Source organism: Solea senegalensis, linkage group LG17 (genome assembly GCF_019176455.1).
Source record: "Solea senegalensis isolate Sse05_10M linkage group LG17, IFAPA_SoseM_1, whole genome shotgun sequence".
Lineage (NCBI taxonomy): Eukaryota > Metazoa > Chordata > Actinopteri > Pleuronectiformes > Soleidae > Solea > Solea senegalensis.
Genome location: NC_058037.1, coordinates 14,883,493 through 15,171,850, shown reverse-complemented (window position 1 = coordinate 15,171,850; position 288,358 = coordinate 14,883,493). Strand labels below are relative to the sequence as shown.

Genomic DNA, 288,358 nt, shown 5'->3' with positions numbered 1-288,358 from the left:
GCTTTTGTCCCACACAACTGTAACTACCTCTGGCACTACCTCTGGTGTGCCTAAGTTATACGGTAGTAAAGTATTCACATTTGTATACCTTTTATCTGTATTGGGTTATCATAAAACCCCACATTGATTACTGTATGTCAATCATGTACATGTTTAACCTTAGCATGTATTGTCTATAAGTGTTTTTTTTACTTCCTCTTAAAATATTCTATAAGTTATTTATATTGTATGTTCTATAATATACCACTTAGTTATGGTCTAATTGTGTGAAAATTATTGTTTCTGGGTGAAAACGTGGTCAACGCTGCTCCTTTCTGTCAGTATTATTGTGTCTGGGTGACACCTCGTGGTCAGAGTGAGAAACTTCACTAGTATCCGGCGAATGAAAAGTCGTTCGGGTGTTTCCGTATTCTGCAGGGTCGGCCTCCGTCGCGTCACCTGATCCGTTTCTCGCCCCGCCCCGCCCCCGCTCATCCCTGGGAGGAAAAAAACCAAAGGCTCCATTTTGTTTCATTCAGGGTTTTTTGCCGTCATCGTCGACAGCTAACTTGTATCCAAACACACACACTCAGCCTTACAACCACTTAACGGTATGTATGAATATTTATATGAGTCTCAATCTTATTGAGCAAATGTTGTTTGGTTTAACTAAACGTATCTATGGTGTGTATGGTCGCCTGGCGTTAAATTAGCAAATAGGCTCGGTTGCTAGGCCCTGAAGCTACACATGCTAGCTAGCTAGCTGCTAAGATAAAAGACCGGCCTCGTAACCTGAGCAGTGCATTTTCACATCCACGCCATTTTATGTGTCCGTTGCGTGTTTTATAGGCACATTTATTTCCATTATCAAAATGAGTGGATGTCGTATTTTCATCGGCCGACTGAGCCCCTCTGCCAGAGAGAAGGACGTGGAGAGGTTCTTCAAAGGATACGGCCGAATCCGAGATATCGACCTCAAGAGAGGCTTTGGGTTTGTGGTGAGTCCCTCTGCCATTATAAGGTCACAACAGTTGTCTATCCATTCATATCCAGAAAATATAACCCAGCTGTACATTTTAACGTGTTCTTCCAACCGCTATTCTTAAAAGAAAGAAGGAGAAGAAGCTGTATGTATACGTGATTTTAACATAAAACGTTTTTCAAGTATCCAGGCCTTCATACGTTTGTGTATGCAATGTAATTGAAGTTCAATGAAGCCGTTTACAGTTACTCAGTATTCAATAACGTTTTATTTGTATATCGCATTTGAATATATTGTATAATACAATCTGATATTATAATACTTTATTGTCAGAACATGCCTGAAATGTGCCTTGCATCACAGCAGCTTTGTTTGCAAAAACATACGGGAGAGAAAAAAACCCTACAGATATTACAACATTACAAGATGAAGCACGATATGGCGTCCAAGATTCCTCAAAGTTCCATATTTTCAAGAAAGACTTGAAAACCCTATTGTTGAGGAATAGTTTGTATTCATGGTTCAAGTCAGAGGCAATGTTCTTAGCCAGTCTGAACATGTTATTGTGTAAGAATGAGTCATAAAGTTTTTCAATGGGTTAACCTAGAATCCTTGAGCATATTTTCATTTCAAGAAGTAAATCACAAGTCAAGGCACTGTACATACTAAAGCAGAAACCCTTACAACATTATAGAGAGGAGAGAGATCCAAATATTCTAAAAATGAGCCAATATTAAGCATCAGTGGAGAGGAAAAAGCCCTAAATTGTAACAGGTAGAAATATCTGACAGAACCAGACTCAAAGATGCAAAATGGGGATTGTCAAATCTACCAACATAACATGTATACTAAGCTAAAACCTGTTCACATCATGTCTAGGCTTGTACAGTATATCGACTGTGATAATTGGTTATTGCCACTGTAGATTTTTTTATTATTATTTCAAAACCATATAGTCTCAGCCTCCATTGTGAGATTGATGATGCATTTCTTCACCTTACTTTGTGGTAAACTGAATTTTACACTAGAAATTGTAAATTAAAGATGCAATCTCAGACGCTTACCGGTTTTTACACTGTGATATGTAAATTCAAGTTGAATTTGATTATTATAATGTGTAATTTTGACTTCTAGTTGCCCCTCACTTTGGAAAAAGCGGAACACAGGAATTTTCTTTTTTTTGCTTATCAGAAAAGTTTGCTTAATTTAGTGGTTGGTCAGTAAGTGATTTGTTGATGCAGCACTAATGACGTTGTCTGTTATGTTTGCTGTAGGAGTTTGACGACCCCAGGGATGCTGAAGACGCAGTGTATGAGCTTGATGGCAAAGAGCTGTGCAATGAAAGGTTTGGCTTTTTATTACCATTTTAAAAAGTTTTGATTAAAGTCTACCTTTCCTACTTTTCCAGCTATTTTGCGTTTATAAACAATCTTTTTGTGTATTTTTAGGGTGACCATCGAGCACGCCCGCGTCCGCCTGCGTGGCGGTCGTGGCAGGGGCGGCAGTGGTGCAGGAGGAGGTGGAGGAGGAGGACGTTTCTCTGATCGCTACGGCCGAGGCTCCCAGAACAGTCGGAGGTGAGTCTTCCACGCCACATACCCCAGTGTTGTTGCTTATTAATGTCAGTAAGGAAGGAATAGATGTAAATTAGAAGCTGAGCTCTGTGTACAGACTTGTGAAAGGTCAGTCATCACATTATTCTGGTCCGTTTTATTAATTGCCTTGGTAGCAATTAACCAGGTTAATTAGTTTGTAATAAATGATCTACAATGTGGAAATATTGAGTATCTTATTTAAAAGGCAGAACACATACTTGAGTGTTATGTAAAAGTTTCTTGGTTTTAATTAACGCTGCTTTACCTTCTGTCTGGTTTCCAAAACCCACAGTGTTATTCTGAAATAAAATCTTTTCTCCCATTCAGTCGGAATCCTCCTCCAATGCGGACTGAAAACCGCCTGATCGTTGAGAATTTGTCCTCCCGTGTCAGCTGGCAGGTTAGTGTCACCACATGTTTTTGTTTGTTTTCTTCTAAACTCAAAGGCCTTAAAAAGCTGCAACACTATAAATGTCACTTCTAACAGTCTGCCTCCAAAAATATACATATATGATAGAAGTGAAGCTAAAAGAAACAAAACCAACATTTGCAATGTCAGATGCACAAATATGTGACAATAATATATATATATATATATATATTTAGATCAGCCCAAATTTTTTGAAATCAACTCTTAATGATAATTCACAGATCAGTCACAACAACAACAAATTTAAATCTGTTCCTGTTTTCAAATTTTAACCAATTCTTCACCCCTTTATTTGCCAGCCTGACTGTTGTGTCATGTGGAAGAGCTCGCTTATGGTGGAGTAAACCCCTTCTGGGTCCTTCTGTCTGGGTTGAGCCTGTGGTGTCAGCCAGTCTGTCCTACTCCTAGTTGATGCCTGCTGGTCATGTGAGCGCTCGCTCCACACTAGAGGCGCTGGCGGCCCCTTCACACACTCGCAACGCCTGCTGTGTGGTTGAGAGCGAGAGAGAGGAAACAGAGAGTTGGCAGAGAGAAAGGAGAGGAAAGAGCGAGAGTCGATGGTGGTGGCGTATTGATCGATGGTTCGTTAATTTGAGGGGCTTCGATCGATCGATATCCCCCCTCCCCTCCCCCCTGTGGTGTTCCCGCACATCGCGAGAGAGAGAGAGAGTGTGAATTCCTCCCAGGTGCCCGTGGATAGAATCTGCTGTTATCCCGAGGTTATGGTGGGCTCGGAGAGCCTGCGGCCCACCCCAAAGGGTTTCGCTCTCAGGTAGTAGTTTCCTCTCTTCCACCCTGTTCACTCTCTTTACTGAGGCGGGGTGCCGAGACGGGGGCGGTCCCGGCGCGGAGCCCTGGGAAAATGGGGCTCTTTGTGCCAAGCGCTGCCCAGGCGGCGCCACTGCAGTTCAGTTCATGCAGATGTGTTCATCTCTCTGTACTTGTGATGAGCAGTGGGTCCAGTAATCTCAGAGCTGTCTCATATACTCATCTTAACCAATATTATCACACATTACAATTAAATTTTATCTTCTGCTGCTTAAAAGATTGTTTTCCTAAAAATGTCTCTTTCTATGATGAGCTGCTAGAACATGGTCTTTGAGGTTCCTGGACTCATTCTTTTTATCTGCAGTAGCCTGTGTAGTCCTCAACAGAATCTAACAATCTCTCCTTTTTTTGGGTAAATCAGTGCTGTTAACTGTCTCAGCCTGTGCTGGTGTACCGAGCCTCTCCGTACGCTCACTGATGTTTATATGTGTAGGACCTCAAAGATTTCATGAGACAAGCTGGAGAGGTGACATTCGCTGACGCACACCGGCCCAAGCTCAACGAAGGGTAAGACCTCATATCTGTGTCGGGCAACAGCCGCACTACTGTTCTCAAACAATATTTTTACATGCAAACAACCGGGATCCAGATACATGTTTCAGGTTAATTAGTGTCCATACTAGGGCTGAAACTATTATTATTTTCTTATTATTTGATTATGGTTCACAAAATTTTGAGAAGTGTTGATCAGTGTTTTTAAAACCTTGAAATTAATTTTTAAAACAATTATTGGCATTCAAATAAAGCAGGTTCGTGAATATGATGAACGTAGAACAATGACAAACTGAAAGTGAGAGTCCAGTCATGGCTGATAAGATAACAGCACCAATCATAAAACTACCACGTCATTGTTTTCTATCGTCTCAGTTTCTGACTGTCCAGACTCTTAGCTGGAGTTTTCTGATTGAAACGGAGCTAGTCGCATTTTTAAACTAGTGTGGATAACAGATATATCTATATGTGTTTATTAGTGTGGATGTGGCCACTGACAAGCTTGTATATTGTTATTTTTATGTACAAATGTGTGTGTATAAGCTCCAAAATAACAGCGTGTCACTGTCCCACAGGGTCGTTGAGTTTGCCTCTTACAGCGACCTGAAAAATGCCCTTGAGAAACTGTCTGGAAAGGAAATCAATGGCAGGAAAATCAAGCTCATTGAAGCAGCCAAGAAGAGGTGAGTTGTCTGCTGGAACCTCCATTCACAGAATAATCAATACTTTGGAGAAGTGGGATGATTGCAGTCTCTCTCTCTCCTTTCATCCATAATTAGTAATGAACCGATGCTGGTTTGCCTTTTCATTCACAATTTGAGCTCTGATTTCAAGATTACATCATCCCGTATCAACAGAACAGTACTTGTCTTTTTGAATTAGCTGACAGGATGGAGAGAATTGCATAGATTTTTTTTATTTCTGTGCCACTTAAGCACTTGGGAGAAAAGCAGTTGACAGTTTTAACCCCTTTTAAACTCAGTTGATAGACACAATGTCCTCAGTTGTAGGATTGACATTATACTCCTCTGCTTTTCAGGTCCAGGAGTCGTTCCCGGTCAGAGAGCTCCTCCCGATCACGATCCCGCTCTCGCGGTCGCTCCGCATCCCGCTCCCCCAGGCGCTCCCGCACCCCCACCAAGGCCCACGATCGCTCGCGCTCCCGCAGCGGCTCCCGCGCCGGCAGCTCTTCGCCTTCCAAATCCAAGGAGCCCGCCAAGCGCTCCTCCAACATGAGGAGCAAGTCGGCCACGCCGCCGTCCCCTCCGCCCGCCCAGAGAGCCTCCGTGTCCCGTTCGCGCTCTCGCTCGCGTTCCCGATCGCGTTCTCCGTCCACAGACAGCCAACGCTAGCGCGTGCTAATGTTTAGCAGGAATCAACAGTAGGAACAACTCTGATGCTCCCATGAACCTTTCTGACAAACGAGACGACAGTTTTTCCTCGAGTAAAGTTTTGTGGGGTTTTTTTTACCGTCTGGATTTTTTTTCCCTCTTCCCACGTTTGTTTTCCACGGTAAACCACGTCGGACGCAGCGATATTTCATCGTCGTTATCGGACATCTGCGTTAATAAATTACAGATTCAGTGTTACGGTTCAGGTGAGACGCGCTCACACTGAGTGACTCGCGCCGACTGAACCGCTCTTAACGGATTTAAGCTTCATTAAACTTTTTTTTTTTTTTAAGAAACTTTTTCAGAGGGAATCTGTTAAAGCAGCAGGCAACGGGATGCTTATGAAAAGTTGTATGACCACTTTTTTTTGTCAAAGTCTCGTGGCTTATTTTTAAATCTCTGATGTACCTTTTTATTTGCTTTGTATGGAACGTGAGATGCTTTGCATGCAGTTTTTCTGTTTGAACACAAGTGAGGAAATCATGGTTAATATTTTTTTGTGCTTAAACAGGAACATATACTTCAAATTGAACACATTTCTCCCCCCTCTCCAGATGACCGAGCTTCTGTACAGAACTAAATTGTAGCTTTGTAGTAAGTTTTGTTTTTTATTTTGGTTTTGTGTACAGCTTTGTTTTTACATGACTGTATAAATGTAATTCCAAGGAAACGTTGGTACTGTGACACATGCACACCTATGAGAATTTCTTTTTTTTTTTTTTACCTAAATTTGTTTTTTTTCAGTGAGAAAAGTTGGAGGACATTTGTATGCTGTAGGTAGGCAGTGGACTCAATAAAATCATTTTAAATTAAAGTGCATAATTTTGCCTTCATTTGTTTTAGTGAGGCGACGTTAAGTTAAATATAGCTACTGCATTGACTGTAAATACATCCTGAATTATCTGAATCCACAGTAAAGTTGTCATAGTTATAATAGCCTACTAAAGTTGAAATAACATTTTCAACTGGCAATTTACCAAGGGTTAAAATAGTATTGATTGTTGGGCTTTTATGATAACACTTATTCTGACCTTTTTGAATCTTGCACCTGGCAAATACTCCATATTACAAAAAACTAATGCAAACTAAACTAAAACTAAGCATTTACAATAAATAAAAACTAGCAAACCCTATGCAAAATCTAATCAAAACTCATTTTAAAAACAAAAAGTCAAAACTAAATTTAAAAAACTAATGCAAAATCCAAAACCTTGATCCACATGACACAAAATGGCTGCCATGTTTGAGGTACCAGAGTTTTTTTTTTATTATTATTAATCCGTTGTCAGAACTTAGGAGACGACTGAGGTCGTTCTGTCATGGCGTCGTCCTCAGTGTGAGCTGGGTTGTACTTTTCTGCAGGTGAGAATAATAAAACAAGGTTGAAGGGAAAACGCAAGGAACCAACTTACTACTGCTTTAAAGAGGTTTCCTCTTAAGACGCAAGAAGGCGTCGCACATTTCAGGTCTGACGTCCATAAACACCCTCCAGAAATTCTGAAATGTGTCACTTCTTTAATCATCAAGGCTGTATAAATACAAATGAGCCAGCTGTAGGAAAGCAAGTAGGAAATCTGAAAATGGGATTTGCTGAATTGATTCTGAAGTTGTTGAATGTGAAGCACTAGGTAGCAAGAAAGCTTGATTTCCATTGAAGGAGGGGGAGTTTAGTGAGTTTGAAAACGGGTTGTATGGCTGTATTTGCAGAAACTGGTGACCTAGTGAAATCTCACAATCGTCGCTAGGGTTTATAGAGAATGGTCCGAAAAATAAAAACAGCGTTTCCTCTGGGAGAAACAGCTCCAACAAACATTACACACTTTACATTAGGTGTCCTGTGTACCTAATAAAGTGGCTGAGTGAGTCCACCGTCAGTCACAATGAAAGCTGTGATGCACGTTACAGTCATATGACAAGATAATATGTAAGGGAGCACAGATAATAATCTACCATCAAACATTTTTACCCTTTTATATTTTATTTTTACCTTTCCTCTTGCGTGTGAACATCTGGTGACACCTGAACGCCATGATCATCACACACCCCCCCGTGAGCTGGAAGAACCACACGAGCATGGGGAACAGGAATAGAGGGCCGATCATGGCGGGAGGGAAGGCCGTCTTCATGATGGTCATGGCCAGTTGACACTGCTGGCAGCCCGTTTCCAGGGCAACAGTCCTCCGCTCCCTGAGGCACATTTATTAATGAATAAGACATGGACACATATAAAGAGACGTGGGACTTCTTTTCAGCCATCGTCCGGGCCGAAGGGGGGCGGGGTGACCAAGTTCCCTCTCCACTTGTCCATGGGCTGCCCAACGTGTAACAAGCCATTAGAAAGGGAGCTCTTTGGAACTGTATTAAAAAGGCATTGGACGTACAAGAAACAGAAGGATACTGACAATGTGACCCCACTCTAATAGGCGACCCCTGACCCCAGCCGACTTACGCATGCGTGAGACTGCAGCAGGAGGTGAGGACATATCCCAGGACGAAGCCGATGACCGGCAGCAGAGCAGCGCTGGCCACCAGAGGAGGAAACAGAAGAATGAGGGCGTAGGCTCCGAGCTGATACACGACGATGGCGCCAACGACCACGAGACTCAACGCCATTGTACTGTAGCCAACCTGAGAGCAGCAGCAGGAAATACAATGAAATATTAAACAAATGTTCTGAAACAACAACAACAACAAAGAAAGAAAGAAAGAAATAATAAAAAAATTCTCTAATGCTCACCCTAAAACCCCTTAAGATCTAAGGGACCTTTCAAAGATGACAATAAAAACACTGAGAACCATCAATTTACAAACTGACCAAAGTATTAAATGTAAATATATATAATTTCATCAGTTTGTCTATGTATATTCAGATTTACTTTTCTGTTGCTCTTCACTTTGCATGGTTGTAGTTTAAATCTACCTATTCTGGGATTAGTTTACAGTTTCCTCAGATTGACATGGAGGTGTTTATGTTTGTTGTTATTTTGTTTTTATGTGGTTCTTTGTCCTGTTTTTTGTTCTTGTAAAATAATAATTAAAAAGAACAAAAGAACCCCGATTCAGATGAACTGTTTCACAAGTCTGTCCTGTCTCCGTGATTGGATAGACACTGTAATGTAGACTTGCTTGGGAATAAAAAAATAAATACAAAAAATCTTCCAGTCTCATCCTGAAGCAGCGTTACATTGCCCCCTACAGGCCTGGCATATTTACTACAGCAGGGATCAGCAAGTATATGTGGCTGAGGGACTGTGGACGTCGTCTTTAATCAGCAGCTTATTATGAAGACAAATGCATGTGAGACGCTTACTGTTGATATTTATTGTGCATCATTTCAATTTGAAGAATTACTGCTTATTCTTTGAGCCCAACATATGCGTAAGTAGTTATTTTACGGACATTCACTCCACAAACCTGGCTGTCTCCATGACAACAGCAGTGTTTTTTATACTTTTTAAAAAAAATTCAGTTTAAGTTAACTGTAAATACTAGCACCAGAATCTATTTGAATAAGTTTTGAATAAGTAAATAAGATTTTTTTTTCCAGAATAAAAGCTCTGAACTCAATACATAAGCAGTTTTGGCCCATTTGCAGGTGAAATAACAACGTGACATCATCTCTGCTCACAAAGAACCAAATATCAACAACCGCAAAGGTTACGTATTGCAGCTTTAATCCGACGACGACGACATTAACGGAGCCATCGGTGCATTGTTGTTCCTCGTGTGCAGTGCACTGACCCTCTTGATGGTCCTGGAGTACTGCGGCCTGCACCGGTTGATGAAGATGCCGATGCTGCAGGGCACGAGGATCATGATCAGGTTCAGGGCGATTCTGCCGTAGGGCACGGCTCCCTGCAGGCTGGGGAAAGCCTGACAGTAGATGAAGAGCAGCAGCGGCATGAAGCCCAGAGACAGCACCGTGGAGGCGGACGTCATCACAAGGCTAATGGGAGACAGTGATGACACCATTAATGGTTTTTGCCAGTTACCTGGTTTCACATCCACTTTGCTTGAATTCTCTGTGGCATAGATTCATCTCGGTGTCAGAAACACAAACAGATTTTGGTCCATATTGAAAGAGCTCTTCCCAACTCCCAAGAAACCACCAGCAACAACTACAAGTACCAATTTGATTGCCGATTTGAGCGGACTGAACCTTTAAAACTTAGATTTAGAGAAACTGATTCTTGTAGCTGCTTGTACAAGCCCCTCCCCCTTCCACACACCTGTTTCTAATTGTCCAAATCCGGTGTGTTTTTAATTTGTCTCAAGAACGGTTGATGGTACAGATAGAATATTTGGTTTGAGTGTCAGGAGGTGTCGGGAGCTCCCACGTTTAAATTTGTGAAAAAAACGGGTGCAGACTGACAGAGAAATGACAGTTTTAACGTCACTGTTGTCTTTTTTACAAACTTCAGAGCTGAGTTTTAACATGGGAGTCAATGGGAGGTTTGACCAGAACTCTCTGCACTCTCATTTTAAGGCAGAAACTGCACGTCACATGAAAGTGAAAGCAACACACAGGGTTAAACAATAATAAACATAGCAACACAACTATCTGCTGCGAGTGGTTCAAGGAAGTCCACGTGCACCTGCGACGATCAAGCCTCTTATACCGGAAGCTCCTGTGCAGAACCAATCAGCTCCCACGATCCACCCAGACTCTCACGCACACACACACACACACACCTGCAACTCATCTCACATATTCAGAAAACAATGCGTGCCTTTTTCTGTTTTCTTTTCTGAACTTTGAACTGTGACGTATTTACACGTTCCACAAAGTCAACGCGATTTTTAACATTCTGAGTACTTTTTGCTCCGGTGTGTTTATTCACTGTTGGTGAAAATCACTTTTTAATTCACTGTTTTCCGTCAGATTGCCTGAACAAAAGGATTTAATAGCCTCTGTATATACTGCACGTTTAAACACAGTCTGTGTTCTCAGGGTTCAGCGCTGTGGTGTGTGCGATGTTTCGTGCTGAGAGACGTTAAAAAGCCATAGTTTTAGGACAGAGGCGACTCGCAGGCTTCTCTGCTCATCAGGAGCTTTTCCCCGCACCTGTGTTGCTGTCACACAGGTGTGTGCAATAATCAGCCGGGCTGAGCCGGTTATAAAAGCAGGTTTTTGCCAGCAAGTCTCAGCTCTGTGGGTCGACTCTCTGTGTTAGACGCTGATTTGAAATGGGGGTGTGAATTTCTTCTGTGTTCCCTTTTCCAGTGACTCTTGCTTCACGTTTGCTTTTAGGTCCAATTCCTTTGGTTCACTTCTCGTTTTAATAGAATCAATGAGAGGCTGAGGGAAGTTTTCTATCATGCCATGATGAGTCCTGACCTTGAGTTGTAACCGATGCAGTGGGGATATTTGCATTTTACATGATATGAAACCCAATGTGTTGTTTTAATAGTCAATTTAACTTTGGCAAGGTGGCTCCTAACGCATTTCCCTGTGGGGGTGACAAAGTCAGAGGAAGAGCTGTTTGTCTGACACAAGCAGGGTCACATGACACATGTGCACCTGAGGTTGATGTCGCCCCCTGCAGCCAGAGTCAGGACGTTGGAGAGAGCGCCCCCGGGACAGCAGCCACAGATCAGGACCACCACAGCAAGCGAGTCGCGCAGCTGGAACGCCTTCAGCAAAGAAAAGAAATGCGAGAAATGACGTGAATGCAAACGGCGTGGCCCTGCGTGGCCCTGCTTTGCAATACATTTAAATAAGTCTCTGAAATGTACAATGATATGGTTACAGTTACAGAGTCACTTCCTGTTATGCTGGTTTACCAACCTTGGCTAAGCAAAAGGCCGTCAGAGGCATGACACCAAACTGACAAAGCACTGCAACAGCGACCCCTTTAGGCTTCACCAGGAAGGACTGGAGAAAGAAAACGTTGGTAATGATGTATGTTACATGTCAGACCCACGTTTTCCTCTCAGTTTCTGCTCTTAAATGTCACACTCTAGACCAGGGGTGTCAAACATACGACCCGGGGGCCAGAACCGGCCCGCGAGAGGGTCCAGTCCGGCCCACAGGATGAATTTGTTAAAATTTCACACTAATCTAAACGTAATGTCAAATGCTCCAGATACCCGTGACTAAATGTCTGTGCCTTTATAGATCCAGTGTGCTGTGTAAATGGTAAATTTAGGCATTGAACAAAAATGAGTTTGACACCCCTGCTCTAGACCTTGAGCCTTACCTTGATCTTGGTCACGTCCATGATGCACCCCACGGCGACCATGGCGATGAATAAGATGACAATTACGATGACGCTGATGGTTTTATCTGCAAGAGGCCTCATGGCAAAGGTGGCGTTGGCAGCGGTCGCGTTGAACTGGAACCTCTGGTTTAGCCACAAGTGCAGATCAGAGATCAGAGCGGCCGAGTCGTTCATGCTGAAGCAGCTTTGTTGTCGGCGAGACACTGGGAGAGAAGAGTCACAGGCTGTTTGAGCCACATGATGGTTCAAGAAATGAGCAGAAATACTGTTCTACTGTATATAAAAGACATATGTGTATAATTATCTTATTGAGAATAGATCTGCCTCCGTGGCTGACTTCGCTTGGCCTGTTTACGCCACTGTATTATAACGTTGGCGATAATGGTGTTGCTTTGAGATCATTTCAGCATCTTCTCAGTTGGTATAAAAAGTTTGAGAAACCACTGTTTTAGACAATTTAAAAAAAGAACTGTCCTCACAGAGCATTACGATGAACAGCTAAACGTCGCACCTGCCAATTTACCAAAATTGTAATTATTGATGTGATCAAATCACCATAAATCAGACTCTCGATACAAAAACATCCCATCATCAGCTGACTCTGGCAGGTCTCTCCCCCCTGTACCATACCATTGGTGGAAACACGGCTTTTAGCATCTTTCAAATCATGGTGGCACAAAATGGCTTCCTCATCAGGTGATTGTACTCACTTTTACGCAGTGCACCTTTTAAACCCAGTGAGCTTTTGTTTTGTTTTCTTCAAGATTATACATTTCTTCTACTTTACCCATCATGTAGTGGTGTATCCCCGCCCTTTCATAAGTCATGCAGAAACAACACTGGGGCCCTCGGTGTAGTCTGCAATATGCTAGAAAGGGACAAAAGGAGGGCATTTTAATGGTTTAACAGCCTGGCCCTGTAAAGACGGAGGGGGGAGGGAATGTCTGCTGGGACTGATCAGCCAAAGTGTAATTACAGCCTCACATGACTGGATTTTTTTTTTAAACCACTTTTTAACTCCTAAACACTCAGCCACAGCCACCAGTGTTTGAGTTTGATGCAGCCTGATTATCGTGGCTCTAAATCACTGGCTCATAACTCAGCCGGGGCCCTTTCGTGGGCAGGGGAAGCAGCGTTAATAAGTCTGTGGTAAGAAGACAGTTGAGAAAAATATCAGCTTCTGCGAGCGCTGCCTCATTACCATACATTTCCTGTAACGCTACCCATCCCTTGGGTTAATTTTAAATGTGCACAAACGGAGCGAGACGATCTCTCTCTCTCTCTCTTGCCGTCATCCACGAGGACTGAGGAGGCTTCACTGCAGCAGATGCATTATTTAAGCCTGGCCTTATTGTGTTGTCATCCTTTTTTAAATGGGGCTATACAGTTACCGACCATATCTCTGCGTTACCCTGTTTGGCTCTGCTGCGGCTGCTGCTGCAGGACATGCAGCGTGGTTCTATGAAATAGTAGATGTGGGGTTAATTGGGCAGACAGGACTGAGTACAGCGGTAGAAACAGAATAGAGGGAGGGTGGGGGGTGGTGAAGCAGATGCAGAAGGTTGGTGGCAGAAAAACGTAGGATGGAGGTCAGTGCCGGTCTAAAACCGCGGAGGGCAGGGTGTCGCCTGCAGCTGCTGTGGCCTCTTGACCTGCTGGGGGAACGGATGAAGCTGCTACTGCCGTGGCTTTTTTTTGATGACTGATCCACTGTTGCAGAGCAGAATAATCCACGGTGTAAGCTCCTTATCTACAGCACAATTTCATGCAAAAAGGAGGCACCAGAGCAGATTATTTGCCTTGTCTTGTCACCCGCCCCCAACACGACATAACATTTTATGTTCCTCCGTCAGTGTGATATAAGATATACTGGTCCAAAGTAGGTGTGCACTGTGCAGACTAGTCATTGACTGTAACTATGTCCTCTAAAGGGTTAGAGGTTAACCCTTAAGATGGCTTGATCAATTCAATCCAAAACATCCATCCGTCTTCTACCGCTGTATCTTCCATGTGGGAAGGTCACGGGGGGCACTGGTGCCAATCCCAGCTGACATAGGGCGAAAGGCGGGGTACACTGTGGACAGGTTGCCAGTCCTTCACAGGGACACATGGAGACAAACAACCATGCACTCTCTCACTCACATTTCTGCTCAATGTCCACTTTGCCTTATCCCACGAATCTGCATGTTTTTGAACTGTGAGAGGAAACTGGAGAACCTGGAGAAAACCACAGGCAAAATAAACCAATACATTTTTTTTAATAATGTTTTGCTTTTATTGCCAGTTTCTGTTACAGCAATAATAAAGAGAGGGAATATTGAATACAAAATATATAAACAGAGGCCTGTTTTTATAAAGGAATCGTCTTGTTTGGCGCTTCATTGATGTACTGGCTGCTGTAACTGGACACGGACTTGTGAGAGTCCTGAGTGTTTTCCTCAAATCCACGTGTCTCAGCCATGGCCCTATTTATTTCCTGTGAAACTCAAATACGAGCCAAACCACATTTCCCGTGATGCTTCTCGGGGAAAAGACGTTGCGATCTAACAGGCACATCTGGGCTTTGTAGTTTGTGAATAAAAAATATTATCTTGTTAAATTACGTCAAAGCCGTTTAATAGAGTCATTTAAGATCATAAAATCACAAATGGATGTTTTTGCTTTTGTATGAATTGAAAAACCGGAGAGAATTGTTTTTTCTTGGCGAAACAGTGGGAAAACTATCTCGGCCTCCACATTTCCCAGAAGCCCCGGGAGTGTGGCGCATGCGCACTATGCAGCAGAAGGCTCGTGTGCGGAGTATAGTCACGTGGAGACGACGCGAGAGTCCACCTCGGTTCTGTCCAAACAGAACGTGAAGCTGTTAGCTGTCTGACTGTTAGAGGCGCCGCTCGGTGCTAAGACGATTCATGTTGTTTTTTTAGCCTCCCGTCTCTTTACATTAGACCATTTTGCCGAAGAATGAGTGATAACGATGACATCGAAGTCGATAGTGACGTGAGTATGGCGACTTTTCGTCTTTCACGGACGTTATTTGTGTGTATTCCCTTTGCTAGCTGGCTGAATTTAGCTGAACTAGCCTCTCAGCTAGCGTTAGCCACCAGTAGCTATTTTTGCTCGGGACTCGAGCTAATATAATAGCAACACTATCATTTTATTCACTTTTGCTTCAGCGCATTGATAATACGTTACATTATTTCTGTTACTTTCTAGTGACCTAAACGAATCAGTACGTTTTACTGAACGATTATGGCTACAATTGTACTTTTTGTTCTGTCTCTTTGCAGGAAGACTCACCGAGATATCACAATGTGGTGCGTAATGCTGGGGGGGATTTTGTCCAGTGTCTTAAAATGTCTCACAGCTGTCGCAAAGTTAATCTTATCCATCTCAATATACATTAATTTATGTTGTATTTAATTGATTGGTAAGATTGCAGTGAAGTGGAGGTGGTTGGTACTTGGAAGATAGCGTGAAAGCGCTGCTCTCCCCCTCTCTCTGTGTACACGGCTATATTTGAATTAACATTTGTACACGGAAACTTTTCCGTCATGTAAACTGTGTTTTATCACCATAATTGCAGCAGTTATCGTTAGTGCGTTGCACCCCCCCCCCCTCCAGTGCGTGCGCGGCCATAGGAAGACCGTGACACGACGTCTATATTTAGACCAAAGCTTTATCCCGTTTCAAAGGCTTTTTATGTTGTTGTTGCATGATTATTTATATTAGTCTCTTACTACATAACGCGCCTGATTCGTCGGTTCTCCTCGCCGCCTCACTCCACTATGCTATGTATTCCGGGGATTCCGCGTATGTTTTGGAAATCACACGAGTGTAGATCACGTCTTTTTAAAAGAGACTAGTTTATTTGATATCTGCGTCGTCCAATGCGAGGCTGCTGCGGCCGCGCCTGCATCGCCAAGTAAAGCCTTCTTGTCAGGAAGAGGTGCTTCGGGATGTTTTTCCTGTGTTGCAGCCAGTGATTAGAGCCATCTTCTCTCTACAGGCCACTGAAAGGCTGGCAGCCCTAAATGAATGACGTATAGCTGCATCTCACCAGCAAGAAAATAAAACCCCCACACACACCGCGACGTGCCCGACGTGGTTAATGCAAAGGCTGCACAGCACGACTATTTGCAGTTTGTCACTACACAAGCAGAATTATTTTTTTTAATTTAAATCATGTTCATTTTAAAAAATATGCATGTGCATCTTCACTGGCCACTTGATTTGATTATGACTGTCAGGTCAACGATATCACAATGCTCAATCTACTCATGCACATTCATCAAATTCTTCTAATTAATGAGATGAATATTAATTTGAGCTTTTTTTCTGTCCTCTAAAACAAAACTGCTGTGTCAACACAGCCGAGCCGCAGCTTCTACCGACTGGAAAAACAGCGAGCACTGTTGTATGTAGGCATGAGATGGTTTTATGACATTGCACTTTATTACCATGGCAGTAGTATATGTTTTCACACAACATTAATTAAACCCTGAAGTACAGCATATTCATTATATGTTAAATCCATTTGCACTATTTAAGTTGCCGTAGTAGATTTTTTCGATTATAAATGCACACATACACACTTAAGCGAAGGGAAAAAAGAGGAGAGGAAAAGCCAGTGTCACGTCTGTTTACACACTCACACATACAGGGAGCGACTGTCAGCTCATCTGTTTAACAAACACACACGAAGAGATGGACACAGCCAGTGACTGTGTGTCTAGTCCTGTGTTTACTTTAGACGCACAACTCTCCTCTATGTGAACTCTTGTAGGTAGTTCGCAAACGTGCATTTCAAGGTGGCGCTGCTTTGAACTGGGTGAAGAGTGTTGTGTGTAGTTATGAAATCACATTGATTGCTTGCACCAACCACAGGGGGAGCTTCATGCACAATCGCACCGATGCACCTTAAAAGCTGTTTTCAACAACCCGGATGCATGATTGACATGAAGATAAGATATAGGCTTTATTATTTGAGTCCAACATTTGACTTCAAAGCATTTGTCGGCTCAGCGAGGTGGCGATATGCCAGCTTTCAACGCTTTAGGATTAAATATTTTCACCTGACTTATGATGTTGTAGACAAAAAACTACTTTGGCCGAGCTTCATTGCGCATGTTTTTCTACCATCCCTCAACATCATATATATTAAATTCATTCCATAATCCGTCACTTAATTTTGTAATAATCCCAATTTTTTTTAGCCAGGTGTTATTTACACTAATTATCCATGCTAATAAAGAAATGCATTTTGAAGCACCGATGGTCTGTACATTATTGCAGACATTGAATATAATACTAAAAGTAGGTGGTGCAGATATGCCTTACTTGGTGAGATAAGAGGAACACTCCCAGAAAAATGGGTAACATGTATCAAAGACAAATACTGTCCAGCATTTTTATTCGTTGAGAGCCCTGCATATTCACTGAAAAGGGACATCACACTAACCTCTATGATGTGAAGGGTAGTTCTGCTTTTGTTGCCTCTGGTGTAAGATGGTAGTGATGGTGAGGCCACAGGCAGCTGGTTTTCCAGGTTTGGGTCAGTCAGATTTGAGTAGAGCTGAATCTTTGCAAGGATCCTTTTCAAACCAGATAGATAACCATCTAAGCAGCAGGTGATCCCATACACTAATGTAGACTTCAGTGCATATGTTTGACTTATTAACATACAGGAAATGTATATTTGAGCCCAGCACCGTGTTAGAGCAAAGCAGGTTGTATGCAAAGTGACCGAATGCACAAAAAATGTTACACACTCCAGGGCATGAGAGTTATTTGCATGGATATAATTTCCAGCTTATGTTCTATTATATGTTCTCTTATATTTCAAAGATGTTGTTGGAACCGCCCAGTCTAATGTTGTTGAGTTCTCCACTAGCATCAGTCTTTCATGCAGACAATATGAGACGACCATCAGAAGCAGCAGGTACCTGCTCTTCCACTCTGCAGCTGAAATCATATCAGGACTAAAATGTGACTCCATTGTCTGATTTTCTTCTCAGGGCTGTGAGGGCTTTGATCACCAATTCTGATTTTACAAATCACATCTCCTGCTTCTCACAAATATGGCCTTTCCTCGTTGTTGTTGTGACACTTAAGGTTAGGAATGCAAATCTGATCTGTCATGAGTCAATCTTGTGTCCTAATTACTCACAGAAAGCAGCTGCAGCCATGAAAAATTGGCCACCAGACTTTTTTTAATTGCACTCGCTGTCGATACTGTGAGTCCTGGATTTGTTTATGCCAGAATTTACAGAGGGAGTGGAGTCATGCTCCACTGTGGCTGTTTGTATGATGTAAGGAGGCACATGGTCCTGGTGGATTTATGCCTCCTGGTTGGTTTGTGGTTTTTTGTGCAATAGGCGTAGCCATCACCATGCCAGCCAGACTAATCATAAGACAGATACTGTGTGCAATATGCAGGGACTTTTTATGTATATATACATAATATATATATATATATATATGTGTGTATATATATATATATAATATATGTATGTATGTGTAGTAGTGTTGTTACTACCGTGTCAGAACGGGATTTCTTCTGTGTCGTAAAAGTTGTTTGTCCCAGTCACGCTGAACAGTCTCTCTCTAACCCTGTGGCATGTACATGGCGTGCTTGTCCAAACATGCAAGGTGTTTACTGTTTTTGTTGTCATCTGTACTGTGGACAGAATGAGTTTCGTGGTAAGTCACAACCACTCGTGTCGCCCTGAAACTTGCTTTGGAATATTTAAATTAGGGCTGGAGTTGCGCTGAAGTCTCAGCCTGACAATGATGTGGATTAGTCCATAATAAGATATGACAGGAGGCTGTGATAGTTAATCTCAAAGCAAACAGAACCAGTTGTTCTCCAGCCTGGCTCTGGTCATGTGGTTTTTGGCAGCCATCTTGTGCCTTTACAGCCTGATTAGAATGCAAATGAGTGAAATTTGCAGCGTGTTGGACGCTGTCAGTAGGAGGAGGATGTCTAAGGTGAGGACGAGATGTTTTGAAAACGGAAAACTGATTCAATACACATTCTAGACATTAAACCAAGAGATGAGGGCGTTAATCAGTTACAAAATTGATTGCCAGCTATTTTAATAATCAAGTATATTAGCTGTACGTGTAAAATGCAGGAGAAAATTGTTAAACACACATTGGTGTTTTCTTCTTTGCACAAAAACCCTGAATGTTAAGCTGCAAGCAAATACACGGTAATACTCTGACGTAGTCTCAGTAAAACGTTGTCATTATATTAATAACAATGATGTGTATTTTTTTTCCGTGACCTTGTTAACACGGGGAGCCCTGTCAGGCTATTAAGGTGTTCACAGTGTCTGTCGACAGAAATGAATCTGTGACATTTCAGATTGATTATTTGCCTCTGTGGCCACCTTGGTGATTAATTTCCACTTCAGTTTGTCTCATTATTCACTTACAGGTTTTACTGAAACCTGACGCTTGCACAGTTGAGCTCAGGAATGTGCTTAGTTTTTACTTCGACTCTAAACTGAAGTGATGACGCTGGAGTTTTTCAGCAGTTTATTTTGGTGCATACACAAACTCATTCTTATTTTTCTGTGTTGGTTAGTTTTTGCTCTAAATATATTATATAATTTATTTGGTTTTTTTTTGGTCATGAATGTGGACTTGTTTTAGGCTTTAAAAATATTTCTTTCTGCGTTGGTCAGACCTTTTACATTGGCTCTTATTTACATTGCAGTGCAGCAGTTTTTGACAATTTCCAATGGGATTTTATGATTATAAACGTGAATATTCCAGTCACAAATTAAAACACCAATATTAACTGCAAGATGACTGTTGACCTCAGTCTTAAACTAATGCATTTATGTAGTTTCTTTTTTCAATTTCTTGATGTTGCATGTATTTCAAAGTGAGCTGTTAAAAATTAACTTAAAAAATTGGCCTTAGCTCAGGATGTCAGCCAACAATTAGCTGATGAAAGATAAATACAGATTAAAGCTGCTCAGTTTTGACTGCATACTTCACTAGGGCTGATATCCACCTAAACTCATTAAGTTCAGAATATGCAGGCCTAGAAGAGCATCAGGCCATCCAAATTAACTTCTGCGTGGTCCAGGAGAGTGCTGTAAACACAGCTTGGCCTTAGATTCTCTTTTGAATTCCCTCTTGGCTCTTTAGATAAAAAAAAAAAAAAAGATTTAATGTTTTTTTTGTTGTAAAAATAAAGGACACAAGCTATCTTAAAAGCAGTATGTGGAAGTATTTCAGGTTCTGAACCATAGATATCAAAGTAACAAGCTAATCTGTGGACTCACCTGTTGTGAAAACAGCATTTCTAACAGTATTTATTGTTGCATTATCGCCTAGTCTTTTAGAGATTGCAAAATGAGTCGTTTCCAGTTTTGCTTTTTGGTATTTTCTTGATGGAGACACAGCAGACAAATCTTTTGTACTATTACTATTTCCATGGTAATTCTGTTGCTCTGTAGTTTACCTCCCTCTCTTGATAGAAAGTTATAGATTTAACTGAATGTGTGTACAGGTTTGGGGGATTTGAAATGATAATGACAAAAGCACAGTGTCAGTTTTGTTGTCGTGAAAGGCCGAGCAGGACTTGGCAGCAGAGTGGCTGGTGTAGGTTTGACCACAGACGGCTGGACACCCACTGTCCTCTACCCACGCTGCTCCGCTGCCCGGCTCAAGGCCTTGTGACTCTTGTCATTGCAGGCAGACAAACGGGCACACCACAATGCGCTGGAGCGCAAACGTAGGGACCACATCAAAGACAGCTTTCACAGCCTCCGGGACTCTGTTCCCGCCCTGCAGGGAGAAAAGGTTGGTAAAGCCCAGACTGTAAGTTCCACCAGCAAACACACACAAACACACACATATATTATGCACCCACTATGAATGATGATGATGATGATTGCGTTTATTTTAATAATCGTTATTCTGCTCCTGTGTTTGCTAAAACGCGTAACATTTGTGTTGAATATAAAATCCACTGTTGTCCTCGTCGGGTGAATGTGTTGCGTGTCGGTAGAGGGAAATAGTTGGACTGGGAGGAGGGCAGATGGTGGAAGAGGGCAGATTGGCAGCAGTGAGACAGTGATGCAGTCTAAAGACTTGGACCAGTGTCAGGAAGTTATTATGAGGACATTTTTGTTGCTCTCTTCCTGTTTTGACATCCAGGACTTTGAGTGTTGGAGCAGCTTCAGTAAGCGGGCACTTAGTGTTTGCTTTTCTCTTAAAACACTAGTTTCAGGATTAGCACGCAGCGAGAAGGGCAGGGACTCATGGGATGCTGTATGAAGTGTCGGGTTGCAGCCGCTGCACTCTTTGACCCCCCGCCCGTCTCTCTCTCTCTCTGTCAAGGCTCCTTCTGCTGTTATAGCTCTGATTCAAAGTGCTGTATAAGGCTGCATTCATACTACAGAAACTGTCTGTGTCCAGACGGGTGTTTCAGCGCCATAGCTGAACTAATCTGGATTTAAGATTTAGATATCAACTGGCATGTGACCAGCACACGTCAGTTTTTGAACCCGGGCGTTCACATGTCACCTATAACCAGGCACATGTTGGACGATACAAGCTGTCAATCACTCTAGTGGGCCGTACTTTACTCTGTTTTCGTCTAAATAGGAAATCATGATCTGACTTGCATCCAAACGGGTTTCTTTTTCCAACTAGCAGAGTCGCCCACTGGTGGCTAGTTGCTACTCCTGTCCTATACAGACTCTATGATAATATCCCAGCTTGAAACTGGGAAATTAGAAATAACAACTAATGAGAACGATGACGAGGTAAAGGTGTTGGCATCATCTTTTACCTGCGATTTCATAAATTCTGTCTTTGGGGCTTAAACTTCCTCCAGGCTAGTGTGGACAGCATGTATTACCGTAACAAGAGCTCATTCTCAGGCTTATTACTTTGTTTTGAAAATTAGAGGCAGGGCTTTGTGAAATAAAATTCAAATGAAGGCATCACAGTTACAAGTGTCACATTTCCTGGCTGATCTCCTTTCATGACCACTTGGGTTTATATTTGATAGCCAAAATAATAGTCACACTCTTTGAATAGAGTAATAAAAACTCAAACAACTCGGTCAATTGTCCATTTAGTTGATTTAAAAGGCAAAGTTAATGTAGTAGTACTTTTTGTGTCATGGCACTGACCCACAACTGGCCAGACCCAACGTTCCTTCGAGCCACTGCGGACGTACTTGCTCAGGCTTTGACGACGGAAGTATCATAATTCACGTGCATCAGTTTGTTTGTTGTGTTTTAACAAAACTGCAGCAAATCCTATGTAAGGAACTGTAAATATTTGATGTCACACTTGTATTTGCTGTTAAATAGCTGACAGCACTACTTGTGTTTGCTGTAACCGAACCAAACACTCTGTCAGTACATTAGTGAGAGGTTAAGATGCCAGCGTCCGCCCTCTGCTCTGTGTGTGTGTGTGTGTGTGTGTGTGTGTGTCTGTGTGTGTGTCTGTGTGTGTGTCGCGTCATGGCGTGTGCGGATGGATGAAAGCGTTAGAAAATGTAACACAGACCAAGAAAACTTGCGTCATTGCTACACTGTTTGCATGTGTCACTAACAGCAATCTACCAAACAGGCGTCGCGTGCTCAAATCCTAGACAAAGCCACAGAGTACATCCAGTACATGAGGCGAAAAAATCACACACACCAGCAGGACATCGACGACCTGAAGAGACAGAATGCACTGCTGGAGCAGCAAGGTAACAAAAGTGAGCACTCATGGAACTGGAGCTTTTCACTTGTTGTGCCTGTGGTTTTCCAAAAACCAAAAACTGTAAGCGTTCAAGAATGCACCAATAAATATTTCAAGGCCTAAATAGACATGGGTCATTGAAAGTTTGTGCAATTTTGTGCAAGAAAGAAGTTAAGTTGAAATTTAGCTCAATGTCTCCCTTGTTAGACTAGGCTAGGTCTGCAACTAAGGTATTTTCTCGGGTAATCGTTAGGTCCATAAAATGTCTTATTTTGTCCAAACACCAAACATTTGCAAAGAAACCAGAAAATATTCACATTTAAAAAGCTGAATTTAGGACCCCGGTGATTAAACGTGAGCCTCTTCTTCTGTGTGCAAGTGAAAATGAGAAGTCTACATTATGCATCATAGTGCATCTGTCCTTACATAATGAGAGAAATCTTTAGGCGTCTGAGTCGGCGTCTCTGGAAAATTCAGCTTCAGGCCCCCCCGTAACGATGTAGACATGAAATTATCAGAGAACATACTGTTCCAACTTCAAGAACAAGCAACTAAAGCTCACACCCACTGTCACGGAGTCTCTGCTCAACTCCCTTCTGTAACTTGGCTCTTCTTGACACCTAACAAAATTGAACTGTAGATTATAATCTGCGCATTATTACACTGCATTTAGGGGGAAAAATAGCAGCAGAAACCCCCTGAGGAAACGGTGAATATGGGGAACAGAAAATGGGGAATGACTCATCTTTGCAGGTTCAGTTAAAGCAGAACGTAACACTGCAGCAAAATCCTTTCGCTCCACTCGATTAATGATGCTGATTTTGGGACATTTGTACGCGAACTTGCACAAAAACTACCCCAAATAACAAAGAAATCATTGAAACTGAATCATTTTGGTCTGTGGACAAAACGGGACGTTTGAGATCATTGTCGTTTTGACATCTTCTACAATTTTAAAGCCCTAAGTAATCGATGACGGATGAATCAATAATTAGGTAAAGATGAGCTGCACTCACAGTGCCCTCTGCTGTACCACATGGTCATTACCTCAGCTCGGTCTGCTGTGCTTCTAGGCTGTTTATTTTTATTTTGACTTTCCTTCCCCAAGTTTGACTTCCCTCTCGTCGTCTTCCCCCGCAGTCCGCGCTCTGGAGAAGGTGAAGGGCTCGGCCCAGCTCCAGTCCAGCTACTCCTCGTCCGACAGCAGCCTGTACACCAACCCCAAAGGCAGCGCCGTGTCCGCGTTCGACGGCGGCTCCGACTCCAGCTCCGAGTCGGAGGCCGAGGAGCCGCCCAACAGGAAGAAGCTGCGCGTGGAGGCCAGCTAGAAAGCTGCGCAGCGCAAACCACCACCACCATCATCATCATCATCATCATCATCCCCTCCTCCGGCCCAAAGCTCAGGGTGGCGGAGCACAAGGGAGCACAAGGGAGGACGAGAGGAGACGCAGCCTCCGACGCTCTTGAGGCTCAATCGACGAAGAAAAACAACCACCTCCCCCCCCCTCGTGCCAACAACTACCACCCGCAGCCTCCCTCACTGTCCGTCTGTGGGCGAGTTCACTGGAGACTCCTCACCCCCTCCATCACAATCCCCCCTCCGTCTTTCTTTCTTTCCACCCTGCTCTCTGCAAACAGAAGGGAGGAAGCCAGTCAGCAGCGTAGGAAGACGACTGCTTCAGTTTCATCTGGAGAGCTTCAGGTTTTTCTTCCCCCTCTCTCTTTTCGGGCTCTGCATCAGTTTATCCCCCCCCACCCCCACACACACACTCAGCGCAACATCAGCAGTCCGAAAACCCAAAAAAGAGGCAGCTTGGCTACGTAAAGACTTGATGCTTTTTTGTACCCTCAATAAAGCCCCTCCTCCTCCTCTTCCTCGTACCTGTGTTGACTGGGAGGGGAGGGCACACCAGGCGTACTCCTCCAAGCACTGCTATATTATTATATATTTTTTTGTTTTTGTTGATTTTGAAAGATAAAAAAAAAACCTGTTTTGAATTCAAACACACACACCTAGACACAAGGTCCTGGAGAAGTTTACCTTTTTTAAAAATTTAAATGAAATAATAACAATGATAATAAAAAAACCTTGTAGATTATGTTTTTTTGTTTTAGATTTTTTTCCACTGAAGAATGTGAAAAGTGCTATCTCCACCTCAGGCCCCCTGGATCACAGAGGTTTTCTGCCCGACATGTTTGTTAACACACAGATTAAAAAAAAAGAAAAAGAAGAAAAAACAACAAAAAAACCAACTCCTTTTGTTGAGAATTGATGTTTTGGAAAGGAGAGTATTCCTAAAACTTGTACCGTATTTTGTCCTTTTAGCTTGAAGTAGTGAATGACTTTAGGTGGCTGAATACGTTAGGCATCTCGTTTTATATTATATAATTATTATTATTATTGCGGAGACAAAGACGAAGAAGGAAAAAAAAGAAGCATTGATTTGATGTTTTCAAAAATATGTTATGCATTTTGTAGTAAAATCACACAAAGTCATGGGGAAATAATTTGTCACTTGTAGTTTTCCTTAAAGGCTATGAAATATTAATAATAATAGGTATTGAATGTCAAACGGTAGAGTTTTCCCGTCTGTTGCAGTAAAAGGAAGCAGAAATCGAGTCCCTGTCGATGTTGTTGTGCTTTAAACAGTTTAAAAAATAAAAAAAATCAATGTTGCTGATCCTCCCCCCCGACCCACAGGCAAAAAAGAGGAAACAATTTTTTTGCTTGTCTAGGAAACGTGTGTGTGTGTGTAAGTATGTATATTGTTTCCATTTTATTTCCATTTAGGAGGATATAATTAGTGTAATAGGTCTTTTGTTTGTCCGATTCCATTCCATGGAAATTACAAGTATGTTGTACATACTGCCAACAATTGTCTTGCAAGTTGAGGCCTACCTTTACTATGAGACTATAAAATAAACTATTTTATCCTTTAACACGTTCTTTGTGTGTCTTTTGTTTTTTATTCCAGGGTTGCAGCACAAATAATGGGTGAATTATTTGATCCTAAAATGAAATGCAACTGGATTATGAGAAAATGAGCCTTGTAATCCTGAGATAACAAAATGGAAAAAAAACTCAAAGGTCATTACCGGGCAGAAAATAAAAATTGAACTTCAGATCAGGCATTTTAAATAATTTCATGACAATTTAAGCTAAATTTTACCCAAATAAATACAGGAAAACTGTTGGAAAAAGTGAATCTAATAGTTAAATTTCCTTAATTTTTAAGGTTGTTAACAATTTACACACCGAGAATAATGAACTTCTTTCGACGGCTCAAAACAAAGTGACCTTGTAATTTATCCATAATTTAATTTGAACCTAAATAACTACATTAACATACAAATAATTGAAGTTATTTGTAGGATTAATCTTGCAGCCCACACATTGGAAATCACTAAGTTAATGTTTCTGTTGTCTGAAGTCGTGATCCTTCAAGTAATTCCATAACAACGTGATGACAAGTGCTATATAAAGTTTTATTAACGTCAGTCAGAGTGAAACCTTGAGCAGTTTCACTTTCATTTCAGAGAATCTAAACCACGACAGGCATTGCAAGCAAAACAGAAAACAAATCTAGCCGCATGTGAAGCCGCTCGCGCACACAACCGTCAGAGACGAGGAGGGAGGACTCTTCAGCTCTGGCCCTCGCGTCTGCTCGGGGTTCTCAACAGTGGTTCCCGGGCTCGTCCACCTCACGCCTGAGCCGTTTTTTCCTGGTCTCGAGTCCCGCTCCCTGGAGTCGGCTGCTTCGCGTTCAGTGACGTCGTCGCCTCCGAGGACGAACTAGGACTGAGGGTCAGCTGATCCTGAGGTGTTGGCGGCGGACGCAGACGCTCCCGTCCTCTGCCTGTTGTCCTCGGGGACAGGAAGGCGGTGAAAGTGCTGCAGAGCCCGAGCCACTTTGTCAGGACAGATGTTGTAAACGGGATGAGTTGGAGCCTAAAAGTGGAGACAAAAAAGAAAACAATCTCATTTAGTTTTCCCTTTATTTAGATTTCAGCCGGTTTACACACACATTTACATACAATTTCTTACAATCACTTCTTCGTTTACTTTTATTTATCCATTTGCTTATTTTCCTGCAGTTTTTTTAGGATTTTATTAGTACATTTACTGTTTATTTATAGTCTTTTATTCCCTATTTACCTCCAGTTTTCCATATAAAACTGAAAAACACCTGGGCAATAATTCCACAGGTGTACGATGATAATAATTCAAATCATTTTTCCCAAATCTTTATATTCCTGTTTCCTAAATCTGATTTTATTGCTGATTTTGTCTGACACACCTTTGTCCGACCCCTTTTGCTCACGAGTATGAGATCAATAAAGCCTAATCTGATCTAATCTAGCCAGAACATATATTGTATACCAAGAATAATCCAGTGGATGTTGACTGGACTGAACCGGTTAGAAGTTGTTGTTTAAAAGAATGCTGCAGTCATTTTTCAGCAGGTGGCAGAGTCTCTTTTCTCTTTTTTTTTTTTTAATACTAAAAATAGGAAGTTTCTGGAAGTAATCCACCCTCATCTATCCTCCCTCCCTCCTCCCGTCCTCGCTGCAGCCTCACCAGTCTGTTCTCCTCCTTGCCGAGGATCATCTCATGATGGAGGTCCATGTTCCCAAAGTGCTGAGCGATGGAGAGGCCGCTCAGGCAGTAACACGTGTGGTAGAAATCTCTGGATCTGCACACACACACACACACACACACACACACAGAGAGAGTACTCGAGTGTGAGTGAGTAAAAACATGTGAGTCACATTTAACAGCCGTGTGTGTGTGTGTGTGTGTGTGTCCAGATGGTGTCGTACTGACTTGCCAGGTTTATCCAGGAGGCCTCCTGTCGGGTTCTGACAGCAGAGGAGAATGTATTCCTGCAAAGCCTGCTGCTCAAACATCCACCGCTGCCGACTCAGCTCAGACTCTCCTGCACACACACACACACACACACACACACACACACGTTTGCACTTCATTCATAGTGAGGAGGACCCTCGTAATATCTCGTCTATTTATTGGTTACGATCCCTAGTTTTATGTTTTAGAAATTCAGATTTCTTTTTATTGTATTGCTGCTGCTTTTGCACAATGAAATTATGTGTTTGATTTTTGTGATTCAACTGGGTTTTTTTTTTTTTAAATTGAACGTCGCCTGTCCGAGACAAATGTCCCAGTGGGACAATAAAGTTTATCTTGAATCTTTCAAGAGGACATTAAACCCTCAGTGGAAAACAAAGAAACAAGTTAAAGCCAGTACTTAAGAACGACAATGGAAAACTTAAATCTAACTTGAGTCCAAACAATGATTTTTGAAAAATAAAAGCAGCAGAAATGACTTGATAAAGTGGTTATAAAGTAGAAAAGTGAGCAAAGGCGTTGTACCTTCTTTGAACAAGGCTCTGTGGAGCAGAGGCAGGAGTCCAGCCTGCCAGAAGGAGTAGCAGCCGTCCACCAGTTTGTTACAGCGACCCTGGAAACCTCCCTCGAACCTCATCTGTCTGCTCACCACCCACCGCTGACAGAGAAACATACGTGTCGTCAGAATACAAACAACAACATTTGAAAACATGTTTTAAACATGTTTTTTATGAGAAAAGCCTCAAAGTTTCTCTGATTTTTCTGCTTCTTAAATGTGAATATTTTCTGGTTTCTTTGCTCGTTTTGACAAAGAAATCGTTCAAACCAAATTATTGTGGTTTGTGGACAAAGATTTGAGAGACACGGATCAACATTTTCTGGAGGCTCCACCCTGTTTGTGTGTTATCAGTTGTTTTACTTCATAAAATCTGGCTCTGTGGGTCATAACATCGTGTTCTTCTTCTATCACATCCACATGTTTCTGCTCCGTGCCATCGCTGCACTCACTGACACTCAGATGTCAACACTGTTGTTACTTCTACTTTACTTAATCGAAAGAGGGAGATTATTTGTATTTAATGCTTGTTTTTTGTTTTGTTTTGTCACCTTGAAAACACAAGTTTTTAAAACAACTGACCAGCAAAGCTTTGAGATCCAGCACGTGTTCATTCCCCAGGATGACGAGCGCCGCCGTGCCACAGAACGTGTAGCCACCGTGGGCCTCTAATCCTGGCACTCCACTCAGACCGCCCTCCCAGTTCTGACACCTGGACACACAGTAAACACTTTAAAAACATACATGTTAACATGTTTGTCCCACTTTCAGAGTGTGTACTTAAATCAAATGTACTAAACATGGGACTAAAACAATTAGATAAGGCATATAAACGTTCAACTGGACCCAAACACGTGTCCACCAGTGACGATTCACCAGTGTCGCCCCCTGGCTTTTGACCCGTAAATAACCGCAAAATCCATCATACTGGAGACTTTTTGGACTGAGGCTTTAACAACATTTACTTGTTAAAGCCAATTCAAATCCAATTCAAAGGTCCAGTGCGTAAAATTTAAATTTAATTTACATAGATTCTACAACACATTTAGAAGGGCAGAGCGGGGGAGAGGTATTTAGCTGCAACATCGCCTCTAAATGTTGCTAAATATTAAATTGCTATCTATCTATGCTAACTAGCATATAACTATCTAAGCTAACTAGCATATTTATATCTATCTATCTATGCTAACTAGCATATATCTATCTATCTATCTATGCTAACTAGCATATATCTATCTATGCTAACTGTCATATATTAATCTATCTATGTTAACTATCATATCTCTATCTATCTATGCTAACTATCATACATCTATCTATCTAAGCTAATTAGCATATATCTAACTGGACAAGGAATGGTACTCAAAGTGCTTACGACTTGCATCTTAAGACATTGTTTTGTCCGTGGATGTAATGGTGTACCTCAATAAATGCTTAATACTAACAATCGAAGAGGGGCCATATCGCCACCTGTTGTCGTGGAGTTCAACAACACATTTATTCCACACTAGTGTTCGTACACTGGGACAAGGACATTAGTCAAACATTCTGACAAACAGAACCTTTAATGAGAATTTAAGTCTACTCTGTGACCTTAGACCTTTGGGCATCCCCAATCCACACAGTTAATCCATGAGTCCACTTGAACACGTGTGCTGAATGTGAAAGGATTCCCTTACATAATCCCTGCGATATCGTAGAGATTGTTTGTTTGTACCTGAGGATCCAGTTGGTCGTGTCCTCAAACAGCTTCGGTGTGAGGATGTTTGTGAGCGACGCTACAGAGGCGGCGCAGTACGCGCTCCTGTGACGGAGACAAACGCAGACGAAGATTGTGACACACTTCCAGGTTTAGATCATGACATCGTCAACCCAGACTGAGATTAAAGCAGAAATGATATATCTTCGACTTTTTTTAAACTTTCTTTCTGAGAAGATTTCCCACATGTGGCCCCAATCCTCTCCTCTTCTGTCGTTGGATGGATTTCACAGAGACACTGGAGGACGTCAAACACATTTTCCAGGATATTTCATTTTAATTTCACCTCGTGATCTTTCCAGTTCAGCCTTAGGCGGACAAATTAAAATCAAAAACATACACATTTCAGATATGAGAGAGGGAAGTTCTCCAGTCTCTCAGGGCAAAGAACAAGGCTGACATTGTTTTGTTGTTTTTTTCATGAGACTTGGATTATACATCATGGAAATGGAAAGTGATTTGTGAGGCTGTGAAACACATCAAAGGGCACAGTGAAGCTCAAGACACGAGAAATCCACACTACACGACTATTTCTCCTCACATGGAACTGGAGATTATTAATAATTCACACAGAGAGGGAAGGGGAGGGGGGAGAAAAAAGGTAACAGTTCCTGAAATGTCCTACTTATCTGATGAGAATAATCACTGTAAAATACTTTCATTCCTTACCAACAATATAAACATTCTATCCTGTGTTATCTTTCTGGGGCATAAAACACAAGCGGAAGAGAGCACAGGCCGGAGGGTGGAGGAGGTTGTCTCACCTGACGTCCACCTCGCCGCCAACGTGCATCACAAACGAGCCGTCTGGCTGCTTCACTGACCACAGGAAGTCCAGGAGCTTCTCCCTGTGGAGGGTCAGCACAGATAAATGGTTAAAGTGAGAGAACGTGGAATTGTTTATTTAAAAAAGGGCTTCAGTCAGCAGCTGCTTCATGTGAATGAAAGTGGGAAAACATCTGCAGTTGCGGCGCACACGGATCACTGTTGTTACGGTAACGGCTGTAATTAACTACATGCGCGAAGAGCTCTGCTTTAGTGCTCGCAAAATGTGATAACGTCATAATTATTATGATGTGGCACGGCGGGGGAAAAAGGCAGATGCCATCGAGAGGTTATAAATACACCAATTAATAAATTCACACACAAAAACGACTCAAAACGTGATGTTTGACGCCACCAATGACACCGACGCCGTATTTATCTTAAGCCTCGGAGGATTTAATCTGAAATTGAACCACCTCTTAAGTTTCAGAATTGCCTTTTTAAAAGATTAGTGATGCATGGAAAGTAAAGCACTTTGGCGATTTGTGTGAGAAGGTGTTGACATTTATTATTTTTAACTCAGTGTTTTTAAACTAACTATTATATTTGGTTGGTTTTACATTCACAGGCTGCTTCGTGGACTAACTTCTGTTCACTAACTGTAAAAAGAACTCTGTGCTCAGTCGATTTCACTAATTAAACCACGGTTGCAAGCACCACGTTTGAGATTAAGGCTTTAAAAGAAATAATTGGTATCACTTTATTGCTGTTAGTTTCCATCTTGTGGCGACTTCTCTGTCATTACAACAAAATAACACACGAGTCTCCATCTGTGAGAGCATTTTTTCCCCTTATGATACCGTGGAAAATTCCACCCACATAAAATGGATAAAAAACCTCTTTGACTGTCTCCCTCTTACCTGACCATCCTTCATAAGCTCCCTTCACTCCTCGTATTGATCCATTTTAAAACTTAACACTAGGTTTCTGAAGACTACACTCAAAAACACTTGTGTCCATGTTTTAGAGCATGAAAAACAAAGCTATGTTTTACTTTTGTTAGGATCCGAAACCTTTTATTTACATTATGGAGCTGTTATTGAAGCCAAATGACATCACGGTTGTGCTGATAAGTCTGTTAAATGCAAGTGTTTGTTTGTTAGTTTGTGTCTTGGGGTGACTGCGGTCACGTGACCAGGACTGTACCTGTCTATAACATTGTAGGCCTCTTCTGTGCCGATGATGCAGAGGGCGTTGACGGCGGCGTAGGTTGGCGCCAGGTGGGCGTGCTGTCCCGGTCCCCCGGCGAAGCCGCCCGTCTTACTCTGACAGCGAGCCAAGAACTGACACACGCTGCAGAGACGAGAGCAGACGTTAATAAATATGCATTTTGTGAAGAGTTTCTCATTTTATGGCCAAAAGAAACAGTCTTTTTTTTTACTTTTTCGTTAAAAAAAGAAAGAAAGAAAAACAAATCAATCTGAATGACGGCTCTGTTCAGTTCATATAAATCAGGACAGTGTGGCAGTGAATCAACATGCGCCCTGAAACCAAGCACGCCAAATGGAACTCGGCCATCGTTCACTTCATTGTTTTTAGAACACCTGTGATTTTCCTACTGTGACCTATCAAAATGGCTTCTGTGCAAAGGGCCCACTGTGGGTTGAATTGCAAAAAAAAGAAAAAGAAAAGAAGAATTCCTCAACAGTGCCTCTGTGTGTATTTGTGTGTGTGTGTAAGGACTGGCACTGGGCAGTGCCAGCCGGTGTGTTGGCAAGACTGCATTAATTATGAGAGCGTGGGCTGGCAGCCTGGCGTCGCTATTCACTACAGGGTTCTTCAGTGTTACTTTCAACTGGCAACAATTTACTCAGGCGACACAGTGGAGGACGGAATATTGACACGGCAGCGTCAACTGTCCCTAATAATCATCCACCTGCTTAAAATGCTGCCAGTCACGGCTTTATTTGTTTTACGTCTTGTTTTGTTTGTCTGATTATAGAGAAAGATTAAGACGTTAAACTGCCCATTATTTTGTAATTGGTTAGTTGTTTGGTCCAGGAAAATGTTCTCCTCCAAATGATGATGTTCTCAGATGTCTTGTTTTTTTTCCACAAACCAGAATGATTCAGTTTCAATGATTTCTTTATTATATGGAGCACAAAAAACACAGGAAAAATCCACTATTAAGAAGCTGAAAGAACAGAGAGTTTAGTTTTAACTATAAAAAAACCAACACTGAAACTGATTCATTGACTATCAAAATAGTTGCTGATTAAAAGAAATGATTGAATAGTAATTATGTTACTTTTAATCTCTTTTAATACTGTGCAAAATTGTTTCCATGAAATATGAGGTTAAAGGTACTTTAAGTAGGATAATAGTCTCATGTCATGCAGTACTGTGCTTAGGTGTGTCTATTTTGGTGCTTTTTCTATCACTTAACACCATCAGGAAGACATTCAAAAAGTATATGACAGTATAATTTGGTTTCAATATAACAAAGGCTTATGCACCCCACACACACACACATAACTGCTATGAGATAAATGCTTCAAAACCACAATTAAATTGACTATTATCTGACATTTATCGTGATAATCACCAACATCGACTCATTTGAGACGTCTCTTATTGTGACAAAAGACACAAATTAACATCACAAGAGTCAGTGTGTGTGGATTATGTGTGTGTGTGGATTATGTCTATGTGTGTGTGTGTGTGTTTGTGGGCTCATGTGAGTTCAGCATTAGGATGATACCACTTTTAAACAACCTCTACTAACTCATGTTATTGCAGAAACGGTGAAGCCACAGCTGCTGCAGCTCATTATCTCTGCATTGTCGGAGCTTTCCGGTAATTATGAGAACAATGCACTGGCAGTAAATAATATTTGGCGATGCACAGGCTTTTACTTGGGCCCCTCCCTTGGTAGAGGTTTGATTGCAGGAATGCGTTTCTGTGTGTGTGTGTGTGTGTGTGTGTGACTCACTCTGAGGCGACAGCAGAGGGAACAGGCTCCTCTAGTAACTCCAGACTGTGAAGAATCCAGAAGCAAAGCCATGGTCTGCTGGCGTCCAGACACTAGATGTACAGAACATGATCAGGTGGACATTAGGTGACCAATTTCAACAATAAAGAACATTAGTGTTTATCACACAAACAATACTGTCGATTATCCATTAACATGTGGTTTAAGTTTTCAATTCATCATTTAGTTGTTTAATATGTAAAATGTCAACAAACGTTTATCTGTGTTTCCAAAACCTGGAAATTATGCAGTTTTAAAAAAGTCTTTGTTTTTTGTTTTTTTTAATATTCACATTTAAGAAGCTGAAAAACAAGAGAGCTTGTTAAATGATTTGTCAAAATAATTGGCAAAACGGGTTATCAATTTACAACCAATGAGTAAATCATTGCAGCTTTAATATATATTCGCATGCTCTAAATAATGTTCAATCATTCAATACTGCACACATTCACAACACGGCATAGAAAAACACCCTAAAAAACATCCTTGTTTTCTATCCCTCATTCATTTCTGGGGGAAAACATTCACACACAAACACACAGAGAAAACAATAGAGGAGAAATTCCTGAGAATGCAAATGTGAATTCATTGGTCCGCGAGTGCCACTGTTCTCACCATCAGCACTGTTTATCGTTATTACTAACACACTGTGACTAAAGCCACCTGTGAGAAACTCGGCCTGAGGCAGAGAACCGGGCCATCGATGTGTCATCAGTGTCACGCAGCACACAACAGATGTATCACCACATGTTCTCTGCTCGCCGGAAAAGGTGTGAAAACGCACCTCATAGGCGTCGGATAAATGGCGTAAGCCCTTCTTGAGATACTGGTAGTGCTGCTCCCGCAACAACGTCGGCCTGAAGAACAAAAGACAAGAAGAGGGATCAGAAAGATAACAATACGGACGTGTATTATTTTATGTTTAAAAGCTGGGGTTTACGACACAAACACAGAAGAACAGTTCCACCCACATAAAACTGATGCATAAACTGATAAAAAAACAAGAAGGAAGGAGCAGCAGCAGAGAAAGAGAGACAAAGAGTGGGAGAATGAAGAAATATGTGAAAGAGCCTGGGGAAAAAGGAGGAAGGAGCAGAGGATTCAAAATCTCCTTCAAACAGTAGAAGGTAAAAGTAGAATTAACAGTTGTTTCCTCATAATCAATTGACACTGATATGTACGGGATCTTTGACCATATTAAAACACTGACTTCATGAGGATTTGCTCCTTCAGTGCATCGTTCATCTGCATCTAAAGCTCAGCTCAGTCAAAGACAGCTGACGCTCCCTCCCCTCCCCACCCTCCCTTGCCCTGCACCACCCACCCAGTCCTCCTCACTTCCTGCCCTCAGCACACGGCGTTCGCTTCAGTAATTGTAATTACACTCTCTTTACACAGGGAAAGTCACAGATCGCTGCTCTCGGGGTTTCACTGCATCGGCTTTTACAACAAAACAACGACGTGAAGGGAGCACAGGAGCAGAGCTAAAGAGGGCCAGTCCGCCCACTACTGATTCATGAACCTGATGAGAATTGAACTTGAATGTTTAAATGCCGAGAGCAGACGGGGCTGCAGATGAGCATACAAATCAAACAAACCTATAATCTCAGTCACAAGCTGAGCAGAATAAATACTCTGTAATAACACAGGCTACGGGATCGTACAATTTCCACCTCTGCTAATCTTGCACACAGATATATGTGAAGATATCTGTAAAAAAAAAAAATAATTAAAACACTAGGACTGTAGCTATCACAAATGACAGCATGCATGTTGTCAGAGATGTATTCTTTAATACTGGATTCTGACTCATCAAATCTAATTAAATTAAAGCCCAGATTGTTTGGTGCCGTTTTAAACTGACACAAATTGACACACTGTGGTGCAAGATTAGATTAGCAACATTCTATGTCAAGCTTCAGTTCCATATTTACTGTGTTATAGATAGAAAATTAAATTGCCATAAACTAAGAACAGTCAAAAACAGCCCTTGCTTTGTGTTCAATGAGCGGTTTCAAACTATTTATTGTTCAGCCTCTATTTGGATTTAACAAACCCGTGTTTTCCTCTTAATCACTTACAAATCAAGCATTTTCAAATCAAGTGTTTCCTAATTAAACCGGTAAAATGATGGGCAGCAGAACCGAAAAATAATCAGCCTGGATGCTTTTCTCTCACGGCAGCAATTAATCTCAAAAAAACATCCCCTTATTTCTCAACTGTATAACGATGTGTTGACGCTAACCTTTTCTCCCGTCTTCCTTCACATTGTAATAGCTAATTAACACCACTGATATTAGTATCATACACCATCATAGACCACGGTCTAGATAAACACCCCCACTGTGGCTGCTGTGTCGGTGACATTCAGGTTCAGGCAGTTGTCATAGAAATGAGATGAGTCAGCCCATTAAAAACAGCGAACTGATGACAGCTGATAGCAGGAGCAGAGCATGTGGGCTGATCTGCACAGCATTTAGAGAACAGTGATAGCAGCAGCCACATCAAACTGACAAACAGCAGGTGTAACTGTTTCCCAATAGCTCTCTAATGCTCTGGGGAATCTTAAAAAAAAATATGGTGATTACAATATCTCAGCAATTAATCACCTACTACTGGATACACTGCATTGAATACATTTCACAAAGCTATTTCATTTTCCACCTTGAATGAAGGCTCCCTCCCCCCTTCTCAATAAGTTAATGTCCAACTTATTGAGTGTGCTATAAATAACAAATTTGTAATTTACGGTTAGTTTACCATCATTTCCACTTCTGCTGTGTTTTGAAAGCTGAGACAAGAAGTGAAACCAATGTCTTCAAGACAGATGTTTCTCGAATGTGAAAGTGGTGGAGTGACTACAAAGCAGGGGCTAACACATTTAATGCTATGACATAAATTAAACAGTGCGGCAGCATAAATTCTGGTTTGAAAAGATTTTATTTTCCACAGAGCTGAAGTTTTGGTATAGAAAAAGGGAAACAAATTCAGAAAATCCTGTGTATAATCCCCATCTGTGATTCTGTAGAACGGAAGCCGCTGTTTAAGATTCAGCACATGTACACTGTAAAGACTTACTGTGGTGAACTGTGTATTTGCTTGTAAACACTCAGGACTTCTTCAATGGTGGATTCCACCTTTTTCTAATGAGGAAAAATAGAAAAGGCAAGAAATTAGATTTTTCATGAACTATATAATACCAAAAAATCAGTCCCTCGTTAGCTAATCATTATTTTAATGGAACACAGAGTAGCACCTTCATAAAGCATGTGCAACACAATTAGTTATAATATACAAGCTATGAACTGTATATTAATTTTCAATCATTTTTTCACATACAACAGATTTGCATGTGTGCAGTGATGACCTCTGTTGTTCAGAAAGTGGCTTGCTATGAATATGATTGAGATATTAATAAAGACGAATCAAAACATAAACTCATATTTCTTGTACTTAACGATAAGACCAGTGCCAGTACCACCTGAGTAAATATTGAGCTCTTGAAGTGACATCATTATCACCAACGTTCAAATACAGTGGTGACTTTTCACAGGCGTCAGATTTATTCCCAATAAGATAATTTATTCTCTCTTCATCCTACATACTCATATACTTCTGACACTGGTATAGTGAGATTAAATTAGATGGATCTTATTATTATGTTGTTATTTGTTTCATTGCCTACACACTGAGACCTATGGGATAAGACAATTTGGTTAATCGGTTACAAAAATGTCTGCGTGAGGTTGATAATGAACTAATTTGATAATTAATTCGCATTTCAGGTAAAAAACAAAATTGCCAGACATTCCATGTTTAATTTATCTCACATTTTATAGGTTATAATCTTTAGTTTAGGACAGGGTGAGATATTTTTATCTACTTGTGATTTATTTTCAGATCTAAGCATTTTATGTGGCAAAGAAATAAACTATTTTATCAATTAACTGCTGAAAAAAATACCTAACAGGACAGAAATAGTGGTGAAAAATGACAATTACAGTCGCAGTTTGAGTGGTGATTTACTCATAGAAAGACATATTTATGCCCCTCACGTGAAAATACATTAGCTACACATAGAAATGCATGAACCAATGTTTTTACGAGTTTATATCAGTGATTTTGTCCGCAGTGTGACGTATTTTGAAGCATCTCCCACCTCTGCTCTGTCCTTCCACACTTCATTTAAACTTAATCCTCTTAAGCTACAACGCTAGCTACGTAACGGTGAACACCACCGGTATGATAATGACCACGAAATATTATTAATTTTTAAACTATTGTACGGATAACTTTGTGTGTGACAGTTACAGTTGGTTGACCCTCTGTGACACTTTTCCATCCAAGAAGAATCAACGCTAGCTGGGTTAGCTAACGGTGCTCACCTGCTCCCGAGAAGTCACCGTGTTCACGCCGTCATCCGAGAACATCTGTGCGGAGTGTCGCTCACCGAAGCACCGCAGTGGCGCGGGTACACCGTCCATGGTGGCGATATTGAAGCCCGTTACCGTTACAGTGAGTAGCCGGGGAGGCGGTGGTTCTGTGGGTTCAGAGTGGTTTGTTTTGATTATTCGCTCACTTTCCCTGGAGTCCGCTCACTTCCGGCTGAGGGTGGAGTAGGCGGAAACTACGCGTACGCCGCTACGGCGTCTACAAGGGAACAAACTTGTCTCATGCCTGTAGTGCGATTATACTAATTTGATTGAAAATATGAGTTTATTTTAATGCGCTTTAAATCATATTCTTTCGTTTGTGTTTGTATTATTGACGCTGAAACAAACACTTCATTCGCGCGTATTATTTCAACTCAAGTCAAGCAATTACAAACCGGACTTACCATTCATGGTGCCCTGTGGTTTTCAAAATAAAATAATACACGTAAGAAAACATGCATTGTTGATATAGCAAAAGGAAATTGTGGATTTCAGTGTGTGAATGGCAAGACAGTAGTGTAAAGTATCTCATCAAGACTAGAAAAGCTCTATATAAATACAGACCATTACCAACTCTGAGGAAATGTTTTTGGGTAAAAGTTGCTAGAAAATAAAGTAAAGTACAAATGCATAGATTTTGTATACAGTATTTGTACTTTGTTACATCACAACACTGATAATGATATATACTTTGTTTGATAGTGAACGAGTGATTTCTTCTGATTATTTTACAGGAATCGTCTCCCTCTTTGTTTTTATTTATACAAATTGGGCAGTTTACAAGGGGAACAGTGGCAGTAGCTCGGGCTTTTATGCTGAAATGCGCCACCGGAAGTGTCTGCTCCTTGTTGCCTTGACAATGGTCCACCGCCGCACCCACTGGAAGCTGGAGGCAGCCTGGGAATCTGGAGCATCATCATCTTCACCCGCGTTCACCCAACAGAAAGAAACAAAGCCGGCGGCTCATGCTGCACCTCTGAGCCGACATGGCGAGCAGCTGGAGGGGCTTTACCCATCCATCCCTGAGTTAGCTGCCCAATTTCTTTATTTATTTCTTTATTTTGAATTTATATATCTCTCTCTCTCTCTCTCTCTCTCTCTATATATATATATATATATATATATATAAAAAATATGGCTAAACAGTACGATGTTCTCTTCCGACTCCTGCTCCTCGGAGATTCCGGTGTCGGGAAAACATGTTTGCTGTGCAGATTCACGGACAACGAGTTTCACCCGTCTCACATCTCCACCATCGGTAAGATCTATTTTATTCATCACCTGTGTTTGAACGAGCACATCCGGTGTTTTTTTTCTTCTTCATCTTCTGTTCATCATGTCTCATGCGCAGCACACACACACACTCTCTCTCTTTCTCTGCATGTGTGTGTGTGGGGCCACTGAATGTTTTATGATTATTTATTATTTTATTATTATTGGAACCTGATCATGGGTTATACTGTAGTGATTTAATTACAGGACTGGATTAATTTCAAATCCAAGTGATTGCACATTGGTTGAAAGAGAAAGCCCTGAGGGGGAAAGATCTAACACCTGGCAGTCATTCATCCACATGACTTTAATCCAATCCAACTTTATTTATAAAGCAACTTTATTTATAAAGCACTTTAAAACACAACACAGCAACAACAGTATTGAAGTCGCAATATTTCTTAAAGCCAAAATGATTTTAGATTCAATGTTTTCCTAACCTACGCACATCATATTCTACAGACTGTAGAAAACATCTTCCGTAAATAATATCACAGAATAAACCTTTTTAAATATGTTAATCAAATAATAAAAAGAACATAATTAGTCACATCGTAATTCCTGGCAAAAGTAATCACAATTAGATATTTATTCAAAATCATGCGGCCCCTAAATAAAACACATAAATTCTAGAAACATGAGACCTAAAAGATCTTAATACAAACAATAAAACAGACAATACAACCGCAGAATACTGTAGAACGTATGAAAACGACACAAATAAACAAGTCATACAATAAAAACAATAAAACCAGCGTCTCATACTGGGTCGACAGCCAGAGAATGTCAGTGCCAAGTGCTCGTAACTATTAGTGTTTGGCACTGACTTTCTCATTTGAGGATGGACGTGCTTTGCATCAAAGAGGTGAATTATTGCTACGGAATAAATAAAAGATCGGTTTGGTTAGATTAGATTAGTTAGATTGTTAGGTAGAATAATACATTTGACCTAAATTGTTTCTACAGCAGGCAGAATGTGCAGTTTCACGTTTTGACTACTCCACACCAAACTCCATAGAGAAAACCAATGATCTTACATCATGGCACACAGGAGTTGTTAATCCATTTCTGACTCCCCTTAGTAAGTTAAAATGTGTTATCATGCAACTTCATGTTTGACGTTCTTCATTCTTATTGAACTAAGTGACATTAAAACGTTGGTTTTCTCCATGGACTTTGGTATGGGGAGGAAAACTCTTTTTTTTAATGGCAAAAGTGGTGAACATATTCTCAAGATATTGCAGATTTTATGAGGTCAGAGTGAGAGTGAGCCTCGGGGTAAAAGTATCTGCTGTTGCTCTGAGTCACACATTTGCCACGTCCATGAATATGGTATTGACTGAGCACAGCCTTTTTGTTCACAGTGTAAGTCTGTGCAGTGCATCACTCTGCACAGTTGTGTGATTCCGAGCCATGACAGCCACATTACCAAGCGTCACTTTGCGGTTTGAGAACTGAGGATGTACAATAAGCTTCCTGTGTATTTCTCTCTGCTACAGTGGAGTTTAATCTTCTGTTGCACCTGGTCTGTCTTTCCCCAAGTGTGTCAGTGAGTGTGTGCATTCATTTAACTGACTATTTCTTCTTTTGAAGTATAGCATCTACTTTCTGGCAGTATTTGAACTAATTAAACGGAGAATGGGGAATAAATCCCCGTGGCCTGAGGATGTAGTTTGTGTCAGGAGATATTGTTCCTCCTGAATGGATGAGCAGCATTTTATTTTATTTATAAAAAAAAAAACAATAAAAAAACCCCACAGAGGTTATAATATCGTCTAGAAAAGGGCAAGACAACGAGTCATGAAATTGGCTGTTACCTGCAGACTGTTTAACTGTTGTGATCTGAGAGGAAATAAGATTGTCAGTGTCATCACTGAAACAGCGAAGGCATTAAAGGCGTCACTTTCTCAGTTTCCATACAGCTTTCATTTAAAACACCAATGCTCAAAATGTTTTGATGAGTAAATGAAACGTGTGATTGCATTCTCTTTGTGCTCAGTCAATATTGCAGTGTTAAAAACCAAAACAGCTGAATTTAACAATATTCCAGACTGTATTTGGCTCCTTTAGTACCAAAGTGACACTATAATAGTGAAATTTAATGCAATTTTAGAGTCTGTTTGGCTCTTTCCTTGTCAAAGTAACATTAAATGAGTTAAATTTAACAAAATGTTAGTGTTTTGGCTGTTTTAGTATCAAGGTTATAGTTAAATGAGTGAAATTTAACACAATTTAGAGTCTTTTTGGCGCTTTCCTTGTCGAAGTAACATTAAATGAGTATAATTTAACAACATTTTAGTGTTTTTGGCTCTTTTAGTGTCAAAGTAACATTAAACTAATGAAATTTAACACAATTTTAGTGTTTTTGGCTCGTTTAGTGTCAAAGTAATATTTAGATGAGTGAAATTGAACACAATTTTAAAGTCCGTTTGGCTCTTTTCGTGTCAAAGTAACAATACATGATACACAATTTTAATGTTTTTGGCTCTTTTAGTGTCAAAATAACACTAAAATAATTAAATGTAACACAATTTTAAAGCGTTTTTGGCTCCTTTAGTGTTATAGTTATACTAAAAGGGTTAGATTTAACACAATTTAAGAGCTGTTTTGGCTCTTTAAGTGTCACTAAAAGCACTGCAAAATATATTGTCTAGAAACCGCTGTGTGCTATTTATTTTGTAGCACTCTACAGGAAATCTTTACCCTGCAGAGAAATGCACTTTTTTTGATGTCGTTTCTCTGTGGAAGCACTCACACCTGCCTCTGTGTGTGCTGAAAGAATATTTAAAAAAAAATAAAAGGCAGCTGTCTTTTGTTTTTTGTTCTTCTGACATAAAAACATCTTCACAACCATGGATTCTTAGAAACTCCAGTCTCCTGACATTTGTAGTGGACTGTGGGCAGCAGACTGTGTCTCTATCAGCCGTGGTGGGAGGTCTTTTACGGCCCTGCAGTAATTCAGACGTCTCCTCAGACTAAACAAGCCCCACAAAGTTTGGCAAATTATTTATCGATCCACCGCCCGGGAGGCCCTGACGGCGGTCGCTCTTGATCTCCTGCCTTCGCGGAGACAGTGGGGACATCAATCGTCTCCTGTGTCCCTCTCTCATGGCCACCTCCGTCATCATTCACCGGCCCCTGTTACAGTCCAGTCCCTCGTTTTGCTCTTAATTATCTTACAAACAGAAAACTGCGGTGACGTCTCACACCCTCGGAGGGATTGTGCTCAGTAAAGCTGTTCTGCGTCTCGTGTTGTTACACAGAAGAGCAGACTGGTTAGTCAAACATGAGGACACTCAAATATGACTAATACTCCAAATCCTACTTCTGGAACAGCAGTAGCAGCCTTCTAGCAAAACCTTTAATTGGATTTTGGATAGAGGTCGACCTGACGCAACCCATACCCCACTTTCATTTGTCATTATTATAATAAACCTTTATTTAACCAGGAATAAAAACTCCTTGAGATTAAAAATCTCTTGTGCAACAGTGTCCTGGGCACAGAACATTGACATCAGCTCACTCATAATGGGAATCACCTGGACGGACAGACAGGCAGAGCAAAGCTTCCAAGCATGTTCTTGCTCCTGGCTCGGACATTTTCCAGTAGATGAATGATTGGAAGAGTTCCCATGGAAATCCTTTTTTGGAGGTGGCATCTGACCAAAGACCTACTGCCCGGCCTCAGCTTCACTGTTAGTGGGTGTCGTGATTGTCCAAATCCTTTATTCGATTCGATTCTCTATTTTTTTTAGCTCTTTTTAGATGGGTCTGCCATGTTTAGGCTTGTCTTGTTCATTGGTTTTATGTCAAGATAACTCATATCATTTTTTTCTGAACAATATGAATGTACCAGGGGCCACATGGTTGGGGTAGTGGTTAACACTCTTGCCTTTGCAACAAGAATACCCGGAAAACTCAGAACAAGGGCCTGCATGTTCTTAATTCACCTTAGGTGTGAGTGTGAGAGTGAATGGTTGTTTGTCTCTATGTGTGCGTCTATCTGTGATGGACTTGGCTAACTGTCGTAGGTCTAGCTCCACCCATAACGTACTTACTCTGGGACCTCAAGGGAAGGGTACGGATAAATGGAACGGTTGGGGCTGGTTATTCTGGTACTGTTCCTAATGAAAATGCGTGGAAACAGGCCATAAATGTTACTCAGTGGACAGCAGGAATAGGCAGCAGGAAGTCCATCAATTATAACCGACTGTGTTGACATTTAAGCTTTGGTTGAAAGACAGTCTGAGTTTATATTCGTGCTCAAGAATTCCCACACAAAAGAAACAGAGCTGCATTCAAACACAAGCCAAGGTTGTTTTTTGTTTTTTTTTGCTTTTGATTTGTTCCATCAAGGCTTTTCTTTTCTTTTCTCTTCACAAATGACAGGAAATGCTCAGAAAAAAAAGGAATAACAGTAAATAAGCTGCCTGGTAATAGGATCAACAAAAAGACACGATTTTATTCCCCTGGTTACAGCTCACTATAAAGCTAAAAGTCTAATTAATCTCACTGTCTATTAATAAATCCTCGCTCATGAGTGTTCCTGTTTTATTATGACAGGTCCCTCTGTTCCCTGTAAGACTGTCTTATGGGCCAGTGACTGCACACACACACACACACACACACACAGCTGATTTACTTTAGTAATGGTCCTCAAGTCACTGCCGAGTTCCTCGCTGTTGCCGCTTCACAACTGCAGGCTGTCAAAACAGAGATAAGGCGCGAGGAGCAAAGGTCTTACTCACGAAGCAGCGGCAGTGCTTACAGTCGCACTCGGTGTCGCTGTGATCACGACCCGCTGAACCCGTCACGCTGGAGGTCTGACATCAATCGTCTTCTCTCTTTGTCAACACATTTCATTTGTCTATTATTTCTCTTAAATGATCTCAACCACAAAGTGACTTACGTAGAAGTTGAAGTCACTTTATTTATAATATTACTTAAGTAAAAGTCCTTAAAGTATATGACATGTACTGTACTTAAGTATCAAAAGTCCTTTTCTGATATAAAATGTACTTAACTTTTAGTGAGGAGTAAGGTTTGAGACATGGTGGCTCAGTGGTAGAGCATGTTGTCTTTCAACTGGAAGGTTGAGGGTTAAATTCCTGGCTCTGCTAGTCTATATGTGTCCTTGAGCAACGTTTACTTAACGTATGAAAGAAGTGTGAATGGGTGAACGGTAGAGACAAGAAAAGCAGACCGTTACCGACTCTTCTTCTTCTTCTTCTGATTTTATTTGGTAGTAAGATAGTTAGAGGAAATGCAGTGGAGTAAAAGTACACATATGTGTCTTTTCTCACAAAGTATTTGTACTTTGTTACTTTACAATACTGCTCCCTATGAATGTGGAGGGGTGTGATGTTACACAAGGTCTCATTCTCAAGAGCGACCCGTGCCAAGCGGAGCAGATTAAAGATTGTGTGAAGTGCCCCAATGGAATCTGGCCAGCTTCAGATCCTGTCGTAAAGCGTTCCAGGTTGAAGAGTAAGAAAATGCCTTTTCCATCAAGCTCTGTAAGTGTCTGCGTGACATGAAGTGTAGGAGATGTAGGAGATGTATGAGTCGCCGCAGGCCAAGCATTGATTTGTAGACGAGGTGCAGAAGATTGACCAGAGAATACGGAGTGCAATGATGCGTGAGGTGTTTACAGCCAGTTGGGAAGGCCATGGCCAAGAGGAAAGGAACTGGGCTTGTACCTGGAAAGGTCGCTGGCTCAGTCAAGGGCTCGGCTGCCCCTGAGCAAGGCACCCAATCCCCCATTGGTGCAGATAAGCGCGCTCCACTGCTCCTGCACTCTTGCGTGTGTTCACTAATGGTGCGTAATAAGGATTAAAGGCAGAGGACAAAGTGGTTTGCATGCAAAAATGACTATTTCTAAAACTTAAAGGGTGAATTCTGGTACTTTTCATTCTGGGCCCGTATGTTTCATAAAGTTTCAGACTACGCAAGATCCTGCGAGACCTGAGAGGAGTGAGTACTTGGAGTGATGTTGCCAGACTCTTACAATAACAATCCAAGCAATTATGGGCGAAAACAAGCACTTTTTTTATCGCTATAGCTCACAAACTCACCATGTAAGATCACTCTGCAGCCATGCCCGAGGCGATCACACACCTACGTTTCTAAACATAGGGTCCAGGGCGAGGAAGACCAGAATTCATTGGCTGACAGCGTCCAGCGTCTGTAGAGAGCTGGCGGTGACATTCATGTAAACACTGTCACCAAAGTAAGAAAGTGGCAGCTAAGACATGATTTGTTCCTAAAGAAGAAAAAGAAGAAGGCCAGCTTTAGTTTCAGGCTATGGTTCTTCTTCTTCTTCTTCTTCTTCATCACAGGTGGATAAGTAGTATTTTTAGCCTGTGACTTACAGGAGCAGAGGATTTGACAGAGACGCTCAGGTGATCAAGAGAGGTGAAAATGCAGACCATGACCTGTGGCGTCGTCAGTCTGCAGACAGCTGGGGACTCTTGTTGCTCGCTCTCTCGGCCCATTTGCTGTCATATTTTACACCGGTAGAAGCCACTAAACAGAGAAAGTAGAGGTTTCAGTTGATTCTGGTGTCATGTTTTTGGCCTCAAACGAAGGGAAAATGTCACGAAAAGATGAAATTCCCAGGGTCCTGATGAATGTTAAAACTGCAGGTCAAAATACTACGGCACTCCAACTACAGGTGGAATTATTCTGTGAATTTATAAATCAACAGACCAATGTGAATCTACTTTATTATCCATTTTTATCTAATCAATGTGCTGTAATCAGCTTGTAACATAAGGACAAGATGAGTTTGAAATAATCTACGTAGACTGCAGATTGTAACAAACGGAGGACTCTACTCAAGTGGATCAGGGAACTATGGTGGCCCTCATGTACCAGCAAGGACGCTTTTCTCCTTGGTTTGCAAAGGAAACACATGCTCATCCTATGTTGCCCCCTCTCTATAAAGCAAGACCATCGTCTCAAGTACGTAAAAAAAGGCGAATTCTAAGTGTACGATAACAAAACTGCTAATATTTTTAAGTGATTATTCATTCAGAGTCACTTAAATCCTCCTTTCGTCCCCATTCTGTTGCTCAGTTTGAGCTACATCATGTCATCTTGACCATGTCCATGACCATGATTGATTCGATTGCAGTGCAGTCGCCCTGGTGTACCTAATGAAGTGGCCTGTTAGCGCATAGATATCGTCTCTTTGTCAAACCCTGGTCTCCTGCTTATTGACGCGTGTCACACCAGGAGCAGCAAATGTAACCTTGAGGAGATGAAATTGTCCCAGACCGACTGTTGACAAGTTTATAATTGGAAAAAAAAAAAAAAGGCCAAATAAATGTTTGCTCCTTTGTTCTCTGCGGCCCGAAGGCGGCTGTGTGCAGTAGTGATAGTCAGGGCTGAGAGATCCACACTAATGTGACTGTGTGTCGGCGCCAGAGCTTCCATCATCTGTCCATCCATTATTTAGCGCCGTCTTTCACCATTACCTACCACACACACACACACACACTCTGACACGCGCCACCGCCTCATCCGTCTTGCTCAGTGGAACGCTTGTCGTCCTGGTAATTAGTCGAGTCAGTTCTGGGTGTGTTTCCCATTAAGATTTACATGGCTTTCACTCTGCTGATAGTGAAACGCCGCCATGTTAAATTAACACGCTGCGTCTCCTCCCTGTGTCGTCACGGTTCGGCGTGATTTAGGATTTTTAAAACTGTCCACTGTGGAGAATTTAGTGGGGGGTGAACCCAAACGTTTAATAATGACTGGCCACTTTATTAGGTACGTGTTTCCAACTGCTCAGTCCATTACGTGACATCAACTCAGTGCATTTAGATATATAGACACGGTGATTCAGGAAAAGAGGAAATATTCAGCGAGCAGCAGCAAAAACTACCTTGTTGATACTCAAGGTCAAACTGGTTCAAAAATGTTGGAAGTGCAGCAGTAAATGAAATCGCAGCCAGTGTTCCCAGAATGTGCGACACATTGAAACCTAGAGGTAGAAAAACCATCTTATATGTTGCTACTTCTGCCACTGTATTAAGTTCCTGTGTACATAATAATATATAATAATAATTATATTACACCAGTGCAGCTCTTTTTGGATTATCCTGAACCGTTTGCTTTACTCTACTTGCGTTTAAGTTCCGTCTGCTTTTCAGTTCCTTGTTTCCTGTTTTATTTTGAAGTTTTTCATGGTGTGCACCTTGTTAAGTTTGACTTCCTGTCTTGTGCTGTCTCCCCCATTGATTGCCTGCCCCGCCCTAATGTGTTACACCTGTGTTCCTGTGTATTTAGTCTCTGTTTTCAGCTGCGCCACTCCCTGTGTTTTCAGTGTTTTTCTGTTTGATTTTTTGTTCGTTTGTGACTCTTTTTGTGTTCAGTTTTTTTTTTTACTCAAACTGCATCTTTACATCCCTGTGACACTTTTTTGGATAAAGGTCTGCTCTGTGATGCCACCAACGATGTATTCGCAAAAGGTATTGAGTTGATTTAAATATGCAAATTCACCCCTAGGTGCCACTAAATCTTACACACTGGTCATTTGACAGTTTTTAATTCCTGATTTAGAAAGAAACGTGTACAGTCTGTACCACATCATTAAACATAGTATAGTCTGTGTTATATGAACACTGTTTTGTGCACAGACAGAAAACACCGTTAACAATCTTTGAATATAAAATCCTCTAATTATGAGAAACCATTGTGTCCACCACCACCACCCTAACCCATTGTGTCTAAGTGCATTCATGCATTTTTCTTCCACCATCACAGTCGTTACCATTCGCCTGCTTCTGTGAAATGACCTCATTTTTCCCTGCCGTTAAAAAGCAATGATAATGGATTCCCAGTAAAAATCAGCAGGCAGCAGAGAGTGTGGGCCTCCCAGCTTTGAATCGTTTTGTCCTAATGTAACTCTTGAAGCACCTCTCTGCTGACTTCTGTCTGTGCAGTTCTATTGATTCACTTGTTGGTTTGTTTTTTATTTCATTTCATACATTACTTTCAAGGCCACACGGTGTAGTAGTGGTTAGCACTCTCGCCTTGCAGCGAGAAGACCCGGGTTCGAGCCCAGGTTGGAACAAGGGCCTTTCTGCATGGAGTTTGCATGTTCTCCCCGTGTGTGCGTGGGTTCTCTCCGGGTTCTCCGGCTTCCTCCCACAGTCCAAAAACATGCAATGTGGGGATTAGGTGAATTGGACACTCTAAATTGACCGTAGGAGTGAGTGTGAGCGTGAATGGTTGTTTGTCTCTAGCTGTGTGTGGCCCTGCGATGGACTGGCCAACTGTCCAGGGTGTACCCCGCCTATCGCCTGATGTAGCTGAGATTGGCACAGCACCCCCCGCGACCCTCTTGTGGAGGATAAAGCGGTTAGATGATGACTGACTGACTGACATTACTTTCAAAAGTACAGTTTCAGAAACTTTTAGCGTCATTGGTCAATACTTGTCACATAATGACAATATGAAATATGATAAATACCAACATCTCAAAGTGCAATACGAGAGAATACATGAGTGCTGCCTTCATGGTCACTGCTATGTTTGAATATGTTTGAATCTTTAATGAAAAAAGTCTTTGACTTTTTCTTTCTTTTCTGTGGGATCACTGGCTGGTTCTAGAGCCATGGATCTCAAACTGTGGTACGTGTACCGCCAGTGGTACGCCAGCTTCCTCTCAGTAAAAGTGGAGGTAATAATTAGAGTCACCTTTTATCTCTCACTCCATCCTAATCTAATCTCACTATACCAGTGTGTGTGTGTGTGTGTGTGTGTGTGTGAAGTATATGTGAGGAAGAGGAAGAGGATGGTGAGATAAAAAATGATCTTATGGGGAATAAATGACTTTACACCACTGTGTTTTAACGTTGGTGATAACGGTGTTACGTTGACAGCTCGGTGTTTTCCCAGGTTCAAGATTCAAGATTCAAAGTGTTTATTGTCATATGCACAGTAAAGAAACACGTTTCCCTGTACAATGAAATTCTTACTTTGCTGTCCACTCAAAAAACACCAGCATAAAGTAGAAAAAGAGATGCTTTTGTAGAAAAAAAAAGTATAAATATACATAAGAAAAATATAAATATTACAAATTAACTAAAAATAACATATATGCATAAAATAAGTGTAAACATATGCATATATACAAGGAATAAGAGTATTACAAAAAACTAACATAACATATATGCATAAAATAAGTGTAAACATATGCATATAAACAAGAAATAAGAACTGTACATAAAGTGAACGCTGGTTGTGCAATTTAACAGATTTAAAGTGACATGTTTCAGGTTTTAAAGTGACGGTAACAGATTAAAGTGACAGTGTAACCAGGTGACAGGATTATTGTAGTCCCGTTCAGCTGTTGAGGATTCTGATGGCAGTGGGGTAAAAAGAGTTCTTTAGACGGGTTGTCCTGCATTTGGCACTCCTGTACCTCCGTCCTGAGGGCAGGAGTGTAAACAGTCCATGTTGTGGGTGGGTGCTGTCTTTGATGATGGTGGCAGCTCTCCTGTGGACTCTGCGGTGGTAGATGCTGTGCAGTGAGGGCAGTGGGGACCTGGTGATCCTCTCAGCTGTCTTTACCACTCTCTGCAGGCGTTTGCGGTCCATGGCTGTAGTGCTGCCGTACCACGCGCTGATACAGTTGGTCAGACTGCTCTCCACGACACAGCTGTAGAAGTTGCTGAGGATCTTTGTCGACATGCCAAACTTCCTCAGCCTCCTCAGAAAATACAGCCGTTGCTGTGCTTTCTTGAGCAGCTGTGTTGTGTTGGTGGTCCATGTGAAGTCCTCAGTGATGTGGACCCCGAGGTACTTAAAGCTGCTCACCCGCTCCACTTCAAGATCCCGGATAAACAGTGGTTGGTGAGGTCTCCTCTCCTTCCTCATGTCCACTATCATCTCCTTCGTCTTGTCTGTGTTTAGGGTGAGGTTGTTGTCCTCGCACCAAGAAACCAGACTGTCCACCTCCGTCCTGTAGGCCGCTTCGTCCGCCGCAGTGATGCATCCTATCACTGCAGTGTCGTCAGCAAACTTCAGGATGATGTTGTCTTTATGGGAGGCGACACAGTCATGTGTGAACAGGGTGTAGAGGATGGGGCTGAGGACACATCCTTGTGGAGTGCCAATGTTTGTGATGATGCTGGCTGATGTTTTATTGCCAATCCTGACAGTCTGGGGTCTGCCAGTCAGGAAGTCAAGGAGCCAGTCGCAGAGGGTGGGGTGAATGCCAAGGGTGGACAGCTTGTGGGTGAGTTTGTAGGGGATGACCGTGTTGAAGGCGGAGCTGTAGTCTACAAAGAGTATCCTGATGTAGGACTCCTTGTTTTCCAGGTGGGACAGGGAGTGGTGGAGGACAGCTGTGATGGCGTCGGTGGTGGACCTGTTGGGTCGGTAGGCGTACTGCAGGGGGTCCAGTGAATCCGGGATGCTGCTCTGAATGTGCGCCAGCACCACTCTCTCGAAACACTTCATTATGATAGGAGTGAGTGCTACTGGTCTGTAGTCATTCAGGCAAGTGGGTGGGCTCTTCTTGGGGAGGGGGACGATGGTTGTTGTTTTGAAGCAGGAGGGAACGGTGCTCTGGTTTAGGGAGAGGTTGAATATGGATGTGAAGACATCAGCCAGCTCGTTAGCACATGCTCTGAGTGCACGGCCAGGAATGTTGTCTGGTCCTGCTGCCTTGTGGGGGTTGATTTTCTTCAGGACTTTGTGGACCTGTCCTGAAGAGACTGTTGGTGGTGGTGAGGGGGGTCCAGTGGTCCAGGTGTGTGTGTGTGTCCCTGTGTTGTTTGTTGTAGCCTCAAAGCGGGTGTAGAAAGTGTTGAGGTCGTCTGGCAGGTTGTCTGTGGAACTGATGGTGCTGGTGGTGGTCTTGTGGTCTGTGATGTGCTGCAGGCCCCTCCACATCCGCCCAGAGTCAGCAGTGGAATAGAAGCTGTCCAGCTTCTCTCTGTACTGCCTCTTTGCCGCTGTGATGGCGTGTCTCAGTCTGTACTTGGCAGTTTTGTACTCAGCTTCGCTGCCTGATTTAAATGCAGTGGAGCGAGCACGCAGCATGCTTCGTACCTGAGTGTTTACCCAGGGCTTCTGGTTGGGGAACTTCCTGACATGTATGGTGGGCACGATGTTGTCAACACACGTGCTGATGTACCCAGTCACATACTCAGCGTAGTCCTGTACACTGACAGAGGAGTCCTCCAGAGTGGCTGCAGCTTTAAAAACATCCCAGTCTGTCGTAGCCAAACAGTCCTGCAGGATGCAGGTGCTTCTCGGTGCAAAACGTTTGATGGTTTCTCAGTCTGTATTTGCACTTCATATTCAAACCCCCTCTGCTGTTCAGACGTGGAGTTTAACACCGCGCTAATACAGCTGGACAGTGATCGCTGGGACGACAGCGGTCATTAGTCTGCTCTCCTCTCTCAGGCCTCAGGCGAGACAGGCCACTGATTGCCATGCTGACCTTTCACTTAGTATTATTTTGAATGGTGTCTCGCCAAATGCAAAGGTCACCCCCGGGACTGAAATGAGGCCTTGCACTTTCTTTTTTCTAATCAGTGATTAAACTCTGTCTTTTCTTCCTCAACTTTGTTCTCGGCAAAAATCCCAAAGAATCAGCTGGTGTGTGTGTGTGTGTGTGTGTGTGTGTGTGTGTGTGTGTGTGTGTGTGTGTGTGTGTGTGTGTGTGTGTGTGTGTGTGTGTGTGTGTGTGTGTGTGTGTGTGTGTGTGTGTGTGTGTGTGTGTGTGTGTGTGTGTGTGTGTGTGTGTGTGTGTGTGTGTGTGTGTGTGTGTGTGTGTGTGTGTGTGTGTGTGTGTGTGTGTGTGTGTGTGTGTGTGTGTGTGTGTGTGTGTGTGTGTGTGTGTGTGTGTGTGTGTGTGTGTGTGTGTGTGTGTGTGTGTGTGTGTGTCCGTGTGTCCGTGTGTGAGTCCGCCAGACGCTGCAGAAATTGCAGTGGTAAAACAAAAACCAAACCCATAACGAAACCACAAGCTGCGGTTTCTTCCACTTACGTGAATCGATTGCACCCAGTGGCTCTTTGTCTCAGCGTGACGCCGAATGTGAAACGTGGCTGATACTGAGTGCCAGGTTAATTGGGAGGTGTTAATTGATTTCGCGGGGATTAGTAGCAGCCCGCCGAGTCTCGTGGGTTTGTTTTACGTCAACTCGGCTGCATTAGTGCGAGGAGACGATCGTGTGGGGTAGGAAGAGATAAGAAGGGAACGTCAAAGATGTGAATGTCACAGAAATATGATTTGTTTGTTATCGTTGGATACTATGGGCGTGGCACGCTGTGACATTAACAGAACCTATTAGATGATGCAAGCCGTCAGTCATAGGGCAGGGCAGGGGACAGCCCTCAAAAACGCAATTTATTTAAAGGAAAAATAGTCCTTGTGCGTTCACACATTAAATATTATTATAATAATAATAATAATAATAATAATAATAATAATAATAATAATAATAACATTAATAATAATGAGAGTTTTTATGCACGTTAACCTCCTCAAAAATGACCGCAAATCCGTTTCGGCCCCTGCCATTCGTGGCTTGGGCCATAATACATTAAATTTATATCACACTTTACATTTGAAAAAACACCTAAAAAATCTCTCTACATGTGCTACATGATAAAAGCAATAAAAACACACACACACACACACGAGTACTATAGTAAAAGCATGAGAAACGCACAAAAAAGACACCCATAAGGACACATTACTGTCCAAGTCCATACATATTTAAGGCATATTCCATCATGATATCACAACAGCAGCATTCATGACGATATTTTACATGTTTTCAGAATAAAGGTGTTTTTCATACGCCGTGACATGCGAGTCACAGTGGAAAAAAAACATATTTACGAAGGACCACAAGTCTGAGACCACTGCAATAAAGGTTATTGAGAAATAATGACACTGTGTGGCCCTTAAAGCGTTGCCCAAACAACAAATCTAATCTGTGTGTTGCCTTCATCTAAAGATGTTTAGTCTGCACATCGTGGGTTTTTGTAAAATGCAGCTTTACTAACTGTGTCCTCTCTGTCTCTGTCTCTCGCAGGCGTCGACTTCAAAATGAAAACACTAGTAATAGATGGTATCAAAGTGCGGGCACAGATATGGTAAGAGACTGCAGCGAGACAAAGGCCTTGTCCTTCACATCAGATAAACAATATTAAATAAAACAACTCGGCATTTGTTCCTGATGAGACAACACCTTGTGGTTTGTTGTTGTAATAAAAAAAGCTCCCTTCCATTTATTTATTTATTTATTTATTTTTTGTTAGTAACTTGGGACAAGTGTTGGACAATGTGTCCAAAGTCGTCATTTTTCAGTCTGGAAGTATGAAGTATGAAGTAAATGCTAACGTCCTAATACTAATATGACAGATTTTAAATGCTTTTTTTGCAGATACAATGTTGGTAAATATTTATAGTCACACATTTCCACTGAATTGTATGTGTTATTATAGTATTTACTGTATGTTTGTGTATCCAGGGACACTGCAGGCCAAGAAAGGTACCAGACCATCACCAAGCAGTACTACAGGCGAGCACAGGTATTTCTACCTGACATCTCCTCCATATACTAATGTTGTCATTGTCTTTATTACCTGTTTTAATGTATACTCATTTAATATGAACACACATCAGCGTGTCAAACTCAAGAGTACCATACGCCTCATGCTTGACACTTGTGGATTTTAAGGGATCAGAGTAAAACTAGTGGATTAAAGTTGCAAAAATCAGATAATTAGAGATTAAGTTTTGCTTTCAAAGTAAAACGTGTGGTTTTAGACTTTGTAATAGACCCATAAATAATGGATTTGGTCACATATTGTCGTCCTTCCTTGTGCAATACGAGAAGCGAATCGAGAAGTTTTTTAAATCAGTTTTGTTTTATTGTGTATTTTATTCCTGCCAAGAGTGCTTTTTTATTTTTATGCACTAAACATTGATATTAAAGTATATTTTTGAATTGTTGTCCAGCCTCAGGTCAGTGCTGTTGCACTGTTTCTCCGCTGCTGTAATTGTGTTGGCTTATAAAGAGATTTAAAATGCTTGAAATTGAATTGTCTATTTACCAGAAGCTGGAAGGAAGGAGTTGTCGTCTGTATACTGGAAAAATCACAAATAAGTGGTGGTCTGGTTTGTTTACATCGGAAGAATCTTTGAGATATTTGTATTTCATAAATTCGTATTTTCTCAAGTTGTGAAATTTGTCAAAAATAAAAGAAATGACATATTATAATCGATGAATCTGTAGAGAATTTTCCAGATTAATCGAGGAATCGCTTGGTCCATAAAATGTCAGAAAACAATAAAAAGTGATAGAGAGTGTTTGTCAAACCTGGAAATAATGAAGTTCTTGAATGTCTTTGTTTTGTAATGATTTCTTTGTTATATGGGGCAAAGGAATGAAGAAAATATTCACATTTTAGAAGCGGAAACTACCAGAAATTAAATGAATCGATTATCAAAATAGTTGACGATTCATTAGAGTAATCGTGTAATTGTTTCACCGCTTTTTAAATCAGAGCTGACTTGTTCACTGTGGTGTATCCGTCTTAAATGTGTGCAACTCTTCGACTTCCTGTGTCGCAGGGCATCTTCCTGGTGTACGACATCACGAGCGAGCGATCCTTCCAGCACATCATGAAATGGGCCAGCGACGTGGACGAGGTGAGTCACGGTGGTGGTGGTGATGTGAGGGATATGGAGAAATTCAATAAATCACACTCAGTGGACGGGGTTTTGTTTTTGCCGAAAGGGCAAAACTGAGGCTCCACGTTGACATGCTGTAATAAACAACAAATGCTATGGCCTGACATCCCACGATACCTGTCATCACAACACGACATGTGTTGTCATAAAAAAACATTCTTTTTTCCCCCTCTCACACTAATTTGTCTGCGCGTCTTCAGGCAGCAGTCTCTTCCCACTGCCCTTTCCCACACGATTTTATTCTCTATTAATTTAGCAATTATCAGCCTGATTTCCTCCGCTGGTTACACGCCGTATTGATCTTGGCAACGCTTCCCACTTATCCTCAATCTAAGACTCATTTCCTGAGCGCTGTCACTCCTGTGTTTTGTTCTGGCCGCGCCTTGTGTTCTCTTGACATTTCCCCGTCCCCATCCATCCTGGTTGTTTTATTACATCTTGCCACGCTTGTCTGTGAACACACCGCACGCGCCTGCTGCAGTACGCCCCCGAAAAGGTGCAGAAGATCCTCGTGGGGAACAAGTCGGACGAGGTGGACAAGAGGCAGGTGGCCACGGAGCAAGGCGTCAAGGTACATCCAGTGCATACGTGTCACTATTCACAACAATGAAATCATGAATCAAAGGCCTGGGTTCAAAATATAATGAATATACATGTTACATGTTAATATACAGATACTTAAAAGCCTCAGAATCCTCTGGCGTCTTACGGCGCTTTTCCACGATACAGTTCCAGCACGACTCGGTGCGGCACAGCTCGGTTTGGTATCGCTTTTCCATCACTACGGTACCTGTCCTCATCGTGGACCGTGTCGTCGTTTCATATGTGACACACAAATGAGTGACTTGTGAAGCAGTTGTTTTCGGTGTAACTGAATCATTAGAGTCAATAAAGTTCAATAAAAAGAGTTGTTCAGTGCTTCCTGCACGACCGGAGCGCGGTCACTGGACTGAAATACACCAGACTCCTCTGTGAAATATTGAGATTTTAGACGTTTCTAGACGCTAAATGTTGGAGATCAATGCATGTTTTAGAAGGTTTTTAAGTCTTAGCTACAGTTCAGCGTTGTCCGGTTTGGTTCCTGTGTCGGACGTCGCGCTCATGACTCTTCCAACGACGACACTCTTTGGTCAGTCAGTGGCCCGACAGTCCGTTGACATCACATGTTCGGGATTTTAGTGGCGGATCAGCTCGTTTGGAACGTCGTCGGAGCAGGTACTAAAAAAAACAATCCAACTAATGGAAAAGCAAAGACGTGGAGCCATGCAGAGCCGAGTTGTGCTGGAAATGTGTAGAGAAAAAGCAAATCTGATGCCATGTGATGTCATTTTCTGTGTCCTCCACACAAATGTTGCGAGACTATTAGAGTTGTGGTTCTGCGACAAAAACATCTTGAATGTAGAGAGGCAGAGTAGAGAGACAGCTATTTGCTTCAGTCTGGTATATTCAGGTTCAGTTCTGTCTCATGTCAAAGGTTTCATCTCATCCTGTTTTAAAAATTACACAGATAATCACTCGTTTTTGTTTTTTTTAATCCCATAAACGAGCTGTAAAGGCTCCACTGCACCGATCTGATCTCGGAGACAGAGTGTGAGTAATAACTCACCTCCTGTTGCCTCATGTTTTCTATTAAATAAGAAAAACAGCCGCGATATCAGTCCACCAGCAGACACTCGTGAATATGTCAGCTCAGCTGTCTGTCTGTCTGTCTGTCTGTCTGTCTGTCTGTCTGTCTGTCTGTCTGTCTGTCTGTCGGTGCTGCCAAGTCGAGAGAAAGAAAGACTAAAAAAGAGATTTTTTATTTTTTGCTGAGGAGAGTATAGAGTCTGACGCTGTCATCTTGTCCCTGCAGTTGGCTAAGGCTTATGGGATGGACTTCTTCGAGACAAGTGCCTTCACCAACCATAATATAACAGAGGTGAGTTCACCCGGAGACTCACTCACTCACTCACTCACTCACTCACGCACTCGCTCGGTTTCCATAGAGATAAGAGATATGTCGCTATGGCTGCTGTGAGAGAGAGGTGTCAAAGGTAAAGGTCTGGCAACCGGACGTCATGCATACATCTTTATGTCATCATGAGTTACAGCAATAAGAAAGGAAGCTTGACATTTTGAACAATATTAAGTCAAAGTGTGACATCATAATGATGTCATCTCTCTGTCTCTCTCTTCTTGGTCTCGTCGTCCTCCTCCAAGACTTTCACAAGACTGGCAGAGCAGGTGCTGGCGGCCAATAAGAAGGACCTGGATCTGCTGCGGATGTCCGACAACGACGAGCTGGACCTCACTGCTCTGGAGCAGGAGGAGGGGCTCTGCGGCGGCGCGGCGGACGACCAGCGCAAAGGCTGCTGGTGTTGAAGGGACACTGACCGCACGGTTCTGTTGATTTATCTTCAGTTTTTTTCTTTGTTGAATCCATGTCACCGCCGCTCACTCTGGACACAAAGAAGCATCTGGTTTTGTATCCGGCTTGGGGAAAACAGAGGTATACTTCAAGTCGTGTGGTGAACAAAACAACTGAAGCTCTGAATGTCAAGGGTTTCCCGGCCCCTCTCACCGTTTGTGTGATTTAACCAAACAAGCTGTTGTACACTGTCTCTTAAATCCACACAATGACTGACACATTAAATCTGACCTTCCTCCCAGAGTCGCTTTTGCACCCGCAGCCTTTCTCCAAACTCAGGGGTCTGCAACCTGCGGCTCCAGAGCCACGTGTGGCTCGTCAGCCCCTCTGCAGTGGCTCCTAGCAGCTTTGAAAACACCTCTTATTCAGAGATCGAGGCGATAATTACAAGAGTTTGAACAATGTGTGCGTCACAGTCAGCGTCTACGTCACGTACAATATTAACCCTTTAACACCTAAGCCTCGCACCGCAGCCTTTTTGCTTATTTTAACCATGAAAGGGCCAGAAAGTGTCCTGAGAGTAAGTAACTTTCAATATCTGGCAGATGATGATCTACGAGATGACAAAACTTGTGTCTGAAATGATGTGAAGCCACTTAAATGAAATAACGTGTACATGAAGAAGTCCACGTCTGAAGAATGACATACAATCCAAACATTGCTTCATTTATTTCAACGTGGGTTCATTTTAACATCATTAATTTGAAATCTAACAAACAATGGAAGGACTAGCTCTACATAATTCAGTCAGTGTTTTATTTTATTCTCCACTTTACAAGAGGTTGGGTATGAACAGCAAATGAAACGCTTCAGTTTTCTGTTTGTAGTTCTTAAATTGCATCAATGCAGCAAACTAGTTGTTTTATCTGTATAAAAACCTTTGTACACGTTATTATCTGCATTTTATGGGTCAAATATGGTCTTTTGTGGCTCCAGATGAATTTTCTTTTGCGTGTAGAGGGGGACAAAAGTGTCTCTCCATGCTCAAGGTTGCAGACCCCTGTCCAAACTGAATGCAGTAGCTGTAGTGTGAGCAATGTCCACTAGAGGGTGCTATGTGAATTGCAGACACAGCTCACACACACAAGACAAAGTGGCTCAGTGTGACAGTGTTTCTTACTGTGTGTGTGTGTGTGTGTGTGTGGTTGCAGTGGATAATTCAAATGGGTGATGATGAGATGATTCTTCGTATATGCAGCCATTTTATTTATTTATATATTTGCTTTTATTTCCATGCAAGTGTTGACAAATATTGATTTAAAACCGTAGCAAAAACTGAAGCCATTTCATTTTTCTTTCATTTTATAATCGTTACTTAAAGCAGAACTAATGATGGGATGTCACTGCATTGTACTGTGTGTATATATATATATATATATTTATACACCAGTTTTGTCCACAGCATCGTTCACAGGCTGATAATCAAACATGATTATATTTTAAAGTATTACCATCATAGGGATGCATTTAAAAATAAATAAATAAATAAATAAAAGTCCACCGTGATTTGAGTCGTTGACGGTATACGGAAACATTTCCTCCTGTGAATATGAACGTGTCCCGGTCATCCTATCCTCACTGTTCTGTACAGAATCCAGTACATTTTATTTTTCTTATTTTTGCATGTGACTCACTCCTCTTCTTTCTTTCCTTTCTTTCTTTCTTTCTTTTTTTTTTACTGCAACTTCAGTGAAGTTAATAATCAGCTGATTGTGATACAAGTTCAGACCAGAGTTGCCTGTTTGGAGCGTCATAGGACACACTTTGGCTTTTTATTTTTTATCTATATTAAAGTTTGCGACAGAATTTCACAAAAAGACAGTGAATGGATCTGGATCCACAACCAATCTCTCCCCCCCTCGTTCCTTTATTTCCGTTTATTTGAATTGTATATTTGTGATCTATTACATGCAACAACATGTAAAATGCAACATGTTATTCCGAAAAGAAAAAGATGTCAGATGTTGAGTAAATACTTGCCGATATAGAGTTTGACTCTGTGTCTTTTTGGTTGTGATGAGATGGATTTTTGTGGTTGTTTTTGATTATGAAAACGCCATTATTATAATTGATTGATTCGTTGTTTGGTCCAGAAAATGTCAGACAGTGTTGATCAAACTGAAATGACTCCCTTTTAATGATTCTTCTGTGAAAATATTCATGTTTAAACGCTGAAAAATCAGTTTAGTAATTAACCATCAATGAATCCTTGAAGCCCTGGTTGAGTGTCCGTGTATTAGACGCTTTATTTTGGTGTAACACATTATTACAAACAGATGGAGGTGTTTTCACATACACATTACTTTGATTCCAATCCAGTCCAACTTTATGTGTAAAGCACTTTAAAACAACCACAGCTGGACACAAAAAAATAAATAAAAGTCATAGAAACAAAAACAACTAAAATAAATCAAAAGACGTAAAAACGTGGCTAAAAACCCACAATAAAAGCAGATCAAATAAAATAAATAAGACAGAAAATAATTAGGATGGGGTTTTTTTTGTTTATTAGATTTTTTCACATCTTTTTCTCATCAAACTTGACAGAAACGCTGTAAAGAGCAGCGTAGGGCTTTTATTTTCTTTGAAGGAAGTGACTTTGACGTCGTTATGTTATTTTTTTTTTACAATCCCAACTTCCTCTGTTGTTGTGAGAATGACACATGTATCTCAGATCCACGGTCTCACGATCGAATGACACATGTATCTCTGGAAATGTGTAAAATATGGCCCTTTAAACTGTGTCAAAGGCCAAAGAGGAGAGGCGAGTGTTAAGAAGAGATTTAAAAATCACTGTAGAAAAAAAGTCTTACTGTTGAATTGATAATTACGAGTAAAATAGGACAATAATCATTGCCAGAAAGTGGTGTTAAAAAAAGCCCTAAGCACAGAGAAACTGTGATTTCATATACACCATCGATAGTAAAAAACATTACACAACCAGAAGCTACTGTACGTGCACAAGACCACGTTAGACTGCAGCTGTGTCGTAAGCAGAGTGACCGTGGAGATAAAGTTTAAATTTAAATTAAAGAAAAGCTGTGAAGTTTAGTCAAGAAACAACCGAGACAGAGAAGACAGTATAGTCCTCTTAGCATCTCTTTTTTGTTCTTTTATTTTGTAGTACAGGTCATAAATTCCCATAATCAATAATTGAAATTGTGAATCTCTGTATGTTATGTAAATCAGATATTAGGTCATCAAATGGTGACGTCTGAATTAATCCACGACCATTTTAACCAGACTACATTAACAAAAGTGTGGACAGGACTTCACTCTACTGTCAAAATAAAGCTCTGTTTTCTTTCTTTTATTTTAATATTTATAGTTTTTTGTAGTACAGGCCATACATTCCCATTATCTCTAAAAGTGTGAATCTCACACACACAGAAATGAAAATAAAAAGGTAAACAAACAAGCAGACGCATCAATAAAAGGGTTACGTGTGAGGACATTGAGTCCAGTGTCCACCACAGTTTCCATTGAGTCCTTACTTGGACCGCTCGATGACAGATTCACCACGTCCTCTGTAATCTGCTCTGCATGGAGCTGCTTTCACTGCACAGCCAGAGTGGAACACACACACACACACACACACACACACACACACACACACACACACACACACACACACACACACACACACACACACACACACACACACACTCGTGTTACACCACATTGCCATCTGGTGGTCACTAATTAAGCATAACCTCGGCCTCGTGGCCACAGTCGTCCTGGACGCTGGGATGGATGCCCTGTGTGCTTTTTATTTTTAGTACAGTACAACACTCTGTGAATGAATGCATGAATGAATGAATGAATGAATGAATGGAACGTACACAGAAAATTATAATAATGTTAATTTGGTGATTAGTGATGGGGGTTTCTGTGGAGATGTAGACATACTTTGGGTGGAATTAGCATAACAATGAATATGCATCACACACACACACACACACCTACTTTGATTTCCTTTTATTTGTACAGCCTCAACAAAAGTGTTATTCCCAAAACAATTAATGCCATAGACCTAAACACACTTAAAATCTTGGCCCTAAACTTCTCAGAAGATAAGGTTCTGCCTCATTAGAACCAGGTTCTGGTCTCCGTGAGGACTATTTACTGGTCCTGACAAGGTCAAGAGTTTATGACAGAAAATCACTTTATATCACGTGTCTTTCTTCAAAATGTACAAGCAGGGAACATTTTTGTTTCCTTTGGGAGAGGAGTACAGTATATGAGGTGACACATACGTATACATATGTGTGTATATATATATATACTGTATATATGTATATATATATACATACGTATACATATGTGTGTATAAATATGTACATATATATATATATATGTATATATAAAACAGCACAAATTCTGAGATTGAAGTCAGAAAGACAGAATTCAGAGCGTTCTGAGACCTTTTCTTTCAGGATTTCTAACGCGTTCTGACTTTTTCTTAGAATTCTGATATTAATTTTAATTTTTCCAAACCCTGAAACCGAGTCTTAACAGCCCTCATTAGGGTGTGACACAGGACCTTTAAAGAACGATATGTACGTTCACGTCAGTGTCTCCAAACGTCTCCAGTGACTCCAGTGTAGTAGCAGGTACAAAGGCAAAATGTGGGAGCTAAGTTCTGTGAGCGTCCTTCAAAGTGCCGCAAACAATGATTTCTTTTTGCAAGACGAACAATGAAAGCAAAAAACATCAAAACCAACCAGAGAATTAAAATTGAAAACAAAGTGAGGCAATAAAAAAGGAATTATTTAAAAAAAGAACAAACTTTTTTATTAACCCTGGACGTCCTTATAAATAATAACATTTATACTGAATCAACAGCCGAGAACATTTATAAACACAATCAGCACAAATAAGTGTTTACGGTCGTTTGTACCTGGAACATCATGACGTTTCATTTTTCTCAATCTCTCTCTTTACATACACCCACTCATAATCCAGAAATACCTGCACGGCAACTTTAATTAACTGCTGCAGCTTCCCCACCGAGTCAGACACACACACACACACACACACACACACACACACACACACACTCTTAACTGCCTCTCTCTTTCCCAAACAGAGCAGCAGCTTCATGCTCAGGCCAGAAAATCAGAGCAGAAAATAGACAAAAAATCACACATTCAGTCGAGGCCGTGTGGGTGGAAGGAAAAAAATCTTCCTCTTCTTCCTCTCCAGGCAGATCTGACGCTGAATCACTTGATCCTTTTTATCATTTTTCTCTCTGACACCTGTGGCTGCAATAAGCCTTTTCTTTTTCTTAAAAAGCTACCTGTGATCGTCAGAGCCACCTCCTACTTCCTCTGTCCTCTCAAACAATATACCGCATACAAATTAAAAACATGCTGCGTGGGGAACAACAAAACAATTAGAACCTTCTTTTAGTCATCGTTGTGAAAGGGTCATTTTTGTAGTGATTTACTTCAAAGGACAGGAAGGGAGAATTTATTTTGACCTAAATTAACATTTTTAAAAAAAGGTTTCCGTAAACACGAAATTTTTCAAGAAATGTTTTCATGCACAAAAAAACCTTTAAAGTCTAGACCAGGGGTCTCAAATTTGTGGTACACGGGCCAATTTGTGGCCCCCTTAATTCATTTCTTGTGGCCCATCACTCAATATCAACTTTTAATGTCTGTTTTTCATGTTTACAGTGTGTGAACTACCCTATATATCAAATATCCATATCAAAACAAACCATTTTATTTTGAAATTCCCTGCAGTACATATGCCAGGCCTGTTAGCACAACCTTGACTGACATCAAATTCCTTTCCAGGACCTTTCAAGGACTGTCCAGGAACCAATTCCTCTCAAATGTGTACACTACTGTGTCCACAACACCGACCACGACTGGACGCTTGTCCCGCGTAGGCCGAGTCTACTGCGCACATCGAGCGATGCAGGGCGTGAACCAGTAGGTGGCGTCGTAACAAACAAGGGAGACATTCACCTGAATAAGACATACAGTACATACTATAGCTAAAATCCTGTAAATCCTGATTTGAACTGCAAAACTGACAGAAACGAGCGCCGTGACACATGTCGTGTAATTCAAAGACTCAGAGAACAAGTGACACTAAATGAACATGATTTTCTGTTTGTTTCTGTTGCAGCATGACTCCAGCATACATTTGTCAGCCTGCGTAACTATTTTTAAACGCGGCCACAGAAGACACGCTGCTTGTCAGAGGCAACTTGTCTCCGAGATGCGGGCTTTAATCCTGCCTTCGTCTTCTTCTTCTTCTTCTTCTTCTTCAATTGTGTTAGACAGCGAGTGTTCTCGCCTGTGAATGCAGCATGTATCGGGAGATTTCTCTGTTTATACTTGGGCTGTAATCACAGGAGCTGGAGCTGGGCCCAAAACAGGAGGCAGCTCCTGAATGTATATATATAGATATATATATATACATATATAGATATATATATATATTTATATGCACACATGCAAGAGCTTTACGGCATCCATGTTGGCCATGTTTTTCTGTTTGTTTTTTTTTGTCAACCTCAGCCCCCAAATCCAATCAGAGCATATCGGCAATCCTTCCCTCTTCCCACGTCCTCCACGTGAAGTTGGAAAGTCACGGAAAACACACAACAATTCCCGATGTCTCATCAGGACACAACAGAGTGTGTGTGAGGAAGGAGGCGGTTGGTGTGACTGCTGAGAGGCAGTGGTGGAGGAGGAGTGTGCATATGTATATATATGTATACATATATATATATATATATATATATAAATATTGTGTGTGCGCGTGGCCCTATAGTGCGTGCTTGAACTGAGTCCAACTCCAAGGTTGCTGTGATGTCATCCTCCCACCTCTACGTCTCCATGGTTTCTTTTTTTAACACCGTGAGTCACACAGCTCAAGCTCTCCCAGTGGGAAGGTGCATATATATATATATATGTATATATATATATATATATTTACATATATATACATATGCAGTACCAAACTATATAGATATTTTGAATTTTAATACCCTCTCTTGAAAGAATCTCTCGATATGATCTTGTGCTTGTGCACAGTGGGATGCCGGGATTGTGAGGATATATGACAAGGCACAGATTAGATGTTAATCTCCCGCTGCTGTGAAAACATGCAAAGACAGAGGACAACATTTCTTGCTGTGCATTTCTTGCTTTTGGAGTTTGTGTGCAGCAGATGCATTGATAATTGGATCGATTACATCCCTGCAGCTGAGAAAAGACTCCAACCTTTCACTTTTAGTGGTTGCTTAAAAAAAACAAACAAAAAAAAGTTGCTTTACGAGCAAATAGGGGTAAAATGTAGCTGCATTTCAAACAAATGTCCATTACATTCATCAAAATGAGCTCACACAATGCCGATTAAGTGAGTATAGCAGCATGTAGATGTTGTTTCACGCAACAAAAGATTTGTTCAGTTGCACTGCAAAAAATGTCTCTAAAAAAATAGAAAAAAACACTTATCGGGGAAAATGACTTCAAGTCAATTACATATTTTGAATTATACCTTACCAAGTATCTTACCAGAAAATGACTTTGGTAGAAGTTAAAGTCATTTGTTTTTATAATATTACCTAAGTAAAAATAAAGTATATGACATTTACTGTACTTAAGTATCAAAAGTCATTTAATGTTCTAAAGTTTAAGAAGTGAATGTATTAAAAAAAGTTAGGGTTGAGTCATGGTGGCTCAGTGGTAGGGCAAGTTCAACTGGAAGTTTGTGCGTTCAATTCCGGCCCTATATGTGTTCTTGAGCAAGACACCTCATGGGTGAAAACTGTCGTGTAAAGCAGCTCATCAAGACTAGAAAAGCTCTATACAAATACAGACCATAATACCAAGTGTTCTTCTTCTTCTGGTTTTATTTGGTAGTAACGAGTAACAAAGATGTGTCCACAAAAAAGTGAATTATGTTGCCAAGCAAACCTACTTGTGGTGTAGACACACATTTTCAGATGAAGACCGAACAGAGGTGGAATAATTACATCAACAGCAAAAACCTTTGATGGATTTAATTCAAAGCTATTATTCACTTTCCCTTTATACACACGAGGTAAATCATGGTGGATGAACCGTCGTCCTGAGTCTCGTCTTTACAGCAACTGGGATTCAACTTGGCGGACAGGAATTTAAGGAGTGTTCAAATAAAGCTGATGGCACAGGAAAAAAACTGGTTTATTTGTCTTTCTCTAACCGTTTCTTTTAACCAAAGACGTTTGAGCTTCAGGCTATAAAACCCCCGACCCATCAACCACCCCATTCCCTGAAGTGTGTGTGTCCAATTCAAGCTCATAAAGAAATAATAAAGACTCAACGTTTCCTTTGAAGTATACATCAACTTTTCATCAAGTGGGGAAAAAAGAGAAAGAAAGTTTCATTTGCTACCGATGAGTCCACCATTACCTTTCCAGTGGAACATCTTGACATTTATTGGATTGATTTTCCTGAAATTGAGCTCTGACATTTCTAACCATCACACATGAAATGTAATAATGTCTCATTTATCATCAGGTCAAGACCTTAAAGCGACAGCAGCCGCTAAACAGTATATTTGTTAAGTTTTATCCAACGTTTTGGATAAAAAAACACTTGCCATCCTTGGTGGACAATGAAGTTCTATTCTATTCTATTCTTTTCTGTTCTGTTCTGTTCTTACATCAGATGAACATGGACAGATGCACTTGGTTTATACCACAGACACAACACCAAAGCCTCTAAATGTCCCTCTGGCCTTTCTTTTAGTTGCTTATTGTACCCATAAAAAGGCCAGAAAATGTCCTGTGAGTTAAGTGATTTTGCCCAACACTTATTTAAAATGTATGCACGTTAAAAGAGTTTAAAGTCAAGAACAACAAAAAAACGGAATTTGATTTTAGAGTTTTGCATTGTAATTTTGAAATTTGAACAGTATAAGACATATTTCCGATACATTTCTCTGAGTGTGTGTGTGGGGGCGTTATATTACTGTAATAATTTGAAGTGCAACTTCTTATGGCGCGTTTCCACTGGCTCGCCTCGCCTTGCCTTGGCACGGCACGGTTAAGTTGCGTTTCCACTGCCTGTGGCGGTCAGAGTGCCGTCACAGGAAGAGACGTCGGACACCAGAATCAAGCCGAACAATGTCGATGAGTTAAAAAAACTTGACAATCCTAAAAACATGGGTTAATCTCCAACAATTACCAGGGAAAATGTCTAAAATCTCAATATTTAACAAAGGAGTCTGGTGTATTTAGCGACAGCACTGCTGGTCGCTCACAGTCGTGCCGTGCCGTGCCGTGGTGAGACGAGGCGAGGCAATACACTCGGTGTTAAAGGGTTAAATCAGGAGTTCTCAGATGTGGGCCACACAGTAGGTGTAGTGGTTAGTACTCTTGCCCGTGCAGCAAGAAGACGCGGGTTCGTGACCCGGTTAGAACAAGGGCCTTTCTGCATGGAGTTTGCATGTTCTCCGCGTGTGTGTGCGCGTGGCTATGCTGTATGTTGTTGTGTTATGTGCTTTTCTTTTCTCTGTTACTTTATTTTGCACGTTGTGCAAAATTGACACACGTACTTTGTGCGCCTTTTAAGTCAAGATGTTCAAAATGATGAGCTGTCCCAAACGCCGTCAATCCACGAGTATTAGCTCCATCTTCTGAAGCCGCCCAGTTCCTCTCTACACAATAACCACCTGCAACCAAACGCCAACATGGAGACAAACGCCAATCACGGCACAAGTCCTCGCCACTTAGGGAAAAACAAGCGCGTCGAATTATGTCTATTTTCAGTGAAGAGGACAAAAGAGCCAGTGTGTGTGAAAACAACTTGTCGCCTTTCTTCGTGTCAATCTCTATTAGTGTTGGATCACCGCTTGAGTGGAACTTTGTGAATGGGGCCCATTCTTTTCATTCCTCCGCTTCCAAGGGCAACAGAACCAGGAATTCCACCACACTCCCCTCGCCGGGTTACCACGGTCATGTATCCGATAGGTGGTCGCCCCCATGTCCAGACGTCCCAATTTGACATCTTAATGTGTCTCAGACACTGCTGCAGCGCCACCTACTCTGATGCCGTGGGTTAAAGACGGAGTTTTAAAAGCACTTTTTCCCCTCTCATTAAAATTCCTTCTTTTCTCACAGAGCTGTCAGATTGGCTAACAGAGGATATGAAAGATAACAGTGGAAGACGTCAAAGATGCCAGAAGCACAAAGGCTCTGACAGACCTTCTCCCTGCAGGGAACCATCTGGTTTTTAGTGGAGCCGAAAATAATCTGTAAATTCATCACTGAGGAGGAACGGCACCGTTACGTGTCGTGCTCCGTTTTCATATCAATTGTATCCAAACAGATATATTTGGAATAAAGGTGTAAATCTTTCCTTGGAAAATGTGTAAAAGTAATGCATTTGTTCATGTCACTAAATGTTACAGTATAAAGTACAAATACTACGTTACTGGACTTAAGTACAAAATTCACATATCTGTACTTGGACTTTGTCATTTATATTTCTCGCAACTTTTACTTTTACTCCACTGCATTTCCTCTAACTGTCTTTGTTACTCGTTACTACCAAATAAAATCAGAAGAAGAAGAGTTGGTATTATGGTCTGTATTTATAGAGCGCTTTTCTAGTCATGATGAGCTGCTTCGCACGACAGTTTTCACCCATTCACACGCTGCAACATGGGGTTAAGTGTCTTTGCTCAAGGACACATATACACTGGCAGAGCTAGGAATTGAACGCACAACCTTCTAGTTGAATGACAACTCGCTCTACCACTGAGTCACCATGACTCAATCCTAACTCCTCACTTTTTTTTAAAAATACTTTTACTTCTAAAACGGAAATTTCATATCAGAAAATTACCTTTGATACTTAAGTACAGTAAATGTCATATACTTTAAGACTTTTACTTAAGTAATATTAATATATAATAATAACATATATATAAAATATAATATATATATAATATAATATAAAAAAAAAATGACTGCAACTTCTACCAAAGTAATTTTCTGTTAATATACCCAAGTATGCCTTTAAGGTATTTTATACAAGACAGTTTACTTGGAAATAAATGTGTAAAAGTACTGCATTTGTTGTCATGTAACTAACAGCAAAAATGGTATATTTAAATAATAGTGAATCATTTTACACAATTAGTACATTTGTACCCACTAATGTACATTGACAAGACAATATATATGTATATATACAGTATATATACATATATATATATACAGTATATACAGTACAATTACTGTATAACAAGATCTGTAGAGTAATTGTCTGTGTTCTTATTCCTTCCCACGCACACTGTTACTGTATTTTGAGTGTTAATTGTTGTCCATTCACACCGGAAAGTGCCAAACTGTTGTCTGTGTGTAGTAGCCTCATTACAGTTGGAGAAAAAGAACTCAGTTCAGTTATGTAATATGATCAGACACGACCTAAAGTAACAGAAAACATGGCTTTATGTTGTCATTTCTCTGAATTTAGACTTAGTTTCTTTTATCCACCATGCTGTATTAATCGGTAAGCATCAAATATGTCGTGATGTCGCCAGGGTAGAGGCTACAACATGCAAAACTAGTCTTTTTAAACTTCTAAAATGGATGCTATCTGTTACACTGAGTTCTTCTGATATCAGAAAACATACCAGAATTAGTATGTCAGCAGATATTTAACTGTTTTTGGTTTGTTTGCATGAATCGTACAAACAGTGAAGACCATGAAGACACACAAAAGCTATTGACAGATTAACCCTTAGTGCTTGCGCAACGCGGATCTGTGCCGCAGGTGCACCCCTTGTAAGTTTGCCGTGAGAATAATACACAACTCTTTATATGGACATCCTGGGAGGGGTGTGTTTATAGCTCACATATTCAGGCTTTAAAAATGTAATTTTTTGTAGTTTAGTTGTGACATAAAGTAGCAATAATTGTTACAGAAGTCATAAAAAGGAGCCAAGTGAACGTTGAACTGTGAGGTATACTTACACAATTCATAAATTCAATCCCATTTTAAACATTCTGAGTACTGAAATGCTAAAAAAACAACATAAGACACTCTATATTGCACATTCTTATAGGCTCTGTATATACGGTAATGCTTAGACACAGTACTGGAAAAAACAGCCAAAATGCTTTGTGTTCAAAGGGTTTAATAATATCATTATATCATTATATCATTTTAAAATGCTGACCTCTTGGAGGAGGAGGAGGAGGAGGAAGGACTTTTTGAGTCCATTACCAGATACTTATGAATCCCTCTGGAGAATTTGGGTGCATTGCATTTCCTCCCTAAATGTGTATTAATGTATTAATAATGACGCCACCGCACTCTTGGTCGTTTATAAAGTTCTCAATAACAAAGTCATATCGCCCTAACTCCTCTTAATCTCACCACAAGAGGAGGAATTAAGTTCTCAACGTGTCACCTTGTTTCCCGCCGCATAAGGAACATAAAGAGTCACTGTTTTTATGAGCAAATCTAACAGGAATTACAGGCATTGATTGCTGCCCATGTATCCCCTCCATATACAGTGCTCTCTAATCCGCAGCAAACTCAATTAGACTACTTGAGCTAATCCTCGGGGAGCAGTTTTTCACCAGAGAACAATACAAAGCCACCCACACAAATATCCAGCCCACAACAGAACACAGTGCACACACAGAGAGAGCGAAAGACCCATATAAGAGCGACAGGAATAGAATGGTTTTAATGACGGAAATCTCTCTCTCTCTCTCCCTCTCCCTTTTGTCTTAATTAGATTATTATGCAACTCTGGGTGACATTTTAGAGAAGCGCGTACATAGCAGGTGGGAGTGAAAGAAGATGGAGAGGTAAATGTGAAGAGGATGAGTAAAAAAAAGAAAAGAAAGGAGAGACGACAACGGGGTCCGGTGTTAATAATTACGGAGGAAGAAAAAAAAGAAAGAGTTTGAGGACAGGGAGTACAGAGAACAGAGTTTGTAACATGTTCACGGATGATTATGTAGGAGATGGAGAGAGATGAGTTCCTGTCACACTCTGATTAATTCAAGTTTTATCTTGAAATAATTCATGTATGTGAGGGAAAAAAAAGGTGGAATTATTCAACTATGAGCTGTAATAATCACAATCCCATACATACAGCAAATGGATCTTTATTACGATATGAATAACCTGTTGTTCTCATATCTGGTATATTTCGTTTTCTGTCAAAAACACAGAAGTTTTTGTTGAACTTCGCACATTTTCAACCCGTTCAGCCGTATTTCTGTTCAAAGTTTTGTGTTTGCATATGATGCCATTTGATGCGCTTTTCACAAAGAAAACATATTGATAGAATGTTATCTAGTACATGCAATAATGTTCCTTAGTATAATTTTAAGTTACTTTTATTTTACAAGAGTTTACATTTTCTAAGATAAGATAATTTGCTCTCTCATCGTCCTCCTCTTCCTCACATACAGTATATACGTCAGACACTGACATAGTGACTTTAGATTAAGATGGAGCGAGAGATAAGGTGACTATTATTATTATTATTATTATTATTATTATTATTTAATGCATAATTATTATTTTCTATGCACTCCACTCCAATCACGTACCGTAATGTATCCAGTAGAAGAGTATTTCTCCTGAGGAGAGGAAGCTCGCGTACCACTGGTGGAACACGTGCCACAGTTTGAGAACAACATGGCATTAAAGCAAACTTGATAGTGTCATAAAGGCAAGGTTTTAATTATACTGTAATATTGTATGCATTATGCATAATGCATAATATGTGAAGCTAATTTGAATAATTCTTGTCTGAGTGAAACTACTAAGATGAATTGTTAAATTCCAGTACAGTACCTGTCTGTGTCATACAAGCGAGGCTGGGTGTAAAACAGGTAGAACAAAGACATGAGACAGTTCAGTGAATCTCGAGGAGTCTATTGTGTTGTTTCCCACTATTCAAACACATAACTCTACTATTGTTATTGTTGTTATTATTATTATTTTCATTATTTCCGTATTTCCGTATCCGTAGTATTTCCAGTCACGCGAGCAACTGTTTTCAACAGAAGAAAATGTTCCAATAAGCCCACCGAGCGACAAAAGCTGAATAAAATTGTCAAATGAACGGTTATATCTCGCAGATATAGCTCAGTTTACTTCCTGCACAGTTGAAAGAATTTAAAGCAGCAAAAAAAGTCAAATTTTCTTCCGTGAAACTGGAATAAAACTGCCATTTATATTATTGCCTCTTTATGGTGTATTAATCTTTAACGGTATAATTATCAACCACTTGACAATTGATGAATACTGCTCTTATAGTGAGTGTTTTTTTTATATCCCTAACATCCACATGGAGTAATAATGTAAATATTATTTAAAAAAAAACCACTGACATGTGACACTAATGTGATAATTATACTTAAGTTTCAAACAATATATGTGTACAGTTGTTTATATACATATAAGGTTTTAAATTATACTTATACCAAATTTGAATTATGGATAGTCATAAACTTGCTGTACATTGTAGATATATACAAATGAGTTTAAGATATATGACACACCACATACACGTGAATTAAGAAAAGTGACGTCATTAGTCCAAGGAAGCATGAAGTTGTGGACATGTGAAATGACAGTTTTGTCCATGTGGAAGCCTGAAATGTTCATTTTGGACCAAGACAAATTTAAGCTCATATCTATAGTAATCTACATCAGCAGGACTAGCAGTTAAATGTTACACCTGCTTGCGCTTGTTGTAGTTGACAGTAAACGCGCAGCAGATGTTGCTACCACAGCTTAGCTGGTGGTGGTCCGCACCTTACGTTCGACTCTCGCGATAGTACAGACAGAGCTCGCGCTGGTGATTCGTATCGCGAGAGTAGAGCCCGGAGGAGATCCAATGAGAAGCGGCGGAGAGTGACGTCACCGCGGCGGCGAGGGCGGAGCGACGCTCAGGCTGCAACTTTGGATGAACTTCTGATTTGAACAACACCGAGAGGCGGACGACAGAGGGACAGAGAGACACGCTGAGAGACAGAGAGAGAGAGGGAGGCAGCAACGGCAGGGGAGACGAAAGTGGAGAAGCCACAGAGGTTTTCTATCACACAATACACTTACTCTCGGTTTGTTTGTGCCTGTAACGGCAGCGAATGGTTGTGTTTGACGGCTTCGAAGCAGCGAGCTTTATTTTTTCACCCCCTCTGGAAAACGCGGACAAGGTGGAAATGAATAAAGGTGAGTGCGCTCTCCTTCTCCTCCTCCTCCTCCTCTGCTCCTCTCACTGACACTGAATGCAACACCGTTAGTTTTGTTAGAGCAACATACACTTTGTAAATCCATAATTTGCACACTTCACTGTTAGCCTTAATGGATGCCAGGTTTTAAAATCCCTGCACTGGCAATTTAAGCTGTAGGAGTCAGGTAGTGCTATTCACATGAACAAGTATTATAGTAGCTTAGTATTCTGCTGTCTTCTAACGAGCCTGTGTCGTTAGCTTTTTAGTTAGCGTGTACCCTCTCTAGTGTCTCTATAAGCACAGTTTAAAAATGAAGATAGCGACTCACGAATTGCTCCTAAATTTAAACAGGAAAGCGTGCAGAAATGAAAATCAGATAAAGCTAAGTGTTGTTTACTTTGGGGACAGTGTGGCTGCTGTATAATTGGGATGGCTAGCTGCTGCCGCTCTTGTGGGTTTCCTGTCCTCGCTGACTTGATTAATACATGTCATTTTTGTACGTGATTTATTCATGGAAGACAAGTGCTGTCACATTTTGGGTTGTGTTTTTTGTGTTGGCCAAGTTGCTCCCCCTTTTCCCTCTGGAGGTCGCAATGCAAAGTCATGGTAATGAAGGATTGATTTGAGCATTTGCAGCTCTCAAATCCCTGTGTGCATTCAGACAGTGACACACCAGAGTCATCAGATTTCAGTGAAAATCATCAATGATCTGTGATTGATTGATGGATTGATAAGAGCAATGCACGCTTAAGAAGTTGCACCAAGTCAAACATCAACCCCTGAGCTGAGTTTCTGCCTGATGCTCTGTCAAAACCAGCCTCATTAATCAAAATGGCCGTCTGTGTTGTGTTGTCACATTTGAACAGTGATGTATTAAATGGTGAAGGTGGCATGCTGGGACTTAACCACACAATGAGCAGTGAGACTGCTGTTGTGAGAAAACCCAGCAATGCTTTAGTTCATTTAAGTTTGATTGTAATGGTCCATGCTTGTGTCTGTGCTCACCTCAACCTTCATGGCACTTTGTGTACAGTTAAAAATGCATAGAATCAGCTTTGGATACAGCTTTCATCCTCAATACCTCAGCATTTTGGTGTCCCTTAAATGCATGTGTTTGAAAGTGATGCTAGTTGTAGATTTTGTTTAAAAACCGTTGAGTAGCTACTATGTTCTCATTTGAAAATGCTATGTTATAATGGTTATGTGAGCATTTCAGCTATGTATCATCATTTATTTATTTATATGTTTATTTCGGTCATGTCAGTAAGATCAATCATCATCACACATCATCTTAGTTCACACAATACACATAACCGAAAGGGAATGCGGGAGAAGCAAACGCTTATCTAGTCCTGCCCCCATTACCACTTTTCTTATGACGGTTTGACAAAACATGTTTCCGCAGCAGTATGAATGCAACATCGCATTCAGTGACCAGCTTAGCAATTCCATCTTGGATGAATTGATTCTCTGTAGTGGCTCGATTCACTGGGTATGGCTTTTTGTGTCAATGTCAGCTATTGTTTGGGTACATTTGCTTCTTGTTTTTTTTTTATTTGTTATTTTTATCTCTGTATAATCAATACGCATCCGTGCTAACACATCTATATCACGTGACCATTACAGTACAAGTACAGGCATGCATGTGCGGTTATAAACGGGAAGCAGATTCTCTCCCGCAAGTGTTTACTTGCATTCAGAAAATGCGGGGAGTAGAATGAGCAAGAATTTCGTTGATGAGGCTGATACTGAAAGTCCCTGCGTCCCTGTTTTCTAACGTCTCAGTTGCCACCCGTCTGTTTGGTGCTGAAAATGCCACACTAGTATGGATGGCGGGCACATTTAGAGAACAATTTATGGATTTTTAAATGAAAACAGAGTTGTTTGGATGTAGCCTGAGCTGTCCTTTCCTTTAATGGAACCCTGACAGGGATTTTTATTGTAAGTGGACCCCCTGTAGCTGCTCTTTATTCAGTTATTGCTGCCATCTCCACCTGTGGAGTCCGTCCTCAGGCAACAAGCTTCGGCACTTCGGGGGGTTTGTATAGACACACGGAAACATGCTGCTTCCTTCTTTGACAATTCCTAAATGGACACGTCAAAGGGATCTCATCTCTATTCATAAGGTGGCCGCGGTGGGTCATATTCTCAGCTTGAGACACAGCAGTGGCATTAGACATATATTCCCACTGTGATGGCATTTCAACTTCTTTGTGTGCTTTGCTTTGGCTGCTGTGACCACGGTGTCAGAAAACAGAAAAACAAGCAAACTTTCTATGAGATGAAACAGTTGAAACATCTCGTGCCCGTCAGCCTTCGCTGCCTGTGAATGCAGAGTAGATTTGCCTGCAGTGCTGCATTTGCAACATTAAGAGGGCTAATATAGCGCGAGTGTAGGTGGACGTGTGCATGTTCTTTAACACGTGTAAGAGTCGAAATAGATTTAAAGGGTTGCATAAAGAGAAAAGGGAAAGAGCTAATAGATTATCACAGGGATTTGGGGATTTAGGGCGTCTGAAACATCTCTCTGGGTGTTCTTGGAGTTGGCGAATGAAGCGGTGTTCGAAAGAGCTTCAAATCTCTACATCAGAAGCACAGCAGGGGACCTCATTGGGAATTTTAAATGAGGAATTTCCCATGGCCTTGGTCAGTACTTACGAGTGAAATTGTAATGTTTTTTAAATTTGTATTTGATTTGGACATGGTCACTCTTTTTAAAAAAGCCTCCAGTGTGTATTCTCGGCCTTTCTGGGACAGCCAAGGCTTTTGGCAGTGCTCGCAGAGAGGAATCTGGCAAATGAAGAGTCATGAAAAAGAGGACATTTCAGTCTCAATCTGGCCAGCGTGCACTTCTGTGTACATGCGATACATCACTCTGACAGAAGCTCAAAAAATCCTGTTTATCTGTTTCCAACCTCCCACACTAGCCTCACTATATGTCCCCCTCCCTCGCTGGCTTACTTTCTCGCAGCTCTCTGCCTCGTCCCTGCCTCTCCTGTCTCACTTGTGTCACTGCTTCTTTACTCTCCACTTCCCACGATTTCCTCCTCCCCTCTCTCATCACTGACAGTTCTTTTTCCTCTCATCTTCCTTCCTTCCTGTTGTGAAGGGCGTGCAGGGATTCTTGACGTTCTCATCATTTCTGTCCACGTTGCTCACCTTATCTCTCCTCCTTGCTTTCTCCCATTTCCCCCCCTCCCTCCCTTCATCTCAACTCAGTTTCTCCTCTCCCTCTCTCTCGCTTTCGTTCTGTCTCCCTCCCCTTTTCTGCTGTCTCTGTATGCTGGTGGTTGGAATGTGAGCACTCCCTGTTGAAGGTCTTGGGGTGGGCTGTCTTTTGAGAAATACCAGAGCAACAAATACTCATTTAACAGTGAATAGATCACATTACAGGGCAGAATGATTTAATAAAACTGAGGCTCCAGCAAACCAGGGGTTTTCCTTCTTCTAAATATTAAAGGTGGTCATCTGTCTTAAATCTGGGGAAAAGATTTGCATTGTGACCTCTGTGTTTCCTATAGAGTGTGTTCACCTCAGTCACCAGTCTTATTTTTCCTCTCACTGAAACAATTATAGCTGTCTTAATAATTATGGTTATAATTATGGTCCTGAATTGATTTGATTTCCGATTTTGATTAGATTCCATGTGTGGTTCTCAAACTGTGGTACATGTACCACCGGTGGTATGTGTGGGAAAATCCGAAATACTGTTCTACTTTATATACCAGGGTATGTGAAAGGACTAGAGCTGAGGAATTTTGAGCACCGTGTGTAGAAAATTAAACAAATATCAAGAAGTTAGTCATCTTATCTCTCGCTCCATCTTACACTGATTTCACTATACCAGTGTGTGAAGTATATGTGAGGAAGAGGAGGATAATGAGAGAGCAAATTATCTTATTGGGAATAAATCTACCTCCTGTGAAAAGTCTGTAGCTGACTTTACTTGGCCTATTTACACCGTATTTTAACGTTGCAGATAATGGTGTTACTTCGAGAGCTCAGTATTTTCTCAGGTGGTACATGTAGTTTGAAAACCACTGATTTGGAGATATTTGAGTTTCCATATCAATTTTGCTTGGTTATGAAGGGAGATCTTCACAGAATTATTGCTGCAGAATTGCTCAATTTGAATCTCTCTAACCTACAATAACCCCAAAGTAGTTGGTAACTACAGAGTGCAACTTTACAGTACAGTCGTGGGTGATAATTCAAACCCGAACCTTGAAAAACTGTTGTTTTCCACATATCCAGCCCAGAAGCACATCAGGCAGCTTGAAGTTGTCTAGCATAGAGCGCAGTGTGTCCCCGGCTTGGCCTGCATTCATGCTCTATTTGCTCATCAGATGATGACAGTGATGGTGATGGTCATGAGCGGGCAATTACGACAACAAAGCATCTGAACTGTGATGTGTGGAAGTATTTCTGCTTCTACACCATAGATGGCACTTTGCCTCGGCTGTAAGCTTAGCTGTAGCTACCAGCAATAGTATTCCAAGATAAAGATTGATTAAAAGATAAATATAAGAATTTTTATGACTCCATATCGGATCTTTCAAATAAAGATATGATTTGTGTTGGATCAATAATAATAATAACACCACTGCTTCATTTTAAACGGTGTGCAGTGGACAGTGGATCCATGTGTCATAGCCAGGCCATTAGAGACATTGGGAGAAGTCCAGTTTCATCAGTGAGCTGTCCAAAACACCCACAGAGGTTTTACTGTTGTTGACATACAGGGTGCACTCACTGCTGTGTCCGGATGTTTCCTGCGATGGGCATACAGTTCTCAGCAGGTGAGCAGAACATTGCGTTGTACAACATTGTGTTGTATTCCCGTCCTAACTCGAGGTGTCGCTGTAGATGCTCAGGTCTTTAGGTAGCCTTTAGCTTAAAAAAGTGGCGTTTGCAAACTTCTGAAGCAGGCTAAAAGGTACCTTAAAAACAAACCAAAAACATGTACTTTGAGGCTATTTGACTTCTTGATGTGTATTTCAGAAACTCTGGGCGCACTTCATCAGCTACGTGTTCTGGAAGGTGATCTATGGGTTATCTTGCTCTAACAGGAGAAGGACAGAATCCACAAATAGGAGTTTGCTTGAAATAAGGATGAACAAAATGTGGTCTTAGAGTTTGGATATCGTGATAAGGAATCTGTGAGGACTTTGCTTGGTTTTAAAGGCTGTTGCATTGATAATCATCATATTTATTTTATTGAATACATTTGTGAAGCCCACAGTAAATATTATATATATACATTGTATTATTATTATTATATTGCATTAAAAAACCAAAGAAACAAACCACATATTATCTGTATTTTAAGCATGTAATATAGATGATAAGCAATAGATATTTTTATTTAATAGTGTATTCACAGCTATGCTCTCACTCTCCCTTGAGAAGCACAATCATTTCAAAAGAAAAACTTTTCATGAGTGCAGAGAAGCAACCTGCGTGCAACTTTATATCCTGATTATTTCTAAGCCATGTCGCCCAGCCTTGACCTTAATCACCGTGAATGATAGCGTAGCTTGGCAAACCTAACAATAGTATTTAACTCAGATGATTCGATAATGGACCATTGAGCAAATCTGGCCATTCTAAAACAACCAAAACCAAAATTTAATTTGGGTTTAATTTCCTTTATAAAATCATAGCTAATAGATAACAGAGAGAGTATCCCGGGGGACTTGGTTGCAGCAGCTGTTCTAAAAATGCCTAGCTCTGTCTCCTCTGACACATGTGAAGTGCATATTGTTTTCCTTTAACAAACAGCCTCCGCTGTGTTTTCTCTGATATGTGAAATTGCATATCTCCTTTGATGCGTGGCCTTGTGCAGAGGATACATTTGGAAACCCCTGTTGAGGCGTCCGCTTGGTGATGTCGAGGCCTTTTCATATCATCCAGAGGAGGAAAGAGGGAGCACAAGCAGAGGCAGTTAATTTTAGCCATTCCACCTGAGGTGATGGCACTTTACATCTAAATATCCCTTGAATTGACTCCCCTTCTCCTCCTCCATTTCATCCACTACACTTTCATGCACTACACTCGGGTGAAATAACTGCAACATTAGGACTATAAGAGTGGATTAGAGCACATGGAAGCAGTATGGATTACAAAAGCTTACATTTCAGTTGTGACAAAGTATAAAAAAACACCATGAAACAATGACTAAGCAGGCTAATCCGCGCAGAAGTAAACACAGGGAACGCGCCGTACAGATGGCGAAAGAAAGAGGGAGAGATTTTTAGATGCTGTCAGCATTATCAGTCTTGTCATAGTACAAGTGGGGGTTGAGGATTGTCACTAGACAACAGCATTTAGAGGGAAAGACACTGCAGTCTTGGTGTATGTGGGTGTTTTAGACACTCAAATCCCACAGATGTTTGCCTACAGAATATATAAAATATTTAATTTGCTTTAGAATAAATGTAATGTAAAAATGTAATGATTAATCAGGCGACGTGCCCATGGCAAAGTGACAGTGACGACTCAATTTAGAATTTGCGCTGTAGTCTGTTCAAAAACGCTGGGGCCATTTTGTACCAGTCTGAGGGACTGACATCACGGTGGATCTCAAGAAATATCAGTTATAGACGGTTGATTCTTTGAACTGGCTTTAATAAAAGTGATGTAATCTTTGTGTGTAAACCTCAGTTTTTACTACAATTTTCCAGCAGCTCAGTGAGCAGCTCAGTCTCTATCTATTTAACCCCTCTTTTTGCTCTTTTCTTGACTCCGTTTATTTTGAAACTATGAAATTTAGGGCCACAACTAATGATTATTATTATAGTTTTTAATGGTTCCTTTGTTATGTGGAGCAAAGAAACCAATATTAAACCAATAGAAAATATTCACATTTAAGAAGCAGAAAAATCATAAAAACTGTTTAAGTAATGGGAAAAAAAAAACCTCAAACGGATTAACTAATTATCAGAGTAGTTCACGATTCATTTAGTAATCCATTAATACTTGAAATAATCAAAGTAATTATAAGTTTTTTTCTTGTAAAGTGGTGTTAAGAATCCATAAATGCTGCTACTCTGGATCACCGAGATGCTCAAACATAATAGTTTGTTGAATTTATATCTATATATCTATCAAATAATTGACCACCTTCAGACTTGGCAGGTGACTTTCTAAGGGCACCACTGTGTGCAGTACTGACTTTGACTTTGTTGGATAAGAATTGCAAGAGAACGGAAACAGGTGTTACTAGTTGTACTAGTTTGTCGCTCAAAATAAAATCTAGCCTGTGTTACACCGTATAACTCGCACCTTCACCGTGTGGAATCCGCCGCACAGATGCGGCGAGAAGCCGTCGACGGCTGGTCGGCAGATGTTTCCATACAAACTGAGTTGACACATGATGTTGTGACATACATGTTGTAGTTGTGTTCAGTTTTTAAAAAAAACACCGCAAAACGAAAACAGTTTGTCGTTCAAAGTCGGAGCGGAGGTGCAACGTGGTCATTATCCAGCTTCAAACATGGATTTGTGTCGGAAATTGAGCTCTCTCTTTCTCTCTCTTACTCAAGATGTGCTCAAACTTTCCTCTCATCTCGTCCAAGATGACATCAAAAGAATGTGAGTGAGCACGAGACATGTATACAAGCGTCGCCGCAATTCCCACCAACTGCCTTGCCATCTGTTTCCATGCAGACACAGCCCTCAAATTTCAGTCTCGTTGGCTGACTAAAAGGATGTTGCCACTGTTGGCTGCCTGGGCTGGTATTAGAGATAGAAGTGCTTTTCTCATCCTGAAGGATTTGTTAATTGCTGCTGTGTCCCCGGTGCCATCGTGTGTGTGTGTGTGTGAGAGAGAGCGTGGCACTGTGCCCTGAAATGTATGCAAGCTATTTACCAGGATATTACATAGCTATGTCAACACTCAAGATGTGATTTGATTGAATTCACTCATGCAGGATAGGGCTGTTAGGAGAATTATTAATTAGCACAGGTTATTCTGCGTGCTAGTATTAGCTGCGATATTATACATGCCTGTTGCAAATAAGTACATGTCAGGACAGGTTTAGCATGGTAGCTATGTGTTCATTAACTCTGATGATTTAAAGTGATGGTTTTGTGGGTGGAAAGGGAACTTGGCTTGTAACCAGAGTGTTGCCAGTTCCATGTCCCCACCAGGTCAAAAAAGGGCTGGGTACCCAACTTGCATTGCTCCCCAGGCGCTGCTCAGTGGCTGCCTGCTGCTCCTAATTCTAGGCAGGTTTCTAGTAGAGGATGGGTTGAATTAGAGAAGGAATTTCCCCCCTGCAGGACCGATAAAGGACTGATTTATTGTTGTATTTACAACGTGTCAAGTGAAGCACCAACCGTGACGTGACACGTGTAATTTGACGGAGCATCGGACGGAGAAGATTGCCAGTTCTCAGCCCGGTGCGTTGGGTTTTCTCCTGGTTCTCCCATGGTGCACAGGAGTGATATCCAGGGTGTGACCCTGCCTTTCACCCTGTGTCACCTGGGATTGGCTCCAGCAGCCCTGCTACCCTCATGTGGAGGATAAAGCGATAGAGAATGAATGAATGGATTAATGATCAGTTTGCAGCAATGACTCTCTACCCAAAACCAAATATTTTTATTTTGAATGTCATGCATTAGTTAAAGGGAACAGGGGAAAAACACAGTTACATTCGTCACAGTTTAATGCTTTTTTGCAGATGACAGAAACCGTTGGTAAAAAAAACCCCATTGCAACACTGTCAAATAGGCCACCTCAGTGCATCCGTAATCCGGTAAACTGGAGTTGTAAAGTGGTGACATGATCAAAATTACGGCACTATCTCAGTTTAACAGTAATGCCTGCAGTTAAGTTGGCAAAGCTTTCGTCAAACAGGCGCGAACACTTTTGCTTTGTAAGGGAGCGAGTGAAAAATCATTTTTTGTCAAGGACTTCTCTAAAAAGTATCATACTGTGTGATGAGACAGGTTCTGACAGTCGTGGCTGATTTTATTTTTGAATGAGGACCGAAATTACTAATCCCCATCCAAGTTTGTTTTCTCTCACATGCTCGTCGGTCCTCTCATATGATTTGTGCACCTTGAGCTGAAATGTTTAGAGCCACGGCCAACTAGACGCACATTATGTGCTACACTATCCCAGCGATGGTGTCATGAATTTCATTAACACTGCATGGAAATTGATTTCTATGGGGCAAAATTGGGGATATTTGCTTCTAAATTTCGCAAAATTGAATAGAAGGTCCCGCAGACTCCACTGTAGTGATGTCCCTAACTTTTTCCAGAATGATGTCCTCGCTGTAAAATGCTGAAGTTGTACTCTGCTGTACTGTAAAATTCACATGATTGCTGCCTGATTGCTTTCACATGATCTGCTCTTTACTGTGACCCACCTACGTTAATGTTGCACTGGATAAAATGACAGTCCAGAACAATCCAGTTACCACGGAGCATTACAGTACAGTGTTTATCCCCCTTGGAACATTTGACCCGTCCTCACCTGACTGTGTCAAGAGAATCCATTGCATTTGATTGATGCGAAAGCTGTAAAATAAGAGCACGTTCATTTACATAATTAGGAAGAAAAACAACCAGTTCCTGTCGTCTGCAAATTCAGTATGATTTGATTATTAAATGATATGATAGGGTTTTGATCACGGAACATAGATTTTTCTTCCCTTTTGTGAGGCGGCGCCAGCCACAGTGTCTGCATAACTGCTCTCAAATCAAAATAAGATCATCATCTCAAATTACTGATTAATGTATTCCTGCAGGATCTCTGTGGTTGGCCAATGTCAGGGTTTTCTTAAGTAAAGGAGGAGAATTCAGTCTGGTTTTTTTTTAATTTATTCTTTTTACTTTTTTGATTAGGAGACATTAAAGTGTTGGCTGGATCTGCTTCCATACCAGAGATCGTAGAGCAATTCCTAAGGCCAGTTTCTGCTGCAGTGAATAAAATGCTGTGGATTTTACAGTCGTGGGAGGTGGAAAATTTGATGTATTGATAAAAAGTGCATGTGAATGGGCGCAGTGACAGAAGTGTTATTGAATAAAAGAGGGAGTTTTAAGAAATGTCTCTCCCAGCGTCCGCATTTCACTGTACCAAGGGAGACAGAGCGGAAATAGTGGATACAGTGGACGAGAGGAGGAAAAGTGTGGACTGATGAGGAAACCACAGCATTCCTCCACTTGGTGCAACGGCAGCTATCGGCACTCTTTATTTACATCAACAAGTTGAGCCTTGTTTTCATTTTCTGGGGTGATACAAACTTTTGCTTATCGCAATGATTTGCTTCTCAGCAGTTGATGGAAACACAGAATAATGCACATTTTCATCTGCTGAATCTTTGCCAATACATTTTTTAAACTTAGCGAATGACATAACCTGACGCGCACCCCGCTAGAAATGTAACTACATCCATATGGTAGCATGTCGCGGGACAACCACACAAACCCCACCTTTCCTTTCGCCTCAGTTAATCCAATGATTGAATATGATATCATCTCTGATATCTCCTCTTGTTTATGTCTTGCATTAAAAAAAATCTACCCTCCTATGCAGAGTGCAAACTAGGCTTAAAGGTCAGAAAATGCGACTTCCTTAACAGACCGCTGTTTCTCCTCATGTGCCGCCCCAGGCGAACCTTCTCTGACGACAGCCACACAAGTGGAGGAAACGGAGGCGCGGGATTAAAGGAAGACGTATCCTGGTCATTGTTCGCTGCTGCTGGAAGGGGATTCCTCTCTGATTTTTTTTTTTTGTACTACTCGAAAGTTTGGAAAGCCGTCATCTGTTTGCAGTAAGTTTTCTTCATTTTTTTTGATCAAATGCATTCCGTACTTAATGCATTGTATAGCACTATTAAACTTGGATGCAACTGCTGATGTTATTTGACAAAAACACAAAGGATGCTGCCCTCTACTTTGTCATTCCACACATAGCACACAGAGAGAGAAAATCTGGTTTTAATGTCAACAGACTTTGAGTTGTTTCCCAGCCTTGAAATTGATTCATTAAGTGGCCTGTAATCGACAGTCTCTGTGATTTTACTGTCAGTTTGAGCTCCCTTCCTGCTCCACTGAGCCTCAACAAACCAAACAGATAATCTTGTGGCCATGTTGATGTTTTTGGTAATGCCGCTGCTTGGGAGGGGTTATGTTGAGAGCCTATAAACTCGCGTTTCAAGCAGAGATGTGGTTTCTTACTTGGAATTCTTTTAAATGCCAACTACAAAAAAAAAAAAAAGGAAATCTGTCAAAACCATATAAGTAGACGAATGCTTTAACAACGATGTTTTACTGGTAGTGTTTCCACTTTCCTGTTTTCTCTATAACATTTGACTCTTATTACTGATCAAAAATTGATGACGCTGATCTGCTAAATCACTGCTGCGCCTTTTGTTTGATTACTTTTTGATTGACAGTGTTGTAAATCCTCTCTAAAATACACACTGTGAATAGTCTTCCCCAATATCGACTTGTTTTGTTTTACCTTACCACAGCATACACTTCACCCAGTCCATTATACAATAAAGGCTGCATCCTTTTATGGGCTTTAAAAGACTAAACAAAAATAGATGGATGGATGGATGGATGGATATTTATTTTTTTACACTAATTCTGCTGCTGCTGCTACTGCTACTGCAGCTGCTTGCTAATGATGACTCATGTGCCACCACTTTCATGTTTGTCTTTAATAAGGCTTGTGCATGAATATTTATCGCACTATTAATAACCACTACTTAGTGGTTTCTCGCCTATTTATTTGACCAAACGACTTGGGTGTGGAATTGCAGATTGAAGAAAAGAAGGTCAGAATCTTATAGTCCAAATAGAAATAAGGCTCTGAAAGTGTGAAATGAGGTTCCAGCACTCACCCGTTGCGCCATAGTACAGTATAGATCCTCATAATTGGAGACATCTTGCTGGGGTTTGTAGTTTCCAAGGAGGTCCTCCACTGTGTCAGTGGTGGTAAACATATAAATCCATCTTGATTTACTGAAGGCAGCGGCGGCAGCAGCAGCTTTTGGCCGAACCCGCAACACTCTTCCTGCTTTGCTGATGAGCCATGTGCTGACACAAAGCCAGAGCTAAGACTGATTGCAGTGAATTCCCGCAGCGATGACGTATTCTCATCGATTGTTGTGTGTGTGATTAACTTATTTACACAGAGATATCAATATAAGCACAGTTGTATGTATCAAAACAGTGAAATAATCAAATGTTTTGGAAACGGGAACCAGTTGATGTTTTCTTGATAACGTATTCAGAGCAAGTTTAGGAGAATCTAGAGAACGGTTGTATCGTATTGGCTTTTTTTATCCACATACGTCAAATAGAATCTCCAAATGGCATCCTTGCATTTTCATATATATATGTATATATAACTGTTTGGGATCTCTCCTCACACTTAACCCTGCAAGCTTTATGCGCGTGCTCCACATCGTCTGCTCTGTTTTTTTTAGCATTTAGGGTCTTTTTTTGATGACGTAACTTCTTTAAAGCAACGCTGTGTTTATGGAAAAACATTTCAAAAGTGAAAATACAGAAGGATTGTATATGAAAAGTTATGTCACCATGCGGATAAGGCCTTAGGAATAGAGGAATTGGCAAATGTTTTGGTCGCAGTTCTGTTAATTTCATTGCCTGTTTAATAGATAGACATAAACTGGGCTTGAGGAGTAGACGAATGACTCGAATGAACCTGTACTTAATTTTCCCCTATACCAGAAAAAAAAATTAGGTCACAATGCCCAGCCACACAACATCTGGCTCGCAGGTGGTGGAAGCAGAAACCAAAACAGGAAGGTGGCCTGTCATGATCCTGATTGCTCACTGCAACCACTCCACTCTCTTTGCTCATCCAAGACGAGGGGGGGGGGGAGTGTTTTGGCCGTTTTTTTGTTGCGGTGACGGCCTTGAAAGCCACAGTGGCATTTGTTGTTTTTTTCCCCTTCTATTCTTGGTTTTAATGGATGTCAGGTTCATGGCTTTGCAAAAAAACCCAAATGTTTGGTCTGTGAGTCTTTGATGAATAAGTTCATCACATCATGCTTTTTAGCTTAGCCATTGGCGTACAATGGCACGTAGAGGAATGTGAGTGAATGCTGCGCATACACAATAGGGATGACCTCATCGTTTTCAGCTTCATCTAAGCCCAACGTGGTTGAATACAATGAAATCTGCGTTCCCTGTTTCCCAGACACACATATGCCAACACACACTCAGTGTGTGTGTGTGTGTGTGTGTCAATGTCCCCATCACTGAGGTGTGTATTTACCTTCTAGTTTACAAAGGTTCTTACAATATTTACCCAGGGTGGAACTGGTTAATGATTATTTGGACAAACCAGGGTAGAATGTGTCGGTCTTCACACACTGGTGAATTTGTGTGACAATGTTGCAGAGACACCAACGGCAGTGGGTTTTGTCCCTGGTGTCAGTCAGTAAATGCAGCCTCTAACCTCCCTGACTCCGTAGGTTAGAGGGCGAAATTGTTCCCCCGGCAGCTCGTAAACTTGGAGCAAATGTGTAATTTATGCTTTTATTTTCAGTCACAATGACTCCAAAATGCAGCAATGTGTGTGAAATGTGTGGACCAAGATTTTAGAGCTGAAGACAAGCTTTTATAACTTATCGATTCTACTGCTGATTATTTTCAGCTAAATACAGCAGGCCTGCAACTAATGACCATTTACATAGTCAACTAGTCATCAATCATTGAAACAATTGGTTAACTAATTGGGTAATAACAATGCCATCTATTCATAGCTAGTAGGGCCATCACTTTTTATCTGAAATTTGAAATCCCCTCCCCTCTGGAACTCCCTCCCCCAACACATCCAAACTTTCAGCATTCACAAAAGACAACGTTGTTATAGAAAAGTTTCACAATGTCCTGAAGTCAACGGTGATGAGAATCCAAAACCTCAAGGAAAAAATATTCATATTATGTCTCAATGAGGAACAACTTTCCTTATTGTTGTCAAGTCTTTTGGTTTTAATAATGTATCATTCTTGACTCTTTGGACAAAACATGCAATAAATCAAAATATACTGTTCTTTTCATCTGAGGATGAAAAGAAACATTTACTTTCATATTTGTTAAGGTATTCTTTTTTAACACTGTTTCTCAAGGCTAACCTTTTCCGTTTAATCTCTCTGGTACCTTCAGTCGACTCTGACCTTGTATGTCAGACACGATCACATCTGAGTCCCCTGCATCTTCCCCTGTCATCTCAGACCCCGCTAACTGCTGCCGCCTCATTACCCAGTCACTCAGATTAATATGGCCGCTCCGTGGCATCATCATGGTGCTTTAAATGGTCATCGGAGGCAATTTACCACATGGCGTTTGATCCATTCCAGTAGCATCCTGACTGTGTCTTTCCAGCTGTGAAGGAGGGGAAGCGCTTGATCAGGCGTTTATAGATATGACACGAGCGAGCTTAAGCAAACCACTGTTTTTCAGCTGGAAACAAAAAAGTTTGACTGCCCTAGCATTACTCTCTAATGACGGCAGGCCAGTTCAGAAGTACTGTCTATGAGGACTCATGGGGTTGTTTAGGAGGTAATAGCCTGAAGCCTCTTTAACAGCTCTATAAAACACTGAGGGTGAAAATACCCACGGTTGGAGCAAGGTTGAAATGAAGAGACTCACTTCACAGAACCTCTTTTACTTTCTATGTTTTATGGTCGTACCTCTGAGAAAGTGTTTACAAAAGAAGTGCTCTCTCTCTCTCTCTTTTTTTTTTTGTCCTGGTTATTCAGCGAGTTAGTGGCGCATGGACTGAAGTAAGTAACGTGTCAGGGTGACACTGATGCTCTGTGAGTTGAAATGTCATACATTTGTGCTTGTGTTTAGGATTATGCTTGTGACTGACTGCGAGTGGCCATGTGCGCGGATAAAACGGGACACCAGATTACTTGAATAGCATCATTGTCCTTGGACATCACAGTCTGTACCCGAGACGCGAGGAGTATCTAGAGGGTTGTAGCTCAAAGCGTCGCTGGTTCTCCTCGCTTCCTGTTATGAGATGGAATCAGCCAATGTTGCCAGGCAACGGGTGAAATTCCACTTTTGGCAACTATTGCTTAGTAACAAAATTTGTTTTGAGGAAATAAAGGCCAGAATTACTGCTCACTGATGGAATCAGTGATGGATTTAACCCTAGAATCTTATCACCAGTTTTAGGAATTTTAATCAGTGCTCTACAATTTTTTTTCTTCACTTAAACACATTATAAAAACCAAGTATGTACGCAAAACAGATCACAATACAACATTTTCCAAATCCATGGGTTTCCTCTTTTGAATTTCTGTGTTTTCCACAGCTCAGTCCTCCACAAATATATCTTCACAGGCTGCGTTGTTACTGAAGCACTCTCATCTCGCAGTGCACCTCTGCCTGCAAATAGCCAATGGTGCACTAGTGGGAGGCAGGGTGGGAGGAGAGGGGTGGTGTGAACAGGGCCTGTGGGGGCGGTGCGGCGTTACATAATTTCAGCTGAACCCAGCTGTGCTGTCGTGTTCTGCCCATGGGTGAAGTGGTGCCAGGCAAAGTGACTGATGTGTCCACCTGCGCTCATCAGAGTAGGTTCAGGTCAGTGAACAGATTGACATTGAACACACTCATCACATGTCATCAGTGCGGACCAGAAGACCAATTGTAGCGGCACCACCGCCGCCGTCATCTCTCTGGGACCGTGTTGCTATGGCAGCAGAGTTGTGTTATCAGAAACCTCGGCGTGTAATGATAATTCAGGGTTCTAACACTGGTAATTAGAGGCCATTTTCCTTTTTCTATTTTTTTTTTGCAAGTAAAATTTCCTCCTGTAGCATCCGTTTACTCTTAAGTGGAGCAACGCACCGAGAGGAAATGTCCTTTCATCATGCTCTCCTGAAAAGGACAGCTAAGGCTAGTTGGTATCAACGCACACTATCTTCTCCCCCCACATTGGCAATGTGTTACCCAGTGATTGTAGACAGGAACTTCTGTGAAGATACTGTTAATTTCCCCAGCTGCCTTGTGTGCTTCTTTTGGCAAACTCTGCAAGTGGCTCAAAGATTGACTAAAAATTGAGGAACACGTGTGCTATTCAGGAAATAGCCTATCACCCTGCAAGCTTTATTTAGAAAACCTGTATCAGAGTCATTAAAAGCTCGTAATGATGCCCTTCCAGTCCTTTTGTACTTAAAAGAAGAGGCTTCCGTATTACAGCTTATCTCTTTGACTGTGTTGCTACAGTACATTAAAATGAGATTAAGCTGGAAATATCAATTCTCATCGAAAAAGCCATGAGTGTATGTATCTATTCATAGTGTGTATGATACAAATTTAATTGGGAGAGAAAGAAAAATCATTAAATCTTGCCCAGTCATTTCACCCAGCTGTTAAATCAATTGCAGTGCAGTACAGCACAGTGGGCACCAATTCTCTATGATGAGTGTGCACTCCATTTAGGAATAATAATAACGGACCACACTGACGGGCCTCAGGGTCTGTGCTCGAGGTGACTGGTGGATGGATTAAATTGTTGCTCCACACCGGCGTGAAAACGCTCAGTGGGAACTCCTTTTATGTGATTCTGCCAACTTAAATTCAACTTAAATCCCCCTAACAAGGACCAGGTCCTATTAAAGCATGATAGGTTGGCAGGTATCGGTGTGTTTCCTGTGCAAAATGTTGCCTCTGGCACTGTCTGCCTGCCTGCACCTGAAGTCTTCCTCCTTGCTGAAATTGGGGTAGAAATAGTCGGGATACAGATGAGTTGTAGATCAGGGGAGGCAGTGGAAAGATTAAACAACAAAAGTTAAGTCCAGCCAGGTGAAAGGGAATGGATTAAAACGAAAAAAAAAATAGGGAAGCAAAAAGGCATTTCATTAGTTCAGGGGCAAATGCAAAGGGTAGAGAATGGTAAAGCAATATAAGTTTTATAGTAGGAGAGGGAGGGAAAGTTGGATCTCAAGAAGATCCCACCCCCACACGTAATTGTTTTGTTTGTTCTGGAAAAAGCCCCAGATGCCTGCAGTGAAGCAGTGGCTTGACCCTGTCTTTGGTTGTGAGCCGCTGGGCTGTGGGCACTGCATAGAAGGCTTAGCGGAAAGGCCTTTTATTCAATGGCCTTTGCCCCGATGGGAGGTACAAAGCCTCATATCTGTCAATGTGTCACAGGCCTGGCTGGCTGCAGTGCTGTCCTTCCCCGCTCCCTTCCCTTGCAACGGCGATTATCGGAGAAGCCCTGCTCTCGGTTTCTCATGGCTGTTTAACCCGCACTTGTCAATCTGTCTCATCCTCGCATGAGCGATGCCCTCATCGTTGTTGCCTCTCAGTAGGATTAGGCCTAATCAATACAAGTGTGGATTTTCTACTTCGCCGATCCCCTATCATGTCTCTAAGAATCCTATCTATTATGTTTCCTTAATCCTGAAAGGGTTTTTATGTAAGTTTTTGCTCTATCCATGTAGCCAGTATTGGCATTAACTGATCAATTCCTTTACTTACCAGGAGTGGTAGTGGTTCGACTGAACTTAGCATGCTAACTAACTAGCATTTGTGCTTTTCTGAGAACAAGATACAGGAGCATCCACTCAGCCCTGAAGAAGTAGAGCACTCGAAATGCGTGTTATAAGCTGTAACAATGGCTCAAGGCATCCATGACAACCACCGCTTGTGCTCAACAAGTCACCATTGTTAGCAGTGGAGAACTTGTGTTCATCCGTATGGAAACTAGAGCTGCAACAGTTTAATTATTTTCTTGATTAATTGAGTATAAAAGGTCAGAAAGTGTTGAAAATGTTGATTGGTGTTTCCCAAACCTGGAAATGGTGATGTTCTCAGGTGGCATGTTTTGTCCACAAACCAAAAATCTTTCAGTTTGAATGATTTCTTTGTCAAATGGACCAGAGAAACCAGAAACCACATTTAAGAAGCTGAAAAATGGAAATGAATACAATATAAGGTGTTTTATTAGATATGTGTGCAGTTTTACCAAAGACCTTTGAGTAATGTTTGTTTGCTTACATACAACAGATTATTTGCAAGAAAAAAAAACCCATATTCTTTATGCCTTGAATGTCCTGTCTACTCTGTATACATTACCTATAAACGTGCTCTAAACAGATTGATAAGATTTAACCGGTGAGCACATGGTGCAAAGATGATCTGTTCATTTCAGCTGTCTCCACTCGTCAGACTCTGAGGTTTTTGGCTTTGCCTGATCCTGACGATGCATGCTGCTTGGGACCGTGTTTGGTTCAATCAGATTATTTACTGAATGTCAGCACAACAAAGAGAAGAGTGGGGGAAAAAGACAGCACTAATTGCTTTAAGCACTGGGCTTGTGTCTTCAGATGTCAGGATTAAAAGCATTAGCATTCGCTTTCCTCACTCCCTCTGTAATTTACGCCGATGCCGGAGCAGCCGTTCTTTCCTTGTCTTGTTTATCCGAGCATCGTCCTCACCAAGGGTATGTGTTTGTACATTTGCACACATTTCTCACTCGCAGTGACTCAGCTTTTATCACTCTGTCCCCTGAACATAACATCTGCAGACTCCATGCAAATAACGCTTCATTTGATTCAAAATACGAGGCAGGAAATCTGATCTTATCACACACCAGAGCTTTGGACATCAGTCGCCAGCATCTTCATCTAATTATCGTGTAATTATTGTATAATTAACATGAGCCAACAGCTGAGCCTGCATATTTGTTACTTTTTTTTTTCCATTTATGGCATTCATTTGCTTTTCAAATGCTGTGATCGTCTGCAGTTTAGTTTGTTTGTGTCCTCCATTGTCACCGCAAAACAACATGACATCACTTCTGATTATTACATTGCATCATCTTTTTCTGCTGAACAAAGAGGGCATGAATGCAGGCCAAGCTCTGCCCTCTGCTGGACAGCGTGTTCACAAGTTCACTTCCAAACATCCAGATGCACTTCTAGGCAGTGGATTTTGAACTGGAATGGTTTCAGAAGGAGGGAAAAGAGCCAGCTACAAAAAAGACTAAAACATTGAGTCACCTTGGAGACACATTGTCATGGGAAAGCAAGAGTTTTCATCGTGACTTGGCTGTTCCATGGCTACCCCTGCCATTGCTGTTGTTTGGAGTGTGAACGAGAGGGAAAAGAAAAGACTGAGAGGAGCAGGAGGAAAAGGAGCAGATTTTACTTGTCAAGCTGTTGTGGGTTGGCGTTTATGAGCTTTGAGGCTGGGGATGTGGTAGCTGTGATTTATAGCTTTCATTATTAAGGTTTTACCACACTGTTCATTCCCAGCAGGCACCACACAGACCTTCACACACACACACACACACACGAGAGATACACACTCATAGTTGCTTTGCATTTACCAGATTGCAGCTCAACAGTTAAGGTTTTTTATGGTGCATCTTTGACCCTGAAAATAAAATGTGGATGTATCCCTAGGACTCTGTCTGGATGTGAGGTGCAGGTGGCTTTTCAGACACGGGGTACACACAGATGTGTACACACGCACACACACACACACACACACACACACTCTCACTTGTCTTGCTACCTGGATCTTTGATATTTTTGGCTTTCTTTTGCTCGGTGTGAAGAGCGCAGGCTGAAGATGGAGGAGAAGTGAAGAGGTTTTTTCCAGTTGAACTTGTGAACCCAAATCAGGACTCAGCTCTTCTTTTCTGCCTTTGAGGTGTATCCTGTCTCACTCAATTCTTCCGTATTTTTTATCTTTCATTCTCTTTAACCTTGAACTCCACTTTTTGCTCGTTTACTCACTCGTTTTCTTTCTCTCGTCTTCCTCCCGTCTCTCCTTTCTGCCCGTACTTGTACACTTCTGGTGTGATTTACAGACATAGCAGGAGATCTGATACTTCGACCGTGCTTTTCTTCCTTACCACATTTTCTCGATTCCCGTCTGTGCACAAATGATTCCTTGGCTTTTTTTAGACGCACACAAACTTTCTTCTCCTTTCCCCCCCCCCTCTTTATCGACTTGGCTGAGACGCCACCACAATGCTGCTGTGACGCTTAACTGTTTCTTTTCTCACTTCTTCTCAGATTAATGTTACTTCCCCAGTAGGTTCTTAGTATGTACAGTTGTGAAATTTGCTGTAAACCGCATGAAAAGTCGGACGTAAACATCCGTAGGTCTACATGATGACTTTTACCGGGATGATAATGTGTCAGAGGCTTTTGTGGCCTTTGGGTGAACTCCCCCTGGCACGCCGGGAGCTTCACAAATAGCTTGGCTCGTCCAGGCTCACTGGCCGTCAGCGCAAGCCAACACACACACATGCAAACACACCAGGTTTTTGCTGAAAAGCAGCCTAATCCAAGCTCCATTCCGAAGAAGGTTCATCCGACAAATAGATTTGACACAGCGGCTCTGCCGGGCCAGTTTCCTTGTTTTCCACAGGGCTTTAAGACTGTGGGAGAGAGGAAAACTGAGGGCTCTCGTCCCCATGACTGAGGAATGTAAGACGCAGACAGCTGAGACTGAGGGTTTAGAATGGGCGGAAAGAGAGGATAGGTGGCAGAGGAACAAAGCCGGTCATGCTGGCTAGTGTAGCTCTGACCTGCCATTTAGATGAAATCCACAGAAAATTTGGTGTACTATGAGTCTTCTGTATATTCTAGGAGTCCCATTTCCTTATGCTTTTTGACTCCCTCTGTGTTTCACAGCCTAGCCTAATTGACTCACTCCTTATCATGTGGTGAATTCTTCGTAAGGAGCGCGATGTTGGTATTTTAATGAGTCATTAAACAGGTGTTACATTTTTTGACAGCATTGTCTCGTCTTTGGAAACGACTGGCACGGTTGTAGAAACCTGGCAATCGTAGTCAGGTGCAAAAAATGTTAAAAATACAGAACTTACAGGTGTTTATGACATCGTGGATGACTGAATAAAGATACAGCCCATATTTGTTAACATTGAATATACAGCCTTGCATACTATAAGCAGAGATTTGTCTCCGTCTTTAACAAATATGCATTGTGAATGAATCTCTGTCCCATGATGAAAACAACAAATGATGGCCAAGATAGAGTCAAGGGAGGAATTGGTGTCTTTGCAAACAAGTTGTGGATTTGTTTTCTGAGCAAGCAAAACTCTGCTCTGCCATCTACAATACATTTGTGACTTTGCAAAACCCCATCAGACATTTGTTGGCAATGCTTAAGGCCATGAAAAGTAAACATATGCACAGCAGTGATTGCACATTTTTTGTGCCGTTAAACTCCTCTGGAGTTCATGTTGACAAATATTAGGAACACCTTTTACTGTTAACTAATGCACTGTACTGCAGTAACAAGCTATTTCCAAAAATAGCTTCTGTGTACAATACTCCACCACAGAAACATTTAAGAAGATTTTCAAAAGTAGCTGCAGCTGGTTGAATTTTATGTACAGCCATCTTTGTGGTGCACTCTTGTCGTCACTGTAGATGTTGATTGAAATCTTGCTTTTCTTATGATCGCACAACTAGAGCTGCAACTAACGATTATTTTCATAATCGGACAATCTGTTGATTATTATCTCGATTAATCGACATAAAATGTCAGAAAATCTTAAAAAATGGTGATTGTGTTTGTCAATCCTGGAAATGACGATGTTCTCAAATGTCTTGTTTAGTCCACAAACCAAAATGATTAACTTTTAAGGATTTCTTTGTTATCCAGAGCAAAGAAATGAAGAAAATATTCACATTTAAGAAGCTTAAAAGATTGGAAATCTTGTTTTAATCATGAAAAAAGCTTCATACCGATTAATCGATGATCAAAATAGTTGTCGATTACTTTAGTAATCGATTATTAATTGATTCATCAATGTGGTCTTCAGAAAGCTTGAATGCTCTTCATTCCACCTGGAATCTTCCACCCCTTCACCCACGGTCTACATGTTTGCCAGAATCAAGACTCACGGGATGTTCCTTTGATACCGTGTCTTTTTTACTTCACACACTGACGGGTAAGTCCACCTCGGGTCTCACTGTCAGTCAACCCTTGTGTGAGCTTTTGATACACAGCTGGCCAGATTTGCAGCAGCTTTGCAGTTTGGACAATATTCGGTTTGTGTTAAAAGGACTCAAATTAAAGCCAATACAAAAACATGCCCACACATTTGTTGTCTGAACTGTTCATACTCACTAGTGGCCCAATAGTTTTTGATCTACACAGAGGAATTTCAAACAAATGCACCGCTATGTAGCCCAGAACAAAGTGTCACAGATGGGACAGAGAAGAGTCCGACATCAACATAAAGCATAAAAATTGCATCAAATCCCCTTTGAATTCTTTGTTGTTGCAGATGTGGTTTCTCATAGGAGTCTTGTTCTCATTTGAATGGAATCATGGCCGTCAGTAGCGGACTGGAAAGAGAACCAGCTCCCAGAATCGTCCTCTGCGTTCCTGTGTGTCCTGCCAGACATCTGGACGATGCCTGGCTTACAACCTGCAACTTGAGCTCATGTCTGAATTCACTATACCACAGCATGATTTGTATTATCAAGCTGTCTCCCGAGAAAATCTCGCCAAAGTATACATTATTCTTAATCACTGGCCTTTCCTTTGTCATATTGGATATTTTATAGCCATGGTCAGTGGAAGGAACATGCCTTTGATACAATATGTTTGTCAAAAAAGGCCATGAACAATTCTGCCAGCCCACTTTATGACTTTATCAGCACACACTTGTGTTCTGTATTCTCCATTTTCTCTGTTTTTCGGCATCTACTTACCGCGTCGATCGCCATGTCTGCCGTCCTCGTCTGAGTCTGTCTGCCATATTTTCTCTGATCTTCTCTCACCGGACTCCGGAGTTTAAATCATTCTTTGTGTGCGTCATCTTGGACTTTTTGTTTTTCTGATCTGCTTATTCCTGACCACTCAGTATTGGTCATACTCTAGTTTATAGTAGTATTATCTGTTTCTCCAGACAAACCTTTACAGTTCTTATCCTATTGCATACCCAAGAATAAATGATTAATTAGAAGTAGTTGGGGATAATGAGTTGTCGAAAAGTATCTTGGATTTTTATTACAAACTGTTTGGCAAATCTCTGATAAAGGCCACACATTATAAACGCAGTGAAACATCGACTTGAAACCAGTTTCCTGGTGAATGGATACGTTCCTGTGAGAACGTGGCCTTGCTAAGCCAATCCATCAAAGTTGGGGCGATTCAGCATCAGTGACCACCAGTGTCCCGACGGAGAACCGGTGCGAGTCTGCTGTCTGTGTCTCATTCAAGTTTGTGTGCTCGATTCCAATTCATAATTTTCCTTCTATCCCCCTAAATATGAGTCACGAGTGTGTACGCCAAGTCTGACTTGTATTGTGGAAACAACAGCAAAACAAAAAATAGGCTGTTTTTTATGGTTGTGAATGAAAAGCAATTTTCAATTTTTCTAAGGCGTCCTTAGAAAAGGTTGTTATCTCCTATGATTCATGTTATCACCTGCACAGCAATGATGTATTTCACTAATGATTAGGTTGTGTTGGTCCTTTAATCATGTAAGCAGCTGTGGATGGAGTGAGTGGGAGCCGAGCGACTCCGTACACGTGTTCCAGTTTGCACAGAGAGGAAAGCTTCCTCTCCCTGACTGACATGGGCAGACCATTAGCGGGGCCTCATTAGGCTGAATGCCAGCTTGCAAAAAAAAACCAGACTTGAGGAGAGGTTCAAGGTGCGGGTCATCATTCTGAACCGAGAGACTGGAGTGAGCAGATTCAGCAATAAAGGCTGATTAGTTAAAGCTCAGAGGATACTTAGAGGACAAGGTGTTGTCAATTTTGGAATGTAGAAATGACGCTGTACCTGCTGTGGGCGAATGGAAAGAACCGATTTTTCTTGTCAGTGAGTGTTGCTTGTTCCTTAGATAAAAAAAAAAAAAAAACATATAGTGAATGATTTAAAGAGTATAAAATACGTGGAATATTTTAGTTGCAAGGGACATACAATGTGAGGTGCTGCGCTCAGTAGTAGTGGCTTTTGTTGTGGAATCGACTGTATTTGAAAAATTAGCTTTGATTAGAGCTCCAGCAATGAATCAATTCAGCTTCTTAAAGTGTGATTATTCTCTGCTCCATATGACGAAGAAGTTATTAAAACTGAATATTTTGGTTTGTGGACCAAAAGCGACAAACATTTTTGACATTTTATGGACCAAACGAGTAGATTCATTGAGAAAATAGAATGCAGATGAATCAATTTTGAAAACACTCGTTGAGATCTATAAATATCATATACATAGCATGGCATCTCGGATTTGTGCTTTGTTAATATCTTAGTGGATGACATTATATTTTCACATTATGCATGTTTATGTTAACACTACTTAGCTGAGTCACATTTCTATATACGTTAAATTGTCTTTGACAGAGCTGGTTCAGTTAAGCTCTCAATCACGTGGAGTGAAGGCCATGCAGATTGTGTTTGTCAGATCTGTCAAGTCTCACCGCCTGGAGTTGGGGCTAACAAGATAATTACTGGATTGGCGATGTCTGGCAGGAAGCAAAACGTTAAAGTTGGTAGCCATGAGTAAAAAATAAAATAAAAAAAACCAAGTCAAATTGAAAGACATCAGTGGGACCACACAGCTGGAAAGTAGAGCAAGTGTCAGTGCAGTCGGCGCAGTCGCTCCCTGTTGATGCCTCAGATTCTGCAAGAAATCCAGACAGGCCTATCCACGGAGAGGAAATGAAATACATGTGTGCAAAAGGACTCGTTTGAGCCGAGAATACACCGGACACTGCACTCTGGTTAACCTTTGTGACCAACTGTACAATTAGCATTCTTCTGCTCAGAGTGTGTCTTGTGATTTTGACGTCTTTGAGCCGTCCACCAGCGTTCTGGAAGACCACTTCTTGTCAGTGCGGGAACTCCAACTGAAAGCTGGAATGGCCAACTTTTTGTTTTAAACTTGTCATTATGGTGTTGAACTGATTACACAGTGTAATGGTAATGGTTTTACTTTGTCCTCCAAAGGCCTTAATTCATCATTTACCTGCATATTGGGACAAGGTTTTTGTGGCAAAATCGTGACTCCATTTACAATAAAAAAAAACCATGTTATTCCATATTCAAAACACTGCTGCTGTAATTACACAGCACGGCACCAGCTCTGAGGGAAAGTATCACAACAGTGATCAAGCAGGAACCTCGAGGGACACGGAACTTGTCTGTTGTCCTTGAAAGCGGAACCTTTTTCTCTAGGGAGCCACCTCCACAGTTCCGGAATACATGTTTTCATAACGTCACCGTAAACATCCATCCATCCATTGTCTACCACTTTGCTCAACACTGATGTTCCCCTATCCCCTCTCCTGGCCATGTGCTTTTGTTCTCAACGGAGCTGGCGAACACAAGCTGTGGAGCCGTGTCCACACTGGTCAGCATGCGTTTTGCATGCTTCCACGTTTTTCAATTATGGCCTTTCATAAAAGCCGGCCTGATGTTTACTTGTGTGCGGCCCCACCCTTCGTCCGTTACAGAGTCGTTTCCTCTTCCTCACCTCCTCCAACGATGGTTTTCTCTGCTTCTTTCTTGCTGGCTCTGCCATTGTGACCACAAGTTGTGCTTCTCGCTAGATCCGAGACTTCGCGAGACCTCCTGTTTCTGAGGAATGTCGTTTGGTAGCACCTGCAGGCTAGTTTTCCCAATAACAGACAGTAGGGGGAGTGGAGATGGCCTCCTATCTCCCTGCAGCAAGGCATTTAACCATCATAGTGACTGCAAAGCTGTTAAATTATCCACCATAAGTGATACATGCAATCATTTAGTTGTGCACAAACACTTTGGTTGCTGGTCGGGGATGTAACAATAATTGTTTTCACAGTTGTTTAATCTCTCAATTATTTTCCTCAATATGTGGTTTGATCCATAAAATGTCAGAAAACGTGTTTTTCAGTGTTTCCCAAACCTCACCTTTTTTTTCCACACTTTGTCATCTAGAGTGATGAAACCATAAAAAATGATTGATCAATCATTGCAGCCCAAGTTGCAGGTCAGAATCTTCACCGACTTGAAGTACAGACTTCTTCTATGTTGACATTGGACACATGTCGCACCCACAACTTTGTTGTAATCCAATTGCAAATGAATATTGTGCTGGTTGTCTCAGACTGCACTTAAAATACATTATATAAGTATAGAAATAATGTATGTAAGATGATATATAATGTTTTTTTCATCGTTACAGTGTAGTGTAAAATCTTGGATCATTCTGATTTAAGATAAAACATAGCGAGTGGCCAACTCTTATCTGTGAGACGGTAACATCATGTTTTGTTCCTGTAAATGCTTTGCTTCTTTCTCTTCTATTATTTTTTTCCTTCTTCTTGCTCCTCACCTCCTCCTCCTTCTCTAGCAATGTTGCTCTACTCTCCTCCTACACGAATCGCACACACACACTCACATACACACACTCACATACACACAGAGCCACACACTACTACATTAGCACGGTTATGAGGGAGAGAGGAGGAAGAAAGGAATGACAGATAGCCGGGCGAGTGAAAGAAAAACACACCAGGGAGGTAAGAGAGCGATGAGAATAGAAAGTGAACGTAATGAGATGGAGACAGTGGTCAAACAAAAACATTACGTACTGTATTTCAGTCTATTTCAGTACAAGTTACCAGGATCCGTGTGTCTTTATTAATCCCATGGATGTCACTCGGTCTGTTTTAAAATATAAAATGCAATTGAAAATGGAGATATGTGTTGTTATGCACATTAATTTATGTGCCTCTTAAGTCTTACTGAACCAGTCCCTAAAACATTCCCTCTCTACTCCAAACTGAAGGCGTTTCTTTATCTTGAAGCCTCACATTTTCAGACTATAAATGGGGCCATTTAGATTGTCTGTGTTTATGTAGTTCTTCAACTGTTAAGCGCAGGGTTTGACACAGTTGGATTCACTCGTGGTGCTCCGCAACATAAAGGCTTCTGGTCACTCCCACTGAAGGAGACCAGCACTAGATGGCGCGTCGCCGTGTCAGTGTTAACGGGTTTCTTAAATGCGACAATTCTTTTGGTGGTTTCTTGGCTTCTTTTTTTGAAGGTTATCTGAAAAACATTCAAGTTTACACATTTCCCACATTTTTGGACATTTTTTGTACCTAACAACTTAATTCGTTTCAACATTAACCATTTTGAATTCCACATAAAACTACTGCAAATGTTCATGTTCTTGACAAGCTGTTAAAACAAGATTATGCTATATCATATTTTTCTCTGGTGCATCAAATGAGTATTGGTTCTTTGGAACTGGACTGTTAGGGTGAAAAGTTCACATTCCAGCTGTAACGACCTGATCAAAATTCATGTCGCTGCGTCATAGACCATCTGAAGTAGTATTCCATAGGATCCAGCAGATGGCGCTTGCAAGGTTTCCTACCATAGCAATCCTGTTTGGGGACCTGTACAAACTGAGTGATTTTGGCAAAGGTAGCTGTAGCAGCGACAGCACCTTGGGGATGCGAGCCTACATCAGGGGACAGATATCAAGCCGCTGCTTTGGTGAAAATCATGGCGACCCAAACCTGCAACTCTCTGTAAGCTGTTGAAAAATGATGTTGAAGCTCCGGTAGTTGAAGTCACACAACCAAGGTAACGCCCCCTGGTATAGGATACTACGCTGTTCACTTCTATATATGTACTGTGTATACTAGACAACACAAAAGTCAGCATTATGTCATGCAGCTCATCTCTCTGCCGGCTGTTTTCGTCATAATAGTGAAGATTGTACAGTTGATGGCTATTGATGCCAAAACAGTTGGAGACAGGCTAATGGGAGAACAGTTTACCGGATCTCTATAGATGCAGAGGAGCAGTGGAGGTGAATCACTGCTCACAGTGAGCAGAAGAATCATGTGACATCCAGAGCTCGACATTTTTATTTTAAAGCTGTAGCAGCTGCCTCCTGTTGTCAGTGATTCCCATTCAGGGAGTGTTTATTGCATCATACTCGATCCTACACGAATACTTCTCTAATGCTGTTCATAAAGTAATGGAAAATGTGACATTTCGTGGAGTATTAGGGGGGAACTTGTGTGTCCTATGTGTATGTAAAGGTTTACAATAGCTACATTCAGTCTGGCATAATGGACTGCTCAGTCCACACAGGCTCATTAAACATTGCTTGAATGGAAACGGACTCTCTTTGAACAGAATCCTCCCTTCCTGACTCATGTTTTCCCCTGGCTGTCCAGGGTTTTGTTCTCTCCGTAATAAGAGCTACCCAGCTTTGATAAAATGTCAGTGGTCGTATCACAGGCGTGGACGCGTTTGTGCGCGTCATGTCTGTATCGTTTTGAGCAGTGCTGTCATTTATGTTCATATAAGTGAGATGGATAAATGGATGGACGGACAGATGGAAATAAGAGTGGCGGGGGAGATAGTTGACTCTCTGTATCTCGCTCTGTTCACACTCGGAGTCGCAGCATCTCATCTCCTCCCACATGCTCTCACATTGAGTGAGGAATCAATCCTTCGCACTTTCATTATCTCTCCCTCTCTATCACTCTCTGTGTCACTCCATTCTGACCATTCTGTACCAATCCAACGCACCCACCTCGGCCACAAATGAGCATGTCTCTCCTCTCCCGCAGTGGTATTTCGACATCCTCATTAGGTCCGTCCTAGTGTCCTGCCTTATCTGACTTCATCCCTCTCTCCCCACTATAATTGGATGAAACCTGTGCCTACTTGTCGACAAGAGCCTTGGTACAAATGCAGCAATTTATTCTTCACTGCCACGGGGTTTATTAGCAGTGTATAGGTTTTGACACGGGTCTCGACATAAGTGGGGTCATTGCTGTCCGGCGCTGGTAAAAGTCATGTAAATATACTTTGATATTGAAAGAAAAATAAAACAAATTAACATTTCATAGAACTATAAAGAAACTTGACATTATGTCTGGAAGTGTTGCTAACTTCTATTTCTCAATGGACTCCCACTAGGCCATTATTACTTCTAATAGAACCAGTTTGTAGTCGTTGGGAAGAAATCTTCATTATGTATAGATAAAAAAAACATGATCCTATTAAAAGAGAGAGAGAATGGATGAACTGATACAATACTTAGTATGAGTCTTGGTTAGATACTGGTCAAAATCACTGGATCTGATTAGAGGTAGACAGGACCAATTCTTCTGGCCAATATTTGTCTTTTCTTTAATAATCTGCATTGCCCGTAATATATAATCTGTGTTGTAACAAATGCATTTTATCAGATAGAGGATAAAACGTCAAAAAACATTGTTTTTTATTATTAATTATTAGATTATATAAGCTAATGTTTTACAAGATGACGCCAATGTGTGTCACTGTCACCAAAATTGACCCAGACCTGGTTTGTGTCTGCTCTGTGGGATGTAAATAAAGGTTAAATGTATTTAAAGTTTATTTTTAAAGAGGCAAATTATATAATAGACGCTGGTGAGATGAAAATGTAGTGGGCAAAAGGCAGTAGAGTAGACATCCCATAACCTTCAAAGTCAGTTTGCATGTTCTCCACTGTGGCTTGTCTTAGTTCTGGTAGTATAATTTGCTCATAGTGGCAGCTGCAGGTGTGATAAAAACATCAGAGTAGTGTTAAAACACTTGAGCAGATTAGCTGTTGTTTCTTGAGCTTTTGCAGAATTAGAATTTTTATTTCCTTTTCTTAGAAGATCACACTATGCTGTGTAGAGAGTAAGTGACTCCAGACAATCTCTGTCCAAACTGACGCTTCCTCAGAGGAAGCAGGAAGTGGCTGAGATGTGTTTCCTGCTGGAATGTGAGACAGCTTCCTGGGCTGCAGCGCAGTCTGGCACAGCGGTGAATCAGAAAGCAGCAGGAAGGAACTGGGTTTTCCGTGCAAATACATTTTCCCCCGTTCTTTACGGTCACCTTTAACTTTCATTTAAGTCACACTTTCAAAATATTTGAGCAGCCAGCGCAAAGTTCCTCGTTGAGCCAAAACATTTTATCCTATTTATTCCAAGTGAAATTTGGTTAGTCAAACTGTTTTTCAATTACAGTGGCAGTGTTTCATGAATTAATAAATATTTCTTCTTTGAAACGGCTTCAACCACTCACATTTAATGCATCTTGGTTTCCATTTATGAACATTTTCATGAAAATCCTCTGAACAGACCCTCTAATTTTTTCAAAATCTGTTTTTGTATAAAGGTAACACCCACTCCAGCATTTCCAGGATGATTATTTGTGACTTTTTCTCTCTAAAAACACTGGCCCTTTCAACTTTTTTCTTTAAATTTGCACCACAGCCCACATTTGTTAACATTGTTCTCAATTACACAACCTCTCCAGCTGCCTTATTACAACAACAATCATCAAGAACATACAGTAGGTTAAATAAACACCTGTGCAGCTGTGTGATTGACCATACTTGACATTTAAAGTAGACGATCACCATGAAGAACATGCAGTTGTGCATTCAATTAGATTTATTCAGAACAACTTCTTCTCCAGAGCCTTCGTCACCACCTTCACCCCTCCAGAGGTTTCTGCTCCAGCATAAAAGGCATTCCCAGACACACACACATCCTCCCATAGCTGAAAAATCTTAAACTATTACCAAGATAGACTCTCCCATTCACTGCCATTCAACCTCAACTGCAGCTGAAACTCTCAAACATACATACAGAAGACAACACTTTACAGCGGATTTTTCTCAATCTTATTTCCTGTGGTTTTTCGTGTTGTCCTTCACCTCCACAGTTAACCCTCCTGATCTAAGTGCCTTTATTTATTGTATATAAGGTTGCCTAGATATGGTTATCTTTTCATTGTTATTTCCCGAACATCATTTCATTGAAGGTCTCCAGTGATAGTGTTGAATGTTTTCCGTGGTTTAGTGAAAAAGCTATTTGGTCGGATATTGGTCTTAAATGGCAGTTTTGAATTACCTGGCTAGATTTGAAAATTGCTCACGTCAGAATCTGTTAAATTGCACAGCAGCCTAATTCACATTTCCCTTTTCTGATTTTTCAATTTCCATGCCTGTCCTTTCTCTTCTTGCTCATGGAACGGACTCGTCCTTGTTTCTCTTCCCGACATTGAAACTACACTCTGCTTTCATTCTTGCTCTCTCGTCTTAATCGCTCGCTCCGCCACAGTGCTCTTCACCCTCACTGTAGCCCACGCAGAGCAGCGCCATTTTGGGGATCCACAGCACTTCTGTGACGGCTGTGATCAATGTCTTTCTGCCTGCACCTTTACCGCGAGACGGCGGGTAACACGACATCCCTCGTATATTTTTGTGACCTTGTTTTATACGAGTTAAAATGTGCCCTGTGCCATCAGTGAAAAAGTGAACCTTGCTTCTAAGAGCTGTGGGGAAAAAAAACTGCTGGTTTGATGAACTTGCTGCAGGGAAACGTGTAATTATCTTGTACTTTTGTGCCCCTTGTCTCACTGCATCTCACATCCATTGTACACCAGTGCTTTGTAAAGCATCATACTGCATCTGTATGTCTATTTTATTTTATTTTGCTGTTAAGCAGCAGCCCACACTTGTTCACACATTTGTTGATTTGTACATTTCATCATCCCATATCATGACATGCTGTATAATTACATGACACAATCTTTGTCTGCCAATTTTCAGGATTTTTTTATTTACTCTTTTTCAGTCTTAATGACTGTGGGGCTGTGTACTCTATTGTTTCCCTCCGCTTCTCTGACTTCACTTTGCTTCTGTTTCACTTTCTTCCACAGTGTTCCTTTCTGAATCTGCACATCTTTTATTAATTTCATTTCCCATCATTCTTCTTCTTTCTCTTCACCATTTTTTCTCTCTCGCTCAACGCCTTCAACTCACTCGCTTTCCTCCATCTCCCCACTGAACGTCAGCCTCCAGCCACCATGTTAATTACACCACAGTCCCTTTTTTCTCTATTATTCACCACTCTGCTATTTCTGTCACCCACTCTGCTGTGCCTGCTTTTGCAACATTGCCAGCGTTTTGCTGGGGTCTGCAGTGACTGCTGATATGAGGAGGGGTGGGGGTTGTGTACCGGTGCCCAACTCGACAACAAATGGCTGTTTAGCGTCATCTGATTGGCACAGATTAGAGGGCTCTTGTTGGCGGTGCGGAGGTGGCTGCTGCAGCAATGGGGTTCATTGCTGCTGTCTGAGCACAGCTGAATGAGCCTTCCGCCGTGGGAATGTTTTTTTTTTACTATTTTAATGGCATTTTATAAAATATTAAATGGGTTAGCGTGAGTGGTCATAGGAGGCCAATTTCTGACGATAAAAATAAAAACACTACTACATCACTGCTGGCGTCAGATCAACATTTAAAGAGACACTGCAGCCCTGACGAGCCAAAGTTATCACTTCTACAGGTCGACCGATATAGAGCCGATATGATTATCACTAGTTTATGATGCTGATAATGGCATTTACATTAACACAAAACTGTGATATATCTTTAACTAGGGATGAGCCAATGTGATCGGTATCGGCCAGATATTTGTCAAAAGACGGATAAAAATGTGAAATCTAATGCGAGCCAAAAATCAATTTTAGCCGAGTTATGTTGTAGGCAGGGCTGAAACAATTACTCGATTAATCAATAATTAATCAATTACTAAATGAATCGTCAACTATTTTGATAATCGAGTGTTTTTAAGGAATTAAAGCAAGTTTTCAGATTTTTCAGCTTCTTCAATGTGAATATTTACTGGTTTCCGTGCTCCATATACGTCACAAAGAAATCATTCATCATGGTTTTTGGACAACACAACAAGACTGGCATTGGTAGACACTTGTCATTCAATTCTTGGAAGTGCCCTCTTACGAGCTAATTGCAAGAATGGATGGCACTCTGTCTTGTCATTTATGAGGATGTTTGGTAATGGATTCTAATAAGCAGTCAGTTGTTGTCGGTTGTTTAGAAGCAGCGTCTTGAGAGCAAATAAAACAACATTACTGATAATTGGCAAAATAATAGACCAGGCCCGGTAATCTGCTGACCCTTATTCACATCTTGAATTTATTTCAGTTCCTGCTTGAACAGTTCTGGCACTGATGAACAAGACGTCATCCCCTCAAGGCTGTTTGGATGTCAGCTGCTGTTTGTAATAGCCGACCGCATGCTTGTGTATGGTTGGTTACTTTTATAAATCTTGGTGGAGGCAGATTTTGTGGGGAATGAGTCGGTGAGTAAAGTACGGTTTGGTTTGTAGTGGTGTAGCCTTGACAAGTGCAGTGTTTGCGCTGCCAAAAAACACACGTCGTTAAGAAAGTGTACAGGTTTTTTTTCTGAATCTTGACCTCTTTTGGCAAGCGACACACACACACACACATGCTCAAACACATTGACAAATCCCTCTGAATCAGAGCAGCATGAGCAGCAGTGTCCTTCAAGCATGATGTTTGCAGCTCGGTTAGTTTCAGTTGCTTATTTTTAGGCACCAAAGCGCTATGGTAAATGGATTGGAACCTCTCACAGATTGGCCTCTCATTTTGTCTTTGTGTGTATGTGTGCGCATGCAAGCCGTTCTTCTCCACTGTTTACTTATTTATTGTCTTATGGAGACACTCGAGAGGTGGGTGTACAAGGTGAGACGGCATGTGTTTTGCAGTAAATGTTGAGAAAAACAAACTGCTTGTCCGCGTCATGGATTCTTGGCTAATTACTCTTCATCAAATTAGCCCTTTAGCACTTTTGTACCACAGCTGTGTCTTTTTTGTCTTCACTTTTTACATGTTATCAGCGTTAGCTTCATTTTTGATTTGTATTGTGCTACTCTTTACTGGGAATAAGCTATCGATCCGATTGGTCAAAATCACTGGAAGGGATATCGGACAGATAAAACCCGATATCACAGACTGTAAAAATGTAAATAAAAATCTGCAACAGCATTTTAGCAAAATTGGCATTGTGGGCTGTTTATTTCTTTTTCATGGGAGAAGAATATTTGTTACACAGTTGGAGAATTATGTCTTTGAAATAGCTTGGAATCGTTTCAGACTGATATTGGTATCGGTTGATACTCAAGTTCGTGATATTGGTATCAGGCACAAAAAAGTGATATATTGTGCCATCCCTACTCTTTATCACATTGTGTTTCCATAACCAGTTCAAGAACCCAGTAATGAGATTAAAAACCACTTGTATCCCTAGGCTGTTTTTTATTAATTCAGGTAAGTGGCACTTAAACACAACACCACGACCTCCCTTCACCCCTAACATCAAAACCAACAAATTATGTTATCATCAGCAAATTATCTGGTGCTTAAAATGTCTTAATACTTGCATAATAGGAAATGCATCACGTTTTTTGTCATCATCAGACCCAAAGACAAACTGTGACTTTAATTTGCGGTGACCCCATTACGTCGACGGTTGTTTCCCACTGGATTTGTTGTACTTGTATTGTTTGAATTTTGTGTTGTGGATAATGCGGTTCATTGAGCAGCCACCTGTGCTGGTCCATGGACGGGCGGACAGCCTGAACTTAATTTCTTTTTAACGAGGCTTCCTCAGCTCAATGACTGCGAGGACGGGGCAAAATCTGCAGGGTACAAAATCTGGCAGTCACAGAGCTGTGTTCAAGAGGACGTTCCGGTCACAGGTGGAACAGTAAAAATAACTCTGATTAACCAGTGAAGTCAACACACACGGAGAGATAATGATGAATTGTGTGGTATCATGATACTGGAGTTCTGATTCAAGTATTGTAGAGTTGATTAGGGGTAGCTTAAAATCTTCCATTTGGCGATGTATCGTTATCATACCTCGTGAAATACGATAATCGTTACGCCAACAAATTAAGGCGCTCTAAACACTGTCCCTGCCAGTTTCACTTGCCAGGTGTCGCTGCCTCATGTCTCCTCACGGTTGCGCTGTTCAAATAAAAGAGGGGAACTTGGCTGGAAGTTACCTGGCTGAAGAAGAGGGAGTTTACAGCGGGATAATGGCGGAGAAAGCTACGTTAAGAGATGCTCCATCCACATTCAATACATTACATAGACTTTATGCACAGATATCGTGATGTATCGCCATATGATTGTCCAGCAGTATATTGATTATCACAGAATTGTTGTATCGTGATATTACTGGTATCGCATCAATCGTATCGTGAGGTACCCTGTGATTCCCACCCTTAGATTTGATAATGTCAGTATTTGGAATTCAAACCAAAATTGATGCTTATGACAATAACCCACGAGTCATATTTCAATGACAAAGCACAGCGCATGTCAAATGAATGGGACAGTGGTACTGAACACGTACAACACAATGTTTGTTTGCTTTTCGGTTAACCACCACTCGGTGTTCACTGGGCTTTTGCTGCAGGAAAATAAAATACAATGCTGAGTCAATGTGGGTGGAGCCTCTTAAAACATGACGGAGCTTTTAAATGAAACTGAAAAAACGTCATTTTCACAACCCTTTATTGCAGATAACACTGATAGGCAGAAGATAAACGGAGCAAATGAGGTGGAATTTATCATCATTTTAATACGTGAATTTGTAACTAATTGTAAACACTGACTGTGAACCAACTGTCAAACACAAACAATGGATTGGTTAGACCATCATTTACCAACGTTCTTTTGCTAATTGCATAGTATATATGTTGATGTGTGCCCTCAGATGGCATAAAATGTAACTACACAGCATATTAGGACCAGTGAAATGACACACAAACTAAAGGAAATGGACATTTTGGTTAATAATAATAATAATAATAATAATAATAATAATAATAATAATAATAATACTAATGAATGAATTTGTAACTAAACGTTATAATCCCTGTGAATCATTGTAAAGTGTTTAGGCTTTTATGTGGAGCGGCTCAGTGGTCAGCAAATTAGATCGTGGTATACTCTGGTAGTGTTATTGTTTGATTATATTTAAACTGTGTGAGTGGGCCTTGCGCGCTGTATTTTACTGTTATATGACAGCCGCTTTTGTTACACATGCACAGTCACCCTCTCTATCATTGGGTCAAAGGCCTGTGCTAATCTACTCCCACTGCCTCCATTGCTGTTCTGTGACGGTCGTTATGGGGGGGAGTGTGTGTGTATCTGTGTGTGTGCCATTGAATGCCTTTGCAATTTCACACTCAAGAGGAAAAAACAACAACAGTGGACTTCAGAGCGACCCAAAAGAAAAACCCCTTTTACATTTCAGTGAGCAAGAGAGGAGACCCCACCCAACCTCCACGCACCACAGAAAAAAAAAAACCCACACACAAAAAACGCACGTTTATCTTTCCGCACAATTAAAATTTTACTTTGAAAAGCTTTGAGCTAAAACTCTAACACTTTGGCATGCCTGCCGCCTGGCAGCTCTCAAAGAGAATAATGTTTGATTTATTTATTTTTCTCCTTATCTCCCCTCTGTGTGTTGACCCGGTCGTTTCCTCGTCTGCGCGCAGACAAAACTGATACGAGACACTGTTTGACTTTGCTCTATTACGTTATAGCACCACTGTCTTTGCGGGGTTTTTTTTTTTTACACGCGGTGAAATGTTTTCACACCAGCATTATGGTTATAATTGTTGTTTTGCTTTCAGTGACGCGGTGCTTTTATTGCTCCGTTTTTTTCGTGACTTGCAATTTCCTCACAATTGTCAAAAACACTATCATTAAATCTGAAACGTTTTTTATCATCGGGGGAAGTTTGAGAATGACTTTTACACTTTCTCATGTCGGCTCTCGTAAACGTAAAAAAACAGTCAGACATTGAGAGCCACAAATGAATAGAATAGAATAAGACACCAAATACTTGAGTCATAGTAAGTATAAGTATCTTTCCCATGGTCTTTGGTGACAGATGTTTTGTCTTCACGGCCACACCTGCAGCATGCCCAGCAGCAGCTTGGCAGCAGGTGTTTTTCAGGACATGCTGTCAATGTTTTAATCAGTGTGTCTCTTCTCGTTTGTTATCGACATTTACCCGCCAAGAGAATGTTTTTTTTGTAATCGAATCTCAAAAAGTTGCCTTAATTATTTTCTTAATGCCCATAGATTTTTGTTTTGTTTTGTTTGTGTCTTTTCTTTCCAGCCTGGGCTTGGTCTGAAACCACGTCTGTTGTGGGCCTGTGAACTCTAGTGAGACATTTGTTTTTGAAAACATGACACGACTTGTCTTGACTCACCAGTTAGTGGAGTCATGATTTCTGTCTGAGGGAACAGGTGTAAATGTGACCACAGAGCTGCGCGCTTGACGCAAGACAACAGGTTTGGTTTGGTTTCATTGTTCGAGATTGTTCCTCATTTTCTTTCTCTGCGCTTCTGTCATCAGAAACTGCTCCGTGATTGTAAGGCAGTGATTTCTGGGAGGCAAAATAATAATTTCCTACAATTTTCTACAATACAGGCTGATTAATACGTAGACAATTCACCAATTTTACCCTGCAGTTGAATAAAACTGGTATGCGACGAGGGGCCGCCGATTAATTCACTGTTTGGTCCAAAATTCTAAATGATTCTCAAATGTCTTATTTTGTCCACAAACTTGTAAAGAGAAGAAATCAAGTCTCTGAACCTGCTTATGCACAATTATTTACAGGCATCATGTGCACATAAGACAAAGAAAGAGAGAAAGTGTTCTTAACATTGTGATTTTCATTTTAAAATGTCCTAGTAAAAGCCCAGTTTTTACTTTGATTTTAAATAGAACCTGTGGTTTTTTGTGGAATTGTGCTGGCGATGACGTAGCCTGTGACTCATTATTTGTTGGTGATTAGCCTCTGTCAGTCAGCTCTCATTGGTTGGATAATTTTCACATGGATGTGACTCACCGCGCACTGGATCTGATTCATGCTGTAGTAAAGTCACATCATGCCCGTTGTGACACACCTGTGCTGATTTACGCCATCCACTTTTAACTAAACTTGCAACAGCAATAACAACAACAGCATGACCGGACCAATTTCTTAATGTGAGCAGTAATACTTCCCTTTGTCCGCCTTCAGTGTTTACTGTAGGTTGTCATCGTTCCCTTCTTCTAAAATCCTAGGAAACAAAGATGCAATTGCAGATTTATGGGAAGGTTTTCGTGGAAAATTTTAAACAATTATGCAACTCAGTGAAGCATTTTAGACAAGCAAAGTGAAAATCGTATAAAGGGACGTATACAATTATGTATATGTGTAGAATAAAGTGTGTGTTAAGTTGGTATTGAGGGGAGCAGCATTGCCTTTAAACTCAACAAAACTAATTAAAAAAAAAGATCAGTGCCTCTATTTTTTTATTCATAATTTGTACCAAATTGCATAGTTCCTTCTAAGACACTAACTTGCTAATTTGGCAGGAGACCCATGGAGTCAAACTTTTCCTTTACGGTGGCTGAATAACACTTAAATCAGGTGTTTACTAAAACGTTAACTTCAGACAATCTGTGCCATCATTATGACATCATTAGTTCCTTCAACCTATCAATACGAGCCAATTATAAGTTTATAGCACAGTCGAGGCTCGGGTGGAAATCAGCTCAATGAGTATAAAAGTGTTGGTAGGTTTCATAGTCATATGTGAGCTGTCTGTTTCCTTAATAATTTATATTATAATAACAGCGTGTCACATCATGACAGAAGTCTGCAAAACCCAGTTACTTCACTCCATTAATTAGTTGATATTGACGAGAAGGGGTCTTTACAGTGGCTTGTATTCTGCAATGCTCCATAAAAGCAGCGCTATATAACAGATATGGAAATCTCTTATCAAATCTCTTTCACTTTTATGGAGCTCCCCCTATACAAGCTATGGAGCTATTCCTCAAAGGTTGGGAATGATACCAAGGTAACGGTTTTATTAGAACCTCCTTCTGTTTTGTACATAGCAGCTAGAGCTGCAGCTAACGATTATATTCATAATCGATTAACCTGTCGAATATCACATATATTCCTTGGTCCATAAAAGGTCAGAAAATGTAGAAAAATATTGATCAGTGTTTGTCAAACCTGGATTTCTTTGGTATACAGGGCAAAGAAACCAGAAAATATTCGAATTTAAGAAGCTAAAACGATCAGAAATCTTGTTTTAATAATGAAAAAATCCTCAAACTGATAAATCGATTATCAGAATAGTTGACGATTCATTTTGTTATTGATTGATAATCGATTATTCGAGTAATTGTTTCAGCCCTACATAGCACAGTGGTCTGGCACCAAAAGTGGGAGTGAGACACAGCGTCTGCAGTCGTGCAAAGAAAATGTTTTTTTTTTAATCATCAAAAGTTGCAGTCTTTCAAATTACCTCAAAGCTTTTTTTTTTTTTTTTTTTGATTTTTGTGCTTATAATCTCAGCCACCGCCAACTGTGAGATGCTGATAAGTCCCTCTGTGAACAGTTCCAATTTCACTGTAACAAGACGTCTGCAGCATTTAGCCGCACCGGGGAGTGATGCTGCATATTTACCTCAGGAATTGACCTCATTTAGACACCGCCAAAAGGTTACTGACTATCTGTCGGCGTAATTGGTCCGTTGCGACTGCGGAGAGGCACGCCACACCACATTCATTCATTTCAATTCCCAGTCTCTCCCTCTGTCTCTCTGACATACAGAAATAATCCTCTCGCCTCTCACTCTCTTCTCCAGCTCTCTCTTCCGCTCCATTTTTCCCACTCTCTGACTCTCATTAAAGAACTCTGCCCAGGCCTCTGTGGAGAAAGAGAAGACACTCTGCAGGTAGTTATTTGGGATACACATTTTCCATGTTATTTCTGAGGCGTTAATGGATTGTCGTGCAGGGGAAGTTTACACTGTTACGACTGACTTCCTGCTACAAATGTAAAAAAAACAAACAAACAAACACCAATCATGAAATGGGTGTTCCTTTTCACGGTGACTAATATATTGATGTGTGGTGCTTGCGTTGTGTTTGTGGGAATCATTAGATCATTACATTACATGTCATTTAGTGGTCGCTTTTATCCAAAGCGACTTACAATGGAATTGAGTACAATCAGCCAGGGGTGGAGTCGAACTTGTGACCATTGCGATCATGACGTCTTTCACGCACAGGGTACCGGTCTTAACCACTGCACCACTCCACCCCTAGTGACACAGTCTTAGTACAGAGAAAATTCTGTAAATGAATTATCTGATGTATAATTTATTCAGTATTATTGGCCTGTTCATATAGCAGATTATTATTTGCACAGATTCAGCAGCCTTATTTCTATTCTCCATTTCCTGTCCTCTTTTGCAGAGAAAAACAAAAAGTAATGCACATTCTTTGTATTTGATGTTCACTGGCTAATGTTGAATAACTGCATCAAGGGTTGTTTTCAGCATATCAGCCTTTTTGTTTATGAGAGGACACACCAGGGTTGAGTCTTCCATAGCGAATTATAACCGAAGATCCACCGACCTTGGCTGTTCTATCAATGCGGTTATTATTGGGTTATAAAGTCACTGGAGGTGAAGTGGACGACTTGGAAGTGAAACTCAGGCATAAAAGTTTAGACATAAACTCAAAGTCCATAAAAGTGTTTTTAATTCACATGATGATGAATGCAGCAGGTCAGACATGTTCACAGCTGCAGGAGAACGCCCTGAACATCTAGGTGACGGGATGGCTGTTCGGTCACATGGACTAAGTGACCATCACTTAGTCATTTGGAGAAGTTCTTCTTCAGACATTTTCCCCTGTGGATGGTTTTTGTAAAATGTCCATACTTTAGTGCTTTTGTGTCTGAGATGAATTCAATTTATGTTGTTAAAGCAAACTATGCCTTTTATGCTGACTCTCATTGCATTTCCATAAATCCTCTTTAATATTTGCTAATTACCGCCCAAGGCGAATTGTAATTTCATTTAATTTCATTGCCACACACATTTCTGCACTAAAGCAGACACCTTACATTTTCTCAATGCCATTATTACTGTGCTTTTTTATAAATTCTACTTCTGTGAATGTGAAATGCCTCCCGAGAGTTGTCATTTTGCAGTTTCCTCTTGTCTAATCAAAACAGTTTTTCATGAACCTGCTGGTGCTTCACTGACAGACTCAGTTGATTATGCAGGCACACATAAAATCCCCCTCTAAAGAAGCTCTTTTATTTCTCTTTATGCACATTTTCCAGTTTCTTTTTAGAGAATTTAAGTATTATACACCCAGGATGACTATGTAGCTGCTTTTGAACTTTTAGAGACGGTATGTTTTTGTCTTTTTATTAAGTATGACCTCCAACAGAAAAGGGAAAAAGCCTCTTTAACATATCAAACATGTTCCCCATACACAAGCCTCTGCTGTGGATGTGTCTCAAGTCAGACACACATACACTCACTCTCACACCTTGCTGTTAAAAAAGAAAAAAAAAAAAAATGGAAAGACTTTGAGTTTTTACCTTTTGAATTCCTTCCTCTTACACTTCAAACACTGAGATTTTGAAAGTCAAACTGAAATTCAGGCTCGGATGTCATGCTGCTTCAACAGACCAATCGATCAACGCGCAAACAGGATTAGAGGAGAGTAGGTACTTTTGGTGCAATAAGAACAGACCTCAGGGGCTGCAATCTGCTACTATGGAGCGACTCGGTTTCGTTTAAAGTTAAAAATTACACTTGAAACTCAACAGTGTTGTGGCCTCTACCAAATGAGAGTGCTTTTTCTCTGGATCATCCACATACTGGGTTAGATGTAATTAGTCACAGCGAGGTCTGTGGGAAGGGAAGAAATCAATCGCCCTGTTCTCTTTCTCGCCCTCACACATACAGTACATGTACACACACATACTCACAGAAACATGAACTGTCCAAGTCCTTATCTCCATGGTGATACAAAGTGTGGCCTGGAAGAGTGAGCGAGAGAGTTAGTGCACCACTCACTACGAGCAAACCAACAAACAAACAAGCACACACACTGAAGCAAAGGGACCTCTGCACTCAGTTATTTCATTCATGGCGTTGTAAATGTGAACACCGATTGTCACCTCCTTGACCGAGTATGCAAACCCATGTCAACGCGCACAGAGTATTCTTAGTTTCTGAGCTACTCCGTAGAAAATCTGTGTATTGTTTTCACTGTGTAAAAGCTACGCAAGGTCTTCGGCAGATAGGTCAAGAGTTATCAAACCAAACATCCGTCAGAAACGTAGCGTCAACAAAGACGTCTTGGCAATAATAAGAAGAATTGTGTAGGTGGTTTCTAAAATAGAGTTGCCTTCATGAGTGTTTAAATTTCCAAGCTAACAATATGCTGGCCTTTGTCAAACCTAGTCAGTGTGTAAAATCTTTATCTGAAAGGAATTCTACTCTTCAGGAACTGTGCAAGGGGCCTTTTTATCACACAATGTTGACATTGTCACACATAGTTTTTTTTATTTTCTACTTCTATCTGAGAAGTAAACAGCTGGCTGTGAGGCCCTGCGGCGAAATTGGACTATCATGTCTCTCTCAATGTACATTATACTGATTTAGATCATTGGTTCTGGATGGTTTTTTTTTTATGTACTGTAATCATCATGAGGTAAAAGGCCTCTTTGATGTACATATCAAAGTAATACTGTAGATTATCAGTGTTTTTCTTTTCTGTGGTGGCCATTTGATGAACTAAATGGATTTGTCTTCTTTCTCCTTTCTCAGTTGCAGGTACACAGACAGGTCCATGCTGAATGATTTCCGAAGCAGACTGCCTTTTTGAGTCTTCGGCCTTGAAAGCTCACTTCTAACAAGCTCCAGCTACAGAAAGGTAACACCTTACTACTATTATTTTGATTAAAAGAAAGCTAAAACAAAATCAGTGAATTTTGGATTAGATACCAGGAGACTGCTGATTCTAAAATCTTTAACAGACAGTGTTTTGTTCAGTATTGTGCCCCATTCATACTTCATTTTCCTTTGCTCTCTCTACAGGTCCAAATGTGTCCATGAGACTCTCTCATCACTTCAATCAGTGGGTATTATGTTAACCCTAATTTAAACCCATTTGTACCCCATCCCCACCTTTCCCTCCCACCTCCTCTCCCTGTGCCCTCTCCCGTCTCCATCATGACCAGTCTGAAGCGTTCTCAGACAGAGCGCTCAGTCGGGGGCACAGTGCCCGCATCTGACGAGTTCTACACTCGCCGCCTGAGACTTCCCAATGGAGGAGCGCCCCCTCCCCGTAGCGAGAGCGCCCACATTTCCTCTTCCTCCACCACTGGCACCAACCCTGGCGTGCCCAAGATGGGTGTGAGGGCTCGCGTGGCTGACTGGCCACCCAGGAAGGATGGGAGTGGAGGAGGTGTTTGGCATATTACTGTGGAAACAGACTCACCCAGCTCCACCAACACCACCAGCTCTTCTGGGTCTGGATCTGGATCTGGATCTGGAAGCGGAGATAGAGAAAGACTAAGTGGAGGTGGAGGAGGAAGTGGAAGTGGAAGTGGTGGTGGTGGTGGTAGTAGCAGTGGAGGTGGAGGTGTGTCAGCTGTCTCAGCCCACAGCAATCTGTCAGCTAAATTGGGCCACCTAATAAGCCCACAGGACTCATCCATGCTGCGCAACATCCAGAACACACTAAAGAACAAGATGCATAGCAAAGGAAAGGACAATCGCTTCCTTTCACCAGATGGCTATCTGGGCTCACCTCGCAAAGGCATGAGACGAATCCGCCAACGCAGTAACAGTGATATAACTATTAGTGAGCTGGATGGGGACGGCAACGAGGGCTGGTCTTTCTCAGGGTGGACGCCCATGCACCGTGAGTATGGTAGCACTTCGTCCATTGACAAACACGGTGTGTCTGGAGAAAGTTTCTTTGACATGCTAAAGGGATACCAGTCCTCCGAGGCCCCCGATCAGCGAAGCCCAGCCCCCGAGAGGCTAACTGAACTTCTGACTGTGGCCCCCATAAAACAGGCTGCACTTGACCTGCCAGACGGTCCAGCCAGAGGTAGTCCTGCCAGTCGGCTGAAGGAACGAGAGAAGCACTTAAAGAGGAGGTCTAAGTCCGAGACAGGTGGAGAGTCTATATTCCGTAAGCTGCGTAGTGTGAAGGTGGAGGGTGACACATCAAGGGCTGGCTCCGATGCTGAAGATGGGGGGAAGGCAGACGAAAGTGGCCCGCCCCCAAAACCCTGGGTGTGCCAAAAAGGCTTTGCCCATTTTGACATTCAGTCTCTACTCTTTGACCTCAATGAGGCAATCCAAAGTCGGCAGTCTGGGGCCAAGCGCAAGAACACCACGACCGGTGCTTCGGCTGCCGCCGCCGCCTCTGCTTCCGCCACGTCCTCCCTCTCCTCCAATCAAAGCGGTGCATACGGTTCACCCTGTGGCTCACAGGAGGAGCTGAGCAAGGAGGGGGCAGGACACGGTACCAACCCTGCCTTAGACCCCGGTGACGACAAGAGCAACGACCTGGTGCTGAGCTGTCCTTGTTTCAGGAATGAGATTGGTGGAGAGGGCGAGAGGAACATCACTCCAGTTAAACCGGTAGGTTTAGTGATGTGTATAAATATGTAAAGTTCCTTAGATTTAATCCTCAGATGTGAGGCAGTTTCTTGTTCATTTGAAAACGCCAAGATTGAAAATAAGTTCTAAGTTGTTCTGTGTATATGAATTGTCCAAAATATCTGTCTGTTTACTCACCGTACTTTGATTTTTCATCCTCCAGCAGGGCAGCATAGGCAGTGGTGGAAACTCAAGCAGTTCGTCTGGCAGTACAGAAGAAGGACCTCTGGATGCCATCCTCAATACTCATTTTACCAATGCTGGGGTAGCCGTGCTGGAAGCTCCCAAGGACGGGCCAAGTCAGCATGCCGACCGGTCCAAACGATACATTGTGGAACACGTTGACCTTGGCGCCTATTACTACAGGAAATACTTCTACCTCAGAGGTAAATACCACGGGCTGGTAGATTTGTAGCCCTTGTTTTGTGTTCGCAATCTCTCCAGCTGAATTTAACCTTTAAAATGTCCATCTACCAAGTCCGAGTCCTCTTTTAAAGTTTCTCCTCTCTGTACCTTCAACCTTTTGCATCCCCTCCTGCCTTATGTTGGTCCCTTCTCACCCCCAGAACACTGGAACTATCTGGGTGTAGATGAGAACCTGGGTCCAGTGGCAGTGAGTCTCAGGAGGGAGAAGCTGGAAGAACACAAGGAGCACGGCCAACAGTACAACTTCAGGGTCATCTTCAGAACGAGTGAGGTACATTGAAACGGGCGCCCGATCTTATTGTGTCTTCTGACGTTAATGCTGCAGCTTGATTTGTTGATTTGCTCTGCCCGTTTCACTCGCATGTACGGTATTTGTAGCTGTGCCCCATGGAGCCATGAATGTTCATGCTCACAAATATGTCAATGTTTAGTACATGCCGGTGCTGAGATGCGTTTATGAGTTCAAATTGTGTAGGAGTTAAGACATAGGGTTTGTACCCTGGCTTATTTATTGAAAAAACCCAGTTGGAGGTCTGTGATTAAAGCTTCATCTTAAGGTTGTTTTCAGCACCTTGGATGCCACTTCGATTTATTGTGTTTTTTTTTTTTAATGAATAATTTTTTAATGTGTTCAGTGAGGGGGAATCTTTTGTGAATCCCTCTCGCCCCTGCAGCCGTCTTTTAATGTGGAAACGAGAGCCAACGATCCATGTCTTCCTCTTTGAGCTTGACGCCCACCTGCCATCTTTGTCAGCCTTCATCTGTGAAAGAGTGAGCTGTGCAATTTTGCAGCTAAATGAGCCTAAAATAGTGCCAAAGGTATTTGCATGGAGAAGGAAAAGCATTGTTTCTTTCGCCTCTGTCTTTCCTCTTTAATTGCTATATACAGAGTAGGGAGCTGCTCTGGTTTAGATGTACACTTTATACTGTACATGTGTGGCAGTGAGTCGATGGTCTGATGTTGGGGAGATGAGGCTGCTGTCCACTGAGGGACAGCGTTTGTTTAACCCAGAGGGTTTTGGTGCAAACAGTGCGTCTGCCAAGGACGACATGAAGACACATAAAAACAAACACTGAGGCTTATAAGTGATTCTTAAGAACCATGAGACCAGCACGACTATCCAGCTGTGTTTATTTGCACACGGCAGATATTCAGGTCCTGGTTCTTCTGCTGTCCTCCTGATTTATTCATGGATGTTATTCATGGAAGCCTTGACTTTGTTCTAGCCCGGAGACCCATCCAGTAGTGTAAGTTAAATTTAATTGCACAGGCCTTTAGGCTTCATCACAGGCTTTCTTGCATCCTTTAAAACACAGAGCCGTAAGTATTCTCCTAATGGCCTGGATACTTAGTTTTGTTTATGTTGTTGCCACTCATAGGTGAGTGCCTAAAGGGTTAGACATCAGCTAAACTAAAGACTCTTCCTGTCATTGTGATTACGCTTCAGAGGATTTCACAGTGAATGTTTAATGGATGACTGGCCAAGGGAAAGTTTTGTTTTTATAGTACAGTACATGTTTCTCTCAAGGCTTATATTTTGTGTGCTGCATGATCTTATCACAGGGTCCACGCAGATGCCCAAAAGAAAACTGAAATCTAATGCAGATCTCATCCAAAACTAAGTTGGACTCTTAAATCTTAGACATATTCCCTTTTGGAAAATGTAAAATTAAGGTTTAAAGGCTTTGTAATAGAAATTCGGCTCTCTCCTTGTATGTCGATATTTGGTATTCTTTATTCTATATATAGTATGTTCAAACATTTATCCTTAAACTTCTTATTTCTTTCCTCACTTCGCCTCCGGTTGGCCGGCTGTAGCTTAATACTCTGAGAGGTTCCATCCTGGAAGACGTGGTACCTTCCACGTCCAAGCACGGCCTGGCTCGGGGCCTGCCCCTCAAAGAGGTGCTGGAGTACCTGGTGCCCGAGCTAAACGTCCACTGCCTGCGGCTGGCACTCAACACGCCGAAGGTCACGGAGCAGCTGATGAAGCTGGACGAGCAGGGGGTAAGGAGACGCGAGGAGCGAACGGAGTCGGGCTAAGTGGATTTGATTAATTAGTACAGGTTGCTCATGGTGGATTCCTTTGTTTCCCCTCATGCACTGAGACTTTATATTGTCCATATAATCATTATTTGAACTAAAGAGACTACTTTAATAACCTGTAGCTGTACCATCTCCAGCTAATCAAAAAAATTGTTGTGTCATAAACACACAATTTAACAAAAAAAAACACCCATTTTGACACTCGTGTTCCTCATTGCAATCATCCAAAGCTGAAGCTTTGTAAATGTCAACATGATTGCTTTGGAAAATGGCACTGCCGTCACTGTTGAACATCCCAAGGTTGGTATTTTTTTAAAATGCCAACCGCGAGTTCTCCCCCCCCTTAAAATGTCAACGTGGTTTGTTTTTTTTCCTCTGACACAAATATGGCGAAATACTTGTCTCCTCTTTTGATTGCAACAATCTCTGCTCACTCCCTCGCTCTTTCTCTCTCTCTCTCTCTCTCTCTCTCTCTCTCTCTCACTCTCTCGCTCTCACACTCTCTCCCTCCCTCTGTGTAGCTTAGTTTCCAGCGGAAGGTGGGGGTGATGTACTGCATGGCGGGCCAGAGCAGCGAGGAGGAGATGTACAACAACGAGTCCGCCGGTCCCGCACTGGAGGAGTTCCTCCATCTGCTGGGGGAGAGGGTCAGGCTCAAAGGCTTCACCAAATACCGAGCTCAGCTGGACACCAAGAGTATGTACACGTACATACGTAGTAATTATAAGTTCCCCCTTTTTAAAGTGCAGTGGAAAATCCTGCACATGATGTCATACTAATTTTGAAACTAATGTCTGAACCGAAGCAGCAGGACCAAGGCCGATAGACGCACACAATACACAAGGTCTTATTAATTGAAGGAGGAGCACTCATATTTACATAATTCATGTAAAATGTGCTTTTCCAAGCCCTACACTGTCAGAATTAGTCATTGCTCAGGACAGAAGACGATTCTTGTGGAAAAACCTGAGTCATTTGACCCAGGAGTGAATGCCTCACTGGTGAATAACCCCTTAAAACAGTTTTTTTGACCAGTTCGAATGGAGTATTAGATTATTTTATGCTTGTTGATGTGTAATTGTTCATTGTTTAACAGTTAAAATAGTGTTTCAGGTGACCGCGTAACAGGAGTAGCAGTAGTTGTGGGGAAAAAGTGTCCACATGATATTGTTTTCCAAAGTAAATGTTTCATTTTTAAAATTGGAATTTAGGTCATTCACATTTCACATGATACGGTACTACTGCGATAGCGTATAAATGAATAATCTTCCAAATCATAGCAAGGATCTTGAAAGAGGAGGAGGATGATCTTTTAATCGGTTCCATGCTCTGCTGTTCAGAACTGATGTTTCATTGTATCCACTGCAGCTGACTCGACAGGCACACACTCCCTGTACACCACTTACAAGGACTATGAGATCATGTTCCATGTGTCGACCATGCTGCCCTACACTCCCAACAACAAACAACAGGTAAGCTACTGAAAAGGTAGAGTATATACAGTGTCGTGTCACTGGATTGTCATGGAAAACTCATGGTTTCTCCCTTTCCAGTTACTGCGGAAACGCCACATTGGGAACGACATCGTCACGATTGTGTTCCAAGAGCCCGGCGCTCTTCCCTTCACGCCCAAAAACATCCGCTCCCATTTCCAGCACGTCTTTGTGATCGTGCGAGCCCACAATCCCTGTTCGGACAACAGCTCCTACAGGTGAGATTCACCTTTACCACACATATGTAGTATTCTGTGTCTTCTATAAAACATCATGAATTATGGGTCATTTTAAGGAACCGCTGTATTTATTAAAGGTTTTTTTTAGAATGGTGGCAGATGCAAGGTTAGTGAGCCACTTGCCGTCACTTATCTTGGAGCTTATAATAATTAAGATCTCATTAGTTCAGTCCATATATTTGGCAGGAGTGTTTGATTAAAACAGAGGCATGTTGCTGGATAATTAAGTTACTTAATTATTTTTTTTTATAATCCGTTATTGTCACCTCATTATTTATCTCCCCTCATGTGATAATTTGCTACTGCTGCTGCTGTGATTCTGTTTGCTGTTTCCCTACGTGTTACTCGAAATTAAGCTAAAAGGTTTGATTTTAATCAAAATAAAACACACTGTGGGAAAGGAAATAGTCATGGGAGCACATGGTGGTCTGACAGGATGATTACCTTAAGCCAGAGGTCTCAAACTCACGGCCCATGGGCCACATGTGGCCCCCCAGTCAATATCATACGGCCCAACACTTAATGTCATGTTATAATAAGGTGTTTGTGTATTTGTTTTTTTCTGGATTTACAGATTACAGATACAATTCTAATTGTGAGCTAAGTTATTGTTCAATTTTAACACTTTTATTATGAAATTCCGTGAAATATACTTATTGCAATATCATGATGGAATATGGTGATATAACTTTTGATGTCATGTCTCCCACCTTTATCAATAGTTGCTTTTTTTTAAAAAAGTTAGTCTTTTTTTCCCCACTTGACCTCCCCCTGCTGACCAGACATGACTTTCAGTGACCTCCAGGTCATTTGAGTTTGGGACCCCTGCCTTAAGCTTAAGTATCACAGTATGAAGAGCATGCACCTCATATATATATATAAAAAAATGTGTGTGAAATGTGTATTCATTTGGTTTCCCACGCTCAAGACGCCTGGAAGTAGCAATATAATAACTAACTCTATGGGTTAATGACCCTACTTCTCACCTATTTTACAACAACAGTAAAGAATTCGATTATGAGTTTATTGTCGCAATCAGTAGCTGCACGTCTTCTTCACTAGATTAGATTAGATTCGAATAAATTGTTTTTTAATTACGGCACAGAGTGGACACCAGTGTGATTGACAGCTGATTTTCTCCAATAGAATCCTGTTCAGGTGGCAAAACGGCTCGTACCTTAGGCATAGTATGACCAAAAGTGACTTTTTAATCCCACGTATACCTTAAAACCTGTAATGGGTTATGTGTGTGTAACACAGAATTTAAGCACAGCTCCATGTTGACCTGTTTTTGTTTGGGAACTACCTCCTCCATATTTTTGGATTTGGGAGTGCACTACTTATTTAAAATGACACTGTTTCACATATTTTACATATAGCCCCTTTAAGATGAATCACTGAGAAACACTAACTGGAGCCAAGTAAGCTATTCCAAGTTTCTTTGAGGTGTTAATTGTGCAGCAGAAATACACCAAAAAACCTGTGTGTGTGTGTGTGTGTGTGGAGCGGCCACTGTTTTATGTCCACTTTAAAAAGTCTGTATGAAAGCTTTTGTCATAGCCATGGAATGCACACGACTTTCCATGAATCACTCTCCCATCACTTCTGCAACAATAACGCTCTTATCTGCCGCGCAGCTCTCATTGCTTTTGCAGTTGCGTCTGTCTGTCATGGAGTAGGCCGCGAGCGCTAGAAGCCCTCTCCACTGCTCACCATTTAACACCACACTGTCACATTTTAATAAATGCCTTAGCTTTATTTCCAGTTTTGAAAGTTGGGGAGTACATTTAGAGCTCTCTCTCTTCTCCTTTTTTATTTTTTTCACTTTTTTCACCCTGCCTCTGCCTTATTATCTTGTTTTCTGTCATTCTTTTGTATCTGGCACTGTGTGAGTCTTCCTCCTTCTCCTGCTAATGGCTGTTTTAATTACTTGTCTGAGCACATTTTGAAAGGTCTTAATTGTCTCCCATGGGGCTTCTCTGTTAGTGAGCAACAACAACACACATATGCATAGATTTCAGCAGCAGAGGGTCTATAGATAAATAAGCTTCACATAATATGACTTTTGTTTTTTTTTTCACCAAACAACTCATTGATGAATAATCGACCGATTGATCGATTATTCATCGATGAGTTGTTCGGTCCATAAAATGTCAGAAAATGTTAATCATTGTTTCCCAAGACTCCAAAATAATGATGTTTTCATATATCTTGTTTGGTCCAAAAGGCTAAATTATTCCGTTTTAGTGATTCCTTTGTGACAAAGAGCAAAGAAAACAGAGAGTATTTACATTTATGAAGCTGAAAAATCAGCAAGCTTGTTTGGATTATGAAAAACCCCCTTCAAGATAGTCATTTTATTTATGAAGTAATTGATTAATAAACCAATCATTGATTTATTGTTGCAGCCCTAGACTTTAAGACTTAACATCAAATTAAATTATGAATCAATTGGGTTTAAAATCATAATGTTTTTTAGGACACATACCAAATATTATTTTTCCAGAAACTACTAGTGAGGTGGATTTTGAGTTTGTTTAGTCTGTATTTATTCACTTCACGTTGACTCGATCTCTCCATGTAGCACTGCGACGGCTGCTATGGGTAAGTGTCAGCTTTAGGAAACTTAATTTAAAGTGGTGAATCCATTTGAATGAATCAATGATTGTAGTTGCATATCATTAAATTGTGTGCGATAACGCTGCCGCTTGCTCTCACCGACATTTAAGATTACTTAAGTGCACTGATTGCACGTTGGTGACAGAGTTCTTTGTACTCATTTGAAAAAGAAATTGAATTTTCTAACTGGTTACTTCAGTCACTGTTGTTGCTTTATTGTGACAAGGTCGCACACCGTCTCGTATGAAAACGTGTGTGACTTTCCTCACTCGCCGTCGTCGTCGTCCTGATTAATTTAACAACAAAAAGATTATTTTCATGTCAACTGAAATAAAACCAAAGCCTGTGTGTTTTCTTTGACTCACTTACAGCTTGAATCTTCAATCAATAGAACTGCTCCCTCAAGCCCCTCCATTTTTTTTCCCAGACTAAAATACACCAGGGATGTTTTTTAAAACTCTTGTGCAGCTGCTCAAAAAAAGGCAATTAACACTATAACCATTGCTGCTAGTTGCTCTGCTCTGCTCTGCCCTTTGGTGCTTTTGTTTTTCCCCTCACCTCTGCCTCACTAATGTGTGAACTGTGATGTCACGGACACACACTGGAGGCTGTGGAGTGACGTTTTAATATTATGAATATTAACTTTCATACATCTTTCTTTTATATTGGTGTGTCTTATAATCGATTGTGTAGACGATCTGATTGATTGAATACATTATATTGAGCGCTGATCTAAGAATTGGTCGCGTTCGCCAATTTGAACCTGGGATTAAATGGGTTTTATGACCAGTGGGATTGAGGTGTGAGCTTCTTCACTTGCAGTTTAAAACATGATTTTCACATGAGAACTACTGTAGTGACCTTTTCTTTTACAGCACTGAAAATAGACTGCATACTATTAGCATATTAGCTATTAAATATTTCCTTTTAAAGGAAAAAATCACCACTGGTTAACTGTAAACAAACACTCTTAGAGGCTAAATGTGTGCATATAATTAGCAAAATATGTGCAGTTGGAGTTAGGGTGGAAACAATTACTCGACATTACACCTATTTTGATAATCTATTCATTGGTTTGAGGGTTTTTTCCATTATTAAACAAGATTTCTGATCGCTTCAACTTCTTCAATGTGAATATTTTCTGGTTTCTTTGCTTCATATAAACAAAGAAATGAATGAATCATTTTGGTTTGTGGACAAAACAGGACATTCGAGAGCATCATCATTTCCAGGTTTGACAAACACTGATCAATATTTTTCTACATTTTCTGACATTTTCTGAACCAAACGATGGCCCGATTAATCAAGAAAACACTCATTAATGGCTCTAGTTGGAGTTGTTTTATTAAACCTTATTTTGTACCTCCGAGGGAAAGACGATTAAACAAGTTAGAAAGACATGGTGTGATATAGGGCTGCTTGGTTTTTGTAATTGTTTGAATTGAAACAAACAACAATTACAAATTGGGGGTCTTTTATTCTGAAAATAACTCTTTTTATGTTGTAATGGTGTCGTCATCCGACAAAAATGGAACACAGGCGTTCATATATGAGTTATTTTTCCCATAAATTCAAAAGGTTCATTCAAAATGTCATTTAAAGCTACATTTTTTTACGTGTCGATGAGTAATCGTGATTTCAATTTTGACCAAAAATAACCCTTATTTTATAAGCCTTAGTATCATGTGATAGTAACTCTATCTGCACATGATGCCAAATAAACCCTTTTTTGGTCCCAACAGATTGATTAAAGTCTTAATTATTTGGCTCGTTGACGTCTATGACTCATCCTTGCCCTGTTTCTTTATTAATAATAATAATAACAACACTGTGACAATGATAGAAACCGCTACAATAAGTCATTCGTGCAGGTATTGATTTGTAGTCGGCACAATAAATGTGCACTAAATTATCACCAGTAACACTGTGTGAAAAGGTAAGTGGTTCATCTTTGGGGCGGACGACTCCTGACAAGTAGATAACAACGTGCGTCTGTACGCAGGCACGATACTCTCAGCCTCCCACTGCAGCAGTTATTGATGGCATGTTCTTATCCCTGCACTGGCTCAGTGGGCAGCAAAGCAGGTTGTGGATACTGGGAGAGCAGAGCTGCCCACACACTGGATATTTATAAGACCACAAATCACCGAAAAACCACAGGAATGTGCTCCTTCATTATTATTCTTACCGTCAAACCTCCTGCAACGGCGATTGCACTACAGCCCATCACCCTCTCTTTTATTTTAATCATTCATTTCCTTTGATTCCTCGTGTCTCTGTGTCTCTCCATCACGTCCCCTTTGTCCTGCGTGAGTCACGCGCCTTTGGTTGACTGACTCACAGGTGTTTGCGTTCCGCAGAGTGCTCGCGGCGCTCCCGCGGATTTGTATCGAGTGATGTGTTTGTAGCGATGGAGGAGAATAAGAATTAAAGGTCAAATTTTTTATTTTTATTTTAATCACTTGTGCTCAGCCCACCAGCGACCACTTTAATGCAGCTGCTCCCGCCGGAATACCTGCGTGGTTCATCTGTCGCCGACAGTGATGCAGGTGAACGTTGTCCCTGTGACTCACGCACTTGTATCGACGCTGTCAGTCAAATTCTTTTTTTGTTTAAAATCAGTTGTTTGTTCGATTTTTGCAAAGAAGTGTAGTTGAACTCTTTTGCAGCAAATTGGGGTGCTGTATCATTTTTAAATTTCAAATTATTAGCAGTCTAAAGGTCTTGTTTTTGGACAAGTTAATATAGTGAACTGGCCACCTGATGAATCTCAGTTTAATATTCTCTCCACTCTCCAATATAATCGTGTTAAGAGTTAAACTTTACTTTCTGCTAATGGAATCTTTTACAGGACAGACGGCAGGATGGATAAAGAAAAACTCGTAAAAAAGGCCACAATTATTATTATCATAATGTAATTTTCCACTAAAGGCAATATGACAAAACGTCAATAGAAACAAACATGTATATACTGTCTTTGAAAAGTTTGACCTTTAATTAGGGTTGAATGATTTTAATTGCGATTATTTTGACGAGAATCACGATTACAAAGGAAATGGTGATTTTTACATCATTACTATTCTCATTTTGTCATTAAAAAAATCACATTTAAAATGATTAACTGTGCGATATTTGTGCAAATCTGTGAGAAACAAAGATGTTCTCTACAGTCTGTAGAATAAGACGTGTATAGGTCAAGACTGTAATTAACACCAAATGATATGTTCACACACATTTTGGCTTTAACAAATATTGCAGCTCTTATGATTTCGATTCATGAAACGTTACTTTGTTTACCCGGTGTTTAACAAGAAGTTTAAACCTATGATTTACTCTTTTTTTCCCACTTAGGTGCAAAAGTCAGTCTTTTTATTGTCTGGCGTTTATCTCGGTACTGTTAATTCTCAACAGATTTGTACTTTTTTTTCTTCTTTATATATCATGAACACGTACAAACACTCGCTTCTTCCAAATGTCTTGTCTTCATCCTTGAACATAGCCTTCATATGCCATGTGGGGAGAAACTGCAAGCAACATTTTGACATGTCTCATGTCCCCAGTGTGGATTCCCAGCATTCCACATGTACTATGAAAACCTGCTGTAGTTAAAGTCACTCTCCGGGTCTCCCGTCTCTCTCTTTTGCATCTCTGTTCTGAATACGTCAAGGTGGGAAATGAGGTGTCAACAACTTTTGCGGTCCGTATAATTGAACACCACATTTTCCCCCCCCGAGAGGACACAGAGAGTGTGTGTGTGTGTGTTTGACGTATGTTTAGAAGTATGTGGGAGACGCGTTGACTTCACTTGCTTATTAGACAAAGGGAAGCGTGTGGGACGAGGGGTTCCGACTCTTTGTCAGCTGGTAATTATCACCTGAGTGAAGGTCTGTGATTTTATTCACGGAGAGGTTGTGACGAGGACAGGTTAGTACACATGTACAGTACAGACGCTAGTGCGCTCGCTCAATGAAATGGCATTTTAGCAACTGAGATGTTTTACAGATATTTTCTATCCCCAGTGAGCAATTATTCCTCACTCTCTTCCGAGTCTCCCACACGGTGTTCCCTCCTCTCTCAGTCTCAGGGTTTTCTGCGTCCTCTCCTCTCTTATTTTCGTGGCTGCACAGCTGAGTTCCTGACATACCAGACGGGGCAAACTGTCTCCGATGGTCGTTACACAGAGACTTAATGAAAGGAGAAGTGAGGCGGAGAGCGCGGCGTAAACATAAAGGGAGGTATAGAACCTGGAAATAAAATAAAATACATGCTCCAAGGAGGGAAAAAAAGCAGCAATCACTCACTTTTTTAATGAATGCTTTCTTTATTATCAACAGCACAACTAGCTAAAGCAAAGAAAGACAAAAAAAAGTTTATTTTTGCCTGAGGAAAAAGGAGGAGGACACACTTTGACACTTTTACCACTTCATTTATTTTCAGTTTCTGGCAGATAAAGGTTCATTTCTGTTTTTCCAGTGACGCAGACGTTATTTATGTTGCACAATCTGGCTGCAGTTCTTTGTTGTTGTTGTTTCTATTAAATCGTTTTCTTTTCTTAGAGACATGAAAAGTTGAAGCTTTGGAATTGAGTTGATCTACGATGAATCTGCAGCACTGGAATCATGATGTCTGAGCAGAAACAGCCAAATCTATAAAAGTGCTTTGTTAACACTCTTGTTCTTCTCTCGTCTTCTCTCCATCAGTGTGGCGGTCACTCGTTCCAAAGACGTGCCGTCCTTCGGCCCCCCGATCCCAGAAGGCGTCACCTTCCCCAAGTCCTCAGTGTTCCGGGACTTCCTGCTCGCCAAGGTCATAAATGCAGAAAACGCCGCTCACAAGTCGCACAAGTTCCGTGCCATGGCCACGCGGACGCGCCAGGAGTACCTGCGCGACCTGGCCGAGCGCCACACCACCAGCACGCCCATCGATCCCTCCGGAAAGTTCCCCTTCATCTCGCTGGCTCACAAGAAAAAGGAGAAGAGTCGGCCGTACGCGGGCGCCGAACTGCGCAGCCCCGGGGCGGTGACCTGGCTGGTCCACGCCGAGGATCATGGGAGCGGGGGAGAACTTGAGGCTCTCCTGGCCTTCTCCAATGACTTTCTCATCCTGTTGGACCAAGACGCCAAGGCTGTGGTGTTCAACTGCGCCACGAAGGACGTGATCGGCTGGATGCTGAGCAGCCCGGCGTCTTTGCGGATTTTCTACGAGCGCGGGGAGAGTCTGTCCCTGAGGAGCGTCAGCAATAACACGGAGGATTTTAAAGAAGTGGTCAAACGTCTGGAGGTGAGAACACACACACACACACACACACAGAGAGAACACACTTGCATAAATACAATCATACACGTAACAGTACCCAGTGTTACTATCTAGAGATGATACCTTGATATGATGATACCAATTTTTTTTTTATCCGATTCAAGGCTAATATCTCAACATTGAATACCGATTTCAGGCGGTTTATAGTCTTTTGCTTCCTTTAAACATCATGAACAACTTAACTGTTACTAAGACATTTGTGTTTTTTTGTGTGTCCGATACCGTTATCACACACTTGAGTATCTGCCGATACCGATATTAGTCCGATACATGGTCATTTTAGACCATATATTAATAACACATATGTGCCGAGTCATTTCAAAGACACAATTCAAATATGCCTCAAATATTGTTATTATTTTTTGAATCATTCAATATATAGGAGTTTTGGATAGTATTGGATTTTCCATCTGTCCGATATCCAATCCAGTGATTCTTTTTTTGAAATGGATATGGATAACAATAATAATTATATTTTGGCATTAAAAATATCATTTCAGTTAAAGAGCTTCTACATACTTGTGAATTAACCATTACAGAATCGTAAAACAGGATTTATTTTGAATTACCAAATCTGTTACTCTAGTGCACATGTGACATTAACCTTACATTGTACATATATGTTTTATTTTTCCTTTTGCTTTATTCTCGTTATCAAATCAGTCATTAATATTTGTAGGTCATCCTGTCATTTGCTGTCATATGTGAGGGTACTAAGGTGACATTACAGTATTGCTAAAGGTGACACACTTTTATTCATATACAGCAGGCAAGTGTCACAATCAATAGTCTAAAAGTGCCTGCCATTGATCATCTCCTTTCACCTGGACTCAGTCTCTCCTCCTCTTCACTGTCGCCTGTGCTTCTGTCCGTCTGTCTGCCAGAATGACAGCGCTCTCCGTGGCGACGCGCCAAACGCTGCCGTCTCATTACTGGTGCCGGCTTATTGAGAGAGTTTCAGAAACACTTGTGGACAGCAGAGTCCTAATGGCTCACACACCTACACACACACGCACACTGTGAAGCGATGCTTCCTTAGCTGTTGCCATGGAAACTAGTTAGAAGAAAAGGTGTTTTTCTTATGTAATCACCAGCGCTTCAGATTACATTCATTCCCTCAGTGTGTGTGAGATTTAGATGTGATGGTTTTATGTAACCTGGATCAAATCCACCCTTTTTTTTTTTTTCGATTTGCACACATGCACTGAAACATAGTTAATTTGGCTCAGGACTCAGAAATGTATCACTTTCATGTTCTTTCTATATAAATCTGGCACTAATCTTCAATCATTTGGACTCCCTCGGTGACAGAGAGAGGATAGAAAGTGGCCTTGGGCCACCTGCTTTATGGAACTCGTCTCTCTCTCTCTGAGTTTCTCTATCTCTCTCTCTCTCTTTCCTGCCTCATCTCTTTGCTGTGGTTTTTTTTTTTGTCTTGTTTGCTCTTCATCATTCTCTCTCTCTTGTTCTCTCCCACGCACACATTCAGAGACATCAGAGAGCTGCATAACAATTCCTGTCAGGTGCCAGTCTGCACCATGATTTATTCACACTTTCCCCCTGTGATGTTTGGCTTCTCTAAAGCTTTTTGCGTAAACCGTGCTCAGACACAGAATCACAAGGGACCCGGCAGCCAGGGGATGTGTCACCTGGAGGTAAAGAGAGAGACGGAGGTGAATTAACCCTTTTAACACAGGGGTCTCAAACTCAAATGACCTGGGGGCCACTGAGCATCTAGTCTGAACAGTCGGGGGCCGCTGAAGTGAAAAAGTAAAAGTCCAAAGCAACGTTTCAGTGCGGGTGGGCAATATAAGCTTAAAATGATGTCCAATTTTTCCATCGTGACATAGCAACGGCAATTTTATAATTTTAATAATGGTGATATTTCACAGAATTTCAAAATAAAAGCACTTTTGTTGTTGTGAAATGATGTATAGTTTACAATATAAATGCGTTCATGACGCAAAATGAATTTAAATAGAAAAAAACATCCAGAAATAACTTTCTATTAAGTGGCGGTTAATAGAATTAAGTCAATTATTAAGTCAATGGGTAAAAAGTATCTGTGAGTAAGTGCTTTTGCCCAACTTTCAATACCTTTACAATACAATTTACTGCTAAGAGAGTGTATTAACAGTTTAAAATCAAAAAAACAAGAAAAATTTAATTTAATTTTAGAGATTTTGCATTTTAATTTTGATATTTGACAGTATAAAACATACTTCCAATGCAATTTTCTGAGTATTTGTCTCAAAATAAGATTTTTGATACAAAAAAATTGATGCTCTCTGCTGTAGAGCTACAACTAACGATTATTTTCATAATCGATTAATCTGTTGATTATTATCTCAATTAATCGAGTAATCGCTTGGCCCATAAAATGTCAGAAAACATTTAAAAAAAAATGTCTTATTTTGTCCACAAACCAAAATGAATCAGTTTTGACGATTTATTTGTTAAATGGAGCAAAGAAATTAAGAAAATATTTTCAAATTGTGTTTCAATCATAAAAAAAGCTTCAAACTGATTTGTCTAAATAGTTGACGACGCATTTAGTAATCGATTAATCGAGTAATTCTTTCAGCGCTACCGCTCTGTGGCTTCCTGCATTGGTATCAGTGAAATTACCGTGATAATGACACAGTTTTATAGTGCAAGTTCTCAGCTTTCAGAAACCAGTTGGAATTTGCTGCTTGCTCTGTCTCCAAGGGAAAATAAATATTTTTACCTTCTTTGGAAAAGAAATAAATAAAAGAAGCATCCACTTTGCTGTGACTCCCATCTTTCCATGAAAAAGGAGAGCGAGAGTTCAAAAGTGTGTGAACGCAGCCCTAAAGTGTCACAGCAGGAAACACAGCTGCTTTCATTTCAGTCACATGTGAATACACACACTATCTAGTGAGAGGCTGTGCTACTTTATGCCGAAGCACTAATTCATCTTTATTTATGACCATACAGCTCTTGGGGAAACCCTTAAAATTCCTTCTCTCACTTAAAGGAAGGAAACAAGTGCATATTTTTTAGTGAATTCACACACACACACAAATGTTAAGTCCTTGACATGTGTGAGTTTGCAGTTCAGTTTTATCCACGCGCGACAAAGACGATGATTGTAATGATTTTGTAATTTTGACTGGAACATGACGTGGATTTGCTCTAATGATGTTTCTTTCTCCCTTTTTTTCCCCATTGTCTCCTTCTGTTCCCCTCTTGGCCGCTCGTCATCATCACCCGTCCTATTGTTACCGCCACTTCTTCCCCTGACGCACCGCTCTGCTGTCCACGTGTCCAGCTGCTGACCAAAGGCTGTGAAACATCGGAGATGACGCTTCGCCGAAATGGCCTCGGGCAGCTCGGCTTCCACGTGAACTATGAAGGCATCGTGGCTGAGGTATTTATAAAAATAAAACTAAATAGATAAAACTATTATTATGGCTGTAGAATTGTCAAACAATGTTCATTGAGTAGGTGTCTCTTCCAAGATAGTGTTCACATTCGATATGTGGCAGTTATTCAACCGTCTACGAATGAGCTGAGGTCACAAACGTGTGACACGCTGGTGAATCTTGTTTGTTATTGGTCGGTCGCACCACAGAAGTCCAGAGGGACTACCGTAATGACAAGTATATGGGCGCAAAGCTCTATTTCTCTGCTTTCCGGTGTCCATCCATCCATCTGTTGTCATCCTCCACATGAGGGTCGCTGTGTGCCGATCTCAGCATGGACTGATCGCCAGTCCATTGTTTTTTGAATTTTCTCGGTCTAGGAGTTATGGTAATGATAAGTAAGCGTGGTTAATTATCTCAATGCCAGCTTTTCATTTGGTAGTTTGAGGACAATAAACAATATTAGGTGTTAATATAACAGTGTTTAAGTTATTTTTTACACTAATTTTGTTTGCATATGATGTGTGGATGTGTTGTGTTGAAGTGAAACGACTGGTGCTTATTCCCACAAGAGCAAAAACAAATGCTAATGTATCTATTTCTCCCATAGAGAAAACAAAAGTCAGCAAATTCACAACTTGGCATATGTAAAACACTTTCCACTCTCCTTTTCCTCTCCTCCTCACGATCTGCAGAAATGTGCCACTTCCTCCCGCGGTCGTAAACGTAACCAAACTTGTGTCACTAAACAGGTGGAGCCGTACGGCTACGCCTGGCAGGCGGGACTGAGGCAGGGGAGCCGATTGGTCGAAATCTGCAAAGTCGCCGTGGCAACGCTGACCCACGAGCAGATGATCGACCTTCTCCGAACGTCGGTGACCGTGCGCGTCGTTATCATCCCGCCACACGACGACGCCACTCCGCGCAGGTAGGTGGGACGGGGCCATTTTAATATTATCTTACCTCGGCTTACCTCAATCGCTTATCTACAGAGGAGAGGTAAACAACCTTGATCATGTATGCCAGTGGCAGTTAGTATATGATTGATTGATGTTATTGGTCATATTTTTTATATATTTGATGGCTTGTTAGCCTGTCCCTGAGCGCACACACACACACACACAACTAACTAACTAACTAACTAAATAAATAACTAAGGGTTAAAAATGCTCAATGAAATGAACTCACATATTCCACCCGTAAGGTTTTACCCAATTCAGTACGGACATATGTTATTAAAGTTCCATGGTGTGAAGCGGATCCCCCCTCCTCTCCGCAGAGGCTGCTCGGAGCTCTATCGCATGCCCATGTCCGAGTACAAGAGCAGCAGCAGCGACAGCGGCTCCTTCGAGTACAAGTTCCCCTTCCGTAGCAACAACAACAAGTGGCAGAGGACGTCCAGCAGCCCGCAGCAGTCGCTGACCGCCTCGCCGCAGCCGCACACGCCCAACCGCGCCATCAGCCTGGGCAGCTCTGTGGGGAAGACGCTGTCCGCCGAGAGGCTGGAGAGGGGAGCGGTCATCCCGCGCAGCGTCAGCAGTGACGGACGACCCCTGGACCCCAAAAGGTTAGAACGGGCCCGACTTTAAAGTTTGGATTTGTGGGAAATCGCAGTTAAAAACTCTTATGACGTCTATTTTATGAATATTTATAGCCTCTATTTTGATTTTTGTGTATGAACAAAGCAAATAAAAGTCAGCTGTTGGGTATGTAGTTGATTTATGAAGCAGACACTTTAAAATATTAATTTTTTTTTTGTCCAGACTTTGTGGGAACTGGGGCCACGAAGCAGGAATCAATGGAATTTCCTTTCGAAGGAAAAGTTTGGAACGCTGCCTGTTCAATGCTTTGCTTTGTTTATTTCATCTTCCTTCACTTCTGTGTGCCTGTAAATTCTCACACTTCCTGTGTGTGTGTGTGTGTGTGTGTGTGTGTGTGTGTGTTTGTCTACCAGGATGTCTCCAGGCACCGAAAGCTATAGCCTGGTCTCCTCCCTGGCACTGGGACGCTCTCCGCACAATCGGAGCTCTCCGAGCAACTTGTCTTGTTCCAGTGACGCCTCCGGAAGCTCTGCTCACTGGAGACAGAAGTCCATGCCTGAACAGTAAGGAAGAAGTCTGTTTCGGGGATAAATTATGTATCGTCACGGAACAAAACAAACAATAAATAAATCACACACACATCAGTTTGATACTGCACTACACAAATAATTGAAGCTGATCTCAACCCAGAGACTTCTCTCACTTAAAGGAAGGAAACAAGTGCATATTTTTTAGTACTAGTATAGTACTAGTATAGTATATTATACTATACTACTATATTATACTATACTCTAGTATATTTTTTACACAAATAATTGAAGCTGATCTCAACCCAGAGACTTGAATACAAAACAATTAAGACGTTTGTGTGTTTTTGTGCTTATTTACCAGGTTTGCTGGTCCCCGTCATTCTCCCATGTCGACGGAGAGGAGAGAGGAGGGCGGCTCCAGCGGAAAGTCCACTCCCAACTGGTCAAGAATGGAGGAAGGTGGAGGAGGAGGAGGAGGAGGAGGAGGAGAACGGGGTTCGACCGGTAATTGTTTATGCTTTTAAAAACGATTCACATCAAGGATTCTTGGGTCCAAGAAAGCTTTGTTGTCATGCAGCAGTCAGAGCTCCGTAAATGCGTCCTCTGTCTTTTATAAATAAATACAGATACAAATATTTCTGAATGATCGTTGAGAGCAAATATCTCTTTCTCAAGGTCACCCTGCAGAGTGACATCACACCATAATACTACAGAGTAACAACTGTGAACACATTCATCCATTGCCCATAAAAACTGTTTGAATTCTGAGAGATGAATTTGTATTTTTTTTTATAAGCAAGATAAGGTCTTAATGCCTCTGCAATCGGACAAGAAAAGGGGTGGTGACAATGAGACTAACAGAAATTAGACTCAGAAAGAGAATTATTGGATTAATCCCTGTTTACTGACAAAATATGGCTCTTTCTTTAAAAAGAGAAATAGGGGAATTTCAGTGTTGTTTTCCTTCCTCTCCCTCCGGTCTGTTCTTCTTTCTCCATCGCCGTCTTTTATTTTTTGCCTCTCGTTAATTTTCTTTACTCTTGTTGTCCACTGGCTTCTATTTAATTACGAGCGCTCCGCAGTGCACTGCATTTTCCTCCGATTCCCAGCAGGATGTCGCTCTGGTTGATTGTTGACCAGTGGACTTCCAGCCATGTCCGCGACCCTGTCTCTGACCGCCACAATCACAGGGAAGGTTCCTCCAGTCTAGTTATTTTGTGGTTGTTTTGGAGTATTTATGTCGTTATTGGTCAGGGAGGAACAATGCGAGCTATGCCAGCTCGGGGAAAGTCAGCCAAGTGTCCGGCCCTGCAAAAGTCCACTCTGCTGTTTCTGCGGTGAAGGGTTCTGTCTTTTTCCATTTCCTTTTTTTCGATTTTTCATCCTCCACTTTTGGCCCCTTGACCCTGCTGGTCTGCAGCGATGGTAATATGGCTTCGAGTCATGCAAAGGGCAGCTCTTTTTTAGCTCTTAATTGCACAAACACAAACAAAATATTCACTCGGGCCATTACTGGAGTCTATATAAGTTTATTTAATATAATTTTTGCATTATATATGCACTCTTTAACACTATTTTGCTGATTTCCACAGCCCGTGGCAGCTTGATGGTTAATTCATGCATGAAGTGGTGACATAAGGGAAATTGCTATCCTATAGTTTTAAGTGTTTTTTTTTAGCTACACTTCACCACAAGGTCACATCTAACAAAACAGTATATCACACAAAAACTATGTTGTTTCACATACTACATAAACCTGCACACACACACACAGCCATCTCTAATTAGTGCAGAGAGCCCTGTGGCTTTTTCTTTGCAGAGCAAACGATGCCGAGTAATGAATAGTCTGAGACACGAGGGTGAGTTCACTACATTAAAAGATGCAGGCCCGGCAGATGTTACGGTGCCTCCTGTAGCTGTCGCTCTCACGGTGCTGTGGTCATTAGCAGCTTGTGCTTTATGTCTCATTGCATAACATGCATGGAGACAATCGCACCAACTGTCTCATTGAAGTGAGGCTTCAGGACGCGTACGCACATTCTCTTACGTGGCACAACTTGCCCTGATTTAAAAAACAAAGCTGCCAGACTCTGTATGGGGACAAATTTCTGTTTGATGGGTTTCTGCCTTTGATGAGAAGCGAGCTTCTGTTCACTGGGCTCAGCACAGGCGGAATGAAAACAGCGCTACGAGCCTCTACGAGGAGGTGTCGTCGCTGTGTCGCAAAACGCACATCAACGAGCAGAGAAGGGAACATCTTCTCTGTCCAATCATCACCCGGTCGCCTGTTTACACCGTGTTTTTGTCACTAAACCCCAGCTTTGTGTGTGTGTGTTCGTCTTTGTTGTTGCAGAGACTCCGGTTTCCAAGTCTGGTCAAGGTTACTCTGGAGCTCCTCGCATCCAGAGGCAAGAGCAGGTCATCCACATTTCCCCGAAGAAGGGAAGCCAGGTCTGACTTTTACACTTTGTCTTGAACTATGTTCTCCTACAATCACAACACAGCTGACTGTGAAGAACCTCTCTTTTCAAAGTCAGTAGTCGGATGTCTTTAAGTAACTTTATGATGTTAGAGTCTCAAAATCACTGATAAGACCTGCTCTTAACATTTGTCCCGAGTCCTGTCACATGCAGACAACATTAAATATGCCCGTTCACACCTGAATGCATCTCCTGTGACCACCATATTATGGCTGGATGTGGCTTCACCCTCCTGAAAAACAGGAAATAAAAACTTTAACTGATCATGTGTTGGTCAGTGTTATTATTATGGCAGTGGCTACAAATAAATAAAGCTGCTTTAATGTATTAACATTCTGGTGATTGACATTAGCTGATTATGTTTTGTTAATGGGTTATTTATTACAAATTAATTTATTACACTTTTATTCACAGAAATAAAGACCTGTTTCATATATTTAATATTTAGTTTGTACATTATTTTTGTGTATAATGGCACCGCAGTTCAGAGGTCAAATGTAGACTGGAGAGACAAACCTGTAGTATTGTGCAATAACTGATTTTTTTTTTGTATTATTTCTTATCTCTAAACAGTTAATTGGGGGGAAGAAAATGAAAATTGGTTAAATATATGGGCCCAAAAGAATCGGCTGTGCTGATTTCTGAAATTCGGCATTGGCCCTAGAAAAAAAACCCATATCAGTTTCTGTCCTGAGAGCAGTTTGCATTCATGCATGCTCAGGAATGCAGAGTCCTCAAACCACCTCCAAATGTTTTTGTGTTCTGATGTGAGGTCAGAACACACTGGGAGTGTTCAGGTCTGTGCTTATTGCTGCCTGAATGGGATTCAAATCACTCAGGGTGGATTTTAATACCAGGTCGGAACATGATCAAAGTTACTGATGCTTTTCTGCTCAGCTGTAAACACCCCTGAGCTACTATTTATCCTTTAAGCCTCCACTCTCTGTTTTTCCCTGCAGTCGGACGGCCCTTACTCCGGCCACTCCAGCAGTAACACTCTGTCCAGCACGGCCTCGAGCGGCGCACACAGCGACAGTGACAAATGGTATGAGATGGGAGCGGGCGGAGGCTCCAGCGGCGACCCGGGCGACCCTGAACCCAACGGCCTGGGCGGAGGAGGCTACCTGCAGGGGGCGTCCGCCGACAGCGGCATCGACACCAGCTCGTACGGCGCCTCGCACCACTCCCACCCGCACTCTCACCACGGCAGCACCACCTCCCTGCTGGCGCCCAGCGGGAGCAGGGAGAGCAGGGAGAGGTCAGCCTCTCCGTGGCACAGCCCCACCGAGGGAGGCCGCAGGATGCTGGAGAGGTCGCCCGCCGCTGCCGAGTCCCCTGGCCCTCCAGGAGAGCGGAGCCTGGAAGGCACCGGGCGCAGCCCACCGACTCATCTCCTCATCAGAGATAGCAGCACTTTCAGTCTGAGTGATGCCGGATCACACTCGAGGTCTGTGTTTTTATGCTCGGTGGTCATTTAATAGTGTTTGTTCAAGCAGGACGAGATTAGAGCCACAGTTTACAACTTAGTCCTTTTAAGGAAGCAGTTCCAAATCTGGGGGATGGTGATTAACAAGTTAAGATGAAGAAGATAAAACACTTTTTTATTATTTCTTTTAAACCGCTTCATAGTTTATGTCCTTTTTTACTCTGAAAGAGCGTTTAGATGAAAACATAGTAGGATTTTAGCTTTGGTTCAGTAAAAATGGCCTTTGATTTGACCTTGTTACTTTGATAAATAAATACAACAGGAAATACGGTGATATAGCCACAGGAGAACCCTCCACCAACACAGGGTGAACAAAATGAGAAATGCTGTGTGAATCTCAGATATAAAGTTTCATGATGCAGCTTCATTTACATCAGTTCTGTGGGTTTTTTTTTAATATATAATTCAGCTGCACCTTAATTTGTCATGTCAGTTATTGGCATCATCTCTGCAGCACTCGTCATTACTCAGGCTAATATTTCCTCGCCCAAGAAGAACATTTAATCGACCATCTCCCTGTTACCTATTTCTTCCTGGAAACGAAGCACGGGAGTAATCTCAACCCCACGTCTTATCTTTCCACATTAGGCCTCAGGAAATGTGAAACATGTGTCCAGTTTTTTTTTGTTTTTTTTCCTTTTCCCCCTCTGCAGTTGAACTGCCGTCAAGAAACAACAGAACGCCTGTGCACTTCCTGTTTGAGCAAGTCTTAATGTGCCCGTTCAGATCGAGTTACAGTTCACGACCTTGCTATCGTATTTAAGCCACATTTGTTTTCTGTCGTAGTCTGGGAAATTGGGAATGAGAGGCTGCCAGGATTGGCCTGAGCACAGGTGACACCGCGATACAGTTTCCCATCTCTAACTCAATAACACACAAAGTTCCCTAACAGTAATAATGTGCTGAATTATCTATAAGGCTTTTTATTAACGTTTGACCCAGAACTTATAAATAAAGGAGGGTGAGAAATAATTCTGATAATTCTCTATCACTCTTGCCTATATCAGTTTAGACTGTTTGACGATTTTAACACATGTTTCATGCATCCACGCCATCCCTAACACCTTTATGCCCTTTATGAAACAGAGAAAGCATCTGAACTGGATAATGCTGTTGCATTCATATTTTCTGAAGTAGACAATGTCTTACCTCAGGTTTATTGGACTTCTTTATATCTAAAATACTTAAAATAAACGTAAAAGTCAAGTGCGTAGAGTAGCTTTTCATTCCCAATCACGATTCTTTGGCAAGAGTTGCTAAAAACTGTTATGAAAAGCAAAAACGTGCAGTTAAAATGCAATTAATTGCTATTAATCACTGAATGTCTTGCAGTTAGCTGTCAAAAATAGTTTGTCAGCTTTAATTTATCCACTTTAATCCTCTGTTTCTAATGTTTTTGTGGTGGTGTCGTGTGATAAAAGCACCAGTGTCTTCTTTTACTGCTCTTATGAGTTTAATAAAGCTCTAAATGACTATGGTTTTTTTTCCATCCTAGACTTTTTTTTTAATCTTACCACCTCTACCTCTGCTCCGTCTGTCCGTCAGTTCCAGGCACTCGGCTCACAGTTCCCCCAGAGAGGAGTCCTCGTCCTCGGCCACCTCCCCGTCGTCCCAGTCCTCGGTGTCTCCCGGGCCCAAGAGCTTCTACCCGCGTCAGGGAGCTCAGTCCAAGTACCTGATTGGCTGGAGGAAGCCCGGCTCCACCATCAATTCTGTCGACTTTGGCGACACACGCAAGTAAGGAAGGGTGAAGCGAATGCAGCAATAAAACAGGCCTTTATCTCCAGATCCATGTCTAATCCTAGATTTAAAGTGTATACATCTGCATAAATTATGTAAATCATACATTAATTATAATATATGTGTAGAGGGGGATGTTAGATTTGAGTCATAGATTTAGTGGGTCATCAGCAGCTACAGCTGTGTGTGTGTGTGTGTGTGTGTGTGTGTGCGTGTGTGTGTGTGTGTGTGTGTGTGTGTGTGTGTGTGTGTGTGTGTGTGTGTGTGTGTGGTTTTGTTTATCACGTCCAAGTAATCAGCAACTGAGTGCCTTATGTGTTTTCACCCTCTTGTGGCTGAAGAGAGAACTGCACACAATATGCACACAATAGGGAAGACACCTAACTGTGCAAGTTGTTTGTGTGTGTGTGTGTTTAGGAAGTCTCCAGGCGAGGGTGGACTGGACGTGATTCCGACCCCTGCAGCCAGGCCCTCTCTGCGGGATATGCACTTGCCCCAGCCTCATGCTAAATCTATTATGGAGGAAGATGTGAAGAGGCACGCCACTCCAGACAGCCCCCCACCGCCACGCAGACACAAGGACAAGGTACTCCTGTCTGCATGTCCGCCATGTCCACTTGTCTTATGTCCCTTTTCTTTTGCTGCATATTTTTTGAAATGGCCGATAGCGAAATGAATAATCCAATCCAGTTGCACCAAAGTGCTGTACAGTCTAAAATCGGTACGTACATAGTACACGCAGAAAATAGACATAAGAACATACAATAAAACACCCATAAAATTAGTAAAACAACACAAATAAAAGTTCAACTTGCGCTGTGGTAAAAGCTAATGAAAAGAAATGTGTCTTTAAAAGAGAACAGGAAGAGAAGAAGCCTGTCTAAACAGTTAAAGGCAACTTATTCCAGAGCTTGGAATAAGTTCTTCTTCTTGGTCTTCACTGGCTTAAACAGCTGCAAAAGCTTGAAATCCTTGTTTTCACTGTTGTACTTTCTTGTCAAAGTACTTTCTGTAATTAAGCAAGTAACTCCAGAGAAGAGAGTCAGTTTCCTGTTAATATTTCCTGTTAATTTTTATTCCAGCATCATGTCCAGAAGTCACCACCGAGCCAGCCTCTCAGTCGCCGCCGCTCCCTCCACCGCACGCTGTCGGACGAGAGCATCTACCGCGGGCAACGCCTCCCGTCGCTGTGCGACTCCGTGATCGAGCCGGCGCTCGGTTCCGACGTTCTCTTCAGCTGCTCCACCCTCCCGCGCTCGCCCACCACCCGCGGTGTTCCTCTCCGACGACCCTCGTACAAGCTCGGCGTCAAGCTTCACGGTAAGAAACTGGGGAGTTTAGTGTACAGGATGTACATTTAAATAATGTTAAAAGGCAGTTGTGTTGTTTAAAACACCATTAAAGTCATAACAAGATATTTTCATGTTGATCCCTGAAGGAAAATATGTGTTAAATGTTATATTTTACTCATGTTATATGAATCTTCCTGAGATAGATTCAGCTGAATCTGCTGCCCCCTGTTGGCTGGAGATGGTTCACTAATGTCTTTTTTTTTTTGTAGGTGACCTTTCAGCGTCCGACACGTCACTGGTGGATCTGGTGGAGCGTCACCGTGGACCCCTCCCACAGGAGCTGATGCCCCTCCCATCCGGAGACAGGGACAGCCCCCTGGAGTGGACACACCTGGTGGACGTGGCCAGCACCTTCGAGAGTGAACGAAACACACACTACGGTATTTAACACGCGCCGTTTTTAATAGGAATAAAGACAAGCATGACTTTATTTTTACTTTTATTTACAAGCATGACTTTATGGACTTTTAGTAAATCCGCATTAGTGCTTTTTCCTCCAGTGCTGCTTTATGTCCAGTAGTAGTAATTGTTGTGTGTGCGTCTCTGCTCTTCCAGTCCAGAGGAGTTATGTGTTTGGGGATTCAAACCATCGGAGCAGCGGCGCGTCCAGCCCGCAGCAGCCTCACATAGAGCTGCAGCCTGCTCCACTGTCTCGACCCTCGTCCAGGTGACGTATTACTCTATTAGTCGCTGTCAGGGTCAAATTCTTTGACACGTGAGAAGTTCACCAGAATTGTCTGTTTGTGGTGTTTTATCGTGTTGTCGTGGATGTCGGTCTTTCTTGTAGAAAAAAGAAACCCCGACCTCAGTGAGGCTGATTGAAAATATATTTAATCAAAAATACAACAAAAAAAAGGCTTTGGTTTTGCAGTCAAATGTTTAGATGGTGCAAAAGAAAATATCCCTGACATAGAATGATATTTTACTGTTATATTTATAATGTTGTATCAACAATGACACTAACCTTTGCTGTTTCCTCTTGTCAGTGAGGGCCACATAGGGCTGGAGAGGAAGGTGACTAAACTGGAGGCCATCGTGAAGATGCTCCAGGAAGACTTGAAGAAGGTGCGAGAGGAAACACACACACACACATACACAAACGTGTAGACTCAACAGTGCGTCTGTGCTCTAACAGCCATATTCTATAGTTACTTTGCACTTAAAGATTATTTACTCTTTCTCCTTTTTCTGTTCAAGTGAAAAAATGAAAGTTGCTTGAGTTGATTTTCATACAGTTGAATTAATATATTCTCTTCAGTAGAACATACACAGCGCTGTCACCATTATATACAGTATTTTGCTTCCACACTTTTGATAATTGTTGTAAAATGCCGACTCACATTTTACTATAATTTCTCAAACTGTTGTTTTCTCTATCATGTCTATGTCAAATCACCACTTTATTTGTATATAAATCATTGACTGTAATAGACTTTATTATACCTTTTATACATGCACTTCCAGACTGTTTTCGTTCCACAGTGTGTAGTGTACACACAAAAAGTGTCTTTATATTCTTCTAATTAAGGCTGCAATGATCAATCTATTAATATGAGTCAATTAACAAATCAAATGTTATGATTTTGATCGTCAATTAATCTGTTTTAGTGTTAATGTAGATGTTTTCTTTGACTGAGAAAATCCAAAAAACGGAATAATTTGTGGACGAAAGAAAACATTATGAGGTTTGGGAAACACAAATCAGCATTTTCTGACATTTTCTGGAAGCTAATCACATTAATCAAGGAAATAATCTACAGATTAATGGACTGTCTTTGACACGTTGTGTTAAAAACTAAGGAAGGGGTGTGTGTTTTTCAATTTTCAAGTGGCTGACGTGAAAACAGTTGACAGCAGATATATACCGGTGTATTTTCTCTCAGGTCTCGCTATTTCTTTCTTTTTCTGTTCCACAATTAACTTGTGCTGTGCTTTTGGCAACAGATTAAATCTTCCCACAAATCCCTTAAGTCCTGTTAAGTTGTGACTCATTGTTGGCAGAGTGGACTCGTTCACAATAATGCTCAGCCCGACAGAGGTGATAAAGAATGGTGTCGCCGCCACAGAAACTTTATTATTGTGTCCCTGTGGGAAAAAGAAAAAAAAAACACTTTATTCCTTTTAATCCTGACGTTCTTGCTGTCCTCCGTCTCTGACAGGAGCGTGAGGAAAAGGTGCGTCTTCAGGCTCAGATCAAGAGGCTGTGGGAGGACAACCAGCGGCTGCAGGAGGAGTCCCAGACCTCTGCCGCCAAACTCAAGAAGTTCACAGAGTGGGTCTTCAACACCATCGACATGAACTGACACACTTATCTCTCTCACACACACACGCACACGCACACGCACACGCACACGACTTCTCACATCAACACACACACACACACACAGTCTGGACGGAGACACGGAGGTGGTCAACGCTATTAGCTTCATTTAGCTTGATGCTAAAAAATCTCCCACCTCCACTTCCATTGGCCTTTTTTTTCCACACATGAAGGAGTTTTTATAGCCAACCCAGTCTCAGTTTCCAGCCGTCGACTCTGTTTATCTTCTCAGGATGAGGCCCGAGTTTATGAAGGACTGACCTCTGTCCTCCTGTGGGACCACGAGAGTGTTGCTGAATTGACCTTTTTCTCTCATCTCCGCTGTGCCAAATGTGATTTTTTCCTTTTTTGTGTGTGTGTGTGCAAAATTACAAATGAAAAAAGGCCCTCCTCCTCCTCCTCCTCCTCAATTTTGCCTCTTCCAGTTGACATGATTCTCATTTTAAGGCGACCTTGCTCTGAACGGTGACTGGCGTGTGTTTGTGTCCAAATCAAAGTAAACCCACGGCAGCCGAGGGAAGCTGAGGTTTGCAGGTGACGGCGGTTGGAGGAAGTTCCCCCCTGAAAAAAGCCACGCAGAGTCAAGACAGGTACGCAAAAAAAAACACACAGATACACCGTTAATCTGACGCCACAGGAGAGGATTAAATTGTCCTCGCGTGTACAAAAAAAAAGAGGAGTTAAGAGGTTCCTGTGTTCAAACCTCTGAACCTGCGTCCACATCCTGGAGAAGAAAAATCTAGATTTTTGTACAGATTTCATCGCCCTCTCTCCTCCGTGTGAGTCAGAACTGGATTACAACGTTCCGTCTGTCTCCGCTGCACAAACCCGAACCACCTGACAGAGGACGTGTTTTTAAAAAGCCATCAGAAGTGGTGCCATAAACAAAGAAAAAAAACATGACTGATAACAATGAGTGCTTTTGCTCCATCGCAGCTGTTTGTGTTTTTAAAGCAATAGGAAGAAGAAGAAGAAGAAGAAGTCAGGACTTTCTCTCTCTCCGATTTCTTGGAAGGAGCCAATGGAGGCGTTTTTGAAGGTCAAACTCGTGAGACGGAGTCTCTCGCTGCACAAGAACCTCCGTCTTTCTTCCTGGACGTCATGTTTTTGGGGAGAAAAAGGAGAGGAAGATGGACGCCAATAATCATTCCACTGATTGGAATACAAGAGAGCCAGATACTAAATGATGAGAGACATTTTTGGAAAGGAAAAGTTGTTTTTTTTTGTTAGTTTTTTTTTCTCCTTTTGGGTTAATTTATTTTTGCTTGTATTATAATTCCAATAAATAAATAAGTTGTTCTTATGCGTACAGTAAGAACTGACATCAGTGTTTAGTTTCTCCAGGAAAAAAAAAGGGTCACTAGCTATATTATTATTATTATTATTATAATTATTATTTAAATGGGTTTTCTTTTCCTAGTTGCCGGCTAAAGCCTGACTATAATATTATTCTGCTTTTTAATTCTTCTGTATTCTGTTGTGTTTCGTGGTGCCCGAGCCTGCTGTCGTGTTGCTTACAGTGCCCTCTAGTGATGACCAGTGGAAATGTCATGATTCAATGTGCCGCCCATTCACTCTGTATTTCCTCCAACCAACGCCTCGACAGCAGTGAGTCAGTCAGACGTCGAGCAGGGACACACACACACACACACATACATACACACACACACACACACACAGGACAGGAATGAGAAGCCAGCTTTGAGAGACAATCACAGGTGGATTTTTGATAAAAAGGGAGCATAAGTGTGTGTGTGTGTGTGTGTGTGTGTGTTTGAATTCAAACGTCGGTAGTTTTGCTCAGGTTCTGTCTTTGCTAGAAATGTGAGGTTGTTTTCAAAATAATGGTCATTTTAGGTACCAGGGATTAAAGGTCCAGTGTGTAAATAATTGAGGTTGTAACAAACGACAGTGGCCTTTGCTTATAAGAGAGGACGTAAAACACTCTCTTCGATCATCTCTGCCGTTTCCTTTTTCCCTTCTGTCGTCCGGTTTACACGGGCAAAGAAAGAAAGAAAGAAATTAAAAAAGACATGTCGGCTCTGCAAGGCCTTCGCCTGAAGTACATTTAAAAACAAAAACAAAACAAAGGATGAAACCAGAAAAACAATTCTGATTTTAAAGCAATTTTCCCACTTAGTTCAGTTCAGAGCCTCATTTGCAGTTTGGTGAAACAATTATAGCGACTCAATTTACATATATATTATAAACAAAGACGCAGGACTACAACGAGATGGAACAAACCGACTTCAAACCATCCGATCCTCATAAGAAAAGAGCTAAAATGTTACACACCAGACCTTTTTTTAAATGGTTTATTTAAAATATCCAGTCATCAAAGGGAGCCACAGTTTCTCCTGTACCTCCCAGTGTGTGTGTGTGTGTGTGTGCATCAGTGTTATCCAGTCGTGCCTACAGTACACTCACTTATTTTTGGTCATGTTACGCCCAGGCAGAGCAAGAATGTGCCTTTGAAACAGCAGCTGAGAAACTCGCTAAAAAAAAAAAACACAACCTTTTATTCTAAACAAATAACCCTGGTTAAAAAAACAAAACAACAAACATGTAAACACACACAGCCACAGCGAAGCCTCTGCTTTTTCCTTCTTGTTCAGATGAATATTTTTACTTTGGAACACAAACGCACCACACAGGTATATGAAGTGTATGAATAGTGTTGTGTGTGGTCATAAAAGTATGAACATTTGCCCCCAATAAAAACAAAACCCCGACTCCTTTAAACACAGGCAGCAAGTTTCCTCAGCCCAGGTTTCAAAGAATACACGAGCGTCTTATTTCAGGTGCATGCGCGTTCGTTCACAGTCGTGGTGTCAGCCTTAACTCCCCTCTCTGTCCCCATCAAAGAAAGCCCTCTTAAAGGTCCAGTGTGTAATCAAAGTGCAGCTTTTAACAGGCAGAGGACTTCAGGGGACTACGGTGGCCTGTGCATACCAGGAAAGATGAGCGAAATGCATGATTGTAAAAACATGGTGGCACAAGATGGCAACTGATTCTAAACCCAAGAGAAGCCAAAGAATCTTACTTTAGTAGATTAGATTTCTGCCTATAAACGGTTACACACTGGACCTTTTCTTTAATGCTCTTTGAGTGAATTTGCATCTGATGCAGCTGAAAGCTGGCGTGGCGCCCCCTATCTGAATGTAAAGAGATGATTATTATTATTATTATTAACAAGCCTAAATAAATGTGATGTTTACTATAGCGTGAGATTGCACTCTGCAGTTTCGCTGGCAGACGTGTGAGTGTGGACTCCTCCATCAAAAGGATTTGTAGACTCGTGTTGGTTCTGTTTTAAGAATCTCTTCTTAAGTCGTGGACGGTGGATGGCGGTGTGTGTTTGCTCAGTGACATGAGTCAGTTGTTCTTACAGAGTTTGGCCAGTTGTGAAATATCGGTGTGACCCTCATCCACGAATGTAAAAACCTTCAACCCCCCCTCCCCCCGTCCATTGCCCCGAGCACTGGTTTCCTGTCCCGAGCTCCGCCCATGCTTAAATGATGACTATTAGATGATGTTTTAGTATTTTAATGTACATTAAAAGTGCTCTAGTTTTGTTTTTGTTTTGTTTCTTTTGTATTTCACATGGAGTATGGCCAAATGACAAACTGTACAGTGCAGGTGTTTAAAGGTGATGTATGTAAAACAGCGACGTTTAGCATTGAAAGTCAATCCCACGTCACGGTTGCGAGACTTGACAGTGAAGATGCTGTGTTTCCATCATGGTACAGTTCCGTTTAGTACAGTTTAGAACGGTATGACCCTTGCGTTTCCAATGAGAACCGTACATTTACATGGAGTGTCGTACCAGTGCGACAACAACCAACAACACACCGCAAGACGTCAAGCTTTGCATTAGAAAAGACTGCGGGTGTTTAAGAAACACGGTTTTCTGTCGCCCAATCAGCTGTCTGTCATGGGTCTAGCTCCGCCCATACCAAGGGTGCCCAAAAACTGTCGGGCCAGTTATGTTGCTACTATTCCTAATGGAAACCTCCAAAAATGTGTGCTGAACCAAACTGAACCGTTCCAATCGGCTTTTATACCCAGTGTTCATCCCACCACTGTACTCTATCACCATCACTTATTTTTTTATAAACTTATTTCGTTAAGGTTCGGCAACAGGCGCAGATTGTAAGAGAAAGTGTCTCTGTTTTAGAGCAGCAGCGGAGAACTATCACACGATGAAAGAAGTAGTAAAAAAACATTATAAATGTTAAATATCCGCTAACTGGGTGAAAGATAGTAGGTCTTTACCTCATCACGGTTCATCATCAACATCCTCTACACTTTCACCGCCTCCACCATGAACCCTTGTTCTTCTTCTATTCTGGTGAAGATGTTTTTGAGAGAGGTTGTGGGGCTTTTTAAGCATTATCGGGTGGCGCAAGAAACCAAAACTATGAACCCAGTTGGCGTTCTGCAATCAGTGAAGCCAGTATATTCAGTCTCAACACGTTTCTTTATTGTCTCGTAACACATCATGGTCTCTTTTACGTCTAAACATAATGTGTCTTACATATATCACCTTTAAAAGTTAGATATTCAGATATGAGACGTTTTCCTTGTGTCATAAATGATCTGTTTTTTTTTTTGTTTTTTTTGCCCTTTTTGAGAAGGATCTGATATGGGAAATGTGAATGTTCCATTTTGTGATGTCGTTATTTTTGAGATGCTTTTGCACAATGTTTATAAAGGATTGTGTTTACAGTTTTTTTGTGTGGATGTAAGAAGGGTGAAGTCAGTCCATTCCTGTGCAAACTTGTCTAGATGTTGCTCTCTATTTTTCCAGGCCCCCCGACAGAGAACCAAGCTTGATTTTTATTCTCATAGAAGTAAAAAAAAAAAACATCTTTCACCCTGCCTTTTTTTTTTTCTCCAGACATGCAGTCGCTGATCAGAGCAGAGCAGGCTGGACGTTGTGTGTCAGTGGTCAGTGAACGAAGGTTACACAGAAGCTCAGCCCGCTGTGTCACCATCCGTTTTTGTTCAAACAAACAAACAAATGGGACCAGAGCTCTGACTGAGATCCAGATAAAGCACAACACAATTTTTTCAAAGAGGACTGAGAGTTTTTTTGCAGAGGAATAAGAATAAGAAGAAGAAGTACTGTTTACATCCCCGGCTCCATCGTCTTTGTAAAATGTAAAGGTATGAAAAACGACATTTGCAGTGATCGCAGTTACGTTTCAGAAGTAAATAAATAAATAAATAAATGCTGTATTGATTTTTGTGCCGCTGGTGACTTGTTTGTTTTTGTCCATAATTCATTTCACATTTTTTTATTGTTATTATTATTGTTTCAGGTACAGAATGACAAAAAATGACAAGTTTTTGGCAGGTGAGAAGGTCAGGATTCTTTCACAAATATGCATTTTAATAATTTAAATGTAAATAAGATGATGTGACCACGCTTCGCCCTCACAACAGGGATCCAGGTCATTGGACTTGTTTTCTCTCAGATTGACTGAAAGTGATTTTCTTCATTGTGAAATGTAAATGCACATAAGAAATAATGGCAGGAGAGGTCGTTGACAGGAGGCAGCAGCCTGTTGTTTCACTCAGTCGTCGTATCTGGGCATCTCGCTGTGTTTACCCATATCCAATAATGCATTTTAAAGCCAGTATTGTCCAAAACTGATATTGTGCATCCCTCGAGACAGGTACGTTGTTCCAAACATCTTGGAGAACTGACCACAAATGTTCTGTGGATGTAGTCTGTCTTAACTCTTAAATTAGGACTCTGTGTGGACCATAAAACCACCACTTCCAAAACTCCTTTTTCTCCTTTCCACTGAAGGTCGTACGTTTGGGGTCGTCATCCTGCTGCACAATCACCCGTGTCCACGATGGTCCCGCGTGGTGGATGAGTAGATCGTTTTTTATTTCAAACACACGTTCAACATTTGTGTGGCACAGTGACGCGTTTTGAAAGGAGTAGGCAGAAGTATAAACTTATATGTACTGACCTCAATCCTACTACACTAAATTTACCCATTTACAGTATTTTACACTCCGTATGTTCTTAATGATCTCAGTACAACACAAGAATAAATCTGGCTTTAAACACGACCTTCTTTATCACCGTCCTGCTTTAAACCGCTGTTCTTCATCCTTAAATTTAAAATGTCAACTTTATATATGAGGTGTCTGCTTGTATTTCACAGCTTTCAGGTCGCCATCAAATCCTGACCCAATCCAGAACTTTATTATTATTCCACCTTGTCGTTATTGTATCACCCTCCAACCACGTTTTCAACCGCTTCTATCCAGACTCCAGATGAACCTGGATCCAACAGGTCTCTGTCGGTTCTGAACTCACGGCACTATAGGAGACGGGTTTTTTTTCCGATTTAAAAGGAAAGTAAGCAGGATCTGTCTCTCTTCTGCTACCACATACTGTACCTCTGCATATCCTTGTCTGACCACTGCATCTTTCAAAAAAGACCTTCCAGATGTTGCTGTTTGACCTCTGTCTATCCTCTCACCTCAGGTTTAACCTCCCACACAGCTTTTATACACCTGGTTATAATCCAACAAAATCCCCGACTGTGTGCAAGTCTACTTCTATAAGAACTGATATCTAATCTCATGTAATCTGTCAGTAGTAATATGAAACATCTGTCTTACATTTGCAAGGACAAACAAACAGAGGAGCTGAGAGAGAAGATGAGAGAGCCGTGTGCAGAACTGTCAGCGGTCAGTCACCTCAGCGGCCGCTCACTGACCGCCCTTTGATTCAGTTCTGCCCACCTGCAGCGCTGTTCCGGGCTGTTTGAGGCAAACTCTGGTGCCACTGCAGCGTCAGTACAGAGGAGAGCAGAGGAGAGGAGGTGCAGTGCGGAGGAGGAGGCAACATCACATTAGTCATCTTTGGCTCACAGGTGGAAAACGTGGGGGCTGAGTCACCTGAGATTTCTTTCAAGGATTTGTGCTGGAGGAGAGGAGAGAACAAAGGCTTAAACTCAAGTCCGTGCAGGGACCATGTTGTGTTTTTGTGTCTTGATTTGAAGAAAAGAGAAATGTATCATGTCTTTTCATATATATATATATATATATATACGTATATATATTTAAAGGAGACCATTTATTCAGTTATTCAAAGATTTGTGAGGAGCAAACTCATGAAATGTTTGTGTTGGCCACAGGGGGGAGCTCTCACCGAGCAGCCAGCCAGTGTTTGTGATTTATGAATAGGTTTGCACTATTTTTGGGCCATTTTTGGTCTATTGTATAATTAGCCCACTGATAATTTCACCTAAATTGACTATACTATACTGGGCTTATCAAATGAATTATCATTGTTAATATAAGTTTGCACATTTATTCTCAGAAACATGATAAATGCTGCTAAGTGCACTAAAAAAAAGGGTTTTTTCTATAAATATATATATAAAAACCATGTTTTTTAAAGTAATGCATCTTCATTGGATAATCTTCCCAGAATAGCTCTGAATACAGTAAACAGCCCGTCTGTGGTGTTTAATATTAAATACTTTTAATACTCCATATATATGCAGTTTTATACAGTTATACAATAACACTTTGTCACACTCTGTTCCCCTCAGCTTGTGTGTCTGTGTGTGTGTGTGTGAGAGAGATAAAGTTTAAAAAGCAATAAAATAAGAACCAAATATGGGGCAAATCCCCATGCACACACACACTCACACACACACACACACAGACCCCAGTGGGACCTCCATTTTCTATTTACTGTTGCTCAATAATTCAGTTGGTCCAGAGTGAAGGCTGGAGCTTTCCATCCGTGAGGCGACATGATTGTGTGTGTGTGTGTGTTTTTGTATTTGTCACCTCTTTAGGACATTTTTCTGTCACAAACACTGATCTTGTGAGGACCACTCGTCCTCATGGAAACCAAAACCTGGTCCTAATGAGGAACTGGTTAAATTTAGGGCTCAGATTTGAAGGTTGGGCATTAATTGGTTATGGTTAAGTTAAGGGATAAAGCCTGTCCTGTCTTTGATATGTAAAGTTTTCCTTAACGGTCTGTTGCACATTCATCCCAGAACGTTCTCTTTTGATTTCCAAGAACATTCCTCAAACGTTACTTTTCTACAACCTTTAGAGAACGTTCTCTGTTGGTTCCCAGAACGTTCCTCTAACGTTACGTTACGTTGCTAACCTAACCGTGACCCTGAGGGAATGTTCTCCAAACGTTCGTTTTGGGTTTGGTTGTTACTAACCTTAGGAGAACCTCAGGAGATCGTTGTTTGTTAGTAGGGGATCCTCATAATGTCACTTTTACATTTTAAGGTGAAGACATGTTGTATGTTTGGTATGAGGTTTCAGTTTAAACTCTCCAGGAAATGTAATGACGTCATGGAAACCTGTGTGTGTGTGTGTGTGTGTGTGTGTGTGTGTACACACCTCTATCTTGAGGACCAGATTAGACTCTACAGCCTGTCCTCACAACTTCAAAGAGCTGTGTGAGGATTAACTGTTGGATTTGTGGTTGGGATAAAGGGCGAGAGAATATGTTTTGCCAGTGAATGTGAAGTGTGTGTGTGTGTGTGTGTGTGTGTTAGTCCAGACGGGTCCATTAGTATTAAAGTTGTTTTTGACGACAGTTAGCTGGTAAGTGCATGTATTGATTCGGGAGCTTATTGACGTCCATTTTTTTCCATTTGCACACTAAACAACACATGATAGTGAAGGAGTGAGTGAGGAGTGAGAGAGACAACATGCTCTCTCTCTCTCTCTCACACACACACACACAGTGGTAGATTAGATTATTGAATTGGGTTACTATGCTGCCTGTGTGACTGTAAACATGCTGTGTGTTCACTCAGGTAATGTGACATCTGCTTACGCACTCAAACACACACACACACATACATATTTTCTGTGAATGTAATCAGATTGCTGACTAACAGTAAACTCATCAGTTTCCTCCCTCGCTCCGTCGTTGCGTCAGATGCTTTGATGTGTCTGAGACGACGTCGTCATCGGTTTAGAGCGTGGCTCAGCGAGTAAACAGTTGAATATTTGGGCCAAAGCATGGAATCTACAACAAGAATAGTGCCTTAAAACGTCTTCAGTCAGAAACAAAAACCCATTTCTAGCAGCAGAATCTATCTGAATCAGTTCACTTTTTTTTCCAGAATAAAAGCTCTCAACTCAATAGGAAGTTTTAGAAGATAAGCAAATCATTTCTGATCATTTGTTAAACCCTCTGCCGGGCTGAAGCTGACCACTGCCTCTCTCTCTCTCTCTCTCTCTTACAGCTTCTACACGTTTACACGTGCGTTTGAAGGATCACTCACTCACACTCATCACTCTAGAATAAAAGAACATCATCATGTTATCTATAAATATCAAAAAGAAACCTCTGCTCTCAGGATATTTATCCTCCATTATGTGCAACTTATCTTAATGATTACGCATCCAGATATTATCTCTTTGGAGATAATTAACATTTAAATTATTTCCATCTGAAATGTTAAACAGATTTGTGACAAATTTTAATGTGTTATTATAACACATTTTACATCCATCTGGCTTTGCTGTTTAATGTCCTTTTTTTTTTATTCAGAGAAAGTGTCGTATAGACCCTGTTGACTTTGTTACCCTTTCACACATAATGTGGAATAAACGACATCAAACTTGAGTGTGAAAATCACTATAAAAACACATGGACTCACACAGAAACACAGTCCTGAGGATTCACTCATTCATTCATGGAAAAATATGAACACAACAACTTTCTGTGGCCATTTCTTTTAACTATAAATCTATAAAACAAAAAAGAAAATGGTTCACAAACTTGAAAATACTTGGTAACAGTGGTAAGTTTTCTTCATGTAACTTTGTAAATTTAAGTTTGAATTGTTAACAACAATCACACGCGACATTTGAGTCCAATATAAATGGTGTTCTTCCTTCCTTCCTTCCTTCCAACCTCCCTCCCTCTTTTCTTCCTTCCTTCCTCCGTCTGTCCTTACCTCATTCCTTCCTTCCTTCCTTACAACCTTCCTTCCATCCTTCCTGCCTCCCTCCCTCTGTCCTTCCTTCATTCATTCCTTCCAACCTCCCTCCTTCCTTCATTTTTCCTTCCCTCCCTCTTTCCTTCCTTCCTCCCTCCCTCTTTCCTTCCTTTCTTCCTTCCTCCATCTGTCCTTCCTTCATTCATTCCTTCCAACCTTCCTACCTCCCCTCTCTCTGTCCTTCCTTTATTCATTCCTTCCAACCTCCCTCCTTCCTTCCCTTCCTTCCTTCCTTCCTTCCTTCCTTCCTTCCTTCCTCCCTCCCTCCCTCCTCCCTTCCTTCCTCCATCTGTCCTTCCTTAATTCATTCATTCTAACCTTCCTTCCATCCTTCCTGCCTCCCCCCTCTGTCCTTCCTTCCTTCATTCCTTCCAACCTCTCTGCTTCCTTCATTCCTCCTTCCTCCCTCCCTCCCTCTGTCCTTCCTTCCTTCCCTCTTCTGTCCATCACATTCTTTTAAATCCAACATAAACAGTGTTTCTTTCTTTCTTTAAAAAAGAACAAAAAACAGATGAATAAATCTGCATTAATGTGTATCCCTCAGTGTATCTGTGGATTATTTGTGGATTATCTGTGGTGGATTATCAGAAGTTTACCTGGTTGTCAAATGTCAATGTTGGTGTTTAGGACTTTGTTGTTGCTACATGTCAGTCAACAGTGTTACATGATCCTCATGATCGCAGTGCAACAATGAAACCATGAATAACTGTCATAATGTAACAGTGAGAGGGTTAGTGAGAACTGAACAGCAGCAGATGATTCTCATTCTTTCTCCTCTCTCTCTCTCTCCCTCTCCCTCTCCCCCTCTCTCCCTCTCTCTCTCTCTCTCCCTCACCCTCTCAGTGTGCAGCAGCTCTGCTTTGACGCTGAAGTGAAGCCGCTCTTTTTTCGGCTCCGTGGCTCAGAGGAGGAGAGAGAAGTCAGCACAGAGGTAAGAAGCAGGAGGATGAAAGACACACACACACACACACACTGAGAGAGAGCTTATGAATGAATGAGTGGATGAATGAATGCAATTAGGAGAGAGAGACAAGAGGTCGTGAGAAGACGTACAGCCTTTAATTTTGAAATCCAGTTGCGCACAGACCTGCCTCCATGATCCACAACAGTCCGAGCTTTTAATGTGAAAGTGCAGCACTGTGTGTGTGTGTGTGTGTGTGTGTGTGTGTATTTGTCTGTGTGTGTGTGTGTTCAATGGCTCACTGGAAGAAAAAGGCTGAACCTGTTCACATGTGTGTGTGTATGTGGAAATGTGCGCTACTGCCTAAAGCTGGACCGATATAAAACGACTATATATATATGTGTGTGTGTGTGTGTGTGTGTGTGTGAGAGAGAGTCTAAATGAGCCTGCAGCGCTTCTCACTGTGCATTTGGGGAGAGGAGCGGTCCTCTGAGGATAGAGAGACCACGGGCGTCTCTCTCTCTCTGTGTGAGAGAGTGAGGAGAGAGAGAGAGAGAGAGAGAGATCTACACTCACCATGACTTGTTCAGGTATCACGTGTACATACAATAAAGAGTCCAGTGTGATCTTCTTCTTCTTCTGCTGCAGCTCTCTCATAAAGCTGTGACATGTTGTATGTTCAGAGATTTGAGATCTTTTTTTTTTTTTTTATCATTTAAAACCACTCCGGTCAGTCATTCATTCTCCTCTGACCTCTGACATCAAGGAGACAGCTGCACACTGGACATTTTTGGGACATTCAGAGGTCACATCATGGTGATGTGTGATAACCCAGTTTCGGAAAATCCTCAGGATCAAGCCTCTCTGACGCCACATTCAAAACCCCCCACTGAGATTACATTTGTGGCTCATTCCTATGCTCGGTGTGTGAACTTCAGCATCTACACACCCAGTCTGCTGCCACGTGATTGGCTGACTAATGAGCAGTGTACCTTTTAAACTGACGATCTGATACGTGTGTACAAATCTTTCTGTCTCTGATGTAAATCCAGGAGAATTTGATTTGGTTTTTCACAAGTGGATAAATCATGGTTCTCCTGAGGACAGCAATGTTAAAATATATTGAACAGCCACCAGGGGGCGACTGCAAAGAGAAGTCAGTTTGAACGGAAGTCAAATGACCGAACACTTCTGGATTGCTTCCGATTCTTCCGATACATTTTGAATGAAACAGAAATGAATTGATGGCGCCCTCTATGTTACAGCTGTCCCACCCTGTAAAACACCCTGGCATTCTCATCCAGTCTCGCCTGCAGCGCAGAAGGACGGGTGGTGGTGAAGGAAACCGCCACGGTACCACAGCGTCCTTGGGGAAGACAATGGCAAAGACTTGAGAAGCAGTGAGAAGTGTCATCACCGCATGTGGGGGAGAATAGAGAAGGTCGACACTGGATATTTTCAGCCATAAATGAACTCAGGTTCATTTTAATATGATTCATAAATACCCGCCTGGCCGTCTGGTGCGTTATTCTCTGCATCTGCGTCCAGACACGTCTGAGATTATAGTGTGATGATGACTGAGCTGCATGACTTTTGCCCTTTTAATTGGGGCCAATTGAATTTCACCTCATGTCTCATTCAAAACATTGTAAGTGGACATTTTCTGAACGCTCTCCTTTTTTTATTTTTTATTTTTTTTTTTAATGGCAGAGCTTTTAAAGTTTTTTTTTTTGATGGATGGTTAATTCATATATCGTACAATGAGTTGCAGTGAGGGAGAATCACAGGGTACCTCGCGATATGATACGTGATACATGGTCCACGATACCACTAATATCACGATACAGCGATTCTGTGTAACTGGAGAAAACAAAACGTCAGTGCAGGATTTATCTTTTATTCACAACATGGAGAACAAAGTGCATAAAGTCTACGTATTGAACGTGACCCACCCCTAAACACCAGCCACTGCATTTGAACTTTGTCTTTCTTAGCCTCCTCTTGCGTCACTGGTATACACTTTCATCACCTTCTTGTCCAATCACCATGAGGCTCATTGTCCCGGACTCTTCCACCGCTCTGAGATCAATATGAGCGATTACGAGCTTGGACTTGTAAGCAGTGGGGATTTTCCACACCAGCTGCAAATTGGGGTCAGATTTTACCAGCATACGACGCCCCCGCACTGCCCCCAACTCTCCCTTGCTCCCCCTCACTTATCTCTCTCAGCCCACGTCTTGGCATTTTTCAAAACAAGGCATTGGGTGTTTAGTTAGAGGGGGTTTACCTTCTAAGAAGACAAAGTCAGAGACACATGCACGGCATTTTCATCAACAAGACATTTCATCGCAGGAAGCAAAGAATGATAATGTCATGGACGACCTTACCATTTGGAAGTCGAACATTTTGTGTTTAAACCTTCCCATGACATAAAATGACCCTCAAAGAAGAAGCAATGTAATTAATGGATGGATGGATGGAGAATCCAGTGCAACCCACTTAGCCACAAGGCTTCAGATTAATCATGTCACTATTGTTTGTTATATTTCATTCAGGCTTTGGGCTCTAGACACCTTATCTCCAATGAAGGACAATCTTAACACTTCAGCATACCAAGACATTTTTGGACAAAGCGATGCGTCCAACATTTTGGCAACAGTTTGAGGAAGACCCTTTTCTATTCCAACGTGACTGTGTCCTAGTGCACAAAGCGCAGACAATATACGTAGATGATGGTTTGACTTTGAGTTTGAACCCAAAACCCATCGAGCACTATTGGGATGAACCGGATCAGAGATTGTGAGCCAACATCACTGCCTGACCTCATCGATGCTCTACAGAATGAATGGGCACTAATTACCATAGAGATCCTTTAACATCTTGAGGAACGCCTTCCAAGAAGAGTGGAAGCTGTTACAGCTGCAGAAGGAGACCCAAGTCCATATTAAAGTCCTGCATGTGTATTTGAATACGTCCTTGTTGGTGTAACTGTTGGAAATATCTATTCTTTCTTAAAGAGGAATAGAAATAAGGTGTTTTTTAAGTCCTGTATTGTTTGTAGGTGCCTTTTTCCCCTCCATTCTCTCAGTGAATCATGTCCTGTCCTCGCTCCAACAGAAAACACGTGGAAGCTTAATCTGGTCTCCATCCTCACATGAATCTATTTTTAGATGTGAGGCATTACATCAAACGCGTGTTGTATATTCTTCTTGAGGTGACCACCAGAGTTTCTCGAAAGCCTTAACGCACGACCACAGAATCTGAAACAGCACAGGTTGCCACTGCGCCCCTCTGAGTCACCAGATCGCTAAATCACGGTTAATCCGGGCTGATCGGACAAGTGTATTCAGCCTGAGCATTTTCATTTATATGCAAAATCAGAGCAAATGTTGGAGGTCAATGTGTTACCAGAAATGGAGCAATGGGAATGTGCAATTTGAGCGTGACTGGTCAACAAATCAGACATTTTCATTCAGCATGAGCTGCAGGTCCCACGTACCTGTTAAACATCTGCCATAATGAAGACAGCAGGTTGAAAGCCATCGATTCAGAAATGCATTCAGTTCTCGCCCCATTTGGATTTTCCAAACACGTGCTGCTGCTGCTGCTGCTGCTGCTGTGGCTGCGGCTGCTGCTGCTGTGTGAGTTCCTTTTGCTCTCAGGCATGTGCAGGGTTTGTATGTTAGCACACAAACTCACGGAGGCCTCCACACCAACAGCTGGCTGATGAGAGTATTGATCTAAAGAGCTGTTTGACATGGAGCTAAATGATTGTGCCAATAGCAAACACACACTAAAGTGCACTCACAGTCTGCATCCACACAGAAACACAACTTGCATTTCACAGCCAAACAGCAGTAAGAGTTACGACTTAAAAATAGCAAACCACCGTGTGTGTGTGTGTGTGAACTTGACAACGTGATTCTGTTATGTGCACAAGCTGTAAACCCAAAATAATGAATGCTGAAAGTGAAATTGTGAATTAATTTACAGTAAGTGTAATGTGTTCTAAATTACAAGGACCAGAAAAGAGGAGAATCAGGTGGAGGCAGAATCTACTTAATGAAAAGAGGAAATAAAATGAATACAGCAACAAACTTCATACTGTAAGGCTTCAGGATAAACTTTACAATGTTTTTCAGACAGTTTGAAGACTCACAGCTCTGTACAATTGCTTTTTAATCTTAAAGGCGACATAGAATGCTTGTATCACACATATATGTTAGTTATGGAGGTCTACTTACATATATTAACTTATTTTCATGATTAAAAACCTCCTAATCGCTGCAAACGAGCCGATCAAAATATCTTCTCACTGACGCTTTCGTCAGCTGCGCTGTTTCAGACCAAAACCACACCCCCAGAACGTGGACTGTGTTGTGATTGGCCAGCCAACGAGACCTTTCCCACTGTCCTGTGATTGGCCAGGTACCTGGAAGTGACGTAATAGATAGGCCAGCTCTCAGATACACAGCTCCCCCTCTGGCACAGTGGATGCTCTGCATCTCAGCAGCTACAACGAGAGTAGTTCTTCTTCTTCTGCGGTTGAATGTACGCAACTGGATGTGCCCGGACTAGTGCCTGCACCAGGAGGCGCTACGGTGGTGAGAGGAGTGGTGAGGATTTCTGATGACGACATCAAATTAAGGAAGTGCAGATCCCAGGAAAACAAGACAACACTATTTTCTCAGCAGTGGCTGAACTGTTTGTTCTGAAACTTTAGGGTTTCATAAACGAGGTAATGACGCAGATACACACACACAAACGCAGCGTTAATTGGAGCTTCCGGTCTATGTCGCCTTTAAAACACACACATTTACCCCATAAGTTTCAATATCACTCAGTGAAATGTATTGCTGATGTGAAAACTTGTACTGATTTGATTCAAGTTTAAAAAATATTGATAAATATAATAATTATTAATATACTGGGGTGCGTAGACCTCAACTTTAATAATGAATAATTTTATCATTTCACCCTTACTTTCCTTTTCCCCAGCAATAATAATGTCTTACTTTTTTATTATTATTATTTATTTTAGTGTGTCTTGGACCTTGAGTCTGAAAATAAAGCTTATCTATCTAACTATCTATTGAAAACATTTAGAAGTAGAAGTTGTTTTCAATCTTACTAAGTTTATTAAGAAATAGAATTGCTGTTCCCCCCTGTTTCTAGTCTTTTTTGCTAAGCTAGGCTAACCCCAATTCCAGCTCCTATACTCATAAATAGTTTAACATTTTTAGAAAAAGTGTATTTATCTAGTAAAATATGTTTTAATGTGTACTAAAGTTCATGTACTTTACTAACTTTTGGCCATGTAGTCACCTTAATTGTGTGTTGTTCCCAGTGTCTGTGCTACACTAAGCTAACAGACTAACTGAAGGTAATTAAGCTAACAGACAAACAGAGGTTAATTAAGCTAGCTGTGGCTGTAGCTTGATATTAATCACAGGCTCAGTGTGAAAAATAAATGGACATCAAACTCCTGCTGAGGCTTTATTTTGTCATGTTGTTTCATTACTTTTCATTTTCTGGGAATATATAATATTCTGCGGCTGTGTTGTCAACCGAACACAGTCCCCCCCCAACGCCCCGTGGGCTCCTAAAATCCTCGTCTCTGCTGTGCCACATTTTTGGTTTGTGGTTGTTGGATTAAATATAACTCAGAATATGGAAATATGCACCAAAAATGCAAAACTAAGTGACATGATAAGGGCTTGAGGTGAGTTTTGGCTTAAACGTATTCCTTCCTTATTAATTATGCAGTAAAAAGAGACCAAACAGCTAAATTCTGCCCTGCGGCCACTGAGCAAATTAATCTGGCCATGAGCGTGTACAAAATACTTTAAAAAAAGACAGCTTTATTGGACACATGCTGCATGTTTGGCTCCTAAAATCCCATTAATTTAAATGTGGGTTTTAATATTCAATCGCAAACATGGTGTTTTAAAAGGTTTAAATGTCACTGATTATATTCAAGTTGAGTTATGTTGCTTCTTCCTTCTCGTTTTATTTGGCTTTTATTTGTCTCCTAGTTGTACATTTGGGCTTTGAACTACATTTCCCATGGGCACTCGCACAACAAAGCACCACAGCTGTACTTGATGTCGTTAAAACGCTGGTGATTCTGTTTGACAAACATTTGCTGGAAGACAGTCTGGGCACGAGTATGTTGCATTTTCTCTTGTATTTTATTCTGCATTCTGTGGATTTGTTGCTCTTTTTGGAAGTATTTACTTGAACCTGCCTGGGAGCAAAGCAGCAGGACATGTTTGAAGGGTAATTATGTCAGTTTTTTTATCCCAGTTTCTTACAAAACACAAATATTCATCTATTCCGAACTGCCTACCCCACTTAACTATCTACATTGTCGTTTCTTATTTTTACTTTTATATATATATATTTTTATTTAATTTTATTTATTTAATTTTTATTTTTATTTTTATTTTTTTTTCCTCTCGCTTAGTGTTTTTATTTATGTATTGTACGGTGTCCTCGAGTGCCCAGAGAGGCGCCTCCAAATAAAATGTATTATTATTATTATTATTATTATTAATAAATATTTGTGAGCAGGTTCCCAGAAAACATTTGAAACTGATTTTGTATCGTCTACAAAGCTCTCACAGAGGTGTCAGAGCTGTTTTCATTAAATTACTGCAAAAGTAAACCTTGTATTTAAACTCACAACAATCACATTTACATTTTCTTTGTGGAATTATTGTTGAAAGTGCCTCAATTTCACTTCATTCAAGTGATTACCTCAGGTTTTCTTCATATTTTCAATATGTTTTCGATCTCATTTTCCCACATTTCAACCTGTTTGTCCACATTTGCAGTTTAATGGTCAACCTCTGCCAGGTGTCCACTGATAGACTTGTGTTTCTTTTGATAAAATACATTGAATTATATTCAAATTTGAGTGTAAATGCATGTGTAGAATGAGGAGGGGAAAAGAATAAACAGATTCATATAACTTCACGTATTTAAATCAACTTGGTTCAGCACCAGATGAGGGACGGTTTTGTTTGAGTTAAGAAATATTGGCCAATTTATAAGTGCCCTTTGCTTGTGAGAGATTTATAAGGATTGAGTTTAAGACTGGAGCAGGAAGATTTGTCAAATCAAAGATTTAAGTCGCAGTAGAAACACATTGACATCACTCTACGATGTTAGAGAAGCGTTGAAAAGCGTTTAAAGAAGTGTTTTTATTTGACCAGAAACATGATGCAAGGACACAATAGCCTGTAAGTTCAGGCTCACGTGATGGTGTGTCGGGAGGAAGTGCAGAGGAGAGATAACTAGGACAATTAATGATGCCTTTATTTCATCCATCCCGCTGACAGAAGATGAAGGTAGGAAAAAAAGAGTCGGAACACTTGAGTAATTCATCTTTTTCTCTTTCTCCTTCTCAGTCCATCTTCGTACAACAGCTCCCAGACAGTGGAGAGACAGAGGGAGCACAGGAGGACATAAAGAAAGACGGGGATAAAGAAGAAAGGATAAGTCAACGCAGGAGGTGACGACTGAAGGAGGGACTGTAATGATGGCTGAGGCACCTGAGCAGCAGCAGCAGCAGCTGGAGGAGGAGGAGCAGCAGCAGCAGCAGCAGCAGCGGCAGGAAGAGGAGGAGGAAGAGGAGCTGGAGGAGCAGGAGTTGGTGGACACTGTGGACACGACAGAGCCTGATGAAGAGTCCGAAGAGCTGAAGGAGAGCGTCCGCCCACCACCGCCGCGACCTCTGCTGTCCTTCAGGTCCATGAGCAGCGTCGACCCAGAGGACGACTCCCCCAACATGATTGTCTACAGAAAGGTAAGAACAAAACATCATCGACGTCATCAGCTTGTTTTTGAGCTCAGTGTGAGCCAGGAATAGTGTTGGCCAAGATGATCAGCTTTCACTTTACTTTTAGAAACAGGCATTGGAAAGAACCCTTTTCTGCAAAGTCCAAACTCAGACGCCCTGACACCTTGAAAGATCTTTTTTAAGGTCTAAAATCTCTCTCGCTCAACAACAAACTGGGCTCAGGCACTTTTCGCACACATATGCCACGTTTGTCCATTTGTCAAAAATGTCTGAGTGAAAGTGTGTTTCAAAGCTGCAGTTTGCTGCCAAAATAGCGCTGAGATGGGAAAATTCAAGGTTTGAATAATTTGCTAAATGGGTGGTTTCAGGAAATAAATGTGTTGGCACTTTGTCTTTATGGCTTATTAAAGTGTGGATGGAGAGGAAGAATACTTTCTGGAGTCACTGTAAGTGCTCTGTTTTGTACGTTTTACTGGTTTAGCTGTCAGGGTATCACAGATAATAAAGTACACATACATTATTTTTCTGTCCCTTTGAGGACCGACTGATAATGAGGGGTGTACATAATACCAGCAAGGAGAACTGTGTTTTTAAGAATTATTGTTATCCTTTTATGGGTAAAACAACTACAGGGGAAGACACTTGTCTTGTCAAGATCATCCAGCCAGTCTAATTAATCAATCGAACTTGAAAGCATGGGTTACATGTTAAAAACAGCAGTGGAGAAAAAGTTTAAGAAAAGAAGTGAGGAAATGCTATCATGGAACTCTCAAACAGACTAAAATAGATTCAAATATTAATGGGTGATCTAAACAAGAGGTAAAAGAAGGTAAAAATGAATTAATACATGAATTGTTACCGATAAAAGGTAATGAAATAGACATGTGAGTGAATAAGTAAGTAAATAAATCAATAAATTAGCTACTATATGAGCGATGAAAGATACGAAAAACTAGAACATGATAAAATAATGAGCAGTAAAATAGAGAATTAAAAAATTGGTTAAAGGACACTAAAAGGGAGCATAAAATAAATGAATGAATGAAATAAAAGTGTATAAATGGATAATAAAAATCCTTTGTGCTTCTAAACTTTCAGGGTCATATGTGTCTGTTGAACTCCTGGATTATTTTATGGCAGGAGCTTTTTGTGTTTTCTGGACAGATGGTGGCAGCAGTGAAAGTGTTGGTAAAAGATAATTCATTCAATTCTGGGTTTTTAAAACAGGAAACATAATGACAAGCAAAGTGGGCTAATTAATGAGGGTAAAAAAAAAACACAGCGGTGATTTTCAAGATGCTACCTGAGTCACCTCTGCTCTCATCCTGACAAAACATCTGGCTCATTAATTTCTAGGAAAGAAGGATAAAACCCCTCGGAGGGGAAACTGTAATTGTTCGTCACGGGTAAAATGCCAAGTACATTGAAGCTGTAGTGCGTAACTTTTAAATATGAACTAATGTCAGTTCACTCGGCACCGATTAAGTCTATCATCTCCACACGGGTTTAGATCTGTTGTGGCCTGGTGGCATTTCCACGCTGCACACAGGAAGTGATTTGTTTCATGTCAAGGCGGATGAAGGCAACAGCAACATTGTGCTAGTAAAGCATGACAACACAAAAGGAATTCACAAGAGAATTCTAATTCTTTTCATTCAGTAGTTTGACAGGAGAAAGGCTCTGTGTCCCCGCCCGCCCTTGTGCTGCTGGTGTATACACACAAAAGCTCCCTCAGTCAGGTCTGGCTTTGCTTTCAGATGAAGAAACAAATACTGTTATATTGTTATAGTTATTCTTCTTCTTTTTCCACCAAATGAACTGCGTTTTCGAGAGCCTTATCATCCCCCAAAACTCACGATTTTTTGTGGCCTCATCAGACCTATTGGAAAATGTATGTTTGAAAGTGGGAGGGGCTAGAAACTGACGCCAAAAAACTTCTATTAGGTCGTCCGGTGTCAGGTTTGAGCGTACTGTACGCTCATGTGCGTACAGTACATGAGCGAAACTTGGTTTGAATGCTGACTCATTTTCTTAAATATGTCCGTCCACACGGAACCCCACCCCCCAGAAGACTCAGAATGCTGTAGTATGTATGCCAGGCCTGTAAGTGGCGCTGTAAAGCTATGCCACAAAATGTGAATATTCCTGGGTTTGTTTTTTTTTGCCTTTGTGGTCGACTCCTCACCTTTGACCTCATTTATAGTGGGGAAGCGCGGAGGGCTGGGGATCATATCTCATAAAAAGAAGGTCCAGCAGGGTAATATTTGCCCTAAAAATGACCTGAGAATGAACGCATGGGTGCGTGAATAAAGACATCCTCTCCCCCCCCGCAGTGTTTTGTTACGATAGATGAACTCTGGGAGAGAGAGACGGTTAGCGTGGTGCTGTGATGCTCGCAGCAGCGGGGAGGCGGTGGGTGATGTTGCTGTTCTCAGTATGTGGGGAGGACACCAGGCCACGAACACCGTCTCTGTGTCAGCAGGCAGCTCATTTGTCGTCACAGTAAAAACACACATTTTGATAAAAAATGATGTAAAACAGGGACAGAAGACAGAGGAAATTGAAATGACTCTCTGGTTTCCTCCCACAGTCCAGAAACATGCAGATTAGGTTAATTATACACTTTAAATTGACCGTAGGTGTGAATGTGAGGGTGAGTTTGGATTGGCTGCAGCTCACCACGACCCTCATGTGGAGGATAAAGTGGTAGACAATGATTGAATGAATGAATGAAATCCCCTTTGTAATGAGGAGAATTTGGCTGAACTACTTGTTTACTTGTGTCAACAAATGGGGACAGGAGTCCGCTCGTCACACGGAGCTCACGACTGCACTTCTCTCCACCCACGTGGACACGATTGATTAATAACACTCTTCAGAACTGCTTGTTGCACGAGGCAGTGTGTGTTTGTTAGAGGCCGCCCGACAGCAAGCGCAACATGGTGACGGCACACGATAAAGATGGAGCAGCCTTGGGGAGAAACTCCTGGTGGGATTTATTCTGCTAAAGTGAGCTACATAATTTTTTTTATTTAAGGTGTTAACGTGTGAAAGTTTTCCTTTTGGGAAAAAAACGTTGTATCATCCAGATTATAGGAAGTGAAAGTTACATTTTGGATTCCTTCCATTCATTTTCCTTCTGCTGATGTCTGGTTTTCCTGCTGTGACTGATCCTCAAAAGGAGTCAGTTCTCACAAGTCTTTTTATGCTTATGTTCAATGGTCCACTGTGTGAGAAATTGTGACATCTAGTGGCGAGACTGCAGAGTGCAACAAATGGACGATTCCTCCTTTTCCCAAGTGTATCAGGGAACTGTGGTGGCTCTTTCCTTATGTACATAGGAAAGTCAAAGGCTAATTCTTAGGTTATATACAAATCCATACCATGTTCATTTTAAAGCATCTATACACTTGAACACAAATTTATGTGTAGCTTATGGAAGTGCGACGATATGCCACAATACAATATAATTCCGATATTTAATTTGTGATATATTATCTCTATTTATGTCACAATATCATCACAGTATATTAGTCACGATACGATATCATCACGGTATTTAAGTCACGATACAATATCATCATGCTATAGCTTATGCAATAAGAAGCAGAATGTCTGCTGTAACTTAGTTACAACAAATTGGACATTTAGGGAAATTTAAAGTGTGTATGCATAGTTGTGTGTGTGTGTATGTATATGTGTGTGTGTATATATTATTATTACATTATTATTACATGTCATTTAGCAGACGCTTTTATCCAAAGCGACTTACAATGGAATTGAGTACAGTCAGCGAGGGGTGGAATCGAACTTGCGACCATTGCGACCATGATGTTTTTCGCACATAGGGTACCGGTCTTAACCACTGAGCCACTCCACCACATATATGTATATATATACATATATATGTATGTATATATATATATATATATATATGTATATATATATATATATATATATATATATATATATATATATATACATATATACATATATATACATACATATATACACACACACACATATACATTCACACACAACTATGAAGTGTGTCATACTCTAGAAAGGTGTTCATTTCAAGTCTTTTAGTTTTACTGAAATACTTTATACAAACACACTTAAGCCTCAAAGAATGTGTAGTTACAGATTTGCTGTATGTTGTTTTGGCTCAGTGACATCTACACACACACACACACACACACACACACACAGAAGTGTAACAAGTGGACTGTCTCTGCTGAAATACGCGTGTGTAATTCTGCTTCGTTGTTTTATCAATGGACTTGGTGCATTGATTTTCAGTTTTTACGACTGATTGTCTGACACTCACACACACACACACACTGACCTTTTGAGCGTAACATTTTATTTCTCCAGGAGAGAGGGAGGGAATTTTATAGTGTTAAACAATTACAGTGAAATTAATGCACTGTATGTTTTCACCCTGCTTCTAAGGGACAGGACTTTTTTATACCTGTGTGTCCACTATATATAAAAAAACTATAAACGGAATTTAATTGTATTCATACCTGGGGAACTCAGCACAGACTATCCAAAATTAGGCTTTGTAAAATAAAATAAAATGTAGTGTATGTGCTGAAAACGACAAGAGGAGCAGCAGGAACTGTGACAGCAACAGCCACTGTCACTTTTGATAAATGAGTTCACGAAGCAGGCGAAAGAGAGAGGAGAAAACTGGAGAGGACAAAAGCTTGTGTTTCATACACACAGTGAGGGTTGCCTCAGATGAATCACAGTAAAAGAGCACATATGTTATATGTAGTTTATATGCTAACCTTGTAGATTTACAGTGCATTTCTCAGCTGTGCACACTGATGCTTTTGTGTTGATGTTACCCCAAAGAACGCACAATATTTGTTTATAGTTGTAGAGAAATAGAGATACAAGGATAAGCCCTGACCTCCAACCCTACACTGTTAACTATTCTTACAATTTCACAGGCTTTAATGTAAACAAAGTGACGTCATTATCATTTTACAGATTTAATTGTGATAAAAAATTCTACTTAATTCCATATTTCTGTGTTTTATTGTCTATTTTTTTTGTATTTTTACTGACTTAAACACAGTATTTTGTATTTATACATTGATTTACCATGTTATACTGGATGCAGTGCAAAATTCCCATGAAGTAATGGTAAAATATAGTATTAAGAAGTGAAGTACTGTGAAGCAGTAATATACAGTGTTTTACAGGGAAAGGTTTCTTAAAAATTAAGTACAAATATAAAGCTCTTGGAGTTACACCATTATCACCAACATTTAAATACAATGGTGTAAATAGACGGCCAGTGGTGAAGCTCACGCACCACTGAGAGCCACGGTTTGAGAAACGTGGCTGTTATAAATACAGTATCTCAGTCACTGTAATTTGCTGTGAACGTAATGCAACCAGTCGCCAGTACAATGCAGTCAATAATAAACAACACCATTTTTTTTTTATTGTAGCTTTAATACAGTTTGAGAAACATCACACAAGTCACTGAAGACTTTAGTGAGAGTTTATTACAAGTAAGTTTTATATTTTACTCACTGTCTTATTAGCTTTATTTTCATGTATGCATTACTGACATTGACATTATAAATTGTATGCCAGCCAAGCTACTCATTCACTTCTACACAAAAGTCTGCTTTATTATGAAATATGTATTTACGCACATATGTATACGTATGCCTGGCTGCCCTGGACTGTGGTCCCATTTGTCTCTTTGGATAAGTCATCAATCATCTTAGAGCGTGAGGGGGAAGGGAAATGTAAATCGTGGTCCTCTGACAAGCCTCTGGGACACAAACCTAAAGCGCCACTTGAAAATAATGGAGTTTTGCGAGGAATGAGGAGAGCTCCTCGATGTACACGCCGACCTTTCACTCACGCAGGGTCACTTTTCGTCTTCTTCTTTTTAAAGTTTCTCTGTGGTCGGAGATTGAAAGGAAATAAGAGAATAGGAGAAGTGATAGTGGTCAGTGCTTGAAAACTAATCAGGATAAGAAGTGAAGCCTCTCGTCGTCAGGGAACCATTCATCTGCTAAGAAAAAGATGTCTCTCTTCTGTCTCTGCTTCCTCCCTCTGTTTCACCCTCACTCATCCTCACTTACCTGTGTTATTAGCAATTAATTTATGTCTATTCTACTAATAGTCTTTTTCTCTTTTGCTTCATTTTCATATTCTGCACAGTGGTTTTAATGCACTGTGTCTCCGTTTGTGTGAGATGAAGTCATCACTCACTCATGTTGTTCATCGTCAGTATCATTCAAACAGAATTCACGCGTGAGTGCACAGTGTTGACACACATTTTCACCCAAACGGTGTGTGAGTCTGTGTATGAACACCGTTTCCCTTTTAGACCTTGGGAGTTGTGACTAGAATACAGGTTAGCTTTGGTTATGGTTTAACTTAGTAGAGATATCAGTGACTGTGCTCACAAAGATAGAGGGTACAAGTACAGTATGTGTGTATGTGTGTGTGAGGGACCATGAATAAGTAAAGACCGCTGATGCAGAGCATGTGTGTGGCTGCTGTTTGCGTGTGTTTGGACAGCACTGCGCGCTCCGTATCGCTCCCCCCTTTTCATTATATTCCAAGCGCTCTGGTCTGACAGTAGCAGCTGTCGAACTGCAGATGTGTTTACGTAACGAGCTGTTTATACAGATTTCATGTTCTCATATTCCTGCGAGCTGCCGGAACGTGCCGGGGAAAGAGAGAGAGCGGGGAGGCTGAGGAGGAGCCATTGTCAGGCAGAGAGAGTGAATGTTGGATGCAGCAGCTGCACAAACCCTCAAGTCACCACTTTTAATCATGTATATATATTTTTTGCTTGAAATGACACCTAATACCAAGAGCAGTTGTTTTTTTTTCCAATATTCATATTGGATTTGAAAGGTTGATCCTGTATCTTTAGTTAGAGATGAGCAGAAGAGATTATGTGCAGGACAGTTCCAACACAACACTACAGCGGAACCACAACTTTACTTCACTGAAGATGGTGTATCTTGCCAGTGTTTGGTCATTTTTGCACTTCAAAGTTTAACAACCCTCATGGTAGCACCTGTTGGTAACAGTTCTGTGACTTACAGAGCACAGAGACAGTTGACACGCAGACATTAGGACACAATAGTATTTAAATGTGTGCAAAATACCACAGCGAGCATTGTAATAATTGTAAGCATTGTTCATTTGACTTTTTTCCGACTTTTTTTCTGACCTTATCGTGACATCACTCCCACCTCTGACTTCCTGTGTAAATAGATCGAGTTGTAAGCTGCTGTATTCTTTCGATGTCCCGCCCCTCACACGCATCGACTCCTCTGCGTAGTGAGCCGGTCATTCTCTGGTCAATCCTTCCTCAGCGACTCCCCAGCATCCACATATTGACTTAAACAAACGACTTCCCTACAGAAATGTCCTCATTATTATCATCCTCTTCCTTCAGAGGCATCACTCTCTACTTCCTCTTGATGAAACACTGGACATATGCTGTCGGCGGGTGATGGAGGTGAACAGAGAGAAGTCTGTCTCCTGTGTTGAGCTATGAATTCATGCTGAGTCCGGTCGGCACGTTCAAAGCGGGAAAAAAAAATCGGTTTGTAACCTGAGAATTTGTTTCTCAGCTGGAACCAAAAAATAGTTGGTTCTTCATTGTGAATTGTAACTACGTCAGTGGGCGTGTCCATACTCTGGGTCGTATAAGGCGAGCGGGAAGTAGAGGAAGTATGGAGGAAAAAGTGCCAGTGTTGTGTTGACTCCCACCTGAGTAACTCGGAGTAACATCTTTCCACTTGGTTTCCTCTTAAACTGGTCTGGTTCAGATGTCGGCGTGATTTATTACATGTTCCCATAAGACAGCATGACAGGAAATATTGATCTTATGTCAATCATGTATCCATTGATGGTGGACATGTTCTCTGTTTACTCAAATAAATGCATTTAATCGATACAAGGCAAGAATACACAGCACATTCTGTGCGTTTTTATCTCCTGAATTGTTTTTGTTTTAAATCTATGAAGCAGCATTTGTTGGCTAATTTGCTTAAAGCTGGAGCAGACAAACACGTTTAACTGTGAATTTGTGTTGTTATGCTTTGTTTACACCAGCTGCTTTGTTTTCATGAACACGCTGACCAAATGCTCAGAGCTCTTCAATGTAGCCTTGAGGGGAGGGTGAAAGAAAGAAGGGATGTTTGTGCATTAATGCACAATATACCATGTCTTTGCTCTTGTTCCTGTGTTGCTCCACTGTGATTTTGAAACTTCACAGGGAAAAAAAAGAACCCATATAAATTGATTTACATGGAATATTTTTGCAAAACAATCACTATACATCTGAAATAACCTCAAGTCAGATCAAAGCAGTCTCTTGAGCCGTGAAGCTTTAAAAAAAACCAAACAATTCACTGTCACAGTTTTGAACCGATTTAATAAGCGTGTTGTTTGTTGTTAACAGGACATGCCGGCTGCACAACGTGATTAATTATCTCGTGCCTTTAAGCCCCCGAGCCCCCGTCACAAACCGTAAAATTCTAGTCATGCCTAGTCACCGCAAACCGGCCGCATATTTATTAGGCAATTTCCCATGGCAAAGAAATTCATTGGCCGGCAACAACATGAATCACAGCTCGCACACAGCTTTTCCCCCTGAACTCCAACGAGCACCGGTATCCAAGCAGATACTGCGGATCAGGATTGTTACTTTGATCACGTACCATCGCCATCTCCATTCATTTTAAGCAGGAAGCAGCTGAGCACATTTTCAACCCTGTAGCTTTGTTTATTGCACGCTGCAAAGGGCGCTGTGTCTGTGTGTGTGTGTGTGTGTGTGTGTGTGTGTGTGTTTTTCCCCTTTTTTACCTTGGTCAAAAAGTGTCAGCCGTGCAGGAGACTTTAGAGAGAAGTGATGTGGAAACGTTCAAAAATAAATCAAAAGCGTTGAGTTCTAAGATTCTCTACATTAGAGATGTTAGTTATCATGTTAGTCTGGCTAAAACCTGACGTAAAATAAATTTGTAGAAATAGACAGACTGGGACTATTTTGATAATTGAGTAAACGGTTCCAATTATAAAAACAAGCTTTCTGATTTTTCAGCTTCTTAAATGTGAATATTTTCTGGTTTCTTTGCTCTGTATAACAAAGAAATAACTAATACTGAATCATTTCAGTTTGTGGGTAAAACCAGACATTTGAGGCACTGAACTAAATAATATTGGGCTGAATGGGTTGAGGGTTCAGGGATTTTTAAGTCTTTTTAACTGATCTACAGTTCGGCATTGTTCACTATTGATTCTTGTGTCTGTCAACGTCATATTTTCAACTCGGCTCGCGTGGAACATCGCCCGATCAGGTACTAAAAGTAGGTACTGTCCCTAACGGAAAAGCAAAATAAACCAAGTAGAGCTGAGCCGTGCTATATAATGGAAAACGTGTTTCCTGGGCTGAAGAGGAAACATTGTGTGCACTTAACTGCACTTTTGCAGGAATGTGTGAGGCATGTTTTCATGCAGCGGGGTGTGTGTGTGTAGGTTCTTGTACCTCTTAAGGACCTTTTGTGTCATAAACAGGACCAGTATAGTCCTAATGCAGACCAAAGCCTGGGCTAAGATTTGAAGTGTAGTTCAGAGAAGGTTAACGTTAGGCATTAAATGGTTGTGGTTAAGGTTGGGGATAACGCGTCCAAATAAATGTGGAGTCCTTGCAAGGATAGCCGGACAAACCTGCATATGTGTGTGTGTGATAAGCACATGCACCTAATCATGGTGTTGCTGCCTGCGGATATCAGAGGAGATCTCATCACAACAGAGCAGGTAGAGAGCAGCAGGCTAATCAAATCAAGGTGATGCTGATATGCTAATTGCGGGAGTTTCAATTGCAAATCTGAACATTTCCATGTTCACTCACTTCTGCATGTTTTTCCTCGCTGGTTTTATTAGTCTGTGCCCACTCGCTCTCCCTCTCTTCCACTTTTTGGTGCTGGTGACAACTTTTTAATGCTTCAACAAAATCATCGGCGCTGCTTTAGATGACGGTGCTGCATGACTTTTCATGTTGTCCCCTGTCGCGTTTCACTTGCCCTCAGAGAAGCTCTGAGATCTGTCATGGCTGACATCACTGTCAGTTTGCAAACTGGCGTATTCTGCAGCGATACATCACAAAGGACGCGAGGGCGAGGACGGCCAGATGTCATTCTCTGTAGATCGCGAGAAGTAGCCGGGATGAGCCGAGGACAGGGGTCTGGACAGTATCTGCTGCAGTGAGAAGTGGCAGCGGTCCCTTCCCTCGGAGGGAGAATTCCCTCCGCTTGCAGAAATAATGACATCCCGACTCCCCGCTGAGTTCCTGTATCACCCAGTTCTAATCCAGACTAATCCTCCTCAGCGAACACTTACAGCTGCACTGGCTCAATGTGCACTTTCTCACTTGGAATGAGTAACTGGACCAGTGAGTGAATAACAAAGAGAGATGTGTTTAAGGAACTGGAAATTGGTGATTTCATATTAGTCCAGGTTGTTTAAAGTGTGGTTTTATGAAGTATTGTGGCAGTCAATATGTGTTTTAAGTCCATGGAGTCACAGGACAAGAATTTGAAACACCAGAGCTGTAAAATAACTCATTTAAACTCACCGTTGGAGGCAGTCGTGGATGAACTTGTCCTGTGTGCTGTGATTTTAAAATGGCCCGACTTTCTCTATGACCTTTGGTGCAGGAGAGTGAGGAGTTTTCAAAATGCTGTCTAATGCTGAGAGAGTAATGCAAACACATTTGCGTAAGATAGGTTTTTTTAACCAGCTGAGCCAATGGTTCAGTGGCTTAAATCTGTCGTTCCTTTAGCAGCCATGTTCTCACTGAGTATGAGCCTGTCTGGCCATATGTTTGACACCCCTGTACTACATTCAAACAAATTAATTGTTAATACTAATAATATCTTGGCACTGACTCAATTTAAAATCAGTTAAAACTGCCTCAGTATGTTTACTGCAGTTGTTTATACAAAAAAAGAATTTACTACGTCCAGGTCTCAGCTGCTGAGAAGAGATTCTAATAAAATTGTGAATAAAAAGTGCTTTTAATAGTAAATGTTCAAGGTCAAGACATTTTTTAAATTATACAATTATTACAAATACTTGAAAGTCATACAAATGTATGCAAATGTATTCATCGTCTCATGATATCAACTACTGAAGTGCCATCAAAGAGCATTTTCTTCCTCTTTTCCCTCAAAGAAAAATGTCACTGCAGTTTCAGTTTATATCGCTGTATTTATACAGAGGCCTCATCTTTATTAGTATTATTATTCCAATGAAAGTTTGCTTTGCGGCCAGAGATTCATCATAAATGACAGCGGTGCATCAATAACAGTCACTGTGAGAGTGTGAAGTGAGCAGTTTTGCTGCTGGTTTTTGCAGCTCCATAATTCCTGTGTGTTACCAATGTGCACGTGTAATCGTACGAGTTAGTGAAATCACTAACTAGTCTCATCGACATGTAAGGGGTTAACATATTGTTTTTCTTCGTCTAGAACAATGACAAAGCCATTTTTTTGTTGTTGCTGTAATGAGATGAAGGATAACCTTGTTGTGCATGTCAAATTTTGGCAGAAATCACAAAGGACTGTACATCAAAGGCCTGCACACACACACACACACACTCGCCCCCACATTGACACACAAATAGGGCGAGAATGAGAAAGCAGACTTTCACAATGTAAAAGTGAATTTATTCAGAGAGATGTTAATATTTGAATAGACGTCCCATCTCCTTTGTGCATAAATACACCTGCTGCCATTATTGTGGCACACGGCACTGAAGAGCTGCCCAACCGAGCGGAGCCGTGCCGAAAATAATGAGGTGTCGCGGCGGACCCCATTCACAGTCTATTATCGCTCTGCGGCTCAGATGGGATGGTCCTGACGACACCAGCATTGTTTCCAAATAAACAATAAAGGTGTAACGTGTGGGATCTGACCACTAAATCATCCCCACATTGTGAATATCACAAGGAAAACAAAGTCTGTTTTGATTCATTTATCCAGGGTAAACTACCGCAGCCGCTTCAGATTTATTCTACGCCATTTCTTTCATGTGTCGGTGTGGTGGCGCATGGACCTGAAACATGCCATTTGTAAAATAATCGTTTTAAGTGTTACTTAAATATTTGTTTGCCGTGCTGTGATTTGTGTTTTATCTTCAGTGAACTCTCTTTATCTGAGTTTTGAGTAGTTAATCCGTGACAGTAATCTCTAACAGATTTTTACACGTGTGCATGCAGAATCTGTAGGCGAGGGATGCCGTGAACGCACCACGTGGAGAGGAAAAAGAGCTGGGCAGCTTCATTTTGACAAGTCCATCAGCTCCACACAACTCTCTGTGTTTCTCAGTGTAGTGGTGTTTAGATTTCGTGTGGCTCGGTGACTTTTTGGAAGGGTTTTCTTTGTCGAAGTGTCCAGGGTGGACCCCGCCTATCACCGTATGTCAGCCGAGATTGGCACAGCTCCACCTGCAACAGCAATAAAGTGGTAGAAGATGGATGATTTTCTTCGTTGACCATTGGTCACCATTTGACGCCATTTGTTGACTACTCGTTGGTATGTTGAAGATTTTATTTTGAGGCAGCAAAAAAAGTTTAAGTTCCAGGTCTGAGGAAGGATGTTATAAGTAACATGTTTAAAACTGTTCCACACTACAAAACCTTAAAATCAACCATTAATTCATTAATAGCCAACATTAAACAGATTTTACAACAGTGTGGGGACAGAGCATGGCCCCATTTTCAACTGAATAATGTCACCATCAGTCATCACACAACTTAGGCAACCTAGGAACCTGCAAATCCACAGAAATAATATTAAAAAGTTTGTACAAAGTAAGCAAATGTCTCCCAGCAGAACCCAAAATACAACTTCGCAGAGGCGCCGTAAACCCTGAAGTGACGTGTGTCAAACTACAGTGTGACCACACTTCCTATAGTGTCTGCCCTTTCAAATTAAAGCCATGCGGGGTTCAGCGGTATAGGTTTTGATTTGATTTTGAGTCGGGTCTCTGCTTGACGGAGCAAATGGAGGATGTAGCGTGTGAACAACATTGCATCATTTATGTTCACAAAGAACAAACAGAGGTGGGAAAATAACCTCGAAAACAACAGAAGTTCCACAAGTGTCTTCTTTGTGTATACTAAAACAATCAGGGTGTATTGGCTTCCAAGCCCAACTCCTCATGTCTTACCTTCATAGTCACTGTCTACAGCAGGCTGTTACCCCACAGATTGTCAGGTAACAGCTGATGTGTTCAGAGATTGGAGGAGTACCAACCTTAGCAGCTGCACACTCGATGCACAGATATGAAAGTTTTATCAGTCACCAAATAGCAAGAAACAATTCATCTAACAAATCTGACAGTGAAGATACCAAACCCCTATGTCTCACCCAAAAGCTATTTTTAAAGTTAGAATATGCTGCAAACATGACACGGACCGTGTACATCTCCAGGCTCCGTGTTGGAGCTAATGTTGCGTGGATCGGGGTTAGCCTTGTGTCGAGAGTGCGAAGGAGCTCGGAGACGTCAGGAACCCGGGGTAGCACGGGTTGCGGCGCCAAGTGGCAGGTTTATGATTAATGAATGTGAACTTTTGTCAGGCACGCTCCTCGTGTAGCCTCAGGTCCATTAGAGTACTCGCATGGACACACATGCACACACACACACACACACACACACACACAAAGGAAAGAAACGGGGAAAACGCACACCTAACTGATGGATGATTCGGAAGTAAGACCACACATCGTTTTTCCATTAGCGTCTCTTCTCATTGTGCGCCGTCTCTTATTCCGCACGCCTCAATCAATCTTCCGCCGCACGCCTTTCTCCTTTGTTTTAACCCAAATGAGTTTGCTCTTTATCTCCTCCACTCTTTCTTCTCTTATTTCAATCAGTCGCTTTTATTGACACGGCACCCAGGGTTAGATTTATCGCGGGATGCTCACGCATTTAAGCTTCAAGGCGACGTGAATAACAATCCATGCCGCAGAACAATATTGATCTAAGCCATTCCTGCACCGCTGGTCTTCATTTGCTGATGTTACTCCATGAGCCTCAGCGGGGCCATGTGCAGAGTTTAATTACATTCATAAATTATCAAAGCATCAGAAGGCAAATTTTCACAGACTGTATTCTACATTGTGCTGCTGGAGAATGTGCTGCGTGTGTTTGCACAAAGCACAAAGGCAGATTGTGTTCATGGCGAGCGGGAGTCTCCGGGGAGTTGTGTGATGAAAAAGGTAAGACTGGAGTGAGAAGCCACATTCACTTTGTGACGGGAAACAAAAGGGAGCATGTGGGAATTATGGAATTTCTGAGAATCGTTTGTTTGTGTCTTTATTGATTCACTCTTGTCTTGTATGAAACTGTGTTCAAATTATAATATAATGCGACGCAGTGCAACTTAATTGTCCTTCGTTTATAGAGCAGAGCATCAGAAAAACACAGGCTAATATGATTGCTATCATATTGAATATAAATGTTGTCATTTAGCGTTTTAAAGCTGGTAATAATTTGGCTAATTTTATCTATATATGCTACTTGGACGCTGAACACTATCATTTATATTTTACTTCTATTTTGTTAATCTTAAAGAAGAAAGTCCAGGTCTGTGACCTGGTCCAACCGAGGGCCTAGGATAAAAGTGGATGACGATGAATGAATGAATGAATTTATTAATTAAACTTTGTAAAGAAATAGCTAACTAATGTAGACAAACAATGTTTGTACAATATCATAAACTGCAAATATTCAGGAACTTAAATCCTGTTGAGTAAATGTACATGGTTTCTTTACAGTTACATACACAACAGTAAGATAAAACGTATTATATTTTTATAGTATGAGTTAATGTGTTTATATTGAGACACAGATACGATTGTGTGAAATTTAAAACTCAAACACACATTAAGAATGCCAAGGCTGTAACTAGAGATTATTTTCATGATTGATTTATTTCTCAATCATGTGTAAAATGTCCATAAAACCGCAAAATGATGGTGACATTCAGTTTTCTGTCATATGAGCAAAGAAACCAGCAAATATTCACAATTAAGAAGCTGAAATGAAAGAATTTCCAGTTTTCAGTTATTAAAATACATGATGATTAATTCAGTAGTTGTTTTTTGTTGTAGCCCTAGCTGATGGTAAGCATTTTACAGACTTTCTCCAAACAGCTGTACTTGTAATATATAAATATTTTATAGCATTTCTTTTATTGCTCTGTCCTCTGTCCTTCCTTTTCCCCCCCCTCTTATTGCACATTTTTCCTCCTGTGTTGACAGACAGTGATATTTATGTAGATGGAGAAACAGAACAGGCTCCACTGAGAACAGAGCCAAGGGAAACTCAGCAGCTCAGTCCATGTGGAGTTATTAGGGTTTAAAAAACACCAACAACCTATTTATCCTCATCTACTGTACAGTTTCATCTACTGTACAATCTAAAGGCAGTCAATACTGTGTGTGCAGGGAGTGAGTTGTGGCCTGGTGACTGAAGGGCAAGAGGGTTTTTTTTAGAGCTGTGAATGAAACCATCTCTTGATGCCTCCATGGGTAAAGGTGTGCTTCTTCTCTCGATGCTCCCTGCTGTGTCAGAGCAGAATAACCTCTTAAAATAACAAGCCGGGAGCAACACGTGTGTAATCCCCACAGTGGGAAACAGTTTTGAAAATAGAGACACCCCACAGTGCATAAAGAGGAAGATGAATTAAAGGAGGATAAAGGTAATGTAGGCTCCTGCAAAGAGGAAAGAACAGGAGAGTGAGTCAGTGAGTTTACATGCACGTTAAAAGTCCAACTTTAGTCAGACTAAGATAATTTGGTTTTCTAGATGTCATGCTAGTCCGACTAAATATGAGCCAGTCTTAGATGGACTAAGACAATAATGTGGTTTTCTTGATGTCATGCTAGTCCAACTAAATATGAGCTAGCCTATGTCGGACTAAGACAATAATTTGGTTTTCTTAATGTCATGCTAGTCTGACTAAATATGAGCTAGTCTTGAGCTAGCCCGACTAAATATGAGCTAGTCTTAGTCGGACTAAGACAATAATTTGGTTTTCTTGATGTCATTCTAGTCCGACTAAATATGAGCTAGTCTTAGTCGGACGAAGACAATAATTTGGCGGTGGCAGCGTCTTTCAACACGGCAACCACAATAGAAAATGCTCCATCTAATTTGTATCATGATTAACATTTACAGCAAGTACGAAATGTCCAGAACCACAGCGTGATTCATCTCGCTGTTTGTTTTTCTGTGACATGAAGGTCAACAGGAATTCAATACGCACTAGCTTATAGAGAGATACAGTGCTACCTATGGAGGCGGAGTCAGACGTACACGGCCAATAAATCGATTTGGTCCCCCACATGTGTTCTCGACACTGGCCTTAGCTCGATTAAACTGACTGTGAGAAGGAAGACATGTAAAAACACACAACGATATTGTTGGAATTGCAAACTGTGTGTTTAGGATTTAATAGTAATCAACTTCAAACATATGAGAAGACAATAGAAACAATATCTGTCTGTCTCATTGTTTTACCACAGTGTATGAAAAGTAAAATGTAGAAAACTTTCCAGAATGGTATAAAAAAGTAAGAGCATATTAACTTTGAGAGCTCTGGTGTCTGCAGCATGACCTCAGACTCCAGTATCAAGTGCAGAGAACAGAGTGAATGATAAAACTGTGATGGCTCAGAGCTGTGCTTCCCAGTATTCCTGGGCTATGACCTTTTTTATAAAGTCAAGTGATGTCTACTTGTTTCTTCTGGGCTGTGTGAGAGCTTCAGAGAGTTTTTCATTGTGTTTTCCATTAACTCAGAATGAGCCCTTTATCTCCTCCACTAAGACCACTACACATGTTGTGTTGCCCTTTTCCCTAGTTGCCCAAATTAGATAAACAAACTTCCACCACTCCTCATTCTTGGACGATACCAGTTGTCAATCACATTGGTGTCCTCCCATATGTGCCATCATTTCTCGTCTATTTTCCTCTAAAAATTGACATCATGTTCTGTCAAAGAAGAAACTGAAACTCGTCACTGCGACCATGAATTCCTCAGAAAAGTGTTAACTGACGTCAAGTGAGATTTAGGCTCATTTTCCCAGTGGAACTGCAACTTCTGTCCTCCTTCCTAAGCTTCATTCACAAACTGGAAGGTAAATATGTAGTACAACCTCCTCACATACCTTCTTCCAACCACTCCATGACAAAGCATCAATCAGTTTGTCCTCCAATTTGAGCACGCAATGTCACAATATCGGTTGAATCTCAACAATTTTCCGACATCCACTGACACATTTTAATCCAAGCGAATGCAGCAAACGGGGATGTCTTCGCGTAAATATGCAAAGTTTGCATTGTGGTTGGTATGAGTGACAGGACATCCAGCAAAAGTTACAGACTGTTGCTTTAAAGTAGACAAAGGATGAGGCAAAGAAAGTGAAAAGTCGGCCAAGTAGCATTGAGCAAGTAGAAGCTGTCACATCTGAAATGTCACATGACGGCGCCAGACTGAGAAAAGTGAAGGAGGAGCAGTTCAGCGAAAACAAAAACAACTGCAGGGCGTGATGAATTAAAGCCCACGATGAAGATGAATCTGTCAGGACAGATAAGCAGGATCTATTTTCCCCTCACGGCATCCCCCTAATTCCAAAAAAGAGAAGATGGACGAGGTGTTTACACAATCCAGATAAGTATAGATTTTATAGATCCCCGCCTCTCTGCCTCCTCTATCAATAGGGCCCATTAAGATGTAGCCATCAAACCATCCATCAGCGGAAAAGTTTCCTGCTCTACCAGCCCATCAGGCTGATCTATTAGGGCGCAACACTCTTTCAATTATATGAACCCAGTCTCTCTTTGTATCACTCTCTTTTTCCATTTCACTCTTTTGCTGCCTTCATGTTTCTCTCTCTTACCGAGTCAGTCAACAAATCATGTACACACACACACACACACACAGCGAGGAGTTTACAATTTCCTTAATTCACCTCCTGTGTAATCTTTTCTGTGTCTTCTTCTTCCTCATATGAGCCTCCAGGCAAAGTGCTGTGTTGCCATGTAGTGAATCTGCTAATTCGCTGCTTCCAGTCCAGAAACGGCCTCCTCGTCTTTGAAATCATTTGTCTTCAAACTGTATTTTTTGCAAACAATCCTCAGATACGCTCGCTGAGAATGTTATCTTTCCACGACGAAACACTCATCTGTGGTCTGGTTGAGCAAACACATTAATTCTCCTCATCGCTCATCCATCAGCACAACCCTAAGACCATGAAGGGCTTACCAGGATTTGAAGGATTGGATTTGGCGGATGCCAAAAATCCAGATCCTCTCCTTTCAAAGTTTTGAGCTCTTTGCTCACAGTGCAGTATCGATCCGACTGTCAGTCGGTGTTAATATTTCATGTGGTTGAGAGGGTGCAGGGATTTAGACGATTGGACTGACTGACAAAGCTCAGTGAAAGCTGATCAATAGCCATCAGGGACGAGCAATAATCAGCGAGTGTTGGGTAGAGAAGGTTTTTTTTTTTTTTAAAGCAGCAGCAAACCGAGGAGAGCTGATGGAAACGCAGCAGTGAAGGTGTGCTGCTGATCACCAGCACCTCAGGAGAATTGATTGAAAGTATCTGTGGTTCTCTACACTTGATCTGTAGCTGACCTTCACCAGGAATTAAATTTTATATGAAATATCTCTCAATTCTTAAAAACTTAGAACCCTGTCTGTCCATCCACCCCCCAGTTATTTTGGGTTCTCGGTGAGCTGGAGTCGGTACTAGCTGACAAGATGCAGGTTGTGATATTTATCAATTCACATTAAAGGTCCAGTGTGTAAGAATAAGTGAGATTGTAGAGTGCAACACAGTCGCACAGCCACCAGCAGCAACATGGGGTTAAGAAACTTCCCCATGAGCACATCAGCGTGTAGACTATGAGTCAGGGATCGAGCCCCCAACCATCCCTTTGAAAGACAACCTACCACTGATCCAAATAATAATAATGATAATACATCATACTTATATAACACTTTTCTGGACACTCAAAGACGCTTTACAAAACACAACACAAAACAAAACACAGGACAGGACTGAAGTAAAGTTCCTGATGGGTTGTGGGAGTGAGTTCCAGAGAGTGGGGGCGGCTGCAGCGAAGGCTCGGTCTCCTAGGGTTCGGTGCTTTGTCCTGAGGGGAGTGAGGAGGTTGGAGTCTGCGGATCTGAGGCGGCAGGTGGGACAGTATAGGTGGAGGAGGTCGGTGAGATATGAGGGGGCCAGGTTATGGAGGGACTTGTAAGTGATGAGGAGAACCTTGTATTGTATGCTGTATGGAACAGGGAGCCGTTGGAGTTTTTTGAGGATGGGGGTGATGTGGTCACTGGAGCAGGTGTGGGTGAGCAGACGGGCAGCAGAGTTCTGGATGTATTGTAGTTTTTGAAGGTGAGAGGAGGGCAAGACCGTAAAGGAGGCTATTGCAGTAGTCGAGTCTGGAGGTAATGTGGATGTTCTGCATCTCAGCAGCTACAACGAGAGTAGTTCTTCTTCTGCGGTTGAATGTACGCAACCGGATGTGCCCGGACTAGTGCCACACCAGGAGGTGGTGAGAGGAGTGGTGAGGATTTCTGATGACGACATCAAATTAAGGAAGTGCCGATCCGCTTCGCAGAGCCCAGGAAAACAATACAACACTATTTTCTCAGCAGTGGCTGAACTGTTTGTTCTGAAACTTTAGGGTTTCATAAACGAGGTAATGACGCAGATACACACACACAAACGCAGCGTTAATTGGAGCTTCCGGTCTATGTCGCCTTTAATGTCAGAGAGGCAGAGTGTGACAGTGGAGAGAATGATTGGGGTGATGGATTTGGTGGATATGTACACCTGGGTGTCGTCGGCATAACAGTGAAAATGAAGTCCATGATGACGGATGGTATGACCAAGGGGAAGCATGTAGATGATGAAGAGGAGGGGGCCGAGTACCGAACCTTGGGGAACACCAGTGGAGACAGGGAAGGTATTTGATTTGAAGCTGTTTATGGAAACGTAGTGATGGCGGTCGGAGAGGTAGGAGGAGAACCAGGAGAGTGCTATGCCGATAGTTTGGAGACAGTGGAGGAGGATGCTGTGGTCAATGGTGTCGAATGCTGCACTGAGGTTGAGGAGGATGGAGAGTGAACCAGAGTCTCTTTCTCTCTTTCTCTCTCCACTCTTCTACTCTCTGTCTTTCTGTTTGAGTTCTTCTTCAAGTGATTGAACCAAATGACCACTTAATATCAATTTATTGTGAGTTATTTCTATGTTTTTAATTTTGCACCAAGAGACACTTTTATTTTGAAATTCTATGGAATATGGTAATGCAAACCTTTATTGTGATATAATTATGTAATATTGTGACATGATTTCCGCCCACTAGGACTGAACACTTGGTTTTATTTCCTCAAAAAGTTGCACTTCTTTTCACTTCACTAGCACTCTAGTGGTCCTGAGGTGATTTGAGTTTTGAGACTCATGTTCTAAATGCTACACATGAGACCTTTAAGTAGATCCTGTGCAGTTTCAAGAAACTCTGAAAATGCCACCACCTTGACCTTTTAATCTGACGAGACAAAAAAAGGGCAGCAAATACACCAACTGAACATTTGTGGGTCTTGCACACTGTTGTCAGAATAGAAGACCAAGAAAAAGCTCCATTAATTTATTCAATTGTATTTGTATAGCGTTTTACATAGTGCAGCAGAAACCTAAGAATATTATAGAGAGAAGAGAAACCCAACAGTTTACATAAAGAGCAATTGGTGTCAGTGGAGAGGAAAAGAAGGAAGACATCTTCAGATGTGCAGCCATCTGCCAAGGCTGGTTGTGGTGAAAGGAATAATGGGGGACAGAGGAGAGAGACGAGGAACAGATGTGTAACCGTTGCATGGGGTTTTGGGTTTAGTCAGGACAATTCTGAAACTGTTATGACATGTTTATAGTACTACAATGTTATTTATACAAGCAATAGCATTTTTTGATTGATGAGAAAATGCATGCTGATATCAATTGTAATCCATAATAATGAAGACAATACTACTGGATCCTGCAGCCCAGGACTCACTCACACACACACACACACAGGATAGGAAGCAGTAATCAGCTTCATGCATTATTATGTTAAAATTATACTAATGCAATGCAATCCTGGAAGCAGGTGCACAATATTAATAGTGGATTACATTTTAATATTTTTCAAAGAAAATACTGCTGAAGAAGAGCACAACCACGTTTCCTCCTAATTAACATTTCTCAAGGAGATGGCAACACCGCAGGGTAAATAACGACACACCACACACCACAGTCTTAGCTTCCGCTGCCTTATTATCCATGGAAACAGTCACCTCATTATGTTTTTAACTCATCTTGCCTCCAGTGATAAATCATCATGCGTCTTTATCTCGAATCGGGAAAATTCCACGCGTCTTTTTCCACCTGCGTGATCCGCCTTAACGAGGTCCAGGTAACAGACAACAAGTCACTGTGATTTCATTCCAAGAATAATTTGTGCTACATGGGTTAATTCCCATAGCTTTTCATGTTCTCGTCCTATTAATAAATCCCATGACATCGCTCGTATAGCTGTCTATAAAGTGTAATTACGTGTGTGTGTGTGTGTGTGTGTGTGTGTGTGGTTTCAAGGATCTTTTTCCTTGCGGCACCGATGGCAAATAGACCTATCATTTCCTTTTAAGCACAGCTTGAATGTTTTGTTGTAATAAGACTGTCAATTCCCCTTTGCCCACCAGGACTGAGCCGTCTCGTCCGGCCCCTCGGGTAACTGATATAGAGAGAGATTGTATAGACATCCTAATGAGAAGGTCTGTTTCATTGTTACCGATACCATTTGGGAGCCATAAGTCCCCATTTGCTCACCACCAGCCTCATTTTTAAAGCCCCGATTCCAGAGCCACTTTCCCCCCGTCTCTCACACACACTCACACCTTCCTCTGCCTCAGTCAGGAAGGAAGAAAAACTGTTTGTCCGAGTCAGGAAAAACATGCCAGAGGGAGTCGCAAGGAAACTGCAGGTCTGGGAGAGAACAACATTTCAAGCTGTTTTTATTTTTATTTTATACACTTGAGGTGAGGTGACTGCCTTAAAGTGCTGCTGGATCGCCAGCAAATCTCTTGCAGTAAAGATTCAGGAAAACTAAGCTCTTTTCCCCACACGCAGCAAACCTGCAGATTGTGCTTGTTTTTGACTTGTCACAATAATGACATTGTTCCAGTATTTTGAGGCAAATTTTTCACCCAAAGGAGGAGATGATGAAGTGGGCAAGGCATTCACCAAACAGTGAAGTCATTTTTACTTTCTGATTGTCTGGCAACCCTTCCAGTAGGTGGCGCCCTAGTTGACTGCCTGTGGCCTATGTTGGTTGACGCAATAAGATAGGTAAAAGCAGAAAAATGGCTGAGTGGGCATATGAATAAATAAATGTCATTTTGTTTTCTTTATGAAACAGAGTTGAGTAAGAAATGTCATTTTTAGGAGACAAGGTTGTTGTGGGTTTGATTGCATTTGTTAATTAACTTTTACTAAGAGCGTTGTTTTCTTCTCACAACAACAGAAGACTCAGGTACAGAATATACTGCAGTACTGCAGATGTATGTGACTCAGTCTCCACTGTATTTTTGTCAGTTTTCTTTGTTTATTGTTTCCAAACTAATAATTTATAAGTTCCACATGAATTGCTCAACGTTTCTAATAATACACAACATAATGATCCGCACTGCGCAGCGAGTCGAGACTAAATCCGCCCTCCTGTAGGTAGAAACGTCGCAGAAAGACCTTCCATAATCGCTGACAATATCCAATAATTTGCCTGAAAGGGTAGCTGCTGGAGATATGCTCATACTTGTGTTGCATTGTGTGGTACAGAAATAGCTGCAGAGAGCTGTTCAGATAATTGGACCTCTTACTTCTGTGCACATATGCTTTCCCTGCGTCTCAGGCTGCAGAAATTACTCTTAAGCTGCCGTCAAGTTGCTCTGTGAAAGGAGAAATAAGTGCGAGTGCATGGTCACACTCTCAGCACTCACTGTTCTTCCTCCATCGGCTTCAAACATGTTGGTTCTTACATGCTATAAAAGTGGTTTTGACTTCTGAAACTTCTTTTATGTGGATATATAAATATTGTAGCTTAAAAGAAAAGGCTCTTGTCAAGCATCAGTGGTGATATTTATTTACTGTGAGAGTTTATTAATGTTTGACTGCAGATTACTTTGGAACGGACACTGACCTCAAGCAGTTTAACCTCAAACTGAGGACAAACCTGCTGCTCGGAACCTTCAGAAGGAACTGCAGTTGTAAATGCAGTTGGACGCTACAGTTTTGCCATTCACTCCCATTCATACAGCACAACTATTTGCAGTGCATTTTCTGTCACAAATCTTTTATACCCATTCACACTTCTGCCGTAAGGAGCCGCCGAGTTCCTACAGTATGTGTTCTTTTGTGTTTCCGTTAGGAATAGTACCAAGATGAGCCAGTCCCAAACATTCAATTTTTTGGTACCTTTATCTTGGGGGTTCTCTGTTGTTATTCGTTAGGTTGATGTTTTTTTGTACTGCTCAATGTCGTCATTATTGTCATTATTGGCGCACTGGTACAACGTCATGCTCCGCCTGCCAAGTAAAAGTTACTGTTCTCAGTCCAAACACTTTACCTTTCCAAACTGAACTATATCATAACAGAAACATGGCTAAACCGTCTTCCCCAAGGGCACGTGGGCATGTAGAGTAGCTAGAGCGGGTAATTGAACCTTCAACGCACCAGTTGAAAGACAACTCACTCAACCACCAGAGCCAACATTGCCCCACTGTAGTTGTGTAGTAAGTGGTAAAAATGTTATGCCTTGGAGACACATTTTAAATGATAAATCTGATACACGTTGCCTTAATTGCTTATTTTTAAATGCACACTTTCAATTTCTGCCACTAGGGGTCCCCCCCTCTCTCTCAAAGCAATAAAAAAAGACATAGTTTGATTATGTTGGGGAGCAGCGTGGCATCTTGAGCCTCAGCTCACTTCCTTATTAAGTGACCTCTCGTTTTCCGGAGGTTTCTTTTCTATCCCAGTTATTTTTGTTGTTTTTTAAGTTTTACAACACAGAATGATCAGCTGTTTTCTGTGATGTTGTTTTTTTTTTTTTTTAAAGTTGGACACTGGCGGACCCAACTGGTATTGATTAAACACTTCACTGCCTTTTATCTTTTTACATGGCTCCCAAAAACAACACATCCTGTTACCGTACTCAGAAGAGAAATTGGAGCATTTAAAAGTTTATTATCGACAGCAATTTTTCAGGCAAAGCAGCAGCAGCAGCAGCAGCAGCAGCTTCACAAAACAGATGACATCATTAAAAAGGAACCTGAATGAATAAATGAAACGATCCATTATCTTCAACATGAATATATTACTGTTTATTCATATAATTATGTTTTTAATTGCCTTTTGTTTTAAATAACCGCGTTACGCAAGAAAGACAGTAACAGGAAATCATTCCGCTTTTTGTCCAAATAAAACACACACAGCTTTTGACAGGTTTATTATTGGTCTCTCATACACTTTGAGGATTTCATGTCATTAATTTTAGCGCGGCGGCGTCACAGACACAGGCTCTCACGCCTGTCAGTCCTCTCAGAGCAGAGTAATAATCACAGAGCCATTAACGGTGATCAAACACGGTGTGAGGATTCTTTCAGACCAACCTGAAGCAGCAAAACACAAGTCAAGGATGGAACAGGGGGCAGCAGCTCAATGGCACGCTTAATTATAGGGACGGCATATATTTATTTTCATAGCCCAATAATTGCCCTGATATAATGGCAGTGTTTAATGCACAGGGTTATTGATCAATGAAGGCGACAGAAACATCTGTGGAAGCTCAGGAGTGTCTCTTACAGTATTAATCACAGATTGGAAAATGGAAAACTAAGCAGAAACGGCTTATTCAAAATGTTTAATTAAAAGGAATTAAAGCATAAAAACTAAATAATTATTGTATTCAGTGTAAATTGTAGATTCTCTCAACCATTTCTTCTCGGACACACCAGTGAAGGAGTTTTTATCTAACGTAATATCAGATTTAAAACGATGTGAAAGGACATTATGTCAAACCAAATAAACGTAACCCTTTAATACCTAAGCCTCAAAATGTCCGTATGGACTTATTTTAACTACAAAAGTGATTTTGCCCGTTTTTTCCTGAATTTACTGCATGTTAAAATAGTGTATTAGACATTTAAAAATGAAGAAAAAAAACACCAAATTTGAAATTTGAACAGTGTAACAGTAACATTTGAGTTTTTGTCTCAATGTGCTGAATCACAGGCCAAAAAATGGAAACTATGCACAGGCATCTTTCAAACTCTCTCCTTTCTGGTGACGAAGATGCCTTGTGATTGGCCAAAGACTCAAAGACCGTCACTGGCTGATCTAACCTGTGTTCTGATTGGTCAAAGTCGCCTGTCTCGCTTCAGATTTAGTTGTGAGAACGTAAACAGAACCCACATGAGGTATCAAAATGACTTGTTCTCTCTTATATCACTTGATTTGCATAATGCTGATCAATTATTGATCAGTGATGCCAAACAAATCCTGCCTTCTGTCCCTTTTAAATGATACAGAGTAATGTTTTAATCATTTTGCATTTAGGCTAGAAAAAAGTCACATTTTGTAGAACAGGAAATAATTAAATGGAATGGCTTTATAGGGTTGAGATCTATAGATTATTGACTCAAATTATCCTTTTAACAGACTATTTCTTTGTCATGCAATTATACAACAAATATGCTCAGCCAATATTTTGCATATACTTCTCCTTTGGTGTTTTATCTCCACTTAGCTGCTTCCTGCTGTGATGGAGATGGAGTGGCCGCTGATTATTTTTTTTCCTCTTCTCAGAGAAAAGATGGCAACAAAAGGCAATTTTGACAAGGAAACAAAAAGGCATAAATGTGGTTTCTGTCATGAAGCTGGTGTGACTCGCCTTTGTGGCAAAGTATAAGATCATAACAGTGTTTTTATAGAATTAATTTGACGAGCAGAAAACAGGAAGGAACGGTGTGTATGTGCTGTTCGCTGACAACACTAATTGGCAAATTATAATAAAGTTGCCTGTAGAATTTAAAACTATAAATTCCACCGGAAAACATCACACGAGATGACTTTGTGTCAAGGCTCTCGTTGTCGTTACATTTCAAACTGATTCTGGTGGTTTTCAATACTTCTGATGCCAGGATGTCTGACAGGTGTTAAAGGGTGTTTTTTTTCTACAAGGAAGGAGATCAAAACCTTGTTGGTTCCTTCAAGTCTTTTGCTTGAATCCATTCAGTTTTCTGCAAGAAATCTTTTGAAAAGAGGAAAACAACAAGAAGTTTTCCTTCACCCGACACAAAGCCTGAAGCTTTAAAACATGTATTGGAGGAAGTTGTAGCTTTCTGATTAGCATCAAAACTCAAAAGATGTTGGTTTGTTCAGTGTGGGTTACCGAACAAACATAGCGTCTGCTTTAAGGCTCGTTCTGAGGTCGTAAAAAAACAATTCATTCATCGGGTGATCGCACACTTGGTATATAAGTATAATCCGTTAATTTGCTGGAATAACATGAGATCAAACATGCTGCGTGAACGTGTTAATGTTCAGAGATAATTATCTTTCATCCTATCATGTTTTCTTATCTGTGACTCTCCTCTGATCTCCATCACCCTTGTTTAATTGCATCTTGTGTACTGTTCTGCTTATGGTCTGTATATAATGTGCGTGTATAGGGTGAGGGTATAGTGTGTGTGTGTTTGTGTGAGAGAAAATGCTAATCAATGGTGGCAGGTCAATTTTTCAGAGGAGCTGCTGCGTGTGTTGAGGTTCACAACGGTCTAATTAACCCAGAGGAGCAGAACAACACCCTCAGATTTTATGGATTTGTCACATTTATCTGTCAGGCTTCTTCGTTTTATGTACGGCGTCTTACTAATCAGCAGTCTGGCAAATCACACCATCATATTTTCAAGTGCCCATATTTTCATTTTTTATAATAATATGACTCCTGTTATTAGTGTGGCATGTGACAGAGGCAGCAGCAGTCGAAGCTGCAGTGTGTAACTTTTGTTGAGCTATTATTCTGCGGCTGATGATGGATTTTTTGTTGAACATGACACATGTACATAAAATATATAGGACAAAATAAAGATTAGATTGTTTGGGAGGAAGTCTGAACTTATCAGGCCCCACCCCTTCTCCCTGCACCAGTAATTTATATGGCATTATTTAGACATGATCAATATCACATATACACAATAATCCTGAGCATCATTAACCCTCATGCGGCACAGATCCGTGCCACAGGCACACCCTTATTATTATCATTATTATTATTATGGTATAATGGTGGTAATAATAATAACAACAATGCACAACTCCTTATATGGACATCCTTGGGGTGTGTTTTCTTTTGCATTGAGTTTAGTTATTTTTCTTTTTTTTTAACAATTTTTCTTTATTTTTGTTCATGAAAATGAGCCAAGCGAACTTTTGAACTGTGACATATTTCCAAATTTCACAAATTCAGTATGATTTTTAAAGATTTTTTCCCCAGTTGTTTTATATAGTTGGTGAAAAAGAAAAAATGTCATCAGATTGAAAAAAGATATAAGTTACACTATACTGCATTCTTATCGCATCTACAGTATATAAGTTTTAACATAGTACTGGACAAAAGCAGCCTAAATGTATCATTGATAATGTTATTATTTACTTATATAATATGATTCCTAATATTATTATCACTATTTCACTGGTGAAAATACTATTACTACCATCACCAACAATAACAACAATCCACATCAACAACATAGATTACATAATCCCCTCAAACAACAATTATGTAATCCCTGAAACCAGCTTGTGAACATTATTGCTGTGAAAAGATGGAGCTGGAAGTGGTTTTAGAAATTGGTGGATGACACCATGACTTTGTGGATGTATTATCACCATATTTGATTACTTGATGCCACATTATCAATCAATTTTATCAATCAAAAGCAATCTACTTAAAAGAACATGGCTTGATGCAACAATGAGATATTTCCTAGCAGTCTCCATTATCTCTCAGTGCCGATATCTTGCTTCTTTCTCAAATAACTCATAAGTGCTGCTAGATAAATGTAATGGAGAAATCTCCGTGAAGTGTTTGCTGCATCTAATGCTCCCCAGAGTATGAACTCTTCTGTTCTGCTGGGTTTCTTTTTTTTTTTTTGGTCTCTATTTTATTTTGAAGGTCCATTAGCTTCCCTCGTGTGACTCTGTGGCACCACTCCTCTAAACGTTATCGGTTGGTATCACACTACATCAGTGGTTCTCGTCCTGTCACAAAGAATAACGCTGTCTTCTCCGTGTTATGATTCACAAATGCACCGATTCAGCCCCTTTCCTGTATACATGTCAGAGTCCACAAATTGGCTGTTTTTGATCTATGATCCCTGCTTTGTTTGTCCTAATTGCTGCCTTTTGTCCGAGGATCACGCATAGCGGATAGTGACAGAGTGCACGGGAGTGAGCTTGGTCCCTTTTTTTTGTTTCAAGAAAAGACAAAGCTTCCAGTAAAGGGTGAGAGACGAGCGGGACACGGAGCAAATATTGACCCTTCACACAATTTAGTGCGGCAACAACCTTGACAGCAAATCTATGGGTGTATGTAGCTCCAGTTTGCTCTGCTCGCATCCACTGACTGCAAAAATAACAAAATATAAACACAGCTGCATGAATGAAAGTCAAAGTATTTCACCTGAAAATGATTTTTTTACAAGCTTACTATGTAGGAGAGTGGTGTCCAAGAAGACCGATTCAATAATGTAGAGACTTTTTCTTCAAATGGCAACATAATTAAATACAAGACAAATGTTTTCTGCCATATTTAAACAAGATGAGCATGATATTTTCATGAGACTGCAGAGAGACAGATAGACAGAGAGAGAGCGAGTTGCTGTTGAGAGACGACCTTGAGTTGCTTCAGCTTTACTCTCTTCTCTTCTGGTAAACTTGCATTAGCATGCTTTGGTTGTGTCTCTCCACACTGAATTATTTTGCAGTCCCATCCCTCTGTTGGTTAATTTCCATAGGTCCTGGAAGCGCTGTCCCCCCTCATCTACATTTCCATTTCTAAGCCGTGAGCCATGACACTCTCAAGAAACCTGTAGGAGTCCGAACGTTTACGTGCCCGGTTAAATCCGGATCTAAGGCCACAGTCCAGACCTCGTTGGGGAGTTTTTGCAGCTTGGTCGTGACACATCATCCGTGCAGAACGTTGTACTTGGGTGGTGTCCGACAACTGTTGTGTGATTGGCCAGAAATGTTGTCATCCCCTGTGAGGACTTCCCAGGAGTTTGTGAAGTATAAAACTTTGTTCTTTCCACCTCGAGATAAAGAACACATTTCTCTGTTCTTATACAGGCCTTGAGACAGGCAACCGGAGAGTCTGAGTATACATGTGAAGGGGAAAATTGGCTGTTTTATTGGCCGTGTACATCTCTCTATAACTGATATTGAATCAGTTTCCTGTTGACCTTAAATCACAGAAAAACAAACCGCGAACGGTGAGCTGGATGTTGAGATGGACCGTTCTGTATGTTTCATACCAGCTGTAAATGTTAATCGTGATACAAATTAGATGGGGCATAGAGTATAAATGGGCCTTTAGTGGACCAACTCCATCATACATCGAGATCTTGTTGAAAAATGAATGATTTCTGGCAACAGTGCTGCAGTTTATACAACGTCTCCTTCTACATGCAGGAGTGATCGCACCATGAATGACATTATCCAGGTATGTTAGTCAGACTAAGACTATCTCGAGTTGAACTTGTTTACATGGAATTAAGAAAACCAAATTATTGTCTTAGTCCCAACTAGAATTGGACTTTTAACATAAATGTAAATGCACTGATTCATTCGGTCTCATCAGGCTGGCATAAACAATACATTTTCAGAAGTGAGTCGGGGGGCCACATAAAAGCCTTTGAATGTGCCACAGTCGGCCTGTAAAAACACATTGAGATGCCTGGAACTTCTGCAGTAGGGCTGCACAGTACATCATAAAATAATGGAAAAATTGCAGTATGACAAGTGCAGCATCCAATTTGCAGTGTCGCCGATCTAATTCAGATAAGAAAACAAACATGTTTGTTGACAAACTTCAACCAATGAAAAATCATGATTTTGGTCCCTTTTTTTTTTGCGAAAACAGACAATTACGACGTCAACGCGATCATTCTTTCCAATTGGGAGTAGACTTATTATTATTGCATTTGTTATTTTTCTTTATCATGCTCTGCAGCTCCACTTTGCAGCAGAAGAGAAACTGCGTGTTTGCACACATGCATGCTTTGTTCTCATGCGTGCAAGTCTCTGCACACAAGGATAAATTAACAATGAAGCAGGATGAGTGAAATGACTCTCCTCCATCAGCGGGGTCATCTTCAATATTGTATATGATCCCCGATCCTGGGAAAAACCGTGGTGAAGAGGATTCTTCATGGTCGTTTGCATCAACATCACTGTATCTCTACATCTCTCTTTCTTTGCTTCTCCCAGTTTTCACCTGCACATTTCATTTCCCGGCACCAGCGAGCCGTTTCAGTTTTAAATCAAATACATTTTCATTTCTCCGTGCACTTTATTTTGACGCTGTCATGCCGTCAAAAAAACTGAGGGTGCTTTACACAGTATGAAATGCACAGTGTGTGTATGTGCTTGTGTGAGAGCGAGTGTGCATGAGCGTGTTATCTTCGGCCCTGGCTGCCCTGAGGAATAACTGTCCAGAAGAACGCTCTCTGTGCCTGCTAATAGTGTGCCGCCACTACTGTATCTCGCTGCGTGCTACGCTGGAGAGAAATGACTTCCCCACAAGATACGACCGTCCACGAGCACTCAAGCCTGAATCAGCAGCGAGCGAACGAGTGGAGCCTCATCTACTGGATCTGAGAGTCCAGCCAATTTCTGTATTCATTAAAAAGCACTTTTCATAGCTTTTCTATGACATTTCAGGGAAGATGAAGGAGTAAAAGATGGCGCTGGAAGTTGGAAGTGTGCAGCTAATTATACAGGGCAACCTTCACTAATCTGCATCCAGATTAAGGCTGCTCGGTTATGGAACAGATAATAATCCCTATTATTTCAAATGTTTACTCATTGACTTGATCTTCAAACAAATGGAATTTATTGCATGGAGAGAAAAAAGGCGGCTTTGAATGTGAAAGGGACAGGAAGTCACACCTGTTATAACATTAAAAGTCTTATTTTCAGACTTAAAACCCAAGTTTCAATTGATTTAGCAGCCCTAATCCAGATCTGTGTTTCCGCAGTGGTGGGTCAGTGGTTGAGTGGGTCATCTCTCAACTGGAAGGTAGTGGGGTTTGATCCTTGGCTGTGCCTCACCTAACATCTGTTAACATCAGAATGTGTGAGTGAATGGGTGTGAATGGCAAGAACTGTAACGTAAAGCAGCCTTTAGGGGTTATCAATACTGGAAAAGCGTTGTTCGCCATTTTATCTCCACATCAGAGGTAATCTGCAACCATACTACTACCATGTCCGTACCATATCATGTGACCTTCACCTCCACTGGGCAAAGTTTATGCATGTAGTTTTTATTAACGATTTCTCAGATGGATACGTTGCAGCATAACTTGCTTGAGTTCAGGGATTTCACTTTAGTGATACTGCATTTTCAACCGCTGCTGTATTGTAAAATAGCTGCGTCGTCCTGTCTGGTGTTTTTCCAGAGAAAACGAACCCCTGATGATGAGCACTTCCTCTCTTTAATGTATACTTCCTGTCTGGCTGCACTGTGCCATCCCCAGGCTCCACTCACTTGTTCATTTACAGTGTGCTCCATTTCTGAGGAGCATTTCCTCCCATCATTCTTTGCACTTGTGTACTTTCCAGCCCGAGGGCTCTCAAGAATGGTTTAAAAGCAGCAGCAGCAGCAGCGGCGGCGGCTCAGGGCGCTACGATCACCTCAGTGACAAAACCAATGGGCACATTCATCTCCAGGGTCTGACAAAGAAAACGGATATTGCTCCTTGATGAGGGCCTGGATGAATAAGTCTGTCCTGGACCCTGTGAGGATCCAGAGGGGCCCGAGGAGTAATGTCTGGCTGCTCCACTATCTATCAGGCTAGCAGCTCCTGTGGGGGCCATCGCAACAATCGAAGGCTAAAGTATGGGCGTCTCTTCACAGGCGTGGAGGGAATCTGTGCTGTTGCACCTTGAGTACGGACACAGATTAATGGACTGTCTCTTGGTTCATTTGTTCCTTGTCTCGTGTCATTCAATGCAGATGAAGCTGTCCGTTTCCTAAATTGGCTAAAAGATGGCGGCACCTTTTTGTTTTTAGTTCTTATAAACAAATCAGACATTTAATTATTTTGTTGATTACATCACAATGACACATTTGTTTAAATCCACAGGTCCACAAGATCTCGATGTATGATGGAGTTGGTCCACTAAAGGCCCATTTATACTTATATTTTTGTTTTACATCCATCCATCCCTGATACTATTTCCATCACTGCCCTATGCTCATAAGCAAGTGTTTAGTGTTAGGTAGATATCAATGCACTTATTTTAGTATTCTGTTAAATGTTGTCACAAATATTGTTATTGCAACTACATGATGGAGTATTGTGATGTCATTTGGAACTCATGTCGCCCGCCTCTATTGAACGATTGCTTTGAACTTTATTTTTTTCACCCAACTGTCCAGACTAGACCCTCTGTGGCCCCCATGAGTTTGAGACCCCTGCTGTATAGACTCTTCTTGGTCATTTTCCTGACTGATTGGACCATTTAGTGTAACTGCCTCCACCATTTCTGGTGGTTTTGTTCCGTCTGACTCTCAATGAGGTTAATGTCTGGACTCTTTGGACAATTCATGGTTTCACAGTTTGACCTGATAAATCCTGGCTTTTTCATTTCGGAAAATGCCTGGAAAAACCTGAACATCAGTCAGCTGACTTGTTCATTTTTGGGTGAAGTAAGCGTCCCTGAACAAGACCTGACCAACTGATGCCACCTCAGATCATACCACTGCACACAATTAAAGATCACACCTTGAATTAAAATCATTTTATTGTTGGCCTTATACTGTAAGTAAACAGCAGACCTTCTTGGTTGGTTCAGAGGTAGTGCTGAGGCAGCAGATGGCAACATTGAAGGGTTAATAAATTGCCCTCCACTCCTCACCTATTGCCCTAAGGAATCCCAGAGTTTTAGCGCTGGGGTTTCAGTCTGTGCAGAAGAGAGCAGAACAAAATCTCCAGAGACACCAGCCTTTCAAAGTAAGATTCATGAGCACAATATTTGGATAATTTAGGTTTGGGGGGGTGGATATTGATGGGACTGCATACATTACACCAATAACTGATTAATCCCCTTTTGCTTCAACCATCATTATTATTAAAATTATAAATTTAATGAAGAGACATTGCTAAAAAGACACTCCACCATTGCCATTAAAATAGTCCACCAGTCACAGTTTGTAGAGAGTATGTCCTGTACTGAAAATACACTGTAAGTTTTCATTCTGAGAAAAAAGTCTGAAATGAATTAACCCATTTAAAATTGATTTCTTTTAGTGTCGGTGCTAAAAAAAAACATTTGTTCTATTGAGTGTTAGCTAGATTAATGTGCATTATGATTGCAATAAATTCATTATGTTGAGGCAAAAACATGAGAATGAAGCGAGACATTTAGACAAGTATTTTTTATCAGCGATTTTCTTGTGAAAAGTACTCGGGAGGTATAAGAAAAATAAACCCTCAGTGGAAGGTGTTATGGTTCAATTTGAGCGGAGCAGGTAGAGTTTATAATTGGACCTCTGAGGATGTAGCACAGACAGTTTGCTATGTGGTTGAATCTGTTGGGGAACCCTCTCCTCTCCACCGCTTTGTCAGACCACCCCACCTTCTCCCTGTACGACTACAGTAAATCAAAAACCAGCAAAAAGCCTGTATGCTGAAAACTCAAGAGTCCTTTTCTTTCTTTTAGAACAGCACAAATATAAACCCAGCATTTCCTCTTTAATCTTTTAACACCTAACCCTCAAAATCTGGCCTTTTTTTGCTTATTTTAACCATAAAAGAGCCAGTGTATGTCAGTGTTTTTGCCTATTTTTCCAGAATAACTTCCAATATCTGGCAGTTATTTACAGTTTACTGCATGTTAAAATAGTGTATTAACAATTTAGAGTGAAGAGAAAAACCACTGTAGTTGTACATGTGCTGACAAAGACACTGATTTGCTGATAAGAACTTTATGTATAGATGTTCGAAATTTGGCTATGTGCTTTAAAAAAATAAATAAATAAATACAGCTGTAAGACAGAATTCTTTCTCTGGTTTCTTAATCGTCTTAGAGCATGCGTTCATTAGCACAGAGCTGAGCTGAAAATTGGCTCTCAAACATGACGAAGCTTTTGTGGACTATTTTTCTCCAGATTCTGAGACAAAATTTAAAAGAGAGACAACTGGAACTCAGTAGTCAATAAAGGGAAACGTGAAAATGTTGTGATTTTAATTGACGGATGCCTCAGGGACAAAAGACGATAGTGAAATGAACAGAGGGGAAAGAAAAGGGAGCGAGCTGTTCCTTCACAGATATTAAAGTCTTTTTTTCATACGAAGCCTGGTCTTGGGCATATTGCTCAGATCTTTCTCTCTGCTTTGCTCAGAAGCAGCATATGAACTGTTCCCCAGAGTGTTGGAGAGAGGACTTTAGAGTCAGGGCTGTTGACTGTCTGCGTATCCTCCCCTGTTTTTAACCCTGTACATGAGCTCTGACCAGGCCTCAACTGAGCCCAGCTGTCCGTCTGTGACGGCTCTGCCACACACTCATCACTGGGAACATAATATTATCATTTGCTGCGGTTTGCTTTGTTTTGCTAACAGCCTTAGCCAGTGATTGAGAAAAAAAACACAAACCCTTTAGATTAATTTGGTGGTGTGGTCTAAGCATTAACACAGTGGAGACCCAAAGCAGTCTGGTCACATAACAACAACAATAATTGGATCCTCAACTTGTCCACAGTGACCTCAGCAAGTTTGAAGATGATCGCAGTAAAGCTCGAGGACAAGTTCCTTCAAATACCATTGGTGTGAAGTCGCCCAAAACTGAACGTTCAAAACACGATGGCAGCTTTCCCGTTGGGTTTGGATTATGGTCATAATGTCATTTTTTTTTCCCTCCCAACTTCCTGCACATGTGTACCGAATTTTGTACACATACGATAAACCTGCTGCTCTAGCTGAATTTTTCTTGGGGGGGGCGGTGCAGTTATTTGCCCCTCCCATCCAATTTTTGATGCACCTTCATTGAACCATATGATAACCAAGAGTATTTGGAGGTTAGCTGTGATGTTGAGACAACTTTTGTTATCTTTTAGTGCAAGTTTTATGAGTAAAAATGTGCCAGTTTGTAATTTAATACGCTGTAGATTATGTCATAATCTGCCGTAGGCAGGTTGGGCCTGTTCTGTTCCCCCCCTGGGTTGAACTGGCAGAGCAGAAAATCATCAGCGTCCTCCTGTGATGATTTCTCACCCTGTGCCAGGTATGGATGTGTCTGGCTTTGAGACGTGAGGTCGGCTCCGTTGGTGTCTCTCGCCGCTGACAATGAAAACCTGTCTGGATTGATTATTGCCCAGGGAGTGTTTGGCCTTGGTTCACTCTCTGCAGTCTGTGGCCATTTGGCCGTCTCCCAAACAGAAACTCAATCACAGTTTTTTTTATATATTTTTTTTATGGGAACTTTGACCGCTCAACAATTTGTTTCATGGCAGGAAAAGTTGGGTTCTGTTGGTGGAGAAGCGTCAGTGGAGTCTGTGTTGGGGATTTGTGCAGTTTGGTAGCGTCAGGATACATCCACGCTTGCCATCTTTCATTTCTATGTTGGCAGATTTTTGTTTGAATTGATGTTGACGTGAGTGAATTGTAGCAATGTGGTCGAGGTTGATGCTGTTTTTTTGTGAAAAATGTCATTTGATGTGCACAAACAACTTCTTTTTTTTTGCACATAATGTGTGATCCCTGGTCTTTCAAACATCATAAAACAAATCTGCTGTAACCAGTTGGTTAGTGTGAACTCCGAGTCTTTTCCAAATTGGGAAATACTGTGACAGTTGTGTAGTGTGTCCACAGAGTGAGTAAAATGACTTAAGAAATTTACACCCACAAATGTCAATACTAGCAAATTGCAAAGTTATTAACCACCAGGCTTCACAGTATGATGATGATTAACTGAATTATCATTCATAGTTATATGTAATTCAAAGTGTGTCTTTGTCAATGATGTGGTCTCATTGTGCCTTGATTTATAGATTTCTTTCACCGTCAGCTACTACACTTAAGATGGATTGGTTTTGCATTAACTGTGATGGATTTCTGCACCTCTCTGTCTTTCTAGACCTTCATTCACGGTGCAGCAGTTTCTGCTCTTGTAGTCACTGAGGCGCTAAAAGAAAAGGCCCCGTGATGTGATCTTTATGCTTTTATTCTCTCACTTAGTGATGTCACTGACGTATGAAATGTGCCATTTGATTCTGAAGCTGTTTTTTGTTTTTTTATTCTGATCTGATTTGGTTGTGAGGTCACAATAATCAGACGTGTCACATGTGGTTTTTAGTGGATTATGTGATACATGAGTATAAAAATGTTCATATTAGAATCCATGAGGCTTTTTTAACTGTAGGCTACTCGTGAGTGACCTTTGACACCACCCACTTGCAGTTATGAACGTGAACTGTCAAATCTGATCTTTATCGAACAACGTGGCTGCTAATGTCCTTTTAGCACGCTGATATTAGCAGTTATGTCCAGGCAGCAACAGCGCCACAGAGCAGCTAACGTAGCTTTAGCTGAGTTTTGAGGGCACAATCTATAGATCTCATGATCCTAACGCTCCAATCACTGAAGCATGTTTTTCCTTTCACTGGTTACAGAAAAAACAACAACCTTGTTTCCATTACACAAACCGGGCAACTTTGTCATGTCTCCGTCATGAATCCTGCGGCGTTGTGCGCTGCTCATCAGCTGCAGGCTGGAGATGTACTTAGTCATCTATGGAGAAGCCGTCCTGTTGTCATTACACGTCCATTAACAGTCGCATCACTTGGCCGTCAGACGCGCTGGGCTCAAACCAGTACCGCTCATCATCATCATCATCACTGTCACAGAGTCATCATATCTGACCTTTTAGACATAAACCCCATAAACTCTGCAGGCAGACGGCTCCACCATCACCGCCATGAGTCATTACACCCACTCTGGGTGTAATGGCAATTCATTTGGGCTGAGTATGCTGGTGTTAAGACTGTGTTAATGTGTGAATGATAGACACACAAACATTTTTACGAAAGTTAATACATTTAAGACGTTTAATCTGACCTTTGCTACCCCGCCTCTCGTCCTATGTCTGCTGGGATTAGCACCAGCGGCCCCCGCAACCCTCATGTGGAGGATAAAGCGGTAGGTGATGAATGAATGAAGGACTGAATCTGACCTTTGCCAGACTGGCATGCTAATCTTATTCCCGAATCAAGAAATGGGCCGATTTTACGTTGTTAGGGATTAGTGTGGGAGCATGGGATTACTGAGGTTCTCTGTACATGGTCAGAAAGAACATAAATAATCAGAACCTGGTGAAACAAAAGGCCAGCGTATCTAGGGCTGAAACGGTTACTCGATTATATTGATTTTTTTTCCTTCTTAAATGTGAATATTTTCCAGGTTCTTTGTTCCATAAAACAAATAAAACTGGTTAGTTTTGGTTTGTGGACAAAACAAGACATCATTTCCAGGTCTGATCAACATTTTATGCCGTTTTATGGATTTTTACGGATTAATCAGTGATTTAAAATAATGGTCAGTTGCAGCCCCTACACATATCACACTCGTAATCTAGAACCAGAAAAAATCATTCTACCCTATTCTACCCTAAGGGTTTATTGGAAATATTCAGATCCGATTTTAGCATTACTGATTAAGTTCATTAAGCTTTGACATAAATGAGCTTCTGCCCCCATGTGCACAAGTCAGTTGATATAATATATTCAGTTTTCAGATTAGTTTTAAAGCGTTTCTCACATAAGAGAGTGTGAATATTTGATCCATACTGTGTTGATTCTGAAAAACAACCATTAACCACAACCAGAAATTAGAGAGGACAAATCTCCACCAAGCCATACACGGTGGATATGTGGATTATTGCCAAAATCAAATCATTTCTATCTCGTGTCATGACCCTACATTCCCATAAAATGTCATAAAAAAGCTGTTTGCATTTTGAGTTATGTTGCTCATAAACGGACAGAGAGAAGTGAAGGGAAAACCTAAGCTACTTGTGGTGGAGGGAATCATTCAGCCCTTTCACACCAGCAGGACTCTGTCCCAGTTTTCCAACCAAATTTCAAACCGGCCAACAAAAAAAATGGTTCAGAACCTGAAAAGTACTCATCTGGTACCAAAAGATAGTGGTTCTTACTCGCAATCAGTGGGCATGGGATATTCTGGGTTGTGAAGACAAGTGGAAAGTAGAAGAATCCCAGAGATTTTGCTGGTGTTATGTTTACGTCCTCCCACTTTGGTTCCTCATAAACTGGTGTTTATGAAAGCACCAAGGTTCTGAGGCTCCAGAACGGCACCAGAGCCTGAGCCTGAACCAGAACTGTATCTGCCTGAAATTGTGTGTCCAGGACAGGGTAAGACAAACTCAGTGCGTCACCTGAAACTTTGGGCTGATCCCTGGACGTGGAAAGATTTCGTGGTTGCTCTTAAGATTCCTGCTCCTCAGCTGTAAGGTTAATTCTAATCCACAAACCAAATCACTTTACAATTCAATTAACCATTAACTCAAAAAAATGTCAAAATACACATGAAACCAAGAATCTTCCCCCTCAGCTCAATTAAAAAATTGGGGTTTTATTTTTTTGTCTGTAACTTAGCGAGTAGAGTATCGCGCACTCATTTTACACAGATCATTCTGAACACACATTTAAATGCTCATTATCTCTGCATTTAGTTCAGCGCTTCAGGGACTTTTATTGTGGATCACTGGTTTACCACTGAGGATGTTTATGCCCCTGTTGTGGAGACTGTAATTTAAAGTAACACAGACAGACGAGCCTCTTCTTTCACGTCCATTACAGTGATATTCAGAATGTTGGAAGGGGGATGGGGTTTTTTTCCCATTATTTTACTGCAAGGCCTGAAAAGGCTCCTGGCAGTCTAATCTGTAAAAAATCAGCCTGATTGTTTGTTGTGCTCTGTAGAAGGCCGTGTAATATCTGAAGCGCCGCAGAGACCTTTAAGTAGCAGCTCTGGGATTCAAGCGCTGCAGGAGTAGAAAGGTGCTGCACCGTCATGAAAAGCCTGTTCTCAGAAGCAGTGCTTACCTCAGATGATACTACAGTACATACATACACATGATCACACTGGAGCGCTTATCAACCAACAAACAAGCACCGCAGCTTTGATTGGATTAGGTTTTGTGTCAGTCCACTTTAAAGTCATGAGTCTTAGCATGGTGATTAAGCTGCTGGATGAATGTGAGCTGAGCGACATGAATACTGGCTGATCTGCCGCCGCTGTGTACTGTAGTCTACTCCAGACATCTCTACACTATATGATATTTGAAAAGGTGCAAGTAAGAAGGGTTTGTTTCTTATCAAAGACTGTGTATAGAAGTAGACTGTACTCTTCTGGGAGTGGGGTGCTGAGGGTGTTGGGTTATAACTTTCCGCTATGTAACGTGATGACATCAGCACACTCGGGTCTTTAGTTCACAGACCTCTCTTGCAAGCTGGCTCCTACTGGACAATACTAGCTGTCAATCACACGGACATCATGTTCTATTAAAAAAGAGCTGAAACTAGTCAGTACGTTTACATGCACAGTTTAGTCGAGCTAAGGCCGTAGTCTGACTAAGACGGGCAATCGGACAACTTGTCGAGTCTGAGTATACATGCGGAGGAGCAACGGATTTATTGGTCGTATGTCTGACTCCACCTCCATAGGAGGCGCCGTATCACTGTATCAGCTAGTGCGTATTGAATCACTTTCCTGACACAGAAAAAAAAACAGTGAATGAGATGGATCGTGTTTTGGTCCTGTATGTTTCATGCTTTCTGTATACGCAGAAGTCCGACTAAGCACATACATGCAGGAGTAATCAGACTATGAATCACAGGTATTTTAGTCCTAGCTCAAACTAAGACTAACTTAGTTAAGACTGGGTTTTAGTCACTTTCAACATGCATGTAAACACAATGAGTGATTGGAAAAACTGCTACACCTTTAAAACCAGAAGGCTACGTCCATATTTATGCACAATCTATGCTTATAACACCATCTTTTTGGATCCGTAATGATCCTTAGGACCAAAAGCAGCACACAAGCTGAATACATGCATGATATTGACCTGAAATGTAAATTTAATTAGGCTCAGACGTTGAGTCAAATGTGTCCTGTCACTGCATTTTTCACTAGTTATAGAGGACGAGCTCTATTTATAGCGATCACACATTTGTTACTGGGGATTTTATGGCATATGCATAATTAAGCGCCTAAAGGGCTGTGTTTCCCAAACTGTTTGGAGGTTCGACTTTCTAAAGATGACAAACTTTCGCAACCCAATTTATGATATAAATTGTGCATAACGTAACATTTCTGACTATTTTTGGCGGACTTTATATTAACCTAATGTTGAATAAACCAGTTATTTGCCCGAGATTTGTTTGGAAAGTGTTATTTAATAAATGTAAATTGGTTGAAACTTCACTGTTAATGTTGGATTCACAGCAGTGACGTCTCATTTTCACCTTGCATGTTACTTTATGTTGAATACATTTTCAGTCCTGGAGCTCAGAGTCGCGTAATCTCATTCTCTGGTCTTTTTGAATCATAATTGCACCGTCTATTTTAAGCTCCTACTTTATGTGGATGACATTTTAGACAAACAGTATCCGTCTGGGTGGCTATAAGCAAGTTCTTTCTTTTCTTTTTTTTTGGAACCGTCACTTGACTTTTGGTACAAGTGTTTCTTGTCAACGCACAAGTGCCACTTAAAGCTTGTGTGCGGCATATGTCGCAATCAGTGTGATGTCTCAGTACTTGATTGTTGAGAGTGTTGTCGTGAAGGTAAAAATTGCAGATTTGATTTAAGCAGCTCCAGCTTAATCAGATGGTCTGAAAGCATATTTTGCCTCCCATGAAATTTTGATTAATCATGATTAGAAGAATTTAATGATTTCATTCTCCCGTGTGTGTTTGAGTGGTCTTTTTACTGGAAGGAAAAAAAGATTATTTAACCCCTTTTGTCAGTCTTTAATAATAGACTGAATCTGTTGCCATGGATGAGGGGGTAAAAAAAAGTAGAGTTATTTAAAGGTACACAATGTCTGATTTGGCTATTTGTGAAGTTGCTGCAGCTGAAAAGCTCTCACTGCGTCCTTCCTTTCTAAGTATGTAGTCGTCGGTTATCATTAAAACTACAAAGGTGTTAAGTTTAACCATTAAAAACATGGTGGTCCATCATAGCGGCCTCTTTAAAGGCATCATTCCGTCATAATAAAGTTGACAATTCACACAGACAGGTGATTGTACACTCAACAAAAAGTTCAAGTTTGGCGAAATAATTACTGAGGCTTTGCTGTACTCTTACACTCTGGACCCTGAAGTATTAACCTAAATAACCTAAATTAACTTAGCCTAAATATCTTACACTTCAGCTAGATCTGAACAATATGATCACAGTGGGATTAGTTTAAAAGATTTTGGTGATTACAATATGATTCCCAATTGGTTCATCTGATCATTTTTCTATTTTTTTAAAAAAAAGTGTCTGTCAACAAATTAATAAACATGTTCTATTTTTGCACCAGTAAACTCCTGCAGCACTGCAGAATGTCATCATAATGCACACATTTTTGTTCTAATCTCATTTTCTTATACATGTATTTATGTGAATAGGGATATCGCACTTTAGTGAACAGGTAAATAATCTTGATTAGAGCCATGATAGACGTCATAGGTTCAAGGAAGACAAAACATTCAAATACATTCAATAAAAGGTTATATATATTATATATATCACCAAATAAGGAGGAGCTGCCGAGGCAGTTGCAGCATCTTTCAGTTTAAACATTCCATCTGGTCCATATATTGTAATTCAGATTATCTTGTGTAACCCTGAAAAATAAAATACATTCTCCAAGCACTCCAAAATTGACTCTAATTAGCGTTAAGCAGAACTGTGTTTGATTAAAAAAAGAAAAGTGATTATAATTAGCATGTAAAGGCTCAGATGTCTAAACTAAACTGTGGTCAAATGAAACGGTCGGATTATTGCATCCCGGTGTTGCAGAATTAAATGTCACTCGTCTGTCTCGTCGTCGTGCAACCTTCTGGCCTTCAGCCCAGTCTGCTATCGATTTAGCAGCATGTTACTATTACTGGTGTGGAAGACTTGAAGCTAACATGGTTCAGAGGATCTAATTTTCCTCTGGAAACATGTTAGCCCGCTATCTCTGTGCAGACATCCCCGTTCCTCGGGGCTGTGGCTGACATTTTCTCTCAGCAGGACTTTTTACCTGCTTCATTATGGCCACAGTCGAAGCCTGGTCTGCCTCCTCTCTCTCTCTCGCTCTCTCTCTCTCGTGCTGACTCCTCCAAGTCCAGAAAAGGCTAATTACAGCTGTTTTTTTCGGGGTCAGGGAATTCAAAAGGGGGGCTGTTCTGCAAATGTACAAATGCTTTTGTCTGCTTCCTGTTTCGAGGGTGGGTGGGTGTGTGTGCGCACGCTCAGTCGTGTGTGTCCAGCTGTGACTTATTGTTGTTGTGTATGACTCAGGACGCTTTAACCCACTTAATGATGTAATTCTGTGTTTTTTTTATCATCATAAATATGTGACAAATCCATGTTTGAGAGGAGGTGAGGCAGTTTCATCTATAGAGCAATTTTCTTGCACAAAGGCAAGTTTGCAAAGTGCTGGACTCAAATATTCAAAGACACACTACAATACAATCAATACAGTGGAAAAATCAGAAAATAATTATGAATAGTATTAGGTTTAAAGAAAAAAATGGTGCAACAGATAATGTACACAAGAGGAGATAACAAAATAAATCGAAAAAAATGAAAGAACCTAATATTTAATATTTGTAATATAATATTTGAACCCTTTAATACTTGGGTAAGTGCTCGTTACATTTCCGCACTTACGTGACAGTTTGTGCTATAGGGAAGAATTCCAACGGTTTCTGAAGGCTAAGAAGTTGCACTTCAAACCGGCGCCTTAGTGCCCCTCCTCCCCACACAGCGGTGTGAAATGCCTTGAAGATGCTCCTTTCGGGTGATAAAACCACCACTGAGGTTTGGTGATGCATTTGAGGTCAAAGAAGCATGTTGATGCTTGTAATGTACAACTACGGTGTTTTGTTTTCTAAATAAAATTCAGTTTTTTTTGTTTTTCCTAACTTTAAACTGTTAATATACTCTTTTCACATGCAGTAAATCGTAAATAACTGCCAGGTGTCAGAAGTTCAAACGCTCTTTGTCACGAGACATTTTCTTTGCCCTTTGATTGCTACAGTAAGCAAAAAAGTAACATTTTGAGGCTTAGGTGTTAAAGGGTTGAGCTAAAAAAATGGCTGTATAGATACAAATATTTACTTAACTTTACATAACGTTGTGTTTGTCTTTGACTCTGCACACTCACGTCTCAGTAACTTCAGTAATCATAACACAAACAATAAACCAATAGCATCTGTGTCGCTGCTGTATGTAAATAAGTGACCATCCTCTGGGCAAAGGCATCGTTAAACTGCAATCAACAGTGTAGTCCTCGTCTCCTCCTGTCTGTCTGTCTGTCTGTCTGACAGTGAGGTGATAACACTGTGACACGCAGCCCGCTGCCTAAATAGAGCAGCTTGCAATAAATCTGATGAAATCTCACCTGCAACCATCTCATTTACCAACTCCAAAATCATCATCGTGACCTTTACAGAAACGTATTTCAAGGCCACGCTCAGACTGACTGACAGATGGACAGTCAGAAAGACAGAGATGTTATGTTGGAGCAGCAAAACAATTTCCTCCCCCAGATAAGCAGCCATTTTAGTGACAGTGCCGTCCACATGTCGTCCTTGACACTTCTAATCAGGGACACTGTCGCTGCAGCGCTGCGTTCAGCACTGATTGGATAATAAATACAAACAAGGCCGTTAATTTATTGTCCTCTGATGGAGAACGAGAATGGCTGCAGCCATTTTTCAGCACTGATACGACACTGGAGATACAGTAGATTGTGGATATGCAGGACTGGCGCATTGCTGATTAATACTTAACAGTTTGCCTTCACTGCAAGAAAGTCAAAGATTGTTATGTGATGGTTTTCCCCAAACATCAAATTACACCAAAAGCCATAATCATTTTATTATGTTTCTGTGATGGTTAATACATCAGTATGTAGAAGCTCTGTAACCATGGTGACATTTTCCAGATGTACTGTTTTACAAAAAACGAAAAAAAATAGTCAAATTATAGTTATTTACTTCCATTCTTGAACAGAAAAACAAGTTTTAGATGTTGAATGCTATCCTTCGATTCATTTCTGACTTCTCAGAGAATAAAAAACAAAAATTCAGTTCGTTTGGCGAATAAATACGTTTTTGAAAGATTTCAAAAGTATTGGTTTTCTCTAATACATTTGTACATATTATAGTACATTATTATATACTTCTGAAAGCTGTTTGTCCTTCAGACTCAGGGATTGTTTTCCATCTATACTGACAGTAGATTTATAGATCGGAGAAATAAATAACCAGAATAAACCAAATAAACCCACTCAGGTCATCATTCTCCTCTCCCATGCGAGAAATTGTATAGTACACAAATAAATTAGAAGCAAAAATTAATGAAAAGACTCAAGAAAACAAAATAACTAAAAATATTTTAAGTTATGTTCACAAAAGACAACTTTGAAATACTAAAAACAAGTTACATCAGGGTTTTGCTGACATGATTGCTTAAACCAGAGATTTATAACAATAATAAGATATTCCTTTATAATTAACACACCATTAATGTATTACATTCAACTTTAAATTACATATTTACATATAAGCTTGTTTAGTGTTTTAATTGCAGTCATTATTTACCTAAATTTTTATTTATTTCTCTGTTTTTTTAAATGAATAGATTCAGTTTGCATCGTACATTTTTGTGTTATGAAGTATACGTCATTCCAAATTAAAAACAAGCACTTTTACTTTGAAATTCTGTTTGACCCCTCTGGATTAAACCATAAGAATAATACCCCATGTTTTGAACAGGTGTAATTCTTAGTACTGTATAATAAGATATTGCAGAGATATAACCAGCCCTATGATGTGCTTTCGTCTTTTTCTCTCTGTAACATGTTGACATCTCGTGTGTGTGTGACTCAGCTGATGTAACCATGCGAAGATAAACAACGTTCCTCACACACAGAGGAAGTGTTCGTGTTTGAAATTAGCATTTTTTCCCCATGTGGGGAAAAAGTTGGCGCTGTGTTCCCAAATAATAATGGAGGAGCGGGACAGCTGTCGTGCGACCTGCGACGAGCTTGTTGCGAGTACCTGCTTTGATTAACGGGGCAGGAGTGGACGGCCCGTGACAGCAGAGGCCATTAAAGTAATTTGAGCAGCTGCCTCTTGCGCGCCATCAGCGTCTTGTTAGAATCGTATTATTATATTGATTTTGAAGTGTGGCCCAAAGCTGCCTGTGCCCTTCCCCATGGCAGACATCCAGGATCTGATTCTGTTAACGAGACGGAGAGGGTAACAGCAGCCTCATGGTCAAGTTTCTCCAACATGTGTTGCAGTTATGTACCAGGGGAATGCACTAAAAAGAAAAAGACATAGAAAAGAAATTGTTTTAGTCATCATTAGTAGAACAGTATTTCTGATTTTCCTCCGAAGTACAACCACAGGAAGCTCAAATACGGTACCAGTTTGAGAAAGAGTTTTTTTGGACTGTAGGGGGAAACCTTGAGAAAACCCAATCATGCAAAATCCATGCAGAAAGACCCACTACACCAACCGTGTGGCCCTATCCTCGAATGTGAATTTGTTTCATTTGAAAATCCCATACTTGGTATAAACTGGGTTTCCCAATTTGTCTCAGGTTCATATAATATATATTATAGAACATATAATATTTGGGCCAATAGATCCTCATAAATGTTGTACTCTAAAACTTAATGAAACGATTCAATGGGACGTTTAATGCGTGCAAAGTTCACACCCTTGAATTTGAAACTTAAATATAAGAAATGGGTGAAACTACTACAATAATTTGATATAAGCAGTAAATTAGGTTCAAGAGGACTGAAATGATCTGAACAGGGTTTGATGTTTTTGTCCAGCTCTTCACAGATGTTGCAGAAGGTTTTTTGTAAGTTGTTTTTATGTGTGTATCAGAGAGTGTGGGTAGTGAGAAGTTGGTCGCTTTGGAGACAGCTATCGCAAAAAAACCTACCACACGTCTCTGAAGCTATATATAAACCCTGAAACAGATCCAACACAAAGAGAAAGGAGGAAATATGTGGTTAAATATGTTCTTCTTTTGCACCTGAACAAACCAAACAAACACATAAAATGAGTGCTAAGAGATAAGAAAACAGGAAAATCGGTGCAAATTCAAGGTAATGTGCACGTGGACCCCACACACTGAGAAAACCACTCTGACATTCTATATATACTTCTTCTATACATGATGTTCTCTTCCTGATATACGTGCTCCTGCTGCCGTTTTCATTCCTCTGACCCTTTTAGCTTATATGTGGATATTTATAATGTTTGTGCGACGACGGTAGTCGCCCACACTGGGTCAAAGCTTAAATGACGACTTCCTCGACAGACTCGGAACACATTCCACTTTACATTAGAGTGCTTTAAAGTGACAGAACGCACCGTAACTGAACATCCTGCACGAAAGAAGTCATCAAACAAAGTAACTAAATACTTTTCTTTTGTTCTTGTAGAAAATTAAAATGTGCATGAGGTTGTGCTGTAACTACTAAATAAAAGGTGGAATATACTTTACTCCAATTCTGACGTCCTTACACTGGCTTCACGTCTGCCAAATAATTCATTTGTAAGTATTGCTGTTAGTCTATAAAGCACTGAATGTTTTCGGCCCAACATACTCACGACAGTATGTGTTTTTGAATAACAAAGGATACAAAGGTTTAAGACAAATATTCACTGTATAAATGCAGAGACCTGCCGACACATGGAGCATAAAGTGGGAGAATAAAGTAATCATTTGTATTAAAATGCTAAATATAGGAATATCTTGAGCAATCCTCGCCTGAAACAAATTTTCACTGTGATCAAACTTGTCCTTCTCTGTGTCCCTGTCCTTCGTTTCACCCCCTCGTCTCCTTTCTTCCTCTGCAGATTGAAGACATTGTCACTCGTATCCAGGACGAGACGGAGGGTATTCCCATCAGAACTGTCAAAAGCTTCATGACCAAAATCCCCAGCGTTGTCACAGGTAAGACACAAAGACAGGAGCGTGGGACATCAGAGGCACAAAAGGGACCACTGTTGTCCGACCCATGTCTGAGTCCAAGTCCTGATTTTCACAACAAGGACTCGAGGGACTCTGACGGGGACAGAACCTGCAGTCTGCAGAAATTAACTGTAGCAGTGCATCTGTAATTTGAGGTTATGTTCTGAGACTTTGGAGGAATTCTGAAACCCTTAGAGCCTCATTATTCAACTTTACACTTACTCGTTCTGTTAGGTGAGAGGAGAATTAATAATCTTTGGTGTTAGTACAGATTAAAGTCATTTAAAAACGACCTGTTATTCAGTGAGTTTTAAAGGTACTGTTCAGCAGATTTAATTACCGCCGCTTTGCTAAGCTAACTGACAAATGGCCGTGGCCTTTTTATTGACCGGGCAGAGATGGTATATTGATCTGCTCTAAAGCCACTGTAACTGTGAAACTATTTGTTCTGTGAAATCCTGAAGTCATATATGTGTGAGGCACTTGTGTTCAGTTCCACCATCGTCTATTTTATCTGCTTCAGCTGATCGTCTGAGCACAGATGGTGGGTTTGTGAGAACGTTTCCTCAAGCAAATGTCCAGAACATCATGTTTAACGAGTGTTATGGTCACCCAATGACTTTCCCCATCGAATAAAGTGTCATAAAGTATGAATTTTCATGTTGAATTGAAGGGATTGTTCACTGCTTGGCCCCAAAAAAGTCACATAATCTAATATTTCTGATCAGTGTTATGATCTGGGTTTGCTTCACTTGGTCAGATATAGATTCAGCTTAAACAGCTGAGGTCACCTGACGAGCTAAGCATACTCAAAGACCAGGCTTTGGGGTGAACACGTGCAGTTATCAAGCATAAATAAATGAGTAAATACTCTTTTCTCATGTCTCAATAAATGTAATGGGCCTGCATGATAAAAAATGAATTCAATCTTACATTGAATGCTTGATTTTGATAGGGAATAGGAATAGGAAATTGTATTTTGTTACTGAAATACATTAAGTCTATACTATACCTACTATACATTTCAGATCACGACAGTAAAAGTCACTTTTCTTATTCTCATTCTGGTCTTTGGTCAAAAATGACCAAGTTGATGTAACTGATTTGAATTTCCCCGGAAATCTGGTGCTCTTAAGTCTAGAAAAGGTGCATCAGTTAAAAAACAACAATAATGTGGTAATTATAGAGTGGAAAATGTATGGAAATAAGTCCAGATCATGGTCTCCATGTGTTTTGTTATGGCTGCTGCAGAGGATCACTAGATGATTGCAGAACAGCCGGAGGACGACACACGATTTAATGTTATGGAGAGAAAGTTTAAGTGTGTGAAACAGATTGAGTAATGTTGTCCTCCGGCGGTCAAAGTGCCCTTAAGCAAGGCGGTCAGAACCTCTGACTGTCTCAGTATACACATATCGTCTGCTCTGTCAGGGTCAGTGTGTGGGTACATGAACCGATGAATGTTTGTTGATGAATAAACATTTTGAATATAAAAAAACTTTAATCTTTATCACTTAGTGGACGTCGACAGGTATGGATGGGTAAGTTAGCCGCCTCGTCCTCCGGCTGCAGTCGTTTCATTTGATCAGCTAAATCACTTTAAGAGGCCGCAGCCACAGAGGGCGGCTTTGACACGCCCCGCGCAAATCATGGAAGCAAAGGAAGGCCATTATCATTCTTCTGTTGTTGTTTTTTTCTTCACTCCTTGCACTTATGGAAAATGCATTACCCCCACTATGCCATAAGCAGAGCATATCAATAAACACAATTACTACAGTGGCGGATGGATGTGTGGAGCAGCAGCTGAGTGCCGAGGGCCAGGAAACTAATGAATGATAGAGAATTAAACACTACCTCCTCTGGGACTCTGAGAGAAAGCAGAAGGGAAGCCAAGATAGTATTAAACTCTTTAGATTCACCGCAAATACACAAGAAATATGCTTTTTGGAAAGTTTATCTATTGCAGTCATTACAACTACAATGTCAATCCGTTCCTAAGTGCTGCTGGCATCACAAATCTTATTTTGGCTCATTATTTCAATTTGAGGAAAGAGCTTGATCTGTTAAAAAGTAGAAAACATGTCAACAAGATGAATCACATTGTGCACATTTTACACATTTTGGCAAGACTGTGTATTTTTATTTGGTCTTGTTATTTCCAGCTCAGCTCCTAAAATACACTATGTACAAACATAGTGTTACACTCGCATTAGGTGCAAAAATGTCCCATTCAAACTGTAATTTATTTGTAATCTGACTTCCATTAAAGCATAATACATGCATTTTATTGCCTGGCTGTCAATCTAGGCTTTAGCCTTGGAATTGATGATTTTTTCTACTCTCCACATTTTGGCCGTATTCGGCATATGGAGAAAAATAATGCTATTTTCACTAGATGGCACTGTCACAAGTGTTGCCGCTAATTATTGACATATCCCAGACTGTAGTAATTCAACACAAAGTTATTTTACTTTGCATGCAGTATATTGAAAATAATTCATATTTTCTGTTTTTATCTCTGGTGTCATAATTCAAAGGGTTAAAATCTTTAAATGTGAATTTGTGTTTGATATCAACAACTAGGTCAAATGTTGGTGAGTATAAATTCAGCTCAATACAATTAGAATTTATAATAATATATAATCATATTTATAACTTGCTTTTAAAAAGCACATTTTTTTTGTCTTTAGTGGTACGAGTGTGACTAAAATTAGTTACCTTGTACTTCATCTAAACTCTAAATCCATAGAAATGTTATTTATTTCTCTTAAGAGAAACATGTCCGCTTTAAATCTCAAGGCAAAGGAAGGAAATATCCAGTACTACTAGTTAGCCAGTGTGTTGCCTTTTTATTTTTTATTTTATTATGAGTATTTGTCACTGAAGGATCATTATTTGCCATTTGCTCTGTGCTCTGCTGCCCAAACTCTCCCCATAAAATGTGACACTGGAACCAAATGAGACAACAATTTCCATGATCCCATGCTGCTTTTTGATTTCATGAAACAAGATATTTTGTTATCGTTTTGACCTCAAGTGGCAGAAATCACATACTGTGAGTTTAACGGGGGAAAAAACACTGAAAAAGACAAACTTATTACACTGCAGTTCAAAAATAATGTATATTTGTGCAGCTTTAAAACTCACTGTCTCTTTCAGGTGCAGACATTGTCCAGTGGCTGATGAAGAACCTGTGCATTGAAGATCCAGGTAATAAAAATAATGTAGCTTGCCTTTGTTTAAAGGCCAGTTAACAATCAATTGAACATGTGTGCCTAATAAAGTGGCTGGTGTGCGCTGGGTTACGTCATAGAACAAACAGAATATTTTTCTTCATCTCTTTATTGACTGATCAGACAGATACGAGTAAACCAGTGTGTTTTACCAAAGTAGGTCATAACCTTCTTTGCATAGGAGATGACATAAGATAAGTCCTTTAGTCCTTTATTAGTTCCGCAGTCACAGCAGCAAAGACAGGAAAGATAAAGGGTTATAAATAATAAACTTTGAATTTTTTATAGAATTTGTACATTTATATTGCACTTATGTTGTTTTGTCTGTCTATATTTAAGCAGTATATCGAGTATTAAAGCAGTATTCTGACTCCAGAAGGAAATTATGGTGATACCGATCCAGATTCAGAAGTTCTTCAGGGCTGCAGTGGTTAATCGATCATTCATAAATTACCAGACAATTTTTTTGATAAATAATTAAATTGTTGATGTGGTATTTTTGTCTCTGTTCTGTTTTTTAACTTCCAAAATATATGAATATTTTCACAGTTTTGTTTCAAAAAAATCATTAAAGCTGTATGATTATGGTTTGTGGATAAAACAGTGGGAGACAGTTTTTTATTGTTAGTACAGGAGCCCACGGCACTGAGTCAGCAATTGAGTCATCCTGTATGTTCCAGTCAATCCAGAAACCTATAGCTGATTTAAAACAACAATGACACAACAACAGGCTTATCTGTGATCTATAACTGTAAGAAAATGGCAATGTTTTATATTTGGCAGCTTATATAAACTCTCATATTCACGTCATTGCATACTCACATACAGTACAGTAGGATGCTGCGTCACAGATGATCTCTGCAGTGCTGAGGAACCTGCTATGACCTGTGCTTCATCTTCTGTTGCTTTCATAGCCGAAGCCATGCACATCGGGAGTCTCATCGCAGCTCAGGGCTACTTCTTCCCCATCTCTGACCACATTCTCTCCCTCAAAGACGATGGCACCTTCTACCGCTTTCAGGTGAGACTGCATACGTCATGTTGTCATGTATAAATCTGGGATCTCAAAGTCAAATGACCTCGGGGGCCACTGTTTGGTCAGTAGGGGAGAAAAATACAGCAAAATAATAATATTTATGATGATATTTCACCTCGTTTTAAAATAAAAGTGTGTGTTTTGATATGGAATAAGTAGTTTACAATATGAATTTGTTTATGAAGCAAAATGTATCTATATAACAAAACATACAGGAATAAATCATTATAACTTTTTAACTTTCAATTGTACGGAAGAGTATTAGGGCACCATGTAAATAATAAATAAAACAGCATGAATTCTGAGATTAAAGTCAGCATTCTGAGAAAAAAAGTCCAATTCTAAAATTAATCTGAGATTAAAGTCAGAATTAGGGCCATATGTAGAGAAAAAAACCCAAACAGAATTCTGACTTTAATCTAAGATAATTCTCAGTATTCTGCCTTTTTTCTTTACATGTGGCCGTAAATCTGATTTTAATCTCAGAATTCTGAGAAAATTCAGATATCTGACTTTAATCTCAGATTAATCTCAGAATTCTGACTTTTTTTTTTATATATTTCTTGTGTTAATCTGAAAGTTTAGTGCGTTGATTTAACTTCATAGTTATAGGTTTACAGTTACATGTAATGTGTTTACAAACCCGAAATAGATAATTGGCAATTTGTTGAACTCCTCTCAGGTCACCTGATACTAGGCTGAGTATCTCATGTTTCCAGGAAGCCCAGTAGAGTACATTGATTCAGATTGAAACAGATTGAAACAGTAATGTATACAATGTACATATATATATGTATGTATATATATATATGTATATATATGTATATATGTATGTATATATATATATACATATATATGTATGTGTGTGTATATATATATATATATATATATATGTATATGTATATATGTGTGTATATGTATATGTGTGTGTGTGTGTGTGTGTGTGTATATATATATATGTATGTATGTATATATATGTATATATATATATATATGTATATATGTATATATATATGTATATATGTATATATATATATATGTATATATATATATGTATGTATATATATATATATATATATATATATATATATATATATATATATATATATATATATATATATATATACTTTATCTTCAGAGGCAAATGGAATAATGTTCAAAGGAGGCATGGTAGTATGCATGTTTTGAGGTGAAAATTCAACATCTGATAATATTTAAACATTTATTCTAAGTCTGTAATAAGCCTGAGATGGACAGGAGGAATTTTCCAAAAAAAAGCAGGACAGCAGAAGATAATGTTGTTGTAAAATTGTCCATTGAGTATAAATGGGAGACTAAAGTAGTAGTACGCAAGGCACTCCAGTGTAGGAAAATATGAAAATGCTTTAATAAAAATATTTGAATATACATATATATGTGAATTAATGAAGGACTTTTATAATTTTCTAGAAAAATAATTGAAAATGTCCTTTTAAATCCTTTAAAAATCCTTAAATATAAATTAAACTTCAAACATTTGATTGGTTTAATAAGGGATTTTTATTTATTTATTTTTCTACATCTGAGTGCCTTGGATGCCTTATTTTGCACTGTAATTGTAATCCATATATGATTTACTTCTGAACAATACATTCCCTTTCATTTTGAGTAAACTCGAACTGTCCCTTTATATTATTCCTAAATCTTCACAAGAAACCCTTTATAAATCACTTGTTCAATCAGTGAATTACACACCAGTCTTGATCTTGATGACAAAAGGTGGCGTCGTCCACTGCCCTCACATCATCCTCAGTGCTATGTCGGCTTCCTGGGACGCCATTAAAAATGAATGGCGATCTGTTAAAATATTCATCAAGCGAGTTGAGTGAGGCACATTTGGGTCCGAGCTGAGTGGGCGCGCACAAAAAAAACCCAGAAGAATAAGAGACAAATGAGACATTTGACTCCCTCTCCTCTGCTCATGGATAAAACAGTGGCGTTGAAGTCAAGGATTAATTATGTCAGACCACTTTTTAATCCTGAATTTCCTCATTAAAGAGAGGAAACAGTGCTCTTTTTTTTTTAGATTCCTCAGTGGGGAAGTGTGCAGCAGCGCACACACGCGGGGAGCTTACAATGATCTCCAGTCTTGTTAGAGGACTGTGTCTCGACCAGAGCCAGAGAGGGAGTTTAATTAATCCAGATGGCACCGTGCACGTTCATGTGCTCTGACCTTAAGGTGCTTGTCCTTCAAAGTAAAGTGGAAGAGAAGAAGAAGAGGAGGAGGAGGAGGAGGAGGAAGGAGGAGGAAGGAGGAAGACTGTTTGTCAGAGCAGAAAATATCCATAAAGATAATCACAGGTTCTTAAACGTCAATAAACATTTTCCTGAGGAGTAAATGGCGAGTTTCTCCAATAGAAACAAATGATGTTCCCATTAAGAGCAAAATAGATGAATGATGGCACATGTTTGAAGACACCAGTGTAATTAACAGCTACTATCGGGAGATGGCTTTAAAAATATGGAAAAAAAATGGAGGTTTTCTACATTTGAATACCTTATTTTTCACGGTAATTTATACTTCATGGAATAAACTGAGAATTCAGAATAAAATTTGATTTATTTTTCATGTCGATAATCATGACTGGCAGACTTGGCTAACGTTTTTTCACATTACAGTATGTTCCCATTTAGAGCTACTATCAGGTGAATTTTGGGGTTTTTCCTACATGTAAATGCCTTATTTTTCATTGTAATTTATGCTTCTTGGACTAAACGGACAATTTAGAATGCAATTTACGTCGATAATATAATAAAAAGTTAATAAATTAGCATTTAGCTCAAAGCTGCTGTTTTGTTTAAATGCAGCACTCGCACAGAAAATAGCTGTAGGCTCGTATATCATAATTTTTTTTAAATTATGTTTTGAAATTCAGAGGAAAATGGATGACTTATGGCACATGTTTGAACACACCAATGTGATTGATGAATACTATCAGGAGATGGCAGTTAAAAATTGGGTTTAGCACCATTAAAAAGGTAAAATTTGAGGTTTTTCAACATGGGAATGCCTTATTTTTCACTGGAATTCATGGAATAAACTGAGAATTTAGACACCAATAAGTTGGTAAATTAACTGGAAGCTGCTAACAATCGCACAGAATATTGTTGTAGACCCATCTATCATCATTTTGGATGAATTATGGCACATTAGTAGAAAGCAGTGTGATTGACAGCTACTGTATTTTTAGGTTATATCTGTGAATTTCTGGCTTTAAAATCAGTATACATTTGAAGATTATTTAGTAATTTGAAAACTTATGTCCATTTCTCATATGGTTTCAATGAGCACTACTTAAGTATAAAACCAAATGCAGTAGTAATTCAGTCAAATAAAAAGTAATAATTACAGTATGCTCACGTTCCGATGCTCTGACCTTAATGTTCTCTTCCTTTAACGTAAAATGGAAGAGAAAAAAAGAAAGAAGGACAGAAAAGTTGCATAAAGATAATAATAATCACAGGTTTATTAGCATTTAATGGCAAATTAGTTGCAAAACAAAGAGAAGGGAAATCAAACCAAATATCTCTCCTAATTGAAACAGCTCAGTGTGGTTTTAAAACTATAATTCAAGGCCATGTGAGGCAGAATATTTATATAAAAGCATGTGTTCTTTGGCTGCCGACGTTATTATCATTATTATTATTGTTGACTCTGGAGCTTTTTCAGCTCTGTCTCGTTGTGTTGTGTTGTTTTTCGCTGCTCCTCTGCATCGCCCCAGGACGCCTCTTTACTGCTCAGAGACTTTTATGCGTCAACTACTCTGAATCCATTCAGTCATGATCATAAAAAAAGAAAAGAAAATGGTGTTGATTGCTCACATAGCAGCGCACGGCAGCAATCATGAGCACCGCTGTGTCCAAGAAAGAAAGGTCAACGGCATCATTACGCTCTTGTTGGAAAAGTTTTGAAAACTGCTTATGTTTAAATCTCATTCTCATTATTTCTACGTCTTTGTAACGGAACATTATGCAGCTGTTTGTGAACAGGACATACTGTAAAAATCACCTTTTGTCCTCTTTCTTCTCCTCGCCAGGCACCGTATTTCTGGCCATCTCACTGCTGGGAGCCTGAAAACACTGATTACGGTGAGGACTCTTTTATGACCTGTTTAAAGGCGACATCGAATGCTTGTATCGCACATATATGTTAGTTATGGAGGTCTACTTACATATATTAACTTGTTTTCATGGTTAAAAACCTCCTAGTCGCTGCAAACGAGCCGATCAAAATATCTCCTCACTGACGCTCTCGTCAGCCGCGCTGTTTCAGACCAAAACCGCACCCCCAGAACGTGGACTGTGTTGTGATTGGCCAGTCAACGAGAGCTTTCCCACTGTCCTGTGATTGGCCAGGTACCTGGAAGTGACGTAATTGTTAGGCCAGCTCTCAGATACACAGCTCCCCCTCTGGCACGGTGGATGCTCTGCATCTCAGCAGCTACAACGAGAGTAGTTCTTCTTCTTCTGTGGTTGAATGTACGCAACCGGATGTGCCCGGACTAGTGCCCGCACCAGCAGGCGCTACGGTGGTGACAGGAGTGGTGAGGTTTTCTGATGACGACATCAACCTACGGAAGTGCCGATCCGCTTCGCAGAGCCCAGGAAAACAATACAACACTATTTTCTCAGCAGTGGCTGAACTGTTGTTCTGAAACTTTAGGGTTTCATAAACGAGGTCATGACGCAGATACACACACAAACGCAGCGTTAATTGGAGCTTCCGGTCTATGTTGCCTTTAAGTTGAAGCCAAGAATGTAAGGCGGAAGTAGCAGTTAACCACAAGGGGGCGACACTTCTGGCTGCAAAAAGAACTTGTTAATGGTTTCAATGGCGAGTTTCTGGTTATCTTCAACAGCACATGATATAATTATGTTCCCATTTAGTTGAAAGATAGATTAATTATGGCACATATTATTAGACACCACTGTTTTAGGTGACAGCTACTTTTAGGTGATTTCTGTGAATTTCTTTAAAAACAGTAAAAAGATGAAATTTGAGGTTTCAGAACAGGAGCTTCTCCTGTTCTGAGCTTCGTCAAAAACTATTTCCATTTCTCATACATTATATGGTTTTAATGAGCAGTGCTCAAGTATAAAACCAAATTTAGTACAGTAGTGTAAGAAACTGTGTTGCAAAAGCTATTGATTTATTTCAGTGACGCAGTAATTCAATTTAACAAAATTCCTACCACTTGAGACTTAAAATGTAACTGTAACAGTTATTTTTTCTCGGTGCATTGATTCCTATTTAAAGGATTGTTTAACAGAGAACAAAAATCAACAAAATTACAAATTAAGTTACTATCAGTCATAATGTGTTGGATTTACTCCTCATTCAGTTGAACATTTGTTGTTTTGGTACATTATTAGTTTATTTTTCATGTGACGTCACCCAACAAAACAGAATATAGAGCTAAAGATTACTCAGATGTGCAGTCCAATACTAAAATACACAAATCAGTTTTAAGAGAAATGTAATTTAGGGCACTGTACAGCAGTTGTCTCAAACATGCGGCTTATGGGACACTTGCGGCCCCCCAATCAATTTCATGTGGCCCTCCAGTTAATATCATCGTCATTTTGCATCACATACTTTTATTTATTGTGAACATTTATTGTTCCATATCAAGAGAGACACTTTTATTTTGAAATTCTATGAAATATCACGTAAAACCAATTTTTGTCAACGTAAGTATGCGATGTTATGATGTAAGTCCTCAAAAAACTTGAACTAAACTAAAAACAGGCGAAATTTTCCTTCAAAACAAACACACACTGAAGACAACACACTGTGCTACACTGATTACAAGAATCTAAAACAGAAACTCAGGAAAAGTGTGTGAATGCAGGTAAACGGCAGCAGATACACGTGTGACAGGTCGCTCACCACAGAAACTCTCCATGGTTTTCAGTTTAAACTGATAATATAATATAGACTTAATATAATATATAGGCACCACTTCTGCTCCCAAAACAGCCGTTTGAGAAAGATGTTAACCTTCATTATCTTCACTGAGCAACAGCTAATTAATTTGAAGGAAAATGTTTACTTGTGTGTAGCCATAACTGTAAGTGAATATTTATAGCAGATTAACTCACAACTCCCACGATGTTCGTCCCTCATACAGAAATAATAACTTTATACAGCCCAATTAAACTGTGTGTGTTACTGTGGTTCATGCACAGATTCAATATCGAGAGAGACCACGAGGTGAAGCTATGCTACAATGGCGACCAATTAATTATCTCATGACATATAAGGTTGGATCCATGTTTTGGTTTGAATGAGACCTACACTGACATTTAACTTGTGGACATTAACTAGCCATATGGTTCATATTTGACATTATTTGTACAAAAACATAGTTAAACTTCATGTAATCACGTCATTATGCATTTATATGTTTCAGTACATTTAAAATATTAAATAATAATGTTATCAAGGCCTAACTTTTCACATTACAAATATGGATATAGAACCACATGTGGCTCTAGAGCCGCAGGTTGCAGACCCCTAAGCTAGTGACATGTCATAATCAAGTTCCAGTGCACATTTAGAATTGAAAAGTAAATACAACACAGAACATAATGACCACATTTTAGAGGAAGCTGAGCTTCCCTTGCCGTCTTACAGAAATCCCCTCTGACATCTCGATGTTTAAAAGATTGTAAACTTCAGCCCCTTTACCACCCATGGTCCCAGCTCGCCTCGCCTCGCCATGGTGCGGTTTAGGTTGGCTTTCCACTACAAAAATAGTCCCTACTCAATGTGTGCGGAGTCATCCCCGCACGGCTGCATGAAACTGCCGCGACATTGTTTTACACGTGACACACACGCACACAAACGAGTGGCTAGTGACTTGTAAATCAATTGTTTTCACTGTAAATGAATCATTAGAATCAGTTCATTTGTAGTACTTCGTCCACCGGAAGCACAGACTCCGTCTGACACAGTCTCTGGACTGAAATAGAGTGGCAGAATTAAATACACCAGATTCCGCTGTTAAATATTGATATTCTAGACTTTTCCCTGGTAATTGTTGGTAGATGAATGCACGCTTTTAGGATTGTTAAGTCTTTTTAAATGATCTACAGTTCGGCACTGTTCGGCTTGATTCTTGTCTCGGACGTCTCTTCCTGTGACAACTTGTCCCCTCCGCTGTGGAGAGAGAAAAAGGACAAGTCAGAATTAGTCAGTCATTCCACTTCAAGTCCTTCATCATCTTGTCACAGAAGCAGCCACGGCTTCTTCACACTCCACTTCACCTCTCCACCCTCCGCCTCATCCGTATTAAGCAGCAGAGGTGGACAAGAGCCATTTACTGTGAGGCAGGAGAGGCAGGTAGAAGACGGGGCCGAGAGAGAGATGCACGGATGAGTGGGTGAAACGAAGGGAAGGGAGGGGAGAGCCGTGTAAACTGATAAGACCTGATGACTCAAACCTCTCCATCTCTCTCCCTCTTTCCCTGTAGCGATCTATCTGTGCAAGCGCACCATGCAGAACAAGACGAGGCTGGAGCTGGCAGATTATGAGGCGGTGAGCACTTGACTGTTCCTCTCAGCTGTTTCCTCTTTGTATTGATCTGTCTGTGTGTGTGTGTGTGTGTGGAGTATGGGGCACAAAGTCACAACTCCTCAAAGGTCAGACTTGTGCGCGTGTGAGATTATATTTACAGAGCTGAGCCGACCCGATCTTTACAACCACAGAGGAAATTAAGATGATTTAGTGTCAGTGTTGTTTTGTTTTGATCATAACAAATCTCTGTCTGGTCCTCTCACAGGAGAACCTCGCCAGGCTGCAGAGAGCCTTTGCCAGGAAGTGGGAGTTTATCTACATGCAGGCCGAGGCCCAGGTCAAGTAAGTGTGTGCGCCGATGTGTTTCCATGGCAACACATCGAGCTACAACGAACACAGTAATGCAGCGATGTCGCTCGCACCCGAGGTATAAAGAAAAGTGTAATCTCAACATCTTGCGAGCCGTGCTGATAAGACTCCATTAACCCTCCTGTAATGTAGTTTCTTATAACGTCTGCTGCTCAGTGATACCGAGCGAGATCACATGATAATTCCCCCCTTTTTTTTATATAACCCAGAAGTCATAGATCGAATAGAATACATGCAGAGAATGAAGGAAATATGGATTCACTTCACTTAGCCTTGATTTAAACACAGCAAAACAAAGGAAAACATGTTAGCACTTATGATGTGCAACTTTGGAAATGGGACTTACTTACTGCTGAATTTTGTTCCCACTAACAGCGTAACAACATGCACTATGGTCACCAACCGTTCCGTAAAATACAGATATGTTCCAGACGTGAACAGATATGAAACACACGATTTTTCCTTATTTTTGGGAATCAAGTCAGTGCAAATGACAGCAAAATGACAGATTAGTCCACTAATGAAGATTCTGTGATTTGAATGAGGGGGAAAATTAAAGGCCCTCTATTAAATTTTCTGTGAATACCTGTGTGTCGTACAGTAGCAAAGGAGACGCAACGAGATGTTAAGGTAAAATGGTGACACGTGAGGAGCAGGAGGATACTGTACAGGTGGGAAAAGAAAGAATGTACGCGAGGGATAACGACTACAGAATAGCGTCTGTTGTCGCGTTTTCTCGGTTGGGAATGGCACAGTCGATGATCTCACTTTTTTGTTTCTTTTGCCGGGATTTCCGACCCTTTTTTGAAATGTCTCTCACTCTTGACTGATCTCGTCCACAGGATCGACAGGAAAAAGGATAAAACGGAGAGGAAGATCCTGGACAGCCAGGAGAGAGCCTTCTGGGACGTCCACAGACCCGTGGTAAGATGAAGTCCCAGTACTGCATATTACGTGAATAATCACATCATATGTTCATTATTAGAATCCCTAAAATGCCAGAAAATGTTGATCTGTGTTTCTTTATATCCACCGTAAAACTTAAGCCTTGGCAGACTCTATAGAGCTGACCCAGCTCCTGATATTAATATTTAAGGCTTATTCTGGTGACAACCACTGATTGTACCCTTTTTTCACATATTGGACCTTTAAATCAAGTTCTAATACAAGGTGAAAGGATTTTTTTTTCTGTGGTTGGTTGTAATTTCTTTTGTGAATTGGAGCTGCTATGGCTAAAATAAATAAAAGTTTAAAAAATACACAAGTTTGAGACAAAGTATTTATTTTTCTTTAATGATATTTAGTTTACTGTCATAGAGGAGCAAATAAACTGGAAAATATAAGGAAAGGGAAAAAATACTTTGAATGATTTACTGATTAATCTGTTTTTTTGGCAGCCCTTCTGTAAAATGCTGACTTGCTATAAAATAATACATAAATTAACCAGTGTTTTATTTTTTTTTATTTTTAGCCTGGATGTGTTAACACTACAGAGATGGACATCAGAAAATGTAGACGCATGAAGAACCCTCACAGAGTGAAGAAGGTATGAGCGGGAATGAAGACAACAAATAAGTTTTTTGATAAATAAATAAAATACCAGTTATCCAGGTATCATTTCAGAACAAATTCAATAAGAGATCCAAGTCACCTTACTTGTCTTTAATGTCCAAATGTCATAGTCAATGGTGTTAAAAATACAACAGAATTTCACACTACTCACATTGGGAAGATCATTATTTCACAGTGTGGAGACACACACACACACACACACACACACACACACACACACACAGTGAAATAATGAGGTTCAAGTAAAGTTTTTTTCTTAATTGGTAAAATATATCGTAATTTCTCTCCTCTTCATCGTTGTTTTCTTGCCTCGATGACACTGCAAAGAAAAATAATCACAATAAGCGCACACATACTTCTGCGCTCCATTAACTCTCCTCCTCCTCCTCTTCCTCCTCATATATCACGGTGAAATGATGCAGTCGGTGTACGGCTTAGCGGAGGAGGGAACGCAGACTCAGAGCCCCGTGCACACGCCTTCACACCACTGCAGGAAAGGCACGAAGGAGGACGTCGAGAAAGAGGTGAAAAACGGTTCAAAAACGACAAAATAATCACCATAAATGTTAGACTTTGGCAGAGAATCATTGTAAAAAATAATCAGTTAGGTAAACTTGAAGCATGGCTCTAAAGAGTTAAGAGTTTATTCATAGATGATGATGATGATGTTGACAACAGTCGCGCTTGGCTTTGGCACAAGCTGTACACACAAAGGTCAAGTGTCTGGTGATGATTGTGATGATGATGATGACGGTGGCTGCTTGATGAGTGTAAAGCCTGTTCATGTCTTCACGGGGGTCAGGGTGAAAGATTAAAGGGGGAGGGACTGGTCAACAGGGAAAGAATTAGTGTAGTAACAATAAAAACAAAAAAAGATTCCCTCTATTACCCCAAAAAGAGAAAAAAAAAATACACATATACATGTATTTCACTTGAAATTCCTCAAAATATGTACCATAATGTATTTGTCGTACAACAAAAACACTGAACAGAATAGAGAAAAAAAATGCAACAAAGACATTTATTATAACAGTTACCCTCATCACAAACATGTTTATACATTATTTGGCCAGTGTTATTACCATTAAATCATTAAAATTATAACAATTTAGTGTCTGAAAAATGTAATAAACATGTTCTTTATAATATAAAAAACTGAATTTGAATTTGGAAACAACTTTAAACTGAGTGGACCCCAACTCAGTTTAAAGTTATAGTAACTTATTTCTGTATTTTTTAAAAGTAATATATTTATTTTGCATAAAAAAAAACTTGTATTGTGAACTTTGCATCGGTCCATACCAACACACTTTTATTTTGAAATTCTGAGAAAACCACCAATCCTAAACAGTTGCTTTTTCCCAAAAAGTTTTTTTTTATTTGACCGGGCCCCCTACTGGCCACACTGAGAGCCCTTTTTAGAGTAAGATCTTCTGCAAATGTATTCTATTTTTAAAAATCACATTTTATTTTATTTTGTTTTGGTTGCTAAATTCTTTGGAGAGAAGGATACATGTACTTTTTGTCATTCAAAATGGTTTGCTCTCTTTTCTTTATGTTGAAGAAAGATGAACTATTGTCTGATCACAGACCATAGTTTTTCTGATTCTAATGTTTAAACAGCAGCAATAACAAAGTCTGAAATTCACTTTGATATTTTTTATTTTAATTCCATACTCTGATATTTTATTGTGTTTTGTTTTTATTTTATGTTTTCTGTTGTCTCCCGTTTTAGATCGTATTCCTGAACACGCAGCTCGACCGCCACTGTCTGAAGATGTCAAAGGTCGCTGACAGGTACAGGAAGTTCACTTTTCTTTCTCTTTTATCTATGGCTATAGATTTACTGCACATCCCGAGGAGAATGTCTTACTTTTGTCCTTTTGAGAAGCATTGTTTAGATATTTCCTTGTGAGGTGAGGAGACGTGAAGTAGTGAAACTGGCAGGGACTGTTTACATTAGAGCGCATTCATTTGTTAATTAAAATATCGATATTTGCCGGTGTGTCGATCGTATTGCACGAGGACAATATATCACCAAATTGATATTTTGACCCACTCTTACTGAATATAATAACATCCCATGTTATTACGCCTCTACCTGATGTTTTAATGAAGGAACACCTTGTGTTTTGTCAGATTTTTTGGTGTTTTTATAATATCAGCGCATTTACACACTCACATGTTCCTGCTTCATGTCTGACACACGTCAGACGTCTGCCTCCCTCCCTTACAGTCCGCACGGCCATTCCTCTCTCAGCGGAGCAGGAGAGACTGATTGCTTTGCTCCGCGACCCTTTGACCTCCCGTCGTCACGCTCTGGAGCTAAGTTTAATTGGTGCTTCACAGAGCGGAAAAAAAGATCGCACCATTGACCCCCGAAAACCTTGCAAAAAAAAGAGCCAACAATGACATTACGACATGAAATATGTTGCTCGGTAACTTTGAAGACGACGACGCAACCATGAATTTGTTTTGAAATCGCATCACATCTAATAAATAAATAATAATGAATAAAATACAGCGTAATTTCATCAGTTATGAGCTCATATTTTTTGTTTTTAAAAATCAAGTTATATATAATTAGTTATTTCTGTCTATTTTTGTGATTTATATAAAATCTTTACATCACAGATTACTGTAGGGATGCACTGATACTATTTGTAATGTAGGAAAGAAGCCACACTCTGCTGTGACACTTGTAATTGTTTCCCTGCTGCTGATGCACTTTCTGCTTCACTGCGTCTCTCAGCTCTGAGCTTTAGTGACTTAGATTAAAACAGACGAGGAACAAACTAAACCAAGATTCTATTTCTCTCAAGTCATGTTTCCAGCTCAACAAAGACAATTTTGATCTCACTTAAAGGGTTAAAAATATTCTCTAACCCTAACCTTCTTCTCCTCCTCTCCCTGTGTGTGTGTGTGTGTGTGTGTGTCAGTCTGATTAGCTACACAGAGCAGTACATGGACTACGACCCATTTGTGACAGCACCAGAACCACCAAATCCCTGGACCAGCGATGACCCCTCCTTATGGGATGTGGAGTTCAGGTAACAACACAAACAACATTTGATTTCTTTTACTCTCTCCTCCTAGATTATTTTTGAGTATTTGTTTGGTCCATAAAATGTCAGAAAATGTAGAAAGACCAAAGTACTCAAAAGTAAATTTTTCAATCAGATTGAATTTGTGAAATTTGGAAAGTTCAAAGTTCCCTTGGCTTGTTCTACAAAAGATATCGCTAATGAAATATCATCAACACATAGAGAAAAAGAAATATTGCATTTTGTAAAGCCTGAATGTGACAAAAGTTGTGTGTTATTCCCATAGCAATTTACCAAAAGTGTGCCGGAATATGACATAACTGCCTTACTTAAACTATGTGCTTTTAAGCACTTTCTTGTGGCTGCAAAATGTCTGCTATGCTCCTTTAGCATGATATTTCAGAAACATCTCATTACCTTGGTGTTGATATAAAGTGAATGAGTTTCAGACTGATATCAGTATCTGTGGGAATTCAAGGTCTCTCACTAATTAAAACACAATAAATGATTCAGTTTTATGTTGGTTTTACTTCATTATTTCACTAAAATCCCCTTAGTTTGAAGATCTGCTGGGAAAGATTTATATAAGACACTTAAAGAATGTTTTAATTTAACAAAGAAAAATTCTCTTTGGTTGTGTTTTTGCACACATTTATTTCTCCTCATATTTACAAAACCCTGAGCTGAGTGAAATCAAAGTTGTTGTCCTTGAAGAAGAACTGCACTTTTTCTTTTTTTAAATTGCTTTTATTGATTTATTGATGCACACGTCGTCCTTTCTGACAAACAAATCCTGAAGATCGGAGGGAAAAAACCTTGTGCGGTTGTTTTAAATTCAAACCAGTGTGCTTGAAGACATATTTCAGAATTGAGAGCTACAACAATTACAATAAAAGCATGATTTAACAGCTCCAATCAGTGGAGCTGAGGATATTTACAGGTAATTATGTTGAGTGATTGGTCATTTAGTGAAGTAGTGAAGGAAAATCCAGGCACGTGTTGACTCACCCCGTCAATTTAAAAGCATAATGACTCACCTTCGCTTTATGTGTGACTGACAAAAATAAGGATAATGTTAAATTAGTAATCTTCTGGTGAACTGTTGTGTATTACAGCGATGAATTGAAGATGTCAGAGAGCACTCACGACTTGCAACGAGTCGCCCCGTGCTCTGAATGTGAATCCTCATTACAAGAAGGAATTGATATGAGCAGATGTGTAATCATTGTGCCCAATAAGCTCAATAATCAGCCGGATTAATGGTCGTCATAAAGAAAAATGAAAAATATCAGCGAGTGCACAAAGGGCACTAACGCTAACCCTGCCACAACAGAGTATGAATGAATGAATCAGTGTCACAAGATGAGAAAAATTTCACCTGATGACATAAAACCTTACAGGGACTCATAATGTGAAATGTTTCATGTTATTAATGCTCTTATGTAAAAGCTTCATATATGTATATGTAAAATATACATGCTATATAACACGTGAAAGTATGTTGCCCAAAATCACCCAAAAACATCATCCAAAGGCATCCAAAATGTGATGACGTCCAAATTTTGACCAAAAAGTCATAGGTAAGTCTTCAATATTTAGACGAAAAAGTCATAAGTTGGTATGTCGTCAAAATTTTGACAAGTCATACTTGAGTATGTTGTCCAAATTTTGACCAAAAAGTCATACTTACAGTACATAGGTTAGTATGTCCTACAAAACACTGTGGAAACAAGCCCCAGTGGTGTAATGGGTTAGGCACTGGCCTCTGAGGTATAGTATTGTGGGTTTGAATCCCATCTTTGTTGGTCATCCAAATTATGACAAAAGATTCATACTTTAGTATGTTGTCCAAAATGTGACAAAAAAGTCATACTATAGTATGTCGTCCCAAAATTGAAAAAAAAGTTATAGTATAGTATATCTTCAAAAAATGGTCAAAAAGATCATACTTTAGTACGTCGTCCAAAAAGTCATAATGTAGTATTTCGTCCAAAATGAGACAAAAAACTTTAGTACTTTAGTATGTCTTCAAAAAATGGTAAAAAGGTCATACTTTAGTATGTCGTCCAAAAAGTCATCGTATTGTATGTGGTCCAAAAATGGGCAAATAAGTCATACTTTAGTATACCGTCCAAAACACTGTGGAAACAAGCGCCTGTTGTGTAATAGGTTAGGCACTGGCCTCTGGGGTATAGTATTGTGGGTTCGAATCCCATCTTTGTTGGTCATCCAAATTATGACAAAAGATTCATACTTTAGTATGTTGTCCAAAATGTGACAAGTAAGTCATACTATAGTATGTCGTCCAAAAATGAGACAAAAAGTCATAGTATAGTATGCTGTCCAAAATAAGACAAAAAAGTCATAGTATAGTATGTGGTCCAAAAATGGACAAAAAAGTCGTACTATAGTATGTCGTCCCAAAATTGAAAAAAAAGTTATAGTATAGTATATCTTCAAAAAATGGTCAAAAAGATCATACTTTAGTACGTCGTCCAAAAGTCATAATGTAGTATTTCGTCCAAAATGAGACAAAAAACTTTAGTACTTTAGTATGTCTTCAAAAAATGGTAAAAAGGTCATACTTTAGTATGTCGTCCAAAAAGTCATCGTATTGTATGTGGTCCAAAAATGGGCAAATAAATCATACTTTAGTATACCGTCCAAAACACTGTGGAAACAAGCCCCTGTTGTGTAATAGGTTAGGCACTGGCCTCTGGGGTATAGTATTGTGGGTTCGAATCCCATCTTTGTTGGTCATCCAAATTATGACAAAAGATTCATACTTTAGTATGTTGTCCAAAATGTGACAAGTAAGTCATACTATAGTATGTCGTCCAAAAATGAGACAAAAAAGTCATACTTTAATGTCTTCAAAAAATGGTCAAAAAGGTCATACTTTAGTAGGTCGTCCAAAAATGGTCCAAAAAGTCATAGTATAGTATGCTGTCCAAAATAAGACAAAAAAGTCATAGTATAGTATGTGGTCCAAAAATGGACAAAAAAGTCGTACTATAGTATGTCGTCCCAAAATTAACAAAAAAGTTATAGTATAGTATGTCTTCAAAAAATGGTCAAAAAGGTCATACTTTAGTATGTCGTCCAAAAAGTCATAGTATTGTATGTGGTCCAAAAATGGGCAAATAAGTCATACTTTAGTATACCGTCCAAAACACTGTGGAAACAATCCCCAGTTGTGTAATAGGTTAGGCACTGGCCTCTGAGGTATAGTATTGTGGGTTTGAATCCCATCTTTGTTGGTCATCCAAATTATGACAAAAGATTCATACTTTAGTATGTCGTCTCAAAATTGACAAAAAAGTTATAGTATAGTATGTCTTCAAAAAATGGTCAATAAGGTCATACTTTAGTACTTCTTCCAAAAAGTCATACTGTAGTATGTGGTCCAAAAATGGGCAAATAAGTCATACTTTAGTATACCGTCCAAAACACTGTGGAAACAAGCCCCAGTGGTGTAATAGGTTAGGCACTGGCCTCTGAGGTGTAGTATTGTGGGTTCAAATCCCATCTTTGTTGGTCATCCAAATTATGACAAAAGATTCATACTTAAGTATGTTGTCCAAAATGTGACAAATAAGTCATACTATAGTATGTCGTCTCAAAATTGACAAAAAAGTTATAGTATAGTATGTCTTCAAAAAATTGTCAAAAAGGTCATACTTTAGTACGTCGTCCAAAAAGTCATAGTATTCTATGTGGTCCAAAAATGGGCAAATAAGTCATACTTTAGTATGCCGTCCAAAACACTGTGGAAACAAGCCCCAGTGGTGTAATAGGTTAGGCACTGGCCTCTGAGGTATTGTATTGTGGGTTCGAGTCCCATCTTTGTTGGTCATCCAAATTATGACAAAGGAGTCATACTTTAGTATGTTGTCCAAAATGTGACAAAAAAGTCATACTATAGTATGTCGTCCCAAAATTGAAAAAAAAGTTATAGTATAGTATATCTTCAAAAAATGGTCAAAAAGATCATACTTTAGTACGTCGTCCAAAAAGTCATAATGTAGTATTTCGTCCAAAAAATGGTCAAAAAGGTCATACTTTAGTATGTCGTCCAAAAAGTCATAGTATTGTATGTGGTCCAAAAATGGGCAAATAAGTCATACTTTAGTATACCGTCCAAAACACGGTGGAAACAAGCCCCAGTTGTGTAATAGGTTAGGCACTGGCCTCTGAGGTATAGTATTGTGGGTTCGAATCCCATCTTTGTTGGTCATCCAAATTTTGACAAAAGATTCATACTTTAGTATGTCGTCCAAAAATGAGACAAAAAAGTCATACTTTAGTATGTCTTCAAAAAATGGTCAAAAAGGTCATACTTTAGTTTGTCGTCCAAAAAGTCATAGTATAGTATGCTGTCCAAAATAAGATAAAAAAGTCATACTATAGTATGTCGTCCAAAAATGGTCCAAAAAGTCATAGTATAGTATGTTGTCCAAAATAAGACAAAAAAGTCATAGTATAGTATGTGGTCCAAAAATGGACAAAAAAGTCATACTATAGTATGTCGTCCCAAAATTAACAAAAAAGTTATAGTATAGTATGTATTCAAAAAAAGGTCAAAAAGGTCATACTTTAGTATGTCGTCCAAAAAGTCATAGTATTGTATGTGGTCCAAAAATGGGCAAATAAGTCATACTTTAGTATACCGTCCAAAACACTGCGGAAACAAGCCCCAGTGGTGTAATAGGTTAGGCACTGGCCTCTGAGGTATAGTATTGTGGGTTCGAATCCCATCTTTGTTGGTCATCCAAATTATGACAAAAGATTCATACTTTAGTATGTCGTCTCAAAATTGACAAAAAAGTTATAGTATAGTATGTCTTCAAAAAATGGTCAATAAGGTCATACTTTAGTACTTCGTCCAAAAAGTCATACTGTAGTATGTGGTCCAAAAATGGGCAAATAAGTCATACTTTAGTATACCGTCCAAAACACTGTGGAAACAAGCCCCAGTGGTGTAATAGGTTAGGCACTGGCCTCTGAGGTGTAGTATTGTGGGTTCAAATCCCATCTTTGTTGGTCATCCAAATTATGACAAAAGATTCATACTTAAGTATGTTGTCCAAAATGTGACAAATAAGTCATACTATAGTATGTCGTCTCAAAATTGACAAAAAAGTTATAGTATAGTATGTCTTCAAAAAATTGTCAAAAAGGTCATACTTTAGTACGTCGTCCAAAAAGTCATAGTATTCTATGTGGTCCAAAAATGGGCAAATAAGTCATACTTTAGTATGCCGTCCAAAACACTGTGGAAACAAGCCCCAGTGGGGTAATAGGTTAGGCACTGGCCTCTGAGGTATTGTATTGTGGGTTCGAGTCCCATCTTTGTTGGTCATCCAAATTATGACAAAGGATTCATACTTTAGTATGTTGTCCAAAATGTGACAAAAAAGTCATACTATAGTATGTCGTCCCAAAATTGAAAAAAAAGTTATAGTATAGTATATCTTCAAAAAATGGTCAAAAAGATCATACTTTAGTACGTCGTCCAAAAAGTCATAATGTAGTATTTCGTCCAAAAAATTGTCAAAAAGGTCATACTTTAGTATGTCGTCCAAAAAGTCATAGTATTGTATGTGGTCCAAAAATGGGCAAATAAGTCATACTTTAGTATACCATCCAAAACACTGTGGAAACAAGCCCCAGTGGTGTAATAGGTTAGGCACTGGCCTCTGAGGTATAGTATTGTGGGTTCGAATCCCATCTTTGTTGGTCATCCAAATTATGACAAAAGATTCATACTTTAGTATGTTGTCCAAAATGTGACAAATAAGTCATACTATAGTATGTCGTCCAAAAATGAGACAAAAAAGTCATACTTTAGTATGTCTTCAAAAAATGGTCAAAAAGGTCATACTTTAGTTTGTCGTCCAAAAATGGTCCAAAAAGTCATAGTATAGTATGCTGTCCAAAATAAGACAAAAAAGTCATAGTATAGTATTTGGTCCAAAAATGGACAAAAAAGTCATACTATAGTATGTCGTCCCAAAATTAACAAAAAAGTTATAGTATAGTATGTCTTCAAAAAATGGTCAAAAAGGTCATACTTTAGTATGTCGTCCAAAAAGTCATAGTATTGTATGTGGTCCAAAAATGGGAAAATAAGTCATACTTTAGTATACCGTCCAAAACACTGTGGAAACAAGCCCCAGTGGTGTAATAGGTTAGGCACTGGCCTCTGAGGTGTAGTATTGTGGGTTCAAATCCCATCTTTGTTGGTCATCCAAATTATGACAAAAGATTCATACTTAAGTATGTTGTCCAAAATGTGACAAATAAGTCATACTATAGTATGTCGTCTCAAAATTGACAAAAAAGTTATAGTATAGTATGTCTTCAAAAAATTGTCAAAAAGGTCATACTTTAGTACGTCGTCCAAAAAGTCATAGTATTCTATGTGGTCCAAAAATGGGCAAATAAGTCATACTTTAGTATGCCGTCCAAAACACTGTGGAAACAAGCCCCAGTGGTGTAATAGGTTAGGCACTGGCCTCTGAGGTATTGTATTGTGGGTTCGAGTCCCATCTTTGTTGGTCATCCAAATTATGACAAAGGATTCATACTTTAGTATGTTGTCCAAAATGTGACAAAAAAGTCATACTATAGTATGTCGTCCCAAAATTGAAAAAAAAGTTATAGTATAGTATATCTTCAAAAAATGGTCAAAAAGATCATACTTTAGTACGTCGTCCAAAAAGTCATAATGTAGTATTTCGTCCAAAAAATGGTCAAAAAGGTCATACTTTAGTATGTCGTCCAAAAAGTCATAGTATTGTATGTGGTCCAAAAATGGGCAAATAAGTCATACTTTAGTATACCATCCAAAACACTGTGGAAACAAGCCCCAGTTGTGTAATAGGTTAGGCACTGGCCTCTGAGGTATAGTATTGTGGGTTCGAATCCCATCTTTGTTGGTCATCCAAATTATGACAAAAGATTCATACTTTAGTATGTTGTCCAAAATGTGACAAATAAGTCATACTATAGTATGTCGTCCAAAAATGAGACAAAAAAGTCATACTTTAGTATGTCTTCAAAAAATGGTCAAAAAGGTCATACTTTAGTTTGTCGTCCAAAAATGGTCCAAAAAGTCATAGTATAGTATGCTGTCCAAAATAAGACAAAAAAGTCATAGTATAGTATGTGGTCCAAAAATGGACAAAAAAGTCATACTATAGTATGTCGTCCCAAAATTAACAAAAAAGTTATAGTATAGTATGTCTTCAAAAAATGGTCAAAAAGGTCATACTTTAGTATGTCGTCCAAAAAGTCATAGTATTGTATGTGGTCCAAAAATGGGCAAATAAGTCATACTCTAGTATACCGTCCAAAACACTGTGGAAACAAGCCCCAGTGGCGTAATAGGTTAGGCACTGACCTCTGAGGTATAGTATTGTGGGTTCGAATCCCATCTTTGTTGGTCATCCAAATTATGACAAATAAGTCATACTGTAGTATGTCGTCCCAATAATGTGCATACTTTAGTATGTCGTCCAAAAATGGTCCAAAAAGTCATAGTATAGTATGTTGTCCAAAATAAGACAAAAAAGTCGTACTTTAGTATGTCGTCCAAAATAATCCAAAAAGTCATTGTATAGTATGTGGTCCAAAAATGGACAAAAAAGTCATAGTATAGTATGTGGTCCAAAAATATATATAATTAGTTAGTTATATAAATATATACATGACACTAACATCATCATTTCAGTCAAGTAAAAGTACAGTGTGTAGGAATTAGTGAGTGCAGTGATTAGTGATTCCCACCCCTATTAACTTACCTGGTATTGCTATTTCTGTAAAGATAACTAGGATTAATAGTAAATAACCACTGCTGACGTCTCACTTCAGATGCCGATGGTCAAACCAGCGTGACGTTTGGTACGTTGTTCCATGACGACAGATGTGCCAACATCTTTGAGGCACTGGTGGGCACTCTGAGAGCTGCCAAGAGGAAGAACATTGTCAATTACGAGGGAGAGATGCTTTTGCAGGGTGTCCACGACAATGTTAATATTGTCCTGCTCCAGCAGTGAGACCGAAATCAGGACCAGACGCAACTGTGGGTCTCATTGAATCCCTCCAAAGTCCTTTGAGTTTTTTGTGTCGCGTTTTAACCTCGAATGCAATGACCAAACAGAAATGAGACCCAATAGTATATCAGCAGACCCCAGATGACACTTCATCTTAATAAGATTTCATTTGACAGTTTTGGCAATATTTGAGCTTCATTCACGTTTTCAGATGACAAAGAAAAAGTATAGTTTCTCTCTTCCGCTGGTGCTGCCATCTTATCCTCAACCACGGGACAATAATATCATTTTTGATGCGCTTTTACAACTATAAATGTATAAAGTGTGAATGTAATTTTCTGTATGTAAAAACATTGATTTGTTTATTTGTGTGTGAAATCTGTAGTAACTATCACAACAGAAATGCCTCTTTTGACGTCAACAGTGTCATATCGGGGCTCACAGGAGAGATTAGCTATAGCGACCATCAGACTTGTTCTTCTTCATAGGTTTAATTGGGGTATTTCAATCGTTGATAGTTACTGGGATATACTTGTTTTTAGGGCTGCAACTAACTAATTATAGTTATAATAGATGAAACGAGTACTTGTTTGGTCTGTAAAATGTCAGAAAATGTTGATCGGTGTTCACCAAACCTGGAAATGATGACGTTATCAATTTTTTTTTTTTTGTCCACAAACCAAAATGATTCGGTTTGAACGATTTCTTTGTACATATGGAGCAAAGAAACCCCAAAATATTCACATTTAAGAAGCTAATTATGGATAATTGTCGTTGCGGCTCTATTTGTTTTTAAAGCTGCACTAGCAAATTATCAATTAGGATTTTCCATATTAATCTAATGCAGTTTTAAAACAGTGTGAACAACAAAAATGTGTCCACTGACTGTGTCACCAAATGGCCATTCCATTTCTTGTTCACAAAGAGCCATTCATACTACCTCCTGTGGAGTTTTTTGAAAAAAAAAAAAGACAACAACTTCTTTTTTTATAGAAACTACAAAGACAAGTGCAAGTACATTTCATTAAAAAAAGAAGAAGCAGATTTTGTACCTTTTTGTACCAACTGCAGTGTCTTAAAGAGTAGTTTTAAATCTTTTCGTATGTGGTCATGAGGAATTGTCAAAACTTGCCTTTTTTTTTGGAAGAAATAGTTGATAAACAAACAGATGTGTGCTTTTTCTTTTCTTTTTCTTTTTTTATTGCCGAGTCATTACAGGGTGATTGGCGCCAAATGAGAAAGATAAATTTGTTCTAAATCTCAGGACCAAATTGAAACAACCAAAACATGTTAAATGACAACACATGATCCTCTTTTTTTTTCATTAAATTTAATTCCAGCTGCTCGATTGTTTCCACGCTGCCATTAATCCACACAACTTTAATATCATTCTGCCACTTTTCCTTTTGTGCAATATTTGTCTGCCATTTTAGGAAAAAATTGCCAAAAAAAAGAAGTAACATTTTACTTTAAAAAACATTCCAACATATCATCTGTATACATCAAAGTTGGGGGGTTTTTTTTCAGTCAATATTGAGCCTCATTATGGGTTTGCTTTACATTAACTGCTGTTTAAATCTTCAGGTGTTGGTGGTTTGACTTGAATTTATTTTCTTATTATCTGTTTTAAGAAGCCATTCCTTTGTTTAATGATTGTCTTAACTGTGTGTCGTTGCATGAATTTGGTGAAATTGGGTAAAGTGAGTTTAAACCTATGCTAATTATGAATGAAACTGGTGGGTCACATGACGCACAATCCCAAACTGCTTGCCTTGCTGTCATTTTCTGGATTTTCTAGATTAGCCTGCTGTTTCTGCTGCACACACTGTGTGTATGTTGGGAGTTTAAGATGGCTGTTTGGTTTTTAAGTGACAATCGGGACAGTGCCAACAACCCGGGTCATCTCTGAAAACTAACAGAATGCCTTTACAATGTTTTTAAGTGCGTCATTACTGTTTGGGTTTTTTTGTATGGGCAATAACACATTCCTAAGGAGGACTGAATGATAAAATAAATTCTTAACACTTGAAACCTTCAGCCAACTTTGAGTCACGTTTTTTCTTTCTTTCCCTAAATAGGATCTGAATCACACTTTATTATTTAGAGACGATCGAGAACAACATTTCTTGTCTTGGCAAGAAGCTCATAATATTTGATTATTTTTACATTTCAGGTACTTTTTTTAATCCCTGTAGGAAAATTCCTCTGTGCATTTACCCATCCTCTAATAAGACCCTTCCTAGAACTAGGAGTAATGGGTGTTGGGTATCTTGCTCAGGGGTACACCGGCCTTTTTTGACCTGGTAAGGATTCAAAGCCTTTGGGTTACAGGCCCAGTTCCCTTTCCACTTGGCTATGAGCTAAAGCAGAATTGGAGATTAGCTTCTACTGTTTGATAATTTGATTGTTAGTCAGGTTCACACTGCCTTAATTTGCATCTGATAAGCAAGACATCTTTCAAATCATCAGATTTATGAATGGAGTTTTGAATAAATTGTTATTTTATAATTTAAAAATATTAATTAAAACTGTTTTGGTTGTATTTGAATAGCACTGGTGCTACACAGGCATTTTACACTGACTGCATTGATGTGGCATTTCTTAATTTGCTGAACTGCATGTGTCAGCAGTAAAATCCAGCAAGTTGACTTAATATAGTAGGAGACATGATGATTAATGCAGCCTTGAAATATCACCACCCAGCCTGGTACACTATCTGCTGTCATAACTGCTAAATAGGACAGTGATGCCTCCCCCACAAATATGTGACACTGATCACTTCTCTTCCTCTACTGTACATCCCCAATCCCCTTTAGCTACTGGTGCTTTCATGTACCGTGGGAAATCCCTGATAGGACAGATTATGTCACTCCAAACGTGTCCTGACCTTGTTGTTTCAGCTCTGGCCAGTCATTATGTCTTTCCATCACTTTGAAATAGTTAACACTGTGTTTACTTTATATAATTAAAATAAATAATTCCCTACATTTATGCAAAATTCTACTAAAAATATCAATCAGTGTTCAACGGGTTTGACAGAAAAGCAGCTATAAACTGAAGTTGCCACTACTAGTATTTTTCTATTACCTTTATACTCTTAGTCATGTCGTAATAATAATAATAATGTACTATTGTGATTTTAGTACTTGGAAATGTCTTGCTTTATTTAAACTGCACAAAACATATATTCCGCTTACAATGACGTGTCCCATTATAAAGTAGCCCAAGATTGAAAAAGGAAATAGTCAGTATCACTGATCAATTTAAATTTTACAACTTAACTAAAAAGACAGCAAGTATATTGTCATCTATCTATCTATCTATCTAATTAGCGAACTTGCTAATTAGTGAACTAGCTAATTAGCGAAATATTAAATGAAAGGATAAAATCCGAGTTTTGCTACAGACATTGAAAGCAACGTAAGTCTTTGACAGCCAATGGCGGGGGGCGGGGTCTTGTGACGTCAGGGGGTGGAAGAAAACAGCAGAGCAGGAATCAAAACAAGAGACGGACACGCCTTCGCCCTGAAAGGTAATTTATTCGCTGTACGTGCAGCGCGGAAACCTTCCTGTCGTCCACGAGGAGACTCAAAACAATACAGAGAAAACAAGGAGAACAAATAAACTAAAAACCACCAGGGCCCGCTGCACTAATGGAGTCCACGGAAATGTCAGGCAGCACTGACAGCCGCCGCCAATGGTAGAGGTCGAAAATAACACTGACATCCGAATCCTGTAAAATGCCCAACCAGAAGAACAACAAGGGAAAGAAAAGCAAACGCACCAACAGTAGCGGAGATGAGCAGGAAAATGGAGCCTGTGCTGCCGCTGTTGCTGCAACAGGAGGTGCAGCCGCGGCGGCTACGGTGGCATTGGCATCGGCGGCGGCTTCAGCTTCAGCGGCTGCTGCACCGAGGAACGAGCGCTCCAGCGGTAAGACGCAGAGGAAACAGACAAAGATGTGGTCATGAAGTTTAGTTGCTGATGTTGTTGCCTTCCTGCAAAAGGAAAGCTCTGTCCTGTCTGTCTATCTGTCACATACATGCATGGTGACCCCCCACCCCCCTCTACCCGCCCACTGAGCACTTCTGCCCCACCGGGAGAGAGCACAGTACCAAACTTCTATCTAAAATGTCGGCATTTTAATGCTTCCTCGATTATTAGCCGAGTGTAGCCCGGAGTGGCTCATCACGACTTTAGGCCTTGCATGAATGGAATGATTTATTGTGATCGTCGTTGTTAACTAGCAAGTAGCCAATCCTTATCTGTGCTAAAATCACAGTTTATGCTGTAGCTTTGTAGGCTCAGTGCTGTGTTTGATATCCAGGAAATAATGGGAACTTCGGGCATAAAAGTTAATCTGTTATTGAATGTATTGATATTCCATGTAAGCCGAATTTTAAAGTGACTGAAAATCTTTCGCAATCCTTATTGAGGCATGCTTAAACTGGTTCCATTTGTCTCTGACACGCAGGAAATCGTACAATTGTTAAAACCAACAACGGAGTTTGGCGCAGCGAGCATCTAGCTACGTATCAGCCACGAAAATAAGGTTCCTTGTTGTGAAAATGTGGTATATGGGTGTGTGTGTGTAATGACACATCGCAGCACGTCGTTGTCTTTACATTCACGTTGATGATGGATAGCTGTTGCAGTTAATGTGCAGGCCTCGGTTTCCCTTGATTTCCTGACGCGTACCGTGTCCAGTTTTTAGTTGTGGCCCTTCTCCTGGGGTAATACTGACATCTCACCGCTTGTCTGCGCACTCAAGTACATATTCATCCCATACAGACTTCTTTTTAAAGGGAAAAAAAAGAAAAAATCTAATACTGTTGTAGATACAGTCAGTTATTAATATTTCAAATGTATTTTTATAGACTTTTATTTTGAAAAGCCACCTCACTCTATATCTGAAAATCATGCTTCATGTTTTAGTATGTCAGGCCTAGTCTGTTGTAACAAAGCCTATGCTAAAACAACAATAAATCAAGTCCCCTTTCTTATTTTACTAATGAAAATTAGGTAGTTTATAATTGTACTTAATTGTACTTAAAGTATCAAAACTGATCTACTAACAAGTGTATATTTTTGTTTTTTTAAAAAGTGTAGTAAACATACAGTTGATAATATTCAATATTAGTCAAATCATTTGTTAATTGACCATATTTTTTTGCTCAGTAATCGATGGTCACTGACACCAATAATCCCGGTATTAACCTCATTCTGGATTTAGCATTATCTCAGATTAGGTTGTAAACACAAGTTGCTAATATAATATTATTCCATGCATATTTCCCAACAGGTCATTATAATCAGATTAACACCTAGTACATGTTTACATAATGTGATTAAGACTGGAATACTCCTCGTGTGGTTATTGTTTATTCAGAGTATGATTCCAATTCTAATTTGAAAAAGTAGTCGTTTATATGCTATAATATTATTCAGATCATTGTCTTAATATGGTTAATATTGTGGTCCATATATAAACAGTCTATGCTGTGCTGCTCTTTTGGCCTTAGGGGGAAAATGTGATTTGTGTTTGTATTCAATGTATTGTAATATTTTACTCACCAACAACTCATCAGTTAATTAGCAGATGACTGCATAGTTGCAGCTAAAAGTTAGAAAGCATTTAAATGTAATGTTGAATTTGACATGCAAAGCAACAATTAATATTTTAATATTATTTGCACAATTAAAAGATTGCATCTATATTAAGTTACAAAACTTACATTTCCTTGATTCCAAAGCAGAATTATCGTTTCCAAAATTATGTTTGTAAACATTTAAGTCAAGAAAAATCTGCAGTTTGTAACATATTAGAAGCTAGAATTAAAATACTAACTAGTATTACTTTCAAAATTGTTGACTATGAGTTAGTCGTTAATTTACATTTGCTGGTTCCAACTTGGTTCATCCATTTGCAATTCTGTAAAATGTTAAATATGAAGGAAATCAGGCTGTTTTGAAAGTGAACTTGTATGAGAAACACGTAAAACTGCTTCCTCCTCACGTCTCCACTCAGAGACCCAGTGTGCCACTCCTCTCGGCTGCAGCCTCGGCCGTGCCATCGACCTGGAGAAGGACGAGTACCAGCGTGTGCTCTGCAACAACGAGCTCTGCCCTTACGGCAACTGGATGCACCTGCAGTGCTTCTACGAGTGGGAGAGCTCCATCCTCGTCCAGTTCAACTGCATCGGCCGCGCGCGCTCCTGGAACGAGAAGCAGTGTCGGCAGAACATGTGGACCAAGAAGGGCTACGACCTGGCCTTCAGGTTCTGCTCCTGCCGCTGCGGACAGGGTCACCTGAAGAAGGACACGGACTGGTATCAGGTGAAACGCATGCATGACGAGCGCAAGAAGAAGCCGTCGGAGAGGAGTGCGGGCAGGACTGGCGCCTGTGGAGGCGCTGTTGGTTCTGGGGACGGGTTTTTTGAGGAGCTTAAGAAGAGTAAGCCAACTTTAGGAGCAGCAGCAGGAGGAGGTAAACAATCCCACAGAGCCTCTAGTCAGGAGTTACCTCGTAGACAATCAGTGGACCGACAGAACTCTATAGAGAGAGGAGCAGCTGCAGGAGGACCCTTTCCTCCAGGACTTCCTCAGAGCTCTCCCTGTGGCTCTCCTGGACAATCCCCACCTACTGGTTTCTCCCTCTCCCCCACTGCTGCCTGTGGCCCAGGAGGAGCAGCTCTGCGGGGTTCCCGTCAGCTGGGAGAGTTTCTAAAATCAGCCGTCCACATGGACCCGCAGAGGAAGCACCTTCTGATGGGGGGAGCCCTCAGCAGGAGCGGCGGCTGCTCGGTGGGAGCCGGCGCTGGAGGTCCTCACCTGGACCCCGGGTCCGTCCTTCCCCTGCCGCTGTCCCTGGCCCTGCCGCTGCACCACCGCCTCACCTCTGGCAGTATTGGTGACGGTGCCCACCCTCACCCGGTTCAGTTCCTGAGGAGGCTGGACCTCTCGGAGCTCCTCACCCACATTCCTCGACATAAACTCAACACCTACCACGTCCGCATGGAGGACGATGCCCAGGCCGGCCAGGGGGAGGAGCTGCGCAGGTTAGAGTGACTGATTTTTACAATTTATACTTTTAAACTGTACTCACTCAGTGGGTGAATAGCGCACGTTAAAAGTTAAATTAAATGTGTCAAGCAACTCCCTCTTCTTGTTGTTTATTTTGAACTATTATAAACTAATCAGTGTGGTGATGGTGCAGAAGAACATTGTATATGTGTGTGCACTTTTAAAGCAGCCACCTCAGTTATATTAAAAACTGGATGATGAGATTATTTGTAGGTTCCAGAAAACACCATGACTGTTTTAGTTGCCTGCTCTCATGGTGCTGTTTTTGGCTGCAGCCAGCTTTAGCTGAGCTTTAACAAGGCCTCCACACACACACAAGACATTATACACAGAAAAAGAGTCGCCGGTGACGACAGTGGAACGTAGGTGAACGTATAAGTGAATACGCTGCTCCCTGAAGTTATTTTTTAACCTTAAAATGACAGAATAATATTTTGATGAACGCGGTGATTGTTCGATTCCAGAAAACGTTGAAAAATGTTGAACCGTAATTCCCAAACTTGGAAATGATCAAGTTCTCGAATGTCTTGTTTTGTCCACAAACCAAAAATAATTGAATTTTAATGACTGTTTTGTTATATAGAGCAAAGAATCTAGAAAATATTCACATTTAAGAAGCTGAAAAATCTGAAAACTTGGTTTAATTCTTTAAAAAAAAGACAGAAACTGACTAATCAATCATCATAATAATGGATTGATCGAGTAAAAAGCTACATAGGTTCTCCAATACAAGAAGGCAACTGTGTGTCAAAAACAAAGTGTCAAAATCTGAGATGGAATAATACCACAAAATAACCAGAAACCAGAAAATAATCACATTTAAGAAGCTGATAAAACCCTTAAACCAATTCAACGGATCATCAAAATAGTTGGTGAGATTACTGAGTGCTTTGATTCTCAGACTGAACTCTGTTAACTGTAACGTGTCCACGTTTTTTGGCCCGTAGGTTCATCCTGTCGGCCCTCAGTGCGAGCCAGAGGAACGTGGTCAACTGTGCGCTGTGCCACCGGGCGCTGCCCGTGTTCGAGCAGTTCCCCCTGGTGGATGGAACGCTGTTTCTCAGCCCCTCGCGCCACGACGAGATCGAGTACGACGTCCCCTGTCACCTTCAAGGTCATTATTATTATTATTATTATTGTTGTGTCTGGCTGAATGAAAACGTCAGACGAGGAACATTTGTTAAATATGTGAGGTTTGATGTTGCAGGTTCAAAGGCTTCATTTTCTGTTAAAAAAAAATGGAAAATATTGTTTATTCACTGAGGAAATCTCCAGGGACTTTATATTATATCACATTAAACACACCAGAACTCCACAAGAAGAATGGATTGCGTACATGGAATTTGCAGCTTTTAAATCCCGTCGAAAACATGTTTTTTTTTTTTGTTTTTCGGTAGTGCTTACAGCTTTTATCTAAACAATAAAAAAAAAAAACGGTCATTTTTTTACCTTTACTCTTAATATTTTTTTAATTATCACCTGTATTAGATTGTTTTAATCATGAAAAAAGCTTCAAACCATTGAATCTAGTTTTATGACGATTTATTTAGTAATCGACGAATCGAGTAATTGTTTCAGCTCTAGAGTAGATTAAAAAAAGACAGATGGAATTATAACAGTCTCATAAAAACTATGAAAACACCCAGAAACACGAGTCGGGTATTGCACTGAATTGCTTAGAACAGTAATGGTAGCAACCATGCATCAATACATCCTGTTTTCCTATGTAAAATGTATTGTTATTTTTACATTAATATTGCTTTCTAAAAATTCTTTCTTAAATTCTTTCTTACTTGCCGTGACTGATTGTTGTCGTCGTTTCCTTCTTTCCTACAGGCAGGTTAATGCACTTGTACGCCATCTGCGTGGACTGTCTAGAAGGCGTCCACAAGATCGTCTGCATCAAGTGCAAGTCGCGCTGGGACGGGAGCTGGCACCAGCTGGGCACCATGTACACGTACGATATACTGGCTGCCTCGCCGTGTTGCCAGGTACAGACGCCGAGCACCTAAAAGTGGAACCCTGGTATATACAGTAGAAGAAGTATTTCTGATTTATTTCTACCAAGTACCGCCAGAGGAAGCTAGCGTGCCACAGTGTGGGCGGAGTCATCATCGCATGGCTGCATGAAACTGCCGTGACTTCTACTTTCACACACACACACACAGACAAGTGACTAGTGACTTGTAAAGCAGTCGTTTTCTTGTAATTGAATCATTAGAATCAGTGAATTAAAACTATTTGTTCAGTACTTCCTCCATCCATGATTGGAGCACAGTGGCTGAGTTTGTGATGCCACTAAATACACCACACTCCTCTGTTAAGTGTTGAGATTTTAGACATTTCCCTGGTAACTGTTGGTGATGAACCCACATTTTTAGGATAGTTCCGTCTTTCTAACTGATCTACAGTTGTCGGACGTCTCTTGCTGTGACGGAACTCTGACCAGGTACTATGCCGCACTGAAGCGAGTAGAGCCGGTGGAAACACGACTAATTGGGCCTGTAACCTGAGATTATGTCATAACTGTGCTGTTCCCGTGGTCACAAAGGAACTTCAACTTCAGCTTAAATTTCTAACCAACTGACCTCGTCCTTGTCTCCTCTCCCCGTGTGTGTGTGTGTGTCCTCAGGCTCGTCTCAACTGTAAGCACTGCGGGAAGCCGGTGGTGGACGTCCGCGTCGGGATGCAGTATTTCTCCGAGTACAGCAACGTCCAGCAGTGTCCTCACTGTGGCAACCTGGACTATCACTTTGTCAAACCGTTCTCCTCCTACAAAGTACTCGAGGCCTATTGACAAATGTGGTTCACGCGTGCTAGTTCAGGTGCTTCTGTTCTCATTGTTTTTTCATTTTTAACACAATCTAGGAAAAGATTTTTTTTTTTTGAGGGGGGAGGGGTGGGGCTTAAAGGTGGTTTTATGTTTTCAAGTTCTCACTCTTGTTTTATTTTCTATGTATAGGGAAAAAGTATGACTCTAGTTTTAAAAAAGGATGAATAATTCATAAATAACAGTTCCGGGTACAGTATATACAGTATATCTCTGCTGATTAAAGAAAAGAAAGGTGTTGATAAAAGTGTGTCAGGTCAAGCGAACACATTTATCCAAGTGACAAGTGAATGTATCCGTATGCCAAAATTTGCGTTCATTTTTTATTTTTTACCAAAACAAAAAGGAAAAAAAAAAAAAGCAAAGATGAAGCTTGAATAAAGCAGAGAAGGATACGCACTGGTGTTGGTTGGTGTATGTTTTTTCCCCCAATTCACGGTTTCTGTTGGTGACTTGTCCCGGGAGTGACGTCAGTGGCCAGTCACGACGGTCTTTGCGGTATTTCGCTCACGCAAACGAACACAACTTGTCCAAGAATAAAAATTAAACATTACTATGTGTACAAACTGACTTAAAGGTGACATAGAATGCTTGTATCACACTTGTATATGTTAGTTATGGAGGTCTACTTACATATATTAACTTGTTTTCATGATTAAAAACCTCCTAATCGCTGCAAACGAGCCGATCAAAATATCTCCTCACTGACGCTCTCGTCAGCCGCGCTGTTTCAGACCAAAACCACACCCCCAGAATGTGGACTGTGTTGTGATTGGCCAGCCAACGAGAGCTTTCCCACTGTCCTGTGATTGGCCAGATACCTGGAAGTGACGTAATAGATAGGCCATAGATAGACCTCTTAGATACACAGCTCCCCCTCTGGCACGGTGGATGCTCTGCATCTCAGCAGCTACGAGAGTAGTTCTTCTTCTTCTGCGGTTGAATGTACGCAACCGGATGTGCCCGGACTAGTGCCCGCACCAGGAGGCGCTACGGTGGTGACAGGAGTGGTGAGGATTTCTGATGACGACATCAAATTAAGGAAGTGCCGATCCGCTTCGTGTAGCCCAGGAAAACAATACAACGCTATTTTCTCAGCAGTGGCTGAACTGTTGTTCTGAAACTTCAGGGTTTCATAAACGAGGTAATGGCGCAGATACACACACACAAACGCAGCATTAATTGGAGCTTCCGGTCTATGTGGCCTTTAATGTCAGGGGATGGGAATAAAGGCACAGTCTGTAAAAATGTACATAAAAACGAGCAGTAGCATTTTAGCCGGGTCATGTTTTGGGCTCTTATATGTTACACAGATGGAGAATTATGTCTTCGGAATGACTCGGCACAAATGTGTTTTTAACAGCATCATACATTCAAAAAAGGCTTAAAATTACTGTATCGGACTAAGATAGTCGTATGTGATATTGGTGTCGCGCCATCCCTACCCTATTGTGAGAAGGAATGGTAAGTTTTTTACATCATTATTCTCATTTTCATTTGAATAACACTTTAATATGACTCCTGGGTAATATTTGTGCAGATCTGTGAGAAACAAAGATGTTTTCCTCAGTCTGTAGAACATGATGTGCACAGGTCAGGGCGATATTTAATCTGAAACGCTCATTTGACACACATATTGGCTTTTCAGAAATGTTGCAGTAGGCCGTATTTCAAATTTGTAGTTCTTTTGGTCACGTCACATTAGCACACCGCTCAAAATAGCAACTTTACAATGTATTTTTTGTTCTTGGAAATAATAGCTAAACATGTACAACACTGGGATTTTGATCAAATTACCATTCATTGTCAGTCATCATCTAACCGCGGGGGGTGCTGTGCCACCATTCATTGTTTTTATTTTATTTATTTATCCATTTCCCGTAGTCCAGCTGAACCGCATGGAAAAGAGCTGACTGTCACAGTTCTGAAAACACACACACACACACACACACACTTTCACGACAAATAACAAACATGCAATCTTGATTTGCGTTCTTGTTCTTCCTCATTTCAACATTTGATGCTCCAGTTTTAAAATACGATGTGGAGTCAGGACCCTCTGGTAAAAGAGAGTGCTTTATAAAAAAGGCTTTATAAGTGTTGCTTCACGGAGACACTTGATAGTTGTGAAAACTGTTTTATTTCCGTCAGATCACTGCGGTACAGACCCTTCTGTTGTGTCCGTGGTGCTGACGGGTGTTTTGTTGCTCTGAGTGCCCTTCGGACTGGAGTCGCCAGACGTTTTTCCCTTTTGTGCAATCTCCTTCGCCGACGGCGGACGGAGGATGCAAGCGGCGGCTTTACCCTCACGTATGACTTTCGGTGGCAAAACAAATCCATACATGACCTCCATTTGTTGCACCATCTGCTCCAAAGTTGCATCCTGGGGGAAAAGAGTAATCGATTAACCCGCATTTTGATTTGTTCTTTATGCAACATAATCATGTGAAAGTTGGGATAACCTGAAAGCGTTTGAAAACCAAACATAAACAACAACCTGGTGAAACCTTGCTTTCACAAAGATACACAAAGGAAATTAGATTGAACCTCAGAGGGGATCAGGCTTTGGCTGTTGTGGCTCTCGAACTCTAGGCCAGTCTGTTCATCTGCCTTAAACCTATTTTCCCTTTAACTGTTGTTGCTGCTGCTTTTTACTTGTTCTTTCAATGTGTTGTTTTTCTGCAAATGTTGTATGTCTTGTTTTAAATGTCACTCTCTTTTGCATCACCTCCTCATCTCTTTTGCAAAGGGAAAGCAAAAAAAAAAAAGAAGTATCCTCCTCACCAGGTTGGCTGTGGAGTCGTTGCGCCCCGCTCGCAGAGTAATCCGAACATGGTGCTTCTTCTTCAGCCAGATCTCCACTTGTTTGAGCTTGGTGGTGAGGTCGTGAGACGCGATGCCAGGGGAGAAGGCGAGCTCCTTCACCTGCACAGCAGCTGTGGACAAACAACACGACGTTGTTACACTTGTGTCTTCACAGGCCTATTGGGACCATAACCATCTCTGTACACCTGAGTGCACAGATGTGATGTACAGGACGCCACATACCTGGCTTTGCTTTCTCTTTCTCCCGCTGTTTCATCTTCTCTTCGTGGATCTGCTTGCCGCTCATCAGCTGGTAGACGGGAGGGTCTTTGTCTTTATCGAGCAGCACCAGCTTTAGTCCGCGCTCGTCCAGTATCCTGAGAACATCTGCCCGATGCATGGTGCCCATGTTCTCTCCCGAAACACCTATCAACTCTATTTGCCGTTCCGGGATCCTACGGCCTATGTTGGTGAGAGGGACATCCTGCTTTTTTTTCCGTGGTGCAGGAGGCAGTTCTGTGTCATCTGCTGCTGTGGAGTGTGGAGACCGTCTCCAGGAGAAAGAAATGATGCTTGATCTGTCAGGGCATTTGAGAAGCCATGATGCTGGAGTCTGGGAACAAGGACCGACGGCCAACACAGCTCTCGCTGCATGGTTTAGCACCCTCCTCAAACAAACTGCAGACATAACCTACACAAAATGTGAGGTGGATAATGAGTAAGATGACTTATGTGATTATACATTATGTATAATATACAAGTGGCATTTTATAAGAAGAGGCTATAATCAATTAATGATACAATGACCTGCTATTTCATAAAAAAAATAATGAATACAGTAACTACATTAAATTAAGTTAAAATAAAAAATAACTCAAGTCAACTATTTTATTTCTGGCTAATTATTTTTTATTGTATTTTTGGCTTCTTCCTTATGAATCATACCAGCCTCCATTCAAAAACTGGCCAATTGAAGATGCTTTAATCAAAGCCCTCGGGTTTACAAAGGGTAGTGACCACTGCAAGTCGAGTGTTAAAAAAAAACAATATTCAAATAAAAATTCACGTGTAACGTCATGCCGAATCAAATATAAGTCATCTACGATATGTGGCATTTATTTCGCTTCTGAAAATAAGCGTTCACTGGCTTTGTAATACATACATACATTTAAAACTGGACGATTTTTGAAGGGGAATCTGGTGTTGACAGAAAAGTCCGTGGACAGTAGCATTATGGACATGTATGTGTTAAATCAGTTCTCAAGACTTACGAACTTTCCATATACACTCATACTGTGTGTTCATCATCAACGCTGCGCGATAGTTTCGTAAAGCTGTCTCTTTTACTCACTGTAGGTCAACGGTGTTTATTCATGCTCTCGCCTTCTTCCGCCATTCTTCTTACTCTGTTGAGTTTAAGGGTAGTTGTCAACCTTCTTCAATGCGCGTTACCGCCACCCATTGGACTGGAGTGTGAATGGGGGATTTATGAGATTTATTTTTTTCCCAGTTCTGCATTAATCAGATTTTATTTTTCTGGTTCTGAATGTACTATATCTATAGATATCTATCGATGTATAGATATACTATATTATTTTGCTACTTTAAAGCATCTGCTAAGAAGCTCTCAGGATGATGTTAAATTCATAGCTATCGCAGGCAGGAGATATGAATTTACAATGTATTTTTTTTCAGCTCTAAATTTATGAGATTTTTTTTCTAGTCTGAATTTAAGTTAGACATTTTTTTACAATATTTTTTTTCAGGCTCTGAATTTGTATATATATACACACATATGTATATGTATATATATATATATATATGTATGTATATACTTTTTAAATTAGTTACCATTTACTTTACACTAAATATTAGTTTTTGTTGTAGTTAAATGACAGACAGACTAGATAGATGGATGGATAGATGCTAGTTACGATAGATACATAGATAGATAGATAGATACCATAGATCAGTGGTTCTCTATTATTTTCTGTCATGCTGAACCTGACAATTTGTATTTATTTTTTATCTGTATAAACCACTGTATTGAGTGGTTATACTTGGTTATACTTTTGAAATGAGTTACCAATTACTTCACACTAAAGGAACATTTTTGTTGTAGTTAAATGAAATGATGAACGTTATTTGAATACTTTTGCATGGGACAGTAGCATTTGGATCCATCTCTCACAGCTTTCTCAGAAACTGTGGATTTGCAAGGCAAATATCTCGTTCTTTTTTTTTGCAGTGGGCAACTGTACAAACTCAGACAATGCGACTGTGTGTGACTTTACAGTGCTGATGTTCAGAAAAAGCGGAAGGTAAGATCTGATTCTAGATTGCGCACAGAGCTTCTTTTTTTTGGACTAATAATGCACTTCTGAAACCAAATTTGTTATAAATCTTCCACAGGCGTGAATGGATCGGACCCCTTGACTGAGACCTTAATTGAAATTAAAGGAAAAATGACACCTAAGCGCTGGATAGTGTGGATTTTTTTTGCAAGCCTTCTGTGGATTTTCCTTGGTTGTAAAAACAATTAAGTTCTCTTCAAGTTCTCATGGTTATCTGTTCTAAAAATACCATGTTGAGAATGTAACGCTAGTTTTTGTTTTTCATTTGATTTTAGGTGTAGTAGTGGAGGGTGACCCCGGGAGCAGAGTCACCAAAACAAAGCAATACTTCAAATGTGTTACACCTTGTATTGTCGCTGATGACTTCACCTGCATTGTCAGAGCAAAGCAGAAAGAAAGTAAGAATGCTCCTTTTTAAATGAGTCAAATATATATATATATATATATATATATATATATATATATATATATATATATATATATATATACATATATTTTTTTATGTTGAGAATATGACTAATGCCAACCTCCCTCAAACATTATTTAATGCGTGTTTTCCAACAGATTTTGTGGTCTAGGATCATGCCAAGGAATTTAATTTCCTGATGTTGACAGAAAAGTTGTGTATATTTCTCTTGTGTATTCCAAACAACATGAAAATGAACAATTTATTTATGTCAAAACCATACTGGAACAGAAAATGGTGGCGTCATCTGCAAACACCACTAATAAATGCTTTCATATATGTGATACTAATACAAAACAAACACGTTTGGTCCTAAAACTGACCCACAACTGAATCAGCATTCACAGCATCATTTATTTCTTGATATAGATCAAATTTATGTTGTTGTTACATAGTCCTCAAACTGCTAGTTCTGCTCTAAATGAGTAACACTTCACTTATTTCTTCATCACAGATTCAACAAGTCCTGCTCTATTTGTATTTCTGAATAAAAGTGAGTCTACTTTCAGATTATACTGCATTAGAAAACAAGTATCAGCATTTGAACCACATTCGTGAATTTAGTTAACTGTGTTTCTGATTTGAAGCGACAGGGATGCAACGTGTCTTGCCTGAACTGAGTAGTCGTGGTACTTTTTATTTTCTGGACCTCAAAAATTGGCATACTAAATGGAACGCAAGCATGTACTTCCTCCATGGCAACTGCTCGCAGTCATTTCACACACTGAAAGGTGATATTACAACAACACCGTTTTTGTGTATTGTTTCTGGTTCATCACTGTTGTGAAAGACAGAGTTGCATTTAAATGTCTGTTCATTAAAGGTGGCACGGATACATCCATCCAATCTAAACCAATATCTCACCCACATTGTGACAACTACAAAACGGAAGATGCGCCAGTGGGGTCGGCTAAAAAAACAGGTAAAGTTTGTTTACACAGAACATTTTAGACAACAGGATTTGAGCCAAAAGGCCTTCACAGTAGAGAAATTAGGTTTTCAACAAGACAAACACGAAACAAAACAATCACCTAAATGGTGACAAAGCACAAACAGGAATGAAAGCGAGAGCTATTCATTTATGATATAATGTCGCTATGCAATTCAAGACATCCATGGTGGCATTTCACACTGTTAGTAAAAGTATATGTGCCCGTTTGGATTGTGGCACACTTCACAATAAAAATATACATTTATAATGCAAAAATAAATTAAATGTGTTTAAAATTAGGTAAATTATAATGTTGACAACACCAACTAATAAGCACACATATATATATAGACATTTTATATGTCTATATATATATATATTTATATATATACATATACATATATGTGTATATATACACACACATATATAGGTGTGTATATATATCATGTATGTATATAAATATCTATATATATATATATCTCGTGAGGTCACTGCCGCAACTACATCAACCTGTAGTTACTTATCACAACATGTCCCCTTTTCTTTATCTTTTCTTTAATTAAAGATAAACATAAATGTGACAGTCTCACTCTAGGACTTTGGGATAGACTGCCCGCCGTCCAGAGTAACGTGGGGTTTATTCTGGCCCCGATAGTTGCTCTTCCTATGATGTGTGTGTGTAATTATCCAGATCCTACACACTCTGTACATGGAACATAACTTTAACCAAGGAACATGTAATGTTATTTTCCCCATAACAATCTCACCCCACATAATTACTAAGGAAACAGGAAACAGTGTGAAGGTGAGTGTCATTGACTATTCAAGTGTCTCTATATCTGAGAGGTACTCCAGAGGACATCCAGAGGTACCTCACGACCTCTGGATGTCACCTGAACAGCCCTGTGTGGGGATGACTGGAGTGGTGAGCGCATCACAGGTGGATCTTTCATTGTTCAAGGAGGTCTGCTGGGCAGCTGCAGCGGAGGTCCCTCAGGCTACAGCTGCTGCTGGTCTGGAGGGTCAGCAGGCTCCGGGACTGCATGCAGATTCCTTCTATTGCGTTGCAGCACTGCACCGTTGTCTGTCTTTTCAATGTAAGACTGGGGCTCAGTGCACTTGCCAATGACTTTAGCAGACATTCTCCACCCCTTTTCTCCATCCAGTTTCAGGACATTCAGGAAGTGGCAGGGCAGAGTGACGGCGGTCATAGAAGAACTGGTAGGCCGATTTAGCCTGAGCATCCTTTTGATGGATTTGCTGTCTGCTCACAGGAGTAGCGTGTAGTTTGTCTTCCAGCATAGGAAGTTTGGTCCTGATGTGTCTTCCAGGTGCATTTTCCACCACTGACTCCACATATGCTTGTACTTCCTTGTCTGTGTGTTCAGCACCACTGTTAATCAGTGGGCTCCTGGAAAGAGCATTGGCTACGACAAGGTGCTTCCCCGGGACATGCTCAGCCACCCCGTTGAACCTCAGAAGGCGCATTAGAAGTCTTTGGCACCTTGGAGGGACTTCGTCCAAATCATATGTATCAATGAGGGGCACAAGTGGTTTGTGGTCCGTTTGTAGACGGAAGCATTCTATGCCTTGCACATAGCGGGCAAAGCGTTCACATGCCCACACGCCTGCAAGACACTCCTTTTCAATTTGGGAGTATCTCTTCTCTGCATCTGATAGCTGGCGGGAGCAGAATGCCACTGGCTTTAACTCTCCCTCATGCTCCTAATCCATAGCTTCTTGCATCAGCGCTGATGACAGTGTTGCGGTTGACATTGTAATATGCAAGTGCTGGGGCTGACACGAGCATAGTTTTTACCTTCTCAAACGCCTCTTCTTGTGCACCATTCCACAGTCACTCACTTTCCTTCCTGAGCAGGGGAGTGATGGGATGTAGCTCAGAGGAGAGGCCGGGTAGGAACTTTCCAACATAGTTGACAAGACCCGGGGTCTGTATTTCTTCGCCGTGTTGCCAGAAACTTGCCAATACTCTTAACTTCGCCGCCGGGGCGCTAATGCAGCCTGTTTTTTCAGACTCTTGTTGCTACTGCTAACCGAGCATAACTCCTCACGTATACATGCGTCGTGACGTCCCTGCCGCGACTATATCTATATATGTCTAATCTGTTGCTTTGTTTTCAATGCCTTCTCTAATGTGGAATCAGTGCTTATCCGTGTTTTCATACACAGGACTCTGTCAAGTTAGCTGTTTTAATCTAAAGACCATATGTGCCAAGTCTGAAGGTGAACACTGCGATCAATCAGGTGAGTTCCCCTTTAAGATAGGAATATTTGAAACCCATGCGTAAGATATACAGTAAAAACAGCCAGGCCTAACATTACATACTGTGTGTTTAATTTATCAAATGTTTGCTGACTGATGCTCGAAATAAAGTGAGATGTCTCTTCCTTTCAGAAAGAAACTCCAAGAAAGACTATACCGTCAAAGTAACGGCAGAGAATACTAACTGCTGTGTTAATGCAGTGAAGCAGCCTGATCGAAAAATATCTCTAGAAACACCAAATGAAGACACAGGAGAGGAAGGAGAGGACATCAACGCACAGACATCTGTGTAACTCACAATCCATTATGAGTTGTTATTGGAGGAAACATTTTTTGTTTTGTTTTTTCCATGCATACGCTACACGATAAGTTTTAGGAAACCTCCAACTCAAACTGTATGGCTACATCGCATGAAAAGCTAAAGCTCACGATTAACTTACAGAGCGATACCCTCACCAGGGGCGAAACCATTGCTGATCGGGAGCCGGTCGTGAGGCGCTAATCGCCGCTCCTTACCCGTGTATACTACACGACAAGTGATTAAGCTGTAACTCGGCCCGATCCCAAAAATAGAGGAAAATCGTCTCAAAGTGGGCTAAAAACACAGTTCAAGCCCGCCTTTAGTGATAGTACCTAGTACCTGTCGGCCACTGATTGGTCAGAGAGTGTCATCACATGAGTGGGATGTCTGACTCAAGAATCAAAGCCAACAATGCGAACTGTAGATCAGTTCAAAACACTTAGAAAATCCTGAAAACGTGTTCATCTCTAACATTTAGCAAGGACATTTTCTAAAATGTCAATATTTAACAGAGGAACCTGGTGTATGTAGTGGCAGCACTAGTGAAAGCCGAATCACATCCCATATCAGTCATATTTCACTTCAGTGACTGTGTCAGACGGATACTTGAGTAAAAGCACAAGTATCTTACCAGAAAATGACTTTGGTAGAAGTTACAGTTTAAGTACTTAAAGTATATAAGTATCAAAAGTCATTTGTAGTTCAGTGGTAGGGTGAGTTGTCTTTTGGGTTCAATTCCTGGCTCTGCTAGCCTATATGTGTCCTTGACACTTAAGCCCATGTTGAAGCATGTGAATGTGTGAAGTAACATAGATAGAAAATGTAGTGGAGTAAAAGTTACTAGAAATACAAACAAAGTAAAACTACTGAAATGGGAATTTTGTGGGAAAAGGTGTTTGACATGTTTATTTGTCTGTTTGTCTGTCAACAGTGAGATGATGAATAATGTGAAAGACTTAGCCTCGTCCCTCAGTGGGTCCTCAGCCGCTTTGTCTGGTGCAGACGGAATAAAGGGAGTTATCGTAACAGAAACCGACCGGGACGATGTAGAAGAAGTCTCCTTTGCTTATTCCTCTCCAAATGACAGCATTAGCGTGGGTGCATTACTTTTATCCCTCCATTGTCTGTTGTCTTATCCACATATTTACCTCACAAATGATCATTCCTATTTTTTTCTTATTATACCTTTGACAGATTTACTACCCTGTAAAAAGAATATAGCTGACAAACTTAACAGAAAATACTTTACTTACAAAATACTGACACTAAGGTCATTCGAACTAAAACAAACAACGTTTGATTATTGCCATAAAAGTGTTTATTTTTAATTTTTTTTAAATTAGTCAACAATTGTCTTTTTTTAGACAGTACTGTGTGATCCCTTCTTAAAACAGACTTTTACATATACACAATCTAAAATAATAGTACCACTATTTTATATTTTACTGAAGCACAAGTATATGTACTGGTCTAAAAATGTACTCAAGGTAAAGTAAAAAAAAATAGCTTGTTTAAAATTAACTGAAAGTCAAAGTTGCATTGCATTCATTTGAATTTGTTTTTCTAAGTAATTTTTTCATCCTCCTGTTTTTCGGAGTATTTTTTTTTCTAAATTATCGAGAACTCTCGTGAGAACCTCCAACCTGCAAGTGACTCCCATATGTCCAGCAGTCTCCTGATGGTCTCCTGAGTCGCCACGTAGCCAGCCTGAATGCACTTGTATCCATTGAGCATGCCATATCTGTCCAACTGATCCTGGAGAAACACTGCTATGTCTTACAGATCTGAATGAGCTTTCCTTCTGAGCAACTGCAAAGTCCTCAGGTGCCTGCGTAAATTCGACAAACTAATGGTAATACCATCGATGTGACTGAAGGACAGGACTATCTCCCAGTGTATTAAGCCCAAATCAAAGTAAACTTGATTAAACTAAACAGGCCGTCCATGTTGTTATAAATCGAACTTTCAGTAAAGGAATGAATGTGTTTATTGTTTCAAATGCTCTCTAAACTCAGAAAAAAAGGATTCAGTAAATCAGACAAAAATTACTCCGAAAAACCAACCATGAGAAAAATTACTCTGAAAAAATAAAAAAAAATTTACTCAGAAAAACAGACCAAAAAATAAATTACTCAGAAAACCAGAAATAATTACTCTGAAAAACAAACCAAACTTTTTTTTTTCAAGTGAATGCAATGCGCTTTCGTACTTACTCAATTACAGTAACGTGCGTATACGTAATTCATTACTTTTGCCCTCTGTCTAAAACCAACAACTTTTGACTATTTTAAGTTTGTCAACAATTTTCAGTACTGTGTTATTCCAACTTAAACCAGACTTTTACATACACACAATAAATGCTAGTCTGACTGAAATTATCCTAAATTAAATTGTCAAAGTTGGGCAATGCACATGTACATTCAGTTTTACACAAGCTAGTCATATGCTAGCTAACAACTAGCCGCTAGCTAAACCAGAAACTACCTCATACCAACAAGTTGAAAGTGGCTATTTTGCCACCCAGGGTAGCAGAGGCAGACACACATAATCTGATAAATGAACGACCTGCTCGTATTTCCATACTGGTACAAAGTCAGTATACTAATTAAGTGTAGCTACAACCGTAGCTTGACTCAAAAATGTATACAGAAGTGTGCTGTGTATAAAGTCTAGTCAAATTTTGAATAGAGGATTTTTAAATCTGACTTTATTTAAAAATAAACAAAAACTGGAGGAAATCATGGCTAAGAAACCAACGAAACCAAGTTACGGTTGTAAACAAAAGTATGCAACATCCACTTCCCATCCATCCAGCTCTGAGTTCTGCTCACGCCCCGATCACTGTTCATGCCGTGAATCAAACTTACGATTTGAAGTTAAGAAGACTTGGCATTTGTTAACCCCTCACGCTACAGGATAACTTGGCCAGACAATCTGTTAAAATCAGCCTGATATCGGTTGTCAGAAGGACAAGATCGGGCCAGAAATCTGATTAGCCTCTAGTGCGGGGCGGGGCTTAAAGCACTGAAAAAGATTGGTATTGTACTTCTGTTAAACCTGTTGGCATCTCATGTAAATGCTTTTTTCTCTGCAGATTGTAAAGTCAGGCCTGGATACCTACCCGAGGTCCATCACAGTGTCGAAGGAAGCTTTTGAAAAAGCTTTTACAAATGCTAAATACGTGTTTGCAGCTGTTTTACGATTCCCAAATTTTACTCGGGTAAGAAAGAAAATGAAAAAATACAGGTTGACATTCAGCGGCGGATGCACACCGTGTGTGATTATGTTAGTACATTTGTGATGTTGCCAATTTTTTTCAAATTCAGGATGAGCTGAACAGCACTATTTTAGACAATGAGGTTCTGGCAGTTGATATGGGAGTCAACATCACCAACCTTACGGACAAAATAAACATACATTTCAAGAATGTGAAATACGTAAGTTAAAAACAGGAATTTGTAACAAATGATTGATCATTTTAAATGTGTAAGTGTTTGTCATTTTGTCATTTTCCAGGACGGAATTCCCTCTTGTCGTTCCTGGAATAGTGAAGGTATTTCAAAGAAAAAGAAAAGTACATGAATAAAAAAACATTCATTCCCTTCCTCATTCAAATAATTGTTTTCATGCACTGATGTTATCTTGCAGGCGTTCGTCCTCACTGGATCGATGATGGATGCGAGACAGTGATCAGTGACGGCAGCATCACATGCCAGTGTTCACACTTGACATTCTTCTCTATTTTATTGGTTTGATTTTTTTTTTTTATAAATGTATTTATTTATTTATTTATTACTTGGACTTCAAACTACACTGCACCTCAGAGCCGGCCCAGCTGCTTAGCTGTTTGTAACATTTTAATATGTGAAAGAAATCCATATATCTTTCGATATAATTTAGATATCTAGCGTTCAGCTTAAATTATTTGGTTTTATTTTGTAGTTGAAGATTTGCCTAATTTAGTGCACATTTGCACATCTGTTTAAAGTTTTAACCCTTAGAACTTTGAGCATATTGGCTGCTTTTTTTTAATATATATATATTAGTATGTTTAAATGTACAACATGCACAGAGTGTGTAAGAACCTATTATATAGAGTGTCTTATATCCGTTTTTCAGCACAACCTAGGCAATCTGATGACATTTCTTTTTCATTTTCACCAACTATATAAACACGCCTGAGCAAAACATATTAAAGTAGTATAGTATAAACCAGCGCTGCTCTGTTTTTGATTTTCACACACTCTCTAAAGCGTTTTATTCTTGTATTTTGGTTTTTTTCCCTCCCACAGACTCCACTAAATGAAACCATCTCCATTCCGGATCTGAACAACCTTACCACCATCACTCAAGTGGGCTGTGGCTTGTCCATGTTCTTCCTCTGCATTGCCCTCTTCATGCACTACCTTTTAAGGTAACAGTCGCTTACTGTAATCCCTTTTCGGTGCCTATATTTTCTTATTTGGCTCTACTGTATATATTTTTCCTACCCTAACCCTTACAGCAAATTCACCCAAACTAGTTCACAGGGCCGGCCCATGCCTTTATGGGGCCTTAAGCTGAATTTGATTGTTATTTACTCCAAACCCCTTTTGTTTTGGTTTTTCTACATAACAGGGTAGTAAAGTCACAAAAATGGCCTATCTACAAAATAAAACCAAATAACTTACTGTTTAACACAATTCAGACATACATATGTATCATGATTACTTCACACACTAACCCTAGCAGCTGCTTAGTTTGCTTATGCCTCGGCCGCCTCTGGTCAATTTGTTACTTTCCACTTCTGGTAACTCGCAGATGTAAACAACAGAGCTTGTTCCACGGCAGGGGAATGTGGTGGAACGTCATGTAAATGATGCCGGAAAGCAGGAGACTGAGTCTGACACTGTTCTCACAGTAGGAAAATGAGACTGTTGTTGAACAGCAGTCCCATTGTTGACGTGATGTGTCAGGAGAAAACACAATATTGTGCCAACACAATATGGAAATCAAAAGAACCAATACATATCAGCTTTTGAATAGTTATCAAGGCCAGTTTGCATCGCACAAAAACAGTATCTCAGGCAATAGAGAGCGTTTTCTGAGAACAGCAAAGCAACCTAAAACAAAAAAAAAGAGTCTGAATGAGAGAAAGACAGTAACGTGTTTCAATATGAGAAGAGCATTTCCAAAATGGAGAGATTGTCTTGGGTCACCTGTTGCGAATGATCCTCATGCATCTGTCTCTTCATCTCATGAGACAGAGAGCCTCTAATTCCATTTCTAGCAATCCTGCCTAACCCACTTCATTAAAAAATAGAAAAAAATAATTTACAAATATTGGCATCCTCAACAAGCAATGTAGACCATTAACTTAACCCCTAAGGAAAATGCAGTCTTGTATAAAGTACCTGAAAAGGATACTTGAGTGAAAGTACAAGTATCTTACCAGAAAATGACTTTGGTAGAAGTTGAAGTCACTTTTTAAAAAAAAAATATTACTTATAGTAAAAGACATTTACTGTACTTAAGTATCAAAAGTAATTTTCTGATATAAAATGTACTTACGTTTTAGACGTAAAAGAATAAACATCCTGACAGCTTGGGTACAAATCCTATATAGTTCTTTTTCAATCAATGTTTCAAGAGATTCAAAGAGTTGATTGTCCAGAGATTCAAAGAGTTTATTGTCAAAAGATTCAAAGAGTTTATTGTCAAAAGAGTTTATTGTTATATGTACAGTAAGAAAACGCGCTTCTCTGTGCAAAGAAATTCTTTCTGTCTGTCCACACGAATACCGAGTTAAAAGTCAAGGAAATAGATAAATAGTTAAAGGGGCAGTGAGGGCAGTATAACTATAAATGCAATAGAAAGATCTGTTTTATACAGTGAATTATGAAACATGACAAAACAAACTGAAGATGTGCAAAATAATAGTAAGTACATATATATACATAACCTATTGAAAAATTGGCTTGATATTTCTGGCCTAATCCTCATGACGATGACCATGAGATGGTCTTAATCACTATTTGTAAAAAACAAACAAACAAACAAACTATTAATATATATTTCCGTGTGAGGAAATAAAGAAATCAGGGGCAACGCAGAACAAGGGCCCTTCTGTGTTTGCGTGTCGATTTTCTCCAAGTTTTCCAGTTTCCTCACACAATCAAAAAAAAAACTGACCATGAGGGTGAGTGTGAGAGTGGATGGTTGTTCGTCTCTTTATGTCCTTGTGATGGACGGGTGAACTGTCCAGGGTGTACCCCGCCTTACGGCCTATGCCAGCTGGGATTGGCACCAGCAACCCCCACAACCCTTACGTGGAAGACAAAGCGGTAAAAGATGAATGATTGAATAAATGCCATAAAGAACTCCTAACAGCCCTTCACCACCCTGGGAATCTCTTTAATCTCTGACAGGAAGACGAAGGCCACGATTACCACAAAGATCCTGATCCACCTGTTGTGGGCCATGCTCCTGCTGAACTTGACCTTCCTGATCAACGCCTCTGTGGCCAATCTGAACCACACTGTGGGCTGTAAGATCATGGCGGCCGCCATGCATTACTTCATGTTGGCCACGTTGACGTGGTTCGCCATGCAGGCCTTCCACCTCTGCCTGCAGATGTACAGCGGAGGCAATATTCTCATCAAGAGATATGTGCTCAAGGTCTCTGTCACCAGTTGGGGTGAGTTTATGCCTGTATTTTATTTTCTATGCGTCTAATATCGCCCTCTCTCCCTCTCTCCCTCTCTCCTTCTCCTCAGTAACTGCTTCTTTACTTTCACTCTGTATTTCTCTCCCAGTTTCAAAAGGCTAACTTATGGGGTTCCGTAAGACTCAGTGATGGGACCCATGCTGTTTGTCCTGTACATCAATATTGTAAAGGTTTTAAAACTATTCAAGTAAATTATATATGCTAGTAAAACCTGGAACAACTTTTTGAAGAGAGGGAACAGTAAATGTAAGTAAAACTGAATCTACAATTTTCTAGAATCGCTCAATGAAATTGAACAAGAAACTCGCTGTGAAACTCAAAAATGTGGAACTTGTGTTTGAAATAAAATTTATTGGGACAATAATTGACAATAAAGCCAGCTGCAAGCCACATATAAGCCATACTAAACAGTTATTAACTGTGTGAACATTTAAAAATGCTTACCAAACAAACACAAAGACCCATAAGAGTTATACATAAAACCAATTTTAGCAAAACAATAAAACTAAAAAAACAATCAAATTTGAAGAGCTGCTCAGTGCAAAAAGAATATTTGAGGCTTAAAAATTTTACCATTCAGTGTCCAAAGGTTATTTCAAACAGGCTTATTTAACCAGTAATTGGTGCAAAGAAAAACCAAAATGTCACAGCATATGTTAGTCACATGAATCAAATTATGGAACAATCTTCAATATCAAAGTGAACGTGATCTATGAAAACTGAAGCAGAAATCTTTAAAAATGAATGTTTAACTTTTAAATGTACAGGTATAATATAAAGAAAGGGTCATGATTAATAAGTTCTCTTTTTTTCCTCTCTATTTTGTTCTGATGTTGCTTGACACTCCTCTGATATTGCTCATTCTTATCTTATTGAAACTTTTTCCTGATGCTTTCCTTTTAAATGTGATATATGCACTCTTTTTTTTCCATATGCAACAGACGAAAACACCAAATATGATCAATGTCTCATAAACGACACCTTTCATTTGTCTGCATGAATTCATTCATTCGTTTCCAGGAATACCCAGTTTGATCGTGATTGTCCTGCTCAGCGTAGACAAATACGGGCAACAAGTCATCCACACTGACGAGGGCGCAAACAACGTGAAGATGTGAGTCTGCGAAAACTGGTTTTGACTTTTGTGGATCGCGCATTATATTCAACACACTCACTGTCATTCCTGACACACACTTCCGTTTCCAAGGTGCTGGATCACAGATGGGGACGTCCAGTACATCGTCAACATAGGCTACTACGTGCTGATCTTCGTCTTCACCTTCTCAACCTTGGTCATCATCCTGACGTGGTTCTTTTGCCTCAAGAAAACCAACAGTGAAAGCCCACAAGGGAACAGAAGTGGCATAAATATGATGACCGTCATGGGGTTGTGTTGCCTGCTGGGCATCACATGGGCTTTTGCTTTGTTCGCCTATGACGAGCTCCGCATCCCTTCCTACTACATTTTCACAGTCCTCAATTCTTTTCAAGGTATCTGTGAGCAATTGTCAGTCTTGCATAAAGTACCTTAAAGGGGATACTTTAAAAGTACAAAAACCTTATCTATCTTTTTGGGTTCCTGGCAGGTTTCTTCCTGTTCATCTACTACTACACCAACAGCAACGTGAAGGCGACGAACAGCCAAAGTGCTGGTGTGAGCTCAAGCAGCAGCAACACCACTGCCAATACTCTTGGAAAGGGCCTCAGTTTCTTAGAAAACCCCTACAACAATCTGCCCGCGAAAAAACCCCAAGCTTCAGAAGATGGCTGAGGAGTTGACATCGAAAAGAATGGTCTGGAATGTGTACCAATGTAGGTAAAAAAAAATAGAAATATCGTGCAGCAAGTATAAAGTATAATTATGTGGCATTATTGTATAACAGTTGCTACAGAATTTTTTATTGCAGTCTACTACCAAAACAAACGTTCCGAAAGTAAATCTGCAACACACATTTAGAATCACACTATAAAGTAAAATTAAGCAAATTTTAATTTTAATAAAATAATTACTTAAAACTTAATTTTAAGTTTGTTATTAAAATATATTGACATAAACCATAAGTTAACAGTTGTTAAAATTTGTTTATGGACCCCAAAGATATCTCACCCGATTCATCTGTGGGTCCCGACCCAGGGTTTGGGAACTACTAAGATGAAGTACATTTTAGGGGAATACAAAGGTTTTTATGGGAAAAAAAAATGAAGAGTTTATTTACTTAAAGTCAGTCCAACACTAAAATAAACATTAAAGATTACTATAATATACATTATAAACTCGTTTTACATTCAGAGATTATTGTACATTTGTTCACAATAGGAGAGCCTCAGCTTCCTTTAGAGCTTCCTCCATTTCAGCCGTGTCCAAGGAGAAGCTCTCCCTCTCCTGCATCATATGTTCTCTCGCCTTAGTGAGGTTTTTCATCATCGTCTGGATTTCCTGCACGCGCGTGAGCAGAAGAGAGCATTTAAAAATCATCCTCTAAATGCTAAAGTTCACTATATAGTGACTTTATCTCACCTCTAGCCGAGCACGTTGCTGTGACGCAACATCACCGAACGTCCTTAATTCTTTCAGCAGGTCTGCGGAGACGCTCTGACACAGAAACGGAAGGTGCGTTGAATAGATGATGAATAGGTTATCTTTAACTGGAAGCTTGTGTGTGTTTGTTTATGTGTAAAATACATATATATTGTAGATTTTTAATGTGTATGGGTGGTTTTGTAGAGGGAACAGATAGTAAGTGCATGTTACAATGTATTCTATATTCCAGGTTTTGATTAATTCAAATGTGCTGTCTAAATTTACAAATAAATAAAGTACACGTACCATAGCTTCTTTCCTTTGGTCTTCATTTTGTTGAGCATCTTCTCCAACCTTCCCTCCTAAAACTAAGGGATGATATTTGATCAACTGATGAGGCAAAAGGACAAAAAGACATTTAGAAATTGGAGAATCGTGTCTACCTGGGTCTATTTTTGCCGTGACAAGAAGAATGTGGCAGTCCTTCAGATTTTTCTGTGCTTGTGCATTTTCCTTTTCCAAGTCAGTGAACTCTAACTCCAACTCTGCTAATCTTTGCTGCAAGAAAACAAGAAATTTACCAAATAAACATTTGTTAGAACTGATACAACATCTGAGATGTGCTCGTATCCTACCTGTGTCTCTGTGAGGTTTTTCTGCAGCTCCTCATTGACTGTTGTCAAATGCTGATTTTGTTCCTTGAGCTCCACCTGTTGACCGTACCTGGTGGAGACCCTGTGGGGAAGATGCAACATCAGGTTGTTACACGAAAACCAAAAAACAAGCATAAACAACACTCACTGTCTGTTTTTGGATATGCAGCATAATGAGTCACTTACACTTTGTGAACTTTAGGAGCAACATTTTTCCTGCAAGACGAAAATGGAACAAATAGTAAAGCAGTTAAGCTGACACAGAGCACAACAGGAAGGACAGGTAGGCAAGCCTTGGATGATTTACACCCAAGAGAACCAGATAAAGCAGAGAAGATGGGAGGTTATAAGGATGGTTAAATCCAGGGCTGCTACAATTAAATGATTATTTGATTAACGACGATAATCGATTAATCGGTTTTATTGTTAGCTAGTTCTAAAACAATATGTGTATATTTTCTGGTTCCTTTGATTCATATTAAACAAAGAAATCATTAAAACTGAATATTTTTGGTTTGTGGACAAAAGGAGACATTTGAGAACATCATTGTTTGGCCAACACTGGTCCAAAATTTTCAACATTTTCTGGACCAAACAATTACTCGATGAATCAGAAATATAATTGACAGAAAGCAGAAATATTTGATTTAACTTTCTTGGGGAACTAGGTTATGGCTCAAGTTTTGTTTTTGAATAAAAATAACAACCATTTTCTTTCCCTTGAGACCCTCACAACTTATGATATTGTGTAGGTCCTGAAGTGTAAACTATAAATACATGTATTGCTGAAGCCTTTCTGTGTGTCTCCCTACTCTTTTCTTTCTCTCCCATTCCTTTGTGTGATGTGTGAGAAAAATAAAAAGCCGTTGTCTTGAACTATTAAGTACAGTAAGTGATGGATGGATGGATGGATGATTTCTTACCTCTGCACATTTTCCTTTTGTGGTCTAAGGACACCATCTGATTTTTGGGCAGCACTTGCTGTTGCAGATGCAGTTGCTGTGTCCCTGGATTCAAACCTATGACCAGTTTTCTTCGTCTCTACAGGTAACTGCGTGCCTGCACAGCACAGTATTACTTTATTATATTAAAAATACAAGGACCACAATGTACAAAAAAGCCAAAGAACGGACAAATACTCACCTCTGGGGATTTTTGAAGACATTTCTATACTGGGACTGCCTGTATTAAAAAATATTTTCAAAAAGGTGCTGTTTAAATTAGTGTTTTGATAGTTCTATCAAGGGCTGCTAAAAATGGACAGATTTTGAGTGGAGTTTGGTGTGACAGTTCCAAACACAACCTTCAGCGCACGAATACAAAGGCGTTAAGTGAGTAAGCTACAGTTAATTAACCAGAGTGTACGTTTAGGAATTAAGCGTAGCTAAACTTAACTAACATGAACGATTAACAACACTATTTTAAGCCTACCTTTATGTGAGATTTGACAACGTCAAGCGCCGAGAGCGAGGATCAATTTTGAAAACGTCCCGCCCTCTGTGGTCACTTCCCTTTACCAAACGTAACTTCCTGTATTCATGTACTATATTTACATATATTGTTACATATTCTACACCGTTTAATCAATTGTTTGTATTTTTTCTACTCTATAATGTTTCGTGTTATCTTAAAAGCACTAAATAAACTGTTTGTTTTACTGAATTGATTAAATTAAGTAACAAAAAGGAGACGATTAATGAATAGTCACTGCGCATGCGCGTGGGCGGCTAAATTCAAAACTCCAGACGTTTTCTTCGACGCTCGTTGACGTTAGCCTCAGCTCACAGCAACCTTGCGAGGCGGCCCTGCTAAAAATACACAGCATGGAAAGAATATGTTTTAAAAAATAGTAAATAAGACATAAATTAAGTACGAACTCTGCCGTTCTAGTACAGGAGGAGTGAACTCGTCACAGCAACAAGGTACGTGCTGCTGCTGTCATTCTCTCGTTTTGTTGTTCGTGTTGTCAATGGTATGCTAACACTAGCGTTAGCATCAATTAAATAAAGTGCACTTTAAAACCGTGTTTTAACCTTTTTGTTTGTTTGTTTCTGCTCTATTAAACGGGGGAGATATGCAGCAGCCATGCATTATTTGTTTTACTAAAATAGTAGTTTTTAAAAAATAGCGTTTGTTGACAAACATTCATGTCCAGCCAATTTCTTAACGCGTTATCTGTGTCTGCAGTATCAATTCTATTATTGCCAGATAATGATTTGCCTTTTTGTCAGAGAGCGTGTGACAGACACTCGGCAGTTATTATCATACCATTAGTAGTTTTTATTTATTAATTTATATAAAATGCAATAAACAACAAGAATAATACGAAATTAATATTTCAGGAAACCTGCACCTTGTTGGTAGATTGTACCAGTATATGATTTTGGAGAATTTGCCATAATTATGCTTTGGATTTACAGTCTCAGTGTGTCTTCTAATCTCAGATTCTTTTGTCAATTTCAAGATGTTCACTTATGACTCTGTGTGTCAGAGCTCATTGTCATGCTGCTGATTAATAAAAAAAAAAAACACGGACTGCAACGATTAATCAATTACTAAATTAATCGTACATTTTTTTATAATCAATTGATACATTTTAGTGTTTTTCTAAATAATTAAAACTTCTTAACTGGTAATATTTTCTGATTTCTTTGCTTGTGGATAAAACGAGACATTTAAAATCAAAATCTTACATTACTGTATGTTAATGTAAATTAGAAGGTTGACTAAGGATTTAACCCAGGTAAAGCTGCTGATGGGAAAAAAAACAACCTTTAAACCCAGGATTAAACTTGTGTGTTTTTCATATTTTCACAGTTAAAGATGGAGCCCCAGGAGCTTGCCAAAAATGAGTGAGTAAAGTGTTGTTATTGTTATATACAGCAGTTATATGTACTGTCTTTGTGTTAAGGTTATTATGATTCTAGGGCCACATACACTAGACTTTATCTGTATTTCATGTTATGTCTTCCAGTGAAACCAGTGGATTCTCCAGGCGGCGCATTTCCGTCAGTGTTACATACACACACACATTTATCTGTAAATGAATAAATACGAACCATATGCATTACAGTGTCTTTTTTAATTTCAGATTTTAAAAGCACCACGCAAGTCAACCGCATTCCCTGATCCTGAGCAACAAACAAATTTGGTAAATGGAGATTTCTTCCTCAGAGCCATAATGATATCTATATTTACATTTTAAGTAATTTTTATATTATTCTAACTTTGAATAAGGAGGAATGTGCCAAACCTGTGGAAAAAAGGCCATCAAGAAGAGTCAGTTTTGCTCCCGCCAATGATGTCCTTCTGTTTTCAAAGTGAGACTCTTGTTAAATCAGTATTATTCAACTCCTTATATGCAAATACACCATTGTTTCATTCTCAAATTGATTCTTTATCTTGTATTGCTACAGGGACGTGAAAAATGCCTCTCCCACCCGAAGCCCCCTGCAAGAATTAATGATAGCAAGTATGTAATGAAGTAACAATTACAAATTTATTTATGATTCAAACTGCATTTTAATATCTTTTCTCTGTTATTCTGTAGCAGGGGCAACCACACAAAACAGGTAAGACGACTAAAGCCTTTCAAGCTTTATAAAATCTAGCTGTGTTAAATGGTGATTTTAAAATTTGCCTTCATAACCTTTAAACATTTCCTGTACCTAAGGTTCCCAGGGGCAGAAGATGGGAGTCAAGGTAAAGATATATATTTTTATGTTTAAAACTATGTGTATTAAATGTATGTACAGTTACCCGTACTAAGGATGACCCATACAAAATTCAACTCTCCAATTTTAGCAATGGAAACCCTCTTGAATGCTCCTCTACATGGGTTACAGCAACAGGATAAGGTAAGCTTTTCCTTGAGTTGTAATTGTATGTATTAAAGTATTATACTGCTGTATAATAATGTTCAACAGTTTTATATTTATTGACTGTTGATTGTAATCAAATTCACCAGGTCCGCTTTGATACAGTGGAAGGTTTTGGGGAGAAAACAGTGGTATTTTCCTCAGACGATGCGTTCATGGACATGACCCACAGTCAAACTATAAACTTTGCCAGTTACGGAGAGTTCCTCGCAGATGATGCTTTACCCTCTGGTGGAGAAAAGATGGTGATGTTCGCTGCAGATGATGCATCGATGGACATGACCCTTAGTCATACTGTCAACCTGATGAATGGTACGGTTTCACTACCCAGACACATGGATTTAAATGTTCAAAAGAGAAATGTACCCTCGACACTACCCAGTTTTGATCCAGGATTCGAGGATTTCCTTGCAAGTCTCTCTAAATCCGGTGGCCCCTCCTCGTCGGCCGCTGTTGAGTCAACCTGTTCCCTCGCCCATATCAAAGAAAAAAAGGCTGATGTGGACAAAGAGAATCGGCTTCCAGCTTCAGTCCCATCTGTGATGGAGAAGTCACTGAATGCATCCAGAAAAACTGGGCAGGCGTCTTATGAAAGTGTGCTGTGTCCGGACGACAACGTGAGCATGAACTTGACTGAAGTTCAAACGGGCCGCATCCTGGGATTCACTGGCACTGATGATCCATTCCAGTGTCTTTTTCCCACAGAAGACATGTATGTCCACACTGACAGAAGAGTTTCACAAATGACAGCGATGACAAAGACCAGCTCTGACCCTAAAGGTACTGGCATTTCATTTGACTCATCTTGGCTTGATTTTTTTTATAATGTTCAGATTGTCTCTTTCTGGGTGTTCATGTCAATAATATTATGTAACATTTGTCCAATCTTTTTCACAGCAGTTGCAACTACTGACACAAGGTGAGCTTACATTTTCTCTTACTTGGTTTATCAGTTGAAATGACGATGTTTGAGTTAAATTTTAAATAAAATGTGTCAAGTTTAAAATGAAATGAGGAGACACAATTAAAAATGTATTCATTTCTTGTCCGAAGGGTCCAAAAGATTCTGATTGAAGACGGCAAAGGAAAAATGTCAGGTATGTTGGAGAATTAACATTTTTGTTTGAACAATTTCAAAAACAAATGTAAACAAATATAAATTCCCACATTTAGATGCAGCGTCCCTGAAGAATCATTCTCTAAATGCTTCTCATCAAAGGCACAAGGTGAGATTTTTAATTACTTTTAAAAACTGGCCACAAGAGAAGCATCAGTTTTTTCACCATATATAAGTTGAAGTTGTGCATTAGTATTGTTTTTAAAGTGTTAAGATAACAGGTGTGCTTTTCCTCCTCAGGCCAACTTTTTTGCCAGAGAAGAGAAAACAATCATGTTTAGTGCAGATGATGAGTTCATGGACATGACTCAAAGTCACACTATCAACATTTCCCGTGGTTCTTTGGCTCCTCAGAAAGCATCAGCTGATGGTCTGGATTCAGGATTTAAGAACTCCCTGTCAGGTCTCTCTAAACCAACTGGCCTTAGTATGAATCCTATGATTAAAAGAGCAGTGCCATCTACTGCACCATCATTTAAAGAAACTAGCAACACAAACAACCGATTCTCCCACCATAAAACACCAAGGGCTGATGTCGGTAAAGCCAATCGATTGGTGGATACAAGCAGGAGCTGCTCATCTGCTCGCAGTGCAGTCAGTCCTGAAAAGGACATGGGCATGGATATAACTGAATCTCAAACAGGCCGCATTATAGAGATGGCGGATTCAGACGATCCTTTTAATTTCCTTTTTCCCACACAAGACATGTATTCACAGAGTGAAAGTCTGAAGAAAGCTGAGCTGACTTCAGGGCAAAAGAACAGTGAGGCACGGAGATCATCTCATAATAATAATAATAATAATACAGGTAAACCACTAACCCTCAAAAGGAAATGGAATTGTTGTCCTTTATTGTGTTTGCTAATTTGCTTGTAATTCAATTTATCACTAGGCGTGGAGACCTCATTGAAGCACTCTTTAAAGACAAAGCAGCAGAGACTTCAGGTGGGTAAACTATTCACTACAAGTTCCTAGAATGGATTATACATCACAATTATACAACAGTATTCAAAATTACACTGTTTGGCATGTGTAGTCATTTTTCTGGCTTTATCACATCTTCTGAAAAACAAAAAATTAATTGAATTGTAGTGATTTCTTCTCTGGGTTTCTTTCCCCAGTTTGATGCTGATAACGTCTACAACCACAAAGCAGCAGACGATACCTGCATGGATGTGACACGGAGTCACACTGTCCACATCGGCAGTGATTTAAACATGCCATCAAACCAGAACTTTTTACCTTGCAAAGACAAAACGGTGATGTTCAATGTCCACGACGCGGGTATGGATATGACCCAGTGTCTAACTGTAAACATTGCCAACAGTTTAGGCTTGGATCCAGTTCTTCCTCCTGCAAAAGATAGAACCATTAGGTTTGATGTCCATGATGCTGGTATGGATATGACGAACTGCCTCACTGTAAATATTGCCAACAGTTTAGGCTCGGATCCGGTCCTTTCTCCAAAAGATAAAACGATGAGGTTTGATGTCCACAATGCAGGAATGGATATGACCCAGTGCCTGACTGTTAATATTGCCAACAACTTAGGCCCGGATTCACTTAATCCCTCCTTGAAGAAACAGGAATTAGATCAAGCTCTTGCTACAAGTGATAAAACAATGAGGTTTGATGTCCATGATGCAGGTATGGATATGACAAAGTGCCTCACAGTTAATATTGCCAACAATTTAGGCTCAGATTCCGTTCTTTCTCCACTGAATAAACAGGAAGTAGATCCAGTTCTTCCTCCTACAAAAGATAAAACGGTGAGGTTTGATGTCCATGATGCAGGAATGGATATGACCCAGTGTCTGACTGTAAATATTGCCAACAGTTTAGGCTCAGATACACTTAATCCTCCCATGAAGAAAAGGGACGTAGATCCAGTTCTTCCTCCTCCAAAAGACAAAACAATAAGGTTCGATGTCCATGATGCAGGTATGGATATGACAAAGTGCCTCACTGTAAATATTGCTAATAGTTTAGGCTCGGATCCAGTTCTTGCTCCTCAAAAAGATAAAACAATGAGGTTTGATGTCCAAGATGCAGGAATGGATATGACCCAGTGTCTGACTGTAAATATTGCCAACAGTTTAGGCTCAGATACACTTAATCCTCCCATGAAGAAAAGGGACGTAGATCCAGTTCTTCCTCCTCCAAAAGACAAAACAATAAGGTTCGATGTCCATGATGCAGGTATGGATATGACAAAGTGCCTGACTGTTAATATTGCCAACAATTTAGGCTCAGATCCAGATCTTTCTCCAATGAAGAAACGGGAAGTTTGTCTGTCTAAAGGCAGATCTTCATCAGCACATGTTTGGGATCCAGAATTCAATAGTGTCCTCACAGAAGTCAAGAGTGTTGACCTTGTGGGTACAAAATTGACATCCACAGCTGCACCGTCCTTTCACATCGGAGACTCCAGTACAATCTGTCCTGATGATGATGTAAACATGGATATGACTGAGTTTCAAACAGACCAAATTGTGGGAATCGCATATACAGATGTTCCTTCCCAGTGTCTTCTTCCCACACATGACGTGTATCCCCTAAGAGGCGATTTGAAGAAAGGAGAGATGACCTCACAGCTGCAGATCAGTGAAGAACCTCGATCATGTGCAAAGGTGAAAGAAGTTTTCTTTTTTTTTGATTGTGTCTATGAATGCAAAATCTTTAATTGAAATTGAAAGCTAATTTTCTCATCACTCTCTCAGGTCAAGATCGATGCTGAAGACAACTACAACAAGGAAACTGCGTGGTCTTCCAGAGATGATGCAGCTACAATGGGGACCCATGGTCCCTCTGTAAATATCTCCCACAAATTGGATTTATTTCTTCCAAACCAAGGACTAAATTTTACATTCAGTCATAGAAACATGGATTTAAGTTTGCCTGAAAAGACAACACAAAGAAGCAAATCTATGTCTGCACGTGACCTGGATTCAGGATTTAAAAATTCCCTGTCTAGGACAAGTGGATCCTGGGCTAATCCACTCAAACGAGTTACTCCTGCTCTGCAGGGCCCTCTAGAAGGTGTTGGTATGCAAATGCAAAAGCTTGATGAGGATGCTTTAAATGTAGCGCAAGGTTTTGTTCCAACTGACGTGGAAAAGTCACCAAATAAAACCATGACAGACTGTCCAGAAGTTGATGTCAGCATGGACATGACTGAAGGTCATACAGGTCATGTTTTTGGACACACCCATGCAGATGATGTCTCACTTTCTTTAGCACAAGGTCCTGACCCCAGTTGTGACCTCGAGAAGCAAACAAATGCAACTTCACAACAAAGCAGTGAAGCAGTAGAGTCTTGCAACTTCCCCGAATGCATTGACTCAAATGAAATGACCAAGAAAGAATCTAAAGCAAGAAATGAACCAACTTCCTCCTCGTCGCAGGAGATGAAAGGTTTACCCCCTGCCGCCGTTGACCAAGTTGCCGATGCATTATATTCACGCAGGTCCAGAAGAATGAGTTTAGCAGATCTCCAGTCAAAAGCAAGGCGTTTGAGCCACATTATAAACTCAGCTCCTGATACTTTGACAGCAGAAAGCTGCATAACACCATTACCCCAGTTGGACCATGACTTGGACAAAACCTCAGAGAACAAATCTAAGATTGCAGTTGAACCTGAACTGGAAATGGCTTTGGAAAACCCTCAAGATATTGCACAAGGACAGGGTCACAACCAAGCAGGAGAAGTGTCGGCTGCCACCACTCCTTTCAACTTGAAAACTAAACTCATGTCGAGAATCTCAATGGGAGGCTTTAAGCCGAAACTCCCCCAAAGAAGCAGCGCCAACAATCCCAAGAAGGTGAATTCTTCTGTGGAGTCCACAAGAACGATGGCAGTTAACGTCACAGGTCAACTGAGAAACTTGGACAATGACGTGAGAGATATTTTTGATGAAGAGCTCGGAATCTGTGAGGACATGTCAGAAATTCTGGACGTGAGGAGTCCCCAGAAAACTGCTGATAAAGAGAGGGATTTTAACATCGACGAGCTCATAGAGGAAGACATATTTAAAGAGGACATCATTGGTGCTGTCCAAGGAGTAAAGAGACCGATGCACATAGATGAAAACAATGTGGCAGGTCAGAAGAGAAGGAAAGCATCCACTCAGAGCAGCCATGATGCCACTGACATGGTAAGTAAAATTATTTGTTTATATAGCACATCAGAAACAGACAACACAACAGAAGCAAAGCTATTAAGCTAAGGCAAGCATGAACAAATTAATACTTTTTAATCAACAGTGTCTATATTATATGTGTGTGAATATATTATTATCTTCATTATTATTATTATTATATTATAACAGGATTTTAAGTTCTCCCATAATGACAGAGTCATTTATTTATTTATGAGCATATTTATCACATTTTTACAAATAATCTGTTTTATGATTGGATCCTATTCAAAACATTCCATGTTTTTTGCTGTCATTAAAACAATTAAAATGTTCATTTCTTACCAACTAAATATTCAGCGACTCTTTTCATGTAATCTTGGCATTGTCCAGCACAATTCAGTTTGTGTTAGGTTTGCAAAAACTCCCATAAATTCCCATGGAAATTTTCTAATTTGGAATATTCCCAGGATTGTTGAATTAAAGTTCCCAATCCCATGGAGTTTCTGGAAATGTACCTGGAATGTTCCACCCCTTTGCAACAACATGCGTTGTCTACAATGACCCATAGAACACAATTGTTCCTAATTGGGCTTTTATTTTGAAATGTATTGTATATGTTTAAAGCTTATAAGTGAATGTTTTCCAGTGTTTCTATTATGAAATTTAAAATAAATACACTTGTCTTTTGATGGCACGGTAGACTTAAAGGTTTGGCTTTAACAAAGAATTTAACAGTGTCCTATTCCTTAATGCTGTTGTGTTGGAATTTCTTTGTTTGTTTTCATCAGGAACTACAGTCTCATATTGTGGAGGGGGACGGTAACACAACTGCAGCTCCAAACACAACCACACAAACCACCGATTGCTCCAGCAGTAGTCACACAGCCTCTATCAGGTGTGAGGCTACATTTGAGTCAAGTAAGTGATGGAGAGACTTTTTACTTTTATGTTTTGTAGGAATAAAATCAAACTTATTCAATAATTATTATTTTTTTATTTCCCCAGCCTTTAAACAAAGTCTTTTTGAATCTCAGCTTGAAGACTATACATGTGATGCACAAAAGGTATATTTATGGAAAATTTTATGCACATACAAGTAAAAAATGCATTTCCCAATTGCTACTTATTTAACACCTTTTCCTATATTTTGATTGCAGAAATTGGACAATGGCTCCATCACAGTGCTGGAGTTCTTCAAACTCTTCAACATAGACTTTGTCATTCATAATCCTCGACAGAGCATCCTCCCCGGAAAGGTAGGTTCAGCTTTTATTATATCACAAATGACACTTTATCAACAGTAAACTGTTATAACATGACTTTTTTTCTTTTATTTGTTCATACAGCTTTTGTCGGATACTGAACACACACCGATTGACTTACTGAAGGACCGACACATCAGCCGCCCTAAACAGATGGCGTACGAGATGGATGTCCTAAACCTTACAGAGAAAGTGGAAGGGTATGTACACCAAACTTCAGTCTGTATATGTATTTTTTATTTATTTATTTTGTACAGCTTTTTAAGGAGTAAACCACTGTTTTTATTCATGGCAGTCTTCCAGTAATGATAGTAACTGCTAGGATAAAACTGGCCTTGGCATGAGAAGTCTATTAATGTGTATATAATGAATTCAAAACAGAATCTTCAATGTTTCTCTGGAAATGCTGTCCTTTAAACAATTTTTTTTTTTTCCCCCACAGGCTGAAAGTGCGAATGCGGGACCTTGACAAACCTCTTAAGATGGTTAACAAAGCTTTGTGGGAAGAGATGAGAAATTCTTCAGAGAAAGAGGTATTCATGAATATTGTATCATTATTATTATTATTATTATTATTATTATTATTATTATACCAAAGAAAGTCACAATTACAAAGTGGATTCAGTTTAGATTAATTAAGTTTTTGATTAATATTCAATTATTCACTCCTTATTTGAATCCACAGCTCAAATCCTTTGGCGCGACCTTGAAAGTGAGAAACAACTTCTTCAGGAAGATGAGCAAAGCTAAGTCTCACGAGATGAAGGAGGTCCTCTACTCCAATCTTGTGCAGACTAATCTGGTAAGAGTCCTCACACAGGCGTTTATTTATTTGGACACTATTTTGTTCTAAACCTAGATGGTAATTGGTCATTTTTGTTTTCTTTTTTTTTTGTTGCCCCAGGAGGAGCAACAGAGGTTGAGAGAAACGATTGCCCAAGCAGATGAAATGATAAAGAGTCTTGATGACTGTATTTGTGAATTGGAATCAGGTAGGTTGATAGAGGGGGAAATGGGATGTTCAGGTTGTGATGCTTTTTATAGCCACCAGTATAGTTTATATAAATCCATTCACACAGAGTGGAAAATTACAGGTGGAGAAGTCAGTGAAAAGGCTTTAGATTAAATTAGATTTGACTTTGTTGATCCCCACACTGGGGAAAATCTTTAGTTACAGCAGCAAAAGGGTTAAATACAAATAAAATAGGATATAAAAGAAGTAATAAAGTTAGGAAAGTATAATAAAAAAAATATTAGGGGATGAGTCGCTATCATACTCGGTATTGGTCCAATACTGTTCAAAATCTCTGGATAGGATATCGGACAAATAAAAACCTAAACTCTGATACAATCCAAAAGTCCTATATATCACATACTTCACTGTTCACAGACTAAAAGTGTAAATAAAAATCAGCAACAGCATTTTAGCTGAGTCATATTGTGCACTGTTTATTTCTTCTTTATGGGAGATGAGTATTTGTTACACGATTGGATGATAATTGTGTCTTTGAATGTGTTAATTGCTTCATAGTTGAAAACGTCTAAAAATGACTATCGCATTGGTATCAGTATCGATGGATTGATTGTGATATCATTAACAGACCCTTAAAATAAAAACAAAACAAAACAACATCAATATAAATGTATGCAAGAAGAATATCACAGTGCCGGTGTTATACAGTCTGATAACAGTTTTTTTCCTCCTTCTATAGAACTCGTCACAGTTGAAGACAAAGGTTTATTAGACAAACCGAGTCTGAAGTCACAGCAGGAAGGTAACGTGTCATAAAAACTTACTTGTTTAGAATTTTTCCAAGCTTTGATTGCCACTGAGGTTTTTTTTTGTTGTTGTTTTAACAGAAATGAAGAAACTCACTCAAGCTTTGGCCGATAATGAAAGGTGAGTTGAGTTAATATTTCTTTCTCTCATGGATGTGCATTGTTCTCTCGTGTTTATTTTTTCCCCTCTTACAGAGAAATGACTGAACTGGAGCTGCAGAAGCAGCAGAATTCCAGCAAACTCAAGAGGATGAGAGCTGAGACGAGTAACCTGGAGAACCACGTCTCCGTGCTGCACTTGTGAGTTCACCTCATTTTTCTTTATGCTGAACTGTGTTTGCTCTTTCACGCACATCTTTTCTTTCCTAACTGCTCGGTTGTTCACACATGAGCTTATACCAGTTACATAATGACCTAACTTCTGTTTACTGATTTTACCATCAGTGTATTTAAAATATGCTTGCATTAATACCCTTCTTTCATGTATGTTCACTTCAGGATAAATGAATGGAAGTTTGGAGAGAAGAAAGACAACTGCACTGTCTACACTTTCCTCCACGACACGATGCAGCTACAGCTGGTGTATGAAAAATCCACAGGTGATTTAGGATAATACGGTTTCACTGAACATAAAACTATTTTAAATTATTCTCTTAATCAGCCCTAAGGTCAAAAAATGGCTGAAAATGTCACCATAACAATTATGGCAACATACAAATTCTAATTAAACCAAATCATTCCCAAGCAATGTTGAGTAAATCAATTAACACTGCATTTTATGGATGTTAATTTCAAATATATGCACGTAAATCTTAACTAAAAGGCAGGGAAAATCCATACAGAGTAGATAAATATTGCTTGTAAGTGTGTAAAAACTTGACTTATTATTTTTTCCTTGTTTGATGTAGAAGGAGCCTGTGGTGGTGGTGATGATGATGATGATCAGTCTGAGGGGAAAATAACTGAGATCAACTTCAAACTACAACTCGATGGTGAGAAAAATGACACTATTTGTATTTATTTGTGTTATGCATGTTTGTCTGTTTGTTATCAGCAGCTGTGACACCTTTTCTAATGTTTTGTTTCATTAAGGAGGATGGAGCTGTCACTGGCAATTTTCTCGCTTTTTAGTGTTTAATTGTTTGTTTTTTGTTCAGATGAGAAATCGCAGTGTCATGCTCGCCTCGTTCACACACTGGTCTCCCAGTACATCCAGAGTCAACCGTGCTGGGTGGAGAAATACCCGTCGAGACGACACGTGCCCGAGGTTCGTACAAGAGCGTTATTTTTTTTATTTTTTTTTTTTACTAAACCCATAACTGCTACTTAAAATGGAAATCTGTACTAATGTAAATTACTTTTAATTTGTCTAATCACACCATGTTTTTTTTTTTACTTATTTACTTGAAGATACTTAAGATAATTTGACTTGTTTCAAGGTTTTGGGGGTTTTTTTGCCATAATTTTGCTTGAAACAAGTAATTTTAATATTTTTTTGTTTTTTTGGAAGCATTCGATAGGGCTGCAATTAATAATTATATATACAGTATCATCTATTAATCATCATCTATTCATCATCTATTTTTTTGGATAAATTCATTTGTTTTTTGGTTCATAAAATGTCAGAAAACAAATTGTTTCCCAAAAACTCATAATATTCACATTTTTATTACAAAAAAACAAAAAAGAAGTCACAATATTTGACGAGTAATGCAGTAATCAATGAATTGTTTCTGCTCCTGTGTCTCAATATTGAGTTGTACTGAAACATAATGTTGTGTTGACTCAGCTGCTCCATGACGTCAGCCTGGTGGTGAGTCGCTGTCGTCTGCTCGGAGAAGAGCTGCGGCTGCTGAAAATGTGGGGAGGTCTGAAGCTCGGTATTCTGGACATCAGCTGTTCGGACACGCAGTAGGACGGCTTTTATTTTTCAAAGATGGAGTGCAAAATTTAGCACGTTTTAAGTGTGAATTAAAAAAATGATTCTGTGTTCTTCCTCTAGGGTGCTCATTGTCTTCAGCAGTCTCAAGACGTGTACCAAGTTTGAGGTGATCTTCTCCGTCAGTCTGATCAATGAACACTGTGTCATTCAAGTGGAGAGCTGTAAAAGCATGATCGGAAACACAGAGTAAGTACGAATCCGATGCCATTTCTCTAACTTACCGTCTTTAATATAGGTGAATTTGGACTCTCCTAACATCCAAGTAGAAGTATGTGCAACAGTCATAGCAGTGATTTCTGCTGCATAAAAAACCTCAATTAAGTCATCAAATGTTTTGATATTTTAATGGCTTGCAGGATCCAGCAGATTAAAGAGATCGTGGCATCGTTTTCTCCAGCCAGGAACGTCTTGACGAAGATTGTGAAAAAGATTCACGAGCATCTTCTCCGCTGAGACCAAAAAAAAGTGCCTTTTTACTTTTTTACAAATCCAAAAAGAAAAAGAAAAGATAAATGTAACATTCACGTGTTTGTCTTCCATCGGTGTACAACGTCATAACACAACAAGGGATAACAGTGTGGGTAAAAGTTGGTCAAATCATTTTAATGCGACAAATTAAACAAGTCTTAAATTGTAGTCAATAATAGTCAACGTCACTTAACATTTTGTTACTTTTTGATTAATTTTTGAAGGGCAGCTTTCACAGGTGCCACCGGATGGCGCACATGAGCTGATTTTTCAGTACGTGGTTGAAGAGGTTTCCTGATGAACACTGTACAAATTTTTTTTTCCCCCGGCTTTGTTAAACAAATGTACATATTGTCCATGTTGTTGTTTTGTCCACTGTAAATTAGTATTCTTTAATCTCTTTCAGATTTTTACATTAAAATGTTTGTATCTCTTCCATGTTGTCTCACTTACTACATAATCTGTGATCATTCAGAAACAATTTTAAAGAGTTTTTTGTTGATTTAGTGTCGGTAGGTTTACTTGCTGTGGATGTGATTGAAAAAGAAAATGACTGAGTTAATGGAAGGTTCACTATTAATTTCTTACACAGCAGGTGTTCCCTGAGGGGAAAAAAGGAAGTGTTCAGCCTCTGAATTTCTGTTTCTAGCCTTAAGATGGCGCTATGAGATTGTGAAACAAAAGTGCTTCATTTCACCAACTAATGTTTTTCAAACTTGCCACGCGACAATTAGCAATAGCAGTTTGATAATAATGCATAACAGTGTAGCAACATGTCGACTGTTAAAAATGAAACGGTTCTACGTGTTTGTATGGTGGCAGCCAGCTGGGAATCATGAACTTTGGGGTATTTGAGTGTTTGTTCCAGGTTTAAAATTCCTTAAGGCTCTGGTATATTTCCAAATTATCAACATGCGTGCAGCCCAGATTTGGAAACCTCGCGAAAAGAACCCGTTGGGTAAGCATGGACAGTGCACGCTCGAACTGAATTATAAGTGTAAAAACTGTATTATAAAGGTACTTTATTTGTAGTAAATATTTGTTGTCTTCATGGAAACCAAATGTCTGGTTTTTAGCCTGGAATCACTGAGCTCCTCACAGCTTCAGCTGTTTAACCCATTTTTCTACATTTGTAAAGAGATGATTCATACATTTCAGAACTTGTGCAGCCTTGTAATCACTCCAGTCTCTGTTCAAGTGTGAGCATGATTTATTCCTCTTAGCAACGACCCGAGAGGAGAGGAGAGGAGCTGCCGTGGAAACTCATCGGTTCGACCTCTGCTTCTTTAATTACTGACACAAGACAAAACTACAACAGCCGAGACCTGAGTGTGACGTGGACAGTGTCCCCGGGAGTCATTAGAAAGGTCAAACGGCCTGTGAGAGGGTGTGTGTGTGTGTGTGACTGTCCACTCCCCCTGAAAACGTGATGTCAGGGGGTCAAAGTGGACTCTTCCAAACTGTCACCCTCGAGTGAGCCGTCGCGGGGAGACGAGTTCCTCCCTCCACCTCCCGTCCCCCCCGGGAACAACGAGCTGCTGTCAAACCTGATCGAGGACACACAGTGTGTCCAGGCAGGGGTTAAGTTTGACTGAAGTGACATTTGGGTCTGCCGTGACCTCGGGCATGAGGGGTCAACTCAATTTCATTTCAAATGATCCTCTAGTCAAAAGGGACTTTTTTCAAATCATTTTTTTTATCATCGGATAATTTTTTTAGCTTGTGTTTATAGTCAATTTGAAAGTGATGAAATATCTAGTTTGGTATGTACACAAGTCATTGCTTGCTTGTGCCATTTTTTTTTTTTTTAATCCTTATGTAATGAGCTGATTATAACGTTTACTGTATCTAACAACTATGTTGAGTAAACATGATAAACACGATATGCTCGTAAAAAAAGAAAAAAGATGTGTATAGCAGGATGCAGTGATCTCATTCAGTGTAATGTCAGGGTAATTTCAGTGTGAATAGAAAATATTTGGAAGTGGATTATACGTGAGGATAAAATAAATTTCGCAGAACTGTGATTAAATTACCTGCAGGTAAATATGTTACCTCCTGTACACGGACAATAACAGATTCCACATCGGCCCATTCAACAGTTTTTCTAATAATGTACTATTAAAATATGCGTTAATGGTTATTAATATATTTTCATTGCCCTCAAGGTGGCGATAGATGGTGAAATGATTTATGTGCATTTTCGATTAGCACACGAAAACACCTGGATGGAAAAACAGACAGCTGTCAATCACAGTGGCGTGCACTTATGTGTGCCGTACATTATGGTCTGTTTTCCCTTAGATCATTAACTTCTCAGGAAAATTCATGTTTAAGTTAATTTACCCATACGTCCATTCAAACTGACCAGTTGAGTCTTTTTTTCTAAATTCATGATATGGGGTCAGTGTTGATCCAATTTTCTAAAAACACAAACACTAAAAGCGACTAAAGCGTAATCTTACCTATGCGTACGTAAAAGCAAAAAAAAAAAAACGTCATCCTTTATAAGCGGGACAATGAAACTCTGTTTCCTCCCCCCTCCTGAGTGACAAATATAACGGTTAATTGAGATTTAGGTGAAATTACGTGGCGACACATTGTCACCACAACAAACGCTCTAATTCTCTAAAGTGGAACATTTGGCCCCGGGCGACTTGCACGTAATGTGTTTATCCTCGGGGCCCAGAGGCAGTATTTCACCACGGTAACCTCGTCAGTGTCGCTCACCGACATCACTGAAGGAGGGAAGAAGAAGAAGAAGAAGAAGAATTGGTTTTGGACGGTCGGGGCTGGATTGGAGTTTATTGGTGTTTGAGTCAAAACACAAACACCTGCCACACACACACACACACACACACAAGATTTAACCCGAGACAGAAATGCATTTCAATTAAATATGGACAGTAATCACATTTAAATATTCAATCTAGTCCTAAATTTAGATTCTGAAGCATGACAAATATAATGTGGAGTCCCACAAGGCTCTATCCTGGTATCTGTGTTGGTTTTAATCTTTGAGAATTCTTGATTTAAAATGTCCAGATGTTTTAAAGGAGGGGCCAAAACCTCGCACAGGAGCACGGAAATAAATGAAAATAATGCAGAATAATTGTTTTTTAAAGGCAGAGTGTGTATAATCGATTACTAAATGAATTGTATTTCGATAATCTTTTATGAAGGTTATCGAAATTAACATCTCACAAAGAAATCATTAACAGTGAATTATTATTACTCTGTGTTAACTCTTCCTTTAATTTTCATTTACAGTGAACCAGCACCCACTGCTGTAACGGGCCAACGCCTTCATTCAGCACTTTGTTTGTTTTTTTCTTCCTCCTTTGTCCTCCACCTTCCCTTCCCTTCCTTTGGCCTTGACGGTCATGTTTTATCATAATTATTGTCTGAGTCCAGCCGTGACAGCTTCACTCACGTCGCCATGAAAAGAAAGAAAGAGACGTTTAAACAGTGTCGGACTCCAGCGGGACAAGTAAAACACAATGAATCTATTCTTAAGTCGGCACATTATTCTGTCAATAAGAGACTCAGTAAGTGGGAATAAAGCTCTTATGTGAGTTTTCTTTTTCTTTATATATACTTTATGTTATCTACCACAACAGGCATGGACAGCAGGACAGGACAATAGGTAGAGATGCAGTAGATAGCAGCTTTGAAATGTGGTCATTCTCTGTTTGCACCAAACTCCATAGAGAAAATCAACGTTTTTACGTCACGGGGACACAGGAGCTGCTGGTCTACTCTTGTCACGTTTGGTCAGTTTGTGTCACCTAGGAGAAAAAGAAAAAAGGATTTCGATCACCAAAGTCACAAGATAACACTGTGAGCTTTAGTAATGGAGGCAGCAGTGGATTGACCCCTCCTGTGTGCTGTGCTGTAAAATCGCTGCTTTTCTCTATGGACTTTGGTGCAAGGGAGTGAGCAGTTCAGAAACATCGCTCTCCACCGCCTCCATCGTGCTCTTAATGTCTATCATACTCTCCTCGTTTACTCCTCGCAGTCGCCGTGCGCCACTGTGGGCCTTCTGTGGTCGCTGAGGTTATCTTGTTAAGAGGCATTAGAGGGTGTTTTAATTGGTGCTTGCAGGCGGGTAATTAGCTCCGGTGGCATGTGCTCCCATAGTGATGCGAATGATGAGGACAAAGCCACATCCCACCCCTTTTCCTAATCACCAACACACACACACACACACACACATACATACACGGTGACCTGGGGAGTTGCCACATTCTCTGGTCATTCTTGGGTAAAGACAAAGGTCCGGCTTGTTAAAATAGGCTCCTTCTCAGCAGGGGAACAGAGGAGCCACAGCAGCTGTTCCACAAGCTCCGCTGGTCTCAGAAGCTTCAGAAAGCATCTATTTTTTAACTTTTGCTGGGACAAATGACATTGAACCGGGGGAGGAACACAAAAGCAACATTAACTTCGTCTCTGTAGACACCTGAGCCTTCAGGAAATGATGAATACATGAGCAAAACCAAAGAGCCGAGTGGAGTCAGTGGGTTTGAAACTACTACTAATACTAGAACTACTAGTTCTTAAAAAAATGATCTTAATCCAGTGTAAGAAATAAGCTGTCGATTGTTGCAGCTTTAAAGTCTGAAATATTTCAAAACACACTTGGCACATTTAAGTAGTCTGATTAAAACTGGACTTTTAAAACACATGTGAACATCCTAGTTTGACTGAAATTTTACTTTTTTTGGACTCATGAGGAGACTGAATCTATGATCTGTCAGCTTTTATAATGATATGGTAGAAAGACAAAGGAGATTTTCAACATTTTTACATGAGATGATTATTTAAATTTTGTTCTCAGGAACTTGATAAATACACTAAATCCCCCAAAAGATTTTATTTCAGTAGAAAGACATGGAATGGCGCTCATTGTGCTAACAACTGGTTGACGGCTGAAGTTATTTTGGTGTGTGATGTAATTGACTCTCAGCATTGTGTCTGCAAATGTTAGCAAGAGGATTTAGTGACGAATAATAGAATTACAGACTTACCTCATGACTAAAACAACCACTAAAAGTAGTTTCAAATGCTAGCGCTACTTTGCAAAGTCCTTGTTTCCCCTTCGTGACAGCTGACCGGAAGTTAAGAATGTTAGCGGACGTAGTAAGTGACGTAGTAAGTGACGCTTTGTGCATGTAGTCAATAGGTCAACCTGAAAACTCCAATACTGACGTGCTTATAAAGGGCATACTAGCATAACCACCTAGCCTAGCGAACTATGGTTGCCACCTAGCATAGCGAAAGGGTGTCACACTTTATTCTTCATTAAACAAATGTAGCTGATCCGTTTATGTGTTGCCTGGAAACCCCAGTCCTTCCCGTCACCTTCATGTCTTCACTGTCCTCACCCTGGATCCTCTCTCAACACCTCACACACCGATTTTCCGCGTGAGATTCCGAGTGGCCTTTTGACACGCGGCGCTATTTTGACATCCATGCGCCTCGTGGGAGGCTTTGGGAGCGACGCCCGGGCGAGGACGAGTGGCGGCTGGACGTCCAGACTGCTGGACGTGGGTGGACCGGGCCATCTTGACCCACACACCCTGTCCGTGCTAACAGAGGAGCAGCAGCCACCTTGGCTAAGTGCATTCCCTGAGGTCCTGGCCCAAATCCCTGCTTGACCCTGACTGATAAACTATGCTATGGATAGACCACTGGAGAGTTTTTCCTTCTAAAAGTAGGATTAGTCCAAAGTTGCCACAACGACAAATGTGCCTTTTTGTTGTCAGGCGATCACATATTGTGTGTTTTTGAAAGAAAATAACACATAACACATTTAGAATTTCAACCTGGCAATACCTTCATTTTATGAAACGATGCAGCTAGTGAAAGGCGTGTAAACAATGAATTTTCCTTTCATTATTCTTTGCTGCATCAGCTCCAGAAATTAGTTTGCATATTGTTTGATAATGTACAGGCTGCGACATGTAGTTTCACATGAGGTTTGACTTTAGTTTTGCGTAGTATGATAACGAATGAAGAAGGGTTTTGGACACTGACGTAGGTTCCAGGTTTGGCATTGCACTAAGCTCGGAGGACGCCTGGTCGCCGTCAGACTTGTGCACGCGGTAATTGGTTGTGACTGTGAGGATCCTGCGCTCCCGTGTTCATGGAAGGAAGGGATTAACACATTATGGGGCGACCCCGGAGCCCTGGATGAGAACCTGATAAGATTTTTGGAGCTTTTTTTGGTAATGTTCAAATGAGGCCCCAGTGCAGGGAAAGTTCACCATATTCAAAATGTAATACAGCACTAAATTATTTTTCTGAAAATATTTGTTAAAGTACTTCAATAAGTCATTAATCAGCCGAAATGAGCCTGTTTTCATCAAGTAGGTACAAGACACTTCCTTTGCAGCCACAAGTAAAATGTTGTTTTGTATTCATCTATATTTTGAAATTACATGTACCATCCAGGGCCAGCAGAAGCCTTTATGGAGGCCCCTCCCACTACTTTGGGGTAGCTGGTTCATGACTATTATTGGTACAAATGTAACACTATAAATTGAATTAATGTGTTATTTACTCCACACCAGTGTCAACATCCAGTCTTGTTGTTTTTTAACCCTAGAGGGCAGCGTTAATTTGCACTTTCTTATTCAAAGTGAAGAACTTGCTGCGGTGAATTGAATTAAACAAGTAAACCAGTTTAATGCCTTTGTTTTTTTAAATCTTAGAACAGATGTGCGAATGTGCACTAGACGAGCAAATAGTCCACTACAAAATAAAACCAAATAACTTAAGCCCAACAATACTTAGATATCTACATTTATCTAAAGATATCTAGATTTATTGGTGGCCTCCCTGGTAATCGGGAGGCCCGAAGCAGCCGCTTAGGTACGGCTCTGGCACTTTGGAATGATTACTCCCTCTTGTTGTTTATGTGTTGATCTAATTCTTCTTTTCCTAATAAATGCCCATCAAAAAGGGCCAAAAACTCATTATTTCCCTTTACAAAAGAAGCACAACTCTGCTGATTTTCTTTGTTTTTTTTACGATGATTCACTTTATATTTAACTAAGTGATTGTTGGTGTTAGTTTTCCTGTAAATCTTTTGAGTCTTGAATGTTTTAGTTGGTTTCAATTTTAAGTTTCACACTCTTTGTCCTCAAAAAAAACCTACGATTGTTATTCATTTGTTTGTTGATTGAGTGAGTGATTGATGGAGAGACACCCCGCTGAGTTTTTTTTACGGCAGAGTTTTTGTTTTTGGTGGGATGATGGTGATGGTGATGATGATGGAGGAGATGTTTTGCATTTGTCACATGGAAACTGCAAAAGGCCTGGAACTACACTGAAGCAGCACAAATGGTCACATGCAAATTAAAAAGACAAATAAACAAACTAACCAACAGCTAATGGAAGCAATGCAGTTAATACCTGTTGTCAAGTTGGATTAGCGTAGACTCAACTCAACAGACTTTTTAAAAATGACTTACTTTGCTCAGCCTATTTTCACCACTGTATTTTAACGTTGGTGTTACTTCCAAGAGCTCAATATTTTCTCAGGTGGTGCTTGGTATAAAAAGCTTAAGTAGTTTTTATGTTAGGCCTGTATGTGGCGCTGTCATTTTGCCACAGAAATACACCAAAGGTGTTCTTCCAAAACAAAAACTGTCATTTTGAGATTGATTTCACTCTAGCTCCTCACACATACAAAGTAAATAGTGTTTTAGGACAGGGATCAGCAAGTAAATGTAAAAAAGGGCCATTTTTTTGGTAAGCAATTGAATATTTGGGCCTTAGGCTAACAATAATATGGACCTATATATTATTTATATAATATATAACATGAACATATTATATTTATATAATATGTTAATATTTATTGTGCATCGTTGCAATTTTAAGAAATACTGCTTCCTCTCTGAGCCTGCAAGTGTTTATCTTACGTTTACATTTACTCCCCAAACCCGGCTGTCTCCATGACAACAGACAGTGTTTTTATTTTCATTTTTCCAAACCAAACATTTAGTTGAGGTTAACTGTCAATTCTCGCAACAGAATCTATTTGAATTAGTTCTTGTTTTTTCAGAATAAAAGCTCTGAACTCAACAGATACTGATGCTGGCGGGCCAGTTTTGGCCCACCGGCCACCAGTTGCTGACCACTGTTTTAGGGCTCACAAACTTGATGGTTCCCCGTGGATAATAAGCCGCTATGATACAAAACTGTTATAGATTCTCTTAAACTAGTGTGTTCTTAGTCCGAAAAAACAAGATTCCTACCTCCATCATTCTAACAATAATGGCGGTTGTTAATGACATAATTCTATTATGCTCATTTTTATCCAGTGTTTCTTTGTGTCCACTCTTGTACCGATAAACCGATAAAGAGTTGGGTGACTCCCGTGCAATACTTCATACTCAGCAGTCCCTCCCGTCTTATCGTTGCCCTGCAGCTGGGCCGGATTGGGCAATATAAGTTGGACTTGCCCAAAAGGAGAGACGCCGGTTCCTCTTTTAGGTCCACTCATTGTTTTGGGCTTGGCCACGTATTTATTTAGATGTAAATCAGCTCGCAGAAGTGTTACGTCCTGTGCCCACGTAGTGGGGCGGTGGACTGGTGCTCGTTTGCTGGAGGAAGTCAGCCACATGGAGATTGGAGTTTTGAAGGGTTTGTTTTCCATTATTAGGCTGTTATTGATGTGAGAGGGTGACATCATGCAGCGGTAGCTGCAGCAGCCTCACCCTTCAGGGTTTGGTTAGAAAGAGAGAGCTCAGCAGGATGCAGACTCTTATATCATATGTATGTTTCTATAGGTCCAGTTCATCAAATGTAGGACTTTCTAGATGTTGATTCATTCATTTTCCACCGCTTTATCCTCCACATGAGGGTTCACAGGAGGCTTGAGCCAATCCCAGCTGACATACAGTAGATCGAAAGCCGGGGTTACATTCTGGACACTCACTCACTCCTACAGTCACCTTAGAGCAGTGGTGGTTCCCAAAGTCAGGGTTGGAAACCATAGATGGGTTTTGTGGTTCCCCAAACAAATTTTGTGGGGTGGTACACACACACCAATGCACTCTTTACACGTGGTTCCAAAATCTGGGCTACGCATTGGTTCCGTGAACACTGTGTGCAGAAGTATACCAGGGCCTTAAAGCAGCCTTGAATGGTCATCAAAACTAAAAAAGTACTATTTAAATACAGACAATTTACCATACGTGTTAAATTAATATAAGCTGTATAAAACAAGGTAGAAACCTTGTTTTATACAGCTTATATTAATTTACCAAAGATTTGTTGGAAAATGCTTTTAGGTTTGACAAATATGGCTGAAAATGATTTGGTAAATTAGTCAGAAATTTGCTCCTGTCAGGATCAATATTGTGATTTTGGTCATGATGGTTTGTCATCTTTAAAAAAAATGGGTCCTCACATAGAAAGTTTAGGAAACATTGTTTTTTTTTGGTAGCCTTGTGTTTTTTGAGGCTGCCATTGTTTGTGTGCATGTCGCATTCTGAAGCTTACAGTGCAAACAAAGAA

At 40.3% G+C, this 288,358-nt stretch overlaps 13 protein-coding genes across 36 annotated transcripts; 9 read left to right on the top strand and 4 right to left on the bottom strand.

Moving 5' to 3' along the window:
• The first annotated feature begins 484 nt into the window (after nucleotides 1-484).
• srsf5b (serine and arginine rich splicing factor 5b) lies at nucleotides 485-6,511 on the top strand. Its single transcript, XM_044049316.1, has 8 exons — nucleotides 485-590; nucleotides 829-977; nucleotides 2,236-2,306; nucleotides 2,410-2,538; nucleotides 2,884-2,956; nucleotides 4,248-4,321; nucleotides 4,882-4,989; nucleotides 5,346-6,511. Exons 2-8 carry the CDS (start codon nucleotides 852-854, stop codon nucleotides 5,656-5,658), a joined length of 894 nt encoding a protein of 297 aa, XP_043905251.1. The 5' UTR covers nucleotides 485-590; nucleotides 829-851; the 3' UTR covers nucleotides 5,659-6,511.
• Nucleotides 6,512-6,939: 428 nt separating this feature from the next.
• Nucleotides 6,940-14,100, bottom strand: slc10a1 (solute carrier family 10 member 1). The gene is made up of 8 exons (XM_044048651.1): nucleotides 14,061-14,100; nucleotides 11,898-12,121; nucleotides 11,486-11,572; nucleotides 11,219-11,331; nucleotides 9,439-9,643; nucleotides 8,147-8,325; nucleotides 7,685-7,884; nucleotides 6,940-7,053 (listed from the first exon to the last, which is right to left on the bottom strand). The coding sequence occupies exons 2-8, from the start codon at nucleotides 12,090-12,092 to the stop codon at nucleotides 6,983-6,985; spliced, it is 1,050 nt and encodes a 349-aa protein (XP_043904586.1). The 5' UTR covers nucleotides 12,093-12,121; nucleotides 14,061-14,100; the 3' UTR covers nucleotides 6,940-6,982.
• Nucleotides 14,101-14,729: 629 nt separating this feature from the next.
• On the top strand, nucleotides 14,730-25,577 carry max (myc associated factor X). 15 transcript variants are annotated; one of them, XM_044048659.1, is made up of 5 exons: nucleotides 14,731-14,915; nucleotides 15,206-15,232; nucleotides 20,628-20,735; nucleotides 22,521-22,653; nucleotides 23,778-25,577. In XM_044048659.1, exons 1-5 carry the CDS (start codon nucleotides 14,880-14,882, stop codon nucleotides 23,963-23,965), a joined length of 492 nt encoding a protein of 163 aa, XP_043904594.1. In that variant the 5' UTR covers nucleotides 14,731-14,879; the 3' UTR covers nucleotides 23,966-25,577. The 15 variants fall into 15 exon arrangements, with proteins under 15 accessions (XP_043904599.1, XP_043904593.1, XP_043904594.1 ...); XM_044048655.1 differs by having other exon boundaries at nucleotides 22,506-22,653; XM_044048652.1 differs by having other exon boundaries at nucleotides 20,628-20,753; nucleotides 22,506-22,653.
• A 525-nt stretch (nucleotides 25,578-26,102) lies between these two features.
• Nucleotides 26,103-38,231, bottom strand: fntb (farnesyltransferase, CAAX box, beta). Its single transcript, XM_044048650.1, has 12 exons — nucleotides 38,001-38,231; nucleotides 36,694-36,758; nucleotides 34,400-34,472; nucleotides 33,577-33,668; nucleotides 31,791-31,937; nucleotides 30,584-30,667; nucleotides 29,778-29,864; nucleotides 28,643-28,772; nucleotides 28,030-28,162; nucleotides 27,463-27,574; nucleotides 27,217-27,331; nucleotides 26,103-26,586 (listed from the first exon to the last, which is right to left on the bottom strand). The coding sequence occupies exons 1-12, from the start codon at nucleotides 38,097-38,099 to the stop codon at nucleotides 26,431-26,433; spliced, it is 1,293 nt and encodes a 430-aa protein (XP_043904585.1). The 5' UTR covers nucleotides 38,100-38,231; the 3' UTR covers nucleotides 26,103-26,430.
• Nucleotides 38,232-39,139: 908 nt separating this feature from the next.
• rab15 (RAB15, member RAS oncogene family) lies at nucleotides 39,140-59,443 on the top strand. The gene is made up of 7 exons (XM_044049484.1): nucleotides 39,140-39,306; nucleotides 53,384-53,444; nucleotides 53,822-53,882; nucleotides 54,928-55,005; nucleotides 55,529-55,618; nucleotides 56,900-56,965; nucleotides 57,247-59,443. Exons 1-7 carry the CDS (start codon nucleotides 39,183-39,185, stop codon nucleotides 57,406-57,408), a joined length of 642 nt encoding a protein of 213 aa, XP_043905419.1. The 5' UTR covers nucleotides 39,140-39,182; the 3' UTR covers nucleotides 57,409-59,443.
• A 12,975-nt stretch (nucleotides 59,444-72,418) lies between these two features.
• Nucleotides 72,419-149,279, top strand: sipa1l1 (signal-induced proliferation-associated 1 like 1). Of its 6 annotated transcripts, none has more exons than XR_006362113.1 (26): nucleotides 72,420-72,672; nucleotides 83,297-83,458; nucleotides 115,212-115,317; nucleotides 115,482-117,041; nucleotides 117,223-117,445; nucleotides 117,626-117,756; nucleotides 119,305-119,493; nucleotides 120,054-120,228; nucleotides 120,901-121,004; nucleotides 121,086-121,243; nucleotides 128,584-129,163; nucleotides 132,492-132,590; nucleotides 133,338-133,513; nucleotides 133,865-134,152; nucleotides 134,540-134,689; nucleotides 135,018-135,160; nucleotides 137,010-137,107; nucleotides 138,096-138,583; nucleotides 140,168-140,359; nucleotides 140,780-140,948; nucleotides 141,445-141,682; nucleotides 141,924-142,094; nucleotides 142,270-142,381; nucleotides 142,701-142,779; nucleotides 143,874-144,624; nucleotides 148,935-148,995. XR_006362113.1 is itself a non-coding variant. In XM_044048865.1 (26 exons), the coding sequence occupies exons 4-26, from the start codon at nucleotides 115,617-115,619 to the stop codon at nucleotides 148,990-148,992; spliced, it is 5,550 nt and encodes a 1,849-aa protein (XP_043904800.1). In that variant the 5' UTR covers nucleotides 72,420-72,672; nucleotides 83,297-83,458; nucleotides 115,212-115,317; nucleotides 115,482-115,616; the 3' UTR covers nucleotides 148,993-149,279. The 6 variants fall into 6 exon arrangements, 5 of the variants coding, with proteins under 5 accessions (XP_043904802.1, XP_043904801.1, XP_043904800.1 ...); XM_044048865.1 differs by having other exon boundaries at nucleotides 135,018-135,151; nucleotides 143,874-143,986; nucleotides 148,935-149,279; XM_044048862.1 differs by having other exon boundaries at nucleotides 143,874-143,986; nucleotides 148,935-149,279.
• A 5,621-nt stretch (nucleotides 149,280-154,900) lies between these two features.
• On the top strand, nucleotides 154,901-227,264 carry rgs6 (regulator of G protein signaling 6). Its single transcript, XM_044049814.1, has 13 exons — nucleotides 154,901-154,987; nucleotides 162,370-162,767; nucleotides 210,328-210,424; nucleotides 213,602-213,652; nucleotides 214,590-214,696; nucleotides 218,788-218,839; nucleotides 222,226-222,290; nucleotides 222,535-222,611; nucleotides 223,481-223,562; nucleotides 224,110-224,184; nucleotides 224,633-224,734; nucleotides 225,946-226,007; nucleotides 227,150-227,264. The coding sequence occupies exons 2-13, from the start codon at nucleotides 162,498-162,500 to the stop codon at nucleotides 227,262-227,264; spliced, it is 1,155 nt and encodes a 384-aa protein (XP_043905749.1). The 5' UTR covers nucleotides 154,901-154,987; nucleotides 162,370-162,497.
• Nucleotides 227,265-235,116: 7,852 nt separating this feature from the next.
• On the top strand, nucleotides 235,117-237,348 carry LOC122784511 (costars family protein ABRACL-like; the record flags this gene model as incomplete). The annotated part of the gene is made up of 1 exon (XM_044049812.1): nucleotides 235,117-237,348. A coding segment is annotated over one exon (198 nt), but the record flags the coding sequence as incomplete, so codon positions are not given.
• Nucleotides 237,349-238,785: 1,437 nt separating this feature from the next.
• Nucleotides 238,786-245,623, top strand: LOC122784576 (headcase protein homolog). The gene is made up of 5 exons (XM_044049896.1): nucleotides 238,786-239,244; nucleotides 241,340-242,369; nucleotides 243,342-243,508; nucleotides 244,231-244,385; nucleotides 245,027-245,623. Exons 1-5 carry the CDS (start codon nucleotides 239,052-239,054, stop codon nucleotides 245,189-245,191), a joined length of 1,710 nt encoding a protein of 569 aa, XP_043905831.1. The 5' UTR covers nucleotides 238,786-239,051; the 3' UTR covers nucleotides 245,192-245,623.
• Nucleotides 245,624-246,339: 716 nt separating this feature from the next.
• Nucleotides 246,340-263,902, top strand: LOC122784273 (adhesion G protein-coupled receptor G3-like). Of its 3 annotated transcripts, none has more exons than XM_044049466.1 (19): nucleotides 246,340-246,368; nucleotides 250,278-250,350; nucleotides 250,442-250,555; nucleotides 250,659-250,781; nucleotides 251,304-251,342; nucleotides 251,443-251,580; nucleotides 251,673-251,771; nucleotides 253,971-254,045; nucleotides 254,197-254,353; nucleotides 255,297-255,459; nucleotides 257,460-257,585; nucleotides 257,692-257,802; nucleotides 257,882-257,918; nucleotides 258,014-258,114; nucleotides 258,658-258,779; nucleotides 260,773-261,041; nucleotides 262,092-262,185; nucleotides 262,279-262,562; nucleotides 262,658-263,902. In XM_044049466.1, the coding sequence occupies exons 3-19, from the start codon at nucleotides 250,495-250,497 to the stop codon at nucleotides 262,840-262,842; spliced, it is 2,184 nt and encodes a 727-aa protein (XP_043905401.1). In that variant the 5' UTR covers nucleotides 246,340-246,368; nucleotides 250,278-250,350; nucleotides 250,442-250,494; the 3' UTR covers nucleotides 262,843-263,902. The 3 variants fall into 3 exon arrangements, with proteins under 3 accessions (XP_043905401.1, XP_043905399.1, XP_043905400.1); XM_044049464.1 differs by having other exon boundaries at nucleotides 251,437-251,580; XM_044049465.1 differs by lacking the exon at nucleotides 246,340-246,368 and having other exon boundaries at nucleotides 250,060-250,350; nucleotides 251,437-251,580.
• mtif3 (mitochondrial translational initiation factor 3) lies at nucleotides 247,346-249,461 on the bottom strand. 2 transcript variants are annotated; one of them, XM_044049468.1, is made up of 4 exons: nucleotides 249,381-249,461; nucleotides 248,273-248,720; nucleotides 248,009-248,160; nucleotides 247,346-247,607 (listed from the first exon to the last, which is right to left on the bottom strand). In XM_044049468.1, exons 2-4 carry the CDS (start codon nucleotides 248,715-248,717, stop codon nucleotides 247,377-247,379), a joined length of 828 nt encoding a protein of 275 aa, XP_043905403.1. In that variant the 5' UTR covers nucleotides 248,718-248,720; nucleotides 249,381-249,461; the 3' UTR covers nucleotides 247,346-247,376. The 2 variants fall into 2 exon arrangements, with proteins under 2 accessions (XP_043905403.1, XP_043905402.1); XM_044049467.1 differs by lacking the exon at nucleotides 249,381-249,461 and adding an exon at nucleotides 249,301-249,360.
• On the bottom strand, nucleotides 262,944-265,741 carry knstrn (kinetochore localized astrin (SPAG5) binding protein). 2 transcript variants are annotated; one of them, XM_044049469.1, is made up of 9 exons: nucleotides 265,677-265,741; nucleotides 265,389-265,427; nucleotides 265,169-265,304; nucleotides 264,432-264,461; nucleotides 264,228-264,327; nucleotides 264,036-264,150; nucleotides 263,899-263,960; nucleotides 263,590-263,664; nucleotides 262,944-263,508 (listed from the first exon to the last, which is right to left on the bottom strand). In XM_044049469.1, the coding sequence occupies exons 2-9, from the start codon at nucleotides 265,408-265,410 to the stop codon at nucleotides 263,380-263,382; spliced, it is 669 nt and encodes a 222-aa protein (XP_043905404.1). In that variant the 5' UTR covers nucleotides 265,411-265,427; nucleotides 265,677-265,741; the 3' UTR covers nucleotides 262,944-263,379. The 2 variants fall into 2 exon arrangements, with proteins under 2 accessions (XP_043905404.1, XP_043905405.1); XM_044049470.1 differs by having other exon boundaries at nucleotides 263,899-263,954.
• Nucleotides 265,742-265,998: 257 nt separating this feature from the next.
• On the top strand, nucleotides 265,999-279,268 carry knl1 (kinetochore scaffold 1). The gene is made up of 33 exons (XM_044049677.1): nucleotides 265,999-266,167; nucleotides 267,063-267,097; nucleotides 267,220-267,253; nucleotides 267,337-267,396; nucleotides 267,483-267,565; nucleotides 267,662-267,717; nucleotides 267,796-267,817; nucleotides 267,919-267,947; nucleotides 268,050-268,102; nucleotides 268,213-268,903; nucleotides 269,021-269,042; nucleotides 269,177-269,220; nucleotides 269,297-269,349; nucleotides 269,481-270,048; nucleotides 270,133-270,185; nucleotides 270,362-271,870; nucleotides 271,961-273,394; nucleotides 274,168-274,297; nucleotides 274,385-274,443; nucleotides 274,537-274,635; nucleotides 274,726-274,841; nucleotides 275,084-275,174; nucleotides 275,327-275,443; nucleotides 275,546-275,633; nucleotides 276,354-276,416; nucleotides 276,502-276,541; nucleotides 276,616-276,720; nucleotides 276,919-277,019; nucleotides 277,329-277,412; nucleotides 277,578-277,687; nucleotides 278,210-278,331; nucleotides 278,423-278,548; nucleotides 278,719-279,268. Exons 2-33 carry the CDS (start codon nucleotides 267,069-267,071, stop codon nucleotides 278,813-278,815), a joined length of 6,288 nt encoding a protein of 2,095 aa, XP_043905612.1. The 5' UTR covers nucleotides 265,999-266,167; nucleotides 267,063-267,068; the 3' UTR covers nucleotides 278,816-279,268.
• Nucleotides 279,269-288,358: the final 9,090 nt, after the last annotated feature.

Coding starts and splice junctions, on each gene's coding strand:
- srsf5b (XM_044049316.1), top strand. CDS start 852: ATGAGTGGATGTCGTATTTTCATCGGCCGACTGAGCCCCTCTGCCAGA. Junction 978..2,235: donor AGAGAGGCTTTGGGTTTGTG/GTGAGTCCCTCT, acceptor TGTTTGCTGTAG/GAGTTTGACGACCCCAGGGA. Junction 4,322..4,881: donor CGGCCCAAGCTCAACGAAGG/GTAAGACCTCAT, acceptor ACTGTCCCACAG/GGTCGTTGAGTTTGCCTCTT.
- slc10a1 (XM_044048651.1), bottom strand. CDS start 12,092: ATGAACGACTCGGCCGCTCTGATCTCTGATCTGCACTTGTGGCTAAAC. Junction 11,573..11,897: donor TGGACGTGACCAAGATCAAG/GTAAGGCTCAAG, acceptor TTCTTTCTCCAG/TCCTTCCTGGTGAAGCCTAA. Junction 9,644..11,218: donor GGGGGCGACATCAACCTCAG/GTGCACATGTGT, acceptor GTCTCCCATTAG/CCTTGTGATGACGTCCGCCT.
- max (XM_044048652.1), top strand. CDS start 14,880: ATGAGTGATAACGATGACATCGAAGTCGATAGTGAC. Junction 14,916..15,205: donor ACATCGAAGTCGATAGTGAC/GTGAGTATGGCG, acceptor GTCTCTTTGCAG/GAAGACTCACCGAGATATCA. Junction 15,233..20,627: donor CACCGAGATATCACAATGTG/GTGCGTAATGCT, acceptor TTGTCATTGCAG/GCAGACAAACGGGCACACCA.
- fntb (XM_044048650.1), bottom strand. CDS start 38,099: ATGGACGGTGTACCCGCGCCACTGCGGTGCTTCGGTGAGCGACACTCC. Junction 36,759..38,000: donor CGGTGACTTCTCGGGAGCAG/GTGAGCACCGTT, acceptor TTTCCTCATTAG/AAAAAGGTGGAATCCACCAT. Junction 29,865..30,583: donor GGCGGCGAGGTGGACGTCAG/GTGAGACAACCT, acceptor TCTCCGTCACAG/GAGCGCGTACTGCGCCGCCT.
- rab15 (XM_044049484.1), top strand. CDS start 39,183: ATGGCTAAACAGTACGATGTTCTCTTCCGACTCCTGCTCCTCGGAGAT. Junction 39,307..53,383: donor GTCTCACATCTCCACCATCG/GTAAGATCTATT, acceptor TGTCTCTCGCAG/GCGTCGACTTCAAAATGAAA. Junction 53,445..53,821: donor AAAGTGCGGGCACAGATATG/GTAAGAGACTGC, acceptor TTGTGTATCCAG/GGACACTGCAGGCCAAGAAA.
- sipa1l1 (XM_044048864.1), top strand. CDS start 115,617: ATGACCAGTCTGAAGCGTTCTCAGACAGAGCGCTCAGTCGGGGGCACA. Junction 117,042..117,222: donor ACATCACTCCAGTTAAACCG/GTAGGTTTAGTG, acceptor TTCATCCTCCAG/CAGGGCAGCATAGGCAGTGG. Junction 134,690..135,017: donor CAGAAGTCCATGCCTGAACA/GTAAGGAAGAAG, acceptor CTTATTTACCAG/GTTTGCTGGTCCCCGTCATT.
- rgs6 (XM_044049814.1), top strand. CDS start 162,498: ATGATGGCTGAGGCACCTGAGCAGCAGCAGCAGCAGCTGGAGGAGGAG. Junction 218,840..222,225: donor GCCTGAAAACACTGATTACG/GTGAGGACTCTT, acceptor CTTTCCCTGTAG/CGATCTATCTGTGCAAGCGC. Junction 224,735..225,945: donor AGGAGGACGTCGAGAAAGAG/GTGAAAAACGGT, acceptor CTCCCGTTTTAG/ATCGTATTCCTGAACACGCA.
- LOC122784576 (XM_044049896.1), top strand. CDS start 239,052: ATGCCCAACCAGAAGAACAACAAGGGAAAGAAAAGCAAACGCACCAAC. Junction 243,509..244,230: donor CGTCCCCTGTCACCTTCAAG/GTCATTATTATT, acceptor TCTTTCCTACAG/GCAGGTTAATGCACTTGTAC. Junction 244,386..245,026: donor CTGCCTCGCCGTGTTGCCAG/GTACAGACGCCG, acceptor GTGTGTCCTCAG/GCTCGTCTCAACTGTAAGCA.
- mtif3 (XM_044049467.1), bottom strand. CDS start 249,321: ATGAGTGTATATGGAAAGTTC. Junction 248,721..249,300: donor TGAGTGTATATGGAAAGTTC/GTAAGTCTTGAG, acceptor CATTTTGTGTAG/GTTATGTCTGCAGTTTGTTT. Junction 247,608..248,008: donor ACGACTCCACAGCCAACCTG/GTGAGGAGGATA, acceptor CTTTTCCCCCAG/GATGCAACTTTGGAGCAGAT.
- LOC122784273 (XM_044049464.1), top strand. CDS start 250,495: ATGACACCTAAGCGCTGGATAGTGTGGATTTTTTTTGCAAGCCTTCTG. Junction 250,556..250,658: donor CCTTCTGTGGATTTTCCTTG/GTTGTAAAAACA, acceptor ATTTGATTTTAG/GTGTAGTAGTGGAGGGTGAC. Junction 257,803..257,881: donor ATTTCAAGAATGTGAAATAC/GTAAGTTAAAAA, acceptor GTCATTTTCCAG/GACGGAATTCCCTCTTGTCG.
- knstrn (XM_044049469.1), bottom strand. CDS start 265,410: ATGTCTTCAAAAATCCCCAGAG. Junction 264,328..264,431: donor GCTCCTAAAGTTCACAAAGT/GTAAGTGACTCA, acceptor TCTTCCCCACAG/GGTCTCCACCAGGTACGGTC. Junction 263,961..264,035: donor CACGGCAAAAATAGACCCAG/GTAGACACGATT, acceptor ATCATCCCTTAG/TTTTAGGAGGGAAGGTTGGA.
- knl1 (XM_044049677.1), top strand. CDS start 267,069: ATGGAGCCCCAGGAGCTTGCCAAAAATGA. Junction 274,444..274,536: donor ATACATGTGATGCACAAAAG/GTATATTTATGG, acceptor TTTTGATTGCAG/AAATTGGACAATGGCTCCAT. Junction 277,413..277,577: donor CTTCAAACTACAACTCGATG/GTGAGAAAAATG, acceptor TTTTTTGTTCAG/ATGAGAAATCGCAGTGTCAT.